Below are 288,358 nucleotides of genomic sequence, written 5' to 3'. Positions count from 1 at the left end.
GCACACCAGGGCTAGAATACAAAACAATTTTCAATGTCTGGGACTCTAGGATGGGATAGAAGAAGTGTTGCACTGTCAGAGCTGCTGATGAAATGTTAAATCAAATCACCACCTGTTAATTGAATGCAAAGGATCCCATGGTACTAAGAAAAGGGAAGTTTTTCTCAGTGTACTGATCAATCCATACTGAACTCAAGCCCCCACCCCCTCTGCCCCAATACCTGACAATCTACATCCCAAGTTACAAGAGGAGGTGACCATGGAAACAGTGTATGTGTTTTTTGTCATCTTCCAAAGTTTTGCAGCTTTTTGGAATAATCCTGGCAGATTGGAGGGCGGTAAGTATGAACCCACTATTTAAGAAAACGAGGGAAAGAACTGGGAATTACAATTGGTTATCCCACCATCAGGAATAGGGAAAATGCTGGCATCTACTATGAAGGATGAGATAACAGGACACTTAGAAAATACCAATACCATTACACAAAGCCAACATGATTTACGAATGGGAAATCATACTTGATAAACTTACTGAAGAATGTAAGAAATAGATTGATGAGGGAGGACCAGTGGATGAAGTTATTTGGATTTTCAGAAAGCTTTTGATAGTGTTTCACATAAGAGGTTAGTGAGTAAAATGAAAACTGATGGGCTAAACTGGCATGGATTTAGAATTGGTTAGCAGACAGGATACAGAGAGTAGGAATAAATGGGTCCTCTCTGGAATGGAATGTAGTGGTAGATGGAGTTTGACAGGAATCAGTGCTTGGCCCCTAACTATTCACAATAAACAGCAATGATTTAGATGAGGGAATCAAATGGAATATTTCCAAGTTTGCTGATGGCACAGAAACTATGTGGTTTATGAATAGTGAGGAGGATGTAAATAAGCTTCAGGCAAGTTGAGTGGAAAAATACATGTCAAATGCAGTACAATGTACAATTACAACATTTAAAAGATACCTGGATGGGTATATGAATTAGGAAGAGTTTAAAGGGATATAGGCCAAGTACAATAATTTAGGATATGTGGTCAGTGTGGATGAGTTGGACTGAAGGGTTTGGTTCCATGCTATACATCTCTATGACTGTAAGTGTGAAGCTGTCTACTTCATTTAGAAAAGCAGAATGATAGTGCATAGTTTGAACGGTGATAGATTGGGAAATATTAATGTACAAAGAGACCTGGATATCCCTGGAGATATTTTTAATCAACTTTTTAAACAGGCTATGACACATGTCTGGGGCAGGTGAGAATTGAACACAGGTTTCTGACCCAGAGATAAGCACACACCACTGCATCACAGGAGCCCTCCTGGGTGTCTCTGTATTTGGTCACTGTAAGTACATAGATACGATAAGCAGTTGCGAAGGGAAATACTGCAATAGCCTTCATTGCTAAGGGCTTTGATAACAAGAGCAAGGAAATCTTACTGCAGCTGTACAGGGCTTTGGTGAGACCATACCTGGAGTACTGTATGCAGTTTTGGTTTTCAGACCATAAAGTACAGCAAAGGTTTACCAGACTGATTTCTGGGGTGACATGCTTGTCAAATGAGGACAGATTGGATCAACTGAGCCTTCGTTCACCAGAGTTTAGAAGAATGAGAAGAGATCTCATAAAATTCGGACATGGCTGGACGCAGGGATAATATTTCCCCTTGGCCAGTGGGTGCAGAAAAAGGAGTCATACTCTCAGGATCGGCCATTTTGGACTGAGATGAGGAGAAGTTTCTTCACTCAGAGGGTGATGAGCTTACAGAATTTTGCATCACAGAAGACTTTGGATGAATGTGATTCATTGAATATTTTTAGGAAAGAAATCTATACATTTCTGGTCACTAAGAATGTCAAGGGGTTTATAAAGACAGCAGGAGCAGAGCATTGAGGTAGATGATCATTCATACTCATGTTGAATGGCAGCATAGACTTCAATGGCCTATTCCTGCTCTTAGTTTCCATGTTTTCTATCTTATACCTGTGTAAGTGTTCATTCCCACTAAAAGCTTGGTCAACAAGATAAGTTTTAACCCTCAACAATATCTGTACATGTTTTCTACGCATTTGGATGACAGAATCCTATAAATTGTCCTTATCCAGAAGACCCACATAAAATGATTAGAACTTGTCCTAATTTGTCATTTTTTGGTTTAAGCAATGTACTTTACAATGTAAACAGAATCAACAACTCACTTTTCAAAGGCCATAGTATTAGATCAAGAGCCTGCAAATCCATATGTTCTTCAATCCAAGCTAACAACTAGGCAAAATGATTGGAAGATTAAGATGTTTATCAGATCAATGAGTGATTCTCTCAGGCACCTGAATACGAACTCCCTCCAATTTAGCCAATGGAACTCTGGGATTCTGATTGTGCCTTTGTGAAATTACGTTTTATGTATGTAAAGGTCTGACATAAATGCAAACTATTGCAGTTCTTGATCAGAATCCTAATGTGAATATTAAATGCTTTTTTCACAGCAAAGTAGGCACAACTTTTCTTTCATTTCACCTGCTCATTATCACAAAAGTGAAAGGGCAAGGTTGTGACTTCTGAGTCTGGACACCAATGTGAGGGTTCCCTGGGAGGTGTGGAGCCCGTCCTGCGATGGGAGCAGACTCTCAGTGGTGATTCTGCACTGATTTGCCAATTCGTTACTTAGCATCTTGAAGACGAAGACGTCAATAGGAACTCTTCCGGCACAAGGGTGCTGAAGCCTGCCATTGCAGCTGGTGAGGGTGGAGGCACTTCCATCATCTTCAGGTGCCCTCTCAGAAATGACCAGCATTTTAGGAGAGCTCTGTGTGGAGAGGCATAGCTGCAGCCAAAGATGTCACCCGGAAAGCAGACAGCATCTCAAGATATCCTGGAGCACTTACCCTCTAACCTGCAACAGGAAGGATGCCTCCTGCCAGTTGCTCTCTTCCCTACACCATTTGGCAAATTTGTCTCTGATCATTGGCTCGAAACTCACCTCAAATGTAATCATCCCACTCCCCACTTAAGGCAGTGCGTACCTCTGTGAAATGGGTCCTGTGATGCCTATAAACAAACAAACAAGGTGGATGTACAAAACTACTCATTTACTCAAGTCCCTTCTGATCCTGATATCAGGAGTGAAAATTCTACCTGAGCTCAAACTTAACAATAAAGGGAATATCACTTGTACATCCTCATTTGTCTACATCTAAATCTACCACAAATTTCTCCTGAAAAAGTAACAGAGATGATTCATGACTAGTAACCCCAATCAAAAAGCAGCTTTTTTTAAATAACTTTTCACTTGCAAACTCGATAAAGAACAATTACCTTGAACAATTCTTGCCATTTTCAAACAAATAACCTTAACTTTGGCCGCGTGTTCTTTTCTTACTGGAGACTGGTTCAGTTTCAAGCCATTTCACCTCAGAATCAGAATGTTTGTTGCAAGTTTTCAAGCTCAGAAGAAACTTTACAGACTAGGTCACTGCACTAATAGAAGGGGTCGGTGAGTTTAGACAGTTGGTTTGTGATACAGAGTAACGTCAACAGCGTGGGTTCAATTCCCGCACAGGCTGAGGTTACCACGAGGGACTCTCCTTTTCAACCTCTCCCCTCGCCTGTGGCGTGCTGACCCTCAGGTTAAACCACCACCAGCCTCTGTAATGAGACAGCAGCCCTATGATCTGGTAAGACTTTGGCGGGACGTTACATTTTTACTCTAATGGATGAATGAGGAAATATAAGCATTGGAAGAAATGTCACCCCTCAGGTGAGACTGTAAACTGACAGCCACTTGTATTTTGGGTGGGCGTTGAGGATCCTATTGCATTATTCAGGAAAGAGCAGGGAGTTTGATTTTAAACTGCTATCCGAACCAACATTCCCTCTCAAATGCTTAAACATGGATTAACAGACCATCAGCGATGTTTGTATAGTATTGTACAGACAATGGTGACAGCAATAGCCTATGTACTGCACATCAAAGTAATTCAATTTAAGCAAAGAGCTTTTCTGAGAGATGTGATCAAGCTTGATAAACATTTAGACTCTACTATGTGAGGCACCCAGTCTTCAATACTCTAAATTCTTTGACATTTGCACAAATTGTATCAGTTTAAAATTCCCCTTATTCTTGGGTGGTAGCCACACTTGCAATTTATACCCCAGGGATCTCATCCCGATTGTGGATGTAGCCACAACCGACCTTCATAAAAAAGTATGGAGTAACAGGCCTGGTGTTGGAAAATGAAGTAAGACTGAAGTTATATAACCTATATATGTCAAAGGGCAGTTCGCAAATTTGTAACAAGGTTTAGGAGGTCATAAAGGAAAGCTCTGACACTGTAAACTGGATAGCACATGGTAAATAACTTAGTGCAACATCAGAATGTTCATTCTGTATTTCAAAAGTGCAAAGGAAGAAGTCTTCAACGAGCATAAACTATATGCAAGATAATTAGCTTCTCTGTGTAATTCATTACAAAGTGATGCTGGAGGTATACCAAGATGGTAAAAGTGAACAATTTTTATTAAAATGAAATTAGTTTTAATAATTTAATAACAAAGTATGTGCAGTATAACTGAAGCAGAACCACAGGTTGTGATTTATATCACAAGGCTCATCTCACCATCACATAGCCAATATAAAAGCAAAGATTGGTGGTAAAAAGCTACTTGCATTTATCTATCACCTTTTCATGTCAACAGAAAGCCCTCAGCCCTCTACATTCTAAGGACGACTTTTGAAGTGCAGATAAGGTAAAGTTGTCATTGTCTTAACAGGATGTGGAGGTGCCGGTGTTGGACTGGGGTGGACAAGGTCAGAGGTCAGATGATACCAGATTATAGTCCAACAGGTTTATTTGAAATCACAAACTTTCAGAGCAACCTGTTGGACTATAACCCGGTGTCGTCTGACTTCTGACATAGTTTACCAGCACATAGGGCTACTCTCCCATTAGAGACAGAAACACACAACTGGTGGTGGCTTAACCTGAGGGTCACAACACTTCGGGGTGAGGGCAGAGTTTGAGAAGCAGAATCCTTCATGGTAACCTCACCTGGTGTGGGAATTGAACCCACGCCGTTGGCATCACACTGCGTTGTAAACCAGCCAGCTGTATCTTCCCATTTTCACAAGCCTTGGCTGCTTCAGTCATGCCCCACTCTTCTCGATTCACTGTAGTACACTGCTCCACCTGCTCCTAAAATTACACCCTACACCTGTTACGTTATTCATTCTTATTTTGTTCAACAATCCACACCTTTCACATAGTACTGGAAGAATTTTATATTTGCATGAGCGTTTTTAGACCTTCTCACTTCTCCAACACTGACAGGCTCTCTTGCAGGGTGAACTCATAACCTGTAACTACAGGGAGCATTTGGTTCAGGCAGACATGTGCTGGGGCTATTTGATCAGCTGATGGGTAATGCAGACAGTGGACATGTTAAGATTGGAGCATCTAGTCTGGTTGGAGAAAAAACTGTGATGTTTTTAAAACCACCTTCCTCTCATTCCCTTCTCATGTAAATCTCGCTTTTACGATGCCTGACAAATTACTGTTGCTTTCAGAAGCTACTCATCTGTCTCTGCTTAACCATGACACTTAAAGCTAACCCTCATCCCTTTATTCTACTTTGGGCTAAAATCCTCCACTCTGCCCTCAGGGAGCAGAACAGGGAGAAGAGGACAACACGGGAGAACTGGAAGTGTCACATGACTTTAATTTACCAACACCACCTCAGGATCTGGGACCCCGCGTGGTGGAGGCAACACATGGACATGCACCTAGCATTTGTGCAGATGAACAAAGACAGGGATGTGGGATGACTGACAGAGAGAGAAAAAGAGAGAGCTTTCACATTAGGTTTATGACAAAGAGAAAAGCTGAGGACACGGAGGGATGCCTCAATACACGAGAAGACATGTGGAGATCCATATGGACCATATGCCTGATAGTGAGCTTGAACACAACATGAAAGATCATGGAGAAATCCAGCTATGTGGAGACCCAAAATCTCTTTAAAATCCAGCTGTGACAGTTGCACACACCATGCTGTACATGTCAGATTAAGGACTTGGCATTTCAAGCAGTCACAGACAACAGTATTGCAAAATGGCTCAGGTGTAGGGCTATTATAGACCTCTTTAATTGAAGCCTACATTTGTTTTATTGCAATATTGAGTGCCTGAAACAACACGTCATATGTCGGGTGCAATTCCAGCGTGGAATACTGCGATGCGCAAATTAACTTTGTGTCCCCTCTTTTTTGGACCCAGAAGATGTGGAAAACAAACAGCAATTTCTAGGCCTGTAATTGCGTACACCACACAAGATCAGGTCAATGTACAAGAAGTAGCTGCACTCTCACTGCACAAAATACACTCTCAGGTCATGGGTCATGAAAGAAAAAATATCCTTTGTTTTACATTGCATAATGTTCACGTTTAAGTGGCAATGGAATCACAGGTTTTAAGCCACAATAACTTAAACATAAATACATGTTTGTCTGTAATTTTAAGGCACTCTTTAGGGTTCAAATAGGAAATTTAATCCATTCATTCCTCTCAAGGTGTGTGATATTGGCAGAGCTGTTCCATTTAATTACCGCCTTATAATTTGCTCAGATTCAGCTAATGTTCTTTACAGGTTGCTTGGCCCAAAGTAAGGGTCAGATTGTTAATAAAAGCACAAGGTACAACTGATTATATTCAATAATTTTGTTCCCTAGCCAGAAATGTCCTAGCATTGACATCAAAATCACTGCTCAGATGAATTTGGTCTGAGCGTATGGAGTGAGGGCTTTTAAGAAATTATGCTGTAGGAATCCAATAAAGACTGGCAAATGTACAGTTACAATTCATAAATAGCAGGGACCTGAGACCAAATATATGGCCTGGAATCATTAAGCTGGTAACAGGGGAAAGGGGAAAGAAACAGTTTGTGCTCCATTTCTTCAGAAAAAGATTGCAAAAACACTCAAGAGCAATTAGAGTTTAAACAGTCTTCACCTAATCAAAAATTCAATAAACCATTAAATAGAAATAAATAAGCGTGCAGCCAATTTCCCAGAAAGGGTTGACACAATCATCATAATTAGCTTAACAAACTTTACACATAATCTTATTTGATGGTGAATATGAACTATTTATTCCTGTCAAAAAAATGGAAGTGAAAAGAAAGTGTTTAATTACTTGAAGTAAAATTCGGACAAAAATGTGCATATGTTTCCCTTCAGTCTACACATGGTTTAGTTTTGGAAACCAGGTTTGTTGTGTGGCAGCTGTTAGCTCACCGAACCATTCTGAAGCAATTTTTTATAAAGTAAACTCCTAAATCAGGTAACTGATCCCATAAGGTAAATTATTTCCTTCCATCAGTTTGTCTCTACAAACAACTGACCTAAAGAATTCAGTGTAGTTAGTCAAACATGCACTCAATTATAGGAAAACCCAACCCAAAATAAAAAAAAACACAAGTTCTTCCATGGCACACACTATGCTCCTTAGACAGAGCTTCTTTGAATTAAAGTGGTTAAAATGTCATTTCAAATCTGCTGGAAATCATGATTGCCTGATACAGGAAGATTGTATATTTAGCTTTGTGTCTGTGGTAATTTCCTGACCTACAGCCTTGATCCTTAGCGACTTAATGTTCAATATTGATACTCCTATGAGTACAGTACCCACAACATGTTACTGCAGAACCCTGTGGAGCCTTAAACCATGGTATTGTTCATGATTTTGATTTGCACATCCAATTTGGCAACATTTTAAAAGTAAAAACATATGCATATCGTCATTTAGCACAGTTTTACTGTGGACATTGAGGTCCTAAGTCAAAATCTCAAGGCTGTGTGTGTTTTACTTATGCCTCAGAGACTTCAGTATGCCCGACTTATTTATTGATTTGTTTTTAATCATAGCCCTTTCCTATTTTTGGGCTGCTTGATATTCGGGCAGGGAATCCATTCTGTTTAGCACCAGTAATGCAGCGACAATTACTAGCGAGAGCTCTGTTTCCGCAAGTCACAACAAAAATAATACTTGTCACATCCATGAAAATGCATTTTACTGCAATGAATTATAAACAAAGCTATTCCTGTTTGGTCAATAAGACGATTGAAAGAGATAAGGCAAAAGACTAGAGCCATAAAAAGGGCACTGGCTAGTTTTGAACTTGTGGGATTCAACAGAATACTGTTTTACTAATTACAGTTAAAAATGATCATGTGCTCATTATCAACTCTTGCCACAACAACTTACTATCAGTTCTTTTAAGAAAGGCATCGCCAACGGGAAGAAAAATCTTAATCAAAGTAAGGCTTTATGGTTATGATCAATTTGTCTATTTTGAAACCTTTACGAAAGTCAGTGGCTTACTGTTATACATGGTCATTATGGGGGATTTAAGTATGATTCGGAATAATGGGGAAGGTTAACAGCACACTGAAGATGGGTTGGAACTGTTTAGCAGAAAGGTATCCTCATTCCACTCCTCACTACAATGGGAAATATTATACAATGGTAGGAGCAAACTGACCTCAGGTTATTTATTTCGAAGAAAGAACACAAAGGCAGTAACATCCAGATATTTCACAGTCTGATGCTTAGGCCTTATTTAGTTGTCCATCTGTCTTTCTTGGAGAAGATATTTTCATTTCAGCCATTCCTTATAGTTGCAGCTTCCCTTCCCAGCTCAAGCCTGTCAAGTACCAGGTTTGAAAGCATTGCACAAATGCAGTAGATTAACAGTGACTGCTAATCCCTGTGGGCAAAATAGATCAGGAAAAAGATTCGTAGATTGTGGTGAGATTCACATATTTCGTACACGTCACTTAAATGTGAGTAGACAGCTTTATTCCTGATGTTTGTGCCCCTTCCTCCCTCACAGCTGTAACTTGTAAAATGGTGAAATTCAGTAAAGATTTTTTTATAATGCATGTGTGGTCCAAGAACTGTGGAAGTAAAAATTGTGTTTCCACACTGGTGATCGCGGAGACATCACCACGTGAATGGCTTTGACTTTCAGTGAACTACAGCAGAGAAGAAAGACTGGACAACAATATGAATCCACTGACAAAAAACAGAATAACCCACGGAGGCGTACATACAATTTCATTTTTATTCTCAATCATAAGACTGACGGTGGCATACCCTCTTTAGAGAGAGAGAGAGAGAGAGAAAGAGAGAAGACTCATGGTGAGTTTAACCTGAGAGTCACCACATCTCAAGTGAGGGTTGAGGTTGAGAAGGTGGGACTTTCCTGAGATGGTGCTGAATGGAACCCATGCTATTGGCATAACTGTGTGTCACAAACCAGCTGTTCAGCTAACTAAGCTATCCAGTCCTATAGCAGCCTACTGATCTAGTCATCCAGAACTGCAGGTTAAGGCTCTTCGGGCATGGTTTTGAATCCCGCCTTAGCAGATCATGAAACTTGAATTCAATCAGAATATGAAATATAAAGCTTGCATAATGGTGACCTTGCAGCCCCTCATTATATAAACCCTTCTGGTTCACTTAAGTCTCCAGGGGAAATGTACCATTATTAACTGGTCTGGCCCACATGTGACTCTAGACCCATGGCAATTAGATTGACTCTAAACTGCCCTCTGGGCAATTAGGGATGGGAAATAACTGTTGGCCTAGCCAGCAACATCTACTTCGCATGATTCAATAAACAAAACTCAGAGGAGAGTGGTGCCACTGTTTAAGAAGGACAGTAAGACAAGCCAGGGAACTATAGACTGGTGAGCCCGACCGCAGTGGTGGGCAAGTTGTTGGAGGGAATCCTGAGGGACAGGATGTACATGTATTTGGAAAGGCAAGGACTGATTCGGGATAGTCAACATGGCTTTGACATGAAATCATGTCTCACAAACTTGATTGAGTTTTTTGAAAAAGTAACAAAGAAGATTGATGAGGGCAGAGCAGTAGATGTGATCTATTTGGACTTCAGTAAGGCGTTCGACAAGGTTCCCCATGGGAGACTGATTAGCAAGGTTAGATCTCATGGAATACAGGGAGAACTAGCCATTTGGATACAGAACTGGCTCAAAGGTAGAAGACAGAGGGTGGTGGTGGAGGGTTGTTTTTCAGACTGGAGGCCTGTGACCAGTGGAGTGCCACAAGGATCGGTGCTGGGCCCTCTACTTTTTGTCATTTACATAAATGATTTGGATGTGAGTATAGGAGGTACAGTTAGTAAGTTTGCAGATGACACCAAAATTGGAGGTGTAGTGGACAGCGAAGAGGGTTACCTCAGATTACAACAGGATCTGGACCAGATGGGCCAATGGGCTGAGAAGTGGCAGATGGAGTTTAATTCAGATAAATGTGAGGTGCTGCATTTTGGGAAAGCAAATCTTAGCAGGACTTATACACTTAACGGTAAGGTCCTAGGGAGTGTTACTCAACCAAGAGACCTTGGAATATCGGTTCATAGCTCCTTGAAAGTGGAGTCGCAGGTAGATAGGATAGTGAAGAAAGTGTTTAGTATACTTTCCTTTATTGGCCAGAGTATTGAGTACAGGAGTTGGGAGGTCATGTTGCGGCTGTACAGGGCATTGGTTAGGCCACTGTTGGAATATTGCGTGCAATTCTGGTCTCCTTCCTATCGCAAAGATGTTGTGAAACTTGAAAGGGTTCAGAAAATATTTACAAGGATGTTGCCAGGGTTGGAGGATTTGAGCTATAGGGAGAGGCTGAACAGGCTGGGGCTGTTTTCCCTGGAGCATTGGAGGCTGAGGGGTGACCTTATAGAGGTTTACAAAATTATGAGGGGCATGGATAGGATAAATAGACAAAGTCTTTCCCTGGGGTCGGGGAGTCCAGAACTAGAGGGCATAGGTTTAGGGTAAGAGGGCAAAGATATAAAAGAGACCTAAGGAGCAACTTTTTCACACAGAGGGTGCTACGTGTATGGAATGAGCTGCCAGAGATATGGTGGAAGCTGGTACGATTGCAACATTTAAGAGGTATTTGGATGGGTATATGAATAGGAAGGGTTTGGAGGGATATGGGCCGGGTGCTGGCAGGTGTGACTAGATTGGGTTGGGATATCTGGTCGGCATGGACCAAAGGGTCTGTTTCCATGCTGTACATCTCTATGACTCTATGAGAATGAATGAGTGAGGCAGCCATGGAGCATTGAGGAGCAAAGGAGCAACTGACTCATACAGGTTCCATGAAGCGCAAACTCTTCCATCTTCAAAGACACAAAATTCAGATTTTTCATCAAAACTTGGAGACTAGATTTACTTTAGCATGCACATCCACAGTTAATGCAGAGCCCAAATTCTTTCTGCAATGTTAGTAACAGCAATCTTCTACTGTCAGCGTTTTTGTAATGAATTGCATTGACATCAAATTCATACTATGTCCAATAACAAATTCTTTCAATATTGCAACATAGAGCACCATTAATTAGACAGAAGGTGTATTTTGTCAGAGGGTAATCAATAACCATCTGTATTTGTTGTACAGTTTCCTTTATCAGAGGATGATGTATTTTTGTATTTTCAGCACATTACTGTTTACATACTTTCAGTTATGTAAGAGTATCATCTTAAACTGCAGTATGCCCATAGAGGCATTAGTTCTTATAAAATCCGTACGTTCCTATAACCTTCTAGTTTAACCTCCCCAGGCATGGTTACTTCATATTAAATTGGCAGAGTGGTCCATTCTGACATACGCTGAATATTAGAACCAAAACAGAGGGGGCCTGTCAGGCACAGCAACATCAAATCAATGTTTTATGCCTCCAGAGGATATCTTCTGAACAGGCTCCAAAGTAATTTGTAGTACCCTGGAATAATAAATGTTTACCTCTGGCACTTATCTGTTATTTAATCTCTTCACTAGTACATCACTTGCAAAAGCTCTTGTTACAGCACTGAGCTGCAATGGTTGTAAGTGTATGTGTACATGTTGTAATGTCTACTGACATCGATGTAAAATTGTGAAAGACTTGCACTACACAAGGTTAACTTGCCCCTGCCCAATGGCCTCACTGCACTAGTTTCTGGGACACAAGGCAGAGGAGATGTGAGTGGAGACATTCCGTGCCTCCCTTGGCATTTCTTGGAGCACCCAGCAAACAGGTGGCAAATTTAATATACATGGTATGGGACTGAAGTCATAAGGTCTCTGGCATCTTTTTGGAGACATCAACCTGCTGCCTGACAGAAAAGAAAGCTACCCTTGGAAACTTGGCAAAGGTTGTTGCGTAGCCACATAAGGCTGGAGATGCTAAGAAAGGATCTATAAGAGACCTCCTCATACCCTAGATAAAATTGCATGTTTGGTCCCAACAAGCTTCCAATTTGAGAATCCTGGAATGACCACAGTGTGGAAACAGGCCCATCTGCCCAGCAAGTCCACACTGACTTTCTGAAGAGTAACCCACCCAGACCCATTCCCTTATTTCTTGACACATCCCTTGACTAATGCACCTACCACAATGGGCAATTTAGCATGGCCAATTCACCTGACCTGCACATTGTTGGATTGTGGGAGGAAACTGACAGAGACACAGGGATAATGTGCAAACTCCACACAGATAGTTGCCAGAGGCTGGAATTGAACCCAGGTCCCTGGCACTGTGAGGCAGCAGTGCTAACCACTGAGCCATCGTGTTACCAAGGAGCTGGTTGTCTCCTTGGCAACAGTGGCTCACTAGGATCTGGACTGCTCATACCCCCATGTGCAAATGAATTGAACTCAGGAATTCCATCATGTTAAGCTTCGTGCAATTTGGTTGGGATGCATATAAGTACCCTCTCCAAGCTGATATTTTCCTGAGGTGTGGGTTAGACAGAAAAAAATACCCCTTTATATCTCATTGAGCTACAGTCATGAAATACAAAAACAAACAAGCATTTAACTAGCCATCCATCATGGCTTGAATCTTACTTTTTTTTGGCTAAGTTCGAGTTATGTCAAGTTCTTTGGAAGGACTTCTGCTGAGAGGCCAAGTAAAATTTCTTTCTGTATTGTACAGACTCACCTCATTAACTACCTATCCCACTCCTACATCACGGTAAAGTACAATGCCGATCCCATCTTATCACACACCTTTGCCAGAACAGCTCACACTCAGCAGATATCCCAGAATTCACCAGCATCTGTGCCATCTTTAAAACCCAATTGTGCACCCAGAAAAGCAGTGTCAGTCTGGAGTTGCTCAGCACTCTTCCTGTCATTTGCCCCAGAGATGGGAAGTGGGGGTAAGTAGTCACCCAGCTTCCTGGGCAGGGACCTGGAGCTCCTGCTGGACAGGGTGGTGGGAATGTTCTGATTCCCCAGGACCAACAGAAAAGACTATGACACCACTCCTTGACAGCCTGGTCTGAGGTTCACACCAAGGTTAAAGCTGTCTCAGCCATCTGGAGAAATGCCCTGCACTTTAGGAAGAATATCAATGCCCTTCTCCACTGTGCCAGTGAAAGTAGTACCATCTTTTCTCCGATACCACACACTATCTTGGTGTCCATACTCAGATCTCTCCAAGGCTCAACCTCTACCACTTTGCTATTGCCACCATCATCTTCCCTTGCTTGGTCTAACCCACCCAAGCCCCCGATCACCACCTCGCCCCCCCCCCCCCCCCGAAACCTGCATGCCCTCAGCGTTGCTAATCAGTCGCTCGGGACACCTCCTCACCCACATCAAAAGTAACAGTCGATCACCCACTTTCATACCTGTTTCAAACCCATAGTAATACTAAAAGACTCAAGCTACATGGTGGGCTGCCTAACATCTGGCTTCTGACTCCTTATGGGGACAGCACTCACCACACCAACCCCTCCCCCACCCCCCACCCCCCCCCACCACCCCCACTCTGACTGCCCTGAGCAGCTGACTGGCTGTGTTCAAGCCCCTAGACTGGTATCGGAGGCTGCCTTTGACTTACTGTGCCAGGACCCCCCGAGCAAAGCTAATTCAACCGATGCCTACTTTCAACCATGACAGGCATTCTGCCTTTGTGTTTGTGCTATATGGCAAGGCAATACATAAATAACATGTGCCCTGGTATCTCGGACTAAGGAGGTAAAGCAATCAATGGTTAGGCAAAGCAATGTAATAAAGAGATGCTGTGTGCTGGAGTTAGTATGCATTATCACAACAAACAAAGAACCCAGGAATGCATCCTGGTCCAGTCCCTGAGCTGAGCGCATGTCCCTGAGGGCACACTGTCCTTGCTGCAGCATTACAATGAGAGTTGCTATGCAGCTCAAGGTATAGCACTCACGAGCAGAAGCATCATGCAAATTGATCAGAAATAAGCTTAAGGATTCTTAAAGTCTGGTACATGTCGGATGCCAGTGTCTGTCGAGATAGGGTGTGTGTAGTTGATGACCTTGGAACACGCCCTGAGATGTTACGTACAACATGGAGTTGCTTTGAAAAATAATAAACAAAATTAGACATTATTTCCATCTGAATGAATCCTAATGTAGATTTTCATAGCAATTAGGATTGTACACATTGTAGGGATCAGAGTTCAGCACAGTTTGAATGAATCCACAATACTACAGTTTGTAATGAACAATCATCCTGTCCATGTTTTCAACAAATTAACAGATTACACAAAACTATCCTATGAAAATTTGGATTACTCAGCCCCACTTCATCCAGTCCACGTAAAATATTCAAATGTGGTATAGCTAACAAGATGTTAGAATCTATTTTCAAAGAATTGCATTATGCTTCACAGAAGAAACTGACAACACAACACCCATATAATCATGTGAAAATAATAATCATAAAGAAGTAAGCCAAGTTAAGATTTTTAAAATTACAGTGCACGCTAGAAATCTTTCAGGTCTGTCCTATTTTGCCTTGCAGTGTTACTCAGATGATAATCAGCGCAAAGTATATACAGATTCCTCAGTGACAGTGTTTACGTGTATTCCATTGTCTGGGCAAAGCCAGTCAAGAATGGTCTCTGTGTATAGCATCCTCACAGCCTTTCTAAAGAGGTCGACTATAAATTGATATCACATGTCACCAGGTTTTCATCAGTTTGGGTTGTGCACAAAGACGTCTAAACCTGAGCAATGGAAGGCTCAGAGGAACAGCCGACTTGTTATTGGTTTATAATAAAGAAAGACAATCGATGTAAGTGCCAAGACTGTGAAACAAATGCTGCACGAGAGGGATCTATATGGCAGGAAGCCATGTGCCAGTGCCAGAAACTACAAGGAGTGGCTTGCAACTGTGGGAAAGTATGTGAATGTGTATGACGAGTTAATGGTAAGCGCCACTGTGCACAAAACCCTGGTTTTTATGAACAGACAAATTAGTACCAGAAATAGGCCACTCATCCTTGGACCGTGGTCTATCTTTCAATAAGAACGTGGCTGATCCAATTACTCCATGTACCCACCCACCCCCAATAACTTTTAATCCACTCGCTTATCAAGAATTTATCTACCCCTGCCATAAAAAAAGTATTCAATCTCTTTGGTTCTTTTGTCTTTTGGGGAAAAGAATTCCACATACCCTCTGCTTACCTCTGTTTTAAATGACCCCAATGACCCCAAATTCTACATTCTCCCATGATAGCAAATTTCCTTTCTACATCCACTCTCTCAAGATCCCTCATCATCTTACATGCTTCACTAAATCAGCTCTTACCCTCCAGCAGGTTCAAACCTAGCCAGTCCTCAGTCCTGGTATTAGTCTAGTAAACCTTCTCTGACTTGTTTCTCAAATATTTAAATGCTTCCTTAAATAAGGAGAGTAACGCAGTCTGAAATGCCTCAGATGTGGTCTCAATAATACCCTGAATAAGTGAAGTGTAACTTCCATGTATTTGCTTTCAATTCCAATAAATGATAACATATAAACTTTCTATACTACTGGCTGTACCTGCATACTAACCTTTTGGAATTCATGTAGTAGAATATACTTTGCAATTGAACTCTGCAACTTTTTGTCATTTCAATAACATGCTCCTTTTTTATACTTCCTCCCAAAATGCACAATTTCACACTTTCCCACATCATACTTCATTTTCCTGATCTTTGTCTACTCATCTAACCTATCTATATCCCTCCCTGGTCTCCTGCTGTCCTGTTCACAACTTACTTTCCTACCTATCTTTGTGTCATGAGCTAACGTAGCAACCCTATTTTTGGATCCTTCATTTAAACAATTTTGCAGAATCACAGAGTTGTTAAGGCGCAGAAAAAAGCCATTTGGCCCATCACAGGTACACCTGCTCGCCTAATGACCAGGATGACCTAATGGCATCCTTGTTCCCTTTTCCCTGTAACTTGGCATTTTATTTCCATGTCAATAATCACCCAATGTCTCTTGGATACCCCGACTGAAGCTGCCTCCACTGCAGTTCCAGGCACTTTATTCCAGACCTGAACTGCTTGCTGCATGGAAAAGTTTCTTTTCACAACACATTTACTTTTTTGCAACTCTTTTTAAAACTGGGTCCTGCCGTTCTTCAGCTGTTTATGAACAGTTTTTCTATAGCTATAATTCCAGAAATCTCATGATCTTGAAAACTTCAATTGCATCACCTCTTAATCTTCACCTGTTTAAACCATATTTTTCTATATGACTACTCATTCTGTCCCAGACTATTGTTTTAAGAAGTTTCTTCGCTATTTCATTTAAAATGACTGGTCTGTAATCGCTAGCTATGTCTTTACAACCATCTTTAACAAGAATGTAAGGTTTGCAAATTTCCAGTCCTCTGCTCCCACCCCTGTGTACAGGGGTGACTGGAAGATTATTGCCAGTTTCCCTGCAATTTCCACTCTCACTTCCTTCAATATCCTTAGGTACATTGCTGGGGTGGCATGGTGGTTCAGTGGTTAGCACTACTGCCTCACAGTGCAAGGATACCTGGATTCCATTCCACTCTCAGGCAACTGTCTGTGTGGAGGTTGCACATTCTGACCATGCCATGCTCTGACTTCCTCCCACAGTCAAAAAATGTACAGGTTAGGTGGATTGGCCATGGTAAACGGGGGGTTACAGAGATGGGATAGTCTTCAGAGAATGGATGTGGACTTGATCAGCCAAATGGCCTGCTTCTGCACTACAGGGATTCTATAGTCCAATGCCTTGTTAACAATATCTCACCTTATCAATTTTTAACCCTTTTATTAATTGAACTTCCCCCTCTATCACCATGACCTGGCTAACATCTGCTACCTGGATAAAAGCAGATGTAAAAGAATCATTTAATAATTTAGCGATACCCCTTTCCTCGGTGTGTGAATTTCCTGTTTGCTGCTAATTGACCCTACACTGACCTTTAGCACCTTTTACTATTTGTGTGCCTGTGGAAAACTTTGAGATTCCCTTTTACAGATTTTTCATATTCCCTTCCTTGCTCTCATTTGCTTTCTCACTCGCTTTCTGAACAGTTTGTGTTCAGCTTAGTTTCCAATTGTATTTTCTGCCTGACAGCTGTCAGAAACACACTTTTTCTTTATTTTATTTTCGATTATGTTTTGTATCTAGGATTTGTTTGGCCCAGATTTCTTTTTGTACATGTACCATATTGTTTTTGAAGTCATCTTGTGATTGTTCAGTTACCGTTCTTCCCACAAAACCTTAGCTCCAGTCTATCTGACGCTCTTACCTTCTTGCCCTATTGAAGTTAGTTTTCACTACCCTGGATGATACATTATCCTTTCCCACCATCATTCTAAAACTTGTGATATAATGATCACTGTCCCCTAATTTTTCCTCCGCTGATATTTGACTGAATTCGTCCATCTTCTTCCAGCATCACAGGAAACATTCTGATGTAGAAAATTCTCTTGAACACAATCAAAGAAGGCTGTTCTATTTCTGCCCTTGATCAGTATTCCCTCTAATTTTCTGACTGACTGCATGGGCCTCTGAGTTGGGTGTGCAGTAGTGACTTCTAGGATTGGGCGTTAATGTTGTGATCGGCATGACAACAACAATTGTTGAAAATTAGAGTAGCTGCACATGCACACAGCTGTGCAGCCTTAGAGGGAGCATGGTCCTTGACACTGCCTCTATTTGAGCAATTATAAACCCCCATTACAACTACACTGCAATGTTTGAATCTCTGTAATTTCCTTGCAACTTTCTTCCTCCACATGCTTCCCAGCAGTTGGCGGCCTGTGCACTACACTGAGCAATGGTGTTCAGTGTTCCTTGTTCTTCTGTTCTACCCAAACCAATTCTGTCCTTGAAATGTCTGAGATATCCTCTTTCTCCAGTCCTGCAATGCGTTTCTTGGCTAATACCACCAAACATCCCCCTTTAAAGCCTTTCCTAAAAACAATGATTAGGAATACTTAACACCCTATCCTGGCTTCCTGCAGCAAGGTCTCTGATATCACCACAACAATATAATTCCACATGCCAATCTGTGTTAGTGATTCCTCAACCTTATTTCCTAGACTCCATCCACTTACATGCATGCATGATTACTTTGCCATTCTATAGTATCTTTGTATTCTCTCTTGCTGCAGATTGTTATTGCTTGGCACATACATTATCTGCTCAAGCCTGAATGTTACCTACTTCAGTATCTAGGGCTTAATGAATGGTGTAGAACATTGTGTAATCATCATTGAACATATTCACCTCAGACCTTATGACAGAGGGAAGGTCATTGATGAAGATAAATCTTACAAACATATTCCTTTGTGCTTGTAATGACTCAAATCAGTGTGAAGTTTTCCCTGATTTCCATCTACTCTGGTTTGTGAGGGATCTTTGATGCCAAACCCAGTCAAATACTGTCTTAATGTTAATGATGGTGACCATCAACTCTCCTTGAGTTTAGCTCTTTTTTCCAAGTTTAGCTAAAGGTTGCAATGAGATGTGGAGCTGAGCGAATCTGGTGAAATCCTAACTGAGCATCAGGGAGCAAGTTGTTGTTGAGTAATTGCTGCTTGATAGCCCGGCCAATGACATTTTCCATCACTTTCCTGATTGGTCGGTAACTGATTGCATTTCTCCTGCTTTTTTCCTTTCGACAGGATACTCCTGGGCAATTTTCTACATTGGCAGGTGGATGTCAGTGTTAGAACAGTACTGGAATAGCTTGTTTAGGGGCACAGCAAAGTTTGAAGCACACGTCTTCATTACTATTGATGGAATGTATTTTCAGCCATTTCCTGATCCATGTGGAATGAAGCAAATTGTCAGAACGCTGGCATCTGTGATGCTGGGAACCTCAGGAGGAGGCTGAGGCAGATCATTTATTTAGCATTTCTGGTTTATAATGCTTGCAAATGCTTAAGCCTTGCCTTTTGCTCTGAAGTGCCAGGCACCCCATCATTGAGGGTGGGGATCTCTTTATTGAGCTTTTAATTGTCCACCACTGGATTTAGTAGCCTGCAGAGTACTACCTGAGTCATTCATTATGGGACTGCCTAGCCCTGTCTAGCAGTTGCTGCTTACACTGCTTAGTATGTAAGTAGTCCTGTGTTGTGTCTTCACCACGTTGACATCTCTTTTTTTTATATATGTATGCTTGGTGCTGTTCCTGACATGCCCTGCTACATTATTCATAGTGCAATTTTCTCCGACATTGTCAAAAGATACAATTGGTCGGTTTAGTAGAAAGGGATAGAATCTCTGATGAGTGACTTTGCAAATGCCCTGAAGGCATCTTCTTTCTAGATACTGTGACAAATGGCTTAAAGGCAAATAAACCGATTGTCAAGGCACCAGACCACAGCCTGTTCCAATCTAAGCATCTGCAAGGAAGCCTTACAGAAGAAAAAGTAGATTGTCTGCTTGTGTGCTTTAGGTACTGATTGAATGTTTCTTGAAATATGTTGTAGGCATTAATATCCTTATGAAGTCTGTCTCACTATAGGGTCCCTGTGTGGAGATGAAATGCAAATTAAACATAATATAATTCAGAAGTGTTGTTACATGCTTATTTATGATACTATAAATATTATTGCTTCGATACTTGTGTGACTTTGTATGTCAAATGAATAAAGAATGAGATGAGGAATGCAATGTTGTAAACATCTGAAAGTCTTCTGTATGTAGATATTGTACATATGCTCAACACGTTTACAACACATGCTGCCAAACTGCAGCTGATTAGCCACTGTCGCAGGCAAGGAATTGTATCCAGACGGTCTGTGTTTAACAGTAAATGAAATCCTATATGCAATTGATATCCAGACTTTCTGCATCCAAGTTATTTAAATTTCTGTATCACATAGCATCAAACTAGAAGAAAGAGTGCTTTATGTTTGTCTAATAGGTCAAATATGATTTGGACGGAATTAAACGTGAGCAGTTGAATTATTTGCTGCCTAAAGAACATGCACATCCTCTGAAGGGAAAATAAACCCACTATGAATGCTCCACGATGTGGGCACAAAAAAGGGAAAAAGTACAAACAAAAGCATAAATTACTGCAAGAATTCCACAGGTCTGGCAGCATCTGTGGAGAGAAAGCTGAGTTAACGTTTTGGGTCCAGCAATCCTTCTACAGAACTGATTGGAGCTAGGCAATGGTTTGTATACATGCTGAAGATGGGGTGGAGCAAAGGGGAGGGGGAGGAGTAAATGATAGGTGGAGATGGAGCCCAGAGAGAGACAGAACAGCAATTGGTCATACAAAGGAATGGGTAAAGATCAGCCTGGGTGAATCAATAGCAGCTAATGGGAAGGTTAGTGGCTGACTGTGGGTTGGTGTAGTAGCAGCCCATGTGATGGCAAGCCTGGGTGTGTGGAGGTTGGGGTAAGGATAAGAGAGAAGGTACTCAGGCCCAAAAATTATTGAACTTAATATTGAGTACCAAAAGTAGTGGGGTCCCCAAGCAGAAAATGAAGTGATGTACTTCCAGCTAGTGCTGAGCTTCTCTGGAGGACTGCCATGAACCTGAGACAGAGATGTTGGCCAGGGAATATAGTAGTGGCAGGCAACAATAAGTACAAGGTTGCAGACAAAACAGAGGTATTCTACAAAATGGTTGCCCAGTCTGTGTTTCATCTCCCCAGTTTAGAGGAGACAATATTGTGTGCAAGGAAAAAGCACAGCTTCCCAGTGACACGCTTTTATTATTTACGTCCATCCCAAAAAAGCAGCAGCAACATTAGGGATGAAAGGAACAGTTATGATGTAATGGAAACGAAAATCAAATTGCAATCCCAGGACAGATATTACAATTGATTAGTTTCTGATCCATAAAACAGGATATGAATTGGTGAAGTCAGTCAATCCGAGAAGGTTTCTTTTAATATTTTTCCACTTGATAGATCAGAGGACAGAACAGCATAACAGATCCTTTTCTTGACATCATTCACAGGATATGGGTGTCATCAGCTATTGCCCAGCCCCTAACTGCTCCTTGAGAAGGCAGTGGTGAGTTGTTTTCTTGAGCCAGTGCAAGCCACGTGGTGCAGGTCCATCCATAGTGCTGTAGCAAGGGTGTTTCAGGATTTTGAACCAAATTCTGTGAATGCATCAGAATCCCCCAAAATGTTATTGATAACTTTAATTATCCAGTTTTAAAATTGGCAATTAATAAAACAAGCAGATACATGAATTACATTGCTTGCTTGTCTGAGATCAATTCACACAGAAAAGTTTATGTTCTCCAGGAATGTCATTTCATTGCCTCCCTAAGCACTCCTCCCTCTCTCCCAACCTCACCTCCGCCTCCACTCCACCATCATCATTAGCGCCACCTCCATCCACGCCTCTACTTCCACTCCACCATCAATTCCACTGGCAGCCTCACCACTACCAGCATGATCTCCACCATGACGCCAATCCATGTTCATGAAACCAATAAATCAATGTAATGATGCCTAATTAGCATTTTCCTATTCTTTATTTACATACCATTTAAATATTCTCAGCGAGACAGCTGGAGACCTTATTTTATGCTCACTGTCAACACCATTCTTGTTAAGGTCCTTTGGAATAAACATCAGGTATTTCTATAAATCTGAAAATTGCATTATTAAATGAATGCACTAAGGCTATTAAAGTAAATGCGGGAAGCACAATTAAGTATATCTTCAAAATAAAACATAGAACTAAATACAATTGTTTTTCCGCTGTACTAAATTCCATTCAGTTTCATAATTGTTCAATTTTCCATTTCATTCAGTATGTGAATTACATATTCCTTTTGAAAGAGTTTAATGGTATCTATTGAAGCTGAGGTACAGTTTATATCCATCAGTGATACCTGAACCACAATATTCTGTTTTAAAATGTTATAGCTAAATAAACAGATTGTTAATGCCATTTAAGATTCGTTTGACAATTGTGAGTATAGAGAGGCCATTGAAGAGAGTAATAAATTGCAGGCACATCCCTGTAGTACTTGACAAGAATGGTTTGTCCATTTATTAATTTCACAGAAGGAAACCGAATGCCAAGTATCTACAGAAAATGCAGCTGATAAAAAATTGGAGCCACAAAAACTGTGGGCTGAACTTTCCCATTTTCAGGCAAAATGTTTTCTCACGTAAGTTTCACAGCACCTTTTCTCACATAATCTTTTGCTCTTCATCTCATTAATTAAACATTGTGAAATTGAGCAGCAGGGAAAAGAAAATTCTCACTGCTGGGACCATTTAAAGCCCAGCTGTACACAACTTCCAAATACCTTAAGCCAGGAACATTCTAAGAAAGTTATTCATGAGGTGTGGGTGTTTTTGGCTGGCCCTACATTTATCGCAAATCCCTAATTGCCCTTGGGAAGGTGGTGGTGAGCTGCCTTCTTGAACCATTGGAGTCCATGTGCTGTAGGTACACCCACAATCCCATTAGAGAGGGAATTTCAGAATTTTGACACTGAAGGAGTGACAATATATTTCCAAGACAGGATGGTGAGTGGCTTGGAGGGGGATTTGAAGGTGGTGGTGTACCCACTTTTTCTGTTGCCCTTATACTTCTAGATGGAACTGGTCATGGGTTTGGAAAGTGCAGTTTAAGGATCTTTGCTAAATTTCAGCAGCGCATCTTGTAGATAGTACACACTGCTGCTACTAATTGTCGATGGTGGAGGGAATTAATGATCGATTCCTAGGTCAGGCGCTCCTGTTAACACTTGTGCTCCCTCACCATTTCTTCCCACAATATATTCAACACATTAACTTTGGACATCTCCACTCTGTGATATAACAGGAACGCCTACAGTTGGCATCTTACAACAAGTTTGCTGTAGCCACTGAAGGCAGCCCTTACCTTTAATTGTGCTATCATCAATCAGTAAAAAACTGTCTTGTTCTGGAAGTGAGATTCTTGTATTACTGGAACCAAAGGAAGTGGTCTGTGAAGGGGACCGTAGCTGTCAATATGATCTAATTGATGTACAAGGCTCTTCCATTGTGGCCTCATTAAGTATTGAAGTACTACCTATCTGCAGATTGCTCCCTCTTCTTCAGCAGTATCATTCAAGTAAGTTTTTCTCCTCTAATGTCCATTTATAACACTTTAATTCGGACACCTCTGCACCACACAGCCATTCCAGCAGCCACTGCACTTTAATTACAATTATGAGGGAATTTAAAGTAATTATTTGATTCTCAAAACCTTTATCTTACTGGTTGATGTTCGAAAGCACGAGCAATGCAGTTACAAAATCCCAGTCACAAGTTGGAAGCAGGGCCTGGTGCTGATGGTGATGTCCAATCCTTTTACTGAATGGTAGCATCCTTCCTGGTTCCAAAGTTGGGTAATTAAGCTGTGCTAACACAGTTTTAATGTGGTGCCAATGGATCATGTGGGAAGCAAGATTCAGTAAGGTCCCAAAACTGACCTCATTGTTGTAGTATACATTTAGATAGATAACAACAGCAAAGCATAGATTTTTCTTCAATAATTAATAACGCTTATATCCCCAGATTGTATCCCAACAGTTAACTGGAAAGTTCAAAGTGATTCAGGAATATGATGCAGTGAAGCAAATGTTGCTGCTGAGCTATGTGAATAAAAATTAATCATTTTGACATTAGTCAGAATTTATCAACAATTTTATTTTACACTGTACTAAATAAAGCCTGGTGGGATGATTATGCAATTCAAAAAAAGAATCATGGAATGATGCTCATTGTTTTTGTATTGTAAGATTCTGGATGGTAGACTATTTAGTGAAGTTAGATCACATGGGATTCAGGGTGAGCTTGCCAATTGGATACAACACTGGCTTAATGGTCAGAGACAGAGGGTTGTTTTTGGATTGGCAGCTTGTTCAGCAGTAGTCCTCAGGGATCATTAGTGAGTCCACTTTGTCATTTATATAAGTGATTTGGAGACATGGTTAGGAAGTTTGCAGGTGATACCAAAATTGGTGGTACAGTGGAAAGTGAAGCAGGTTATCTTAGATTACAAAGAGACTTGATCAATTGGGTCAATGGAGTGAGGAGTGGCAGAAGGAGTTCAACTTGAATAAGTGCAAGGTGTTGCATTTTGGTAACACAAACACAGGACAGGACTTATGTAATTAATGGCAGGGCTCTGGGTAGTATTTTAGAACAGAGAAACCTAGGGTTTAGGTATATAATTCTTTGAAATTTGCATCATAGGTAAATAGAGTGTTTAAGAAGGCGTTTAGCATGCTTGCCTTCATTGCTCAGAACTTTTGAGTATAGGATTTGTGACATTGTGTTGAGATTATACAGGACATTGGTGAGGCCTCTTCCAGAGTACTATGTCCAGTTCTGATTGCCCTGTTATAGGAAGGATATCATTAAGCTGGAGAGGGTTCAGAAAATATTTACCAAGACGTTGCCAGGAATGGAGAGTTTCAGTTTTAAAAATAGGTTGGATAGGCTGGGACGTTTTTCACTGGAGTGTACCACATGAGTGATGAGTTTGAGATTTACAAAATCATGAGGTGCATAGATAAAGTGAACAGCAAAGGACTTTTCCCTAGGGTGGGGGAATTCAAAACTAGGTGGCATATTCTTAAGATGAGAGGAGCAGGATTTAAGAAGGATATAAGGGGTAACATTTTTACATAGAGAGTGGTTAGTGTGTGGAATGAATCCCAGAGGAAATGGTGGACGCAGGTATAGTTACAATTTTAAAAGACATTTGGATAAGTACATGAGGGGAAAGGTTTGGAGAGATATGGGCTAAGTGTGGGCAGGTGGGGCTAGTGAAGTTTAAGAAATTGGTAGGTGTGGACTAGAGTCATATGATCACAAAGTCTTTGAGATGTACAGCACAGAAACAGATCCTTCGGTCCAACTGACCAGATATCCTAACCTAGGAGAAAGTGAGGACTGCAGATGCTGGAGATCAGAGCTGAAAATGTGTTGCTGGAAAAGCGCAGCAGGTCAGGCAGCATCCAAGGAGCAGGAGAATCGACATTTCGGGCATGAGCCCTTCTTCAGGAATGAGGAGAGTGTGCCAAGCAGGCTAAGATAAAAAGTAGGGAGGAGGGACTTGGGGGAGAGGTGGTGGAAATGCGATAGGTGGAAGGAGGTTAAGGTGAGGGTGATAGGCCGGAGTGGGGTTGGCGGCGGAGAGGTCAGGAATAAGATTGCAGGTTAGGAAGGTGGTGCTGAGTTCGAAGGTTGGGACTGAGACAAGGTGGGGGAGGGGGAGGGGAAATGAGGAAACTGGAGACATCTGAGTTCATCCCTTGTGGTTGGAGGGTTCCTAGGCAGAAGATGAGGCACTCTACCTCCAGCCGTCGTGTTGCTATAGTCTGGCGATGGAGGAGTCCAAGGACCTACATGTCCTTAGTGGAGTGGGAGGGGGAGTTGAAGTGTTGAGCCACGGGGTGGTTGGGTTGGTTGGTCCGGGTGTCCCAGAGGTGTTCTGTGAAACGTTCCGCAAGTAGGCGGCCTGTCTCCCCAATATAGAGGAGGCCACATCGGGTGCAGCAGATGCAGTAAATGCTGTGTGTGGAGGTGCAGGTGAATTTGTGGCGGATATGGAAAGATCCCTTGGGGCCTTGGACGGATGTAAGGGGGGAGGTGTGGGCACAAGTTTTGCATTTCTTGCGGTTGCAGGGGAAGGTGCCGGGAGTGGAGGTTGGGTTGGTGGGGGGTGTGGACCTGACAAGGGAGTCACGGAGGGAGAGGTCTTTTCGGAACGCTGATAGGGGAGGGGAGGGAAATATATCCCTGGTGGTGGGGTCCATTTGGAGGTGGCAGAAATTACGATGGATGATATGATGTATATGGAGGTTGGTGGGGTGGTAGGTGAGGACCAGTGGGGTTCTGTCCTGGTGGTGATTGGAGGGGCAGGGTTCAAGGGCGGAGGAGCAGGAAGTGGAGGAGATGTGGTGGAGAGCATCGTCGATCACTTCTGGGGGGAAATTGCAGTCTTTGAAGAAGGAGGCCATCTGGGTTGTTCGGTATTGGAACTGGTCCTCCTGGGAGCAGATGCGGCGGAGACACACACACACACCACCGTTTGGGTGAAAAAGTTATCCCTTACGTCCCTTTTAAATTTTTCCTCTCTCCCCTAAACCTATGCCCTCTAGTTCTGGACTGTCCCACCCCTGGGAAAAGACCTTGTCTATTTATCCTATCCATGCCCCTCACGATTTTATAAACCTCTAAAAGGTCACCCCTCATCTTCTAATGCTCCAGGGAAAACAGGCCCGGCCTATTCAACCTCTCCCTATAGCTCAAGCCCTCCAACCCTGGCAACATCCTTGTAAATCTTATCTGAACTCTTTCACGTTTCACAAGATCCTTCTGACAGGAGGGAGATCAGAATTGCACATAATATTCCAAATGTGGACTAAGCAATGTCCTGTACATCGGCAACATGGCCTCCCAACTCTTATGCTCAATACTCTGACCAATAAAGGAAAGCACACCAAATGCCTTCTTCATTATCCTATCTACCTGTGACTCCACTTTTAAGGAAAAGGATCTGTTTTCATGCTGTATTACTATGATTCGATTAATGGACTTTTTTTTGGAGTTATTGCTTTATTGCCACCTTAAGGCCAATATTTTATCTAAAATGACAGTGAAGTAGAGCTTCTGAGCCCGGAACTCCTCCACTCCATCTGTTTTTCTATTTGTTTCTTTTCCCTTTTTTCTCTGTTACCCATTGTTCCCCCCTGTACTGGACCTGGTAGCATGAGTTGTGGCTATATTGGCGAGGTGTGTTTGGCATCTTCATTGGCGAGGTCTAGTGAGGACTCATAATGGCGAGGGTATCAGTGGAGGCAAGATGGGGCAAGAAGATTCACAATTTTCATTCGCAGCCAGGCGAAGGTGTCTGTGTTTGGCCACCAGACACATGGCCCACGACGGAGCACTTAACAAGGATGACTGTAAACTGGAACAGTCTTTTTTTAATTTTTCTGCCTTTATATTCCATGTTTAGTTGGCTTATTTGCTATATTTTACTGTGTATAAAATGGCGCCCAGGGATGGCAACACCATACAACGCTTTTCATTGTATTATGCAACAAAATACATGTAACAATAAATAAATAAATAAGTCGAATTAAATTCAACATTTTGGCATCAGTCGAAGTCCAGTTTCAATATCTACAGAAATGGTTCCATTCTCTCAGTTATGGCACCTGTTATATCTACAGGTCATGTGACACTTTGGGACAGATTACAAAGAGCAACCATCTCAAATTTTGCAAAACTAGCAGGACTGACATGTCAATGTGAGAAGCAGGAAAGTATGCCTTGATTGCCTAAATCTGGTAAATAAGGAAGGATAATAATGCACAGTCAATGTTATTGATCATGTTAATGCATGTGCCAGTAGAATCTTCAAGTATGAAGCTAAGGTAATGAAAACAACTAGTTTTCATAAGGTTTCTCTCTTTGGATATGAAGAACCTTACATCATGCTTTGTCAGAAACCAGAGCTGTGATCATCCTAAGAATGGAGATAATTATCCCATTGTAAACTTGAAGGCTGTCTATTGCAGGACAAAGTTGTGCAAATAACATTGCAGAGTTTTTCACTAATGCTTCAAGACAAACATATGAATGAACATGCAAACAAAAATAAATTATATAACATATTTTTATGAATGCACTTTGCATATAAAGGAAATGCACAGAGATGGATGTAATATTTTTTGTTTATTCTAGGGATGTGAGCATCACTAACAGAGCTAACATTCATTGTCCATCCCTTACTTATCCATGAAATGAGTGGCTTGTAAGACCATTTCAGTGGTCAGTTTAAACTAAACCATATTGCTGTGGGTCTGCACTCTCGTGTAGGCCAGGATAGGGACAGCTGATTTCCTTCTTTGCAGACCTTCTGTGAACCAGTTGGCATTTAAAAAAATTTTTACTCATGAGATCAGCATTTTATTCCCGACATAGTAATAAGTGAATTTGAATTTTCAGCTTACCATGGCATGATATGAACTCATCTTTCCAGATCATCAGTCAAAGTATAGGACAAAGGAACATATGAACAGGAATAGGCATTCAGCCCCTCAAGCTTGTTCCAAATTTCAATGAAATCATGGTTGATCTTTGACCTAACACCATATACTTGTCTTTGACCCATATTCCTTAACACCTTTGCTTAACAAAAAATTAAAATTAACAGCTGATCCAGCATCCATTGCCATATGTGGAAGAGAGTTCCAAACCTCTCCCACCCTTTGTGTGTCGCAGTGCTTCCTACCATCGCTCCTGATTGGTCTGGCCCTAATTTTCCGACTATAGCCCCTATATCTAGAAAAGTAGAATATTTGAAGGTGAATGATTGGTAGAGAAATGATTGCATACTACACTATTGGATAATGAATTGATGGAAGTTATTGACTATAAGTCTGCAGCAGGCTGTAGCTCCTTGTCCCTTTTTGAATATGGACCCTTTCATGATAAAAACACTCAAAAGATTCTCCAGCAAATTGCCTGGAATCTAGAATGCAGTCAATGTTGTAGGTGCAGTCAAATCAAATTTGCACCTCACCAAGTGAGATGTTTGTTGCCACCCTCCTCTTTAATTCCCTTTGTTGGAATCTACAAGGCCTTCCTGGTCTAATGTAGCAGATTAAATCACTTCCTGGTCTAACTGGAAGAAGCTCTTGTCTTTAACAGGAAGTATTTTGTTGCAACTAATTACAGACTGTGTAGATATGTTAAGTGTTGTTACACAGACTGTGAGGCAGGCCTTGATGTTTGACCTCATTTCATCATGATCCTAAGCTGTACTGCCCACAAATCCATACAACGTCAACATAGTGGGTGGTGCTTAAGACACTCATTAATCCTTTCAGGCCATATCCCTTCAGACACCAGCCATCAACCTGCACTTGACGTGGTATCCATTTTATGTCCTGGGTACAGGTATATCTTTCTTCAAACATCTTCCAGATCTATGTAAGCCTGGACATAGGAAGCCCAATCCTCAGCCTCTGCCGCATCTGCTCCCAGGAGGACCAGTTCCAATACCGAACAACCCAGATGGCCTTCTTCTTCGAAGACCGCAATTTCCCCTCAGACGTGGTTGACGATGCTCTCCACTGCATCTCCTCCACTTCCCGCTCCTCCGCCCTTGAGCCCCGCCCCTCCAATCGCCAACAGAACAGAACCCCATTGGTTCTCACCTACCACCCCACCAACTTCCAGATACATCGTATCAACCTTCATCATTTCTGCCACCTCCAGACTGACCCCACCACCAAGGATATCTTTCCCTCCCCTCCCCTATCAGCTTTCCGGAAAGACCACTCCCTCCGTGACTCCCTCGTCAGGTCCACACCCCCCACCAACCCAACTACCACTCCTGGCACCTTCCCTTGAAACCGCAAGAAATGTAAAACTTGCGCCCACACCTCCCTCCTCACTTCCCTCCAAGGCCCCAAGGGATCCTTCCATATCTATCACAAATTCACCTGCAGCTCCACACACATTCATTTACTGCATCCGCTGCACCCGATGTGGCCTCCTCTATATTGGGGAGACAGGCCGCCTACTTGCAGAACGCTTCAGAGAACATCTCTGGGACACCTGCACCAACCAACCCAACCGCCCCATGGCAGAACACTTTAACTTCCCCTCCCACTCTGCCAAGGACATGCAGGTCTTTGGCCTCCTCCATCACCAGACCATGGCAACACGCTGGCTGGAGGAAGAGCGCCTCATCTTCCGCCTAGGAACCCTCCAACCTCAAGGGATGAATGCAGATTTCTCCAGCTTCCTCATTTCCCCTCCCCCAACCTTATGTCAGTCCCAACCCTCGGACTCAGCACCGCCTTCTTGATCTGCAATCTTCTTCCCGACCTCTCCGCCCCCACCCCCTCTCTGGCCTATCACCCTCACCTTAGCCTCCTTCCACCTATCGCATTCCCAACACCCCTCCCCCAAGTCCCTCCTCCCTACCTTTTATCTTAGCCTGCTTGGCACACCTTCCTCATTCCTGAAGAAGGGCTTATGCCTGAAACATCGATTCTCCTACTCCTTGGATGCTGCCTGACCTGCTGCGCTTTTCCAGCAACACATTTTTCAGCCCAATCCTCAGCCCTACTGCCTCCTGTATAAGCAGACTTATAAACAGCAGACAGAAGCTACAACTTTTCCAAAACATCATTGGTGTTTGGGTGCACTGGCTCTTCTAATGCTTTCCTGTCATTGTGACAGTGGTAATGTGCTTGCTGGATCGTGGATTTTCTTAATTTCTTTATGAAGTTAATCTTTATGAGTAAACAGGAACTCAATTTGTGAATACAACAACATTTGATTAATGTATTGGTTAAATTGCACCTGCAATTCTAGGCCAGGCATTAGCCTAAAGCTGTTATTACTAGACTATCCTGAGACTAAGGTAATATCCCAAAGACCCAGGTTCAAATCCCACCATGGCAGATGGTGAAGTTTAAATTCAATAAAAATTTGAATTAAGAGTCTAACAATAACCATGGATCTATTGTTGACGGTCAAGAAATACTTCTGTGGTTCACTAATGTCCTTGAGGGAAGGAAATTGCCATCCTTACCTGAACTGGCCCACAAGTGATTTCAGGCCCACAGCAATGGGATTGACAGTCTGGGAAATTAGGGATGGGTAATAAATGTTGACCTAGCCAACAATGCCCTCACCCCATGACCAAATTAAAAATAAACACAAGTATAAAAAAAATCTTTCATATACTAACAATAAATGCAATGAATCCAAAATATGTTCCCCTGCTTGTTATTATAATGCATGCTCAAACACGTGTATTTTAAGTAGATTAATGTCTGCATTAAAATCATAGATGTAGAAATGTCATAAGCCTTTTCTCATTTCTTAGTTAAATTCTGAAATACCATGGAAGGAACTAATCAGACTTACACAAAACAAGTACACCATTGCTCATAGTGAATCTGAGCAGAAAACTTGGGACCAGGTAACAATTCACATTCATCAGAACACAGTAAAGAACCTGCCAACTTTAGATCTGTAAGGTTCAGTGCATTTCAAGCGATACATTATTCAAAGCAAAATAAATGAGTTATCGAAATACCATTTTGGTTTCTCATAGTATAGAGTTAAATACAAGTATCAGATCTCCCCTTGGAGAGCATGGGATTAGTTCGTGACCTTAGCTATATTAGACATGTTCATTAAACCTCAAGGCTACTGTCTCCCCTGTGCATATGTGAAAGAAACTGCCTCGAAACTAATCTGGAGAAGTGCATAAAGGTTAGTAAATGTTAAGGTAGTAGAACTGTGCATAGAAGATAGAACATTGTTTACTTTAAACTTATTTTAGTGCATAGGAAATCCCTGTCACCCTTTTAAATAATAAACCTTGAGCTCTGAGCTAGACCAGACATGAGGCAGAAAGAACATCTTTCACTCGGAGTTCAACGGCGTAAGGAAGTGATGAAGGGGCAATGGGGAAATTAGGACAAATTACCCAAACAGCAGCATTTTGTCAAAGTGAAAATGGGAGTGTTTAAGGTCAAGAATGGCTGCATAACGTAAACAAAAAAACAATTCTTTGCTTCGACTGTTTAGCAATTCGAATACTGCAGGTTCTCAGTGACTGTTATCTAGCTGCTTTACAAAATATTATGGACACCACAAAATTGTATTCATTCACAGGGCAGAGCACGCACTAATTTATTTCGCTTCACTAAGGAAATTAGTTGATTTAAACAATGACACTAAATAAAAGGAAGACCTTAAAAAATAATTGTAATTGTAAGAAATAAATCTCTTATGCATTTCAATCATAGTGGCTTTACCACAATATTCTCCAAATAAAACATAAAGCTTTTAATCTTGCATGATTTAGTGACACTCATGACCTAATCCTGTTCTCTCTTTGTTGCTTCTCCCCTACAGTAGACATAGGGAAAGTCAAGCAACTCACCTCATTACCCAAATAGTGCCCCAAAGCAGCTATCTGAACTTCTGTCAGAAAATAAATTTTACGGTTTATTATTTTTAGTAATTCACCAATAGATTTCAAAGCTGCTGTAAACTATGGGTTCTGCAAATGCTTATCCATCTAAGTGCATCCTGCTTAGCAATGACTGATTGCATAAATATTAAAAATAGACTAAATGATAAACTCTAAATGAGGGAAAAAGTATCTATGTATGCAAGACTTTTAAAGTGTGGCATAGTAAGAAGATCATGAGATAATTACTGATGAGGAGGGCCCATCTTAATTCATCCAGAGAGATTTTAAGGACTCCCATTATGGTATCTGATTGTTTTTAAAATGATTCCCAGATTTTTGCCTTGGCTGCTCAAAGTGGAAATTTATTCCACACATTGATCATTCTTTACATGAAGAGGGTTTCCTGAAATCAATCTTAAAATTACTTCTTTGGGTTTAAAGCAACATCTCCTGTGGACTGCCCTACACTTTAAAGTAATATTTAGAAGTTAACTTTCTGTATGGCCTCAAAACTCTTACACACCGCAACATGATCCCTGCTTTCTAGCCTAAAAAAAGGAGAAATTTCTTCAGCACTCCGATCAGAAAATATTTCATAATTCTGACAGGTAAACCAGTAATGCCATAGAACCAATACTGCACATCAGAGGGCTGAGAAAGTTTATCCAGAGAGTATTTTATGCCGTTGGCTTCTTGGCTTTAAAAGTCATGAGGATGGTGTCTGGCAAAATCACCCAGGATTCCTGCTTCTTGCCATTGGTAGAAACAGACGTAAATAAAAGTGAAGTGATGAATAGGCCAGGCTTTGGATGTGATTGATGTCCCCAAGGAGAAATAACCTGCCAACATACATACTCGAGGTTCACACGTCAATAGTGACAAATAGTGAGGTACTGAAAGAGAAACCAGTGCCTTCAGCGGAAAAAAGTTATTAAGGAATGAACAGCACTAATTGTGTAGTATTACAGGGAAATGCAGTCTGCTCTGTGGGAGAGGACACTGCTTATTGTGGGTGTGGAACATTTCGGTGTATAATGTTTATGTACAATCCAATAGAATCCCTTTGGTATTAAGAAATGCCAGCTTGGTTCACTCTGTAATATTCTCCTTGCTTGGAAGCACTCTCACGTTCGATTCTGAACTTTCTGACGTCAAGCCCCACTCTAGGTGTGGAGTATGTAATTTTGCTTGATGTGCATCCATGTTAATTGCACTGAATTGGTAAAGATGTCATCTTTGCAATGAAACATTCAGTGCAGGTCCTCCTCTGTCACTTAACGGTCATAAATGATCAACTGGCACAAATTAACACTGTCCGAACGTTCAACTTGATATTTCTCCCTCACTCAATAACATCAGAATTAAATAAAGTGATTGCTTAAATAATATGCTATTTGTAGCATCTTTTTTGTGAAAACGTATTCTTACGTTTGTCTACATAATAGTGATTGCCCTTCAGAAGTAGTTTTCTGGATGAAAGATCCTTCAGAGACTTGCTGGTGACTTTCACTATATAGAAGGACAAGGACAGCACACACATGGGAATTACTATCACCTGAAATTTCCCCTTCAAGGAACACAAAACTATCGTACCTTTGAACTACATCACTCTTCCTTCACTGTCACTAGATCAACCTTCTGGAGCTCCTCCAAAAGAGCCCCATGGTTCAGGAGGGCAGCTCACTACCACTGTCTCAAAGATAGGCAATAAAGGCCACTGATGTCCCCATTCTGCCAACAAATGAAAAAAAAGGAAGTATAGAGCTTTAGATACTTTACTCTGATGTTACTCAATTGTTTTAAAAGATATTGAAATGTTGTTGTAATATGTTGGTAACATACAGAATAAGAACTGAGGCCATTAGGACAAAATCTTTAAAACTATCTGCTTAAAAAAAAACATATGGATCTAGCATTCTGTGCACAGAAGAGGCGATGGCCTAGTGGTATTATTGCTGGACTGTTGACCCAGAGACCCAGGATAATGTTGTGGGGACCTGGGTTTAAATCCTGCAACAATGCAGTTCAGTCTTTACTGCCCTCTGGGCAATTAGGAATGGACAATAAATCCTAGCTTAGCCAATGACACCCTCTTCCTGTGAATGAAATTTTTCAAAAAACTATAAAAAGATGTTTTTGTTAAGTTAATTATCTTAAGGGTGTTTTTTAAAAACTGAAATCATTGTGTTTTGAACTTTTCTGTGATGTGTCATATGCAAGTAATATGAAACAATTCATTAGTTTCAGTTTGGCTTCCTATTAAAATTATTTTAGTCTTGAACCATATTCAGTTAATAATTTAAAAGCAGAGCCTGTTGGAGAAACTCAGCAAGTCTGGGCAGCATTGTGAAGAGAGAAGTAGAGTTAACGTTTTAAAAAGTTAAATCTGTTTCTCTCTTGATGCCAGACCTGCTGAGTTTCTCTCATAATTTCTGCCTTTATTTCAGAATTCCAGCAAAAACTGCATTTTGCTTTTATTTGACTCATTCAAATAATTTCCCCTTCCAAAGACCACGCCTCCAACATTCTGCCTGCTGCAAATATCACAAAGATGTTGCTGTTTAATCACCAGTGCCTGTTTTAATCTTTATCATTTCCTGTATACAACCTAGCTTCATCCTTTCATTGATTAAAAGTTTTTGCTTTGGTAATTGATTCCTAGTTATCTTCCTGACCAACCATTTTGGACACTGACAAGATATTTATTTCTCAGCAGTATACCTTCCTAAGCGTTTCCCTCAATCTTCTGGAATGGGCAATTTTTCTGCAGTAAATTTTTTCACCCAGCTCCTTTTCATATTTTCTCTTTTTCTTTCCCTTCTATCCTTCATCATTCTCATTTGAAATTTTGGGCTGTATGCCTCTTGATCAAATTCTTAGGTCAGAAGCAATGATCACTGTTGTCCAAATGTTCTTCATTGGTGGATTAAAGCAAGAGCAGACCTTTACAGAATCATTTACAGTGTTGCTGCAAGTTTTCTACTACATCTTCCATTTACCTACTTCCATTTCACCTTGAAAATCTAGAATTGTTATCTAGAATTACTTTCTATGCTTACTGATAGAGCTACTTCGAATTGAATGAAATGACTGATGTGTTTTAATTTGCTTTTTACATCCCCAGAACATTCCCAATGCAGGACATGACCATCAAATTATTTTCCAGGTTTTATCACTGTTCTCCAAGTGAATGGAGTAGCCAATTTATGTGTGGAGTACTCCTACAAACAGCACAAGATAAACTATCAGTTATTCTTTTTTCTAAAGTTGACAGGATATCAGGACAACCATTCTTCAAACAGTATGCCTGAACAGTAAACTATTTGACATCACCTCCAGTACACCATTTCCTCAGTACAAAATGGAAATCAACCAAAATGATGTGTTCAAAGGGATTAAGAGATGTGCATAAAATGGCTGGTGTAGCCAGCGATGGTCACATCTCAAGCACAAATATAACGAAATAGATAAAACATAGAAATTTAAATACCACATGGATCAGGAAGGCTCCGGGTCAATCTCTGCACTGACATTGAGTTAGTTCTTCCCTCCAAGAGCAGGGCTTGGGACCATAGTAATTATCAAGTTTCCAAGAATATACCTGGGAGAAAGTGAGGACTGCAGATGCTGGAGATCAGAGCTGAAAATGTGTGGCTGGAAAGGCGCAGCAGGTCAGGCAGCATCCAAGGAGCAGGAGAATCGACGTTTCGGGCGAACAAGGGCTCATGCCCAAAACGTCGATTCTCCTGCTCCTTGGATGCTGCCTGACCTGCTGCGCCTTTCCAGCAACACATTTTCAGCTCCAAGAATGTACCATTTATCTTGTCAGTAAGATTTGGCATTTTCAGAAATTATTATTGCTTCAGTTGCTTCAAATACATGTTCTAAGAATTTCTTCACCATAATTCTTTTACACAGAGAATGGTTCATGTTTAGGATGAACTTCCAGAGGAAGTAGTGGATGCAGGTACAATTATAACATTTAAAAGACCTTTAGATAAGTACATGAATAAGAAATGTTTGGAGGGATATGGGCCAAGCGCAGGTGAGTGGGTCTGGTTTAGTTGGGATGATGGTTGGCATGGACTGGTCTGTTTCCCTGCTGTATGACTCTATGAATCTGTAAGTTACCAGTAACATCTCTATTATGTCAGTTGTATTTACACTTTCATTGCTTACATCTCCATAGAATCTCCAAAATGTTGAAACAGGCCCTTCGACCCAACAAGTCCACACCAACCCTCCAAAGAGTAACGTACCCAGACCCATCCCGCTACCCTATTATCCTACATTTACCCCTATCTAATGCATCTAAGCTACATATTCCTGAACACTATGGGCAATATAGCATAGCAAATTCACCTAACCTGCACATCTTTGGACTGTGGGAGGAAACCGGAGCACCCAGAGGAAACCCATGCAGACACAGGGCGAATGTGCAAACTCCATTTAGACAGTCGCCCAAGGCTGGAATCAAACCCCGGTTCCTGGCGCTGTGAGGCAGCAGTGCTAACCACTGAGCCACCGTGCCATCCTGTAAAATACATTGTCATTAATATATAAATGTTTGCAGCAAATTCATTAATTTGATCAAGTAAAACTTTTAAAACTGGACCAAGAAAGGGATTTGAATCAAATGCTAATATCATATAGTTTCCAGAATTATTTTGAAATGAATCTTACGTTATGCACATGGAAACATTGGTCATTATATACTTTGAGTCTATACTCTGTTTTGCTGCCATCTCAAATCTCTCTTGTCATACATCCATAACCCATTTGTAATTGTCAAGTTTGGTTTTTCACTATGAGCTTTCTCCCCCCTTTTCACAATGTGTTGTTTATTTAGAACTATATTAATCAAGGTTCAGCCTATTACTTCGAAAGAAACTGGCCCCTCCACAAACCTGACCCAAATACTAATAAAACCCATCCCTTCCTCTTCAACCTCTCATTACAGTTAATTTCCTGTTCAATCTCTCAATCTGAAAGGAGCACAGAATGTTGCATTTCCTTTACCTCATTGTCTGGAAACATCTTTACTCTTTCCATATCCTTTCGATTCCTCAAAATGTACGAGGAAATACTGTCAATGCTAACATGTAATACATGGCTGCTTCTAACTATTTCTGTGATATCCTTTATTGTGTATTCGTAACTGCAAATCTGCTTGTTTTACCCTATTTTCTTAAGGATCTATTTATCAGTTGGTCTCACAATTGAATTTCCCATTAGAATCAATTTGTATGATTCTGTGAATCTTTCCTGCAGCTTTTCACACACTTGGTATCATCCAACCTTCAGCTTTGTAACCTCAACACTGTAATAACTATGTGAAACATTATCATCTTGCTCCACATTTCGCGCATTATACAATAATACTTTAGTCATGGCTTGTCACTCTCTAATTATTTGGACATATCAAACTGAAGGTCACTGAATCCATAATTGATGACAATTAATTACAATTTAAAATAGGATCAGATTTGTGCAATTTAGTTATGTTCTGTCACCTTTATATAATAGACATGGAAAGTAAATAACTGCCTTTTTAACTGTTCAAAAAGAATTAGGACTGGTATTGATTTAGAGAATTACTGGTCTTCAGACTGTAGAAAATGATGATCTTAAAAACACAAACCAAGATATTTTGCAAGTCACACTCCAAGTCACTCTATCCTGATTTGGAACAACAAAAATTCTGAATTTTTCTTCCTGACAGCACTGTGGCTGTCTCTACACTACAAGGACTGCAGGGATTTAAGAAGGCAGTGCACTAGCACCTTCTCAAGGGCAAATATGAATGGGCAATAATTGCTATCTTCACCAGCATTGACCGTATCCTTTCGAGGACTTGTTGAAGTATGATTCAATTGAGCAGCTGTCTGTCCTTCACGTGCAGACTTTCACAGTGACTGTTGGCAGACTATTTGATCACTGCAGCCAGGTTCAATATTACCCAACAAAAACAGAAGTTACTGCAAAAGCTCAGCTGGTCTGCCAGCATCTGTGCTGAGAAATCAGAGTTAACATTTCAGGTCGAGTGAGGCTTCCCCAGAACGGGCCATCGGACCTCAAACACTAACTCTGATTCCATTTGACAGATGTTGCCAGACCTGCTGAGCTTCTCCAGCAGCATCTGTTTTTGTTTCCGATTTACAGTATCCGCAGTTCTTTCAGGTTTTATTCAATATTACCCAAGCTCAGCGTCTCCATACATGTAGATCCAGCAGAAACACTGAACAGTGTGCAGGAGACAGGCAGTATTCTCCTCCCTAAATTAGTGTCACTGCAGGTATACAGATGCTTTAACACTACCCTGCAAGCCAAGAACTCACTCAATGCAAGAGCAGCTATTCACTTAGAGAGCTCTTGTATAGCATGACATTCAAACTCTTTACAAGCTTTCTATATTTATTTTATGTTTTATTTATGTTTGAGTTGTGAGTGTCACAGGCAAAGGCAGCATTTGTCGCCCATCTCTATAATTGTCTTTTGATTGTGACGGAGACCGAAACCAGTGTAGTTCCTCTTGTGTAAGCACACCCATTAACGCTGTTTGAAAGAGATCCAGGATTTTGACTTAATGGCAGTGAAAGAATGGTGATACAGTTCCAGCTGAAGATACTGCTGGAGGGGAACTTGCAGATATTGGTGTTTCCACACTCCCCTTCGCAGTCTTGTAGTTGCCTGTATAATTGCACTCATTCAGGCAAATGGAGAGTTTTCAATCATGCTCCTAATTTGTGCCTTGTTGACGGTGCACATGCTTTAAGGAGAGAGGAGGTGAGATATGTTTGCTTAGTTTTGCAGTCACAATATTGGAATGGTGTCCTTTTGGATTGTTATTAACATAGTTTCTTGCAGTTGCTAACCCACAGGAACATGGAGTTTGCACGTTCTCCCCGTGTCTGCGTGGGTTTCCTCCGGGTGCTCCGGTTTCCTCCCACAGTCCAAAGATGTGCGAGTCAGGTGAATTGGCCATGCTAAATTGCCCGTAGTGTTAGGTAAGGGATAAATGTAGGGGTATGGGTGGGCTTCGCTTCGGCGGGTCGGTGTGGACTTGTTGGGCCGAAGGGCCTGTTTCCACACTGTAAGTCTAATCTAATCTAAAAAAAACATAGCTATTGTGCAGAGACTCACTTGATTTATGGGGTTACTTCTAATCACCTGGTCTTAGTGCTCACTATGACTTAGGATACAACCTCTGATGATCCAAAGTCAAACTTTGACAAGTCTAGGTGACACGGTGGCTTGGTGGTTAGCACTGTTGCCTCACAGCGCCAGAGACCCGGGTTCAATTCCAGCCTCAGGCAACTGTCTGTGTGGAGTTTGCACATTCTCCACGTGTCTGCGTGGGTTTCCTCCGGGTGCTCCGGTTTCCTCCCACAGTCCAAAGATGTGCTGGTTAGATGAATTGGCCACGCTAAATTGCTCGTAGTGTTAGGTGAAGGGGTAAATGTAGGGGAATGGGTGTGGGTGGGTTGCTTTTCGGAGGGTCTGTGTGGATTGTTGGGCTGAAGGGCCTGTTTCCACACTGTAAGTAATCTAATCAAGTAGTCTCTGGATATATTTGCCCATCTAGCCTCTCATAAGATGTGGGCCCTTTGCTTGGGTGACCAAGATTCCGAACACACCAACTAGAATCAAATCCTAGCCTTTGCAGGATGATCTGATTAGAATCAGATTGTACCAACAATGATTCCTTTCCCCTAGTCAACTTTCAGATGTAGTCACATGACATCAGGTTACAGTCCAACAGGTTTATTCATCAGGTGAAGGAGCAGCGCTCAGAAAACTTATGATTTCAAATAAAGCTTTCAGACTATAACCTGGTGTCATGTGACTTCTGACTTTGGCCACCACAGTCCAACACTGGCATCTCCACATCATAACTTTCATATATGGATATATTGATGATACTCTGCATGACATCTTTAACACTTCTCTCAGCAACCACTACTGCTTCCCTCCAATACGCATTTCCCTTTGTACTTTCCAACAGGCTGTCCAAGTCTTAGATGAGCTACAATTTCCTCCAGTCATTATCTTTGCCCCTGCTATCCACCAATTCCATGTGCCTTCTGCCCATTTTTAAGCTAATGCAGACTACAGATAGCTTGGTAAAGTTATTTGTCTCCATCCCTGCTTTAGTACACAGGTTGCTGATATTCTCATCCATATTGTTGCTACCCCCAGATTTGACTTTATCATTGCTATCTTGGCTCATGTCCCATTCTCCACATTTCAGAAACACATCCAAAACTCTGCTCTCAGTATGCTCTTCAGCAGCAAGTCCTGAACAGACATCACTCTTGTTCTTTGGGTCTTCATTGGCTTTGTGTTCCCCTATTTAATATTCTCATTATGTTTAAATCCCTTCATAGTTTTCATATTCTCTTGTTCAAGGTTTGTGCGAAGGTTTGTAGCTCGGGTGCTCGTTGTTGTGGTTCTGTTCGCCGAGCTAGAAGTTTTCGGTGCAAACGTTTCGCCCCCTGGTTAGGCAACATCATCAGTGCTTTGGAGCCTCCTGCGAAGTGCTTCTTTGATGTTTCTTCCGGTATTTATAGTGGTCTGTCCTTGCCGCTTCCGGTTGTCAGTTTCAGCTGTCTGCTGTAGTGGTTGGTATATTGGGTCCAGGTCGATGTGTTTGTTGATGGAGTTTGTGGATGAATGCCATGCCTCTAGGAATTCCCTGGCTGTTCTCTGTCTGGCTTGCCCTATGATAGTGGTGTTGTCCCAGTCGAATTCATGTTGCTTGTTGTCTGTGTGTGTGGCTACAGACAACAAGCAACATGAATTCAACTGGGACAACACCACTATCATAGGGCAAGCCAGACAGAGAACAGCCAGGGAATTCCTAGAGGCATGGCATTCATCCACAAACTCCATCAACAAACACATCGACCTGGACCCAATATACCAACCACTACAGCGGACAGCTGAAACTGACAACCAGAAGCGGCAAGGACAGACCACTATAAATACCGGAAGAAACATCAAAGAAGCGCTTCGCAGGAGGCTCCAAAGCACTGATGATGTCGCCTAGCCAGGGGACGAAACGTTTGCAACAAAAACTTCCAGCTCGGCGAACAGAACCACAATATTCTCTTGTTCTGGGGATCCTCCAGCTTATTTTCACTAGAGAGTTGGAGGCTGAGGGGTGACCTAATAGAAGTATAATATTTTCAGAGGCATGGATAGGGTGCATAGTCAGAGTCATTTTTCTAGGATAGAAATGTTGAGTACTCAGTTTAAGGTGCGAGGGGGAAAGTTTAAGGAGATATTAGATATAGACAGCTGGGACCAACTGAATCTCTTGAAGAGTATAAAGAGTGTGGGAGCACTCTTAAGAAGGAAATCAGGAAGTTAAAGAGGAGATATGAGATAGCCTTGGCAGATAAGATTAATGATAATCCAAAAAGATTCAACAAATACATTAAGAGCAAGAGAGCAACTAAAGAGAGAGTAGCAGTCCTTCAAGTCCAACAAGATCATCTATGTGGTGAAATCCACAAGATAGGAGAGACAATAAATGAATATTTTGCACCGGTTTTTCTGTTCAGAAAGAAACGGAGGCTAGACAACTCAGGGAAATAAATATTGATGTTTTGAAACCAGTTCATGTTATAGAAGAGGAAGCGCTGAAGGTCTTAGAAAACATAAAGGTAGATAAATCTGCAGGATCAGATCACGTGTATCCCAAGAATACACGTGAGGAAATTGCAGGGCCTCTAGCAGAAATATGTGAAGAATCAGAGAACTAGAGGGTGACTAATGTTGTGCCATTGTTAAAGCAAGGCTGTAAGGAGAAGTATGGAAACTATCGACCTGTGAGTCTGATGTCAGTGGTGGGTAAGTTGTTGGAGGTGATTCTGAAAGATAGGATTTACATGCATTTGGAGTGTCACAGATTGATTAGGGATAGTCAGCATGGCTTTGCGCAAGGAAAATAGTGTCTCACAAACTTGATTGAGTTTCTTAAATAAGTAACCAAAAAGATTGATGAGGGCAGAGCAGTAGACATTGTTTACTTGGCCTTTAGTAAAGCCTTTGACAAGATTTCACATGGTAGACTAATTAGTAAAATCAGGTCACATGGGATTCAGGGTGAGCTTGTCAATTGGATACAAAATTGGCTTTATGGTAGGAGACATAGGATGGTGAGGAGGGATGTTTATCAGCAATGTTCCACAGGGATCAGTATTCAGTATAGCTACCTGATGAAGGAGCAGCGCTCTGAAAGCTTGTAGTTCCAAATAAACCTTTTGGACTATAACCTGGCGTTGTGTGATTTTTAACATTATTAAACTCAAGAAGATTCAGAAAAGATTTATCAGGATGTTGCCAGAAATAGAGAGTTTGAATTATAAAAATAGACTGGAAAGGCTAGGACTTCTCTCACTTAAATGCAGAAGATTGAGGGGTGACATCATTGAGGTTGATTAAATAATGAGGGGCATAGATATGGAGATTGACCATGGTTTTTTTCCCTGGATGGCAGAGTTTAAAAAGAGGAGGCATATTTTTATGGTGAGGGAGAAGGATTTAAAAAGGACATGAAGGGCAACTTCTTTAAACAGAGAGTGCTTCATGTGTGGAATGAAATGCCAGAGAAAGTGGTCGGTGCAGGTACAGTTACTACATTTAAAAGACATTTGAATAAGTTCATAAATAGGAAAGGTTTAGAGAACATGGGCCAAGCGCAGCCAGGTGGGACTAGTTTAATTTGCGAAAATGGTCAGCATGGACTGGTTGGATCAAAGGGTCTGTTTCTGTGCTGTGTGACTCTGTGATGTGTGAGGCATGCTTTTTTTACACTGAGAGTGGTAGGTACCTGGAACCTATTGCACGCTGAGGTCATAGAATCAGATAGGATAGTAACATTTAAGAGATATTTAGACAGACCAATGAACAGGCATGGAATATTCCAGGCAGATGGCATTAGTTTAGAATGTCATCATGGTCCGCATATAAATGGTGGGCTGAGGGCTATTCCTGTGTTGTACTATTCTATGTTGACACCTTCCCAGCACTCTGATGTTGCTCTGACTATGCAGCCTTGTACTAGGATTCTCCTGAGTGAGTATTTGTCTGCAACTTGATCAAGGTGAAGGATATTCTGATGGATATCTTTTAGAGATATACTGATGAGAATTTGGTGGAAGCTCCATAATTTGAGGCAATCATCTGACAGCAGGACTTCAATGTTTTTAGTTTGAGATCTAGGGATAGACACTTAGTGTGCTTATGTCAACAGACCACAAGCAAGGCTGGTATATGTGCTATACTGGGTTCTTTATCATTTAATGGGCTTCAGTGATCACTCCATAATGAAACTGACCTCCTCTTGGTCACTCAAATTAATAAATGCCTGAGTTCTAAGGAGCCTAGGTGTGAAGGTTTCCTTCTCTATAACAGTCTTGAGTAATTGACCAATTATGGAATTGTCAAGGGCTGCTTGGAGCTCTTTAGTTACCAGTTCATCCAGGTACATAAACAACAAAGATCAGGACCTAATTTTAGAGAACATTAAATGTCCTTTGTTAACCTTCTTTGGATGAAGAAGTCTTTTAAGGGCCTAGGTCTTGTCTTTGTCTGCAATGACAAATGCTCAATGACGTTCAATACTTCTCTGATGGCCTTGTAGTTTCTCAAACTGTCTATTGCTTCTTCTATTTGCATGAAGAATTACAGGTGCAGGTTTTCAAAATGCTTAGGTAATGGTACTCTCCTTACTTCCTTTTCAAGACTAATTAACAATGAATTTTCCACATGGGGTCTCGAATAGCATAACAGCTGATTACGCAGTTGTGACCGCTTGATCTAATCGATCTTTCTCATTGCAGAGCTTGGTGTCACTGAAGTCTTGTACTGCTTGTTGGTTGTCTTCACTACCAAGAAAAGAAACGCTTAACTGTCTCGAGCAGAAAGCTGGTTTCAAGATAGAGAAGCTTCACCTACAGTGCTCAATGCCAACATAATTGGGTTAAACGAAAGAAAAAGCTAGAGATTCAGACCCACAACTAGTTAAACTGATATTCAATGGCTGTGATGTGTCGAGGAGGGTATGGTACTACATTGACATTTCTTGATGGCATTCATGGAAGACAGTAGCTCTCGGCTATAGTGATCCTTTGAGGATTCAGGCTCATACGTATAGAGTGGCAAGACAGGTGGATAAGGTGGTCGAGAAGGCTCACCAACACGCTTGCCTTCATCAGCCAAGACATCATATAGAAAAGGTGGCAAATTATGTTCCAGCTGTATAAACACATCTGGAATATTGCAGTTAGTTCTGGTCACCTCACTACCGAAGGATGTGTACGCCTTGGAGAGAAGGTTTACCAGGAGGTTGCCTGGTCTGGAGGGGTTTAGTTATAAGGAGACATTAGATAAACTTGAAATATTTTCACTGGAAAGGCAGAGGCTGAGGGGCAACCTGACAGAAGTCTACAAAATTATGAGAGACACAGGTAGAGTGGATAATCAGAGGCTTCTTCCCAGGGTGGAAAGGTCAACTACAAGAGAGCACAGGTTCAAGGTGAGAGGGAGATAATTTAGTGGGGAAGGGCAGGGAAAAATTTTCACATGGACGTGGTAGGTGCCTGGAAGGCATTGCCAGTGGAGGTGGTGGAAGCAGGCACGATGGCATGTTTAAGGTGTATTTTGACAGACACATGAACGGGAGGCAAACAGAGAGATAGAAACAGTGAATGGACAATAAGTAGCAGGTCTAAATAAGGAGTAGGAATCAGCACAGCCTTGGTGGGCTGAAGGGCTTGTACCTCTGCCATATTGTATTATATCAGTGAACTAACTAATGATACTCTCTTTGGAGAGGTCAAGATATAAATAAAAAGTGAAGATTCCACATTTCATCAATAGTCAGTCATTAAGTATTACTGACCGTCCTTGCTGAGGTACCTGTTCAATAGGTCTTGAAAATTAGCTCCAATCACTCTTTTAATGACAATAAGAATCATAGCCACAGCATTCTTAAAACAATTCAGAACATCACAGTTTACAAAGGTTTGGGTGAGTGAGACAAACAATTCATTTTTCCCTTCAGAACGTGCATATAGCATTCCTCAGTATTTACAAATAAAATATTTCTTGGTTAGAAAAGGTCTTGAAATTTGTGTATTCTTCTAAATAAATCTCATAAGTGGGAATGCCTAATGGTACCATCATTGCACCTGAAGCAATTGTGAACTAAAATAACTTATCACACACTTATGAAATAAATCTTTTAAAGGATCAATAAATCATCTATCATATGATTCCTAATTGTTGCCTTCAGGCCACACCTTTGTGTTTAAAAGTTTGCAAACACTGAGATCCTAAAATATAATTTAAGTTTATTCAAATGTTTGAGCCAAATTATCACAATTAATAAATCTCAGGAAGTTGGATCCATTAGATTTCTCACCCTGTAAATCATATGTGCTGTCAAGTTTTGTTACATCATTGGGAAACTTACTCCAATAAACTTGTTTAGACTCACTCTCAGCAAATCTTTTGCTATTTGCAGTCAATGAACTATCCCAAAGCCTCAGAGTTAAATCTTCCTTTATCCTGGACATCAGAAGAATTTAAACCATCCACGATATGAGGGGTTAATCTTCAATGGCTCAATTATTGCCAACCCAAAGGCTGCTCACCATTGGTATATCCATGTGCTTCTATATACCTGACATCCAGTCAGTTGATGAGCCCAGGCACTATAAAATAAATCCATTTCATCTGCCCTCCTTAAAGGACTTATAGTTTCCTCCAATCTTAGTCTGTAAAGATTTTTGTAGAATTCAAAATGTTGTTTTTCGTCTTTGCTACTTTGTCAATGATGCTGGTGTATTATTAACCAGAGCATCCAGGTCCAATTTGATACTTTGTGACAAAGACTGCCCAGATCTGAAATTGAAGGTTTTGTTTAATGGAAAATAATGGTTACTGCAACCAAGTGATGAGGAGGTTGTTAACAAAATCATATTTATGCGGAGGAAAGTTGTTGTTTTGTGAACATGCGATTAATTGAAAGCCTATTCAGCATTACATCTATAAGCATCACCAAGCCTCTAAGGAAAAGAGCTTTAGTAGATTTACTCAAATGTACCAAACAATTATTTACTTCTTATAGTCTGTAACATCTAAACTTTGGGTTACAGAGAGGACAGAGATTGTAGCTTTGGCTTGAAGCTTACTGCATATTGAATCGCGGTGACCTGCCAGATTGAAATTAGGAAGGTGTATCAAATAAAAAGCTGCAGTGAGTGATTGATTTAACCCACAGCTGCAAATCTGAGAAGCAGTATCTTATTTTCAGTTGGCTATTTCATATCCCAGAGGAAATGTCAAAAGCCACAATGTTTAAATTCAAGTTGGATTCATTTTATAAACTAACTGAAGTACTTTACAATTGGCAATGTAAACAAATGATATCAATGAAGTCACCAAATGATGCTGATGAGTTGTGGAAAATAACTTAAATATGATTTTGAGGGAGACCATTCTGTTTTGAGAATTACATCTCAGTATCACCTGATGAGTTATTTTCTATAACACACTGCTGCCCATTGGTAATTCCATGCAAATTAAAGCAATTAATTCCTATGAAGGGAATACATAAGAAAATATGAATGAACCAAGGAACTTCATTCAACTCTTATTGTCTTCTTTTCTATTGTTTCACAAAATGCTTCGCTGCATTCATTTTATTGATGTTTTTATTATTGTAATTATCAATCTTATGTCCCCATTTTGTTTTAGAAGACTAATTTAACTTGTGATATAGCTTGTGAACTGTGAACTACAGCTAAGAACTGCACCAAACCAGTCAGAATCATTTTCAGCAATCATTACTTCTTTGGAAGAGGAGAGGAGAATTTCATCCCATCAGACTGGCCTGGAATTAAACCCAGCTCTGCTTCCCAAAATGTTAGTACAGGGCCACAGCCAAACTTCACTGACACCTTTGGATCTTGCAGGGTCTTTTTCCAGAATGCGATTCCCTGAAACTTTGTCCCCTGGTCAGAAGCATTAAGTAATCGTTTTTCAAATGGGCCTTTTGGGCCCTTCATTACATCATGGGAAAGCTCAAATTCTTCAGCCCTTAATGTGTTCCTCATTGACCATTAGGATTAGTTTCATGAGAGGTCTGCCCTTATTGCATTTGATTTCAGCTGCATCATGTTATACCTTGTGGAGTGCCAAACTATTCCATTCTTAAACCTTCCAGTATTAGTGGCTCACACTCTTCTTGGTCCCACCAAATGTTAGGATGACTGTTTAGTGAGTTTTGTTCTGGTGTAGAAGATCTCAGGTGTGGAACACTAGATGAGCAGAACAGATGATTTATGAGTATTATCACAAAACAGTAATCATTTTCCACTGAGGTAATTTCCTCTGAGAGCAACACAGCTTTTGTTTGTTGTGTCTTTTGCCAAAGGGTATAATAAAACAGCAACAGTATGTTTTGGGAAAGTGAGGAGTGATTATAATAATCAATATGCTGCCATTAGAGTTGAGTGGCAACAGTCTGAGCAATGCCAATATATCAACCTTTATTTTTTAAAAAGAAAAAATAAATCATAAGGGGCTCAATCTTCTTATTGCAAATACATTGTACTGAAATCAAGTTTCCCATTTAAATGCATTAGGATCATTTTAACTTTGGAAAAAATGTGGAATGGGTGACAGCAAATTGGCTGCCCTTATGCATCCTTCCCGATTTTTATTACTGTTGAAGTCAAATGATTGAATCATAAGTTTGATTTATTTTGTCCCCTCTCTTAGTTGTTCCAATATCAGTCGTCCTGTGCTCTAAACCTTACCCTTTCATCCAGAATTAAGATTTTCTTTTGAACATCAATATGAAAAATACTGAATTTAAGATGCTGTCATATTTAATTTTCATATTCAATTTCCTCCACAAATGTTTGGTGGAACACCCACAGATTTTCATGCATATACCAGTCGGGGGGTCGTAAAGTGCTTTCCCTTTTTATATTAGATCACTATCCCACGTAATTTTTTTTGATTATATTTATATATATTTTGATTGAACAGCATTTTTTTTCTTTTTTGTGTCTTCAGACATAATTATCAAAGTGACCTCCACTGATTTTTTCTTAAAATCAAGGAAAATAAATATAAATATCAAAGGGTCAACATGGTAAAATAGAATACAAACTGAAAATCTACCATAATTGAAAACAGGGTGCGGTTTTCCCAAAGACTTAACAAAGGTATTAGTACTAAGTAAATTGACATGTAACTGACACATGTATAATTAAAACAAATTATACATGTGAGATTTCATTGGTGTAAGAATAAACTAACCTTTACCAGCAAGGATTTCTGCTGTAAGGGAGTATGGGTCAGAAATAGGTACAATTGTGGGTGCACTGATTCAACAGACAGCACTACCTTTAAATGCAACATTCTCTTGGGCATTTACCTTAAAAAGGCCACAAATACTGGCAACCTGACATTAAAACAAAAATTGTGGATATCAATTATCATTTGTAAGGAATAGGTTAATACTTGCGTTTGTCAAGCTCAAACAGATCATCTATTTTTTTCTTGTGTGTTCTGACTGAAGCAGCTCACTTTCAGAACTCGCTGATTGTATTTTACATTTTTATGCTGTATTGTTTTAGAAAATGGCTCGGGTGTTTGACTGAAACAATGGAAATTTTCCAGTTCACATTATGCTATCAGTCTTTTTGACCTCACTAACTCCTTTAACATTGGTCTTTGACAGAAAGGACACTATTTGACTTTAACCATTTCTACCTAGTTTATCCTTTAAGCTGTGAGGTTAAATTTGTAAGGCCACAAGATCAACTGAACTGCAATATTAAAGTCCCAGATTTAACCAAAGTGAAATCAAATCTAGCATATGATCAGTGAGAATTTAAAGACAGCTCTGACCTGATTCCAGTTCAGTTTAAAACTACCCACAGTTTCAAACTTTTGCTTAAAACCAGCATCCCTTTTAGTAATCACTTCACATTTAACATTTTAATTCAGTCTCCCATAAGTTATGATTGTTTACAGTGTATTTTGTTGGCCTCAAGAAGTGATTGTTAGTGATACTGTAATCCACACTGATCAACAGCCAACAGCATGGCTTTTTTTTCACTTGGAAGGGCCCAGAACCACCCATGCTGACACCAAATTTGCTGTGCTTCATTTTCAAAGTTCAAATAAGAAACAAATATAAAGGTCGGTCAGGAAGTCTGTTAACCAGTAATCTAATACTAAGGAAGGAAGAACACAGGAAAAAGCTTTCAAAGCTTTCACCAGTCATATTCATCATACTTTACAGTCCAAACTCACTAGCCGCACGCTGCTTCACTCAACTAAACATCTTTCTTGAGAGAATAAATGCTTCCAGGTTCTTTCGAACAAGGGTCAAGGAAGCATCTGCTGCCAATTATCAGGGTGATGCTGTGCTGCTTCAGGCTGGTTACCACAGTGACCACAGTAACAAACAGGAAGTGATCTGAAACCTAAAATGTATGATTGTGGTGATGTATTCCTTCAGACTGGGAGGGCTCATGAACTTGACTATGGAACAGCACCAATGAATGAATCATTAAGCTGTGCTTCATTCCCTCGACTTTGTTTCTTGAAACTGAACACTGAAGCTAAAGGCAGTTTACAAGCATCGAGGAGAAAATCAATGGTTTCTTCCTCTCCTGACCAGCCTGACATACCAGCTGAGGGGACAGTTCCCACATATCAACAATATAAATACAGAGCCAGGAAACTGTATGGATTGTGTTAGCAGGAATGCAAAAATCTCATTGCCACATTCAGCTGTGGTAACCAAGTCTGAGTTGCTGCCTCCATTGTCTAAGATGGACATCAATTATACCACATTGCTTACAAACTCGATAGAGTTGTATACAGGAGAGATGTGAAATAATACCCTCACCCTCTTTACTTGCCTCTTGGCTGAAGCACAACAAGATGACTGAGATTTCCATTTTGAGGTGAAAGTAAGGCCACAAAAATGTTAGATGAAGCCACATCTTCCAATGCCTGGAATAAGTAATTTCCCACAATGAGGTGCTTTTCACTCATTGTCTGAGGAAGCAAAAATGTTACCTGAGTGACTCAGCAAAATACATAGAACAAGTGAGCAGGAAGTTCCAAATTCATAGATTCTGGTTCCATATTTAAAGGCCAACTTGTCTCAGCGAAGCCAGGAACTTCCCAAGATCCTCTGCTGGTTGCCCCCAGCTACCTGGCAAGCAGCACAAGCTGGTACTCAGATGTAGTGATGCTGCTTTGCAACTGCTGCTGGATGGAGTTACTGAGAGAAAGGCCATTCCTACCGGCCTAGAACCAAATAACAGTGCAAGCCAGTGCCAGCGGCGCTCGCAAAAGGGATGACAAGAGGAGCAGGAAGAAAAGCAGTGATCTGCTGTGCTCTGAAAGAGTAAATGGCTCCATCTGCTCCCTCACCCACAGAGGCACCACTCAGTCTAAATCTGCCACTGCACTGGCATTCTCACAAATGGACACAACCTGCAAGGCACAGCTTTGCATGCAGACTCTGTATTTGAGAGCTCACATCTGCCTCATCCACTCAAACCTCTAACTCTTCCTCTTCTCTGCCCTTCCCATTCATTTCCTGAGGATTGTTCACGACCTGGCACCACTATGTATGCTTATAAACTGGTCCTGGATCAAGACCATTAAACACAATCCTCTCATTGTTTCAATGCAGGACAAAGTCACTTACAACCACACAGAGAGGGCTAACATTAGCATTGGGATGCCAAACACCAGCATTCTCACTCAGTTTAAGAAAAGAGCTACATACTTGACCGAGAAAGACAAGAAATGCTCTTGTGGTGATGGGGAGACACCAATGAACGAGCAACCCAAAAAGAAATATTGCACTCTCCTCATCTTGCTGTGCTTAAGCTGCTGTGCATCTTCACCAATTAATTCTTTCCTTTTTGCAGGCATTAGTAGGAGCCAGCTCCAGGGCCAGTGCAAGAGGCTGCAGCCTGAGCCTGTCTGGACCACCACCACTTCTGAGCAGGAACCCACTGACAAGTGGTGCACTTGCCCTTTCCTACAACACAGGGACTGTCACCTCAGTGAACCAAAATCTTCAAAGTCCCATAGTGTGGCAGTCAGGCCTGCACCTAGGCATATAGGGAGGGAGAGGAAATAAGGATGGCATGGTGTTCAACTTTACATTTAAATTGCAGTATTGTAAATATATCTTTACTTGCATTGATTTAACACCTGCTTTAGCCCTATTCTATCTATAGGAGGCAAGGATGTTCTTTGAAGTGAAAGATGTGGAATATCTTCTGCCTATTAAAGGATGGGGTATGTTTTAGCCACCATACCTTGGCACCTCTCACCTAATCACAAAATGGATGATTTGAAGTGGCCTCCTCCCCCATGGGCCCACAAACCGATAATTTGTGGATTGTAATCACGGCTCTCCAGATTACTCTCAGAAGCACTGAGAGTAACAATAAGGTCAAAGGGAAGAACCAGAGCATAGAGTTTCATTTGGTTGGTCCCCCAACACATTCCCCAACAACATATGGAAACACTGGTGGGAACTGTCCTGACTCTACATCTTCTGGTGGGGGGATGGTTTGTGACATGTTTAGGCTTCTCAAAGCCACATTACAACATGTCACATTGTGGAATCATGAATACTACCAAATTGTTCTTCTTAGAAATGCTCACAGTGTGCTTTACATCCTGACTATCCCTGTAGTGCTGCAGAATGCAATGAAACTTCACTGCACTTTTGTAATGCCTGAACATCCTCTCTGACAGTACTTCCATTACCATGGACTAACAGAAAATGCTGGTGAAATTCAGCAGGTCTGACAGCACCTAAGGAGAAAGATGCAAAGTTAATGTCTCAAATCCAAAGACTTGTCTTCAAAACTCAGGTTCCTGCAACACAATACGTTTTAACTGCATTAACCTCACCCCACATTGTTTCCTGTTATTGCCTTGCCTTCTGTGCTAACATGCTCCTAGGACAGAACGCTGACCTTGGGCACTGAACTGCCAGCTGTGAAGCAGAAGCTGATGTGTTGTCATTCTCCAGTGGGGTTATGAAATGGACCAGGAACACATTCTGCCTTTATCTCCGTAGACATGGAGAAGGGCAACGATCAGCATCTGTGAAGGCCATTTACATTTTAAATATAATGAGATATCACTTTGTCTGTGCGGAAACCACAAAAGAATTCCCTTGACTCTTCCACGTCCAGTTGTGAAGATATATTGTCCATATTTCATTTGAGTTTTTAAAAGTCAGTGTCCATATTGCAATTAGCTTTATGAGCATATGATATGACCATAGTAATACATGAGGACGGGAAGATATGGAGACAGAGTGACAGGTGGTGATTAGAATGCAAGGAGGCTCATGGAGATTACAAAACACAAAATTGACCAGTAGTACTGAATTGACCAGCAGGACTGAATTGACCAGCAGGACTGAATGGCCTAGTTCCAAGCTTTTGCTTCTGTACAAAATCAGAAATTTGCCAGTTGCAATCTTTGTTCCCTTGTTCTAAACTTGCAGCTTAGTTAAAAGTAAGAGTTCCAAATATGTCTTATCGATAACAATTCACTATACTATTCAATATACTACATACTCTTTTAGAAGAAGTAACCCATCTTTTCAGTCTTTCCACTTAATTCAATCTCCATATCAGGGATTGGATATGCTGTTTTTCTCTGCACCAGTTAAAAGTCTCTTGGAGCTCTAAGAGTGGACTCAGTCCTCAAGTAGTGGCCTAACTCTCGTACTTTGAACAGAACTTTCTCCAGTGTAGTCTCTGCCAAGCAAGCAATACATTACTAGATTCCATGCTGTATGATTACTTTGATAATATTGTGAAGTCAAATAACTTATACATTTTAGTTCTGGAAGGCCACTATGTAACACTTCAAGGAATGTGATACAAAGACTGTATCTTTTTACTTTCCTGCCCTTTTCATTGTGAACGGAAATGGAAAAGAATTGGTTTAAAGCCGGAATTGTTGAAGAACTACTGCGTTTTTTAAAAGCAAGTTGCCTACATGCACTGTAAGTGCCATTTACACAGCAGTTGGTACAAGCCGTGACGGAAAACCTTGTTACAAAACAGGTTGGAGCCGTGGGGGTTGTGTACGACTGAAAATTTGGCCAGCAACAGGTAGCTGATTGGATCAGAAATGGTGACTAGTTATTAATGGCAAAATTCTCCTGCCTACCGACAACTATATGATTGTTTCACAGATACTTGTACTGCTCGCGTATGCGAATGTTCAGGTTAGAACCCATTGGACCATGGAGCTATTTTTGTTCTGTAGTGAAAACGCAAGTCTGAAGATTGCCAGTTTATTTCCACTCATCAGTTGCTGTAAGCTGTGACTTTTAATTAACAATTCAGAGACCTTTACACATGTGGACTAGTCACACTGTGCCTCCTGCAAACAAACAGGAGGAGAAGGAAGATCCACAACAACATTCCGATCAGCAAAAGTATCAGAGACCACTAAACTGTCTTCCTGTCTTTCCCTACAACTAAAATACCCATTTGTTTTTGCATCTGGCTGTAGATGGAGAGTTTTCTAAAGTGAGTTGGACTTTTAACCAGTAGAGTGATACATTGACAGCTCATAATTGTTTATTTATAGTTAGAATTAATTTCTTTACAATAATTCTTGTTAACCTGAGTCCAAATTTGGCCAGCAACAAGTAGCTGATTGGATCAGAAATGGTGACTAGTTATTAATGACAAAGTTCTCCTGCCTACCGACAACTATGTGATTGTTTCACAGATATTTGTACTGCTTGTGTATGTGAATGTTCAGGTTATTCTTTGCAATAATTCTTGTTAACCTGAGTATAAAGGTCATGGGGAATGGGGAATTCTTCATACTTCTAAATCCTTTAACTTTTGTGACAACTCTAGGAATAACAGGGCTTGAGTTCCAGCACACTACCCCAGTGAGGGGTAATAATAGCCTAATTTTAACACCATCATCAAATATTGAACAAGTTGGCAAGATTTTGATTTGCTCTATGAAATGTAAAATGATTTTACATCTTACATATCCTGAAATACATATTGCTAACTATTAGAACTGCAGATCATTCAGACCTCACATAGCTCAGGAAGCATGTAATGCAGGGTTTTTAAACGTGTGCCTTACAAACACTCATACTTACAAACATGATCTTATACAGGAGTGTAATTTTAGCACCGGACGTACAACCATTTCCTGCACTTACAAATAACTATTTTATATTATTCTGCATTGTGTTTTTACTTGCATTAAAACTGACTTGTGAACAGACTCAGGAACAGAACCCATTCGCAATTGATAGATTATCTGGATTGTCTATGTAGGGGTTGACTGAGGGGCTACCAGTCAAGGTTAGAGTGGTGCAGGACCTGGGCCTCCTCCATCACTACTTCCTCACCATCTGAAGCTTGGAGGAAGAACGCCTCATCATCCACCTTGGGACCCTTCAACTCCATGGCATCAATGTGGACTTCACCAGTTTCCTCATTTCTCCTTCCCCCCCTCCTTACCCAAGTTCCAACCTTCCAGCTCAGCACCATTCTCATGATCTGTTCCACCTATCAATCTTCCTCCCCACCTATCTACTCCACCCTCCCCTCTGACCTATCACCTTCACCCCCACCTCCATCTACCTATTGCACTCTCAACTACTTTCTCCCTAGCCCCACCCCCTCCTATTTATCTCTTCACCCCCGAGGCTCCCAGCCTCATTCCCGATGAAGGGCTTTTGCCTGAAACATCAATTTTCCTGCTCCCTGGATGCTGCCTGACATGCTGTGCTTTTCCAGCACAACACCCTTGACTCTAATCTCCAGCATCTGCAGGACCCACTTCCACTCTGAAGGGCTACTGGGCCTCCTCATTGGCATCTTGGCACACAAATAACATATTACATGCCCAAAGTAAACCCTCACGAACCATCCTATGTGTCACACCTGCTATGATAAGCAGCTGATATGAATATGCACATAATTTTACGTCACTGATTGGAGTGTAGATTTGAAGGCCCAGATCTATTTGGCTGCGTCAAGTCAAAACAGCTACCTAGCCACAAGTAGTAGTTTACCAGTGGAGGTAACTAAAGAGGGCTTATCAGAGCCCTTACTCTGTATCAACTGAAAATTTCCAATTGGTCAACAGATTCCAAAACACAACCAATAAACTGAGTTGGTCTCTGGCAGTATAGGGCAGCCATGTTTCACCTTACTATGGATAGATCACCCTGCAAACTGTCATAGCCACCAGCCTACAGTTACAGGCCATCGACTGGAAGGGTTTTCCCCTCTAAAATCACATTCAGACAGCTGTGGCCATTTTAAAATTCAACCTTTTGCCCTCTTGTCATTGTACACCTCCATTTTGAGGCCTCTCTTTGTCATCATGGTTATCAGCTCACCTGATAGCATTGCCAATGTGTCATTGTTGAAGGCCCTCTTATTGATCCCTTCAGGAGCCTAGACGACTCCCTTGATCAGTTACTAATTGACCAATTTTGCAAATCTTAATTTCGGGTTAGAATATAGAATATAGAACAGTACGACACAGGAACAGGCCCTTTTGCCCCACCTTAACATATGAGGAAACTTTAAAAATTCAGAGTTTATACTCATTGGAGTTTAGAAGAATGATGGGGAGTCTAATTGAAACGTAAAGAATATTGAATGACCTGGACGGAGTAGATGTTGGGAAGGTGTTTCCACTGGTAGGAGAGACTAGAACCCGAGGGCATAGCCTTAGAGTAAAGGGAAGATCTATTAGAATGGAGATAAGGAGAAACTTCTTCAGCCAGAGAGTGGTAAATCTATGGAATTAATTGCCACAAAAGGCTTTGGAGGCCAGGTCATTGAGTATATTTAAGACGGAGATAGATATGTTCTTGAGTTTCAAGGGGATCAAGGTTATGGGGAGAATGGGGTTAAGAAACTTATCAACCATGATTGAATTACAGAACAGGATCGATGTGCTGAATGGCCTAATTTTTGCTCCTATGTCTTATGGTTTTATGTCTGTGTTGACCATGATGCCATTCAAAACTACCCCATCTGCAGTATACCTTGCAATACATTAGCTACTATATTACAAAACTACATCATTCCTGAAGAAGGGCTTATGCCCGAAATGTCGAATCTCCTGTTCCTTGGATGCTGCCTGACCTGCTGCGCTTTTCCAGCAACACATTTTCAGCTACATCATTGGTCTTATATATTTTTGAACACGACTCAGTACTGCTCAGTAGCAGTACTATGTACTGTTTACAAGATGCACTGCAGAGCTGCTCTAAAGCTCCTTAGACAGTACGTTCTAAATCCACAATCACTACCATCTGGAAGGACAAGGCAACAGCTACATGGGAACACCATCTTGTCTTGGAACTATTTGATTGATCCTTCAGTGTTGCTGGGTCAAAATTCCTCCCCCAGCAATGTGGGTGCTCCTACATCCCAAGGAGTACAGCAGTTCAAGAAGGCAGTTCATCATCGACTTCTCCAGGATGACTAGGGATGGACAATAAAGTTGGTCTAAACTGTGAAACCCACATCCCATGCACGAACAAGAAAAAAAGTGCTTTGACTGTGAAAGGCTATATAGAAACCCAAGTCTTTTTTTAAACGAACATACAAAGACGATATGTGTGCTGCTGCGAAATTGTAAAGGCCAGAGCATCATGAGTCTGTTTCCAACTTGAATCACACTCACAGTCACAGTGCAATTCCCTGGGAGAGGGACAGAAACCAGCAAGTCCCATGGCTGATAAAAATGAACAAAAACATTGGAAACCTTAACTGTGAGTTTCTTAGATGATCTGCGACAGTTGTGTTGCATGTTGATCAAGGAGAAAGTTGAGCTCGGCTGCAATAGTCTCAGTGTTAGAGGCCGCACAGAGTGCTGAGATTCCAGCAGCCCTCTGTGGGAGCTTTCCTGTATATAATGAACACATTTCTCAGGATGAGGATCACCACCCAGCAACTACCCACAAGGTCACACACCAGTAACAGCTGCACCACTGGCAGACAGCAGAGTAGTCCTCCTGCATGGAGTCATGAATCCAGGAAGTGGAACGAGGATAACATGGAAGAGTGAAAGACCAAATCTCCTATGAGCAACCCCTAGATATATACAATGAAGAGCCTGTATGTACTGGTAAATGCATGATGTTCAAAAACCCTATATGTTGGGTTCTGTAAGTGGGAGGCGTGGAATGAAATATAAATTATGCTTTAACTTAATATAAAGAAAATAAAATTGGCATTTCATCATGGATTTACTGGGAAAGCATATTATTTTATTGAATATTGGAAAATATAACACACGGTTCAGGAACATTATTAGCTAAAATGAAACTGTATTCAATAGACCTTGAAAGAGGACCTCCCTTTTTTGTGTTGTGATGCTGTGTTGCAGCAGGAAAACTGACCACTGTGCTCTGTGCAGCCCATTAATTTGTGAATAAGTGGTACATTTAATCTTAGGAAGAGCAAAATCAAATAGGAATACACTTTCAATCCAGGGAAATTTTCCACGAGTGTACTGGTAGTTCATCTATAGTGTGATGGTTGCATTCCTGTCCAACCCCATCTTATAGAAATATTGCGCTTTAGAAACAGCGCTTAAAGTATATGGTGCTGTAATTGCATTACAGCCAAACACATTTTAAAAGTTCGCGCTTTACAAACAGTGTCCCCAATTTGTCAATCATGTTACAGCGAATTCGCATCAATGAAACACGGTTTATAGCAGAGCAACCTGTAATGTGTTGATTATGTTAGGACAGAGGAACTCATGGGGTTCAATATGTTTACTAATGTCAAAAAGTAATAAGTAAATGTTCTCAATGATCTTCAAACTTTTGCAATCTAATCATACAACATATACAAGAATTCAATTCAATTTGATCCAGCCCAAATCACCATCATTAGCTATGAATGTAATACTCTTTTATGGCTTCTTCTCTCCAAATTCCAATTGACCACGTTATATTCTACAAACTAAATTCAGATGGTGTGGCTTTGTTTGCAGGACTCAGTGCTGGAAATTCAGAATTTTGACTGTGACTTCTATTATATACTTTATTGAACTAAAAACATACTCAACATTTCAATAATTCTAATCTCTTTTGGACCATGCAACTGAAGATTACTCATTTTATCTTTAGTTTAAGCTTCATAAAATGAAGATCCTCGTGTTATGACAAGTCAATTAATCAATGACAATGTAAGGCTTTGAATGAATGCAATTATCTACCTTCTCCCTTATTGGCATCGAAGTACATTTTCACACTGGAGATAATGATTAACTGTAACTCTAAAGTTCTTAAATAATTCATTAGGAACTTGATGTCCATTCTTACATTGCTTTTATTTGGCTGTTTACATGATGAGATTTTAACTATACTCGACATTAAAAAGTGTGCTTCCAAATCTGCTCTTGTTGCTGGGATTAATTGCCCGAGAAAATATGGAGAATATTTCATTGGTTATATTTTAGCTACACTTTGGACGACAATTGTTTTAAAAAAGCAGGTGAAGCCAAGATTCAATGTTTCCTTCTCCATTTATAATGTGTGTATTTCCAAGGGGTAAGGATCGCTATACTGGTATTTTGTGATCTAATGAAGAAAGGTAAACAATCACTGACAGCTGCCTCTGCTCCTAATTGATTATCCTGGAAATCTCAGGCTCTTATAGTATGAACTTTGGTATAGATGAAGATCCAGTATTTAGGGTCTGAGGGGTTGATTTAGCTGGGTAGTTGGCTTGCAAAGCAGCGTGAGTTGCTAACAGTGTGGGTTCAATTCCCATCACAGGCTGAGGCTACCATGAAGGATTCTCCTTCTCAACCTCTCCCTTCACCTGACGTGTGATGACCCTCAGGTTAAACCACCACCAGTTGTCTCTCTCTCTCTAATGAGAGAGCAGTGCTATGGTCTGGTAAGACTATAGTGATACAACAACATTTGGGTCTGACATACAGGTAGCTATTGTGAACAAGTTACCCCATTTCCCTGATAGCCCCTTCATCAATAAAAGTTTTTATTTTAGTATCAGTTGACTAAATATCTGCAGTTCCTTTTTCTGATTGTTAGCTATCAACAAACTATTGCCACACTCTTAATATTTTACCAGGAATTTTGAAATTTACCTTCTATTCTTTCCATTTAAAATAGAATGAAAGTCTCTAACAGTTCAAATTAAAATAATATTTACTTTATCTACTTTTTCAAACCGAAGAATTCACAAGCAACTTGCTCTTCATCAATGACCATTTGGTCTGTGGTAGTACAAAGATGATTATGACAGCATCCTCCCTTTCATTGTAAAAGACCAACCCTTAACTTGGGCTTTCAGGTAATAAGTTATAGGCTGCTTGCACAGTGTCAATTTACAACAACTTTGCAACTTTGTTTTAAAAGGTATTACCGTTCATAAATATTTTGCTGACTGCAAAGTTCTGAGGCCAAAGGCTATAAAGCAGATGACTGCTACAGTGAGATTGCATTGAGAAAGAGTGGGTGGGCAAGAGAATGAGAGAGAGAAAGAGCCAGTAGACTGTATTTATCTTAAGTAGATCATGTGACCTGTGTTGTAAAGGAATATGTTTCTCTGTGTCAATGTGATAAAGAGTACAGGCGTTAAGACAATTCTGGTTGCCCTGCTGTACAAAGGATGCTATTAAAATGAAAAGGGTGCAAAAATTTATAAGTAAGTTACCAAGACTGGAGGGCTAGAGTTTGAAGGAGAGATTTTATTTTTTTCCCCCGGAGCATAGGAGGCTGAGAGGTGACTTTATAAAGGTTTATAAAATCATGAGGGGTATAGAAAAGGTGAATAACCAAGGTCTTTTCCCAGGCTGGGGGAGTCCAAAACTAGAGTGCATAGGCTTAAGATGAGAGGGGCAGGACTTAAAAGGGATCTGAGGGGCATTTTTTTCAGATAGAGAGTGATGTGTACATGAAACGAACTGCCGGAGGAAGTGGTGGAGATGGGTACAATTACAACACTGAAACCACATTTGGACAGATATGTAGATAGGAAAGGTTTAGAGGGATACAGGCCAAATGCTGGCAAATGGAACTAGTCCAGTTTAAGAAACTTGGTCAGCATAGATGAGTTGGGCTGAAGGGTCTGTTTACACGCTGTACGACTCTAAGAGTGTACTTTAAAATTGTATTTGTGGCCAACAGTTACACAATATTTAAATACTCATTAAAACCTAGGAACTGTTAAATATGCTTTTTAACTTTTGATATGTCTAATAATCAGAATCTATTTAAATTCTCAAAAAGTGACTAAGAGTTCTTTCTGAGGACAGAGAGGGTTATAGTTATGTGGATGGACATTTAATACCAAAGTGAAATCTCACAGTTTCTAGAAATCTGCAAACTGCTGGACATCTGTTAAATATGTTGCCTTATTAAACTGATGGAATATCTATGGATTCTCTGTTTGGCACAGCCATGAACATATCTATTCATTAATATATACATAAGACATATGGATTTGGAGCAGGAGGAGGTTACTCACACCACTGCCCTCGTGCCTACGCTGCCATTCAAATGGACCATTGCTGATCCAATTACTCAATTGTCCTGCCTACTCACTTGAACCTTGGCTCCCTTTGCTAATGAACAATCTATCCACTGCTGCCTGCAAAAGATTCAAAGCCTTGCTTCCATTAGCTTTTGAGGAAAAGGGTTCTCCGTGAAAAATAACTTATCTTTATTTCTGGCTTAAATGGGCAATTCCTTATTTTTAAGCCTCAAGTTCTAGAATGTTCCACAAAAGGAAACATTTTTTCCACATGCACCATGCCGTGATGACCCCTCAGGATACTATGTATGTTTCGATGAAGTTGGCAGGGCTGCTTTATCCTGGAAGGTGTCAAGCTTCTTGAGAGTTGTTGGAGGTGTAGTCATCCAGGCAAATGGGAAGCATTCCATCACACTCCTGATTTGTGCTTTGTAGATGATGGACAAGCTTTGAGGAGTCAGCAATGAGTTACTTGCTGTAGAATTCCTAGCTTCTGACCTGCTCTCGTAGCCACTGTGTTTATATGGCTCATCCAGTTCAGCTTCTGATCAATGGTAACCCTCAGGATATGGCTAGTGAGGGATTTAGTGATGCCAATGCCAAGAACGTCAAGGGGTGGTGGTTAGATTCTCTCTTGCTTTGCGCTTATATGTCAGAAACTATGCTTCTATTCTATTCTTTTCTTAATAAAGCAACACATCCCATTCAGCTTCTCCATTAGGGTTTGTACCTGGATATTAACCTAGATCCCTCTGTACTTCAGAATTCCATATTTTTCAATTAAGGAATGATCTTTTTTATTATTATTGCAAAAGTGAAAAGTATCACAGTGTCCAACATTTGCCATATCTTTGCACACTCATTTAACTGATCTTTCTTCTTGCATACCCTCCTATGTCTTTTATGTAACTTACTTCCCTTATCACAATTTAGCAATCAAACCAGTCCTTTACGTAGATTGTAAAACGTTGAGGTCTCACCACTGATCCCTGTGGCACACTGCACATTATAACCTTGCAACAGAAAATGATTCATTTATGCCCACTCTGTTTCTTGCTGAGCAGTCAATATGCTACCTCCGACACCATGAGCTCTTATTTTCCACAATAATCTTTGATGTGGCATCTTATCAGCTGCCTTAGGCAATCTCAAGTGTAGTACATTTGCAAGATTCAACTAGATTCAAGCACATCATCTTGAAATACTGCAGTTGTTCATTTGACTTGGTTCAGGCCTAGTTTGAATGCAACTTTTGTATCAATGCAACACAGTCTTCGCTTTGCACCAAAAATAAAAGAATGCTGCATAACTAGAACATATAGTGAATTGTCTGACAATAGATCACATTCTGCAGGTTAATAGGAATCATTGTGGAACCAGCTAGCCCGCACAATGTGATAAACATCAGTGAAGATGTATTTATTTCTCTAAGTAAGGTGCAGATCACAAATAGCCCCGTGTTTTGCATTGCTGTATGTATCCAGTAGGGTGACCCACACTGTGCACTTAACCGGTGTGTGTGATTTTCCTGCATTGGTAAATGATGTGGGAGACCAGCTTCACATCGGCTGCTGAGCTCAAAGTGAGAGACGCCTGTTTTGTTATGTCTACTGGAGAATAAGTAGCTATACAAATGGCGTCAAAAGGCTTCCAGAAATACTTTGGTGATAAGTCACATACTCCTCGCAGATTCAAATACAAAACACTTTGAAAGTCTGTTCAAAAATGAGTAATTACATTCACGACCCTTGTGCCATTTTGTTACATGCTGAAAAATGCGATAGCTTATCAGATCAAGTTAAGCAATGCTGTAGTTCTGTGGTCATGAGGTTTGTGTTTATCGGTCACCATTGTCATGCCTTGACTTATCATATTTTATCTGGATCATTTGACAGGAGCAGGAAAATTAATAGCCTACATGTTATCAGTAACCTTTTAAATGTGGAACTATGGCAAAGAAATTTAATTCTTAGAGAAACTACAAAAAGATTTGTCTTAAGGTAGCATTATTGAGAAAGGGATATTTAAGAAATGGCTGAATAATCAGAGATTCTATGTAAAGAAGTCTTGGGACGTTTTATGAAAGATTGCCTTTACTCTAATATGTACAAGCCAAAGACTGGATCAGTTATCTGCTGGAGATAACATTTTCTTTGCACCGATTGGACGTGACAATTTTTAAGCCCCACCCTGGGATTAGTTTTGGATTCCTCTAGCAAGAAGTTACATAGAAATTCCAGACTAAATGGCCTCCCTTTCGCTGTAAATTTCCCTGAAAACAAAACTAAATAGAGTCTGTGATGAATTTGGAAACAATGGGTAGTTCTCGGATGAGGAGAGGGTAGAGTATTGTGTACAGTTCTGACTGCCACTTTAAAGGAAGGATGTGAATGCATTGGAGGGGGTGCACAAGTGATTTACCAGAATGTTCCCAGGGGTAAGAAACTTCGGTAATCAGGTTAGATTGAAGAAGTTGGGGTTGTTCTTTTTGGAGAGAAAAAGGTAAACAGAAGACCTATTGGAGGCTTTCAAAATCATGAGGGGACTTCATGGAGCAGGTCAGGAGAAACTGTTCATGCTCATTAAAGGAAAAAAGACAGGGTACAGATTTAAAGTGATGTGCAAAAGGAACAATGTGATACGAGAAATAACATTTTCACACTGCATGTATTTTGGGTATGGATTGCACTGGATGTGTGATTGAGGCAGGTTCAATTGAGGCTTCAAGACAGTATTGGATGATTACTTGGACAGAAATAGTGTGCAAAGGTACGGGGAGAAAACAGGAAGTTGGCAGTAAGTGATGATGCTCATTTGAAGAACCGGTGCAGATATGAGAGACTGACTGGCATCCTTCTGAGCTGTAACATGTCTGTGATTCTCTGATTCCGTGTTTGGTGCAGGGACACAAACAGTTGAGAGTGAAGATTGCTTTAGATGTGTTGTGTACCCTTAAAGCTAATAAAAGAACACAGAAAACTGAAAACACAAAATACTGGAAATCACAGCTGGTCAGGCAGTATCCATGGAGCTGACGTGAAGAGAGAAAACTTTGATGAAGAGCTTTCTAAACTCGAAGTGTTAGCTTACCCTCTCTCCATGGATGCTGCCTGATCCATTTTGATCTCCAGCATCTTTTGTTTTCAGTACAGATTCTAGCATCTGCAATAATTTGCTCTAACAAGTAACATTAACAGCTAACAAAATGCCGAAGAACGTTACTGGAACAGAAATACTGTAAACTGTGGTAAACACTATTGAAGGAAGCAATGTGTAGTCCTCACAGTGTTAATCCAACAATCCAAATGCACCTTGCCAAACAGACCTCAGCAAAGATTTACCTGTGCTATTGATGAGTGTTTTTAATTTTAAAACAGCACAAATTGACTCTGCTGATTTAATACTACAACACTAACATGTAGGCAAGCCTGTTATTTTTGTGCAGCTGATTGTCGTTCACATTCGATGAACTGAAAATACATAATTCAAGAAAAAGGGACATTATTTGCATTCAAAGCATCTTCAGCAAGACAATACCCATCGAATGCAAACCAATTCACAAGATCTATCAATGATCAAAAACCTGCAGAAGTTTCTGTACAGTTCAATAGTTCCCTATTTAGTTTTCATCAAATAGTGTGTTTGGATAGAAACTCAAATCATTAAAGAAGATTTGAAAAATATCTATTTCTACCCAATGATCATATTGAACCTATAGCTAGTATTCTGAACCAGCTTCCTACTCTAAATTGTCCTTGGTTTGTCAGTGCGAATCTAATGCCACATAATGTTCAATGCAGCACTGGCTGGAGAAGGTGTTAAAAGAAAGATTTTCCTTCTCTCCAAAGACAATGGAAGACCAGGGGAGGGGAAGGAATTAGGGCGGGAAGGAAGGGAGGCTAGAAATGGGTGAATTCCACAGAGGGTTGAAATTCACTGCGGCATCTACTCACTAAGCATTAACAAAAGAAAACCTGCATAGTCACACAGGCTAGTGCACTGCCGGAGACATATGGGAAGACAAAACAATCACTGTTTCATTGTCAGATGTTGCAGAATGTAAGCGAGTAAGTGGATTGGCTACATTTTCATTCTGTGCAGCGGCTTTCCTGAAGGAGCATTTTTGATTTTGTCACAACCATTACACAAGCCATTTCCGTTTGAAAAATGAGAGGATCAATTAAAAAGTCTAGTACATCTCTTTCTTTGGGCTCAATATTGTATCAGATGTAGTGAATAGAAGTTTCAGGCTTGCCAAAATCTGCGGTCAAAGAGATTGTTTCAATCCAATTATGACCACATCCACAGCATACAGCCAAATAATAAAACCTGTGTACGAAGTTAGGAGAAGCAGAAATGCCTTGTCTTGTTAAAAGGAACGTATAGGATTGAAACAGGAATATAGTGGAAGACTGAAATGAAGTGGGGATACGAACTGAAATACTGGAGAAACTTAAGATCTATTAACATTAACATGGATGCCTCTCTTCGCACAAGCTTAAGTGCACCAAATGAATTTCTTCCAACCCATTGGATTTGATCTGCTGCATGTCCAACATGTCACGTCAGACAGAAGGGCTGCTGTTTGCAAAATGTTGCAAGACAATTCATTCATTACATGAGGGAGCAGTGCATCTGATGATAAATAAGTCCATAAACCCAGTTTATACCCACACATAACTAAATAAAATATAACATTGAGTTTTTAATGAATATTGTCACTCCTGATTTGGCAAGTTGCAGACAGTGAAGCTAAAAAGGTGGCATAGCAGGATAGAACCATCACCACAACACAAGCAGTTTGTGCTTTAACAGCACCAGGTTTCCAAAATTCACAGTGTGAAATATAATGTCAGCGTATTACCTATTCATGCTATAAGGTAATTCCAGGACCCTCATACATCATTTAAACTAACGTTTCTGTGTAATACTGAGGGAGTGCTGCATTCGGTCAGAAGTGTCATCTTTCAGATGGGATTTTAAACCTGCTCATAGCCATGTAAAAGATCCCGTGACACTATTCAATGAAGAGCCAGTAAGTTTTCCCTGGGCTGTGGCCTATATACATCCTTCAATACACCCCTCCCAAAACGGATTAACTGGTAATCCATCTCATTACCTCTGAGGCCTTGCTGTATACAAGTCGCTCAATGTGCTTGCCGGAAATGAAAGTGGCTAGACTTAAAAATGCAAAGGAATTTTACACCATCCTTTAAATGCTGGAGGGAATATTCTTTTCACTGTTTATGTGAGAAACGGAGGGCTGCTTTTGGTAGATGACAATTTCATGGAATTCGCCTGATGGAGTTTGCAGTATGTCACTGCAACTGGCCAGATTTGGTGAAAGATTATGAAAAGCAAGCTTGTCAAAAATGGTTCTGTCGCTTCTGATCCAAAGAAAATCACTCAGGACGCCCTTTTCCAACTTGTAACAAGAACAGCATTAACTGCCTTCTTTGAAAGCTTAAACATCTTCTTTTAATTCATTCACAGGATGAGGGCATCACTAGCAAAGCCAGCATCCAGAGGGCAGTTAAGAGTCAACCACACTGCTGTGGGTCTGGAGTTACATGTAGGCCAGGCTAGGTAAGGATAGAACTTTAAGGTCCCTTAAAAGGATGTTAATGAACCAGATGGGCTTTTCTGATAATCAATTCATTAGACACTCAATTCCAGATTTGCACAAATTCAAATTCCACCATTTGTCATGGCAGGTCTTCAGAACATTATGCAGGTCTCTGTGTTAGCAGCTCAGTGATAATACCACTAGGCCATCGCCTTCCAATCTTCAAATGCTTTGGAACTGACAAGGGAGGCAATGCAAATGGAGAAGTTTTGGAACGAGCCTTGTGTTGAGCTAACATCAGAAGCTTGTGCAGGAAGACTGAGCAATTTAGCAATTGGGTGGGCTCCATCCCCTCAAACCCATTTAGCCAGAAATTAGTGAAGCAAAAGGTAGCAAAGCCTTCCCCACGGATCTTAGACAATAAATTTGATGGTGCGATTTTCTTTTCACTTGAAAGAAAATATTTCAAAAGAAAATCATTAGCTGGAACCATGTTGTCACACAGTGCAAAACAATTACAATTTCTGAGGAGCTTTTTCCTTTTTTTTGATTGTGTATGGCAGTCATTTAAAGTGCTATGTGCACGAAACGCCTCAGTGGTACCTAATAACTTCTAAGGCCACTGAAAAGCAGCTGCTGATTGCAGAATACAAAAGGAAAACACAAACAGCAATCAGACGATGCAATAGACACACCTGTACCGACGGACTGACTGTTTCCCTCACTCCAAACATTACAGTTACTGGATGCAAACACCACACAGAATGTAGCACAGCTAGCATGCAGCAGCAGGACTTCATGGCAATGTTCTGATGTGGAAAATTGTTAGGTGTGGAGAATGCAGGCTTGGGAATTTGATTCAGTGAACAGTGGTCTTTGTGCCCTCAGGCTTATTGCAATTGCTACAATTATTCATCCGATCAGTTCAGAGATGCAATCTGGATTTACACCAAGTGTAAACTTTAAAATGTGAATATCACTGACTGCTCTCCCTCTGTGCTGCGATTGCGTTAAGTGATGAGATTAAAAATGCTCCAAATCAAAGATTTCTCTGCACCTCTGCCCTCGCTTGGTTCAGTTTATTCACCCAGATTGTATTCTAGCTAAATTCAAACATTAGTCTGAATTGACTGCCTCAACATATTGCCTATGAAAAGCCAATTGCATTGGATTGCATGGCAGCACAAGGCAATGTGTACAACTCCAATCAGTCTTGTTCCTAAACCCCACCAACCAACATCCCATCAGCTTCTTACAGATACTAACACTGCAGCTCTTCTCTCTAGCACTATGAAGTATTCTTCCTAAGATTTTCATCACTGCCAAAAACAATTCATAAAGATGTCATAAAAATGGACCAGAAAGCTGAATAATTTATGGATAAACTGAGCATTTAAGTATAACATGTATTTTTAAAAGAACGACATACAATTTGGGAAGATGGCTGAGAATGTAAATTTAGTGCTCATTTAAAATCCCTTTGTGAATTATACCAACTCCTGAAAGGAATCATGGAAGGTTGCACCTGAAAGGAAAAGGAAATTCAGATAGCAACAATTCAAAAGAAGAGAGGCCATTCAAAAAATGGATTGTAATCTCCTGTGGTCTGTGTCCTGTACTTTGACTATGATTTGACTTGAAAGAAAGGCATTTGTGGGCAAAAGACATGTTTGTGTTTTACCCTTCCAGGAATACACAAGGAAGGGGTTTATAAACTAAATACAAGTCCCAGTTTCAATGTGCTTGCTTGAATTTCAATTGTAATAAAGTCTGAAGGGGGACAACTCCTCATGTACATGTAGATAAAAGGAAGAAAGTCTCTGTTTGATTGCTGAAACCAAACTATCAGGGCGATTGATGAAAGAAACTGGAGAAACTCCGATCAGCGAACTGGACAACATAAAATCTCCAAACAACCAATGAAGTGCCAAATGGGAACAAACAAAATACCCACTTTAAAGGTAATAAAATTCTACATGGACTATTTATCACAGACAAGCTGAAGTATGATTCCGATATTTTTTTTTCTCTTTTGCTGTTTGGACTTGCCTCCCATTTCTAATCTGCGTGTAAGTGTATCATTTTGAATTACTTATTGTTGTATTTTAGTAGCTAATAAACTCATTCTTTCATTATTCAAGAAATCTTTGGGGTTACCAGAAACTGAACTAGTAAATACTGTGGCTACAAAAGCAGGTCAGAGGTTAGGTATACCATTGTGAATAAATCCCTGACTCCCCAAAGTCTGTCCACCATCTGCAAGGAACAAATCAGGAATGTGATAAAATACTACCCACTTATCTGGATGAATGCAGCTCCAACAACAGAAGCATACCACTATCTTGGACAAGGCAGCCTCTTTGATTGGCAGCACAACCACAAACACTCACTCCCTCCACCATCATTGCTCAGGAACAACAGTGTGTACAATCTACAAAAGGCACTGCAGAAATTCACCAAGGCTCCTTAAACAGCAATGTCCAAACCTATGACCACTTCTATCTAGAAGGAGAAGGGCAGCAGATATATGTGGAACAAAAGGTGTGGCGCTGAAATGGCACAAGCAGTCATACAGCACCCGAGGAGCAGGAGAGCCGACGTTTCAAGCATAAGCCCTTCATCAGGAATGTGGGGGAGGTCCAAGGGGGCTGCGAGATAAATGGGAGAGCGTTGGGCCTGGGAGAAAGGTAGCTGGGAATGCGATAGGTAGATGAAGGTGGGGGTTGATGGTGATACATTAGATTAGATTCACTGTAGTATGGATATAGGCCCTTCAGCCCAACTGTCCACACTGACCCTCCGAAGGGCAATCCACCCACACCCATTCCCCTACATTTACCCCTGACTAATGCATCTAACACTATGGGCAATTCACCTGACCTGCACCTTTAGATTGTGCGAGGAAACCGGAGCACCCAGAGGAACCCCACACAGACGCAGGGAAAATGTGCAAACTCCACACATAGTCGCCCAAAGTAGGAATTGAACCCAGGTCCCTGGTGCTGTGAGGCAGCAGTGCTAACCACTGAGCCACCATGCTGCTCAATAGGTTGGAGCAGAGGGAGGAGCGAATAGGTAGGAAGGAAGATGGACAGGTAGGACAGCACAAGAGGGCAGTGCCAAGTTGGAGGGTTGGATCTGGGATAAGGTAGGGGGGAAGGGAGATGAGGAAACTGATGAAGTCAACATTGATCCTGTGTGGTTGGAGGGTCCCAAGGAGGAAGATGAGGCAGGGTGGTGGGAAACAACACTCCCCCCCCCCCCCCCCCCCCCCCCCATAGCTGAACACTTCAATTCCATCTCCTACTCTGCCAAGGTCATGCAAGTTCTGGGCCTCCTCCACCCGTCAGATTCTAGCCACCTGATGCCTAGAGGGCGCATTATGTAGGGAGCATTATGTGCCAGCCCTTTGTAAATGGATTCCTTTTAGAGGAAACTAGAATGCTGCCAGAACGAGCCTAGAGGAAGAACACCTCACCTTCCGCCATGGGACCCTCCAACCACACAAAATCAATGTTGATTTTATCAGTTGATTTCACCTTATCTCCCCTCCCCTCACCTTATCCCAGATCCAACCCTCCAACTCAACATTGTGCTCTTGAACCATCCTATCTGTCCATCTTCCTTCCCACCTATCCAGTGCCCCTGCACACTGATCTATCACGATCACCCCCCCCCCTCACTTTCATCTATCTCTCAACTTCCCAGCTACCTTCCCCCAGCCCCAAATCCCCTCCCATTTATCCCTCGGCCCCCTTGGGCCTCCCCCACATTCCTGATGAAGACCTTATGCTTGAAACATCGACTTTCCTGCTCCTCAGATGCTGCCTGATCAGCGGTGCTTTTCCAGCACCACACTTTTTGACTTTGATCTCCAGCATCTTCAGTCCTCACTTTCTCCCAGCAGATATATGGGAACACTATTACCTGCAAGTTCTCCTGCAAACCACTCACCATCCTGACTTGGAAATGTATAGCTGTCACCTCAGTGTCACAGGGTTAAAATGCTGGAACAAATCTGTAACAGTAAAATAGACTGCAGTGATTCAAGAAGGCAGCTCATCACCATCTTCTCAAGGGCAACTTGGGATGGTAATAAATGCTGGCCCGGCCAGCAATGTCCATGAATGAATTTTTCAAAAACGAAAGCAAAAAAGATGGACAAATCCTACGGGATATTCAGCCCAATACCATTTTGAAATCCAGCAGCAGATTGTAGCAGCAATCCCAAAGTTGAAGCCCATTTGGTTAGATTCACCCAATAAGACTTCAGTTTACATGAATAATGAGAGCCTTCCAAAGAATATTTGTGGCTGTGGATCGAAAATGCTGTTGTTTTCCATTTTGTCAAGAATTGTTAATAAATATTCAATGTACTTGTCATTTAATTATAAGGTTTCTTATACAGTGACAAATCTCTTGAAGAAAATGACCTGAACAACACTTCACATCCTTTGTCCCTGCAGCCTCCTATGCAGGACAGAAGTAAATCTAGACTCTCTGCATCACAAAACCCAGTCAGTTTAAAAATAAAGATTTATACCTACATGGTACCAGAACAACTTTCCTCAGTATATAGGTGAAAGCCGGCAACTATTGCATGAGATTTCCGCAAGGTGTAGGGAGCATTATATGCCATCCCTTTGTAAATGGATTCCTTTTAGAGGAAACTAGAATGCTGCCAGAACGAGTCTTTCACAGAGGGCTCCCGTTACCCCTGGCAGCAGCAGCAGCAGTAGCAGAAGTTATTCAGTGTGAACGTCACTGAAGCAATAGCAAGCCTGTGATGAAATGATAAACTGGAGAAGGGTAGAAAAAAAAATTTTAAAAAAGGATCTCTTTTATGAGGGCCAGGTGACTCCTTCCTTACTTCCTCCACCTGCTCTTGACCACCCTGGAGAAAAGGGGATCTCTGCCATCCTTTATCGGTTCTCTGCCCAAATACAGGTCTGACCCACAACATCACAGCCTTCACCATGAGCAGCTCAAGAAGCAAATCCCAAATCCACCCCTGTCAGAATGGGGATCCATACCCTGCCAACTAGTCTCCACACCTGAGAGTTTTGAGTTTCTATGGTAACACCTTTATGTGCATTTTGTCGTCTGGAGATATTTATAATATTGGTGGATTGTCCAATTTCCTTCCACAGCATGGCTGACCAGGTATCTCTCCTGCTGTCAATGCCTGCCAACGAAACACATCGAGAGGATTTGCAAGTTAATGATTGATGTATTCAGCCAGGTTACATATACCTCAGCTATCCTGTTCTGGACTTGGACCTGAAGCCGGAGCTTCAGGTTCAGAGGTTGGGCTATTACCCACTGCACCATAGGACCCCCCTCCGGGATCTGAGCACAAGAGGTATGGAGATTTGGAAAGGTTGATCTCTTCAAACACATTCAGGAGTTATGTTCTCTGATAGGTGATGAATGCTGGAGGAGCTTCCACTTCTATCTCCAGAGCCTCCACTCAGCTGCAACTAAAAGAACTCAAACTCTTTGGATTGATTAAGAGAGGGGCTAAAACCCTTAAGAACAGTATCATGGTAATTAACAGGCCAGTATTAACTAAGAAATCACCCAGCCAAATTCTGATATTATGCTGCACATTAAGATCTCAATAATGCAATTTACATTATACAGCTCACTCTAACTCAGATTAACACCTTGTGTCCTCATCTAAAACTTTTCTGTTACCTATGCCATTAGGTTTTGTTAGCTTGTTTAAATTGGACACATTTTTAGCAATATGCAAATCTTTGACCTTTTTAAGTTGCTCATGTTTCTATTATTGGTGAATGAGCATTTATTCCCCACAGTGGTAACACGGTTTGATTCAGATATAATGTACTTTACATCACCATCTGTTTTGTTTCAATACCCTGCTGTGACCATGACGACCCAATACACCTTCCCTTTGCAGAAAAGAACAAAACCTTGAAATCTTCTTTTCAGAGTAAAGAGAGTTCAATACTTTTAATCCATTATTTACAATACCTCTAAATGATCAACTGTTGTTCATCATTTAGAGCTTTAGAGTTATAGAGATATACAGTATGGAAACAGACCCTTTGGTCCAACCCGTCCATGCCAACCAGATATCCCAACCCAATCTAGTCCCATTTGCCAGCACTTGGTCCATATCCCTCTAAACCCTTATGCATATACCCATCCAGATGCCTTGTAAATGCTGCAATTGTACCAGCCTCCACCACTTCCTCTGGCAGCTCATTCCACCCTCTGTGTGTAAAAGATGCCCCTTAAGACCCTTTTATATCTTTTCCCTCTCATCCTAAACCTATGCCCTCTACTTCTGGACAGCCCCACTCAGGGAAAATACCCTATCTATTTACTCTATCCATTCCCCTCATGATTTTATAAACCTCTATAAGGTGACCCCTCAGCCTCTGATGCTCCAGGGAAAACAGCCCTAGCCTATTCAACCTCTCCCTGAAGCCCAAACCCTCCAAATCTGGCAACATCCTTCACCCTCTTTAAGGATTTCTGCATTCAACTGGACTAAAATGAGGCTAGTGATAAGAACTGACCAACAAAGTATTTAGCTTTAAGTAAGAAAGTGTCAGAGCCAACAGCAGTAATATTTATGTGTTAGAGCGCAACTGCAAGGAATGTACAGCCAGGGTTAGTGAACAAAATGGCCCCATAGTAAACTAATGGAGAAAGTGAAATCGTATGGTGTGCAGTGCATTCTAGCTAGGTGGATAAAGAACTGGTTGAGCAACAGGAGACAGAGAGTAGTAGTTGAAGGGAGTTTCTTGAAATGGAGAAAGGTGACCAGTGGTGTTCCACAGGAATCTGTGCTGGGGCCACTGTTGTTTGTAATATACATAAATAATCTAGAAGAGGGCATTGGTGGTCTGATCAGTAAGTTTGCAGATGACATGAAGATTGGTGGAGTAGCAGAAAGCATAGGGGACTGTCAAAGAATACAGGAGAATATAGACTGGAGAGTTGGGTGGACAAGTGGTAGATGGAGTTCAAAAATCCAGGCAAATGTGAGGTGATGTATTTTGGGAAGTCTAATTCTAGAGCGAACTATACTGTAAATGGAACGGCCTTGGGAAAGGTTGATGAGCAGAGAGATCTGGGAGTTCAGGTCCATTGTACCCTGAAGGTGGCTGCACAGGTGGATAGAGTGGTCAAGAAGGCATATGGTATGCTTGACTTCATCGGAGTGGGTATTGAGTATGCGAGCTGGCAGGTCATGTTAAAATTGTACAAGACATTGGTTCGGCCACATTTTGAATACTTTGTACAGTTCTGGTCCCTACATTACCAAAAGGATGTGGATGCTTTGGAGATGGTGCAGAGAAGGTTTACAAGGATGTTGCCTGATATGGAAGGTGCTAGCTATGAAGAAAAATTGCGTAGGTTAGGATTGTTTTCAATTGAAAAAAGGAGATTGAGGGGGGACCTGATTGAGGTCCACAAAATCATTAAGGGTATAGACAGGGCGGATAGAGATAAGCTTTTTTGCAGGGTAAGGGATTCAATAACGTGAGGTTACACTTTCAAGGTGAGAGGTGAAAAGTGTTAAGAGGATATACGTGGCAAGTACTTTACACAGAGGGTGGTGGGTGTCTGGACCGCGTTGCCAGCAGAGGTATTAGAGGCAGGCATGGTAATTTCATTTCAGGTACATCTGGACAGATGCATGAGTAAGTGGGGAGCAGAGGGAAACGGATACATAGGAATTGGGCAGTAGGTTTAGACAGTGGATTTGGATCGGCTCAGGCTTGGAGGGCTGAAAGGCCTGTTCCTGGGCTGTAAATTTTCTTTGTTCTTTGTTCTAAGGCTGAGAAATTCCTGAGAGCAACACAGGGTGCAAATCTGCCACATTTCCTGTGAAGAATTGGAGATGCCATGGGGAATTTATGTCAGATATAAAGGTCAAGTTAGAATGCTAGTCAAAGGGGAATAAGGGATGCGAACAGTGCAAGATTGGGAATGAGGACTGCTGTTAATTTGGAGGATAGCCATGGTTGTGTTTGGCTGAAAGACATGTTTAATTTGTATTTTCTATGTATTGCTGTATAATGATGATTTTATCTTATTATGTACAATCCCCACTCTAAACCATTTGAATCAGCTTTAGGTCAGTCTCCTAACACTATGGCTACTGTCTTTACTTGGGCTACATCATCCTTGAGCCATGAAATTTAATCCAAATTCAGAGTCATCCAAATGGGAACAAATTTACAAAGCAAGTTTGACTATTCACCATAGAGCTTTCAAAAGAAAGATGACAAGAATTTGAAATGTGAAACTTAAAGGTCATGACAAAACAAGGAATAATAGGCCAATAACATAACTTCGTTATCTGAAACTGTGAGAACATGATCCTTTAAACCTGAACACAAAATATAATGATTCTTAAAGAGAGTGAAAGAATCTAGTTTGCATACATCATATTTCTAGAATATATCTGGGAAATGGGATTAGCCTGGGTTCATTTTTCAACCTAATAGACAGAGTGGCTTCTTTCTGGACAGTAATCTTTTCTACATTTTCAAATATTCTAAGTATCAGAAGGGGTGGATGAACAGGGCTTGTGGGAAAGGGTTGGGAAGGGGCAGTATGTGAATTGTTCCTTAGGAGGGTCTAGCACTGATATGTTTGGATAAATGGCCTTCTTCTGTGCTGTAAAAAGTCTATGATTCTATTCTATGTAAATATTCAAGGCTGAAAATTAGGTATCAATATAATAAACATGAGCACAACCAATTTGACTGTGGATGGGAGAAGTTCATAAAAGGCCTAATCTCAAACTCTGAATGTGATGTTTGACCTTTAATCCAGAGTCCACAGGTTGTTTGCAGGATTCATGATAAATGTGCAGCTATAAAGTTGAAAGCACTAAGATACACTATCATCATTCGTTTGAACTCCTTTCCTTTTGGAAAATAGATGGCTACTAATCATTCCTTTGTGATCTTGTAGTTTAAACATTGAAGATTTGTTGAAGAGATTTTCTAAAGAGAAGGAGAGAGTCCACTTGCACAAGGGCAGTAAGGGATAGCCAGTAAATGCCAGCTTTGGCTGTAACATCCTGAAGAACACAATTATAAAAGCAAATTTGATAAGGCAAACAATATTTTTCTTTCAGAAATTGCTTTTCTGTTTTACCCAATTTTTATAATCTAACATCCCTTTAAGTGTGGTCCATTTGAGGTTACTTCTAAAGAATTTCATGTTTTATTAGAATATTTGAATATCTATTGGACATAGACACGTTTACAGATTCAAAAATACAGTCAAAGTAACTTTGCACATCCCATGAACATCTGATATAGTATATGACATATGCTCTTTCATCCAACCTCTGAAAACTTCATATCTCCTGAAGTGTTTCCTGAGTAAAGAACTCCCTCAAAGATTGTTGCTATTTTCATTGAATGGCATGGTGGCTCAGTGGTTAGCACCGCCATTTCACAGTGCTAGGGACCCAGGACCCAATCCTTTGGTCTGTTGTAGAGTTGGCATTTTCGCCCCATTTCTGCTGGGTTCTCTGGTTTCCTCCCAAAGACCAAAGATGTACAGGTAGGTGGATTGGATGTGATAAATAGCCCATGATGTGCAGACTAGGTGGGTTAGCCATGGGAAATGTGGGTTTGGGGCTGGTCTGGGTAGGATGATTTTCAGAGAATGAATGCAAACTTGATGGGCTGAATGACCTCTTTCTGCATTGTAGAGATTCTATGATTTAGGGATTGCTGCCACTTATCATATTACCTTTATAAATGAGAGTTGATAGAAAATGGTTACTTGCCCCATGTAAAATCATCCCTATATAACATATTCCATCCCTTTAGAAATTACATAAAATTGGCAGGATTAAAATTTGACTTGTTAACATTCTACTGAATTGATAGGTATTTTGGAACATAGTTTCCCAACTGTTACCATTCTTCATTTGCACATTAACTAGTTTTCGACATTGCTTTACCTATCAGGAGCCCAATTCATGCATGAGACATAACCTCTCCGTATTCTAGACGAACACCTCTGGACTTACTTGACCTTTTCAGCCACTTGGGATTTGAAATGTTGCTGTTCCTTCATTGCTTGGTTCCATTAAGCAAAGTCTAAGGTACGCGTGATGTCAGAGTCACTGAATTGTGTTTAAAATTGAAAACAGACCCAAAAGGGTGAATACAGAGAAACTATTCCCTTTGGTTGGGAGAACCAAGAATGAGGGGAAATAAAATTTAAACTCCACCGTGTAGGAGGGAAAATGAGGAAGCATGCTTTCATTCAAATGGTAACAAAAGTCCAGAAGTCATGGATTCTGAGGCAATCAAATAAATCAGGGTTGAGATGGAGAGATTGCTAGGCAGCGGTATTCAGTAATTTTGCAAGAATTGTGGTTGAGCAAGTGATCAGCTATGAATCCAGTTGAACGGTGGCATAGTGTATGCAATCTGCTCCAGTGACTCTCCATTTATAAATGGAGAAAATGACAATTATGGAGGTCTGTTTGGTCACCAATCAAAATAACTTAAACAGGAATTGCGAGTGTGAAAAATGATCATCCATGTTTCTAATGATAATTCATGGTTTGCAGATGTACGGTAAACCGCTATCTCATTTTGCACAAATATAACCGTTGGGTTTTTTTTCCTATCACTTCAATACTGCAGCTGTATTTGCTACTCTGTAAAGTAGAACAGCTGGCTACACGACTCCATTCATTTATCTTCACTGTCTATACTTTCCCTCCTTTTCACTTCATTTTATAAATCACAAGTAATGCCTTTGAAAGAAAAGAGCTGGAATGAATGGTAATGCAAACTAGCAAACTTTTCTTCACCATTTACAAGATGGATTCTTGCAGATCTTCATCCGAACACTCGCTAAGGTTCAAGCTACGTATGATCTGACCTTACCGATGATGCATTTGAACAATTAGAACTACAGCTATTAACTGCTTGTACCAGGCAGAAACTTGTCAATCTGCATTAAACCCCCTAGCAGTGGCCCCAAGTCAAATAGCAGAACCCTGTGCTTATTGGTGCAAATGACTAATCATGCAAGTGGGTCAAATTGTCAGAGACCTTGAATCCTTGCAGTGAAATAATGAGCAACTTACTGGAAGATATCAGAAGTCTAACAATTAAGGTGTTAGGACTCTGAAGTAATTGCACTACTAGTGGCACGGTCAGTAGATATGATTCTCATTGTAAGTGAAATCTCTTGCGGCACAGTGGTAGTGTCCCTACCTCTGGGCCAGGAGGCCTGGGTTCAAGCCCCACCTGCTCAAGAGGTGCTTAATGACATCCATGAACAGACTGATGAAACATATCTTCTCATTGGAAGTACTGTGCATGTGGACAGTTTCGTGGTTGTCAAAACAGTTATTAACCCTTTGCTATCAGAACACTGCAACCTCAGTTTACACTGCTTATCATATTCATAATGTAGAACTTCCCAAAATCCATCAAAATACATCAGGGGTCACTTGACCTTACCACCCCTACAACAAGAATATGCAGGCAATATGCTCACCCTCACCTCGAAAACAACTGAAGCAAATGGCCATTGAACAACTCTAATTTAAATGTAGCAATGTTTGAAAAGACCTCAAATGCTATTCAGTAGGTAGCAGTTTGCTCACAGGATGATCTCAGGGTGTGCTGCAAATAAATATAAAACTTTATAAACCAAATTGGCAACTTCTACTAGAAAGCAACACTTAAATCAGCAACTTTGATATAGCTTATTTTGTCATAACTATTGTTCTAGTCCTTTGACCATGAAGAGTAAATCCAGATCTGAAACCTGCTAATATCAGATGGAGGTGTTCAGATGTACTAAATTAAAACTTCCCATAAGAACAGATTTAGAAATCTCATTGAATATTCTGAGCACAATACCCAGCAATTGTGTTCAATTACATTCCTAGGATTAAGCCATCTTTGGTTTACAAAGGTTTTATCCAAGACATTTCTGGTTTGTGAATCTTTTCAATCTCAGTTGATGAGAAGCAAGTAGGAGCAATACCTACTGCAATCAGACCTATTTAACAACATCTGGTCATGTGCTCATAGGATGGCCTTTCTTAAAGCAGCTCTGTCTCCATATCTAATTAATGTTGAACAATGCAAATTATCGTTACTGGAATCCTGCAATGATTCATACAGAAAACAATAATACATATCAAAGTATCATTATAGGTCATTCTGCTAGAACAAGCATTTCATTAATGCAAATTTGTTGTAACACAATTGACGAATTGGGGACACTATTTCTAAAGCGCGAACTTTTAAAATATGTTGGCTGTAACACAATTTCATCACAAACACTTTAAGCACTGATTCTAAAGCATGATTTAGAATATAGTCAGTTCTTCTATAACGTGAAGGTTGCGTTCTTCTATAACACAGTGTTGCACAAGAATACAACTTTCACGTGATAGGAGAACTAACTATAATACCCTTCATGGGAAATAATTTCATTATCAATTACCTTGTATTAAACGTTTTGATTCCCTTCCTTGAACCATTTTTCAGGTGTCAAACTTACACATAAATTTCATCTGTTTCATTCATGAATTAGGTCTTATTTTTTGGGCAGGTAAAGGTTTGTTTCCCCAGAGAATATGGCAGCTAAGGTTTCACAAATTTAAGCTGCCCTACAATCCAATCAAATTGCTGGATTCTGATGTCTATAAATAAGAATTGGTTGAAAGTAGAGAATAACGTGTGTTTGGGATATTTGTTTGTCTGTAGGGTCAGGCTGACCCAAGACATGGATTTAGAAAACATCACCCATGGTAGATTTTAGGGAATGTTTATATCCCCACTGCTCGATTGTGAATAGCACAGAGTTCATTCAGTAACAGAAGCCACATATCAACAGAACAGTGATATATGACATGTTAATCCCATGCCAGATTATCTTGTAAAACATAATGTAGTAATTGAGAATATTGCTACAATGGTTTGAGGTCAAAATTTGCTGAGGCAGGTCTGCAGCTGGCAAGAGCTGAATTATACCATCAGTTCTCGATCCTGTAGCGAGGACGGAAGGAACGCGTGTATGCTTATATATTTGTGTTAGTCACCACAAGCCTCAGATACCTGGTTAAATGTCCATGTTAATGAGGAAATGATTGATCTGGAAACTTGTTAATCTCTCACCTTCATGTCAGGTGACTTTCAGGTTGCTCTCTCCAGTTTGAGTGAGAGCACAGCCCAAATTGCTTCTCATCATTCTAACCTGTTTTCTGATCAGAATACTACGAAAAGCACTATAGATAGTTACTATATAGACCAGCTAGTCACAGCTGTAATGTTCAGAGAGCTCCACTGTCCTCCTGATATGATTGACAGACAATCAGTCTCATTCGATATTACTCCTTTGATACCTATGATACAGTTATCAGGTCTGCACAGTAACTGTGTACTGTAATTGTGACCACTTAGAGTTCACTACTGTAGTCCAGTGACTAAAGCAATCAGAGTAAAGTGAAAAAAAAGGACATTTTCTGATATCTGAAATTGAGAACAGGCTTGTGAAATATCACGGAATAAGGGTCATTTAAATGTTATACATTCTCTGTATTCTCATAAATGTGAAAAACTTCAAAAGAAGCCTTTACATATGCTAATACTTAGAAATAGAGCTCTAATCTAAATGGCAGATACTGATTTTATCAGCCACATGGGGACCTGAGCTGAAGGAGGTTATCCTGTTCTCCTTTTCTGTATTGTTCGGGGGAAGGTGTGTGAGGGGGGGAAGGCAAGGGAAAGCTTTCTTGTGATACTGCCAAGATGTTTCTAAGGGAAGCTGGGTTAATGATTCATAAAGTACTTGACTATAAAGAAGGAGGCCATCAGCCCCTGGCATTGGACTGGTCTGAGCTTATTTTAGGTTCATGACAGTCCTCACCTTATACTCTGCTGGTCTTCAGGATATATGATGACAGGAATATACAAACAGGAGGACAGGACGAAGAGCCAAAAACTGCCCGTTATTTCTAGGCAAGGTCTTTGGGAGATCTCAACCAATCCATTCATGGAATTTAATCAATTGAGGGATCAACTCAGACGAAAGATCCAGTCAAATCTGTGAATGACACTGCTCAGACACTTCAAAATTCCAGTATGGCCTGTATACTTATCTACAAGTAGTACTGACTTTTCTGTAGCATTTCCCTCTGCAATATAGCACCTTTTAGCTAAGCTAAGCTGGTGATTTAATTGTACAGTAAGATGAAAATTTCTGTGGTGTATTTTCCCTATTTCAGATTAGAAAAGAATTTATCCCAGTACATTATCTTATCTTTCTGAGATTTAAATGCTATTCACAAAAGCGGATGCTCAAGATTGCTTAGTATAGAATCATAGAATTGATTAGATGGATATGTGAAGATCCCAGCAGAGGATGGAGTGTTTTCTATTCCAGTGTATCTGGACCTCTGAGGTTTGCTTTTGAATTGTATGCACTGGATGACCACTCCCTCTACGATTATATTGTAAATATACCCGTTTTAACCAGGTGGTGACTGGACAGGGATTAAGTTGACAGCAATAAACCACCCACCCACCAATCCTAGCTTCCCAATGATTTATGCTACCCTCGTTTTAGCAAGCATGTTTTGACCATTTTGTGATGTCCGCACACAAGCTGATGATTGTCTTATTTGAGCGGTTGATGACAACACCTCCCCACCCTCTGTCTTTATACACTAATTAGAATTCGGCTCCTTGTGCCAACTCAGTGCTGAGCACAGATAGAACCTCAGCATCTGGAAACACTCGTATGTACCAAGGGCCCGCACGCAGCTTCACACAACCTCCCAAAACTAGAGACATTCCCAATCCCCACCAGCTCTACTTTTCTTGGAGAGCCAAAGTGTTGTGAAAGATTACCGTGAATCAACAGCCTCATATGTTTAATTCTTCATTTTTATTGAAATAATATTTGAAATCAATTCATTTGTAAATAAAATGCAAACTTCTGAAATGTGCTTTCATTATCAAATATAATGACATCCTGTTTGACCAACTGTGGTTTCCAGTCTTTCCTGATCTTTCTTGACCTCTTGATCACCTTCAACCCTGTTGACCCTTCCATCTTCACCCATATTAGTATTTTGCATCCAACTTCTGGGGAAATGTTATTTTCCTCTATCTGCCTCAATGCAGAACCGGCATTACCTGTTCAAATTCTCACCCCTGGTTAACTTCCACTTCCTTTCCTGTCTCATTTCATTGCTGCATTGATCAGCTATTCCATGATGACATTACTCAGGAGTATGGAGTCAGCATCTAGCTCATGGTTTCCTTCATTGGCCCAGAGGTCACTGCTGTGCTCTGAACTAACTGGTCCTTTCCAATATGATTTGAAAAGCTGAAAGAGCTGAGTCTTCCTCTAACTACATGTCAGTTGAGTTAAACTGACCTTTGAACCCTGGCAACATTTAGGCACTCCAGGTTTTAATTCTATCCCAAATAGACCACTGCCATATTAGAGTAAAAAGTGAGGTCTGCAGATGCTGGAGATGACCTCCTTCCACCTATCACATCTCCATCGCCCCTCCCCCAAGTCCCTCCTCCCTACCTTTTATCTTAGCCTGCCTGGCACCCTCTCCTCATTCCTGATGAAGGGCTTATGCCCGAAACGTCGAATTTCCTATTCCTTGGATGCTGCCTGACCTGCTGTGCTTTAACCAGCAATACATTTTCAACACTGCCATATTAGCATGAGTTAACACGTTGGTAATTGAACACTAAAGGGAATCAAGGGATGTGGGGATCGGTGGAAAAGTTGAATTAAAACAGCAAATCATTAAGTGGTAGAAGACACAAAACAGACCATTTGTCTTAAGCTAATTTCTTCTTGTGAAAGTTGTGTCTTAAGTCGCACCAAGGTTCTTTCCACTATCACCCTATTACTGCTGGCCCACCATGGCTCCCAGTCAAGCAATGTCTTGATTTTAAAGTTCTACACCTTGTGTGCAAATCCCTCAACAGCCTAAAAGTAATCAAAGAACTGCAGATGCTGGAGATCTGAAACAAACTCAATCAGAATTTGCTGGAGAAACTTAGCAGTTCTGGCAGCAGCTGAGGAGAGAAAATTGAGTTAATGCTTCGAGTCTGGCAACCCTTCTTCAGAACGCCCTGACCCATGCTGAAGGAGGGTCACTGAAACATTGACTCTGTTTCTCTCTCACAGCTACTGAGTCTTTTCAGCAATTTCTGTTTCAGTTTGCTCCCTTATAGCTTCCTCTGCTTGGTTATTTCTGTAATTGTCTCGAGGCACAAGATCCTTGCAGATATCGCTGCTCCTCCAATTTTGATCTCTTATCCATCCATGATCTTAATCACTCCACCTTCAGAAAGCTTTACTAAAAGGTGAAATATTTGTATGACCTGACGAGAAACTGGATAAGAGTGTGATCAATGGTGTGCCACGAGGATTGATGCTGGGTCCACTGTTTTTTGTCATTTATATAAGTGACTTGAATGTGAACGTCAGATAGTAAGTTTGCAGATGATGCCAAATTTGGAGGTACAGTGGACAGCCAAGTAGGTTACCTCAGAGTACAACAGGATCCTGATCAAATGGGCCAATGGGTGAGGAATGGCAAATGGAGTTTAACTTAGACAAATGTTACATTTTGGAAAAGCAAATCAGGACAGGATGAATACAGCTAATGGTAAGGTCCTGAATAGTGTTGCTGAACAAAGGGACCCTGGAGTGCAGGTTCATAGTGCCTTGAAAGTATCGTCACAGGTCGATAGGATAGTGAAGAAAGCGTTTGGTATGCTTTCCTTTATTGGTCAGAGCATTGAGTACAGGAGTTGGGAGGACATGTTGTGGCTGTACAGGACATTGGTGAGGCAATTTCTGGAATACTGCATGCATTGGAGGGTTTGTGCTACAGGGAGAGGAATAGGTTGGGGCTGTTTTCCTTTGGAGTGTCAGAGGCTGAGGAGTGACATAATAATTTATAAAATCATGAGGGGCATGGATATGATGAATAGCCAATGTCTTTCCTCTGGGTGGGGGAGTCCAAAACTAGAGGGCATAGGTTTAAGTTGAGAGGCATAAGATTTAAAAAGGACATATGGGGCAACATTTTCACGCACAGGATGGTGTGTCTATGGAACAAGTTGCCGCAGGAAGTAGTGGAGGCTAGTAGAATTACAACATTTAAAAGGAATCTGGACGGGTATATGAATAGGAAGGGTTTGGAGGGATATGGGCCAGGTGCTGGCAGGTGGGACTAGATTAATTTGGGATACCTGGTTAGCATGGAAAAGTTGGACTGAAGGGTCTGTTTCTGAGACACTGACTCTAAGACGCTGTGCCACAAGTTGCCTTGACCCAAACATACACACACACTCCTCTGCCTCACTTATTCGTTAAAGCCTGAAAAACCTACCTTTCTGACTACTCTTTTGATTCAGTATCTTTTCGTGTGACTCAGTTCCTTGGGAAATTTCAACGCATTAAAGGTAATATATAAATAAAAGCTATCATTGGTGATTACAACGTCACATACATTTTCTTCAGCTCTCTCCTCCAATAGGAATATCAAAACTGACACAATGATTAAACTGCTTGAGAAACCCTTCTCTCACCTACCCTGTGACACCCTTCTACCTTAAGAACTCACATGCACAGTCCACTCTGTGATGACTGGAATCCTTATTGCCTTTTTGATTAGATTCCCTCCAGTGTGGAAACAGGCCCTTCGGCCCAGCCAGCCCACACTGACCCTCCAAAGAGTAACCCACCCAGACCCATTTCCCTCCAACTGATGCATCTAACACTATGGGTTAATTTAACATAGCCAACTCACCTGACCCACACTTCTTTGGACTGTGGGAGGAGACACGAGGAAAACGTGCATGCTCCACACAGACAGTCACCCGAGACTGGGATTGAACTGGAGACCCTGGTGCTGTGAGGCAGCAGTGCTAACCACTGACCCAACGTTCCACCCTTACTGATGCTTTCACTGTACCACTGACAGCCATTCAGTTACCATGCTACTTCCCTTCTGAAATGTTCTGCCCCGATCCCTTTACGTTACCATCAACCCCTGATTTAGGAAGCATTCAACTATACCTTGTGACTAGACCTCTATTCTTTACATTTTCCTCATGTTTTTGCTCCTCTTTGTAAAATGCTCTAGAGTGTCATCTGGGGAACACTATAAATGAAAGTTACTACTGAGACTATTATTAATTTCATCATTCCTAACGCTTCAGAATTAAGCTGGGATGAGTTTGAATACTTCTCCTTACCTGGGTATCAGAAATGGAACCGAACAGTCATATTTGAACCTTTAGCAAAACACCAAATGGTGTCTGTCTCCCTCTCATGGCAGTTCCTAATATTACAGCCTGAGAAATGAAAACGGAGAACAAACTTGGCCATCTCCAAAGATAACCACATTTATTTTATTCATACTGGAAAGTATTAAACAGTTAGTCCCCCAGAATCCCACCCCCAACCACCCCCACCCATTCCCCCCTACACTCCACCCCAACCCCACAAAGGGTAACATTGTCATATGCCTGTATGTACACTTTATGGAGATCACGGTGGCTGCTGTAATTCAGAACGAATAAGGGGCGAAGAAACGTACTGAATATAACATGCACAAAATTGTAAATGAATGAAGATATCATGGGTAACAGCCTGAGAAGTTTATCTCTAAAGGAAAGAAGAGGCAGACAGAAATCTGGGTCAGTTTTGTTTATCTGTATAATGTCGTCATCAATGCCAAGGCCATGTCTACTCATAGCTAGATGCTCTGAGATGGTTGTGGTCATTATTCCTTTCAATTGCGTGCGCTCAACTCAAGATGTTACTAGTCTGGATATTTCTGGAGTGTGATCCAATGATGATAAAAGGATTATGCTATATGACCACATCAGGTTATTATTTTGGGAGTAATAAAGAGTACAGGAAGTTTAGGAGTACACTTAAGAGGGAAATCAGGAAGGCAAAAAGGAAACTTGTGATAGGGTAAAGAAGAATCCAAAGAGATTCTATCAATATATTGAGAGCAAAAGAGTAAGTAAGGACAGAATAGGGCCCCTTAAAGAACAATGTCTATGTGTGGAACCACAGAAGGTGGGTGAGACCTGAAACAATTAGGTTGTATTAGTATTTACAGCGCAGAAAGACATAGAAACTAGGGAACTTAGGAAAATAAAGTAACATCTTAAAAAGGGTTCACATTTACAGAAGAGGAAGTGCTGGAGGTCTTAAAATGTATAACGTAGATACGTCCCCAGGAGTTGATCAGTTGTGTCCCAGGAAGCTAGGGAAGAGATTGTGGGGCCCTTTGCTGAGATATTTCATCACCGACTGCCACAGGCAGTCCGGAGGGTGGCTAATGTGTTGCCATTATTTAAGAAAGACAGTAAGGAAAGGCCAGGGAACTATAGACCATTGAGCCTTACATCAGTGGTGGGCAAGTTTTTGGAAGGGTTTCTGAGGGACAGGATTTACAGGTATTTGGAAAGGGAAGGACTGTTTAGGGACAGTCAACATGACTGTCTCTTAAATTTGAATGAGTTTTTTGAAGAGATGACAAAGATGATTGATGAAGGCAGAGTGGGAGAGGCTGCCTCCATGGATTTTAGCAAGGCTTCCGATAAGGGAGCTGCCAGTGGAAGTGGTAGAGGTGGATACAATCACAACATTTAAAACACATTTGGACAGGTACATGGATAGGGAGGGTTTGGAGGGATATGAGCCAAATATATGAAAATGGGACTAGTTCAGGAAATCTGGGTCAGCTGAAGGGACTGTTATAGGGCTATATGACTCTATAACACCCTAAAATATTAATTCTCTTGTTTTTCTCTGTGGTGGGCATTGAGAGGCTGGCAGCTGTGGTAGCTTGGTCTAGATTAGAGTGGTGCTTAAAAAGCACAGCACTTCAGGCAGCATCCGAGGGGCAGGAAAATTGACATTTTGGGCAATTTTGGGTAGCCTTCAGTCCTGATGAAGGGCTTTTGCCCAAAATTTTGCTGTGCTTTTCCAGCACCATTCTAATCTAGACTCTGATTTCCAGCATATGCAGTCCTCACTTTTGCTTCCATGGATAGATGCTACAGTACATTAACTTGTTCTACAGCTACAGTATGCAGCTGCTGAACGGGTTGCCTCTTTAGAGGTGCTCTGCCCTGAATCCCCCTTCCAAGACCACTTAAGGATTGGCAACAAATCCCAGCCTTGCCAACATTTTCAAAGGCAGTATGTTTGCAGACGATGGAAGCTTTAAGGGATTGGGGGGGTAGCTACTCATTCCAGAGCTTCCAGCCCTTGACCTGTCTCAATGCTGATATGGCTGCTCCATTTAAGTTTCTCAGTGATGCTCATGGCATTCACTGTGATTGATGGCCATACATTTGGAAGTCCATAGAGCTTGATCAGTCTTTCATTCTTGGTGATAGTCATTGCTTGGCACTTGTGTATGTAAAACAAAATAAGGACTATCTGCAACTCCTCAGCCAAGCCAGGATAGTCATCTAGGTCCTATTGTAGATTCAGACAGGTACTTCATTAGCAGAGTTGTTATGAATGAAGCCGAACTCTGCAGAATCATCTGGATCAGATCTCAACATTGCAAATGTCTGGAAACAGGCAAAGACATTCTCATTGGAAACCCATCTAGTGAACACTGGAGCTCTCTTACTGATGCATTGAGATCCATGGTTAATGTCGTTCATATTACAAGAGATTATGGGATTTTTACAAGTTGTTTGGGACCATGATTCTGGCACATTTCTAGTTCTAGAAAAAGCTACAAGCAAATGACTTTGGTTGCAATGGATCTTTCTATAGAACCAAGAGAAACATAGCTCAGAAGGAAATTTATAATAGTAGATTACCGTGATAGAATCAACTTGGCAATAATTTCTAATGGGACAAAACATATTAAAAATGCACTTTAAAAATAACATTGTTTAAATATAACTTCTAGAAGGAGTCTGGTGAAAACGAGCAAAGAATGTTTACATCGCCCTGCTTGTCCAACAACATATTCCACAGAGGGTGAAATAATCTCTGTATTTCCCTAGCTCTAATAACTCTCAAATTCCTGTGGTCTGCAGACAGGATTACAGGCCTGTCTGTGAACTGCTGGATCTGTTAACTCTTGTACTAATCGCCTGTTCTACAGGTCTTAACCTACAAAGTGCTTGATTGCTCGGTCTGATAAAGGTGCTGTCTTCACTTCTTTGTCTGTAACCACTTCCTACAATTCATTGACCCATTATCTTCTGTGGGGTACCGAGCACTGAAAACAAGAAGAAATTCAACAGGTGTCAAAGATATGTATTATTTCAGAATTCAGAAAAATCCTTTTAGTCAAGGCTAGGGCACAGGAACCTGTATAGCTACAAAGAAGCATAGTTGTGATAATAATCATGCTTAACTTTTTAATTCCTCAGTCTGTATAATTTGGAGATATCCAACAATGATAACTTGGCTGTTGTACTCTATCTGATCTCAGACAGTTCATGCTGGTGTTGGGCCATAGACAGTTCACAGGACAGAATGAAAACATGCAGCTCAACCCAATACAGCCACACCAGAACATTTACCTCCACCCATCACACCATCTAGCTGTTTCTTAAACCAGTTATCAGCTTTTGTCTCTATTGACCTATTGAAGTATCACCTGGAACTATGTTTCCCACACTTAGTCCGATTGGGATATTTTAATACCTTCAAACTGATCTAGCCCTAGACTGAGCCACCTAGATAGCAGGAGCCAAGATAGATTAAATGGGGAAGCCGATTGACATTGGTGGAAGGGTCAAAAGGTAGGACACATACATCCATAAGAATTGGTAAGAGGATTAGAGGGAGTGATTGGCCTGGAACTCACTATCTGAAAGGTTGGTGGAGGCAGAAACTCTCGCTGTATTTGAAAAATATTTGGATGTGTTCTGGAAGACCCATAATCTTCAGGGCTCTGAATCAAATGCAGGGAAGTGGGGTTATGCTGGCTAGCTTTTTGTTTGCTAGTATGGCTATCGTGGGTTGAAAGGCCTGTACATTTCTGTAAGTCAATCAATTCATCAAATGATGAACTCCTGACCACAGACCTGTTGGGTCATTGAGGGTAGCCTCAATGAAGAAAAGTCACATGTCACTCTGGTAAACACCATAAGAATTAGATTCTGTGAAGGCCTGTGAATAATCCATCTCCCAACCTCATTTTACCAGAAGTGACATTTGGCACAAAGTGAACAAATAAAGTAAGAGATACATTTTCCACCTCCAACTTCTCCCCTTTTCTTCCCTTATTCCGAGCGGAAATTAATTTCTCCACAATTTCTGGGTCTTATGGTGACTTCTGATTTTGCCAACATCTTTCTGGCCTGCAACGGATTCTGCACAGTTCCTGGAATGATCCTAGATTCAAAGGATCATCCTCCACTATTTCTGACATCTCCAGTAGGAAATCACCACCAAACACATCTTCCCCTTTCTTTCGTCGCTAGCATTCCTCAGGGACTGTTCATTCTGTGACACTGTAGTCCAGTTTTCCATCACCCCTTATACTTTCTCACTCCCCCTGGCACCCATGCAATCGCAGAATGTGTAACATTTGCTCTATTACCTTTGCCCTCCTGACTGTCTGATGCCCTCAACCCACCTTCTGGGTGAAGCAGCTGTCAATCAAGTCAATCTGCTGCTCACAACGTAGTCTCATTTACATTGGCAAGATCAAACCCAGACTGGGCGAACACTTTGTGCAACACTTTGTTCTCTCCATAAGAATGATTGGCCTTCCGGTTATTTGCCATTTCAATCCACCATCTTGCACTTCTATTCTGGGCGTGCTGTTCCAGAAAACCCACTGTAAGTTGGAGCAACAGAGTCTCATTTTCCACTTAAGCACATTATAACCTTCAGGACTCATGCTGCCTGTGAAATATTTCATACAGACATTCGACCGGTTTGTTACTTTATAAAACACAATTACCCAGGTGTTCTTACTGTATGAGATAAATATAGGACTGCGGTTCCAACCTGGTTTTAGTAAAACACTCATAAGTTAATGAAATAAACCAGGCTGTCTGCCTGAAAAACACATACACTAGCCGCTCTGGTGAACTCGATTAAGCTGCTGGATCCAATTCACTGACCTCCATCAACAGGGCACTCTTCACCGTACAAAGGCTGGTCTCTCCCAGAGTCTCTGCCGGTTGAGTCTTTGCTAAGTGAATGGCCGTCAGGTGTCCCTTCTTATGAGGTCCCTTCTTATGTCCCCTCTTTCTGAGCCATTCTGGAACGTTCTCTGACTTCAGCCATTGGGATCACAGGGCAGTGTGTGCAATGAAATTCGGCCAGGTCATCATGGGTGTACCCGTCTCCTTTCCAAGATATGATTACTCCATGGTGCCAAGGGTTCTGGCTGAAACTGGAGGTGGGGTACGCAAATATAATGCCTGTCCCCATTGTTCTGGCTGAGTACTTCTTAACAAGTTTTGGGTCATAATGACTCTCCCATTGTTCAATATACATACAGGTCTGTGCTGTTTGCTTTTGATCTGTGGTAACCTTGGCCTCTTTGCGTTCCAACTGTTTCGCTATTTTAATGTTGGGCCTGGTTGCTTAGGCTGTTCGCCTCCCCAACATTTGGTTCAACAAATTCAGATCATGAACACTGTCCTCCATTCTGGTTACAGCCCCTTTTTCACCTCAGCCCCCAAGGTGTCTCATTTGCTTGGGTTTGTTCTCAGCAGAGTTAAGCTATTTTCTACTATCCTCACTGATCATTAACACTTGTAACAAGGTCAGTCAGGTGGACGTCATAGAATATGAGTTCCCTGATTGGGGCTGTTAATCCAATCCAATCAGGGACCCCTGGCTGACAGAGATAAACAGGAGCTAATGGAATGTTGGCACTTCATTTCAAGGAGGTTGAAGTAGAAGGGTTAGAGAAATAAAAATCTGATCTTAGAGTAGGATAAAAGGCCAGCACAACATTGAGGGTTGAAGGGTCTGCACTGTGCAATACTGTTCTACGTTCTATGAGTGTCAGACATCCTGTTCACTCTGGGAACTGCCTCTGAGGGAGCTAGATCAGTGTCAAGGACTCTCCACTTTTGTCGGGGAGGGGACTGACTCTGAGCTGGCTGCCTACATCCACTGTGTACTGATGCTGTTAGTTTCTGTTGGTTTTTTGGAAGAAACTGAATTCCTGAACTGGCTGAACCATATCGCCAGTTTGTTAATTGGCATTCCTTTTTACTCAGGACTGACTTTTAAACTGGCAGATTTAAACAGTCAATGTGTTTCAGGTGTACCTCAGTTCTCATTAGGGAACTGTTGTTTCACTGGCTGATTACAGTCTGTGTGTTACTCTTTTCTCTTTTTATTTTGAAAAAAGGGCTATGTTGATTTTGTGGCTTAGCCCTTACAGTCTGGTTTTCATTTTTTTTTAATGTATTTTCACTTTTTTGGTGTTCGGACTGAGCCCTTGTGAGAAAATACATCTTTCTAGATGAGCTGTTCCTGTGTGAGCAGGCCTGGCCTTTTGTGGGTGACTAGGCCTCAGTAAAGACTTATCACCTGTATGTGTACTGGGAGGTGAGAAATTGCTGCATCCTGGAGTGAACTCTGCATCCTGGAGTGGGCCAAACCCTTATGCTTAACTGTACCTTTCCAATATACTGTATTCCTGTGTAGACTGAACACCTGTGTGTGTGCTGTGGACTCTGCCTTCGGGATTGGACTCTGCCTTCAGGAGTGGACCAAACCCCTGTGAGTTAACCATGTACTGCGTTCCTGTGAGTGGACTTGGTTCTCAATAGATGGGCCAGGCCTCCATAGAGACTGAACACCTGTGTGTGTGCTGTGGGGTGTACATTTGCTGCCTTCAGGCGTGGACTCTGCCTTGGTATTGGAAACTGTATTGTGAGGTTTTTATGAATTCTGTTACTGTATGTGGGTTTCGTAATTAACTGTGGTTGATTGCAGGCCAGAGTGGGCTATTCAGTACGTGGGGTGACTGGGAGCTGGCGGATTGATGACCAGCCTGGGGTAAAGCAGGCTTGGGAGGGACTGTTAGTACACAGAGTGGTTGGAAAACCACGCAGGAAAGCTGGTGAGGGGAAGGGCAGCCAATACATGACCTGGCTGGGGACCAGAGGGGCAATGATCGGCCTGGAGGAAAGAAGGCTAGTAGGGGCCTGACAGTACGCAAGGCAGGCAGGCCCAGGCAACTGATAGCACCCTCACAGGAAAGCTGGTATAGGGCAGGCCAGTCAGTATGTGGTGAGGCTGAGCCAGGCAGCCCATAAGAAGGCTGACCAGGAGAGGACCTGTCAGTACTCAGGAAGGTTGGGAGCTGGACAGCCAATGGCTGGTCCATAGGAATGCTGGACGGGGAAAGGGTCAGATAATACACGGGGCAGCTGGGTGCTGGAAGGCCGACAGGCCGATTGTCGGAAAGCAGGTCGGGGATGGTTTGGTTAGTACGCGGGGTGACCGGGAGTCGGTGCCAATGACCATTCCAGAGGAAAGTGGGCCTGGGGAGGTCAGTCTGTACGCAGGGCAGTCGGAGACTGGAAGGCCAATAACCAGCACGTAGGAAAGCAGCCCAGGGTAGTCCGGTCAGTACGCACGGCAAATGGGAACTGGGTGGTCAATGGCCAGCCTGGAGAACAACAGGCCTGGGAAGGTCGGTCAGTACTCAGGGCAGCCAGAGACTGGAAGGCCGAAGTCTTTCCTGCAGGAAGGCTAGCCAAGGACAGTCTGACCAGAATGTGGTGTGGACTGGTGTCAGGTTTTTTTTTAGTTATACTCGGTCTGTGTTCTATGCACTGTTTCTAATTTGATTGCACTGTCTTGTCTGTGTTTCTTACTATTATTTTTGTGATGAATGGAAGTGGCATTTGAGGTTTGACCTCACCTCCCTGAAAACTGGTTGAACGGTGGGATTTGGGGTTTGGCTTGCTGCCCTTTCCCCTGTATATAGTTTTTTTTTGTGAACTGCTGCTTCCTGTTTATTGTTAACTGTATTTTGTACTGTTTAATAAAACGAAAAAAAGGACCTAATGGAATGTTGGCACTTTATTTCAAGGAGGTTGGAGTAGAAAATGAGGGAAATAAAAATCCGATCTTAGAGTAGGATAAAAGGCCAGCACAACATCAAGGGCCAAAGAGCCTGTTCTGTTCTATGAGTGTCAGACATCCCTATTCACTCTAAGGAAGCCCGATCAGTGTCAAGGTCTCTCCATGTGTAAATAAAGGGTGACTTGGTGACGGGGTACTGGCCTTTCTGGAGTTACTTCAATGGCAATGAGAGTAACGCATATTCCTGAAGAAATTCACTCTCAACAACTGTCTTTGAGTTGGGGGTAAACATTTCTGGCATCATGCCATTATTTGAGAAGCTTGACTGATTCAATCCTGCCATTGAAGGCTGGGCCCAGTATGTGGAAAGAATGCATTGTTTGTTTTCGGGCAAAGGGATTTAGGGCAGATGGAAAGCAATGAGTAATTCTTCTGACTGCTTGTGGACCCACAACTTTTTCGGTTATTAGGAGCCTAACTTTCCCTGAGGCACCAGATACTAAAACCTTTCAAGAGTTGATGGATAAAGTATAGAAACATTTCGAACCCAAGCCTCTAATTCTGAGACGCCATCAGTTTTATTCGGCAATTTGAGAATCTGAGGAATCTGTATCTGGATTTTTGATGAGGTTAATATTATTGGCAGAGGCATGTGAATTTCATTTAACCCTTAATGAGATGCTGACAGACTATTTGTTTGGTATGTGGGATTGATGATGTGAAAAGTGCTTAATAGCTAAAGCACAAACAATAAGCAAAACAATGTTATTAACAAAATACCATGCACGCATGTAACAAACAGTACATTGGACAAACATGCAGAAAACTAGCCACTAGGATATATGAACATCAACTAGCCATAAAACGACATGACCCTCCTTACATACAGATGAGGAAGGACACCGCTTCGACTGGGACAACACATCCAAACTAGGACAAGCCAAACAGAGACACACACAAGAATTTCTAGAAGCATGGCATTCCAATCAGAACTCTGTCAACAAACACATTGGCTTGGACTCGATTTACCACCCCCTGAGAAAAAGAGCAGGAAATGCCATCACCACAGGAAATGACATCACCAACCCAAAGAAACCCAAACATATAAATAGAAAGCAGGAATCATCAGCAGTGCTTTTTCTGGAGGCCTATTGAAGACGTTGCCTAGTATGGTGAGAAAACTTCTGAAAATGAACCTTGCAGCTCAGCGAGCACACCTACATCCAGCACCTCAACTTGAGCTACAAATCTTCTCAAAACTCGCTAAAATAGGGCAAGTGGAACATATGAGTTTCAGGGGATTCTGATGGAAGTGAATACCCTTGCCAGTCCGACTGAGCTTGGGGAACACCACTTAAGTGCATAGCCTCACTCAAGACATATCCTGAACAGAGGGACTCTAGATCAGCCCACATCAAACAAAGCCAAGCCTTGGCCAAACAGTTAACATTTTCTTCAGGAACCCAGCCGGCAAGCCACTGTAGTTGCTGCCAGTTTGCAGACTCGAGACAGTAAGAGTCCCACTAGAGCCAAACTAATTAAAGAACTCCTAGTCTGGTACCCAGGAGAGGGTACACCCTGGGAAATGTTTACAGATTAAGAGTACAGCTTCCATTCTGGTCTCATATGAGAAGCAGCTGGTTCAGTTCCCACTGATTGTGGTTAAAGGCTCAGGCCCAAGCTTGAGGGGGTGAAATTGGTTGAGAAAGATTCACCTCGATTGGCTCAATATTTTTCGATTAGAAAATGGTTGCCTGAGCGATGTCCTAATAAATACCCGGACGTTTTTCAGGAAGGTCTAGGGACGATCAATGGAGCCAAAGCCACCTCGCATGTGACCAGGAAGCAATTCCAGGCTTCTGTAAGGCCCACCCAGTATCATTTGCCTTACGGGCAAAGTACAGTCAGAAATCAGAGAGCTGGAAAGTGAAGGAATTATCAAACCAGTCCAGTTTGCAGAACAGACAGCATGAGTCATACTGATGTGAAGCCCCAAATGGGTCAGTTTGCCTTTGTGAGGATTTGAAACTGATTTCCACAGATGGATAAATACCTATAGAGGATTTGTACACAAAGCTAGCATGAGGGCTGTCCTTCACAGGCTGGACATCAGCCATGCGTTTTTGCAATTGCAGTTAGATGAGGATTCCTAGAGGTATACTACAACTAGTACCCATAAGGATTTGTGTGAATACACAAGTCTGTTATTTAGGGTATAATAACCCTATGCAATTTTTCAGCGGACGATGGAGAACATTTTACAAGGTTTACCCTAGTTCTCCACTTATTTAGATGACATGCTAATAACAGAAAAGACAAATACGGAGTCCTGAGGGAATTTAGACACAATCCTTGGACATTCCTCCCAGGCAGGCCTACACCTTAGAAGGGAAAAATATATGTTCTCAGCAGACCAAGTGACCAAAGGTGACCCAAAGCTTAGGTCTTTCCTAGGGTTGGTGAATTATTATGGAAAGTTCGTACACAACCTGGCCCCCAACCTGACACCTTTACATCAACTCTTAAAAAAGGATCAGACTTGGAAATGGACACTTAGTCAAGTCGTAGCTTTCAGAGAAGTGAAGAAACACTTCATCCTCTAAGGCATTGGCACACAATGGTATTGATCTAGTATTGACATGCAATGCCTTCCCGTACAGTTATGGGGTAGTATTATTTCATAGGCAGCCCAATGGAGAGAAAAGCCAAATAGTGTATGCCTCCAGGACTTTGACTAATGCAAAGTGTAAGTACTCCCAGATAGAGAAGGAAGGTTTGACGGTCATATTTGGCTTTAGGAAGTTCCACCAATACCTTTACAGACATAAATTTGTATTGATGACTGATCACAAACCCTTGTTTGGCCTACTTTACACAAGACAAGGCAGTGCTGCCCGTAGCTTCAGGCTGAGTTCAGTGGTGGCTCTAATACTAAGCGTGGATAACTACAAGTTGGAACAACATCCGGGAGGACAAGTAGCAAATGTGGATGCATTGAGCCACCTCCCACTATCAGATACACCACCAGTGCTATCACCACTGGAAGGGTCTGTAACAGTTTTACATTTTCTGGACACACTTTCAGGCACAGCTGACAATATCAGACCTTGGACTCAGAAAGATCCAGTCCTGGCAAAACTGAACCAGTTGGTGGCGATGGGGGAAGCTAAAGGACCATCACAATCAGAACTGAAACCTTTTTGGACTCGGAGAAACCAGCATATTATTATGGGAAGCTGGAGAGATTGTCCCAAGCAAAGGTCGCTACCGGATACTGGCTGAACTCCACTGGGGTAATCTGGGATTTCCAAAATGAAGATGTTGATGAGAATCATAGAATCCCTACAGTGTGGAAGCAGGCCATTCAGCTCTTTGAGCACTCCAACACTCCAAAGAGCATCCTACCAAGACCCACCCCTACCCTGGAATCCTGCGTTTCCCGTGGTGAGCCCACTTAACCTACATATCCTTGGGCACTTTGGTCAATTTAGTATGGCCAATCCATTCCTAACCCACACATCTTTGGACTGAGGGAGGAAACAGGAGCAACTGGAGGAAACCCACACAGACACAGGAAGAACATGCAAACGCCACACAGATAGTCACCCAGTGCTGGAATTGAACCCGTATCCCTGGTGCTGTCAGAAAGCAGTTATGTCTGGTGGCAGGATTGGATGCAGACATAGCCACGTCGATGGGGCAGTGCCCAGAATGCCAACAAGGACAAACATTACAACCAGCAGCTCTGCCATATTCATGGGAATGTCTGGATAAACCCTGGACTCAGTTCCACATTGACACTGTAAATCCTTTTATGGGCTCAATGTTCTTAGTCATTGTGGACACCCACTCAAAGTGACTGGACATGCTGAGAGTTCATTCGTCAAACACAAGGTTGACAATAGAACAACTATGAGCATCTTTTGCAATACACAGACTTGCGGAAGTGTTGGTCACAGATAATGGGCCATCATTTAACAGCAGGAAATTTGAGTATTTCTTAATGCGTTCAACATATAAGGACTTATGGCTGAAACATTGATTCTCCTGCTCCTTAGAGGCCACCTGACTTGCTGTGCTTTTCCAGCACCGCACACTTGACTCTGATCTCCAGCATCTGCAGTCCTCACTTTCTCCTCACATATAGGGACGGCTCCATACCATCCATCATCCAATGACCTGACAGAAAGAGTGGTCAAAACATTGAAGGCAAGCTTAAAGAGGCGCCTACAGATTCACTCGATACCAAATTATCCAGGCTCCTACTTGATTGTAGGACCATCCCTCACATAACTACGGGGATAGTTCCAGAAAAGTTACTAATAAGAAGACTCTGCTCAAGGTTAAATCTGATTTTCATGGACCCAGGAGGAGGGTGAAACGGCATCAGGAACGCCAATGCCAGATACAAGAATCAGCTCAGCGAAAGAGACAGTTTACTTCAGGAGACGAAGTTTGATGTAGGAACCATGGGAATGGCCCTGCATGGGTAATAGGCACAGGTGACACGAGGGTAGATCCAGTGAGGTATAAAGTTTGGGTCGGTGCAACAGTCCTGAAGAAGCACATGGACTGTATGAAAGCTGCACGTTCGCAAACTGGGCAGGAGCAAACTGTACCCAGCTCCTTGGAACAGTCTCCCTCTCTGTGAAGCGTTGAAGAAACCTTGGAATGAGAAGGGCATGGTGGATGTCATCAGCTCAACACCTTTGCCGCCTGAAGAAGAGAATAAATTTCTTCTGAGATGCTCCGGGTGCAAGAGACGAGCTCCTGTGTGTTACACACCAACCATCCGAGTAACCTGACTCCGTGCTGAAATGCCCGAGGGGGAGCTATAAGGAAAGAACTGTCCTACATCCTCAGACTCGGGATGCAATGCGGTTGGCCGACCTCATAGAATATGAGTTCCCTGATTGGGGCTGTTAACTGTGTCCAGTCAGGGAGCTCTGGCTGACAGATAAGAACAGGAGTGTTGCCCGGACGGAATTTCACATTGGCCCCAAGGGAGCCTGTGCCCCACAACCTGAGCCGCCTCCGAAATTTTAACTTTGTCCCGTTCAAGGACGTTAAAAGGTGTGTCCTATATCGACTGCTGCTGCACACCGTCCACCTCTTCTCCCTCATCCACCGCCCGGACACACCCTGGCGTGCCCATTTGCCACCGGGCGGTGGGGATCCCCAGTGGAGGGCCCTCTACGCAGGAGTCCTCCCCCTTTCTCTCGGGGATCTGGGGTGGAGGGTGTTGCACGCAGCAGTCCCCTGCAACCGCAGATTGCGGTGGTTCACGGACTCCCAGCCCAACTGCTTGTTCTGTGGCGCTGTGGAGTCCGTGGACCATGTGTATGTTGGGTGTGGGCGTTTGCACTCCCTTTTTGATTTTCTGAAAAACCTTCTCCTCTGCTTTTGGTTGCACTTCAGTCCCACGCTCCTGATCTTCGGGCACCCAGTGCGGAGGAGGGAGGGCAGGTCTGAAGACCTCCTCGTGGGTCTGCTCCTGGGCCTGGCCAAACTGGCCATAAACAGGTCCAGGCAGCGGGCCGTGGAGGGGGTCGTTAGGGCCGACTGCCTGCCCCTCTTCCGCGGTTACGTTAGGGCCCGGGTGTCCTTGGAGAAGGAGCACGCGGTGTCCACCAACACCCTGGAGTTGTTCAGGGAGAGGTGGGCGCCGCAGGGAGTGGAGTGCATCATTTCCCCCTCCAACTCTATTTTGATTTAGTCCCTGCCCTCCCCTTCACTGTTTTGATCACACAGCATTGCCCTTTGATGTGAAGGGCACTGCTCGTCACAGGCCACTCTGGTGTTTTCCTACTTTTCCTGGTGGTGGGAATTGAATAAAGATTTGTACACTTTGTGTCTCTCACTGTGTCTCACACCTGCACACACACACCATGGGTGCTGGGGATAAAAATAAGCACTACCGCAGTTAGGCGGAAGAAAAAAAAGGAAAAAAAAAGGAAAAAAAAAATTAAACAGAAGTCTCCCCCCTCCAACTCTATTTTGATTTTATCCCTGCCCTCCCCTTCACTGTTTGATCACACAGCATTGCCCTTTGTGAGGGGCACTGCTTGTCACTGGCCACTCGGGTGCTTTCCTATCTTCCTGGTGGTGGAATTTAAGAAAAAAAAAAGAAAAAAAAAAAGAACAGGAGTGTCAGACATCCTGTTCACTCTGAGGGCTGGCTCTGAGGGAGCTGGATCAGTGTCACGGACTCCCAATGTGTAAATAAAGGGACACTTGGTGACAGGCTACTGGTCTCTGTGGAGTTGTTTCAACACTTGTTTTGCATTTCATGTGTCCTAATATGCCAATAGCAGAGAGATCATGTGACCCAGTTGTAGTGTCCCTACCTTTGAGCCAGAAAATTACTTCCATTAGTAGTCCCTTTGTCTGTGACTCTGGGCACCTTCACCGCCCATTCCATCCACTCATTCTCTCCCTTTATCAAAAAGATAAAGACTATCATTTTCCAGCCCCCTTCAGTCTTGAGAAGCAGTCATACAGCAAACATTAACTGTGTTTCTGTCTTCACAGAGTCTGCCAGACCTGCTGAGTTTCTTTCACTTTATTTCCTGATTATTTCATGCATGTGCAGTTTCTTCCTTTTCATTTAAATTGTAGAGCTGCCTGCAATTTGCCCGATTTCCTCATGATGGCACCAAAGTATTAGTTAAAATGGCATACTGCGCTCTGAAGTTGAAATGGAAAATGGTGGAAAATATCAACAAGTAAAGACCTTTTTTTTTGAAAAAAAAGCAGTAAAACCTCGAAATGACTATACTTACTGGTTGTACTTGACTTCCATGGTTCAGACCATTTTATCTCACTTCTCAGATAAAATATTGTCAATGCTTCTGAAACAAGTACTAAGAATGCTGGAGAAACTCAGCAGGTCTGGCAGCATCTGTGGGGAGAGAAACAAAGTTAATGTTTCAAGTCTGATGTGATTTGTTTGCAGAACTGATGTTTCTCCAGCATTGCCTGAGTTTAATGGAACCATAGAATGATTCCATGATGAGGGTGTGCGGGTATTGGGCTGGGCTGGACAAAGTAAAAACACATGACACCAAGTTACAGTCCAACAGGTTTATCTGAAATTACAAGTTTTCAGAGCGCTGCTCCTTCATCAGGTGAAGTGAAGAAAAACACATAGCCACAGAATTTATAATCAGAGAAATCAAATGACTGTAGAATTGCTGTGGGTGGAGTGTCAACAGACTGAATAATCAACCATCGGGTAAAGGGGGCTCAGGGGTAGTCTGGCGCACTGACCTCTACACCGCTGAAGTAAACGCCAACTCGAGGACACTTTTTCCTACTGCCCCCTTGATCATGACGCCACCCCCCCATCACCAAACCATCATCTCCCAGACCATACAGAACCTCATCACCTCAGGAGATCTCCCAACCACAGCTTCCAACCTCATAGTCTGGGAACCCTGCACTGCCCGGTTCTACTTCCTTCCCAAGATCCACAAGCCCGACCACCCTGGCCGACCCATTGTCTCAGCATGCTCCTGCCCCACTGAACTCATCTCTACCTACCTCGACACTGTCCTATCCCCCTACTCCAGGAAATCCCCACGTACGTTCGAGACACCACCCACACCCTCCAGCTCCTCCAAGACTTCCGTTTCCCCAGCCCCCAACGCCTCATCTTGACCATGAATATCCAATCCCTCTACACCTCCATCCGCCATGACCAGGGCTTCCAAGCCCTCCATTTTTTCCTCTCCAGACATCCCCAACAGTACCCTTCCACCGACACTCTCATTCGTTTGGCCGAACCGGTCCTCAATCTTAACAATTTCTCCTTTGAATCCTCCCACTTCCTCCAGACCAAAGGGGTAGCCATGGACACACGTATGGGCCCCAGCTATGCCTGTCTCTTTGTTGGCTACGTAGAACAGTTGATCTTCCGTAATTACACCAGCACCACTACCCACCTCTTCCTCCGCTACATTGATGACTGCATTGGTGCCACCTCATACTCCCGCGAGGAGGTTGAGCAATTCATCAACTTCACCAACACATTCCACCCTGACCTTAAATTTACCTGGACCATCTCTGACACCTCCCTCCCCTTCCGGACCTCTCCATCTCCATTAATGACGACCGACTTGACACTGACATTTTTTACAAACCCACCAACTCCCACAGCTACCTGGATTACACCTCTTCCCACCCTATCTCTTGCAAAAATGCCATCACATATTCCCAATTCCTCTGCTTCTGCCATATCTGCTCCCAGTAGGACCAGTTCCACCATAGAACACACTGAATGGCCTCCTTCTTTTGAGACCGCAATTTCCCTTCCCATGTGGTTAAAGATGCCCTCTAACGTATCTCGTCCACATCCCGCACCTCCACCCTCAGACCCCACCCCTCCAACCGTAACAAGGACAGAACGCCCCTGGTGCTCACCTTCCACCCGACCAACCTTTGCATAAACCAAATCATCTGCCAACATTTCCGCCACCTCCAGGGATATATTTCCCTCCCCACCCCTTTCCGCCTTCCGCAAAGACCGTTCCCTCTGTGACTACCTGGTCAGGTCCACGTGCCCCTACAACTCACCCTCCCATCCTGGCACTTTCCCCTGCCACCGCAGGAACTGTAAAACCTGTGGCCACACCTCTTCCCTCACCTATCCAAGGTCCTAAAGTTTTACCTGCACATCCACTAATATCATTTATTGTATCCATTGCTCCCGATGCGGTTTCCTGTACATTGGGGAGACTGGGCGCCTCTTAGCAGAGCGCTTTAGGGAACATTTCCAGGACACCCGCACCAATCAACCACACCGCCCCGTGGCCCAACATTTCAACTCCCCCTCCCACTCTGCAGAGGACATGGAGGTCCTGGGCCTCCTTCACCGCCGCTCCCTCATCACCAGACGCCCGGAGGAAGAACGCCTCAACTTCCACCTCGGAACAGTTCAACCCCAGGGCATCAATGTGGACTTCAACAGTTTCCTCATTTCCCCTTCCCCCACCTCACCCTAGTTCCAAGCTTCCAGCTCAGCACTGTCCCCATGACTTGTCCAGACTTGTCCTACCTGCCTATCTCTTTTTCCACCTATCCACTCCACCCTCTCCTCCCTGACCTATCACCTTCATCCCCTCCCCCACTCACCCATTGTACTCAATGCTATTTTCTCCCCACCCCCACCTTCCTCTAGCTTATCTCTCCACGCTTCAGGCTCACTGCCTTTATTCCTGATGAAGGGCTTTTGCCCGAAACGTCGATTTCGCTGCACTTTGGATGCTGCCTGAACTGCTATACTCTTCCAGCACCACTGATCCTGAATAATAGGTCTCTCAGGTGATTAAGAGTGTCAGACAGAGTGAGTAATGTGGAAACAGCTGAATAAAAAGTGAAGGGATGACCTATCACCCAACTGAGGCAGAGAGATAATTACAAAAACATTACAAATAAGATGGTGCTGGAGATAAACCAAATGACCGGAATGACATGATCGGTATAAGAGTCGCATGCCGAAGGTGAAACCACAGTAACAAGTAATCCAAAACTCAACAAACTAATTAAGGCAGAGAGATCATAACCAGTTATTAAGGTGATGGTGTCAAAACAGGACAGTAAGGAAGATGTTAGAGAATGGTATGGTGGAGTCACATGTAGCTCATCATGAACACAAGGTCACAGTTGAGGCCATCTACAGGGGAACCTTGATTACCCGAACGAGATGGGCGAGCACTATTACTTTCGGATAATCGATAATTCAGTGAATTGATTAAATGCCTTTTCTCTGGGGCTCGCAGTTTTGAAGGTCTGTTCCTCATTCAGGAGACTGCAGCAGCACAATGTGCACGAGGCCCCATCCCCAACACCGCCCCAGCCCCCCAACCCCACCCCGCCCTCAACCCTGCCCAATACTGTCCCCCAACCCGACCCAACACCACCCCCAACCCCGCCCAATACCGCCCCCAACTCTGCCCAACAACTCCCAACCCCACCCAACACCACCCCCAACACCACCCAATACGCCCCCAACTCTGCCCAACAACGCCCCAACCCCACCCAACACTGCCCCCAACCCCACCCAACACTGCCCCAACCCTGCCCAATACCGCCCCCAACCTCACCCAACACCGCCCCAAACCTGCCCAATACTGCCCCCAACCCCGCCCAATACAGACCCCCAACACCAGCCAACACCACCCCCAAGCCCGCCCAATACCACCTCCGAACTCTGCCCAATACCGCCCCAACCCCGCCCAACACAGCCCCCAACCCCAACGAACACCGACCCCAAACCCACACAATACCGCCCCAACCTTGCCCAATATTGCCCTCAACCCTGCCCAATTCTGCCCCCAACCCCACCCAACACCACCCCCAACCCTGCCCAACACCTCCCCAACCCTGCCCAATACTGCCCCCAACCCCACCCAACACCGCCACAACCCTGCCCAATACCGCCCCAACCCTGACAAATACCGCCCCCAACCCTGCCCAATACTGCCACCAACCCCACCCAATACTGCCCCCAACCCCACCCAGCACCACAAACCCCACCAACATCACCCTAGCCCTGCCCAAAACCACCCCCACACCCACCCAACACGCCCCAACCCTGCCCAACACTGCCCCCAACCCTGCCAAATACTGCCCCTAACCCCACCCAATGCCATCCCCAGCCCCACCCAACACTGCCCCAACCCTGTCCAATACCACCCCCAACACCACCCAACACTGCCCCCAACCCCGCCCAACACCGCCCCTCAACCCCACCCAACAGCGCCCCTACCCTGCCCAATACCGCCCCCAACCCTGCCCAATACCACCCCCAACCCCACCCAACACCACCCACAACCCTGCCCAACACCTCCCCAACCTTGCCCAATACTGCCCCCAACCCCACCCAACACCGCCACAACCCTGCCCAATACCGCCCCAACCCTGACAAATACCGCCCCCAACCCTGCCCAATACTGCCACCAACCCCACCCAATACTGCCCCCCACTCCGCCCAATACTGCCCCCAACCCCACCCAACACCACAAACCCCACCAACATCACCCTAGCCCTGCCCAAAACCACCCCCACGCCCACCCAACATCGCCCCCAACCCCACCCAACACTGCCCCAACCCCACCCAACACCGCCCCAAACCTGCCCAATACTGCCCCCAACCCCGCCCAATACAGACCCCCAACACCAGCCAATACCACCCCCAAGCCCGCCCAATACCACCTCCGATCTCTGCCCAATACCGCCCCAACCCCGCCCAACACAGCCCCTAATCCCAACGAACACCGACCCCAACCCCACACAATACCGCCCCAACCTTGCCCAATACCTCCCCCAACCCTGCCCAATTCTGCCCCCAACCCCACCCAACACCTCCCCAACCCTGCCCAATACTGCCTCCAACCCCACCCAACACCGCCACAACCCTGCCCAATACCGCCCCAACCCTGACAAATACCGACCCCAACCCTGCCCAATACTGCCACCAACCCCACCCAATATTGCCCCCCACTCCGCCCAATACTGCCCCCAACCCCACCCAACACCACAAACCCCACCAACATCACCCTAGCCCTGCCCAAAACCACTCCCACGCCCACCCAACATTGCCCCCAACCCTGCCCAACACTGCCCCTAACCCTGCCAAATACTGCCCCTAACCCCACCCAATACCGTCCCCAACCCCACCCAACACTGCCCCCAACCCTGTCCAATACCGCCCCCAACACCACCCAACACCGCCCCTCAACCCCACCCAACAGCGCCCCTACCCTGCCCAATACCGCCCCCAACCCTGCCCAATACCACCCCCCAACCCCACCCAACACCACCCCCAACCCTGCCCAACACCACCCCCAACCCTGTCCAATACCGCCCCCAACCCTGCCCAACACTGCCCCCAACCCTGCCCAACACTGCCCCCAACTGCCTTCCCTTTCACCCTGACAGGAATATACTTTCTCTGGATTCTTGTTATCTCATTTCTGAAGGCGTCCATTTTCCAGCTGTCCCTTTTACCTGCGAACATCTGCTTCCAATCAGCTTTCAAAAGTTCTTGCCTAATACCATCAAAATTGGTCTTTCTCCAATTTAGAACTTCAACTTTTAGATCTGGTCTATCCTTTTCCATCACTATCTTAAATCTAATAGAATATGATCGCTGGCCCCAAAGTGACCCCCCACTGACACCTCAGTCACCTGCTCTGCCTTATTTCCCAAAAGTAGGTCAAGTTTTGCACCTTCTTTTGTCGGTACATCCACATACTGAATCAGAAAATTTTCTTGTACGGAAAGTTCCTCTTCATCTAAACCCTTAACACTATGGCAGTCCCAGTCTATGTTTGGAAAGTTAAAATCCCCTACCATAACCACCCTATTATTCTTATAGATAGCTGAGATCTCCTTACAAATTTGTTTCTCAATTTCCCTCTGACTATTGGGGGGTCTATAATTCAATCCCAATAAGGTGATCATCCCTTTCTTATTTCTCAGTTCCACCCAAATAACTTCCCTGGATATATTTCCAGGAATATCCTCCCTCAGCACAGCTGTAATGCTATCCCTTATCAAAAATGCCAACCCCCCTCCTCTCTTGTCTCCCTTTCTGTCCATCCTGTAGCATTTCTATCCTGGAACATTAAGCTGCCAGTCCTGTCCATCCCTGAGCCATGTTTCCGTAATTGCTATGATATCCCAGTCCCATGTTCCTAACCATGCCCTGAGTTCATCTGCCTTCCCCGTTAGGCCCCTTGCATTGAAATAAATGCAGTTTAATTTATTAGTCCTACCTTGTCCCTGCCTGCCCTGACTGTTTGACTCTCTTTTGTTCTCAACTGCAACAGTCTCAGATTGATCTCTTTCTTCATTATCTCCCTGGGTCCCACCCACCGCCTTAATGGTTTAAATTCTCTCGAGCAGTTCTAGCAAATTTCCCTGTCAGTATATTAGTCCCCTTCCAATTTAGGTCCAATCCGTCCTTCTTATACAGGTCACTTCTAACTCAAAAGAGATTCCAATGATCCAAAAATGTGAATCCTTCTCCCATACACCAGCTCCTCAGCCATGCATTCATCTGCTCTATCCTCCTATTCCTGCCCTCACTAGCTCGTAGCATGGAAGTAATCCAGATATTACTACTCTCGAGAACTTCCTTTTTAAATTCCTGCCTAACTCTCTGTAATTACCGTTCAGAATCTCAACTTTTTCCCTTCCTATGTCGTTGGTTCCAATGTGGACAAGAACCTCGTGCTGCCCCCTCTCCTCCATGAGAACATTCTGCTCCCTCTCTGAGACAGCCTTGATCCTGGCATCAGGGAAGCAACATACAATTCTGATTTTTCTCTGCTGGCCACAGAAACGCCTGTCTGTACCTCGGACTACAGGATCCCCAAACACAATCGATCTCTTGGAACCCGACGTATCCCTCGTTGCATTAGAGCCAGTCTCAATACCAGAAACTTGGCTGTTCGTGCTATATTCCCCTGAGAATCCATCACTCCCCACATTTTCCAAACAGCATACTTGTTTGAAATGGGTATAGCCACAGAACACTCCTGTACTAGGTGCCTACCTCTCTTACCTTTCCTGGAGTTAATTCATCTATATGACTGTATCTGAGACTTTCCCTCCTTCCTATAACTGCCATCCATCACATATTGTTACTGTTGCAAATTCCTCATTGCTTCTATCTGTCTCTCCAACTGATCCATTCGATCTGATGAGATTCGCAACAAACAGCATTTATTGTAGATATAATCCATAGTAACCCTTAAACTCTCTTTAAACTCCCACATCTGACAAGAAGTACATATCACTGTACTAAAGGCCATTTTTGCTCCTTCACAATCTACAGACCCAGAAAATAACACCGTCTTATTCCTCTATAAAACACTGCCCAGGTTAGACTAATGGATATGGCTTATATTTTAAGTTTAATCAAGAGACATATTTCAAAAAAACATATAATCAAGAAAGAACCCACTCTACTCTCTGCTGCAGACTTTCTGTAGTCCACTTAAAACAATGAACTTATCTGAGTCTGTGCTGTGAACTTCGCCCAAACAGTTCCTCAAAGATCAGTTGGGAATTTCAGTTTGTTAGTTTTCCCAAACGCACTCCGATGTTCAGCAATACATGAATTCAAATAACAAAGGCAGTAACTGTGCAGGTTCACTCTGGTGTCAGTTTCTTTCTCTCTCTCTCTCTCTCCTGCACTGACCTCACCATGTACTTCCTTTGTCTGTTCTTCTCCCTTTTAAAACTGCTGTTGTTTTGACTTTTGTTTCCAAAGTTCCAAAACAATGCAACAGCATATAAAACAGTAATTGTTGGTCCTGGAATTCGAGGGAATCACATCCAGCACCTAAATTACCTCAAAAAAGAAGCAGCCGTTACAGCCAGAAATTTTTCCCGTCCTCCATCTTGAGCACTGAAGTGTTCCCCAAGTGGGAGGGAATGTTTCTGTCTGGTGATTGTTGCGTGGTCAAGAGTGAGGTGCCGGAAAAGCACAGTGGGTCAGGTATCATGCGAAGGAGCAGGAAAATTGACATTTCAGGCAAAAGCCCTTCCATTCATCCGTTGCTGTCGTGTCTGCATGATCTCAACAATAGGGTGGCATGGTGGCTCAGTGGTTAGCACTGCTGCCTCACAGCGCCAGGGACCCGGGTTCAATCCCTGCCTCGGGCGACTGTCTGTGTGGAGGTTGCACATTCTCCCTGTGTCTCCATGGGTTCCCTCTGGGTGCTCCGGTTTCATCCCACAATCCAAAGATGCGCAGGTTAGGTGAATTGGCCATGGTAAATTGCCATAGTGTTAGGTGTATTACTCAGAGGGAAGTGGGTCTGGGTGGGTTACTCCTCGGAGGGTCGATGTGGACTTACTGGGCCAAAGGACCTGTTTCCATACTGTAGGGAATCTAATCTAATCAATATACCATGCCTTGGGGCATCCTTGCCTGCAGCATATGATACAGACATTGGCATGAGTAACTGCTGTGTACATGGTGGGTGGTGTTTCCATGTGTGGCGGTAGTATCCATGTCAATGATCTGACACATCTTGCAAACGTTGCCGTGATAGGGTTGAATGGTGCTGTGAATGACGCTGTCCTGAACGTTAGGTAATTTACTGCAAATGATGATCTGTTTAAGATTTGGCAGTTACTTGAAGGCTAGAAGTGGAGGTGTAGGGATGATCTTGGCGAGATGTTCATCAATATTGCAAAGACCATGATGCAGTCTCTCCACTGTGGGGACGTACTGGATAACAAAGGTCATGTCCTGTGTCTGTCTTCTGAGGAGGTCATTACCGTTTATCACTGTGGCACATTGGAACTGGCAACCAATGAGTTGAGCATCGTATCCCGTTCTTAGGAGGGTGTCTTTCAGCATCTTTAGGTGTCTGTTGGGTTCCTCCTCATCTGACTAGATCCTGCGTATACACAGAGCTTGTCTGTAGGGATGGCTTCTTTAACACGTTTCCAAATCAGGAAATATTTTCTGGTAAGATGACCCAGACTATCTACCTAGCAATCCAATACTATTTTGAACAGCACAGCCACCTCATTGTCATTGATGGTGTGGAGGGGTCTCTTTCCTCTACTCTGCACTCAGGACAGTATCTGGGATTCGCCATTCACTGTTGTGATCTTAATACCGCACTAGGGCAATTCCGCTGGAGAGTGAGCGCTGAACCAAACTCACTGTTTATAGCCTGACCAGTGAGTCGGAACTTATCTCCACCCAGTAATCACGACCGCCCACCAATGCCTGGGCGATTACCTCTCTTATTGATGGGACAACGGCTACCTGGTACCTACCCACAGAGAGAAAAAGAGAGATCAAACTGCCTATCCTGGCCAGCAATCCCCATTGAGTGGGCGATTTGAATTGCCCAGATCACCCTTTGGTCCTTGACACTGGAATAATAGTCAGGGATCTGCTGTAAACTCAGCCAGAATTGGTGTACTCAGAAGTAGTACAGACGGACTCAAATATGAGTTCACAATTACCAGTGAAATTTATTACAGAAAAACGATACAACTTGCCCAATCCATACAATACTTCGATGAAACTTAGACTCTATACTATGATATAAAATATAAGAAAACTGGAGCAGACACAATGTAAATCTTTAACCTTACACAGTTTACAGGTACTTATCCTTTAAGAATTACACAGCCACCATCCCCCCATGCCCCAACCACCTACTCCAGAATACGAGTGTCCCAGCCCTGAAAAGTGTTCTTATGGTCTCAGAGGGACTAGTTGCTTGTCCGGTGGGGCTCCCTCTCTGCCTCGAGTGTTGTTGTGGGCTTCTGAAGTCCGAGGTCACAGGCAGAGTCAATGTCTTCAGCACCTAAGGGTTGGTATCCAGAGACGCAGCGAGCTCAGAGTAAGGAGAGTGATAAAGGAAAAAGAGCCCCCGATAACAGGCCCTACTGTCCCCTTTACTCTTGCGATTCCAAAGGGCAAGCTGGCTCACTCCACCCCTCAGGTAATTCCATTCCACAAAGCATCTCCGGTGATTGCTGGGGCTGGATTAATCTCATCATTCGTGGAAACAAAAGGATCGATACCATCCCAAATATACTTAACTGAAATTTTGATGACATCATGGAGCCTCCCAAACTGTCTGCGCAAAGGTAGAAGACAGAGGGTAGTGGTGGAGGATTGTTTTTCAGACTGGAGGCCTGTGACTAGTGGAGTGCCACAAGGACCAGTGCTGGGTCCTCTACTTTTTGTCATTTACATAAATGATTTGAATGTGAGCATAAGACGTACAGTTAGTAAGTTTGCAGATGACACCAAAATTGGAGGTGTGGTGGACAGCCAAGAGGGTTACCTCTGATTACAACAGGATCTGGACCAGATGGGCCAATGGGCTAAGAAGTGGCAGATGGAGTTTAATTCAGATAAATGCAAGATGCTGCATTTTGGGAAAGCAAATCTTAGCAGGACTTATATACTTAATGGTAAGGTCCTAGAGAGTGTTGCTGAAGAAAGAGACCTTAGAATGCAGGTTCATAGCTCCTTGAAAGCGGAGTCACAGGTAGATAGGATAGTGAAGAAGGCGTTTGGTATGCTTTCCTTTATTGGTCAGAATATTGAGTACAGGAGTTGGGAGGTCATGTTGCGGCTATATGGGACATTGGTCAGGTCACTGTTGGAATATTGTGTGCAATTCTGGTCTCCTTCCTATCGCAAAGATGTTGTGAAACTTGAAAAGGTTCAGAAAAAATTTACAAGGATGTTGCCAGCCCCAGCAATCACCTAAGCTATAGAGAGAGGCTGAACAGGCTGGGGCTGTTTTCCCTGGAGCGTCGAAGGCTGAGGGGTGACCTTATAGAGGATTACAAAATGATGAGGGGCATGGGTAGGGTAAATAGGCAAAGTCTTTTCCCTGGGGTCAGGGAGTCCAGAACTAAAGGGCATAGGTTTAGGGTGAGAGGCAAAGATATAAAAGAGATCTACGGGGCAACATTTTCACACAGAGAGTGGTACGTATATGGAATAAGCTGCCAGAGGAAGTGGTGGAGGCTGGTACAATTGCAACATTTAAAAGGCATTTGGATGGGTATATGAATAGGAAGAGTTTGGAGGGATATGGGCCGGGTACTGGCAGGTGGGACTAGATTGGGTTGGGATATCTGGTCAGCATGGATGGGTTGGACTGAAGGGTCTGTTTCCATGCTGTACATCTCTATGACTCTATGACTCTACACCTAGATAGGCTCCATTGTTTATCATTTTGGGGTTCAATACCATTTTATGGCTGTCCCTTGATACAACGTGTAGTGGGTCCCGTTTTGTTGGTCAATCATACCTCTGAGGATCTCTGTCCCCTGAAGAAGATGTGTCCTTATTCTGTCAGGCCTGCTGGGAAATCCTGCCTGCACGGAAGCCAGGTTGACCAGTTTTTCACAAAAGACCATTTTCTTTCAGTCTTTCCTTTTAGAGCTGAGAAATTCTAAGGGTAGAAAGATCCTCTTGGAAGTTATCTACAAGCACCCAAACAGTAGTATGGATGTAGGGTGTAAGTTGAATAAGGAGCTGAAACTGGCCTGTTGCAAAGATGTTAATACAATTGTTATGGGGGATTTAATACAATTGTTATGGTAGACTGGGAGAATCAGGATGGTATTGGAGCTCAAGAAAGAGACTTTGTGGAGTGCCTCGGAGATGGATTCTTAGAACAGCTGGTGCTGGAGCCTACCAGGGAGAAGGCAATTCTGGATCTGGTATTGTGCAATGAACCAGAATTGATCAGGGACCTCGAAGTGAAGGAGCCATTAGGAGGTAGTGACCATAATACAATAAGCTGCAATCTGCAATTTGAAAGTGAGAGGGTACAATTGGTCGTGACAATATTTCAGTTGAATAAAAGGAACTGTGGAGCTATGAGGGAGGAGCTGGCCAAAGTTCAATGGTGCAATACCTTAGCAGGAATAACAGTGGAGGAACAATGGCAGATGTTTCTGTGTATAATGCAGAAGATGCAGGATCAATTCATTCCAAAAAGGGAGAAAGATCCTATGAGGAGGCAGGGGTGGCTGTGGCTGACAAGGGAAGTTAAGAAACATATAAAGTCAAAAGAGAAAAAGTACAACATAGCAAAGATGAGTGGGAAAATGGAGGACTGGGAAGCTTTTAAAGAACAACAGAGGATTACTAAGAAGGAAATACGCAGAGAAAAAATGAGGTATGAAGGTTAACTGGCCAAAAATATAAAGGAGGATAGTAAAAGCTTTTTTAGCTATGTGAAAGGGAAAAAAATGGTTAAGACTAAAATTGGCCCTTGAAGACAGAAACAGGGGAATATATTACAGGGAACAAAGAAATGACAGAAGAGTTGAATTGGTACTTCAGATCTGTGTTGACTGGGGAAGACACAAGCAATCTCCCAGAGGTAACAGTGCTGAAGGACCTGAACTGAAGGGAATTTATATTTGCCAGGAATTAGTGTTGGAGAGATTGTTAGGTCTGAAGGTTGATAAGTCCCCGGGGCCTGATGGTATACATCCCAGGGTACTGAAGGAGGTGGCTCTAGAAATTGTGGAAGTGTTGGTGATTGTTTCCCAGAGTTCGATAGATTCAGGATCAGTTCCTGCGGATTGGAGGGTGGCTAATGTTGTACAACTTTTTAAGAAAGGAGCAAGAGAGAAAGCAGGAAATTATAGACCAGTTAGTCTGATCTCAGTGGTGGGAAAGATGCTGGAGTCAATTATAAAGGATGGAATTACGACACATCTGGATAGCTGTAACAGGATAGGTCAGAGTCAGCATGGATTTATGAAGGGGAAATCACGCTTGACTAATCTTCTGGAATTTTTTGAGGATGTAATTCTGAAGATGGACAAGGGAGATCCAGTGGATGTAGTGTACCCAGACTTTCAGAAAGCCTTTGTTAGGAGGTTAGTGAGCAAAATTAGGGCGCATGGTATTGGGGGCAAAGTACTGACTTGGATTGAAAATTGGTTGGCTGACAGGAAACAAAGAGTTGTGATAAGCGGCTCTCTTTCAGAATGGCAGGCGGTGACCAGTGGGGTACCGCAGGGATCAGTGCTGGGACTGCAGCTTTTTACAATATATATTAATGATATAGAAGATGGTATTAATAGTAACATTAGCAAATTTGCTGATGATATAAAGCTGGGTGGCAGGGTGAAATGTGAAGAGGATGTTAGGAGATTACAGTGAACTGGACAGGTTAGGTGAGTGGACAGATTATGGCAGATGTAGTTTAATGTGGATAAATGTATGGTTATCCACTTTGGTGGCAAGAACAGGAAGGCTGATTACTACCTAAATGGAGTCAAGTTCGGTAAAGGGGCAGTACAAAGAGACCTGGGTGTTCTTGTACACCAGTCAATGAAGGCAAGCATGCAGGTACAGTGAAGAAAGCTAATAGCATGCTGGCCTTCATAACAAGAGGGATTGAGTATAGAAGCAAAGAGGTTTTTCTGCAGCTGTACAGTGCCCTGGTGAGACCACACCTGGAATATTGTGTGCAGTTCTAGTCTCCAAATTTGAAGAAAGACATTCTGGCTATTGAAGGAGTGCAGCATAGGTTCATGAGGTCAATTCCTGGAATGGCGGGATTACCTTACGCTGAAAGACTGGAGCGACTGGGCTTGTATACCCTTGAGTTTAGAAGGCTGAGAGGGGATCTGATTGAGACATATAAGATTATTAAAGGATTGGACACTCTGGAGGCAGGAAACATGTTTCTGCTGATGGGTGAGTCCCGAAACAGAGGACACAGCTTAAAAATACGGAGTAGGCCATTTAGGACAGAGACGAGTAGAAACTTCTTCACCCAGAGAGTGGTGGCTGTGTGGAATGCTCTGCCCCAGAGGGCAGTGGAGGCCCAGTCTCTGGATTTGTTTAAGAAAGAGTTGGATAGAGCTTTCAAGGATAGTGGAATCAAGGGTTATGGAGATAAGGCAGGAACAGGATACTGTTTGAGGATGATTAGCCATGATCATATTGAATGGTGGTGTAGGCTCGAAGGGCAGAATGGCCTACTCCTGCACCTATTGTCTATTGTCTTTGAATGGTGAAGCTTAGAGAGGTGACAAAACAATCGAAACATTTCTGAAGTTAAACAAAGATTTAAATCTCACACTGTTAAATTACAACCCTCACCATCTGAGTTATTAACGGACAGGAGTTGGGGAACACAATCTCTAGCTCCGTTGCAGAAATTTCAGCCAAACATCACTCAGCGTAACAGAGTGAAATCATGCACAGAGGAGCAAAGGGCCAACTAGGCTTGAAACCTTAATAGCAGGAGCAGAGCCAAAAATTATGAGAGCTGCAGCCTGAAGCAGGAACCCGAGCACAGCATGAGATCATTTTAGGATGAAAAAGTTAATGGGGATAATAAGAATAAATTGAAATGCATTAATATCATTGGATGAAAATAAAAAATTGCAATCATTTCTCAAATGAAAAGGAAGACAGAGCATTCTTACTTCAGAATGAAACCAGAACTAGTTTGGGGAAATTGGTCGAGAGACTAAGGCAGTGGAGTCTCAGACTTTGTGAGGAAATCCTCATAGAAGAGAAATGCAGAGGATAAACAGTGGGAGCAGTGGTGGGGGTGGGAGCAGATGTACAGAAATAGGATTAAAATCAGAAGCATATGTAGTGATAGTGTAATGGTGGTGTCAGAGTCACATGATTAACTAGAGTGAGCTGCAAATGACCAGAAGATCAAATCTTGGATGTAGAGAATGCAAGAATGGAGCAAGCTGTAACTATAGGGCTCTTGCAAAAATATCCATTGCGTCAAACAGCATCAGTTTTGGAGTCTAAACAGAGTTACATTCTAGACACACAATAAGCCATTTTCAAGATTAGATTAGATTACATTCCCTACAGTGTAGAAACAGGCCCTTTAGCCCAACAAGTCCACACTGCTCCTTCGAAGAGTAACCCACCTAGACCCATTTCCTTCTGACTATGCACCTAACACTGTGGGCAATTTAGCATCGCCAATTCACCTAAGCTGCACATCTTTGGACTGTGGGAGGAAACCGGAGCACCTGGAGGAAACCCACGCAGCCATGGGGAGAATGCGCAAACTCCACACAGCAGTCATCCGAGGCTGGAATCGAACCCAGGTCCCTGGTGCGCTGAGGCAGCAGTGCTAACCACTGAGCCACTGTGTCGCCATAACAGAGCATTAATTCTACATTTCAGAATGGGTGCAATCTGAATGACTTCTGTTCCTCAAGATAAGTCTTGAAAATCAACAGAGGAATGAAAACCTGTAAGAGTTGTCTGAACTTATTACACAATGGAACCTGTCATTGCAATGTAGATTGATACCACAACAGGCCTACTGAATCCCCAGGGCAAGGTCAAAAATCAGCACAAGCATATCAGACATAAAATAACATAATTGTTAAGGTGTGTACGATTCTGGAGATGTTTCAGGCCCAGTTGAACACCCAAGATGTTCATCAATTAATGAACTGCAATAAATTGCCACCTCATTTTGGATGAGATTGTGCAATGCAAGCAAGACATTGTGAAACTTACCTTTTAATCTTGGGTTGATCAAAGGGAGAGATAGCAGAGCCAAACAGTTTCTTCTTCTCTCTGACAGCCTAAAGATAACATCACATTTTCTCAGTCCAGGTAGAATTTAGCCCAAAGCTAAAGTTTCTGCTCTGGCTCAAGATCAGAAACGCAAACCTTTCTTTGACTTTATGTGTCAGTCATCCTGTAGAGTTTTGGCCATGCAGCTTCTCTCCAAATTGGTGGCAACTTTGTGTTTTGGTCAAATGTCTCATTACTAGAATGACATTTTGCTTTTCTTATTTTGGAGACTTACATTCCAAAACATCCGTATTGCATTTTTACATAGATAGATGAGACCAAAGATGCTGTGCAATACCACTGTGTCTGTTTGTCTTTATAATGGCAACATTGATGTGAGTATATTTAAAAAGTAGGCCGACTTTTTAAAAAATATCAATGGCTAGATTGAATATTGCAATATATTTCATTGAAAATGAAAAAGCACCAGGAGTGTAAGTTATAGTGCTTGATGATTTAGTTTTCAAAAGATCCTTCTGCAGAGGACTGGAATCTTTTTCAAAGTTGCCAATAAATGGACAAAGCCACATACCCACATCACAAAATAATTTGGCACAAACTGGCATTCTTACTCAAAGTGGAAATATCCCATAGAGGTCAGTGGCCAGATCTGAGACAAATGATTGGACATTTCCTTTGTATCAAACAGTGATACCTCTCATCTGGGAAGGCATGACATTTCAGTGCTTGGGGTTTCACGTAGTGTCTGATTCCCAACGAACATCAGCTGCTTCAGCAATAACCTTCCCCTCCATCAAAGGTTGGAAGTTTGGATGTTTGTATTAATGATTGCATAATGAGTGTGTACGGCAAGACCTGAGCAACTTCCAGACTTGGGTTGAAGACTATAAGCAACATTCTTGCCATACAAAATACCAGGCGATGATTACCTCAATCAAGAAAACATTAAAACATTCACCTTGACATTCAATGGTTTCCATTACTGATTCCTATATCAACATATTGGCAAATACCATTGACCAGAAGCTGACTGGACCATTCATATAAATACTGTTGTGACAAAGGTTGGTCAGATGCTGGGAATTCTGCAATGACTAACTAATTTCCTGTGTCCCATATGGTGATCCACTATGAGTCACAAGCGCGGAATGTAATTGAACACTTTTCACTTATCTGAATGAGTGCAACTCTAGCATCAAGAAGCTTGACAGAATCCAGAGCAAAGTAGCACACTGGACTGGTACCCAAACAAGCTTCAACATTCATTGATGCGTAGCAGCAGTTGCGTATGCTATCAACAAGGTGCATTGCAGCAACTCACTCAGGTTCCTTAACAATGACCTCCAAACCAGTGACCATTTCAATCCAGAAAGACAAGGGCAGTAGACACATGGTAACATCACCATCTTTAAACTCTTCTCCAAGCCACCCACCATTCCATCACCATTACTGGATCTGAAACCTGAAACTCCTTCCCTAACAACACCGGGGACTGCAATGGTTCAAGAATGCAACTCCCCACCACCTCCTCAGGGGAATAAGAGATAACAAATAAATGCTGGCCCAGCCAATGAAGTCCACATCCCACACTGGAGAAACTCATCAGGTCTGACAATATCTGTCAATAGACAATAGATAATAGGTGCAGGAGTAGGCCATTCTGCCCTTTGATCCTGCACCACCATTCAATATGATGATGGCTGATCATCCTTAATCAGTATCCTGTTCCTGCCTCATCTCCATAACCCTTGATTCCACTATCCTTGAGAGCTCTATCCAACTCTTTCTTAAATAAATCCAGAGACTGGGCCTCCACTGCCCTCTGGGGCAGAGCATTCCACACACTCACCACTCTCTGGGTGAAGAAGTTTCTCCTCATCTCTGTCCTAAATGGTCTCACCAGGGCCCTGTACAGCTGCAGAAGAACCTCTTCGCTTCTATATTCAATCCCTCTTGTAATAAAGGCCAGCATGTTATTAGCCTTCTTCACTAACTGCTGTACCTTCATGCTTACCTTCATTGACTGGTGCACAAGAACATCTAGATCTCTTTGTACTGCCCCTTTAGGTTCCATTTTGATTCCATTTAGGTAGTAATCTGCCTTCCTGAGAGAAACAGTTAATGATTCATGCCAAGTTAAAATGCTGCTTGAAAAGGCCAAAGAAAAGTCAGATTTGAATCAAAATATGGACACATATTTGTGATCCCGGAAATTAAAAAATCCAACATGTAGTAATTCTAATGACATTTGCTGTTTACGAATTAATATTGTCATCTCACCTAATTTCACCCACTTTTGCTTCATTGTGAGGATTCAGGTTTTATTTTTGTGAGAAATAATTGTTGAATAGAAAGCAAGCCAGTCAATAAAAGAGAAAAGACCAATCGATGAATTACTCCTGATGTAATGCGGTTAACGAGTATAAAATTAGCTGAATAAAGCAGACGAATGCATCACCAGAAAGATGGTTGGTTTCAACAAACCAACAAGCTTTAAACAAGGTTAGCACACTTCAATTAAAACATAATCACTGGATCAGATTAAGAAGATCTGCAAGGATTTCCTGAGTGAACCAAAGGGAATTTTACTACTAACCCCAAAAGAAAGAGATAAATACGATATCTAACACACCCTGAAACACACATATAAAGTTAACAAAAGGGAGAAGATCTCATCCAATAGAAAGATGAAGAAAATGCAGTTTAAAGATGTCCTTCTAGCCCTTGCCTGGTTGGAATTAGAGTTGAAACAATGCTATTTGTTTGATGTCTTGTATACACAGTAGTAGCGATCTTTGTAAAATCCTTCAGTTCTCAATGTCGAGATGTTTCTCTTAACTGATTTATTTTTGGTGCTGGCTTCTAAGATGATTATAAAGAAATGGAGAGAGACAGCCTTTTATCTTTGCTGTTATCAATCCATTTTCTTTATCTCTGTCTATGGTTATGCCTAGTAACTACTGAAACATGTTTCATTTGTGTATTCCTGAGATTGGGTTTATTGTCTTTCCAAGTTGGATAGTTCCAAGCAAGCTTTCATGCCCAACACATGCAACTTATCATCAAAGTGTAAATTAAAACAGGAAATGTGAGTTTTTGAATCCCTCACTCATTTGATTAATTTCAATGTCATTTTAGAAAATGCTAATTTCAATTCAGTTGATTCATTAATCCTTCACTTTGCTTTAATTTGTGATCACATTATTATTGCAGCAATTTTAGGTCCATGTTTCTTCTTCTTTAAAACAACATTTATCTATGAATGTCTCAGGTATTAAAGTCAATGATGCAAGTTGGAGATTGATAGGCCATGTTTTAATACTATCATCAGAATATGAACTTTCAAAATGCTTCGATCAAGTATCACGTAACAGAAATTGGAAGCATGTAATAACAAAGGTCTAGTGACGTGATTAATAGACATGGGACAGAGAATAGTGGTAAAATGTTTTTCTGACTGAAAAAAAATTCACTGAAGTCCTCCAGTATCACTACTTGGACCACTGTTTTTCTTCTGATATGTCAATGACGTGGATGTCAGGTACAACTTTCAAGTTTGTTGATGATACTTGATAACAAATTTCACAAGGGCATAGAATGAAGAAATGGTTAGAAAAATGGTAGATGTATGGCATTAAGTGTGAAGATGCTACTTTCATGACAATGGATCATAACTTCTCGACATATCAAACCTTTAAATACAAACAAGTACTTACTGAAGAAATCCTTGTGTGGATTACATTGAGTCCTGAGAAGAAGCGTGGAAAGTTCTACCTGAAGAATGTGAACAAAATCTCAGGTAGAAACACTTCTAACACTTTTAAAATTGAATTATAATGTCCATTTGCCACAGAGAAGACAAGAGACTGAATACTCTTCTCAGTGGGTGTGATGATGCTGCCTCTTTAACAAGGCTTTGTTGTCCTTGCTTTTATTTCAAGAAGGGTCATAAAGGCAGATGTTACGATATGTCTGGAAATATCTACTTGGAAACAATGGCAAAGGAATGGACAGTTCTCCCAGTTCAGGTGTTTTTTCTAGTTTGGTTTTGTTTTTAGCTGGGGATCTAGAGAAGCAGCTATAGTAAAAAGATGTTCCATGCTTCAGCAAATGAACCCTGGCTGACTTCTCTCTGAAATTTTTCCTGCCTGTAAGAACCTGTGTTTGAATTTACCTTTTACCACGGGGTGTATTTATGTGATGTTGCAGGATTTGGAACAGTTTCGTTAAATCATGATATTGTGACGCTTGGGTTATCAAATAAGTTGTTATGCTAAATTCTGTTTTCTTTGATTCATGTTTCATCTGTAATGTTTACATAAATTCTGTTTTGTTGAAAGCTGAAAGGTTTAACCAGCTGCATCATGCATGGAATATCAACCCTACATCTGCCTAAAATAAATTTTAAAAATAGGGTCTAAGCTAACTTCTTAAAACATTTTGAGAGAGTCTGACCTGATCCATAATAATTGTCTCAGACTGTGGACAGGATGTGACTTCCAAAACAATCTGTTCTGGACAAAGTACATGTTTAGGTTTTACAGTTCCAGGAATATGCACAGAAAATGTCACAGAGAAATAAAAGATTGATTCATACATTATTTTTTAAATTATGGGTCACCTCTCGTTTCTAATCTCGTTTCTAATGTTTTAGTCATAATAAATTCATTCTTTCTTTAACGCAACAAAATCTGGCCGAGTTGGCTCCTGCTAAAGAATAAATATATTTGAACTGGGAGAAAGTATCCACAAGGGATCCTTTTCAAATTAACCTTGAATGAGGTTGAATGGGGGTCAGTTTGTCCCTCTTTCCCGAGGGGCTGAATCATTTGAAAGTATCTCATCTAGTGAATTGAGAATTCTGTTTGGAGACCTGACATGACACTATTTAGAATACTTTGAATAGTTCTGTTTTAATAGTTCAAGAGCAGAGGGATGCGGGCATTTTTACACATAAGTGTGTAAACGTTTCCAGCCAAGATGATAAAGCAGATAGGGCAACAGATGGAAATAATTGGATTTGTAAATAAGCTTTTGAATTTTTCTGCTGTAGAAACAGTGGGAATGTGAAGGATCAACACAGATTACAAAAAAAGGTGAGGTGATGGCCAATGCTATAATTGCTGGATTGCTTACCCAGAAACCCAGATAATGTTCTGGGGACCCGGGTTCGAATCCCGCCATGACAGATGGTAGAGTTGAAATCAATAAATGGAATTAGGAATCTAGTGGTGACTATGAATCCATTGCCAATTGTCAGGATAATCCATCTGATGCACTACTTAGGGAAGGAAACTGCCGTCCTTGCCTACATATGACTCCAGACCCATAGCAGTGTGGTTGACTCTTTACTGCTCTCTGGGTAATTAGGCTGGGCAACAAATGCTGACCTAGTCAGTGACATCTGCATCCTGTGAAAAAAAAACTCGAGTGATAATGGGAATAAAACTACTTTTTTCATTATCTGTCTTCTGCTGGCAGATAAGTCTAAAAGCCTTGTTCAAACATGAATTACTTTGCATATTTGGTGGCTGATGTATCTGGAATATACCTGTTGGTGAAAGATTTGAAAGAAGGGAGGAATCAGATTCCACTAGATAATTTTCATTTGGATAATGTTCGAATTAAATTAATATATACGGTAACAGACACGAACCTGGGGCGAGGAACTAAATTGGGCAATTCTTTCAAAGCATTGAAATAGTCATGATTGGCAAAATGACCCCCTTCTGTACTAGAAGGTTTCCTATGGCTGGGGAGAATGACCTTTGATGGGGTAGATGTCTCTAGCAAGGGGAGGGGTGGAAAGAAGCACGGTTGCTCTTCCTCACTATAAGGCGTGCTGTATTGGCCTTCTCCTCAAAGCTGCCCCAGGAGACCTGATAGCCATTGGAAAACCTGATAGCCTCATTGAAACATGTAAGCTGCCAACCTGCCTTTTAGAAATGGATTGGCTGCCATTTTGTTTTGCGCTGTCTTCATTAAGCCTTGGAGGAGGATGGACGAGGGGCAGGTTTGAGATTTAAAGAACAAAATTACCCACTGATCTGACGAGACAACCATTTTTGGATATTCAAATCCACACTAGGATTGTATCCATGCCCTCATAATCATCAACTCAGAGAAGAGAATAGTGTTCAGCCACAACTGACACTCGTCCTGCTTTGCTTGCACCTCAATAAATAGGAGAATGGCTGATCTAAAATAGGATAACGAGGACTCACCAAACAGTCTTCATTATAAAGTGATTCCTGCGCAAAAGACCTTACTCAATTCTTACAGCATCATTGGCCCTGTCTTACATTTTCAATCTAACAGAAAGGCAGCTTCTATTTCAAATGCTTTCAGGTACCTGAACTATATGGAACCTGAAAGCAAGTGGCTAAATGCATAATGATAAAAACAGTGCAAACTTCCATAAGGCTTCTCCCAAAGAGAAAAAGTTATACCTGGTTATTATGTGCTAGCAACATTATCCACAATGAGAAGATTTTTATTTTTGTTTTTGAAATTAATGTAAACAGTGATTTGATAACATGCTAATGATTTCGGTATATTATATTTGCAACTGCACAACAATCTGGCAAAATCTTCATCAATAATGAACAGCTTTAGATCACAATTTGCCCAAACTCCCATTGCTCATTAGCCAGGACCCTGTTTCAAAGAAATTAGGAATGATAAGAATGATACTAATGCATAAATATAAATTATCTCTGTGTATATGTGCATCTAATCAGGATGAAAACTGTGAAACAAAAATTTAAATGGGCTTATTTACTAGGTTTTCTGCATCATCTTCACTTACATAATATAGCTGAAGTCCCACATTATCTGAATTAAATAATGGGATTAGCATGGGTGGCTCACCTCAAAGGGAAATTCCAGGCAAACATTTAGAAGGAATTTCTGCAGAAAGTGATGGATTAAACTGAAGAATTGCAACACTTCAAGTGAAGTGGCTTTATGTTAAAAGAATGCTGACTTTCTTTGTGAAGGTTTCTAATAGTCTTAATATAGATTAGATTAGATTACTTACAGTGTGGAAACAGGCCCCTCATCCCAACAAGCCCACACCGACCCTTCGAAGAGCAACCCACCCAGACCCATTCCCCAAATTTATCCCTTCACCTAACACTGCAGGCAATTTAGCATTTCACCTAACCTGCACATTTTTGGACTGTGGGAGGAAACTGGAGCACCCAGAGGAAACCCACACAGACAGGGGGAAGAATGTGCAAACTCCACACAGACAGTTGCCTGAGGCAGGAATTGAAACTGGTCTCTGGCGCTGTGAGGCAGCAGTGCTAACCACTGTGCCATCGTGCCACCCCTATACTAGCCATTGCCATTGCATATGGGGAGTTAAAATCATGTCTAAAAAAAATTGATCTTAATCTGTCAAGGAACACAATGAGATATTCCAATTTTAGTGTCAAATAAAGAATTCATATTTCCATACCACCTTTCACATCTCAGTAAGACCAAAGCAATCATATGTAATAGGAACAGGAATCGAACATTTGACCCCTTGACCTGAGGTTCATAGCTGATCTGACATTCCTCATGTCCACTTTCCTGTCCTTTCCCTGAATCCCTCGATTCCCTTACTGATTAAGACTCGATCTCAGTCTTAAGTATACATAAGAATTCTGCCCCTCCAGCTCTCTGTGTCAAGGAGATCCAAAGACTCTCGACCCTCTAGAGAAGAAATTCCTCCTCATTTCAGTCTTAAATTTCCACTCCTTTCTTCTGAGACCATGCCCTCTGGTCCAGAGACTTTGCCGTGATGGGAAACATCTCTCAGCATTTACCCAGTCAAGCTCCTTAAGAATCCTACTTGTCTCATTGAGATCATCTCTCATTCTTCTTAACTCCAGTAAGTAGAGCTCTGAACTTTTTCATCTTTGTTTGTAAGACAACCCATCTAGGAATCACTCTAGTGAACCTTCTCTGAACTGCCTCCAATCAAATATTATCTTAAATAAGGGGACCAAATTGTTCACAGTACCTCAGATATGGCCTCACCACCACCTTTGTACAGTTGCAGTAAGACTCCCCCACTTTTATAATCCAAGCCCCTTGAAATAAGGGCCAGCATTCCATTAGCCTTCATTGCATAAAGATTTGTAGCTCGGGTGCCGATTGTCATGGTTGTGGGTATGTTCTGGGAAGTTGATTTGCAGACGTTTTGTCCCCTGTCTAGGTGACATCTCCAGTGCTTTGGAACCTCCTGTGAAACGCCGCTATTCTGTGTCTTCTGGAATTTATTTGGTTCATTTTCTGCTGCTTCCGGTTGCCAGTTCCGATTGTTCGTTGTAGTGGTCGGTATATTGGGTCTAGGTCAGTGTGCTTGTTGATGAAGTAAACACAATTTAGTTAAACAAGATAGTTAAAATACAAAGAAAAGAAAGAGGAATTTAGAGTAGATTAGATTACTTACAGTGTGGAAACAGGCTCTTCGGCCCAACAAGTCGACTCCGACCCGCCAAAGCGCAACCCACCCAGACCTATTCCCCTGCCCCTAACATTAGCATGGCCAATTCACCTAACCTGACATTTTTGGACTGTAGGAGGAAACTAGAGCACCCAGAGGAAACCCACGCAGACACGGGGAGAACGTGCAAACTCCACACAGTCAGTCACCTGAGGCAGGAATTGAACCCAGGTCTCTGGCACTATGACGCAGCAGTGCTAACCACTATGCTACTGTGCCGCCCAGTAACTTAGCCATTGGAGACTTAACTGAATAATAGATACAGTACCTCTTTCTAATTAACTGTTCCAATATAGTACCATCCCATAAACACACCCCTTGGCAAAAAGGCAAATTCAGACCAGATTCTCCAATCCAGGAAAAAAAAGAGAAATTTCCAATGAAATTGGTTGCTGGGAATCATTCACTGAAGCTTCCAACTCTTCTGAGAACCCAAACAGCTTCTGACAGCTAAAGCTAAAAAGAACTGGAAAGCCTGGTCTGTGAGAGCTGGCCATACTCATTTCAGATTGTTCAAACGAAAACCCAAGGTGCCATTAGCTGTTTTGTTAAACTGTCTTCAGTAGCTTTTTCAGCATCTCTGCCTTTTAACCTCTCTTCAAAAAAGACCCAGGACAACATAACCTTTTAAAGTGATAGAATTGTCACACTGATTATGACTACATTTCTCTTTTCTCCCCTCTGTTGAGTGGCTCCCTGACTTGGTCAGTTTGCTCGTCCCTTCTACAGCCCCACTTTCATCCACATAGAGAGCAAGAATCTCAAATCTGTTAGACAATCTCAAGGGCTCAGGCTCCTTCACTACTACCTGCTGGATCCCTCTACCTGCCTCACTCATAGTCACAACCTGCTGTCACTGACCACTGATCGACTTTGAGGTACTTAAACAAAGGGATGTTATTGTCTCCTGAAACACAGCATCCAGTTAACTCTTCCTCACCCTGATGTGTTTCATCAGTGGTAAGAAAAATAATAAACTATAGGAGACAAGTGTGAGAGAGAGGAGTGTGAGGGGTTAAGATGGTAGATTTACAAATGGAAAGTTGGGAGGCTCAAGTGGAACATAAAATCCAGCAGGTCAAATAGTCCATTTCTGTGCTGTGTATCTTATCTAATTAAATCTCAGTAGATGGGCTGTTCAGACTTGTTGCTGCTATATCTTATTTAAACCTCAACAAAAAAAGTATTAGGTGTCTTTATCAAACAAATACTTTCAATTTTCCCACACCTCACTGAGGGCTGTTATATAAAATAGGACTGCAGAAACACAGAACTCTTCACAGGGTATAGATTAGATTACTTACAGTGTGGAAACAGGCCCTTCGGCCCAACAAGTCCACACCGACCCACCACCCACCCATACATTTACCCCTTACCTAACACTACGGGCAATTTAGCATGGCCAATTCACCTGACCTGCACATCTTTGGACATGGGAGGAAACCGGAGCACCCAGAGTAAACCCACGTGGAGAACGTGCAAACTCCACACAGTCAGTCGCCTGAGGCGAGAATTGAACCCAGGTCTCTAGTGCCGTGAGGCAGAAAATGATTTTTCTCACATCTCATTTGCTATTCTTGTAAGTCACTTTAAATCTGAGCGCTTTCAATCTCAATCCATTTATAATTGAGACAAGATTCTCCTGATCTATACTATCCAAGCTTCTCGTGATTTTGAAAACTTAGAGACATAACGTCACGTAGCACAGTCATATCCCCTTTGGCCCACCATGTCTATCTTGACCAAGAAACATCAAACTACACTAATCTCATTTATCTGCATCTGGTCCATAGCCTATGGCATTTTGAGTGCTCATCGAAATGCTTCTTAAATGTTGTGAGAGTACACGCACCTTCGCCACCCTCTCAGGCAGCACATCCCACATTTCTACCACCCTCTGGGTGAAACAGAGTCTTCTCAGATTTCCTCAAAACCATTTACTCCTCACCTTAACCTTGTGCCCCGGGGTCTTAGACCAGTCTGCCATGGAAAAAAGATTCTCACAATCTACTATTCTATGCCATCATAATTTTGTGTAACAATCCCCTTCAGCCTCCTGTGCTCCAGGAAAAAAAACAAACCCAGCCTGTCTAGTCTCTCCTCATAACTGAGGTTTTCCAACCCAGGCAACATCCTGGTGAATCTCCTCTACACCCTCTGCAGTTCAATCACATTCTTCTGACAAGATCTGCACACAATATTCCATCTGCCGCTGAACCAATGTATTATAATCTTTCATCCTATCTGCCAAAGATATTTTGTGGCCTCTCTTTGCCTTCCTAATTTCTTTTTGAGACAATTCCATACACTGTCTAAGCTTGTGTAGGTAATTTCTTTTCGTATTTAAATCTCCAAAATCTGGATAACTTAACATTTAGCTTGTGATTCCAATCAACTGAAAATGTTAGAAAATGCACTTAAGATGCTGACAAAATCGGAAGCTCCTGCTTCCAGTAAATTATACACAACCAGTACTCACATCCGAAATCGACCAAAGCTCCAACCAGCCCTGTTGACTTTATAATTACAGGGAGGGAGAACATACCTGCAGACTAACATTGCATTTCATTGCACCTTTTTATACAAAAGCCATTAGTTATATTCGAAATTATATGTGTTAGCCTTTGGTAGTTTACCTATTGAATAGATCACTTACATCAAGTGTTTGTGCACTTGTGGTGCAGTGGCAATAGGTCTTTCTTTGATCCAGGGGGTCCCGGTTCAAATACCACCTGCTCCAGCGGTGGGTAATAAAAGCTCTGAACAGCCTGATTGGAAAACAGTTTTTTAGTCATTGAGATTCGGATCTGCACCAGTCTCCACCCATCTAGGATTACGATGGTACTCCTGCTGGAGACTGTCTTTTAAGTTCATGTCATGTCGCAAGGCTGCAGCAACCACTACTGAAGGAGTTACCTCGCCTGCAATTTACTGGTTCATTTCTGGCAGAAGTTTCCACAATCTTCCTGTAACAACTTTTCTCAGAGGAGTTTATCACTTGACAAATATAATTTCCTCAGAATCCGAAGTTGATTGGTGTGCTAGCAGTTCCTGTTTAAAACTTTGAAGCAGAGGACTTGTTTTGTGCAATGGAAGGTAAAGAGCTTAGTATCTAGTTTGTCATTCCCACCCACCCCGTTGTTTTATGCATTCAGAAGAAATCTATTTTAATCCTGAACAGTTTAAGTTGCATGTCTGTACTTTTCATCCAACAGCTGCCAGGATTATCTTTCTTCTCGTACTGCTTTGTTTCCTGAAGATGACAGTCACTACTGCCAGTAAGTTTTTAAAAAAACAATATGTATCAGTCTGTGTCCGCCTCATATTCCGCCAAACAAATGGATATCTGCTTAAGCTGAGGCATCTTGGCTTCCCTGTGTGTGTGTGTGTGTTTTAGTGAAAACTTTTATATAATAACCGAAGTAATGAAGAACTAAACGGCGTGAGTAAACCATTGGCTGAAATAAACCACATGGCGGCGTGAAGTGAAGAGACGTTTAGGAAGCTGAAGGGGGTTAAGCTGCAAGATGAGAGAGATTGCTGTGACAGCTGCTTTTATTTGACTGTTTCGTGAACATTGTGGAATTGTTTCATTCTGTTGAGATTAGTTTTTCTTTTGTTTTCTGAATGATAAAGTTGGCACTGTGGTATTCTAATTTAGTCAGGATTTGTGATGTCTCTCTATCTTCCACTGTTCAGAGGACATCTTCATAAAGAGTTCCCAAAAGGGATGAGGCAAACAATTACCATCATATTGGCTCCTGGTTAAATAGCATCTGCATTTAACAATTCGCAGCCTCATCCTTCCTCAGCTTCTCTTGCCCTTTATCCTTGCCAGATATCTGCACTCCGCTGATCCATTGAGAATTCCAATTTTAATTGCTCTGGGACCGAAACCTCCAGAATCCTCTCCCCAAACCTGCCTACCTCGCTATATTTCTGATCTTGAAGATACTTCTTCAGACTAAATGCTCTTGGTCATCTGACCTACTATCTTCTGGTGTGGTTTGGTGACAAATGTTTTATAGTGCTCTTTTCAGATGCTTTAGGATTTTTTTTGCATTTAACGAGCTATATAAATACAAGTTGTTATTCATTCAAATTAAAGTAAAACACTAGCTGGAAATCTGAAATAAAGTCAACTGTACTTGAGAAACTCAGCAGATCTGGCAGCATCTGTGAAGAAAGAAATAGAGTTAATGTTTCAAGTGCAATGTGACCTTATTATCATAGAATCCCCACAGCCCAGCAAGAGGCCATTCAGCCCACCAAATCTGCATCAACCCTCCGAAGAACATCCCATCAAGGCCCATGCCCAAAAGATTCCCATTACCCGTCACTGGTTTTTACCATGACCCATCCGCCTAACCACATCTTTAGACTGTAGGAGGAAGCCAGAGCACCCAAAGGAAACCCACACAGACACGAGGAGAATGTGCAAACTCCACACTGCCAGTTGTCGCCTCAGGCTGGAATCAAACCCAGGTCCCTGGCGTTATGAAGCAGCAGTGCTAACCATTGAGCCACCATGAATTCTTCAGGCCTTGAGAAGAGTCATACTGGACTCAAAATGTTAACTCTGTTTCTCTCTGCACAGATGCTGCCAGATCTGTTTTTATGGTTGTTGATATCGCTGTACTCATAGATTTCTGTGATCTGGGAGTTGTAAAACATTACACCTAATTTCAGTCAATTGAAGACATTGAGCCAAGTGTTACAATAATACCAAACTAGTGAATATTCCCTGCACCCTTCCAGTCTAGGAGCCACAAAGGATTCTGTCTCATTGACATGCAGTTGGTGTTCGACAATGGCAAATCCTTACCTTGGTAAATGTCTGTTATCTTGTCAACAGCCACAACACCCTCATCCTGAGATAGTCTGCTATATCCACCCCACTGCATGTTACCAGAGGATTTGCAGCTTGACTACTTGGAAAGAAGGGATTTTCCAATATACGTGAAAAGAAAGGCGTCTGCAGTCACACAACTTGAAGCTTGCTGTTCATGGCAGAGATCAGGATGAGGGTGATGATATTTGAGACGAGCTATAAAGCAGGACTAAGTTTGACAGGAATTTGGCACTGATTCCTCCAGTGGGTTTAGGCAGTGCAGGTTCAGTTTTGTTTCCTGTGGTTATGGGCCCTGTTATCCTGCAAGAGAGAGGCAAGAATATCAGTGAGTATTGTGCCTGCCATGGCTGAATAGGATGAATTTAGTCACTCATGCTGCTGGGCCCCCTGATCAATATGTGCAGCACTGTACTCATGCAGTCGTGTGGTATAATCATTCAAATGAGGAAGGTGGACCAAGTTTGCGTCCTGTTTTGCTGAATGAGACTGAGAATGGCCTAATCTTGAATTCTGACCCCACGCCCAAAACAGGAGGAATATAGTTTTAAGCTTGAGTTATTTATTGGGTTATAGATAAATAAATTCCTAACATTTTTAAGTCTATTAAGTTTATCTTTAGTTATAATCAGTTGCTGTTCTGTTACTTTGGTTTAAAAAAAACATGAATCAGCTATGAGTCTTGAGAAAGATTCAGATTAAGATTTAATGATCATATAAATGTTCATTTAGATGATGATGATAATACCAAAGATTTACCTTTGCTTCTAAGTATTATCTGCAGTTGTTCAGTAGACCTTCAATTCCAGATGCTGGAATCTTTCCTAGAAATACTGATAAGTTTTCAGCACATGTCATCGATGTGTGTTCAACATTGAAAAAAAACTTAGGTAGAATGAATATTTCTAGTTAGAGCACATGGGAATGCATGGGGTTTTGATGTTGAATTTTAAACTTCTGTCTCAACACATCATTTGACATCTTCAGTTACAATTTTAAGTGGTGGCATTCCAAGCAGTTAAAATATTTTCTATTACTGGACCCAAATACCTAATTCTGTTACCAGTGAGCAATGCAGTGAGTTGATATCACCTGATAGGTGAATCAAGGCAAAACAAATGTTGATCTGCACAATAATGACCTCAGTGTTAACGATGGAGGGGGCAGGCTGTTCGACCTCTTCTCCCTAGTATTATTAATAAAAGTGCTGAAGTAAATTAGTTGGTCTCTGAGTTCTGGTTTTCTTGTCTGGACAAGTGTTGTACAGCATTACAAGAAGGTGCAAGTTTTAAATTCCATCAGCTGCTTAGTCCCTTTACTTCAACTTTTTAAAATTCACTGCTAGTCATTGCGTGACTGAATAATTGTTAAAACAAATTGGAGTTCTGGCAGCAAACTGGGGAGTTTAAAGGGGACAGCTCCAGTTGCTGATGATTCACGTTACAATGTGTCTTTGATTGCTTTGAACATATTTGTTACTTACATATGTAAATCATAAGCCAACTGGCTGAATTAAGTACTGAAATGGCAAGTGACAAATAGAAGGGTATTTGGGTGATGGTTTCAGCATTTGTAATAGCTTGTGACATCTAAAATTTTTAAGATTTTGGTTTCATACAATTAATGATTTTGCCATTCTTAGCACTATCATTTATTGATGGTCATAGAGTTACAGAGTTATACAACGTGGATACAGACCCTTCAGTCCAACTCATCCATAAAATCAGATCTCCTAAACTGATCTAATTCTATTTGCCAGCATTTGGCCCATATCCCTCTTAAACCCCTTCCTATTCATATACCCATCCAGATGCCCTTCAAATGTTGAAACAACCCTCCTCCCACAATTCCTCTGGCAGTTTGTTCCATACATGTACCACCTTCTACGTGAAAAGATTGCCCCTCAGGTCCCCTTTAAATGTTTCCCCTCTCACCTTAAACCAATTCCATCTTGTTTTGGACTTGCCCACCCTGGGAACCAGACCTTGGCTATTCATCCTATCCATGCCCCTCATGATTTTGTAAACCTCTATAATGTCACTCCTCAGCCTTGAATGCTCCAGGAGAAAAAGCCCTGGTCTATTCAGCCTCTCCCTATAACTCAAACCCTCCAGTCTTGGCAACATCCTTGTAAATCTTATCTGCACCATCTCAAGTTTAACATGTTTCCTGTAGCAGGGCAACCAGATTTGATTGCAGTATTTTAATACCAATGTCCTGCACAGCCACAACATGTCCCAACTACATGCTCAATGCACTGACCAATGAAGGCAATGTAGGAGAAAGTGAGGACTGCAGATGCTGGAGTACCAGAGTTGAAAAATGTGGTGCTGGAAAAACACAGCAGGCCAGGCAGCATCCAAGGAGCAGGAAAATCGATGATTCGGGCATAAGCCCTTCTTCAGGAAGGCAATGCACCAAATGCCACCTTTACTATCCTATCTACCTGCGACTTCACTTTCAAGAAGTTATGCACCTGCATCCCTATGTCTGAAGGTGATCTGTAAGAGATGGTGTTGAGTTTGTGCTTCGTGTGGACAAGATAATAGTGGTGTGAATTGTACCTAAACGTGTGCCAAGTTGTAAATGTGTTTTTTTTATTTCCTTCAGTTAATTTCCACTGAACTTGTTTGCATGATGCCAGAATAACAAAATCATGGAACTGTTATGATACCCAAGGAGGCGACTTGGCACATTGTCTCTGACTGAGCATTACATCTTTGTGCCAATCTCCTGCCCTTTCCCTTCCATCTAATGAGCTCAGGTCTTTTGATTGAATCTGTCTCCACCACACTGAAGTCCAGACACTAACTATTCACTGTGTGAAGAAGTTATTTTTCTCACTTCAGATTTGCTTCTTTTGCAATTAACTCTGTGCCCTTTTGTCCTGTATCCTACAAGTGGGAACAGTCTGGACCCGTCTACTCTGTCCAAACTCCTCATAATTTTGAAAATTTCAATCATATACCCTCCGCTTTTCCCTCTCAAAGGAAAACAATCCCAACATCTCCAATTCATCCCCAGTATTGAAGTTTCTCATCCCGGGAACCATTATTGGTAACCTCTTCTGCACTCTTCTGTGTTCATATCCTTCCTAAAATGCCCAGACAATAAATACACAGTTCTCCAAAGAATCATAGCGTCCTTACAATGTGGAAGCAGGCCATTTGGCCTAACGAGTCCACACCAATCCTCCAAAGAGCATCCCAACCAGACTAACCCATAGTGTCAAGGGATGGGTAGTTGTGTGTATTAGTTATGGAGAGTGCAGGGTTCAAGGAGAGGGTAAAGGGTGGGGTGAGTGGGACACTCTTCGGAGGGTTGGTGTGGACTTAATGGGCCAAATGACCTGCTTCCACACTGAAGAGATCCTAACATCTAAATCTATGATGATTCAATCCACCTACCCTATCTCTGTGCATTTCCCACGGCTAATTCACCTCGCACAGCCAATCCACCTAATTTGCATGTCTTTGGACTGTGGGAGGACACCAGAGTACCCTGAGGAAATCCATGCAAATACCTGAAGATAATATCTAGTGGTATTATTGCTAGATTGTTAATTCATAGATACAGGTAATGTTCTGGGAACCTGGTTCAAATCCTGCCATAGCAGATGAAGGGCTTAGAATTCAATTTTTTCTAAAACCTGGAATTAAGAGTCTAATGATGACCATGTATCCATTTCTGATTGTCAGGGAAAAAAACCATCTGGTTCACTATTGTCCTTTAGCAAAAGAAGCTGCTGTCCTTACCTGGCCTGGCCTACATGTGACTCCAGACCCACAGCAATGTGGTTGAGTCTTAACTGCCCTCTGGGCAATTAAGGATGGGCAATAACTGCTGCCGAGCCTGAGACACCCACATCTCGTGAAACAAATATAAAAAGAAATGTGCAAACGCCACACAGTCAGTTGCCTGAGGGTAGAATTGAACCCAGGTCCCTGCTGCTGTGATACAACAGTGCTGAGCCACGATGCTGCTCCAGCTGGAGTTTAATTTCCATCTAGTACAGGATAGGGATAATGGCCTTGCTTTTGTACTCTGTCCCTGTTAATAAAAAAACAGGATATTCTATGCCTTATTACTTGCTCTCCAGCTTTGCTATATCTTTAATGATTTACGCGCACACACACACACACACTCCAGTCTCTCTGCTTCTGCACACCTGTTAGAGTGGTATCCTTTATTTTATCATTTATTTCCATTTTCTTCCTATCAAAATGTATCACCTCACAATTCTTTTCATAATACTTTATCTGTCAACTGTTTAGTCACTTCACCAACTTACCAATGTCCTTTTGAAGTTCCACACTGTCATCGCATTTTCCAATACTTCAAATTCTGAAAACTTTGAAATTGTTCTCTGTACAACAAGGTCTGTGTCATTAATATATATTAGGAAAAACTAGGGTTCCCACAGTGATCACTGAGGAGCTCCATTACACACCTTCCCTCATCTAAAACATATCTATTAACCATTGCAGCCTGTTTCCAATCAGTTGGTTACTTTTGTATTCACATTACATCAGACCCTTCTGTTCCATGAACAGTGACATTACTCACAAGTCTGTTGTGTGGCAGTCTATCAAATATCTTTTGAAAGTGCATGCGCACCACATCAACAGCATTGTCCTTATGATATAAATGGACTGCTTTATATATTTTTAAAATCCATTTATTTTAATTTTTGTGTGTTGGATTTTACGTTGGTGACATAAGTTTTCTCAGTGTGTCTGAAAGTAGTATTTAACTGAAAATATTTCTGAAGGCGTGGTAATTTTTAAAAATAGACTGTACTAGCTACTTAGGATATTTTAGAATTTAACAGGTTAGACCATTGTGTGTTAAGATCTGTGAAAAACTTTTAGTTGGCTTCTTTTTAAATTGTGAGTAACACCAGGAATTTAACTTGATTCTGTGAATCTCTTGGGTGGCAATGGTTGTACAGAGGAGTGTTCTTGAGAAAACATGATAAGAGTAGAGGAAGGAGTTAGTAAAAGTTTCAAACTACCAGATGTATTTCTCATTTCACATAAAATCCCTACAGTGTAGAAACAGGCCATTTGGCCCAACAAGTCCACACTGACCCTCCAAACAGTAACCCAGACCCCACTTCCTTACTCCATCATTCCACGTGGCCCCTGACTAATGCACCTAGCTTACACATCCCTGTACACTGTGGGCAATTTAGCATGGCCAATTCACCTAACCTGCAAACTTTGAATGGTGGGAGGAAACCCACACAGACACTGGGAGAATGTGCAAACCCCACACAGACAGTCACCCAAAACTGGATTTGAACCCAAGTCCTTGGTGCTGTGAGGCAGTAGTGCTAACCACTGAGTCACCCTTTGAAAATATGTTAGCTTTGAAAATGTTACTTGAAGCTAAGTACATTTGAATTCAGGTGTATGATAGCTTCAGGAAGAAGATATTAGTATATCACATTAGTTAAGATTGTTGAAATGTTAGGAAAAAATATTTTTCTCTGGTGTGAGTGCCGTAGAAAAGGTGTATTTAGGTACTTCACAAGGGAATAGTTTTGGAACTTATAAAGGAGTGTTTTGCGATTAATGGTATATTTACAGTGTGTTTAAAATTCTTTGAATTTGTGTTATAAGTAAGTGGTTGGTTTATTTTTTATCATCATTTCTTTTGGTGATTAAACTTCCATTTTATTGTTAGTACAACATTGTTTATGTTTCAGTGAGAGACCAACTTGTTAAAATAAAACAAAATACGATCTATCAATCCAGGTTTCAGCCTGGGATCTGACTTATCTGATAAAATATCGGCTAGAATCAAAATATCTTCATCAATCCTATTCATTTACTGTTCAAAAAACTCAGAGTTAGCTAAACATGATTTTCCCTCAAGAAATCCATACTGATTCTCATTCAATCCACACTTATCCAGGTGACTATTAATTCTATCAATTATTATTTGCAAAAGTTTCCCCATCACTGAAGTTAAACTGGCAGGTCTGAAATTGCTGGGTTTATTCTTAAACGGTTTTCCAAACAAGGGCATAAGCTTTGCAATTCTCCAGCCTCTGGTAACACCCTTGACTGAAGGAAGACTGAAAAATTATGGCCAGGGTCCTTTCAATTTCTATCCTCACTACCTTCAATGTCCTTGGATGATTGTCATCTGGTGCTTCAGCCATGCTTCCTGCTTCCAAGAGTAAATCCCCTTTTCAGTCTCTAATTGATGCTACTCTTTTGATTAGCTTGTCAACCGTCCATTTTGTGCAAAAGTTGCTGATCTTTTGGCTCACTAGAATTGTTAGTAACTCTGTTTGGATTGAGAAACTAAATAATTGCTTACACAAAACTATCTATGCTTGTTTCCTAACTCAGTTAAGTGTTGTTCACCTGAAAATACTGATGTGATTGTCAGACTTAAAATTTTAAAGCATTCACTTGGTTGGCTTGGTCACTTTGTTTTTGTTTAACTTAAAGTGGAGGACCTACATATTTTGCCTCTTACCCTTTTGGAATGAGGCATGAACATTTCTGTCAGCTGTTTGCTTGTTCTTATCATTGTATCAGCTTTTATTTTTCTTTAAATTATTATTTCATGGATTGTGGGAATTAGTGGCAAAGCCAATATTAGTTGCCCATCCTTAATTGCCCTTGAACCATGAGGATAATTCGGAAAGCAGTTAAGAATCAACCAAGTTCTGCAGTCACATGTAAGCTAGTCAGGAAATCCCCAAAAGACATTAGGGAGCAGCATGGGTTTTTACAACACTTGATGATGGCCTAGTGGCCATTATCATTGAGTCTACATTTGCAAATTTATTCGTTTAACTTTAATTCTACCAAATGCCATGGTGAGATTTGCAGTTTTGTTCCCAGAATATTAGCCTGGGCCACTGGAATATTACCCAAGTGATGTTGCCACGATATCACCATTTCACCCATTAATGAAATATGACCTGTCTTCATTCTACCTGAAGCAACAATCTCCTCTTTGTCTGTTAAGTTTTCTTAAAGGTTTTACCAATAATTTTCATGAACGTTATGTATCCAACCTATTTGATCCATTGTTAAAGGCAGGTTTTAAGCTTCATTTATATTTTTGTATTTAGAGTTTTAAGATGAGGATATATGGTTGTTTTTCATTTCAGAGAGTTCTTGTAGATTTGGTTATGAAGAGTCTGCAAATCTGTTGTTTACATGCATTTTATTGAGGCGTGTTTTGAAGAGCTGGGGGTTAGTTCAGTGCACTAAATTGTAGAGGGTGAAAAAGGGGCTGTTGCCTAGCAACAGGCATCCAGTAACAAAGAGATTGATTTATGGTTTGTTCTATCAGTCTGCATTTGGGCGTAAAAGAGTGGAGATGGGAGTTTAAGCTTTCCAGTCAGATTTCTGGCAGGAAAACTGCTGGAGACTGAGTTTAAAGGATTGATGTGTTTACTCTGAGGTTAAATAATAGCAAGTTTAATTTGCAAAATGTTTTAGGTGCCTTTGGGGAGAGATACCACCCAAAGAAAACTAACATGCAGTGAACGCACAGAAATCCACTGAAAGGTAACTGGATACAGGTGTGCCAGCCTCAATGAGGAGCCTTAGTGTGGAGACAGTAGTGAGGTTTGCTGAGGTTTATGTGCTTCTGGGATTTAAAACAACATTGAAATTCACAATTATTTCTGATGTTGGTATTGAGGTTTGGTGTAATAAAGTTTTTTTAAAAATCACACAACACCAGGTTATAGTCCAACAGGTTTCTTTGGAAACACTATCCCAGTCCAACACCGGCACTTCCAAGTCATGGTGTAATATAGTTCAGGTTTTTCCCTTGTTTTAATAAATGTTTAATTTTATGTGTTAACGGTACATTGGTAGCTTCTGTGGGTGTGTTCGGTAACTGACCTCCACTGTGAGAAAAAATGTTAGGATCTGTTGAAGAAAACTCTCAGACTCGGACCTCGCGAACTGATTAATTATTACACAATATATCATGGGGAATTCATTGTCCTAACTGTGCCTCGGTGTTATTCCAAAGTACATCAGGATACTACAGGATTATATAGGGAAAACAGCTCGGAGCTGACCGTTAATTCCACAGTTTGGCATGCTTACAAGTTGGTACTAAATTAGAGGTCAGTCATTAAGTTCAAAACTAAAGCACTATTATGCATTCCATAAGTAGACAGATCAAGTGATATCACCATCTCCTCTAGTTACACAGATTGCTAATACTAAGCAGAGATATCCCTAATTGGCTGAATGACCGTGAAGAGGCAATAATTAGAGAAGGAAGGGGGACTAATTGGAAAGTCTGAGTCGGCTTGACTGGTTCTGCAGCCTGTGCTGATCATTCAGTAAAGGGAGGAGTCACTATCTTGATAAGGAAGATAAGGACAACCTTTCACATTACCTCATAGTAAGGAATGCACAGCCAGCAAAGTTCTGGCTGGGGACACAAAACGGAACTCTCGGCCGAATCAGGAAAATGGCTTCCAGGCAAATAGTGTTAACTTTTCCCCAACAGGATCTAATAACCAGGTTTTGCTTTGAGATCTCATTTGCCGGGTATTAACATCAACTAGGATCATAACAAAATAGGGTTTCATCCAAAGTCAAAATACTTTGAATTTAAGTGGGATTTGGAGATCAATTTTTTTAAAAATGGAGATACTAGAATAGGAACAGGAGAGTTGTGTGAAATACATTATATGTGTTGGAATTTTGTTTTATTAGATTAGATTACTTACAGTGTGAAAACAGGCCCTTCAGCCCAACCCAACCCACCAAAGTGCAACCCACCCAGACCCATTCCCCTACACCTAAACTACAGGCAACTTAGCATGGCCAATTCATCTAACCTGCACATTTTTGGATTGTGTGAGGAAACCCAAGGAATTTGTGGGCGGCACGGTGGCATAGTGGGCGGCACGGTGGCACAGTGGTTAGCACTGCTGCCTCACAGCGCCTGAGACCCGGGTTCAATTCCCGACTCAGGTGACTGACTGTGTGGAGTTTGCACGTTCTCCCCGTGTCTGCGTGGGTTTCCTCCGGGTGCTCCGGTTTCCTCCCACAGTCCAAAGATGTGCGGGTCAGGTGAATTGGCCATGCTAAATTGCCCGTAGTGTTAGGTAAGGGGTAAATGTAGGGGTATGGGTGGGTTTCGCTTCGGCGGGTCGGTGTGGACTTGTTGGGCCGAAGGGCCTGTTTCCACACTGTAAGTCTAATCTAAGTCTAATCTAATGTGCAAACTCCACACAGAGAGTCACCTGAGGCAGGAATTGAACCTGGGTCTCTGGTGCTGTGAGGTAGCAGTGCTAACCACTGTGCCACCGTGGCTTTGACCATTACTAGGAATAGAGCATTTAAAAGTGTTTTTTTAAAAAAAAAACTTTGACTCAGGCTAAACTGGCAGAGCAAGTAAATAAATTGAAGTCTGGAGGGAAAAAAAGCAGGATTTTGTGAGTGTGATAATGTTTAAAGTGAATCCCCATCATTTAGAGATCAAAGAACAGAAACCTGAAAGCAGTGTATCAGAGCTAGAATGAGCTCAGATTCAGTTACAAATGAAAACACTTGAATTGGAGGAAAAGAAATGAAAGAACAATCAAGAAATGAAAGAACAATCAAGAAAGAGGAGAATGATTGATTGATTTTTAAAAAAGAAGCAGAATTGGCAAGAGAAAAGAAAGACAAGGAAATAGAATGAAAACAACTCCACTGTGATAGAGAGATAAAGACAGTGATAGAGCCCAGAAACTATGACTTAGCTAGAGAAAAGCTTACAGTAAAAGGAAGAAAGAAGAGATATTATTTCAGGGGATGATTCTCGTTCCTCTGAGGAATTTGCCTCAACTAAAAGTTTTCACCTTGTGCCTAAGTTTTTGGAGAGGATATTTCTGCTCATATGAAAAAGATATCTGTGAAGTTGAAGTGACCAGAAGATGTCCAAGCTATTACATACAGTGAGGTGAATATTATTAAACTCCGCTAAGTGTCAGTTCAGTCCCTTGGTGTGATCTAGTGAGTTTTTTTTTTCACGTGGATCACCTCAGTATGTATGCCTCAATAGCACTCTGTACACACTATCTTGTGTTCACCATTGGCAGGAGTACTTGCCACTGCTGGAACCTTCCAGGATTTCCATGCCAGCACCATAGTTAAAGTCCAACTGTGGATCAGGTCAGTTGAGGAACATTGTTTCACAGTGCACTTAGTGGAAGGGAAAGGAGAAAGAAAAGCTTCCGAATACACCTGGATGATGCTTCATTGGAAATACAAGTTGCACTCATAGAAATATTGCTATTTTACATCATCACCCACTGATTATTGTCATTGGAACTACAGCTCTGGAGACTACCTGTCTCTTATGCCATACCATCATAGAACATGTTGAAGCAAGTGCTACTGTTTCCTGAAGCCCCAGTACAGTATTACATCTTGTCCTTGTTCAAAATGTTGGAGCATCACATGCTAGAAGGCCTTATTGAACAACAAGGAAAAGAAGACAAAAGCAAAAACGCTACATTTGCTTCCGGGAACCATTTCATTTGAGGAGTTGCAAATATACAGCCAATGAATGATCACTGCGCCTCGCTCTCATCTACTGGAACTGGGTGCTAATTAAGTTCAGTCTGGCTTGTTGAGCCTGACACTACAGTGCTCTCTCATGCACTTCAGGTGATCTCCTTATCTCCTCCTCAAAAGACTCTATCAACTTTCCCAGCTGTTCAGTGTCCATCACTTCCCCTCTTCTTCTGCTCCAGAGCTAGAGAATACAGTAAGCTTGGTGAATGTTGTGCAACTCTCTGGAATGTACTGCAAGGCCCACTGTAGACCAATCAAAGCACCAGAACCTCATCTCTTCTGGAAGCCCATAGTCTTCTCCACTAAGGCTCTGGAGGATGAATAGGCTGCAGACCAACTACACTCAGGGATTGTGTAATGAAACCATGACTGCAGAGAGTAGTTTTTGTCTCCCAGTAGCCCACATGGTAAGATATCCGACCCTTGGTAGGTACCAGGAACAAGGGAGTTCTCAAGGATATAGGCAATATTAAAGCCCACAGGCTATCTGGTGCAGATCTCTAAGATGCAGTTTCGATGCTCACAGGTGACTTGTACATTGATGGATTTAATTCCTATTCTATTGATGAAGCCAGTTACATTAATGATTTGGTGCTGTCTGTGTGCTGTGTGTTCAGTCTAAAGCAGCTTCATCTTGGCAAATCTGGCGCCCTTAGCAAAGCCTACTGCCCAGGCTGCAGCACTGACCACGTTCTGAGGAAACAGATGAAGTGGGGTCGTCTGGTACAAATTGTCTCAGTAAAAACCTTGATACATTTGTGCATTCACGATTGAGAGATCCCTAGAGGAACATTGGAAGCAGTGTGTTGCTAAGAATGTAGCAGAGCTGACAGCAAGCAGGGTAGGTGAGCCAGTCACCCCTTCAGGATGCAAATACCCCCCCCCCCGCCCAGCGGATCACGTAATTCTCTGCTGGAGCCCCGGGACATTCCAATCTTCAGCAGAATGCATTTCGTTCAGCTGGAGGAAACACCATCAAAGACAATAGTCCTTGGGCCCCCTGTAATTCCTTCACATCCTGAGGGGACATTCTTCATGTGGAAGCCATCAGGCAGTTGTCAGAGGTTGGAACTCTTTCTGAGTTTGCTGTTCCTCCTCAGTTGCAGCACAATCACCGTGGTGACGGCCCCTGCTGTGTTTGCCTTCGTTCCAGTGAACACAGTTGGAGAATATCCGAACTAGAAAAGGTCCTTTAGTAATGTGAGCAGTTGGCATTCAGATCAAATGATGGTTTAGTATTGTCCTCAATCCAGTGGGACATGGCAGACTCTGTGGAGGGGGACCAGGAAATGCCTGTACATGGACCTTTGACATAGTGCGTTTTATTCCGAAGTGTGCAGCACATGTCACACAAGTAGAACTGGAGATAGTAAGTATACTAGGATTGCTGAAACCTCCTCACCTAACCCGACACCCCATCCAAACAAGGCAGCTTTGAAGAGTCTTGTTGCCAAATACATACAGTTCAAGGTGAGAAGAAATCAGCTCCGTGCCCTTGTGCAGGTTAGATTAGGTTCCCTACAGTGTGGAAACAGATCCTTTGGCCCAACAAATCCACACCGACCCTCTGAGACCCATTTCCCTCTGATTAACAAACCTAACACTACGGGACAATTTAGCATGGCCAATCCACCTGACCTGCACAGCTATGAACTGTGGGAGGAAACCGGAGCACCCAGAGGAAACCCACACAGGCACAGTGAGAATGTGCAAACTACACACAGACAGTCGCCCGAGGCCGGAATCAAATCTGGGACCCTGGTGCTGTGAGACAACAGTGCTAACCACTGAGCCACCATGCCACCCCCTAAAAGAGCTTGGTTGTCATTTGTGAATTTTAGTCAACAGATGAGACTTTTAGGATTGCCTGTCTGCTTCACATACAGGACTATAATCAATCTCTAATGATCAATGACACAGTCAAGATTCCTTGTGTTTCCTCCATAGTTGGAATTATGCATTTCCCATATACAGTAGTCTGATTACAGACATCTTGAAACTGGACTGTGTAAGAGCTTGAAGTGCAATTTGCCCTTGAAGGGCCTCACATCACTCAGCCTACATGCTCAGACAGGGAAGAAAAACACCATCTCAGTCACAGCCATTCTCCATGGCTATTGTCCATTTGTAGTTTTGGGTGAAGATGGAAGGCAACACAGGTTGCACTTGATGCAGTGAATCCAGGCCCAGCCTAAATTCCCCTCCACCCACCTTATCCCAGTTCCAACCTTCCAACTCAGCACTACTCTCTTGACCTGTCCTACCTCTCCATCTTCTTTCCCACCTATCCGCTCCATCCTCCTCTCTGACCTATCACATTACCCCGCCTTTATCTACCTATTGCACTCTCAGCTACCACCCACCTAGCCCCACCTTCTTCCATTTATCTTACCACCCTCTTGGCTCACAAGCCTCATTCCTGATGAAGGGCTCTTGCCTGAAACGCCAATTCTCCTGCTCCTTGGATGCAGCCTGACCTGCTGTGTTTATCCAGCACCAAACTCTCAACTCTGATCTCCAGCATCTGCAGTCCTCACTTTCTCCTATTTGATCTAGGACCCTGCCAAGACCTTCATGTTCCTTTCTGCTTTGCTGACAAACCCATCAGGTCTAAACTTACACACATTTTCACCCAATGCATTCACTTATGTCTTCATCTTGAAGCATGACCCCTTGAGCCCCAGCCCTTCACCTTTGCCATGGAAACCATCATAGTGCACTGTACACTCCCTCACCCACTCTGTGAAAGCCATGGTGTTAGCAATCATTGTTGACAGCCCTCTCCACCCCTCCCCAGGTTGCAGTGGCTCCTTGTCTTCCAATGCACTATTGTCACTCCCGTTATATGTTGAGTTACCTTCCTGCACAATTACTACCTTCTCTGCATGTTGCCTCCAACCCCACAATTGACTCTCCCAACTTCCCTGCTACAGTGGTGGCTCCCGATAACCCCTTTTGACTTTCAGTGCACAGATCCCAGTCCTGACTGTGGCCCACCCCAAACATACTTGGAAGGACAGCCCTGACTGATAAATGCAAGAAGGAGGACGGAAATGGTATTAGTTTTAGAAAAAAACACAGAAAAATACCAAAAATAATAAAAGCTAAAAGTCATAAAAAGGAAATAACATGCTTCCATGGTAACAAGGCTAAAAAATCTAATTGCTGAAAATTGCAGTAGTAGCCTTCATTTGGAAGGAAGTGAATCTATGAAATTCACTACCACTGAGAACTGTCAAGGCTAGGTCATTAAGTGTATTCAAGGTTGAGATAGATAGGGTTTTAAATCAATAAGGGGATTAAGAGTTATGTGGATAAGGTAGTAAAGATCAAATGTGATCTCATTGAATGGCTGTGCAGACTCAAAATGGCCTCCTTTTGCTCCTATGCCCTATAATAGGAATGCATAAAAAATTCCTAAGATGAGATTGTATCAAGAAAGCAAATTAGCATTTAGTAGCAGTACCAGTGAAATATATTCTCTCAGAATCTATTAGGAAGGGGAGATGACTCCGTCGAGAAATCTTGCTGGATTTTTGCTAAAGAGAGTTAAAGTACTGGAGGTTCTGGATTTTTTTTATCTTTAAGGGAGATGCTTTTGGTTAATTCTCCAACAAAATAAATCAATAATGAAAAGATTTAAATATTTTGTTTTTGGGAAAGAGATATTACCTTATGCATCAGTTTCAAGAGGCAAACCCTTGAAGATGCTGAAGGATACTGGAGCAATTCAGTGACTGTTGCTGACCAATGATGGGTTTGTCTTTACATAGTGGCTAATGGAGGTTATAAACTAGTTCCATTATGTAGATTTAGATTAAAGAGTGACTTACTAAGTGCACAAGTTATAGTTACAATGTGCATTAAATTCCTATAAAAGGAATTAATTTTATCTTGGGGGATAACCTGACTGATTAAAAAATATTAGCCTCTTTGAGGGTGTTGGAACAACCAGTGAAAGTGAGAGAAACTGGGATGCTACAGGAGGAATATCCTGGATTACATCTTCATTCTGTTTTTACTCAATCTCAGATCCACAGAATTAGACAGGAAGAATATAGAAAAGGGATCTGACTTGCTCAATATTAACAGCAGCTGGTATTATAACAATATTAGTTATTCTGCTGCTGATGCAAACTTATTGTTATTGATATTTTGATAGAATTTGGTTGTCTGTGGTCCAATTCTGGGCTTAGTGTTCTTGATGGAATTTCCATTTCTCATTTAACAATGATGCACATTCTAGGTCACTTTAAACATTCTTAGTTCTTGTCCTTGCAAATCCTGCCTCCTGCATGTTTATTAGAATGTTAACTTTTCAGTTCAAAATTTTGTTTTAAAAAGTTATGTTTCAATCGAGCCATGCATCCTTGCTTATATCTAATTCCTTTCATCCTGAAAGCTAAGCAGTGATCACTGTATGCATCAATCATTTAAGAGCAGATTATGCTTGCTTAAAATATTCTTAGCTATTAAATCAGCAAAGATGCAATGGATTGATCAGCTATTTGAGATGTGTGGGCAAAAGCAGCCCAGGTTTAGAAGTAATCCCTGTCTACTGCATGTAAACAACCCACATGGAATGTGTTTTGGCTGTTCTCAGTCTGGTTAATGGGAGTTGCAGTTCAAATCTGTTTCTATATTGATATTGATTCTGATCCAAGCCTTTTGGCAGAGGCCGTTTCTAATTTCAAACATTGTTGTATCCAAAAACTATTTCCTGCAATTGCAATTCTCAATATGGCCCGTTCCAAAACAGCAGACTATCATAAACGGTGAAAATTCAGCAAATGTTTTTGTCAATGGAATACTTCTGAACATTAACTCTAACTTTGTCTGTTTCTTGTTGCAGTAAATCCCTGCTGTTATTACCCGTGCCAGAATAAAGGAATATGTGTTAATATCGGGAAGGATGGGTATGAATGTGATTGCACCCGCACTGGTTACTATGGTGTCAACTGCAGTTTGCGTAAGTTGTTTCAATACTCAGTTTTCAGTCACATTTTATTGGAAGTATAGTCATTGACCATAATAACTAGGTAACCGCTGAAAGTTCAACATAAGTGCATCACTATTGCTGGTATACAGTTGATTTCCAGAAAATGAAATCTTTATTTCAATGCAATCTAATAATCCCTTTTAATTGCTGAACCCAAGCAGACTGCGTTGGTACATTGAACAAATTCCAGTTGTAATTTTGAACATATAACTCATTCTGAGAAGGGTTTGTTCTATTAATGATTAGATTCAATTATTCCAGTGCGCATACTGTAGAATGGTGTATTCAAAAGGAATGTTAATTACTCATGGTGTACTATATTTCATTAGGAATGATCTATTCCCTGACTTAGTCTAACTCCGTAAAGACTATATGGTGAACATTGTTAAACCATAGAAGGATGAAATAGCTGCAGCACTGAAGGAAGCAATTCAGCCTGAGGTGTCCGTGCCAGCTTCCTGTCAGAACAATTCAGCTAGTCCCACACCTCTGCCTTTTCCTCAAAGCGCAAGGAAAGTTTTCTCATAGAATCCCTACAGTGTGGAAACAGGCCCTTCAGCCCAACAAGTCCACACCGAAGACTATCCCACCGAAACCCATTCTCCATTACTCTACATTTACCCCTGACAAATGCCCCTAACCTTCATATCCATGAACACTATGGGCAATTTAGCGTGGCCAATTTACCTAACCTGCACACCTTTGGATTGTGGGAGGAAACTGTAGCAAACCCATGCAGACACAGGGAGAATGTACAAAGTCTACTCCGAGAGTCACCCGAGACTGGAATCGAACCCGAGTCCCTGGTGCTCTGAGGCAACAATGATAACCACTGAGCCACCGTGCCACCCCAATAATAACTCTTCTGATATTATCAAAATTCCTCTATCCGTTGCTCCCGATGCAGTCTCCTCTACATTGGGGAGACTGGGCACCTCCTAGCAGAACTCATTAGGGAACGTCTCTGGGACACCTGCACCAATCAACCACATCGCCCTGTGGCCCAACATTTCAACTTCCCCTCCCACTCAGCCGAGGACATGGAGATCCTGGGCCTCCTTCACCACTGCTCCTTCACCACCCGACGCCTGGAGGAAGAACGCCTCATCTTCCGCCTCGGAACACTTCAATTTGAACTCCACCAGTTTCCTAATTTCCCCTTCCCCCACCTCACCCCAGTTCCAAACTTCCAGCTCAGCACTGTCCCCATGACTTGTCTTACCTGCCTATCTTTCTTTCCACCTATCCATTCCACCCTCTCCTCCCTGACCTATCACCTTCATCCCCACCCCCACTCACCTATTGTACTCTATGCTACTTTCTTCCCACCCCCACCCTCCTCTCATTTATCTTTCCACCCTTCAGGCACTCTGCCTGTATTCCTGATGAAGGGCTTTTGCCCGAAATGTCAATTTTACTACTCCTCAGATGCTGCCTGAACTGCTGTGCTTTTCCAGCACCACTCTAATCTAAACTCTGGTTTCCAGCATCTGCAGTCATTGATTTTACCATCTTCAAAATTGCAGTTGAACTTTTCTTCAGCATATTTTTCAGACAGTACATTCCAGGTTGTAATCACTCACTGTATAAAAATGTTTACCCTTATGTTATCATTTAATTCCTTCACCCATCAGTATTCTTTGGTCCTCAATTCTCCTACCAATGGGAACAATTTGTTGCTATTTACTCTGTCCAGACCCTCATGATATGAATCCCTCTGCAAATCATCCTTTCAACCTTCTCTTCTCCAAGCAGAACTGCCCCAACTTCCCCAAACTATCCACATAAATGAAGTCATGTTAAGCAATCAATGTTTCTTATTGTTTTTTGAGATGAAAGCAACATTAGAAGTATCTACTGTCCGTCTCGGACAGGTATAAAGAAACAAGGTGATTTTTAACTGTAGGAGAAAGTGAGGACTGCAGATGCTGGAGATCAGAGCTGAAAATGTGTTGCTGGAAAAGCGCAGTAGGTCAGGCAGCATCCAAGGAGCAGGAGAATCGACGTTTCGGGCATAAGCCCTTCTTCAGGATTTTTAACTGTAGCCATATGTAGGTCAAGCAGGTCAGGATGGTGGGTGACATTCCTTCAAGGTCATTAGTAAGCTATTAGGGTGTTTATGATTAATAAAGCTGGAAAACAATTTTCTGATACTAGCCCATAAATTACAAGTTGAATTTAGTTTGGATGGGATGTTAATCTGAGCCTCAATTGAACAGCTTTGAGAATGGGAAAGATATCATGTCTCTATTTTGAAGTAGGACAAAGGAATTATCACCTATCATTGAACCTTCAATTTAAATGCATCTTTCTGTCTGGAAATCAAATGCTTTCAAGGATTTGTTTTATTTCAAAGCATTCCAACAATCTCTTAGTTCAGGAACCCAAGTGGATTCTTTACCATGTTGGCCAAGTTCAAGTTGTAATATTGAACACATATGTCATTCTGAAAAATGCTTACTCCATTAATGAACTTTTTTAAAAAAATTGTTCCGCCAATATTTATCACTCAAATAACATGCCAACAACCAGACTGGGTGTTCATTATCAAATTGTTGCTTGTGAAGACTTGCTGTGTGCCAATTGGCTGTTGCATTTCTAAATTGCAATAGTGCATACTCAATGTCTATAAAATGCTTTGATACATCCAGCGATCATAAAAAAGCAGTATACCCTTTTCACAGTTAGTCATTGTAGAATTGAAAGCACGATCTCAACACAATCACTGCTAAGTGGTCGAATCTACCGGAAGTATTATGTTTCTATCATGGCTAGTTTGAAAACGCATCAGCAATCTGGATTACTGCTTGTAATAAACTACAGTGGTGCAAACACTCAAAGCTGATCAACTTCCATCTTTTTTTGTTAATCTTGTGTTTTCTTTAGCATGGGCATTTTGAGAACCCTATGGACAGAGTGGCAATTTTCTATCGTCTATGGAAGAAAGCATACTTTATTACATGTAAAAAGAAGCCCTTCTGCTCAGGGTCATCAGAAAATGGCAAAAAAAAGCTTTATCTCCAAATAGGATTCACGCAGTCGAAGTGTCTCTGAATGGGTGTGGCTGCAGTATAAATAAATAAAATAGTCAAGGATGAAAGATAGAATTCTATGAACAATATTTGCTATGGTTGATTTGAACTAAATAACATATTTTTAATTGCAGCGTATTTTTGGTCAAGAATTCATAAATTTCTGAAGCCAAGCCCGAGTTTTATGCATCATCTACTGACGCACTATCAATGGTTTTGGAATATTCTGGATGGTATTTCGTTCATCAGAGACTCACTAATGCGATATGTCTTAACAGGTATCTCACTTGTATTAAGTTGCTCAGCTAAACATTGGCAGCTATAAGACAATATTCACTTTGACTGATGTACCCATGCAATAAAACAATAATCATGAGCTACAAGATAGGAATAGGTACACAACTCTTTAAAATTTGCATAACATGTAGATGGGGGTAGGGGGGGGATGGTTTAGAAGGTGTTTAGCATGCATGCCTTCATTGCTCAGACCTTTGAGTATAGGAGTTGGGGTTGGTGACAGGACATTGGTGAGCCCTCTTCTGGAGTAATGTGTGCAGTTGTAGAAAGGATATTATTAAACTGGAGAGGGTTCAGAAAAGATTTACAAAGATGTTACTGGGAATGGAGGGTTTGAGGTATAAAAGTATGTTGGATAGGTTGGGATGTTTTTCACTGGAGTGTAGGAGGTTGAGGTGTGGCCTTTTGAAGTTTATAAAGCCATGAGGGGCATAGATAAGAGAAGGGTCTTTTCCCTAGGATGGAGGAGTTGAAAACTCGGGGGCATAATTTTAAGTTGAGAGGAGAAAGATTTAAAAAGGACTACGAATAGCAATGTTTTTACACAGAGAGTGGTTCACGTGTGGATTGAACTGCCAGAAAAAATGGTGGACACAGGTTCAGCTCCAATGTTTAAATGGCATTTGGATAAGTATATGAATAGGAAAGGTTTGGAGGGTTATGGGCCAAACTCAGGCAAGTGGGACCAGTTTAGTTCGACAACATGGTCAGTGTGGACTAGTGGGACCGAAGATTCTGTTTCCATGCTGTGTAACTCTATGACTAGAAAATTGTCAACGTCACATTCTTATTCAAAAAGGGAAGGACACAAAAAAAAACAAGTAAATATGAATAATTGGTGTGATGCAGTTCAGTCCTCATTTTAAATTAATACATTCAATCCTAATCGGTTGCAAATGATAGTGGTCATGTTATGGAGTAGTAATCCATAGGCCTAGGTTAGCAACATAAGATCAAATTCCACATAACAATTAGTGGAATTTAAATTCAATTAGTATATTTGGTATAGAAAGCTGGTCCCAATTATGGTGACCATGACAATAATAATCAATTTTCCTAAAAAAACTGTCTCATCATAAAGAGTCCTCACGGAATTAAATCAAGTATCCTTTCATGGCCTGACCTACATGTGACTCCGGGCACGCCACAATGTGGTTGTCTCTTAAATGGCCAAGCAAGTTGTACAGTTTCAGAGGTAGTTATGGTTGCTAGTGAAACCTATATCAGCATAAATTTATTAATGTAAAAATGAATGACAAAATTTACAGCATTTTGAGAAACAAAATTAGTCAAATTTAGAGATTCTTTATAGTATATGCTGAAAGCATTAGACATGCAAAACTGAGGTAGATCATCACTGCCATCGATGGGAGCATATAATTATGGTATGACAAACATATATTGTCTGTTTCCATTGTAAATATTGTCATAGAAATTTACAGATAATTGATTTGAATCTACAGCATAGAAACAGTTTATTGAGTACAACTGATCCATGACAGTGTTTACACTCCACTTGGGCCTTATCCCACTCTAATTATCTCTTCCACCTCTGCCTTGTATTCTTCTTTTCATACCTCACTCATATATACAGCATGCCTCTCCCTCAGTATATACGTGCAATCTGCTGCGACCTTTCCATATTGTGGCAATTTTCATATTCCCATCGGTTTTCATGCAAAAATATTACAATCAGGGCACAAAGGGCAGGCTGGGAATGGACAAAGGTGGAAGGGAGGACATGGCCTTTGAAATGTGCATCATTGCCAAAGTGAGTAGGCTCTAGGATGCAGATTCGTTCCTGATGAAGGGCTTTTGTCTGAAACGTTGATTTTCCTGCTTCTTGGATGCTACCTGACCTGCTGTGCTTTTCCAACACCACTTTAACCTTGACTCTGATCTGCAGTCCTCACTTTTGTCTAAGATGCAGACGCAAGGCCAGAGTAGACAGGGCAAGAGACAGAACAGTAATTTATACAAAGGCACATTAAGATTTAAGACTACAAATGGACAAATTTAAAAGATTAAAGCAAGAGTCTAACGGAAGGATCAGGACACTCCACCTTTAAACTGTAATCTTCCTAGGTAGATTTCTTAAGGCCTCAGTTATAGAATTTTATTTAAAAAATTTTGCAAGGCTATGTACTTTAGGTATAATGCCCTGACAGGTGAGAAAGTTTCACTTTACCTGGGAAGAAGATAGAAAATCTCAACTTTTCTGCAGAAGTTGGAATCACTATTTTGATAATAAACAAGTCTAAGAAAACCCCAGTAAGCAGTACAGATATACAATATTGCTATTTTGCAGAAGTTGAAACTTTGGAAGAAGTGACACAATGCAACGTTGTTAGTTAACAGGAGTTCACTTTATTAGAATACAAATACTGTATTGCTGTAGAATCAAGTTAAAGGTTTGAATCCAAAATGTAAAAGTCTGAGGAAATCTTTAAGACAAATTTAAAAACAGCATTGACTTCATGTAAGAACAAAACATGAAGGCAGCAGAACACAAAGAGTATTGTGATGCTACAGATTTGAAACAATAAAAATAAGTAAACACATTGAGTTAATTCTTACTGTATTTTTGGCTAGTGACAGTTAAAACTTATTTAAAAGAGGGTTTTTGCCCACAGGACCTAATGAGATTTTTTTGCTGTATCTTACCAACCAGCCTAATTAATTAGGCATCCACTCCGATGGCTCCCTTCATTTCCAATTCTATCTCCACCTTTCCACACATCTTTCCTGGGAGATCCAGTCACTTAGCAGATATTCTCCAAGAGCCCATCATCCCTGGCAGCTGTGCCATCTGTAAAAGGCTGTGGTGCACCCAGGTGATCATTGGTATTCGGAAGCTGCCCTATGTGATGACAGATGTACAATGTGAAGATGTCAGAGGATGGCAAAGTGAATTTTCTGAAAGGCACCTGGAGCTCCTGCTGAACTGGGTGGTGCATGGGAGAAGGAGGGGCCAGAACACTAGATCCTAGCAGCTTGGTCTGAGGTCACCATCTAGTCGGTGCCATCTTCATGGTGTGGCGGAAGGGCTGGCAGTGTCTTGAGAGGGTCATTGACCCTTTTCCACTGTACCAGGATAATGCATCTCTCTGCTACTTCATTCTGATTCTGTCCCTGCTCCTGTCCCCACTCTCCACCAAGGCACATGCTGTGCTAGTCTCCCAGTGGCCTGCAACCTTTTTCCTCACTCACTCTCAGCCCCCTGGCCCACCCTTCCAAGCCACTCACTCTGCATTGGCCTCTGTGCTGCCTACTGACTCCCTCAGAACACCTCACCATCAGCACTAACAACCGTGCCACCACCTACTTTCACCCCCACTCAATCCTCCCCTTCCTGTCATCCCAAAAGAAGCCAGCCCACAGTAGGGCAGAAGGGGAGGGGGTGTCTGGCATCAGAATTATCAGCCCTTGTCAATGTATGTGCTGAGGGGCTGCTGATGAATATGGAAGCAAGATGAACAAGGCATACAGAGGGCTATGCTGACACCATTGCCCTTCATGTTAAAACATTCCTATGCTTACTCCCTGGATACATAGCCCATGGGAAGAAATGTCTGGGGCAGGGAAGTGTATAGCACATGGGGGATATTGCCTGATGATCATCAGGGAGTAGGCCTCATGCAGGTTTGTCTTCTGTACAGTGCATGGCTTCCTAAGAAATGTCGCTTCCCTTTAAAGGGCTCACATCAGTGGGTCCTGCAGTTCCCTCCGTCACAGGTGAAGACACCTACCCTGTCCACTTCAGGTGTGCTCATGACCATTTTCTTTCTCATTGTGCACTTTCGATTTCCAGCACGGTGGAAGGTTACAGCAAGTGTTCCTGGTAGTAGTTTGATGCCTCCATCATGATATTTGTCAGTGAAGTCCCAAACATCCAGACCCCCTTCCTGACAGTCCTTTCTGTCAGCCCCATTGTCTTTTCACCTCCCCAGATTGCCAACCACTCCATCAATTTGTCTATCTTACTCTCCTAGCCCCTGGTATTTGAGATGACCAAGCCTCATCTGGTAATAACTTCTCCCTCTCATATTATCCTGTTCCCATCTTTATTCTACCAAACTGCACTCCCACACAAATATAGTTGCACCCCAACCCAGTCTGCTTTACAGTTACCATTCAGCTTTCAGGAGGTATGACCTAGATCACCTTGACCAGATGCCTGACTGTAGCAAATCCCCTAGACTGGTATCGGAGGCTGCTTTCAATTTATTAAACCAGGATTTCCTAGCTGATGTTTACCTCCATGGACTTCACTGAGGATGGCTCCACTAAGAGTTAAATGCTTGGCTGCTCACTTCCTGCACATGCAGTGTGGTTGTTGGGTAAGCTATTGGTATATGGTGCAAGTGTGAAATTGCCAAAGCATATTACTGTCCAGCCAAATGTAGATCCCTTTAGTCTGAAGACTGCTGAGAGCAAGGCGAGCTGCTCGAATGTGTGACTGTGCTCATTATTATGGCAAGGCAAGCTGGGAATGCTGTGAACATCCAGGCAGGTGCTAGATGAACAAGTACTGAGAGAGCAACCCAACAGCCTTGAGGTGCAGCCTGATCCAGACAGTGAGCTGAGTGTCTGCTGTGTGTTTAAAGTGACCTTGCAGCACCCTTCAAGGCTGGTGAGCCCTCAATGCAGGTTTGTGCTTCCCAAATATTCTACAGTGGATCTGAGAGGAGCTGGCAAATGCAAGGATGCCATCGTCCATGGACGAGGGCTGTGTGCCACTGGTGCCTAGGGATTGTGCCAATGTTGTTTACATGGACGGTCTTCACAGCCAGCGGCTTGGTAAAGTCACCAGGTACCTGCTCTGATATTCATATCGAGATTTCTTGATGTCCAGTTGTTTGTTTCCTTTGCTAAAATAGAAAGCTGAATATTATTGAGGTGAGTTGTGCCATTAAGAAGATGTTTAACATGGTATCATCCTCTTAATTAGTAACTTAACACCGCCTAGCTAAAAACATACGTCACAACGTGGCAGATGCATAAAACATACAGTGAGTTGCTGCAATCTCAAGGTAGGTCTAATTGGAATTCTCATATGATTCTGCCGCAAATCTCATTATAGTTAACATCATTCAGAACCTTGTAAAATTCTTCCTATTAGAAAAACATGAAAGGAGTGCTAATACCGCCAAAGAGAGTGCTCAAACAAAACAGGCTCAGACATTTTGAAGAAAGCAATTCTTAAGATTCAGAATTGTTTCAAAATGAAAGACAGACTCTGAAGCTGGGATCATTAATACCTTCTTGCATTCTATTTTGGCCTCTGGTGGATGATGTTAGAAATTGCCAAAGTGTCAAAGAAGACTTAAGTGCTTTGGCAATTTTTTAAAAGCATTTGATAATTACTTCAAGCTGAGAACAAAATAATTCTCAAACAGGTAAGATTCAACAGAAAAGTTCAGCTTCCAGGAGAATTCATAACTAATTTCATTCATGACCTCTACAGATTAGTTGAAACCTGTGATATCAAAGTTTTTATGAGCCAGACTTGCTGTTGGAATAATTGATAAATCTTTGTTAGATTTCTTATAGTCCAAGGAAGATATAATTTTGGAGAAAACTATTCAAACTGTGCAAAAGCAGTGAGCAGAAAGAGACACAAACACATTCTCAGAGGAAAAATTAACCATACACTGGGTGAGCAATAGAATCCGTTCCGTTGATGTGATAAAGATACTTTAAAGAAGTATGTGGTAAATCAAAGTAGAGAGTAAACCAAATGGCGTATAGAACAGTACAGCACAGTACAGAGCTTTCAGTCCTTGATGTTGTGCCGATCTTTTATCCTAATTTAAGATCAGACTAACCTGCATACCCTTCATTGTATTAACTTCCATGTGCCTATCTAAGATATATAATCTTAAATATCCCAAACGTATCTGACTCTACTACCACCTCTGGCAGTGCATTCACACACCCATCACTCTGAGTAAAGAACACACCTCTGTCATCTCCTCTAAACCTTACTCCAATCATCTTAAAATTATGCCTCCTCATGATAGCCATTTCTGACCTGGAAAAAAGTCTCTGGCTATCCACTCTATCTATGCCTCTCATTATCTTGTGCACCTCTATCAAGTCATCTCTCATCCTTCTTCACTCCAATGAGAAAAGCCCTAGCTTCCTCAACCTTTCTTCATAAGATATGCCCTCCAGTGCAGGCAGCATCCTGCTAAATATCCTTTGCACCCTCTCTAAAGCTTCCACATCTTTCCTATAATGAGGCAACCAGAAGTGAACACAATATTCCAAGTGTGAACTAACCAGGCCCCTATAGAGCTCAGCATAACCTCGCAGCTCTTAAAATCAATGACCTTGCTAATGAAAGCCAACACACATACGTCTTTTTGACAACCCTATCAACTTGGGTGGCAACTTTGTGGGATCTATGGACATGGTCCCCAAGATCTCTCTGTTTCTCCACACTGTCAAGAATCCTGTCTTTAACCCTGTATTATGCATTCAAATTTGACCTTCCAAAATGAATAATTTCACACTTTTCTAGGTTGAATTCCACCTGCAACTTATCAGCCCAGTACTGCATCCTGTCACTGTCCCATTGTAACCTACAACAGCTCTCCACACTAGCCACCACTCCACCAATCTTCATGAGATTGGCGAACTTAATAAGCCACCCTTCCACTTCCCCAATCAAGTCATTTATAAAACTCACAAAGAGCAGAGGTCCTAGAACTGATCCCTTCAGAACACCACTGGTTACCAAGCTCCAGCCTAAATACTTTCCTTCTACCACTGCCTTCTGCCTTCTATGGGCCAGCCAGCCAGCCAGATTTTCCCCGTATCCCAAACCTCCTTTCTTTCTGAATGAGCCTACCATGGGGAACCCTATCAAATGCCTTACTAAAATCCATGTACACCAGATCCACTGCTGTGCCTTCATCAATGTGTTTTGTCACATCCTCAAGGAATTCAGTAAGGTTTGTAAGGCAAGCCCTGCCCCTCATGAAGCCATGCTGACTATCTCTAATCAAACTATGGTTTTCCAAGTATTCATAAATCACGTCTCTCAGAATCCTTTCCAATACTTCACCTACTACATGTGTGAGACTGGTCTGTAATTCTCAGGATTACCCCATTCCCTTTCTTGAACAAGGGAATAACATGTGGCACCTTCCAATCATCTGGAACTACTCCAGTGGACAGTGAGGATGCAAAAATCATCGCCAAAGACGCAGCAATCTCTTCCGTCACTTCTCGTAGTAACCTAGGGTATATCTCATCTGGCCCAGGGGATTTATCTATCCTTTTGGCTTTCAAAATTTTCAGCACATCCACCTTCTTAACATCAACATACTCGAGCATATCAGTCTGTTTCACGCTGTTCTCCGAAACATCAAGGTCCCTCTTAGTATTGAATACTGAAGTGAAGTATTTATTAAGGACCTCCCCTACTTACTCCGACTCCAGGTGCAAGTTCCCCCACTATCCCTGATCAATCCTACCCTCACTCTGGCTATCTCTTGTTCCTCACATAATTGTAGAATATCTTAGGGTTTCCTTAATCCTACCTGCTAAAGTTTTTCATGCCCCCTTCTAGTTCTCCAAAGTCCATTCTTCAGTTCCTTCCTGGATACCTTATAACCCTCTAGAGCCCTGTCTGACCTTTCCCTCCCCATCTTTCTTTCTCTTGACTAGATGTTCCACATCCCTTGTTACCCAAGGTTCTTTCAACCTACCATGCCTTCCTTGTCTCAGTGGGATAAACCTGTCCAGCACTACCATCAAGTGCTTCCAAAACAACCTCCACATTTTTATTGTGCATTTCCCTGAGAACATCTGTTCCCAATTTAGGCACCCCAGTTCCTGCCTAATAGCATTGTAATTTCCCGTCCCACGATTAAATACTTTCCCATACTGTCTGCTCCTATCCCTCTCCATGAATATAGTAAAGGTCAGGGTGTTGTGATCACTATCACTGAAATGCTCTCCCACCTGACCTGGTTCGTTGCCAAGCACCAAATCCAATATGGCCTCCCCTCTAGTCAGCCTGTCTACATATTGAATCAGGAACCCTTCCTGGACACATTTGACAAAAGCTGCTCCATCCAAACAATTTGAACTAGACTAGATTCACTACAGTGTGGAAACAGGCCCTTCAGCCCAACAAGTCCACACTGACCCTCCAAAGAATAACTCACCCAGTCCCATTTCCCTCTGACTAATGCACCTAACACTATGGGCAATTTAGCATGGCCAATTCACCTAACCTGCACATCTTTGGACTGTGGGAGGACACACAGGGAGAATGTGCAAACACCATACAGACAGTCACCCAATGCTGGAATTGAACCTGGGACCCTGGGAAGGAAATTGCAGATTTTACAGAAGTGGTGGAAATGTTTCCCACTCCTATCGTCGCTGAAGAACACAGAATCCGCTATCTCTCAAAGTAGAGTTGTCAATGGCAACAATAAGGATAGCGCTGAGTAAGCAGCAATCCTCCAGCGATTCAAATAAAGATGTGAAAATGCCTAGTTCACCAGAAGGACATCTGTAGACGGTGATTGAAGACACTCGACCTAATCAACAACTGTAGTAAGGAGGTTATATACTTCAACTCAGATACATCACACTGAAAGTAAATATTTGCCCGAACAAAATTGAGGTGAGCTGCATGTAACTCCAGAGAAGGCAGACCAATGTCTACAGATTCAGGTCATAGCCAAAAAGAATAAATTACCTGCTGTTAACATCCAGAATACTGAAAAAGAGAATACCTGTTTAAAATTAAATAACTGCTTCACTCAGAAATCCACAACACTAGAAGGAAGAATGTACTTATTTCAGCAGAGCAGATATCTTCTATAAAGGATATTTGTGCGATTAAGGTTCCCCAGACATGGGCTTAAGCATCCACTGGATGCTAGACCAAGTACCTGGTTTAATAGGAACAACATCTGCTGCAAAGATCATCCAAAAGATGAAAAAGATTCTCCAATGCAGAAGTTCAGAATCCAGCTCAACAGTCCTCATGTCAAAGACTTACCAGTCTTCCAAGTCAAAAGAGAATTTGTTCTGCTCCAAACCACCAGAACTGGTGAAATTAGAGACTTAGGGGAGGTACGGCATGATAAAAGTAGCATAAATGTCAACCCTGGAGAAGAAAGTTTAGGGAGAGGTATTACATAAGATAATGGCTCTGAAGAGGTTAAAGTAAAATTTACATTACTTCCACTCAGTTTAATGGTGTCACGTCATCTTTGGGTTAAAAAAAAGTTAAATCTTTCACAAAGTCCCAGTGGCAGCCCATGTGATATACCTGAATCTTGATAGTTATAACTAAGTCTAACCAATTGGTGTTAATTGTATCTAGTGCTATTTTGCAATAAACTTCACCTTGTTAAGACTCGAGTGGTCTACCTTCTATCACTGACTCACAGACAAGCCCTTAGACTCAATGTAGAAAGGAACATTGTTGGCAATAAACTAAGCTGCCAGCTGTTGCTATCCAGAATTCAACAGCCTCATCCACAAGTAGAAAAAAATTCTTTACAGTTCAGTGTGTTTTCTTTGTACAGCCAATAATTGCTGTGTATGTGTTTGAAATTTTTAAAGGGTGCAGCAGACTGTCTTGGAACCAAAGTCCATGTGCAATATAATTGTTCACCAATGTGTTTTTGGAGGAAAGGATCATTGAGCAATTAAAGGAAACCATTGCAAATATTGTGAAGATTAAAAGCAAATAAAAATTGTGCAAATGCACAGCAGATCCAACGGCTAGTATTTCAAAGTGGATTTTCCCAAAAGAGCAACAAATCTTAAAACTCAAAGTTTGTGAGAAGATTTGTAGCTCGGGTGCTCGTTGTTGTGGTTCTGTTCGCCGAACTGCGAGTTTTTCTTGCAAACGTTTTGTCCCCTTTCTAGGTGACATCTTCAGTGCTTGGGAGCCTCCTGTGAAGCGCTTCTGTGCTGATTCCTCCGGCATTTATACTGGTTTGAATCTGCCGCTTCCGGTTGTCAGTAGCTGTCCGCTGCAGTGGCCGGTATATAGGTGATGTGTCGATGTGTGAAACCACAATAGGAAATTCCACACATGGGTTTACCAGCCCTCCAGGAGTGTGCGCAGTCTTTGGGATTCAATGATGAATCAATAGGACGCTACAAACAAAACTGTCAAGAGGCATTGAAGTAAAATGGTGATTTTTTTTTAAAAAATTCATTTTCTTTGAACTGTTCTGCTTATTAAGAACAAAAGTAGTGGAGCTTGGTGGAAATAAACTATTTGATCAATGGTCAAGACTCATGAAACTAGGTAATGAAGAGCCTTTTTAATTTCCAACTGGTCGAAGGCAGTAACTTGTGAGGATGCGTGTGATGGGGCATTGGTTGGAGGACAAGAATGGAGAAGTGATGCATTAAAATTGGAGAATGATACTTTCTGAAATTGGCGCACCAGGGGTTGGCAATCCACAGGGTTCACAATTAAATGTAGGTGCATTGCTAATGTATTTGGAGTCCACATAAAATTAGAAAATGTTAGAGGAGTTCTGGCAGCATCTGTGAAGATCAAAACAAAATGTATGCCTCCGATCAAAGCGTTATTGTCAACACTGGTGTGTAACATAGGATGAAATCAGGTTTACAAACTGCTCCAGTCTTGACTAACCCAACTGATGTAATCACCACATGTTAAAATATTAAACTCTCTCCAGAGCAGTAGAACTGGATCCCTAAGAATGAAAGTATCACAAACAAAGTGCAAGCCAGATTGGCACCACACTTTAGCAACCAGTTTGACATCTGTATCTCCTCATTGCATGGCCTGAGGTAATAAATGAAGTAAGTATAGTGTTTGCAGAATTTTGCAGGAAAACAATTGGATTGAAACTATTTCCCAGACATAACTCTAACTGACTGGTTTTGAGGTGCAGCCTGTCTGTTACTGAATCTCACAAATACTAAACCAGGAGGTAGCTGTTCTTACGTAAATGAATATCTCATTTAACAGCACTGTCAATGTTCTTTTACTGTAATTCTCTATTGAGGCCTACACTGATGCAAGGATTTGAAAGAGAACTACAAAATAAATGTGCCTCATAAATATGTTACAATTTGTTGTGAACAGCACTGATACTGCAAACAAACAAAGCAGGTCAGACATAATTTCAAGTTACATAATATTCAAATGTTAAGTAAACTGAACAGATTAGAAATTAAGTTGAGGTATCAGATTGTATTTGATTTTGCAATACTGTTTATACTAAAATCAGAAGTTATTCTTATGTTTTAACGCTGTTGGATGGAAAATATATTTCACACACGAGATGTGCAAAACGGAAGTGTTTTCCATTAGCTGCCTTGCTGTATGTGGTGCTTTTTCAGAGCTGCTGAATGTGATCAGAAAAGTTACCTGAGGAATTTTATTGAAGGCAAGTTCCTTGAGGCAAGTGAGCTTTTAAAGCCTAGTTAGATAGTCTGCATATTTGTAATGCCCGAGTGAGGGTATGAGTTTAGACCTGCCCCATTTCATTCACTTGCCATTGGGTGTCAAGATGAGTAGCTCATGTCACAATATGTCTGAAATTATTTTAAGTATGGCAGAGTAAAATTTGCATGTGGCTGCATAACAGATGGACAGGTAGAATTTAGTGCTATTGCTTCAGGAATCATTAGGAAGAATTAAGGGGTCATTTCATGGCAATTTGCATTTCCTCAGATCATCTTCCACATTTGCTCACAAGTCGTGTAGACACTACAGTGAGCTGAATGTTTTCACTACATGCTGTGAAGCATGTTGCAATGCTCTTCTGACACCCACTTTGCCCTTCCCACCCACTGAAAATTATTTAGGTCCACTGTTTACCCATGGACAGTATTTCTGACTTTTTTTTGTATCAGCCACTTTTTCTTCTGCCAGCTCCCTGGAGATAGAGTGGGTGGAGTAGAACATTGACAGTGCTGTTAAATGAGATGTAGCTCACAGCCCGGATCTTATTTAATGGTACAGGAGGCTCTCTGGTCTATTCTGGGGCAGCACGCTGTTCTTCTGTACACACTCATTGCAAATAGCAAACCTGGATGCTCTGGAATTGTTTGTAAATTAAACCAGGTTTGAGAGAACAAAAATCTATTGTAAAAGTTCAAAAGCCTCTGGATTCAATGGTGGATTGAGCAACACATTGAGCAAAAGTGCCTGAAGCTAATTCTGGAGTTGTTTGAAGCATTGCCCATCTAAGCCTGTCTGATAAATTGTTTTTACTGTCTTATTCAGACTTATTTACTTTGTCCAGTCAACTAAAATTGCAAAAATATCAAAAACTGATAAATTATTAACCTTGTAATGCCTGAAAAAGGATTGCATGATCATCTGCCAGCTTTCCCAGAATTGTTCAGGTTTGTTTCCACATTTTCTATTTCAAAACGTGTGTTATAATACTCTGCTGTGTAAAAAAGGTTGAACCTGAATTTGACAATTTCCAAAGGGTTGTCTGTTAAGCGAGCCTTTTCCTGATAGTCCAGATCTTAATGATGTACAGAATTATGACATAGAATTTGATCCTTATAGGTGACACTTATGTGAAAGAGCTAGGATTTCTGGGTCTCTGCAGTTGTGCTCAACAGCCTACGTTAGGAAGCGGAATGCCTTTGAGGATTTCTGCACTTAATCTCTGTCTCGTGACTCCTGCATGCCATAAGCATGTGTTTTAGTGATGAGGCTGAACTGTGACTCTACCCATGTTTAAATAGCTTGGCTGTAATTCATTCCTTGATGAAGAATAGCAGAACACTTGTCACTATCGCCCCCTTGACCACGACGCCTCCTCTTATCGCCCCCTTGCCCACAACACCTCCTCTTATCGCCCCCTTGACCACGACCCCACCTCCCACCACCAAACCATCATCTCCCAGACCATCCAGGACCTCATCACCTCAGGGGATCTCCCATCCACCGCCTCCAACCTCATAGTCCCACAACCCCGCACCGCCCGTTTCTACCTCCTGCCCAAAATCCACAAACCTGCCTGCCCCGGCCGACCCATTGTCTCAGCCTGCTCCTGCCCCACCGAACTCATCTCCCAATACCTCGACACGGTCCTGTCCCCTTTAGTCCAAGAACTCCCCACCTACGTTCGGGACACCACCCACGCCCTCCACCTCCTCCAGGATTTTCGCTTCCCCGGTCCCCAACGCCTTATTTTCACTATGGACATCCAGTCCCTGTACACCTCCATCCCCCATCACGAAGGACTCAAAGCCCTCCGCTTCTTCCTTTCCCGCCGCACCAACCAGTACCCTTCCACTGACACCCTCCTTCGACTGACTGAACTGGTCCTCACCCTGAATAACTTCTCTTTTCAATCCTCCCACTTCCTCCAAACTAAAGGAGTTGCCATGGGCACCCGCATGGGCCCCAGCTATGCCTGCCTCTTCGTAGGATATGTGGAACAGTCCATCTTCCGCAACTACACTGGCACCACCCCCCACCTTTTCCTCCGCTACATCGATGACTGTATCGGCGCTGCCTCGTGCTCCCACGAGGAGGTTGAACAGTTCATCAACTTTACTAACACCTTCCATCCCGACCTGAAATTCACCTGGACTGTCTCAGACTCCTCCCTCCCCTTCCTAGACCTTTCCATCTCTATCTCGGGCGACCGACTCAACACAGACATCTATTATAAACCGACTGACTCCCACAGCTACCTGGACTACACCTCCTCCCACCCTGCCCCCTGTAAAAACGCCATCCCATATTCCCAATTCCTTCGTCTCCGCCGCATCTGCTCCCAGGAGGACCAGTTCCAACACCGCACAGCCCAGATGGCCTCCTTCTTCAAGGACCGCAGATTCCCCCCAGACGTGATCGACGATGCCCTCCACCGCATCTCCTCCACTTCCCACTCCTCCGCCCTTGAGCCCCGCTCCTCCAACCGCCACCAAGACAGAACCCCACTGGTTCTCACCTACCACCCCACCAACCTCCGCATACAACGTATCATCCGCCGCCATTTCCGCCACCTCCAAACGGACCCCACCACCAAGGATATATTTCCCTCCCCTCCCCTATCAGCGTTCCGCAAGGACCACTCCCTTCGTGACTCCCTCGTCAGATCCACACCCCCCACCAACCCAACCTCCACCCCCGGCACCTTCCCCTGCAACCGCAGGAACTGTAAAACTTGCGCCCACACCTCCACACTCACTTCCCTCCAAGGCCCCAAGGGATCCTTCCATATCCGCCACAAGTTCACCTGTACCTCCACACACATCATCTATTGCATCCGCTGCACCCGATGTGGCCTCCTCTATATTGGGGAGACAGGCCGCTTACTTGCGGAACGCTTCAGAGAACACCTCCGGGCAGCCCGGACCAACCAACCCAATCACCCCGTGGCTCAACACTTTAATTCTCCCTCCCACTCCACCGAGGACATGCAGGTCCTTGGACTCCTCCACCGGCAGAACATAACAACACGACGGCTGGAGGAGGAGCGCCTCATCTTCCGCCTAGGAACCCTCCAACCACAAGGTATGAATTCAGATTTCTCCAGTTTCCTAACTTCCCCTCCCCCCACCTTGTCTCAGTCGGTTCCCTCAACTCAGCACCGCCCTCCTAACCTGCAATCCTCTTCCTGACCTCTCCGCCCCCACCCCAGTCCGGCCTATCACCCTCACCTTGACCTCCTTCCACCTATCCCACCTCCATTGCCCCTCCCCCAAGTCCCTCCTCCCTACCTTTTATCTTAGCCTGCTTGGCACACTCTCCTCATTCCTGATGAAGGGCTTATGCTCGAAACGTCGAATTCTCTATTCCTGAGATGCTGCCTGGCCTGCTGTGCTTTGACCAGCAACACATTTGCAGCTGTGATCTCCAGCATCTGCAGACCTCACCTTTTACTCATATCCCAATGAGAGTCAACATGATGTGACAGAAGGAAGTGAACTGGACAGGTTACAGAGATATATCTATGTCAATCTTTTGGGTAAATTTTGTTGTAGCTATATGTACATGCAGTATTGATTGTTCGGTAATATTGTCTTAAACTGATTCCATCTATTTAAAACAAAAACAGCAATTTCTGCAATAGCTCAGCAGATCTTGTAGTATCTGTGGAGGGAAAGCAGGTTTAATGTTTCTGGTTGAGTGACCTTGCTCCAGAACTCAAGAAGGGTCAGTTCTGAGAAAGCGTCACAGGACCCGAAACATTAACCCTGATTTCTCCCCCACAGAAGCTGCCAGACCAGCTGAGGTTCTCCTGCAATTTCTGCTTTTGTTTCTGATTTCCAGCTTCCATAGTTCTTTTGGGCATTTTGTTTCCATCCATTCAAACTTCACCTTTTACACAAATTGTTTATACCTCTATAAAAGTCCACCATATAAAAATCAGTTTCCTGGATAAATAGGTGAGATTCAAAAAAATTTTAGGCTTTGGAAAATCAGAAAACAATGTTTAATAGTGGCAGATAAACAAGGATGCAGTGAAGAATATTAACCTGCATGCCAAGTTTCTTTCTAAGCTCCCTGCTAGTACCGAATCAGAAGCTGAGTACTTAGGCGTTACCCTTCAAAGCTACCCAGTCATTGACTTGTAATTCTGAGGTGTATAGGCATCAAATGTGTTTATCATATTACTTGTAATGTTGCACCAGATTAGAAGCATTTGAAGGTGTCAATTCAGTCAAGCTAAGATAGTGAAATTTGTTCTGAGAAAGTCCAGCATTTGCTGTGTTTTACACTTGCTTCCATCAATATAAAAGTAACCTGTGACTAAATAAGAAATTCAGCCTTCAATGATTAAATTCACCAAAGATCCATAGACTGCACCTTCCAAACCCCCAACCATTACCATGAGCGGTTAAACCACAAAGGTCAGAAAGGGCCTTGAGTCAATGATGTTTTGTGTTGGCTTGGCTAATCTCGGCCAGACTTGTTATAGTTGCAAGTCACTGAGCTAGGAAAGCAAACTTTACCATTGCTCCCATTACTATCCACTTAACTGCACTGACTACAGATAAGGATTGTATTGAACTGTGTTGACTAAAGGTGGAAAAATATGTATAAGAGAAGTAGAGCCACTTAAAAAGAACTGAAAGAACTGTGGATGTTATCAATCAGAAGCTAAAACAGAAGTTGCTGGAAAAGCTCGGCAGGTGTGGCAGCATCTGTGAAGAGAAATCAGAGTTAATGTTTCCGATGTAGTGACCCTTCCTTAAAACAGTTCTGAGGAAGCCGGACCTGAAACGATAGCTCGTCACAGATGCTGCCAGATTCACTTAACGGGAAGCTGTCTTTTAGTGGAACTATCCTTTTCACTCTCCAATCTGTCAGTTATTAATATCCCTCCATCCAGAACATACTGTGCTCATTTAATAAGGCCATTTATATTGCTGTGACAATTATTTTTAATGCAAAGGTGATGTAGACCTTACCTTGCACAGTGTTTTCACAATAGAAAATGGAGTGAAAGGGAAGTGTACATTAACTATACATGGACCTTTGACTGAATATTGTTCGTCATAATAACTTACAATACAAATATGTATTGTGTGTGAATTTTACATTGTGAGATTTAAACTGTGCATCAGTATTCACTTAATTTTGCATCAAGCACAGGAAATCTGCTAATTGTTTAAATGAACAATATAGGTCACCAAGACAGTGATACTTTGGATGTTAACTACATATGTACCCATAAAGAGGAAAGGTAGGGCAAGCAAAGCTAAAACTCTCTGAATATGTTAGGAAATAGAAACTAAAATAAATCAAGAGTACAGAGGGGAGAATTGAATAATAAATTAAGAGAAAAGATATGAGAAAAAATGCTCAAAAGATAAAGGGGTCACAAAAGGAATTCAAATCTTTTATAACAATGCAAAAATTTAAAAACCCTTAAAGTAATAGTGGAACTGATTCAAGTCAAAGAAGGAAATCTTTCCGTTGACGCAGAGTGTATTGCTGGGATACTAAATGAATACATTCCATCTTTCTTCAGAAAATAAAGGGATGTAGTTTTGTTATAGTGGAGGAGGGAGGAGCAGAGACTTTAGATAGAATGGCAGTAAATAGAAAGGAAATGCTAATTGGTTGGTGTCACACAAAGTGAATATGTCACCAATTGAGAGGTAATGTCTGCTAAAGAAATGAGAGTGAAAATGGTAGTAGATCAATGCACGGTCTTTCAGTCCTCCTTGGATATAGGAATGGTGCCAGAGGATTGCAAATATTATTCTCCTTCAAAAGGTGAAATGGTTAAATTTAAAACTGAATTTTATAATCCTGCATTGGTGCACTTAAAGGCTTGGGTTGGAGGAGGAACACAAAATCCAGTGGATTTTGTACACACATCTACCCACCAACCCTGCCCACCAACCCTACCATCAACAAGAGTGGCATTGGGCATCCAAACTTGCAGAAGTTCAATTGACCCTTTTTGAGGACAATTAACACAAGCTTTGTCTCATCTGCATATTTTGAAATTGTGCCCAATATATTGTCTCTAGGTGATTAGTATAGATGTTTTTAAAAAAAGCAAGGGTTCTTACATTGACTGCTGAGCAATCCCACTATATAACTTCCCCCAATCTGGAAAATAATCATTCATCATTACCCATTGTTCCCTGTCACTGCATCAACTTTGTATTCATTTTGTACAGTCCTTTTTGTTTCACATGCTTTAACTTTGCTGGCTAGCTTGTTACAGTGCTGGCACAATATAAAATGGTTTTTGGAAGTCCTTATAAGCCACATGATTCTCATCAAACCCATCTGCTACCTCATCAAAAATCTCAAGCAGTTAGGTAAATACAATTTTCCCGTAATAGATTATTGCTGGCCTTCAGATAACTGTGGATTAATTAATGAAATGACTGTTAATTTTGGCCTGACTTAGTAGTTTGTTACTGAGCTACTTATAGGCTTTTGTGTTGCAGTGGTAGTAACCCTGCTTCTGGACTAGAAGGTTCACTTCAAGTTCCATAGTCCAGTTTGTGTGTCAAAACACATTCAAGCATGTTAATTAGGAACATACAATGGTAATGCCCATGTCTTTGGTGCAGGATGCCTACATTCAAGTCCCACCTACTCCAGAGGTGTGAAATAGCATCTCTGAGCAAGTTGATTAGAACTTATCTACCTGTTCTATATTGATATTTTTAAATCTTTGATTTGGTCATTTGGATAGTTTAACAGCTTTTAGGATGTATTCATCTAGAAAGCTCGAGCCTTGACCAATCTCCAACCAATAGATACGCTTCAGGACTCACATTTTGAGTGGCTCACATTTTTTCAGGAGGTTCCATGTTACAGATTGCTTGGGATACACTAGGTTTAATTATATAGTTCGGTAAGATTGAAAACATAGCTCCCTTATGTTAATCAGTCAGCTGCTAGAGCTGTTACTCTTTCTGTGTCCCATTCCCAATAAGGAGGACAAAAAGGTTATTGCCTTAAATATTTAAATTACTTATATATTCTTCCATTAGGCACTTAACCTTAGTGGGATTTATCACATGTTAAAGCTGGAGGAAGAAAGCACATGAGGGAGATTTAAACACTCAGCCACATTAGGGAGATTTAAACAATCCTTAGGTAAGCACATTGATGATTATGGGATAGTATAGGGGGATGAGCTGAGATTAGTTCATAGGTCGGCGTAACATCGAGGGCCGAAGGGCCTGTTCTGCGCTGTCTTGTTTTATGTTCTAATACAAATGATTAAAGTGAATGTTAAATACCAACTAATGACAACTCAGGTTATATTAAGTATTCAACACTTCTGTAGTAATACTAATGTTTTTCACAATTGGCTATTTTTCATGAAGAAAATAATTGAGGATAAATATTTTCACTTCCTATGAGGAAAATAATTGACCCAAGGATATGGCTGTGAGATATTTCTAGGCAAGAGAATTGAATAAAAATTGGATGAAAATTCAGTGTTGTACTCAAACTGCTTACATCTCTAGTGCTCAGGCCTTCCACTTCCTTCCTGCAGGGAAATCATCCACACAACTTCTTTCTGGCACCATGATTCTGTTAACTTTTCACATGCACTTAGGCTGTAGAACTTAGCATTTGCAAAATAATTAATTATAAGATAGGCCACAGACTGAGATGACACTTGCCCTGTTGCATCTTTATTTCCCACAATCAGTGATTGGTCTTCTTGATGTGATTAAGTTTGAAACTGCATTTGAATCCATGCATAGATCTTTCATGGTTCCCAGTCTGTAAGGTTATATTTAATTCCATTTTAATTTTGAGAACTGTAAACACAGATGTAAGGACATGTGGTACTGCAAAATATTGAACTGCTACATCTGTGCATCTTGTAAATTATGACTTAGTGAACTAATTTTCAGAAGTAAATTAGAGGAATATTTTTCACAGATACTGTAAGGAACATTGGGAGAATTTTATGCTTTGTGTACTGTTTCAAAAATCCATTGTGGATTTAGCATAAAGTCAATGAGTGAATGGCTATTTTTCAATTAAAATTTGAATTTAAAATTTTGGCACCAGTGTAATAATCTGCTAATCTTCTCAGTCAATGGTAAGTGATGTGGCAAGGATAAAATGGAGGAATATGAAAGCAATCTATTTCTTTTTAAAAATGTAGGACATAACATTTCTTAGTTAACAACCTTACATCCTGTTGTCACAGTTTTTTTTTGTTTCCCACTGCAACCACTGTTTGCCATTTTGAGTTGTGGGTCAACATTACTCATTCAGTTTGACTGTTATCTGCCATACCATGATGGGTGTGGTGAGTCTCTGATGTTTCATTTCCAGTGAAATGATCTGATAAAGTGCCTGTATCAATGACTTCAGAAATCCTAATTTTACCCTTTATCCTGAGTTCCTAATTTCGCCAATGCATGTATGGAGAGGGAAGCTCATCCCTGTTCTGCACTCATCTTATGTTAATACAATCACTATACAAATAGTCAGACAAATCTTTTGAGTGCAGTCATGGAAGTATATAGATGTACAGCACACAAAAAGACCCTCCAGCCCATTGAAACTACACTGGCTCGTAGTAAGTACCTGACCATTCTAATTCCATTTCTAGCACTTGTTCATAGCCTGTATGTCTTTCCATCACAATTGCAAGATTTCTTTAGATGTGATGAGGGATTTTGCCTTTACTGCCCTCGCAGGCATTGAGATCTAGATTCCCATCAACCTCAGGGTGAAAAAGGATTTTCCTCACATTCCCTCTAAATCTTCTGCTGCTTATCCTAGATCTATGCCTCTGGTCCCTCCACCAAGAAGAGATGTTCCTTCCTGTCTACTGTATGTATGCCCCTCATAATTTTATACATCCCAATCATGAATTCCTTCCATCTCCTCTGCTCCAAGGGAAATAACCCCAGTCTGTCCAATCTCTCCTCAAAACAAAAACTTGCCAGTCCAGACAATATCCTATTAAATCTCCTCTGTACCCCATCCATTACAATATCCCTCCTGCATTCCAAAGATGTGTAGGTTAGGTGAATTAGCCATGCTAAATTGTAGTATGTGGGAATGTGCAGGCTATGTGGATTAGCCATGGTAAATGTGGGATTACAGGGTGGAGTTTGGGTGGGATGCTCTTCAGAAGGCCAGTGCAAATTCAGTGGGCCAAATAGCCTCTTTTTGCATTGTAGAGATTCTATAAGTGGATTCCAGAACCACATACAATACACAAACAGTCATCAAACCAAAGTTTCATATAGTTCCAGCATCATCTCCCTACTGTTAAACTCTATGCTTCTTAACCTCTTTATTTACCTGACCAGCTACCTTAAGGGTCTGATGCACGTGCACACCAAGATCACTGTTATTCTCAGTGTTTCTGAGGTCCTACAGTTAATCCTGCTTGTCCTGTCCAGGTGCATTCCCCCACAGTCATCTGGATTGAATTCCATTTGCCACTGCTCAGCCCATCTCACCAGTCCATCTCTATCCTTCTGTAATCCAAGTCTATCCTCCTCACTATTTACTAACCAACCAATTTTGTATCACCTACAAACTTACTGATCAAGCTTCCTAACATACAAATCTAAAACATTGACATATCCCGCCAACAGCAAGGGCCCGACACTGATCCTTGTGGAATACCACTGATCACAAAAACACCTTTCGATCATAAGCCTCAGCTCTCTGCCATCCAGCCAATTCTAGATCCAGTTAGCCAAATTTCACTGGATTCCAAGGGCTTTTACTTTTGCTCTCAGTCTCCCATGTGGGACCTTATCAAAAGTCTTAGTTTAAAATCTTTTAATGAAATGTTTTTTTTTATTTGCTACAATAAAATCTTGTAGATATACATGGCTTGTTAGCCTTATTTGCTCATGTGGTATTTCTTAAAGGAAGAGTTTGGTCTTCAACAGAGATAGCATCAATAATCTACTCTAGCAATCACATTCTTCACACCCTCAACTTCCATTCTGTGCAAAGGTACTAAAGTGATCAATGTTCCTCCTACCTATCAATGGTATATCACAAAATCCCCTGAGTTCTGAAATAGAGAACAAACCAACTGCAGCTCAATGAGAGAGTTTCCTCCATCTATATAGAGTTTGGTTAAAAGGCATAATCATTTGAGCTGAGTTTAGTCAATGTTGACTGTGCCCAAAGCAGAATAATATCGGTTCCTTTAATATCGACATTTGGCTGAAGTTGCTTATCCTTATAAATCTGCACTCTCTGCAAAGATTTGTCATTTTTCCTAAGGTATGGTGCCCAGGACTAGACACAATTGTTGAGATCAAATTTTGTCTTATAAAGGGGAGACAGTTTTCTGAGCAGCTGGTTTGTGAGGCAGAGTGATGCCAACAGTTTGGGTCCAATTTTGGCTAAGGTTACCGTGCAGGTCTGTCCTTCTCAACCTCTCCCGATACCTATGGTTAAATGACTACTAGTAGTTTCTGTAATGAGAGAACAGCCCTATGATCTGGTAAGACTACAGCAATTTTACTTTTATACAAAGTAATGGGAATTTAAACTTAGACCTGTAAATTAATCTCTGTCCCTTCTTGATGAATATTCAAATGACTTACCAAGTAAAAACATTTAACCTCCTCTGAATAAATATTATTCATTAAGCATTTTGCAAACAAATTGGTTGCTTCACAAATTGGAAATCTCTAACTAACTTTGTACAGTGTCTCTGCAATTTAAATTGAAAAACTGCAATCTGTTTAAAATAATTTTTCAATTCTTATGCCTCTGTGAAATCATGTCTTACTTTTCAGACATGAATTCAATATGTCTGTCTATTTAACTCAGTCATTCTGGGTCCTCCTGTTGCCAGCTGTCCCACTATTTATCACATTTTTTAACATTACCTGACCTACAACATTTGAAATAGTGCACTGATGAGTGGAGTTGAAGCCAAATTTCAGCAGTAATCACATTGAATGGTGGAGCAGGTTTAAGGTGCCACTAGATTAGATTACTTACAGTGTGGAAACAGGCCCTTCAGCCCAACAAGTCCACACCGACCCGCCAAAGCGCAACCCACCCATACCCCTACCTAACGCTATGGACAATTTAGCACGGTCAATTCAACTAACCTGCACATCTTTGGACTGTGGGAGGAAACCAGAGCACCCGGAGGAAACCCACAGAGACACGGGGAGAACGTGCAAACTCCACACAGTCAGTTGCCTGAGGCGGGAATTGAACCCGAGTCTCTGGAGCTGTGAGGCAGCAGTGCTAACCACTGTGCCACCATGCCACCTACTACTCTCACTACTATTTCATAATTTCTAATGAATGCAATTTTGTGATCTTTGTGCTTTGTAGAGCCTTTGGCTTTCTCCTTCTGAAATTCCAGAATTGTAATTAACTTTGGGATTTACCCCATTGCTTTCATCTCTCTCAATTCAATTGGAATGCCTACTACATTAAAGAAAGCACATATGTCGACCAGCCTGATAGCATCTTGTTGAAATCTTGCTTGCATCCCAAGTGCTACCATTTCGACACAGGAACGATGAATAAAGAAATAAACTTTTTTGTTGATCACCCACAACAAATCCAGTACTCTTTCTGCTGGTTGTCCCTGGTCACTATCTCAATGTAATTGTTTGCAACCACAGTCTCATACTCTGTCCCTATCCTAATCACAAAGGCCACCTACTTCTTCATTGTGATATTGCCACATTAACTCCATTTCTCAGTCAGTCGTCTTTTGAAAGATTAATCAATTCTGACTCAGTAATGTCAGTGTTTGGGTTGTAAGTTTGTTTGCTGAGCTGGTAGATTTGTTCTCAGATATTTCATTATCATGCTAGGTAACATCATCAGTGAGCCTATGATGAAGTGCTGATGTTTTGTTCGGCTTGCTACTTGCCTGTTTTGTTCTTTTGTGGTGGGTGATATTACTTCCAGTTCTATTTCTGAGAGGTTGGTAAATGGGGTCCAAATCGATATGTTTGTTCATGGAGTTCTGGTTTGAATGCCAGACCTTTAGGAATTCCCATGTGTGTTTTTGATTAGTTTGTCCCAAGATGGATGTTTTGTCCCAATTGAATTGGTGTTCCTCTTCACCTGAGTGTATGGATACTAGTGATAGTTGGTCATGTCTTTTGGTGGCTGGTTGGTGCTCATGTATCCTGGTGGCTAGTTTCCTGTCCACCTGTCCAATGTAATGTTTGTTGCAGTCCTTGCAGGGTATTTTATATATGATGTTCGTCCTGCTGGTTGTTGGTACAGGATCCTTCAAATACAACAGGAGCTGTTTCATTGTGGTGGTAGGTTTGTAGGCTACCATGGTGCCCATGGTCAGAGTAGTCTGGTCGTCATCTCTGAGATGGCCTTAATGTATGGCAGTATAGCTGGAGACTCTGGGCATGCTGTGTCTTCTTGTTTAGGTTTGTTGTGTAGGAATCAGTGGGCATCGCTTATCAGGTACCCATTGTTCCTGAATACGTTGTATTGATGTTTTTCCTCAGGTTCTCGTAGTTCCTGGGTGCTACAGTGTGTTGTGGTTCATTTAAATAATGTCCTGATGCAGCTCCGTTTATGGGTGATGGGATGATTGATCCTGTAGTTGAGTATCTGGTCAATGTGTGTGGCTTTCCTGTAAACACTGGTCTGTAGCTCTCCATTGACTTTGCATTCTACCGTGACATCTCGGCAAGGGAGTCTGTTGTTGTTCTCCTCCTCTTTGGTGAACTTTATACTGGTAAGGGATGTTTTTAATGTGGTATTCGCTTTCTTCTAATTTGTTGCATTCTGTGTAATGACAAAGGTGCCATTCACATAGTGGAGCCAAAGCTTCATTCCAACCTCTGCGTAACTGCTTCTGCTAAGAGTCCTGATATTGGAGATCCCATAGGCATCCCAAAGATTTGTTTGTAGATCTTGTCATTGAGGATGAAGGGGGTTGTGAGGCACAGGTCTACTAGTTTGAGGATGCTGTACTTGCTGATGGAGTTGATGCTGTCTGGTATCTGTGTCCTTGGTTTGTCTAGCAGTGAGGCCAGTGTATCTTTGGCTAGGGTGATGTTTATTGATATGAATAGGGCCGTCACACTGAAGGAAACCATAACCTCATTGTCTTCTACCTTGGTATCTCTGATGTTAAGGAATTCCTGGGTGGAGTGGATGGAGTGGCTTGAGTACTCTACTCGGTGTTTCAGTTTGCGTTGCAGTTTCTTTGCTAGCCTGCATGATGGTGTACCATCATTAACATTACGGGCAGGAAACCAGCCACCACGATACATGAGCACCAACTAGCCACCAAAAGACATGACCAACTATCACTAGTATCCATACACTCAGGTGAAGAGGGACACCAGTTCGATTGGGACAATACATCCATCCTGGGACAAACTAATCAAAAACACACATGGGAATTCCTACAGGCCTAGCATTCAAACCAGTAACAAACATAGTGATTTAGATCCCATTTACCAAACTCTCAGGAAAAGAAACAGAAGTGATATCACCACCACAACAGACCAAGATAGGTAAATAGAAAATGGGACATTACACCAGTGTTTTATCAAAGTCTCACTGATGATGTCACCTAGCATGGTGACGAAACGTCTGAGAACAAATCTACCAGCTCAGTGAGCAAACTTACAACCTGAGCTACAAATCTTCTCCAAAATCACAATGCCGGCGTTTTCTTATCCCGTACCCTTTCTTCACCCTTTTGAAAACCACATCCACTCCCTCCACCACCAACACTCCGTAGCAGCAGTATGTACCATCTACAAGATACACTGTAGAAATTCACCAAAGATCCTTAGGTAGCACCTTTCAAATCCATGAATGCTTCCATCTAGAAGGGCAAAGGTAGCCAATACATGGGAACATCACCAGCTACAAATTCCTGTCCAAAACACTCACCACCCTGACTTAGAAACATATCGCTGTTCTTTCACTGCCACTGCATCAAAAGCCTGGAATTTTCGAAAGACATTGTGGGTCTACCTACAGCACATGGGCTGCAGTGGTTCAAGAAGACAGCTCACCACCGTCTTCTCAAGGACAACCAGGGATGGGCAATAAATGTGGCCAGACAGTGAAACCCATACAGCACGAGTGAGTTAAAAAATGCCAATGTGACCAATCTTTGTGTCATCCACAAACTTACTTATCACCTCAGTAACACCTTCCCCCAGCAAACTTTCTTCTATGTTATTTATAAATATCCCAAAAATAAAGAATCCAGCATTGATCCCTGTGGTATACCGCTGGACACCAGCCTCCAGTCACCCATCTCCGACTACCACCTCGCTCTGTCTCTTGATACTAAACCAACCAGTCTTCTCTTTGAACTGCACCTTCCCCATATTCCTTGGTTTATTTAGGATCCAAAATTTATTCAGTCCTTGTGTTGAATATGCTGAAATACTCAGCATCTTCAGTTCTCTAAGATAGTGAATCCCAAAGTCTCTTAAGCTCAGAATGAGGAAATATCCCATCATCTCTGTGTACTTACCTTAAGTTTGAATGACTTTCAAATGTTGTAAGTATCAGCTTGACTAATTCTCTTTCTAAATGATTGATTATGAACATTAATGACATATCATCAAGTTTACATTGACACTCTTAACATTGCTTGAGATTTGGTGTCCTCCAGTCTGTAGGTACCTGAGCTCACTCCTACTAACAGCCAGCACTTGCAGCATATTAAGAAAGTTTTCAAAATACAGGCAGTTCCTGGGTTGCAAATGAGTTCCATTCATGAGTTTATTTGCAAGTTGATTTGAATGCAAGTACACAATACAGGACAATAATAAGCAGCTGTTCATAAGCACTGGGAATGTTCATTTGTCAGATATTTAAAATTATTACCCCTGTGTGGAATCACTTCCTTAAGTTGAATGTTCATGCTTCTATACATTTACATTCACTTAAGCAATTTGCTTTTACTTGCCCAGGTTAGCTTGCATAGGACTTGCAGATCTGTACTATGTCTTCAGTGTACATAATACTCCTGTGGCCAGTTTAGCTCAATTGGTTGGATGGTTGGTTTGTGATGCTGACAGTATGGGTTTGATTCCTGTGTGGACTGAGGTTGCCATAAGGACTGTCCTCAACCTTTCCTGTCACCTGAGGTTTGGTGGCCCCCAGGTTAAATCACCATGAGTTCTCTCTCTAATGAGCTGTATGGTCTGAAATGAATGATTTATTGTCATATATACCTTGGGAGATACAGTGAAAAGTGTTCTGTTGCCACAATATGGTGCCATTTTGAGGTTCAAAAGAGTGAAAAGCAAGTACTTAAATAGAGTTGATCTTCATCAACCATCATCCCAAATCAGGTTTCAGGACTTTTGCAAGGTCCACATTCCAGGCCTATGAAGACAGGAGTCCCTGCTCCGATCATCAGCATTCCAACTTCCTGGCAACATTAGGAACCTTGCAAAAAAAGAAACCAAGATGAAAAAAGAAAGAGAAGAAAAAAGAATGTGGCCAGCCTTGAGCAGACAGGCTTATCATGGCAGTCCCGCCATCTTGAATCAGCCACTTGAATTCTTACTTTTTGTTAGATTTTATAGCAGATACTACGTGTGATAATTCCAACTTCCTCCCGAGTCCACAGTAGGTGGAGTTAGAGGGAAGGGGAGAGTGAAATTAAAATTTCAGCACACCCAACTTCTGTTTCTTGTGGACGCGTTTTGTAGGGGAGAGCCCTAATGAGCTATCTAGAAGCTCACTCCTAATCTAAATATTTCAATCTTGTTCCAGACTGCAAATTTCTGGAGGCCTTTAGATTTTAAATTTTAGGTCACATTTGTTAGTGTCTGGGAAACCATGGGTTGCACTGAGAATGATAGGGTTCTGTAGCTAAGTTTCTTTCCAGCACTGCTTATAGGTCAGGAAATAAAACTCAATTGCTCCCTCTTGACTCATTTACCTAACCTACATTTACCATACCCCAAACACAAACCCTTCCTGCTACTTAGCTCCAGATCTACCTCTCTGGTTGCTAACTGATCTCTCAGGCCCTCTCTCTCTGACATTGCATTTATCTCATGTCTTCTACTTCTTCATGTACCTCCCTGACAGCCTTCCAATCTGGCTGGTTAGGTATGAAATTATATAAGGTGCTGCCTTTAAGTCTGGCACATTTTCTGGCTTTCTGGACCCTACACACCCACTCTGACCCAGTCTCTCACTATCAGTCATAAAGCAATCTAAATTTCATTTCAATTCAAGCCAACAAGATTTTGCCTACCTCAAGAACTAACATTTTTTCTAAGAAGAAACCTCCTTTCCTAATTTTCAAATGCATTATTTTGACTTTTTTATTTCTTATTTGAAGTGTCCCACTTTCCAGTTCTGTTGCTGTAAGGAATTGCTCCAAGCCCCCTGAATGTCCTGCTCTCTGGATGGGCTAGTAGTCTCTTCTGCTTCACACCATCTGATGACCAGTCCCAGGACAACATGAGGGGAGGCTTTAAGATCCTATTATTTGCGAAACCTTGTTGTGCACACTGTGAAACATTTACTCCATTTGCAAAGAGTGTTTACAAAACAACTGAATAGAAATTTGTCCATGATTGTTTGACTGGTCCATCTCGACAGGCGATCTACTCGAATTCAGCGTGAAACTCTTCCTGCTAGGATTACAAATGTTTTCTGGGATGGTGGGAATGTGAGAATAAACCAAATGTGAGTGATGGTTACATTTGAGGGACACTTCACCCTGAATCTTCACACTGCACACATGCTAAGTATCACAATTTTAGCTGGGAGTCATCCACAAGTCCCAGGTCTCACTTTGCACCAAAACTGTGCGGCTATCAACTTACAGAGCTACTTAGAGAAGATGTGTTAACTGAAAAATCCTCTTCCAAGTTGCAAAAGGGCAGATGATTCATGTGTTGTTAACTTCCTGTGTATTTGGGATTTTTTTTGTTGAAAGTGTTACTCAGTGTGTAATACCCCTCTGAAATAGCACTGGACTTATTCAAATTACATGCAAATATGTGTTATTTGACAATATGACGTTTCCTGTCATTACCAAGATTAATCAGAAGGAACAGTTCTTACGTCTGATGTCCATCATTGGTTTAGCTGGTAGAAGGGTCCATTTAAATTTAAAATGCCTACACAGCCTTTGCAAAATATCACAAAATTGCCAGCTGGATTGGTGATAGGATGTGTCATGAAAGGTAAATGGTGTGTTCTATGTGGGCACAGAGGCCGTGCCCACACCCAACTTTGACAGGCCTCTCAGGACCATTCTGTGTTCTTCAGTTGCCCCATCTCAATTAGGCAGTAAGACACTTATAGAGATGTACAGCATGGAAACAGACCCTTCGGTCCAACCAGTCCACGCCAACCAGATATCCCAACCCAATCTAGTCCCACCTGCCAGCAAGCGGCCCATATCTCTCTAAACCCTTCCTATTCATATACCCATCCAAATGCCTCTTAAATGTTGCAATTATACCAGCCTCCACCACTTCCTCTGGCAGCTCATTCCATACACGTACAACCCTCTGTGTGAAAATGTTGCCTCGTAGGTCTCTTTTATATCTTTCCCCTCTCATCCTAAACCTATGCCCTCTAGTTCTGGACTCCCCGACCCCAGGGGAAAGACTTTGTCTATTTACCTGATCCATGCCCCTCATAATTTTGTAAACCACTGTAAGGTCACCCCACAGCCTCTGAACCTCTAGGGAAAACAGCCTCAGCCTGTTCAGCCTTTCTTTATAGCTCAAATCCTCAAACCCTGGCAACATCCTTGTAAATCTTCTCTGAACCCTTTCAAGTTTCACAACATCTTTCAGATAGGAAGGATACTAGAATTGCTTGCAATATTCCAACAGTGGCCTAACCAATGTCCTGTACAGCTGCAACATGACCTCCTAGCTCCTGTACTCAATATTCTGACCAGAAATGTCTGTAAAATGTGTTATTGTTATTCCAGGGATTTGGATCGTATTTGAATATGGCCCAAAAGGATAGAAAGTCATTCTGAAGCAGTAACTTAAATGTATCAGTTCCAAGAAAACATGTGATTGGGAGAATCCTGAGAGTGTTAATGGAATAAAATGTTTATACATTTAGTTTAATGACAGGCAGTGTCAACACATTAAATCACTGGTGTTGTTTTCAGTTCAGTTCAGTTCCAAAATCACAATTTTAGTTAAAAAGAATTAAGTGTTCTGGTCAGAAGCAAGTTTATAGTTTCTCGCCGAGCAGAATTCAGTTCAGAGGAAACCAGTGATGGCAACAGAATTTTTTCTTAGTTTGTGAAGCTTCCAGGCTAGGAGAGTTTGGGATAGAAATCTTCATATAGTTAGAATTGCAAATGTTTAAGCCATCAGAATTGTGAAAGTTTCATATCATCAAACATGTGAGGAAGCATAAAATTGCTCCGAAGCTCTAGAGAAAGAAAATGGAAGGAGCATTTAAAAACTTAGACTTGATGCAGCAGGATAATTTCTCCGGACTTGAGTCTCTGTAATGGATAGTGTTGGGAGACATGTTGGTTTAATACTTACGGCATGATTTTTTAACTGCGATGTATAACTTGGTTTCTTTGTTTTATTTCTTTTATAACAAACTTATATTCTGTTGTAGAAGAATGGCCGCAGCTTTATGTGACTATATTTCGGTGACTAGGAAAATGGGTGTGAGGATCATGTCAGCCATGATAGAATGGTGGATCAGACTTGGTGGGCCAAATGGCCTAATTCTGCTCCTATACCTTGTGAACTTATGAACTTGCATTAACTGAGCAATCGATATAATTAAACATAGGATCTCAAATTTTCTGAAGGCTAGACAGCATAAATTGGAGTTGTGTTTTGGGACCCTGTAAAATCCATCACGTACATTGAGATAAGGCAATTGCCTGAGAAATTGAAAATTCCTCTGTACAAATCTCTTATACCTCTGCAGGGCTGGCAACATCTGTGGAAAGAAGTGATAGTAGCTAGGAAAAGATTGGTGTATTTGCTGAAGATAGAGGATAGCGAGGCATGGGAGGAGGGATTGGGTGAGCAGATAGATGGAGATTGAGCCCAGAGTGAGAGAAAGAAAGTTAGTTTGGTTGATAGTAAACCAGAGAAGGAGAAAACCTGACAATGGTGACAATAAGTAGGTGACATTGGGTTGACTCTGCTGAGAACAATTCATGGAGAAAGTGAGGACTGCAGATGCTGGACTTCAGAGTTGAGAGTGTGGCACTGGAAAAGCACAGCAGGTCAGGCAGCATCTGAGGACAGGAGAATCGAACGTAAGCCCTTCATCAGGAATGTGGCTTTTCTGATGAAGGGCTTGCACTTGATTCTCCTGTCCTTGGATGCTGTCTGACCAGTTGTGCTTTTCCAGCTCTACACTCTCGACTGAAAGCAATTCATATTATGACAGGATCTGGGGTGTGGGAGATGATAAAGGAAAAGGTGTTCAGGCTCTAAAATTATTGAACTTGATATTGAATTCCAAAGACTGCACGGTCCCCAGCAGAAAGCAAGATGCTATTTGTCCAGATCATGCTGAGCTTCCCTGGAGCACTGCAGTAATGCCTTAACTAATCAACTTGTAATATCTGAATTTAAACAAAAACTTGGCAATTAATTGCTCCTTGGAGCATTGTCCATAATTGCTTCTCTCTCAATCAGAATCGATTTGACAATCAATCATCACCCTCTTCTCGTGCAGTATAAATTGTTGCTCTCTTTGATATTTGGAATTCCTGTGATTCTCTCCTGATGAATGCAAGACAAAAAGCTTTACCTGCAAGTTCCCTTTCCTCAGTGATACTCAAGTTCTGCATTACCAAGTGACGATTTGACAATTGTAATGTTCTCATGATTAACCAAAGAGGTGGTGAGAGAAGCAACGTTTAACGCTGATACAGCTGAGAAGAGGAGCATGACAAATAGTCAAGGCAGAAAATGAGATAAGTCTGATAAATTAAACTGCATTTATTTCAATACAAGAGACAGATGAACTCAACATGATTGGGAGCATGGAACTGGGATTTTGTAGCTATTAAAGAAACTGGCAGCTTAATATTCCAGGGTATAGAAGTTTTAAGAAGGATACAAAAGGGGGTAAGAGAGGAGGGGGAATGACATTTTTGGTCAGGGATAACATTACAGCTGTACTTAGAGTTGTAGAGCTGTGTAGCCTGGAAACAGACCCTTCGGTCCAACTCATCAATGCCAACCAGATATCCTGAATTAATCTAGTCCCATTTGCCAGCATTTGGCCCATATCCTTCTAAACGCTTCCTATTCATCTACCCATCCAGATGCCTTTTAAATGCTGTAGTTATGCCAGCCTCCATCACTTCATCTGGTAGTTCATTCCATCTCCGTTTTTTTCACTTCCCATGTGGTCAATGCTTTGTGTCTCTTCCTCCTTTTTAAAATTGCAATACCATGCAACAGCTTATAAAACAGTAATTACCTCTCTTAGAATTTGAGGAAATATCACTAAAAATACCTCAAAAAAGTTGCGGCTCTTACAGCCACAACTTTTTCCCATCCTCCATCTTGGATTACCTAGAATCCCTAAGGGAGGATATTCCTGGGAGTGCATCTAATGAAGTTATTTGGGTGGAACTGAGAAATAAGAAAGAGATGATCACCTTTTTGGGATTGTAGGATAGGCCCCCCCCTCAGTAGTCAGCAGGAAATTGAGGATCAAATTTGTTAGATCTCAAATATTGTAAGAATGATATGGTTGTAATAGTAGGAGATTTTAATTTTCCAAGTATAGATTGGCATAGTGTTAAGGGCTTGGATGGGGAGAAATATATTAAGTGTGTACAAGAAAATTTGCTTATTCAGTGTGGATGTATCCACTAGAGAAGGAACAAAACCTGACTTTCTCTTGGGAAATTAAGTAGGGCAAGTGACCGAGTCAGTGGGATAGCACTTTAGGACCAGTGATCATAATTCTATTGATTTTAAAATAGTTATGGAAAATGATAGACCTGTTCTAAAAGTTAAAGTTCTAAATTGGAGTAAGGCCAATTTTGACAGTATAAGGCAAGAGCTTTCAAAAGTTGATTGGGAGAGGTTATTCATTGGTAAAGGGATGTTTGGAGAGTGGGAGGCCTACAAAAATTAGATAACATGAGTCCAGAGCCAGTAAGGTTGGTAGGGCTGGTAGGAGTATGGAATGCTGGATAACTAGAAAAAAAGGAGGAGGCATATGGCAGGTACAGACAGCTGGGATGGAGTGAATCTCTTGAAGTATTAGGACAGTAGGAGTATACTCAAGGAAAATCAGGAGTGCAAAAAGGGGACACTAGATAGCTTTGGCAAATAGGGTTAAAGAGAATCCAAAGGGATTCTACAAATACATTGAGGACGAAAGAGTAATTAGGGTTAGAATCGGGTCCCTTAAAGATCAATAAGGCCATCTATATGTGGACCCACAGGAGATGGGCGAGATACTAAATGAATATTTTGCATCAGTATTTGCTGTGGAGAAGAACGTGAAAGCTAGAGAATGTAGAGAAATAAATAGTGATATCTGGAAAAGTGTCCATATTTCAAAGGATGAGGTGTTGTATATCTTGAAAGTTGAATAAATCCCTGAGACTTGATCAGGTGTTTTCCAGAACTGTGTAATAAGCTAGGGAAGTGATTACTCGGCCCTTCGCAGAGATATTTGCATCATTGATAGCCACAGGTGAGCTGTGGGAAGACTGGAAGAATAGTGGCTAATGTGGTGCCACTATTTAAGAACAGTGGTAAGGAAAAGCCAGGGAACTATAGACCCATGAGCCTGATGTCAGTGGTGGGGGGGTTATTGGAGGGGATTCTGAGAGACAGGATTTACATGTATTTGGAAAGGCAAGGACTGATAATTGATTGTCAACATGGCTTTGTGTGTGGGAAATCTTATCTCACTAACTTGATTGAGTTTTTTGAAGAGGTGTAAATGAAGATTGATGAAGGCAGAGCAGTGAAAGTTTCTCGATGGACTTCAGCAAGGCATTTGGCAAGGTTCCACATGGTGGATTGATTAGCAAGATTAGATCGCATGGAATCCAGGGAGAGCTAGCCATTTGGGTACAAAATTGGCTTGAAGGTCATAGACAGAGGGTGTTAGTGGAGGTTTGCTTTTCAAACAGGAGGCTTGTGACCATTGGTGTGTTGCAAGGATCCATGCTGGGTCCATTGCTTTCTGTCATTTATATAAATGATTTGGATGTGAATGTTGAAGGAATGCTTAGGAAGTTTGCAGATGACACCAAAATTGGTGGTGTAGTGAACAGTGAAGGTTACTTCAGAGTACAATGGGACCTTGATCCGACGGGCCAAGGAGTGGCAAATTGAGTTTAATTTAGATACATGTGAGGTGCTGCATTTTGGAAAAGCAAATCAGGTCAGGACTTATACACTCAATGGTAAGGTCCTGGGGAGTGTTGCTAAACAAAGAGACCTTGGAGTGCAGGTTCAAGGCTTCCAAGGATGTTGCCAAGGTTGGAGGGTTTGAGCTATATGGAGAGGCTAAATAGTTTGGAGCTTGTTTCCCTGGAGCATCGGAGGCTGAGGGGTGAACTTATAGAGGTTTATAAAGTCATAAAGGGCATGGACAGAATGAATAACCAAGGTATTTTTTTCCAGGGTAGATGAGCCCAAAACTAGATTTCAAGTGAGGCGGATTTAAAATAGACCTAAGGGGCAACATTTTCTCACAGAGGGTGGTGCGTGTATGGAATGAGCTGCCAGAGCAAGTGGTGGAGGCTGGTAAAATCACAACATTTAAAAGGCATCTGGATGGATACATGAAATAGGAAGGGTTTAGAAGGATATGCACCAAATGCTGGCAAACAGGACTAGATTAATTTAGAATTTCTGGTCAACATGGACAAGTTAGATTGAAGAGCTGTTTTCTGTGTTGTACAACTCTATAATCCAAGATCTGGGTCAAATGTGTTATCTTGATTGCTTTTATGAGACCAATTTTGCTGTGGTTGCCTTTTACTTTGCTGTGACTCATTGAAAAGTGGTGTTGGTATCTGTACTGACATGATATAGGGCTTAACTTAAGTGGTGTACTTGTCCTAGTTATATCCTGCAACCTTTGTCACATTTCACCACTTCTGCAACGATGCAAATAGCTTGGTTCTGTCAAAGGATTCTGATGGGTAGCTATCCTGAGAAGATCCTCCTTTGCACTCATTAACACTATGTCCTTGCTACTGAATAATATACTCCCCTTGCCATGGCTGCTGATTGACAGGATACCTTATAGTGAGATCAGTTTATTTTAAAAAACAAAACTTTTTTTTCAGACCTGTCAAAACTTTCTCCAAGCTTTTCGAAGCCAAAAAAGAGACAGCCTGTTTTACCCTGAGACACAGGGACCTCTTGAAGCTGTGTGGAATGAGCACAGGCTGCTCTCAGATTGCCAAATCACCCGATTAGGCTGCACAGATATTGGAATAAAGGCAAAATATTGAAGATGCTGGGAATCTGCTACCAATGCCAAAAATGCTGGAGAAACCCAATCCTTTGGAGGCAGAAACAGAGTTAACGGTTTGTGTTCACTGTGACCTTACCTCAGACACGGGCGGCACGGTGGCACAGTGGTTAGCACTGCTGCTTCACAGCACCAGAGACCTGGGTTCAATTCTCGCCTCAGGGAACTGACTGTGTGGAGTTTGCACGTTCTCCCCGTGTCTGCGTGGGTTTCCTCCGGGTGCTCCGGTTTCCTCCCACAGTCCAAAGATGTGTGGGTCAGGTGAATTGGCCATGCTAAATTGCCCGTAGTGTTAGGTAAGGGGTAAATGTATGGGTGGGTTGCGCTTCGGCGGGTCGGTGTGGACTTGTTGGGCCGAAGGGCCTGTTTCCACACTGTAAGTAATCTAAAAAAAAAATGTCCAAAGAAACACTGTGGACTAAGAAGGTAGCCAAAGCTAGCTACACTTGGAAGAGACAGAAACCTTAGAGAAGGAGGCTCTTGAGGTAGCAATTGAACATCCCAGATGTAATGTTAGAGATTTGGAAAAGGGGAAGAAAATTACAAAAACATTGCAAAGACCAGGCAGGGAAGGAACAGGAGTGAAGGGAGTTCTTACCTCCCAAAGCAAGCCGCTACCATGAGCAGGCTGCATGAGGCACAGTTGCAAGGGACAGAGCAAGTGCCTGAAAAAAATAATTTATCACAGAACTGCAGTACTTAAAGATCACAAATTCTATTTAAGACAAAAAAAAGGACAATTTAAAATTAATTGGAAGGAAGAGTCCAACAGGAGAAAGAACTTAGAAGAAACAGAAGACTTTACTAAGATCAGGATACCTGGAACTTAAGCATGATTTTGGTGGGAAGGTCATAAGGTCACAGTCATGGTTAATTTAAAATATTGTGTAAGAGGACTTGTTGGTTGTGAGGGCCTTTTTGTCCACAAAAAAGTGCAAAGCATTCATTTTGGCTGCAGATGGTGTCAAAGCCCTGTAAAGTATAGAAAACCACCATTTTTATTGCTAAAAATGGATTAAAGCTCGAGAATGAATAACAGAGTGTTTCGTGAAACAGAATTTTAAAACTTCATGGCAGTAAAGATTAGCTATTTACATAATTTAAAGCCCTATTGGAAGAATTTCATATAGTTTTGCTGCAGTACAAAATTTAAAAGCCTGCAGATAAGGAAAATATTGTTATATCATAGTGGTTTTCAAATTTTAAGTCTTTAAGACACAAAATTTAAATTGTGTTAATTTAATGTAGGAATACGATACTTAAAGACAACAGATTAGAAACAACATTAAAATGCAGCAGACTTAAAAGCCCTTTCAAATAATAGGAATAAATAAACACATTAAGTATAACCAGAAAGGTAAATAATAGTTTCTAGTAGATTCAAGGTCAGAAGTGTTAAAAGAAGACTTATGGGGGGAAAATAATTCTTAAGAAACAGAATTGCTTTGAATTAAATCCCAAATCTGAAGTTGACCAGGTTGATATGCTATTGTATTCAGTGGGTCTTTTTGCAGGTGACATTATAAATCACAAGAATATTTTTAAAACCACAGTTACTTCTGATAAGGTTTTAAAAGCTTTTGAAAAGTAGTTCAATTTGAGTACCAACAGAATTCTTAAATGAGTAACATTAATCAGAAGTATTAAGCTTCCATGGAAATCTGTGGACAATTTCATCAATAATCTCTATTGAATAATGGAAAACTTTGGAGCTTTGAAATCAGTTTTCTTACAGTCCCAGAAAAAACAGAGCTTTAGTGAAAACTATTCAAATTGTGTTGGAAACAGAAATTTGAAAGATTCACTGAAAGATACTGAGAGTAGATGAGCAATTGTACCTCAGGCAGCAATGGAGTCTAATGAGCTTACGAAGATAGTTGGATGCTGTTTCAGCACTGACCAAACTCTCAGCCAACCCTACACCCTATGAAACAGTATAATGTAAGTTAGTGAATTTGAGTAATCTATAACTTTAATGTGTAGAATTGACTTGTCAATTCAAAGGTTGAAATTAAACCAGTCACGTATGTTTCTAGTGTCTGGAAGGAAGCCCATGGAGTATATGAGGACAATAATTCTCTAAATGAAGCATGCTGATGGATGGAGTTGAACTAAATTTGTGCATTTGAGTGCATTGTCTGAATTAGTAAAAACACAACAGCAGATGATGCTGAATCAGTTGAAATAAACCCCATTTAGTGATGGAGTGATACGCTAAGGTTCACACAGGAAGTGCAAGTTGCTGAGACCACAAACACTTTTATAAGTATGTTGTAGTCTGGTGCAATGGATGGTGAGGATAGAGATTCTTTCCATCTTTCCATCTGTCTCCTTCCATCACCAGTCCAAAGGTATGCAGGCTAGGTGGATTAACCATGGGAAATACAGGGTTACTGGGATAGAACATAGAACATAGAACATTACAGTGCAGTACAGACCCTTCGACCCTCGATATTGCACCGACCTGTCATACCAATCTGAAGCCCGTCTAACCTACACTGTTCCATGTACATCCATATGCTTGTCCAATGACGACTTAAATGTACTTAAATTTGGCGAATCTACTACCGTTGCGGGCAAAGCATTCCATACCCTTACTACTCTCTGAGTAAAGAAACTACCTCTGACAACTGTCCTATATCTATCACCCCTCAATTTAAAACTATGTCCCCTCATTCTCACTGTCACCATCCTTGGAAAACGGCTCTCCCTGTCCACTCTGTCTAACCTTCTGACTATCTTATATGTCTCTATTAAGTCACCTCTCAACCTTCTTCTCTCCAACGAAAACGGCCTCATGTCCCTCAGCCTTTCCTCGTAAGACCTTCCCTCCATACCAGGCAACATCCTAGTCAATCTTCTCTGCACCCTTTCCAAAGCTTCCACATCCTCCTTATAATGCAGTGACCAGAACTGTACACAATACTCCAAATGCGGCCGCACCAGAGTTTTGTACAGCTGCAACATGACCTCATGGTTCCGGAACTCGATCCCTCTATTAATAAAAGCTAAAACACTGTATGCCTTCTTAACAACCCTGGCAACTTGGATGGCAACTTTCAAGGATCTGTGTACCTGGACATCGAGATCTCTCTGCTCATCTACACTACCAAGAATCTTACCATTAGCCCAGTACTTTGCATTCTGGTTACTCCGACCAAAGTGAATCACCTCACACTTGTCTGTGTTAAATTCCATTTGCCATCTCTTGGCCCAGTTCTGCAGCTTATCTATGTCTCTCTGTAACCTATAACATCCTTCGTTACTATCCACAATTCCACCGACCTTAGTGTCATCTGCAAATTTACTAACCCAGCCTTCTACGCTCTCATCCAGGTCGTTTATAAAAATGACGAACAGCAGTGGACCCAACACCGACCCTTGCAGTACACCACTGGTAACTGGACTCCAGGATCAACATTTCCCATCAACCACCACCCTCTGTCTTCTTTCAGCAAGCCAATTACTGATCCAAACTGCTATATCCCCCACAATCCCATTCCTCCGCATTTTGTACAATAGCCTACTGTGGGGAACCTTATCGAAGGGGAGCCTTGCTGAAATCCATATACACCACATCCACCGGTTTACTCTTATCTACCTGTTTGGTCACCTTCTCAAAGAACTCAATAAGGTTTGTGAGGCACGACCTACCCTTCACAAAACCGTGCTGACTATTCCTCATCAAATTATTATTTTCTAGATGATTATAAGTCCTATCTCTTATAACCTTTTCCAACACTTTACCAACAACTGAAGTAAGGCTCACTGGTCTATAATTACCAGGGTTGTCTCTACTCCCCTTCTTGAACAGGGGAACCACATTTGCTATCCTCCAGTCTTCTGGCACTATTCCTGTAGACAATGACGATTTAAAGATCAATGCCAAAGGCTCAGCAATCTCCTCCCCGGCTTCCCAGAGGATCCTAGGATAAATCCCATCCGGCCCAGGGGACTTATCTATTTTCACACTCTGCAGGATTTCTAAAACCTCTTCCTTGTGAACCTCAATCCCACCTAGTCTAGTAGCCTGTATCTCAGTAATCTCCTCGATAACATTGTCGTTTTCTAGCGTGAATACTGTCAAAAAATATTCATTTAGTGCTTCCCCTATCTCCTCTGACTCCACACACAACTTGCCACTACTGTCCGTGATTGGCCTTAATCTTACTCTCGTCATTCTTTTATTCCTTAAGTACCTATAGAAAGCCTTAGGATTTACCCAGATCCTATCCGCCAACAACTTCCCATGTCTCCTCCTGGCTCTTCTGAGCTCTCTCTTTAGGTCTTTCCTGGCTACCTTGTAACCCTCAAGCGCCCTAACTGAGCCTTCACATCTCGTCCTAACATAAGCCTTCTTCTTCCTCTTGACCAGAGATTTCACTTCCTTCGTAAACCACAGCTCTCGTACTCTACAGCTTCCTCCCTGCCTGACAGGTGCATACTTATCTAGGACACACAGGAGCTTTTCCTTGAATAAGTTCCACATTTCTAATGTGCCCATCCCCTGCAGTTTCCTTCCCCATCCTACGCTTCCTGAATCTTGCCTAATCGCATCGTAATTGCCTTTCCCCTAGTTGTAACTCTTGCCCAGTGGTATATACCTATCCCTTTCTATCATTAAAGTAAACATAACAGAATTGTGATCGCTATCACCAAAGTGCTCACCTACTTCCAAGACTAACACCTGGCCGGGCTCATTACCCAGTACCAAATCTAATGTGGCTTTGCATGTTGTTGGCCTGTCTACATACTGTGTCAGGAAGCCCTCCTGCACACACTGGACAAAAACTGACCCATCTATAGTACTCATACTATAGTGTTCTCAGTCAATATTTGGAAAGTTGAAGTCCCCCATGACAACTACCCTATCTCTCTCGCTCCTATCGAGAATCATCTTTGCTATCCTTTCCTCTACATCTCTGGAACTATTCGGAGGCTTATAGAAAACTCCCAACAGGGTGACCTTTCCTTTCCTGTTTCTAACTTCAGCCCATACTACCTCAGTTGATGAGTCGCCAAACATCCTTTCTGCAACTGTAATACTGTCCTTGACCAACAATGCCACACCTCCCCCTCTTTTACCATCTTATCTGTTCTTACTGAAACATCTAATCCTGGAACCTACTCCTGTCCCTGCTCTAACCATGTCTCTGAAATGGTCCCAAGTACCAACCCACGTTGCAAGTTCATTCACCTTATTTCGGATGCTCCTGATGTTGAAGTAGACACACTTTAAACCAACTTCTTGCTTGCCGGTGCCATCTTGCGTCCCTGAAACTTGATTTTGGACCTCCCTACTCTCAACCTTTTCTATACTTGAACTACAATTTTGGTTCCCATCCCCCTGCTGGATTAGTTTAAACCCATCCAAATAGCCTTAGCGAATTCCCCCCCCCCCCAGGATATTGGTACTCCTCTGGTTCAGATGAAGACCATCCTGCTTGTAGAGGTCCCACCAACCCCAGAAAGAGCCGCAATTATCTAAGAATCCAAGACCTTCCCTCCTGCACCATCCCTGTGGCCATGTGTCCAACTTCTCTCTCTCCCTATTCCTTGCCTCACTAGCATGTGGCATGGGCAACAAACCAGAGACAACAACTCTGTTCGTCCTAGCTCTCAGCTTCCATCCTAGCTCCCTGAATTTCTGCCTTAAATCCCTATCTCTCTTCCTACCTATGTCGTTGGTGCCTATGTGGACCACGACTTGGGGCTGCTCTCCCTCCCCCTTAAGGATCCCAAAAACACGATCAGAGACATCACAAACCCTGGCACTTGGGAGGCAACACACCTACCGTGAGTCTCTCTTGTCCCCACAGAACCTCCTATCTATCCCCCTAGCTATGGAGTCCCCAGTGACTACTGCTCTGCTCCTCTTCCCCTTTCCATTATGAGCAGCAGGGACAGACTCTGTGCCAGAGCCCTGTACCCCACGGCTTTCCCCTTTTAAGTTGTCCCTGCCAACAGTATCCAAAACGGTATACTTATTGTTGAGGAGAATGGCCACAGGGGATCCCTGCACTGCCAGCCGGTTCCCTTTCCATCCCCTGACTGTAACCCATTTGCCTTTTTCTTGTACCTGAGGTGTGACTACCTCCCTATAACTCCTCTCAATAATCCCCTCTGCCTCCCGAAAGATCCGAAGTTCATCCAGCTCTAGCTCCAGTTCCCTAATGTGGTTTTTGAGGAGCTGGAATTGGGTGCACTTCCCGCAGATGTAGTCAGCAGGGACACTAGTGGAGACCCTTACCTCCCACATTCTGCAGGAGGAACATTCGGCTGCCCTAACCTCCATTCCCACTATTCTAAATTCCCAAAGAGACTGGTGAAAAATAAGGAATAAACAATAAACTCGTTACCGTACCAATCTGGTGCACAGAACCTTTTGTTTTTGGTCAAAGGAGGAGAATGGGTGGGAGACACTACCCGAGTAGTGTTTCGAGTAACTCAATCACACAAATATATGACTTCCCAGAAGTCCTTCACTCCTCCCTCGCACCTCTTGGCAAATAGAGTAGGGGTTGAGTCTGGGTGGGATGCCCTTTGAAATAGTGGTGTGAACTGCATGGGCCGAATAATCTGCTTACTCACTATAAGAATTCTAAATGCCATAGGGGTGTGTTGAAAGGAACTGTAGATTGATATTCAATCTGTTTGTAATCAGTAATTCTAATCTGAGAACACTGATTTAAAAATAGAGTTAGATTGAATCTGATGAGAAATGAACCACTGTTGATGACACATTTTATGAAGAATTGCTGAGCTCAATAATACAAGAGAGATGTGAGGAATTGGCTAGTTCAATGCTTTTAATGTTGAATTCACATCGGGAAGGAAGATTTGAACTAAACTAACAATTTTCACAACTATTGGATATCTCCTACAGTCAATTAAGTATTTATGTTAGAATCACTAGTAGAATAGAATTCATTAATGAATCAAAACCTGCAACCTATTCTAAGTGATTAATGATTTAACAACAATCTAGGTTTCTTCAACATATCGCATCAGTTGTATGACACAAGTTTGTGTCCTATAATCCTGCCACACTAGCTACCTGATGAAGCGCTCCAAAAGTCAGTGTTTCCAAATAAACCTGATGTTGTGTGCTTTTTAACTTTGTCCACTCCAGTTCAACATCAGCACCTCCACATCAAAATTAATATAATTTTTGGTTTCCAGCTCCTTCAGCCTGATGAAATAAAGTTATACTTAAATGTAAGATAAACACAGAGCCAGCCCAGCAGTCCATCTTAAACTAAATATTCAAAGTTACTGATTAGAAATAATTAATTTCCATTAACTCTCCTTGTTGTCAATGGGTCTGATGACCATTTGGAGGTTGCTACATTCCAGCAACCACTAGGCAATTGCTGGAAACTATAGTATGAAGCCAACAATGAGAAGTAATTTCATATGAAACTGTTAATGAGAGCAATGTCATCACCATTGTACTGCAGTCTGCAACGCTGTAGGAAAATACCCAACAAAAATTCAGACTTGGGTGAGTACATGTAGGTACCGCTACCTTAGAAAAAAGAAGTTGCATTTATGTTGTGCTTTTTTACATCCTCAGGACGTCCAATAGTGCTTTACATGCAATGAGCTATTTGTGAATTGCAGCTGCAGTTAGTTAACTTGAGCACAGTGGTGATGTGTATGCAGCAATGAGAGGCATTGCAACTTGATCTGCTTTCGTTGATTCCGTCATGATAAAGGTTATCTTGGGACATCTCTTTCTCCTTCTCCTTCTCCTTTTTTTTTCTTAAAAAAAGGGGAACAAATCCACTCAAAGCAAGCATGCAGGAACTTGAGTAAAAGTCTTATTTGAACATCAGTGAGCTGGATTTTGAAATACCAACAAAGGTCAGGGCTAGATAGTTGAATCTGGTGCTCATCCCTGATGCTACTGAAACATTCCACCATTCTCAAAATGATGGCAGTGTGAGGGAACAGAGAATCGGCTCAACACTAATGAGCAGCTCGTTAAATTCGTAGAGTGCTCGGGGCGATAATTTTCTAAACAAATTCCAGCAAACCTCAACAGTCTGGTGCATGTTAATCCACAGCATGTTAGTTTTGATGCAGAAACTTCTGAAGGTTTGTTTTCTGCACCGGGACATTTCTGTGCATGAGAGTCACTGAGCTGGGTCCTACATAAGATCACTGTGTTAGCTACAGGAGCTGTTTCCTTTCAGTGAACATGACAAACTCTCTGAAGAGCTGTCTGCCTTCCCTGGCAAGGCAGCAGCAGGCTCCATCATGGCTGCTACCTGCCTTTGCTTCAGGCACCAAGCAAGCAGGTCAGGTTCTCTGTACCATAAATAGGGCATGAAACCATGCCTTGCTTGACGAGGTCTTGCAACCTTCAAAACTGACACTGTTGCGGCTCTGGATGGGAAGTCACACTGGCAGCTGGTTCATAGCCCCACCTTAAAACTCCAGCCCAAATCTCCAACAATACTGCATTCCCTTAGCATAGCAGTGAAGTGCCTAGACCATGCACTGAAGTCATCAGTTTGAATCCATGACCTCAGAATGATTAAAGCATAGAAAATGGCTATTTGATCCAATATGTCCAATCCGACCCTCTTGAAGGGCAACTCAGCTCATCCTACTCCCTGATACTAGCCTGAAGCAGATTAATATTATCACTTACCCTGAAATTGAAAAGGAAATTGAACTTTCTGAGGTAGAAGCAAGAGCAAATTCATTGATTTAAACACACAGTTTTATTCCCTGGGAGAATTCCAGGTATGAGCTCCTTCTGATGTGTGAAAATCTGAGGGAACAAATCTTTAAACAGTCACGAAAGGAGCTCTCTTATTGTCTTGGGGTATGGTTATAAGTGAAGGATTATATCAGCTTGGTTAATGCATGGGAGCTTCAAGGAGGTGTAGTAACTCCAGCTTTCAGAAGACAATGTTCAAATGAGCAACATCTAACAAAAGACCATATAAACCTAGGAACAAGAGGTGGCCATTCAGCCCATCGAGCCTGTTTTGCCAGTCAGTGAGATACTGGCTGTTTTTTGGCCTAACTTCACATATCTGTCTTTGACTCTTATCCGTTAATACATTTGCTTAACAAAAATGTATCTCTCTGAAATTTAAAATTAACAACTGATCTAGCATTGACTGTCATTTATTGAAGAGACTTCCTAATCTTTACCACCCTTTTTGCACGGAAGTGCTTCCTAACATCTGCCCTGAACAGTCTGGTCCTAATGTTTAGAATTCCCAACCAGTGGAAATAGTTTATCTTTACCTACCCTGTGTTTTCTGTTAATATTTTGAAGACTTTGATCAGGTCACCCCTTAACCTTCTAAATTCTGGAGAAAACAGACCTAATTTTGTAATCTGGTCTCAAAGTTAACCCCGAAATCCAGGTCTCAAACTTGTAAATCTACATTGTACCTCCTCCAAGGCCAATATATCCTTCCCAAGGCAGGATGCCCAGATCTACTCACAGTACTCCAAGTGGGGTCTAACCAATATTGTATAAATGCAGTATAATGCCTGTATCCTTGTAGTCCAGCCTTCTAGGTATAAAGGCCAGCATTCTTTTGGCTTTCTTGATTATTTTCTGCCCCTGTTCATTGCATTTTAAAGATCTGTACATCTGAACTCCTAAGTCTGTTTGGGCATCCACTATACTTAATTACCACTAGATTTAGAAACATACAGCTGGCATAATGTAGGAATTTTGACTCCCTCCCACCATCCACTCCCCTTACCCTCTCAATGCGCTACTGGGGACCAAGCAACCAAACTGGAGCAAGGGTCTATCCCACTTGCTTCTGGTCAACTGTAGTTGGATAGCCATGGGCACCCGTATGGGCCCCAGCTATGCCTGTCTCTTTGTTGGCTGCATAGAACAGTCCATCTTCCATAGTTACAATGGCACCACTCATCAATGTGGATTGCACCAGTTTCCTCATTTCCCCTTCCTCCGCCTCACCCCAGCTCCAACCTTCCAGCTCAGCATCGTCACCGTGACCTGTCGTACCTGCCTATCTTCCTTTCCACCTATCCACTCCACCCTCCTCTCTGACCTATCACCTCCATCCCCACCCCCATTCACCTATTGTACTCTATGCTACTTTCTCCCCACCCCTACCCCCTCTCATTTATCTCTCCACTCTGCAGGCACCCTGCCTCTATTCCTGATGAAGGACTTTTGCCCGAAACGTTGATTTTCCTGCTCCTCGGATGCTGCCTGACCTGCTGTGCTTTTCCAGCACCACTCTAATCTAGACTCTGGTTTCCAGCATCTGCAGTCCTTGTTTTTACGATGCAATTTTAAATTGCAAGTAGCAAACCCTCTGGATATTGGTAGGGTCCTTCTTTTGAACTGTAGACTGCCCTGCTAAGATTTAGCTCCAGTGCCTCCTAATGACTGAACTGTTCCATTCCTCATATCTCTCATACACAACAAGCTACTGTCATAGAAGTTGATAGATTTTTCTTTTGCATTAGTTTTTTAAAAAATACTTTTAATGGGATGTGGGCACTGCTGGTTTGGTCAGCATTTAATACCAGTCTCTCATTGCCCCTTGAGATGGTGGTGAGCCACTTTCTTGAACCACGGCCCTCCTTTTGGTAGGTACACGCATAGTGCTGTTTGGAAAGGATTTCCAGGATTTAGATCCAGTGAAAGAACGATGATATAAGACCGTAAGGTGGAGGAGCAGTAGTGGGAGGCATGGTGGCTCAGTGGTTAGCACAGCTACCTCACAGTGCCAGGGACCTGGGTTCAATTGCAGCCTCGGATGCCTATCAGTCTGTGTGGAGTTTGCACATTCTCCCCATGTCTGTGTGAGTTTCCTCCAGGTGCGCTAGTTTCCTCCCACAGTCCAAAGATGTGCAGGTTAGGTGAAGTGACTATGCTAAATTGCCTATAGTTTTCAGGTTTGTGTACGTTAGGTGCATTAGTCATGGGAAATGTAGAGTAATAGTGTTGGGGAATGGGTCTGGGTGCGTTACTGTTTGGAGAGTCGGTATAGACTTGTTGGGTCAAAGGGCCTATTTCCACACATATTTTATATCTACTAAGTTATTCAGCCTATCGAATCTGCTCTATCATTTAGTGAGATCATTCTGAACTGATAATCCTCAACCCCACTTTCCTGCCTTTTCTCTATAATCCTTGATTCTCTTACTGAATAAGAAAAATGCTGTCTCAGCCTATTTAATGACTCAATCTTCATGAACCTCTGCAATAAAGAATTTTAGAAATTCACTGTCCTCTGAGAGAAGAAATTCTCTCTCAGCTCTGTCTTAAATATGTGACACCTTATTCTGAGGTTATGCCCTCTGGTACTGGATTGTCCTACAAGAGCAAACAAGCTTTCCGCATTTACCCTAGATGTTTCAATAAATCCACCTCCGAATCTTCTTAATTTCAATGAGTGCAGGTGCACCCTACTCAACCTCTCCTCACACGACAATCTCTCCATTGCTGGAATCAACCTAGTGAACCTTCTCTGGACTACCTCCAAGATTTTCTTAGATATGGTGATCAAAACTGCTCACAGTTCTCCAGGTATGGTCTGACTTGTTCACTTTTAGCAAGGCCTCCCCATTTTTATATTCAATCCCCTTTGAAATAAAAGGCAATGTACCATTTGCCTTTCATGTTACTCACTGAATGTGGATGCTAGGTTTATGTGATTCATGCAAGAGGACCCCTCAGAATCCCTTTGTGTTGCAACATTCTGCAATCTTTCCCAGTCAACACCAATGCTGTAATTTTTAGAATAAGCCTGAAATACAAACTGGCAACTTTTCAATGCAAATATAGACAGAGGTGGTGAAAGCATTTGGAGAGCTCATTTGTTACTCAAATCCAACCATAACAGTTATTTAAAGTGTGTTAGCTGTTTGCATATTGCATTTTGAATTATCATAACCTTACTATATTGGATTATTTGCTCATTCACTTACTTAATTTCCATATCAGCTGCAACTGAACTTTGTTTTCATCCTCAGTAATTATATTTTTTTGTTAAAAGCTATCAGGAAATGAATAACTTTCACAAGTCATTACATTGTTCAGAACATTGTGATGCAGGAAAGTTCAGTGGACCTTAAGTGCCTCATCCCAAGGTAGGGTTTTCCAGTAGCAATGTAATCAGTTGGAAATTTTGGGCGAGACCAGTTTTTTGTGTGTTCCATCTCCTTTTTCTTTTGTGCAGCTAAAGTATACAAGAGGAGAAACTAGGTGTTCATTCCATTTGTCCCTGTCCAACACAGACACCATCAGCCACCCAGTCTGACCAGTACTCTTCATTTGCCACCAAGTGTGGCTGCACAATGTAGAAATACTAATTTGCCAGGGCCATGTCCATTTAGAATGAGTGGCCCCAAGTGTTCCAAAGTGAAAGTGACTTCTGCCCTGCGAGCAGTATGGCACCAGGTTGCAGTGCAATTCCCACCATCCATGAAAGAAGGCGCACCAGCAACATGGGAAAAGTCACTTCCTCTGACACTGGGATTTCAAATGGAGGCAGGCATACAGCAGACTTGTGCTCAGAAACCCTACTCCACCACATTACCAGGAGGAGAACAGGTCTGGAGGAAACTTTGTTCGGATCTAAATAAAGTTGGCTCACGCAGAGTCACTTCGCTCAAATGGAAAAATATGGAAATGTGACCGCCCTGGAGAGAAAGAAGAAGGGAAAGGCCTAAGACTGGATGGGAAGATATGGTGAAGGGAGACTTAAACACAGCAGGATTGGAAGGTGAATGGGGGACCTTTGGGAGGAGATGGGAAAGGGTGATCAGCCTGTATGTGATGACCCCAAATAAAATGAGAAAACCTGAAAGAAGATTAATATTTGTGAAGAAACAAAATGATAATGTTAAGGAAATTATGTCAGCAATAACTAGTTTAGTCAACTGGACAACAAATTCTCCACTACAACTAAATACAAAATGATTAATTTCCTTTGCGACTACCTAAATCAACCAACAAAATAAACTTAATATGTCAACTATCCTTTATCAAAATTACTCAAAACAGTATATTTTCTTCTCACAGCACGTTCAAACTTGATCCCTAGCCCTCCTACCTACAACTCTGACTATGATTACCTTTCCTGGGAGGGCTACTCCAACGTAACTTATTTTACTCGATTACTTCCACCTGTACCAAAGGACTGCCCAACTCCAACTGGAACTAAAGGTAGGAACAGTAATCAAAGCTATTTCACTTACTTAATTTTCGTTCTGTTAAATAAATTTATTCACCCTGAATAAATGGCTTGTGTCATTGAATTGTACCAAATTAATTTGATCTGTCCTATGAAGATAAGGAGAGCCTCAACATTTCTTCTGAGAGATACAGGAAATGATAAAATAGGAAAGAGTCTGACAATCTCAACACACGCTCTTTCCACATCAGTGACAATTAGGTGTTGGAAAGTCTCATTTCACTGGGAGAAATTCTGGGCAGACATTCAACAATGTTCTGTGGAGGGTGTGGGTAAGCTAGAAGAACAGGCCTTTTTTTAATGTAGCATCTAGTAACAGACTGAAGAGCGACATTATGGGAGGCTTGGACAGTGATCTGCATTACATCTTCATAGTGTGGTGTGAGCTGAATTGTCATAATCAGTTTAGGAATTCCACAATACGGCTGTGACTTTTGAAGATGATGCATTTCTAACATGAAGCAGATAAAGCCTTTTGGATAGCTTGCTGTGAAAAACATTGCTGATTGCAACGTGACAGATTAACAAAAGGGCTTAAAATGCAGCCCAGAGTGAGAGTGCTTTAATCACACTAAAAATTATTATAATTTTCTCCAATAAATAATGTTTCACGCTTGCCTTGCTGTGGAGGTGATGCATTGGTTTTGCTTGTTTTACAGTTGCTAATGATGCTAGTACGTTTCATGTTTTTGGTTTGTGCTGTCATTGAAAAACTGATCGTTTTGATGTTCCTGTGCTATGTTCCGTAAAATCTTGTAGATGACTACAGGGAGATTCTATACTGGTGCATGTATAGAGAGTAATGGATAGTTTGTTATATCTATATGAATAACTAACTTTGCAACTTCATAGGTTACAAGGAATTACCTGATGTAAAATTCTTGGCGGAGGAGTTTCTCTTGAGGAGACAGTTCATTCCAGATCCTCAGGGTACAAACTTGATGTTTGCTTTCTTTGCTCAGCACTTTACTCACCAGTTCTTTCGGACGGATTTCAATAAAGGTCCAGGGTTTACAAAAGCCCTTGGCCATGGGGTGAGTAGAGGTATTGATAAAGTTTTTAATATGCTTAAGGTCCAGTTTACATTGTGAACATCCATTTCGAGAACTTTTACAGATTTTTACAGGTTTTCTTAATGCCTAGTGTCCACAAGGTTAAAAATAAAGTTTCTCCCATTCAAGACTGGAATGAAGAGAATTTCTTTTTCTCTCAGTGTCATAAGTCTATGGAATTCTCTGTTCCAGACAGCGTGAGGGCAGGGTCATATAAAGTTTTGAGGTCGAGTTCAATACATTCTTGACTAAAACTAACAAGGGAATCAAATGAGATAGAGGATGAGTAGGGAAAGGGAGCTCAGGCTTCATTCTGGCAACTCCCTGCCACCTTGATATCGTCAAATGACAGAACAGAGCGAGGAACTTGAGCGTCTCACCCCACTGTTAATGTGTATTTGTATTTTTATTGCTTTTTCCAATGTGCAGCATATTACAAGGAAACATGTTAAATTGAGCCAGTTAACATAAAACGTCCTGCTTGGGGCCAGGATTTCAGCAAAAGCAGCCAAGACTCCCTGCCTCGAAGGATGAATCCAGACCTCCTGCCCTGATTCCGGTCCCCACCATTTTCACAGCTGGAGAGCAGGGCCAAATTGTATTTTGGATAGTCGGATACAATTTTTGTTAGTGGGAAGTCCAAGGCACAATGTGTACTTTTTAGATCTATTCAGGAAAAGATCCATACCAGAGTTCTTTGGAAAGGTAAGGTATAATTCTGGATATGTGAGTGGAGCACCTTTAGTAGAGGTCAGATACCCTTTAGGAGAAGTCAAATGTCCCTTAGGAGAGGCCCAGTGCTTTTTGGGATTGTTAATAATATACATTAATGTGCATAAAATGTGAATGACTCATTGAAGCTGATATGAGCTTTCAATGGTACTGAGTAAAAAGCTATGAGGGAACCTTTAATAGAGGTGACAAGAGATCTACGTCAGAACATAAGGACCAGGAGAAGGAGTGGGGAATTCAGCCCCTCAATCCTGCTCCGTCATTTTATTCGATCATGGCTGACCTCAACTCCACTTTCCTGCCCACTCCTCATAAACCTTTAACCCATTACTAATTAAAAATCTGTCTATCTCCTCCTTATATGTATTTAGTGCCCTGATGTCCACTGCATTCAGGAGTATTGAATTCCACAGAATCACAACCTTATGAGAGAAATAATTCCTCCTCATCTCTATTTTAAATCTGCCATCCGTTGGACTAAAACTATGACCTCCCGTTCTAGATTGTCCCGTTCTAGATTGTCCCTGTCAGCAGTTGTTCAGGAACTACCAAGAACACTTCCAAGATTTCACAATTTACATATTTGGAAAAATTGACCAGAGGGTTGTAAAAGATCAGTGCCTACCATTTTAATCTGTCTGTTGGCATAAGCATGAGGGCAATCTCTATAAGATTTAACAGCCTTTCATTATTGTGGTGGGTGCCTTCAGTTCACAGGTCGATGAACAGCACAAAGTGCTGATAAAGTCTTTGAAGTGTACCTATGAAAACAAAGCTTGTTCTATTGAAGAATGTTCAATGTAATGAATTGATTTTTATTAATGACATTGTTTAAAATAGTGAATTCACAAAAAAATTAGGAACTTTATTTAATTTCAGCAAGGCTTCTCAGGTCTGCCCACGTTAGATACATAATGAGTTGTCATTGAGGGTGTAAGGGTAAAGGTTGTTATGTGAGATCATGGAATGATGTGAGTTGGCTCTGTGTTGGTATACATGGAGGCTAAAGAGTCAAGAATGGGATGGAGGGACATAAGATAGCATGGAAGATACAGGAGCCAAAGAAAATGGATACAGGGGCATAGATTAGCATGGGGGTGTGAGGAGCAATAGACTTTGGTTAGGAATGCATGTGGTGGTATGAGTTGGCATGGGACTATGCGGGAGGGTGAGAGAGATGAGGGCTGCAGGCCTGGTATTTGTTTTTTTCTATTTTAGTGACAGGGATAAAGTGCCAGAACATGGGCTTTCATACAGCTCACCTCCACAGCCAGCAGCCCCTGTGACTGCCTGTGAATGCTTTGTCGGGAATTCTGCAACAACTCACAATAGCACCTCTCATATGCACCATCCCCGCTTCAGCCCCTACTGGCCTGAAATGAAAATTGGAACTTACAGGGCAGTTTTTCAAGAATTGAGCTGGTAGAGTCAAAGATTTTCCTGGCACTGTGTTCCCAACACAAGAGCAAAAATTCAAGCAGTATGTCTTTACAAAAAACAGTTGATAATTCGAGAAAGATTCAAAATTGAGCACGAGACAAGACTTCTTCAATATGCACTTCAGACCAAATGACCAATTGCAATCTATCAATCACTTGAGTCCTCGAAAACACAACTGAGCAATCCAATACAGAAATGACTCATTAGCCTTGCTTCTTATCTCTTTAGTAAGAACCCCTTACTTATTTAATAGAGTACAACTTACTTGACACCTAAAACAAATCCTGACTAATTTGCAAACTGGAAAATCGCATCTGTGTGTCTCGAATAACTGAACCCCAGAAACCATCTTGATTTATAGCTGGAATTTTATTCTTTCTGAAATATGTCAGGCCCTGCTTTGATGCCATCAGATGAATGGGGACCTTCCAAATGTCACTTCTCACCTGATGGGAGCAGTGAGTGGAAATTTACTGGGGATATTTAGGCACTTACTGGCCTTCCACAGAATCATAACTTTATGTTCATTTGTTTTCTAATTCCTTTCCTCTTTATTTGGCCTGTTATCGAACTGATAAACCTAGGGGTTCAGGTACACGGTTCCTTGAAAGTGGCATAACGGGTAGACAGGATGGTGAAGAAAGTGTTTGAGACACTTCTCTTTATCATGTGTTGAGTACAGGAGTTGGGGTGTCATGTTATGACTGTACAAGACATTGGTATGGCCACATTTGGAGGACTGTGTATAATTTTGGTCAGTCTGCTATAGGAAAGATGTTATTAAACTGGAAAGAGTGCAAAAAAGATTTACAAGGATATTAACGAACCTGGAAGGTTTGAGTTCTAAGGAGATAGGCTGAGACTTTTTGCCCTGCTGCATAGGAGGTTGAGGGGTGACTTTATAGAGTTTTATAAAATCATGAGGGGCAGAGATAAGGTGAACAGCCAAGGTCTTTTCCCAGGGTAGGGGAGTCTAAAACTAGAGGACATAGGTTTAAGGTGATAGGGAAAGGTTTAAAAGGGACCTGAGGGGCAACGTTTTCACACAGAGATTGGTGCATATATGGAACAAGTTACCAGAGGAAGTAATAGAAGCGTGTACAATTACAACATTTAAAAGATATTTGGATAGGCATATGGATAGGAAAGATTCAGAGGGATGTAGGCCAAATGCAGGGAAAGGGGACTAATTCAGTTTAGGAAATCTGGTCAGCATGAACAAGTTGGGCTGAATGGTTTGCTTCCATGCTGTATGATCAATGACTTTAAGTAGATCATCCTCGTGGCCAATTGAGTATTTACAGGCAGAGCCCATTACAGGCTGATTCCTCTTTTACTTTTATTCAGAAGTGTTATCGCTCACAACTGAAAGAATTTCTCACCACCAAATCATAGTGACTTTTTTTGTTTTTAACTATTAACCACCACCACCAGTAATCACCCGTGCAGCCAATTAGAAGTTTACATGCAACTGATTCCTCTTTAAACATCACCAGGTTTTATGACAAACAATCCTAATACAGCCAAGGGTTGAATTGACACTTTGAAGTTTAGCAAGCAAGGCTTGAGAGAAAAATACAATTGTCCCCAGGGCTGTTCACTGTCATGCACTAAGGATATTTTACACAATAAAAATAGAATCTTTGGGGACGGCTTTGTCATGTAGAAGGCTTGTTGAGACAGTTTTTTGCAAACTAATCACATGCACCATTTCACCAAGTAACTGTGAAAGCACAAACAATAGTTAGCAGCATTTAAGATCAGCCCAGGCCAAAAATAAAACCTTGACCATTTCTTGCCTTTTGTGCAGTGTTCCACGTTTGTGTGAAACTGCTTTCTTTAACCATTCAGAGATTCAGTGAAACTGGAAAATTCTAGAGTATGTTTGTACCATGTAATGCAAGCATTCTGACATCATCCAGTTTGGTTTATTCATCATACATATTTAACATTCATTTCTGTTATTCTTAAAATACTCACTCGTCCCTTTTGGCACTGCACTTGGCAAATTAAAGAACACGCAGTTTGAAACATGCAAATGCATTCATTTAGGCATCTTCTATTATTCCATTGCTAAAGGACAACAATATGGTTAAAGTTACATTGTCTAATTGCTTTGTATTCACAAACTCTTTGGGAAACTAATTGTTCTCAGGTTCATTGAATGATATTTGTGTTCATTTGAGTTCAAAAAAACCCAGCAGGAAATATCTGGCTTTCTTTGTTTTTATATTTGCTTTATATGGGTACAACTGAAAGCATATACGTTATGAACCAGGCCAGACCCCTCAAAACATTCCATGAAGGTAGCTCAGACCCTAACTTTGCATTTGTTTTAAGCAAGGGTACAGTGAATATTCCAGGAGAGAATCAGCTGGTCAAACTACTTAGTTTTAAACAAAACAGAATTTATTCACAAGATTACTGAATGAAACACAAAGAACAGAAATGCCTGTATTGAATAACTTATCCTACCCAAAAGCCCAACAGACGATTTGATTGGGTCAATCACTCACAACTGAAAGAATTACCCACCACCAAATCATAGTGACATTTTGTTTTGTTTTTAACAACTTAATGATGCTGTTCCAAAATACTTCCAACAATTCTCATAAACAGCCTTGGCTCAAAGGGGAGAATGAAACACAAGTTTGTACAAGAGAGAAGTCAGAGAGAGAGTCCAGCAGCCTTTCTTCACACAGCCGCTGTTGCATTAAAAATCAAACCAAAGAATGGCTGAGCTGCTAGAAGTGGCAACACTCCTTTAGTTATACAAGTTTTTTTCCCAAAACTTGAAAGCCATCTGCATGAGCCAGTGTCTGTTGTCTGTAAACAAATGGGCCCTAAAATCCATCTAACCTCAGACTTGTCAGAACCTGTGTCATTTACAACATCTCTGAAAAACACCAAGGACAGTCTAACCTTGTTAAAGGAACATATTTGTCACATATCTCATTTGATTATCTTACTAACATTTAAAACCATACAAAGTACAATAGTTAATGTTGAATTCAAAACTTGGATATAACGTCCACAAGATGTATGATTTCCCAACACTATACTATTTTCCTTAATGAAGTTGATGAGAAATGATGATTTCAATTGGCTAGGAGTCATTGAAAACTTTAAGAGATAATCATGATTACAGAAATACCTCATTTATATTGCAGTGCCATTTCTTGTTGTTTATGGTGTGAGATGGATTGGGGCACAATGACAACAACAGAAGATCTGCAACCCCATCAAATCCATTGCAGCACAATTGTTTGTATGTGCAAACCACAGGGATAACATCTAATTCTGCCCTTGGCTTCTAGCTAATGGCAGCAGATAGTTCTAAGTTGGTATTTGTTCTAGTCCCTTTATTATAGACATGCTAAGGTGCATTCTAATGCTTTCTGAAATCAGCTAACTTAGCAGGAACTGGAGTTTTGATTTTACAAAAGAATATGTGAATTGGGAGCAAGAGTATATCATTCTGCCATTCAGTAAGATTATGGCTAATCTGATTGTATCCTCAGTTCCAACCCCTGATAACCAGTGACTCTGTTGTTAGTCAAATATCTATCTACCTTAGCCTTAAAATGATTCAATGACCCCAATTCCACCCCACTCTGGAGAAAAGAGTTCTTTAGACCTGCAACCCTCTGGGAGAAAAATATCCTTTTCATCTCAATCCTAAATGGGAAACTTGATTTTGAAACTGTGTTCTCTAGGATAGTCTGTCCTATAAGGGGAAAGTATTATTTCAGCATCCCAGACTGTTGAGTCTTCCCAGGATCTCTATATTTCAATAAGGTCACATCTTATTGTTCAAAAGCTTCATGAGAAAGAGTCCCGGGCTGTCCAACATTTCCTAATCAGATAATCGTCACCACACCCTCCCCACTCCATCGCAGCTATCAGTCAAGGGAATCTTCTCTCAAGTGCCTCTAACACATTAACGTCCTTTCATAAGTAAGCAAATCAAAACAGCACTAGCACTCCAGATGCGTCCACACCATTGTTTTGCACAACGGTAGCAAAACATCCTTACTGTCGCATTCCAGTCCCATTGTGATAAACAGCAATGTTCTGTTTCCCTTCCTAATCACTTGCTGTATGGTAATGTTTTGTGATTCATGTAGCAGGACACCCAGATCTCCTTATTCTACAAAAATATGCACCCTCTCTTGATTATTTAAATAACTGCTGCTTTTCTTATGCTTCCTGTTAAAGTCAACAAGTTCACAATTGTTCATATTATACCCCAGTTGTCAAATTTTTGCTCACTTCTATATCCTTTTCTGTGCCCTTCACAACCTTCTTTGCTGTCCATTTCTGTGTCATCAGCCAAGTTAGCAACTATATCTGGTGCTTTTATCCAAGTCACTAATATAAATTGCAAATAATTGAGGCACCAATATTGATCCCTGTGGTACACTTCTGTCAATACAAAAATGACCCATTTGTATCTACTCCCTGCGGTTAACTAGTCCTCTACCTATACTAGTATTCTACACCCTGAACTCTTACTTTATTAAGTAACTTTTTATATGGCACTTTATTAAATGACTTTTAGCATTTAAAGACAGTACCCCAGTTCCTCTTTATTTATGTTGTACTCTATACTGTACTGTAAACTTCTTTAAAGATTTGATTGCAAGCAAGACACCTCCTTTCTTTACTCAAGCTTTCCTTATCTTTGTTTTGAAAACTATTTCACAAAGAGGTTACAGCAAATGTATGGCTAGGTTAATTGTGTGGGCAAAGATGTGACAAATATAGTATAATATGGCAAAATTTGAGATTGTCCATTTTGGCAGGAAGGATGACAAAAAGCATTGTCTAAATGGTGAGAGATTGCAGGATTCTAAGGAGCAGAGGGATCTGAGAATTCTACTGCATAAATCACAAAAGGTTACTATGCAGTTACAGCAAGTGGATAAGAAAAATAATGCAATGGTACCAATTATTGTAAAGGGGATTGAATACAAATGTAGGGACATTATACAAGGCACTATCTTGATTGTTTCTGGAGGATTGTGCACAGTGCTAGTCAGCTTATTGAAGGAAGAAGTGTGAATGTGTTGGAAGCAGTTCAGAGAAGATTTACTCAATAACACCTGCAAACGGAGATTGTCATCGGAGGAAACATTGGACAAGGTAGGTCTATATCTGCTTGAGTTTCAAAGGCTGAGTTCACTTGATTGAAGCATATAAACTCCTCAAGGGTCTTGACAAGGGAATTTGGTGAAGATGTTTTGTCTTGCAGGAAAACCTAGAACTAGTGGCATTAGTACCAGATGTTTGGAGGGAGGTGAATGTTGTTCCTCTGTTCAAGAAATGGAATAGGGAAATCCCTTGGAAATACAGACCAGTCAGTCTTACGTCTGTGGTTAATGAAGCACTGGAAAGGATTCTAAGAGACATGATTTATGACTAAGTTTGATTAAAAATAGTCAGCATGGCTTTGTGAGGGGCAGGTCATGCCTCACAAGCCTTACTGAGTTCTTTGAGGATGTGATGATACAAGTTGACAAAGATTGAGCAGTGGATGTGGTATATATGGATTTCAGTAAGGCATTTGATATGGTTCCCACGGCAGGCTCATTCAAAAAGTTAGGAGGTACAGGATACAGGGAAATTTGGCTGTCTGGATACAGAATTGGCTGGCCGAAAGAAGACAGCAAGTGGTCGTGGATGGAAAGTATTCCACCTGGAGGTCAGTGGCCAGTGGTATCCCGCAGGTATCTATTCTTGGGCCTCTGCTTTTTGTAGTTTTTATAAATGACTTGGATGAAGAAGCGAAAGGGTGGGTTAGTAAGTTTGCCAATGACAAAAAGGTCAGTGGTGTTGTAGATAGTATCGAGGGCTGTTGCAGGCTACAACAAGACATTGACAGAATGCAGAGCTGGGCTAAGAAGTGGCGGATGGAGTTCAACTTGGATAAATGTGAAGTGATTCATTTTGGAAGGTCAAATTTGAATGCTGAATACAGGGTTAAAGACAGGAATCTTGGCAGTATGGAGGAACAGAGGGAGCTTGGGGTCCATGTACGCCGATCCTCAAAGGCGCCACCAAAGTTGATAGCGTTGTTAAGAAGGCTTTAGTGTTTTGACTGTCATTAACTGGAATTGAATTTAAGAACTGCGAGGTTTTGCTGCAGTCCTGGTTAGACCACACTTTGAGTATTGTGTCCAGTTCAGGTCGCGTCATTATAGGAAGGATGTAGATGCTTTAGAGAGAGTGCAGAGGAGATTTACCAGGATGCTGCCTAGATTGTCATTAGTACCAGACAAGTGTCACTGGCCACTGACCTCCAGGTGGAATACTTTCCATCCACGACACTTGCTGTCATCTTTCGGCCAGCCAATTCTGTATCCAGACAGCCAAATTACTCTATGTCCCATACCTCCTAACTTTCTGAATGAGCCTACCATGGGAACCTTATCAAATGCCTTACTGAAATCCATATACACCACATCGACTGCTCAAGCTTGGTCAACTTGTATCATCACATCCTCAAAGAACTGAGTAAGGCTTCTGAGGCATGACCTGCGCCCCCACCCCTACAAAGCCATGCTGACTATCTTTAATCAAACGTAGTCATAAATTCTATCTCTCAGAATCCTTTCCAGTGCCTCACTAACCACAGATGTAAGACTGACTGGTCTGTATTTCCCAGAGATTTCCCTATTCCATGTTTTGAACAGAGGAACAACATTTGCCTCCCTCCAAACATCTGGTACTAATGACACTTGTCTTAAGAAGAGAAGTTGAGTGTGCTAGGGCTTTTCACACTGGAGAGAAGAAAGAGAGGTGACTTGATAGAGGTGCACAAGGTAATGAGATGCATATTTAGAGTAAGCCAGAGACTTTTCCCCAGGGCAGAAATGGCTGTCACGAGGGCTCATCATTTTAAAGTGATTGTCAAAAGGTATAGGGGAGATGTCAGAGGTAAGTTCTGTGCGCAGAGTGGTGGGTGCGTGGAATGTGAAATACTATATGCCAGGGTGATCGTAGAGTCAGAGAGATTAGGGACATTTAAGCAACTGCTGGACACGTGGTCAGCAGTAAATTGAGGGGTGTGTAGGTTAGGTTGATCTTAGATTAAGATAAATAATCAGCACAACATCGTGGGCTGAAGGGCCTGTGCAATACTGTTCTATGTTCTATGTTCGTGGGCGGCACGGTGGCACAGTGGTTAGCACTGCTGCCTCACAGCACCTGAGACCCGGGTTCAATTCCCGACTCAGGTGACTGACTGTGTGGAGTTTGCACGTTCTCCCCGTGTCTGCGTGGGTTTCCTCCGGGTGCTCCGGTTTCCTCCCACAGTCCAAAGATGTGCGGGTCAGGTGAATTGGCCATGCTAAATTGCCCGTAGTGTTAGGTAAGGGATAAATGTAGGGGTATGGGTGGGTTTCGCTTCGGCGGGTCGGTGTGGACTTGTTGGGCCGAAGGGCCTGTTTCCACACTGTAAGTCTAATCTAATCTAATGTTGAGCTAAGAGTGCGCAGACCAGCACATCATGGTTTTCCTGGCAAAGTTATCCTCAGGAACCTAACTGTGGTATTAACATCGACTCCAATGGGAAACCATTGCTTCACTTAAACTCGTTTTACTTAAAGTCATGATTTTCAGGATGAAAGGCTATGACTTTAAGTAATGACACTCTGTATTCTGAACCCTGGTACTAGGCAGGCAATAGAGCTGTCTCGACTCAGTCATACAGGGAACTGTATTTATTTCCCTGACTAATCCCTTGATCGTGAAAGCTTCTGACCTTTTAGATTTTGTACTGCAATGGGCAGCTAATTCTCGCACTAGACTGGGGTTCCAGCGATTGTAATCTAACAATAATTTTGATCTCAAAGAACAAAGAAAATTACAGTCCTTCGGCCCTCCAAGCCTGTGCCAATCCAGATCCTGTATCTAAATCTGCCATCTATTTCCTAAGGGTCTGTATCCCTTTATTCCCTGCCCATTCATGTATCTGTCTAGATACATCTTGAATGATGCTATTGATCCTGCCCCTATCACCTCCGCTGGTAACACATTCCAGGCACCCACCACCCTCTGTGTGAAGAACTTGCCATGCATATCTCCCCTAAACTTCTCCCCTCTCACTTTCAACTCGTGACTCCTAGTAATTGAGTCCTCCTCTCTGGATAAAAGTTTCTTGCTATCCACCTTGTCTACACCTCTCATGATTTTGTAGGCTTCAATCAGGTCTCCCCCCCAACCTCCATCTTTCCAATGAAAATAATCCTAATCTATTCAACCTCTCCTCATAGCTAGCACCCTCCATACCAGGCAACATCCTGGTGAACCTCCTCTGCACCCTTTCCAAAGCACCCATGTCATTTTGGTAATGTGGCGACCAGAACTGTATGCAGTATTCCAAATGTGGCCGAACAAAATCCTATATAACTGTAACACGAGTCAAAAGATGGTAACAAAGTCCTACACAACTGTAACATGTCCAAGATGCTATTTTACGTTTAAGGAGACTGTTCGTTTCAGTATGCAAAATCATATCCTGTCAGAACAATGCTGAAAAAAGTTAAATGACATGAACAATTTCCCCTTCTTCATAATTATGTAATTAGACATTGTTTTGGTAGATAATCTTGGTAAACTGTAACTGTTAATTGCCGTTCAAAACAGTAATTTGTGGTAAGATTGTGCAGAATGTTTGGAAGCAAAATAAGTTTCAACATAAAAACATTAGCTCAGGAAACTTAGCTTGTTATGCATGTTTGAATGCTATTGGTTGAAAAACACTTGCCTAAAGTTGAACTGCTTTAATATTTCCCAGGTGGATTTGAGTCATATTTATGGAGACACGCTAGAACGTCAACACCAACTGAGGCTTTTCAAAGATGGAAAACTCAAATATCAGGTAATTGATAAAACTAATTTTAAAAAAAATCAAAATTCTGACCTTTGGAACTATTATTAAAGAATAAATGCATCCCACCCCATCCCTGTAACCCTACATTTCCCATGGCTAATCCAACTCATCTGCATATCTTTGGCTTTGGGAGAAAACTGAAGCACCCAGAGGAAAGCTGTGCAGACACAGGGAGAATGTGCAAACTCCCCTCAGACAGTAACCTGAAGATGGATTTGAATCCACAGCCCTGGCTCTGTGAGGCAACAGTGCTAACCATTGAACCACCATGCCACCCTATCTTGAAGCATTTTGGAGGAGATTATGGAAGTAGGGAGGACTGAGGCCATGAAAATAGTGGCAAACAAAGACACTAACTTTCTGACTGGCAGCCAGTGTAGGCCAGAAAGTAAAGGGTTGGTGGGTCAGCAGCATAATGCAAGTTAGGACATAGGTGCATGAAGATCTGATGCTTACAGAGAGCAAACCATTGCTGAAAAAGGCACATTTTGTTAAAGTGTTTTGTGTTGTACTCATAGTGGAAGAACCGCCTCCTGACCTTAAACAGCAGTGATCTCTGAACAGGTTAAAGAACCAGCAGTTACAACTGACAATTGACCTCCGTGTGGAGCCAAAGAACCTAGCTGACAGAAGTACTAAATTAGTACTTTACATCTGTTTTTGGCAAGGAAGAAGATGCTGCCAGGCCACAGTGAGAAAAGAGATAGGTGATTTACTAAAAATTAATAAAGAGGAGGTTTTAGAAAGACTAGATGAATGTAAAGTTACCAGGATCAGATGGAATGCATCTGAAGAAATTGCAGAGTTTTTACTGATAATCTTCACAGATCTTCTTAGATGAGGGATTGGTGCCATTGACTGAAGAATTGCTAATATTACGTTTTCATTCAAAAGTGAGATAAAGGTAAACGTAGCAACTACATGCTAGTCAGTTTAACCGAGATGGTGAGGAAGCATTGGGAAATCATAAGCAGTGATAATATTAACAGCCACATGGACAAGTGAAAATTAAATAAGGAAAGCCACCACAAATTTGCTGAAGGCAACAAAAACAGAAATTGCTGGAAAAGCTCAGCACATCTGGCAGCATCTGTAAAGAGAAAACAGAGTTAATGTTTCAGGTCCAGTGACTCTTCTTCAGAACTGATAGTAGCAAGGAAAATATTGGTTTTAATGCAGAAGATAGGGGGGAGTTAGGGAGTAAATGATAGTGGACATACAGCCCATAGAGAGAGAAGAACAGTTGGACAGACAAAGGGGCTGATAATGCTCAGCCAAGGAGAATGAATATATGCTAATAGGAACTGTTAGTGGCTAACAATGAGTTGTATATTTCTCTTCTTGTAAATCTCTTCTGAACCCTGTTCAGCTTGATAATATCCTTCCTATAAGAGGATGACCCAGAATTGGGTTAGGGTTAGGGTTAGGGTTAGGGTTGGGGTTAGGGTTAGGGTTAGGGTTAGGGTTAGGGTTAGGGTTAGATGATGCCTCACCAACATCCTGTACAACCTCAACATAGCATTCTGATGCCTACACTCAAAGGTCTGACCAATGAAGGCAAGTGCAATAAATGCCTTCTTAACCATCATCTCTATATGTGTTGCAAATTGTGTACCTGAACTCCAAGGTCTCTCTGTTCTGTAACACTACCAAAGCCCTGCTTTTAATTATATAAGTCCTGCCTTGCTTGTTTTACCAAAATGCAATATCTCACATTTATCCAAATTAAACTCCACCTGCCAGTCTTCAGCTCATGGACCCATTTGATCAAGATCTCTTTGTAGTTTAGATAACCTTCTTCTGATAATCTCATAGCCATCCACAAACTTACTAACCATGCCTTTTATATTCTCATCTAACTTATTTATATAAATGACAAACAAAAGTGGATGTGGCACCGATCCCTGTGATACACTGCTGGTCACAAGCCTCCAGTCAAGGTAGCAGACAGAGGATGGTGGTAAAGGATTGCTTTTCTCACTGGAGCCCTATGGCCAGCAGTGCGCCACAGGGATCAGTGCTGGGTCCGCTGCTTTTTGTCATTTATATAAATGATTTGCAGGTGAACATAAGAGGAATGGTTAGTACGTTTGCAGGTGACACGATAAGTGAAGGTATAGTGGACAGTGAATAAATTTATCTCAGAAAACAATGGGACCTTAATCAGATGGGCCAATGGGCCAAGGAGTGACAGACAGACTTTAATTTAGCTAAGCCTGGGCTGTTGGCATTTTGGGAAAGCAAATCAGGGCAGTACTTATGCAGTTAATGGTAGGGTCCTGGGGAGTGTTGCTGAATACAGAGGTCTAGGGGTGTAGATGCATAGTTCCTTGAAAGTGGAGTTTCAGCTCGATAGGGTGGTGAAGAAGGCATTTGGCACACTTGCCTCATTGGTCAGAGCTTTGAGTTTAGGAGTTGGGACATCGTGTTGCGGCTGTACCTGACATTGTGGCTGTACCTGACATTGGTGAGGCCACTGTGTACAATTCTCGCCCTCTTCTGTAGGAACAATGTTGTTAAACTTGAGACGGTGCAGAAATGATTTACAAGGATGTTGTCAAGACTGGAGGGTTTGAATTATAGGGAGAGGCTGAATAGGCTGGAGCTATTTTCCCTGGTTCGTTGGAGGCTGAGGCGTGACCTTATAGAGGTTTATAAAATCATGAGGGGCATGGATAGTGTGAATAACCAATGTCTTTTTCTGAACTCTGGTAGGGGAGTCCAAAACTAGAGGGCATAGGTTTAAGGTGAAAGGGAAAAGATTTCAAAAGAACCTGAAGGGTAACTGTTTCATCAGAGGGTAGTGCATGTACGGAATGAGCTGCCAGAGGAAGTGGTGGAGGCTGGTACAATTGCAGCATTTAAAAGACATCTGATTGGGTACATGAACGGGAAAGGATTAGAGAGATATAGGCCAAATGCTGGCAAGTGGGACTAGATTGGGTTGGGATGTCTGTTTGGCACGGATGAGTTGTCTCTGTGTTATATTACTCTGTAACTCTGTAAATCATTGAACTAAAGGCCATGTAAATTAAACTAAATTGATCCAGTAACTCTGTAGTGGATGCAGAAACAGAGAGACCTGTAGATGCATGCGTACAAGTAACTGAAGTTGGTAGGTAGGTTGGAAAAAATGTTTAAGAAGTGGAATTTTACAGTAGAAGTATGACTTTAATAGGAGGGAAATTCGGATGGGCTTTTTTAAAGCACTGTTCTGTCTCATCTGGAGTATTGTGTACAATTCTGAGCACTGCACTTTAGGAAGGAAGACATGAAGGCTTTAAAATGTTGAGTAGACAGTTTCCAGGGAAAAGGAGCTTCAGTTATGTGGCTGAATTGAAGAATTTGATGTTTTCTTAAATAATACTGCAAGGAGATTTGATAGAAGTGTTCAAAATGATAAGAGGTTTTGGCAGAGAGAAACAATTCACATTGGCAAGTGGGTTGAGAATCTAAAGACACTGATGAAAAGTAATTGACAAGAATAATCAAAGGCTATGAAATGGTGATCAAAAATATTAGAATCTCATGGAATACACCACCTGAGAATATGGTGGCTATGGATTCAGTTTCAGTTTGTAAAAAGGAAATCAGATAAGACCCTGAAGGGGAGAAATCAGAGGAAAGAGTGGGACTGACTAACACACTCTTACAGAGAGCCAACACAGATTTAATGAGTCAAATCGCCTCCTTCCATACTGTGACCATTGTATGATTCCACAGGCAGACTAAAATGATACCGTGGGGTTTAACTTGAGTCATGTTAGCAGGCTCTTACATAGTATTGAAGCTCCCAACTGTTTTCCATGTCAATTCTGTTCTCCGTCATTAAAATCAGCCTGAAACTCAGATATGACAAGCAACCAATATTAAGTCAAATCAATTCTTCTGGCACTATTTCATAGTCAACAGTTGGCCACGTTTCTTCTTGAAACTTACTGCAAAGCCGACAATAAAGAGATTCACATGGAATTGGGCAGAAGAGTTAATGTAGTGAACTACAGATAGCTAACCAGCTGAACCCATGACTGAGTTACACAATCTGTATTTAGTTTCCCAATTCTATGCCTCAAGAATGCTCCACCTCTCAGAGGAAGCAGCAGTGTTCAGCATGTGTCGCTTCTATAAACAATGCCTTTGCAATTGAGGTGGATTAACGAAATAGCAAGGATTGTCCTCCTAAGTAACAGTGGTAACCCTCTGTTGCTGTTTAATGCTAAAAAGTCTGCTTCCTTTCTCGACAATGATGTTAATCACTATTACTAGCAAACACACAGACATGCCGGGTTTTTTTTTAACAAAGGAGTACTTTCTCCTTTGTTTTCCTCTTGAATGAAGACACTGCCAGTGAGATTGTAGGTGTGTTTGACCTTGTACCAAGGGATTTCGGAGAATGCGATTTTATCAGCAGCAACAGGAAATTCAACACCTGCACCCCACGAGCTCATAGTGTGCAGAAAATAAACCAGTTTTCATCACAAGCTGAACAAAGTGCCCTCTGAGCTGTTGACTGTGGTGTGATTGTGGCCTTTATGGCATATGCTAATCAGCCCACTGAGGGGGCATTGTTGTGTCCCTGCAGATCTTAGTGATCTAAGTTGTAGGCCTCAGTTGCTGCTGAAGCCTGACTTTTGTGGTGCATGGCTTCTCCAACATGCTCAAGTGAATGAGCCTGTCACATTGAGGAGGAGCACATGGCCCCTTATGCTCTGGGGTAGAGTTGAGGATTATCAGCCACCGTCTCATTAAAAGGCAGGGTTGACCCAATGGGCTGAAAGACCTATCTCTGCTCTATATCTTATGGTCACTCTTTCTTCCGTCTTTTCCACTGCAAAACCATCACCTGTAACTCCTGTTTGTTGGATTCCTTTCACTGCGGTGGCGATAGTCCAAAACCATTTCCTTCATTAAGCTTTTGCAAATTAGTGAATGTGGTTGAAATAGTGTTATCAATAGCTGCCGCATGTAGTTACTGATTTCTGTTGAATGCAATGGTGCAGTGGCTCAGTGGTTAGCACTGCTGCCTCACAGCACCAGGGTCCCAGGTTCAATTCCAGCCTCAGGTGACTGTCTGTGTGGAGTTTGCACATCCTCCATCTGTCTGTGTGGGTGTGCTCTGGTTTCCCCCCCACAGTCACAAAGATGTGCAGGCCATGTGAATTGGCCTTGTTAAATTGCCCATAGAGTTAGGTGCATCATTCAGAGGAAAATGGGTCTGGGTGGGCTACTCCTTGGAGGGTCGGTGTGGACTGGTTGGACCGAAGGGCCTGTTTCCACACTGTAGGGAATCTAATCTAATCAGATGTGCATGGCTGTAAAACAGCAGGGCAACTTTGTTGAATTCAGATACTTATCCAGCTGATCAAAGCATTGTTGGAAACACAAATAAGTTCTGTATTTGGGTCTATTGGATCTATTTATAACACACATTAGCATAGCACAGATCATTGTTTAAATGGATAATAGAGGCAGAAAATCTCAGTGTATTTATAAAGACACTTTGGGATGTGCCTGAGACATGATATCCTACAGTGCCAGGGGTCACCAAAGAGGAAGGTGGATAGCTGCTTTTAAGCCAGAATGGATAGGATGGGTTGAAGGGGCTCATGGTGCTGCAAATCATTCCCCATTTTTCTGTCATTTTCCTTGAAAACAGTGTCCCATAAGAAAACCAGTTTACTTGCTATTGCCATCAGAGTCTGAAGTATTCAAAATACAGTGCATTTCATTTTGTTGTCATTCAATTTTTCACGTAATTTTAAAAATTGAATCAACCCTTAATATTATCTCCTCAGTCCACCAATGAATCAGTGACGCTAGAACAAAGCAACATGATTGGCTCCCATTCACCACTTTAAATATTCATTCTCTCCTCCAATGACACCCACTGGTAGCAATGTGTACCATCTATAAGTTACAAGGCTGCAATTTTGGGCAGCATGGTGGCTCACAGCACCAGGGTCCTAGGTTCAATCCCAGCCTTGGGCAACTGTCTATGTGGAGTTTACACATTCTGTGTCTGTGTGAGTTTTCTCCGGGTGCTCTGGTTTCCTCCCACAGTTCAAAGATGTGCAGGTCAGGTGAATTGGCCATGCTAAGTTGCCCATAGTGTTAGGTGGATTAGTCAGAGGGAAGTGGGTCTGGTTGAGTTACTCTTTGGAGGAGAGTTATGAGGTCGAAGGGCCTGTTTCCACACTGTAGGGAATCTAATCTAATCTAAAAAAATTCATCCAGGATCCTCAGACTTTCTAAACCTATGACCGCGACCATCTTGAGTGGCAAGAGCAGCAAATGCATGGAAACACTGTCACCAGCTCCCTTCTAAGCCGCACAACATTCTGACTTGTAAATATATTGCTGCTCCTTCACTGTGATGAAATTCTGAGGTCCCCTTCCTATTAGCACTGCAGGTGGTGACACACCACATCGTCTGCAGCAGTTCAAAAGAGCAGCTCACCACCAACTTCTTCAGGACGATTAAAAATTTGTACTAAATGTTAGCCTAGCCAGCAACTTCCACATGCTATAAATGAATAAATAAGAAGAACAATAGTTTGTTCAGAAAAGGGTACATGTATGTGTTCAGATAATTGAATCAAGGGGTTTGTAGGTATTAAAATGAACAATTTAAATGATATTGCACATTTTCACTGAGCCTTCTGAAAGCTGGCATAAAGCTCACCATTGTGCCTGGAATGGAAGTGATGCACAACTAGCTGTTATGGCTCACGCACCATCAACCAAAGGGACTCAGAATTTCACACACAGAAAGGTTCATGGACTTACTGTAGTGAATGTGATGTGGTCAGCCAGCCGAACATAGAGATATACAGAACAGAAACAGACCATTTGGTCCAACTCATCTATGCCAACCAAGTATCCTAAATTAATCTCGCCCCATATGCCAGCATTTGGCCCATCTCCCTCTAACCCTTTCCTGTTCATATACTCAACCAGATACATTTTAAACACTGTCATTGTATCAGCCTCCACTGGCAGCTCATTCCACACATGCACCACCTTCTCTGTGGAAAAAGTTGTCCCTTAGGTCCCTTTTAAATCTTTCCCTTCTCACCTTAAACCTATGCGCTCTAGTTTTAGATGCCCCCACTCAAGGGAAAAGACCTTGTCATCATAGAATATGAATTCCCTGACTGGAATCTGGTCCAGTCAGGGAGCCCGGGCTGACAGATAAAAAGAGTGAATATCAGAGATACCTGAATGTGAATGAGGTGTTACTAAAGTCAAGGACTGTTCATGTGTAAATAAAGGGAAACTTGATGACAGGATATGGACCTCTGTGGAGTTACTACACTTACAACTTGTACAATCCAAATAAAAATGGTATAGTTTGTCAAAACTGAAATATATGCTTCTCAGACTGATATTGCATTGCATTCCAACAAATATCAGCAGCAATTGAACCAGCATAACCTGTGCAATCCAACAATGCCACTTTTATCTTGTGGATTCTGTTACAAATGTTGCACTTTACCAAATAGTTCCAATAAATACAGGAAAATATGACAGAAAACTCTTGTTCCTGTCAAAGACATGTGTTAAACTCATGCTCCAAATTATGCTTCAGACCATTTCATTGTCATGCTTTGCCATCAGCACCCATCAGGAAATATATATTATGTATTTTGAAAATTGTATTTTTATTTAATTTTTATTCAATTATGCATATAGTCGTGTAAATGCAGCTGAAGTCATTTATGTAAAGGAATAAAAGGAGAAATGGTTAATTATTTGATTTGCATTAAGGTAGTGAATGGAGAGGTCTTGCCTCCATCCATGAAGGATGCACCCATCCGGATGAAATATCCAGATGTTTTACCAGTGGAGAAACGCCTTGCCATTGGCAATGACTTATTTGGCTTGTTACCTGGACTGATGATGTATGCCACCATCTGGCTTCGAGAACACAACCGAGTCTGTGATATCCTGAAACACGAGCATCCAACTTGGAATGATGAGCAGCTTTTCCAAACGACCAGGCTCATACTCATAGGTAGTGGTCATCATCCTTTTTTAAAGGTTTCCTTTCTTCCTTTGACATGTGTTTCCTTGACCATTTTCTCTCACTAATGTTAGCCAATCATTATATCATTATTAGGTTGCAGGAAATGAAATAGTACAGTGGAGCAACATATTGTACTTCTCATTGTTTGATACTCAACAAAACTTGAGTATTGTTGAGAAAAATAATATATTTTTTAAGATTTTCATCTTGTGCTCATATGAAAATAGGAACATACAAAATAATTGTGGAAATAGATCAATTAGCTCCTTTCTGCCATTCAATGAGATCTTGACTGATCTCTTTGCGTTTCAAATTGCACATTCCCATCTATTGCTAATATTCCTTTGATTCCTTTGCTGAACAAGAATCCATAGATTCTGTCTTAAACATATTCAATGAACCTATCTACACCACCATCTGATTCAGAGTTTAAACATCACAGAATGCTCTGAGAGGAAAAGAATATTCTCTTCTTCACCGTCTGATTGGGTGACCCCTAATATTAAGCAGAGTACCCCCTCGTTCTGGACTGACTCACAAGAGGGAACATCATTTCCACATCCACCTTGTCAAGACCATTCGGGATCTTATACACTTCAATCAAAATCATTCCCAAAAAGTGAAAGGAAAACAACATTTTGAGAGGAGAGTATTGAGTGTTGATGACTGACAATTGCACAGGGCCTTATTTTGCAGACTGAAGGAACATGTACACAAATGTACCTGTTGCAATTCAATACAATCGGTAACAGCCACTCCGTGCTTCACTCTGTGCTTTGACAAGCAGTGTCAACCTATCTGATTTAAAATTTAAACAAAAGTTTGACAGTTAATTAGCATCAACTAGTTCTTTCCCATTGTAGCACCTCTACCAATCAGAAGCCACTTGCCAACTGAAGGGCGCTTTTTCTCTTATACGGAATAAATATTGTTTTCCCTTTAGTAGTATGTTTATTCTCTTGTGAATTCAAATAGCTTTGACAAAATGCATCTTTTTTTCAAGTAGGTTGTGCTGTAATAAATGTAACGTTCTCCTAAGAGCATCACTTAAAGTTTCAATTCAAGCATGGATTGTAGTCCAGTTACCTTTTGATGAAAAAAATTAAAACGTGTTATAGATGCTTTGGAGAGGGTACAGCAAAGGTTTACTAGGATGTTGCCTGGTGTGGGGGATTTTAGCTATGAAGAAAGGTTGGATAGATTGGGTTTGTTTTCACTGGAAGCAGGAGGTTGAGGGGGACCTGTTAGAAGTTTATAAGGTTGTGAATGGCATGGATAGAGTGAAAAGTATGAGGCTTTTTCCCAGTGTGGAGGAGTCAATTACAGGGGAACACCAGTTCAAGGTGCAAGGTGGGGGGGGGGGTGGAGTTTAAAAGAGATATGCGAGGCAGGTTTTTCACTCAAAGGGTGGTGAGTGCCTGGAACATGCTGGCAGAGGAAGTGGTGGAAGCAGACAGGATAACTGCATTCAAGAGGCACCTGAATGAATACATAGATAGGAAAGCTATACAGGGATACGGATCATGCAAGTGAAGACAGTTTTGGAGAGGCAAAATGTGTCAGCACAGACTTGGAGGGCCCAATGGTTGAGTTGTTCTTTGAATGAAGACAGATGAATAATAAGTGCCTAGAATAATTAAATAAGTATGGCAATAGAGATAAGAACATTGTTGCAACAGTAATAGCAACTTGTATTTACGTAGCACCTTCAACATAGGAAAACATCCTCAAGTGTTTCACTGGAGTATAATCAAAAAAATGAACACCAAACTAAATAAGGGAACTTTAGGATGGATGGCCTCAACGGATGAGGGAGGGGAGGAGTTGCTGGTAAATGAAGGTTGGTGATATTCATATGGGGTCTTGGATCAGAGAAATGGGGGAGGTTTCAAGGCCAGAGGAAACTACAGAGATAGAAAATGTCACAGCTGTAAAAAAATGCAATGAGAATTTCCCTGACCTTGCTAAAATTCTGATAGGCAGCTAGTGCTCTGACTGACTTATTTTGTTTTCTATCCATTTATACTAATTCTATTTGATACCAAAAGTGAAACCCAAAAGCAACATCATGTCAATTTGGAAGAACAGTTGAGCTCAAGGCTATTAAATTGTATTTGATCATTAACAACAATGAAATTTTACAAGGTGAAGTACCTGGAACACGACAAAGTAAAAGTATGATTTTGTGTTTTTATGATTCGTCTCTCTATTTTGCAGGGGAAACTATCAAGATAGTTATTGAGGATTATGTGCAACACCTGAGTGGTTATTACTTTAAGATGACTTTTAACCCAGAACTTCTGTTCAGTGAGCACTTTCAATACAGAAACCGGATTGCAGTTGAGTTCAACCATCTCTACCACTGGCATCCATTGATGCCTGACTGCTTCATTGTGAAAGGCCAAGAGTTTGCCTATGACAACTTTATTTACAATGTGGACATCCTGACGAAGTTTGGAGTGGAAGCTTTAGTAGAATCATTTGCAAAACAGAGAGCAGGACGGGTAAAAATGTCTTTTATCAAAAGTGATTGAACAATAAGACACTTAGCATGTGGATTTACTGAACTGGTTATATACTTTGATTCATTATGCAGATGAGTCAAGTTAACTAGCATTGAAGTTAACACATTAGTAATTATATTCTCCATAATTCCCAATTTAATGGCGAAAGATGGAATGCATTATACAGATAGAACTCAGCATATCTCCTTCAATACTATTTCTCTATTGTTCATAGTTGTGGGCAAATAAGTAGAAATTAAACATTAGTGGGCGGCACGGTGGCACAGTGGTTAGCACTGCTGCCTCACAGCGCCTGAAGACCCGGGTTCAATTCCCGACTCAGGCGACTGACTGTGTGGAGTTTGCACGTTCTCCCCGTGTCTGCGTGGGTTTCCTCCGGGTGCTCCGGTTTCCTCCCACAGTCCAAAGATGTGCGGGTCAGGTGAATTGGCCATGCTAAATTGCCCATAGTGTTAGGTAAGGGGTAATGTAGGGGTATGGGTGGGTTTCGCTTCGGCGGGTCGGTGTGGACTTGTTGGGCCGAAGGGCCTGTTTCCACACTGTAAGTCTAATCTAGTCTAAATAAAGATAGTAATCTCTACAAGGTTAGAGGATTACAAATGAATGACTTTATAACAATGCAGCAGTTTGTTCCCAAGAGCCATGCACAGTGTTGTTATAAAGCCACAAAGTTCTAAACACATCCCTGACAGGACACTCAATATTTCTATCCAGAGCATGCATTCAGCAAGGTTAGGTTAGGTTTTACAATTACTACAGAGCAACTGGAGAACTGTCAGCAGTTTATCCCTGAAGAGTTTGACAGAAACGTCATGTATATTGGCCTCTTTTCACACTGTAGGGACTCTGTGATTCTGTGATTTTCCGATGAAGTTGTTCAGTTGACCTGCAAAATGGTTGTATTTAGAACACAGGCTCACCAACTCCAAAGAGCATCCAGTGTGTCTCGTTCCAACTACACACCCACCTTCTTCTATTCATTCATTTAATCCACAGTGTGGTTGCAAGTGAAATATGCCTCTTTGTTTCCCCAACAGCATGGTTTCATTTGAAGACCTGACAGGCCATTTGTACAAGTGGCTTATTCCAAGTTTTAATTTCTTCCTTCCTGTTTGGAACAAGGTGTCTGTGCTTCTTTAAGCAAAATAAAATTTTAGAAAATAGGTGATGAAACAAATAATTACTTATCAAAGTAGGATTGTATCCAGCCAGTAATAAGATCTAAACATTATGAAAACTCACCTCCAATTCTGAAATACATGAACTGAATGATCTAAATAGACACGCAAAAAAGAATATATTTTTGAAATGTCTGTGCATCATGTGCTTTCTTAAGGCACCATAAATCAAAGGGATAAATGGCCTCCTCCTGCTCTTGTTTCTAACATTCTAATGCTCATAACAAAATTATCAATGTACATAAGTTTTGTTTCACAAAGTAAAGAATCTTAAATAATATTAAAAACAAGTGAGGATCTATTTAAAAATGGGTAATGTTATTATTGTTACAGATCGGTGGAGGGAAAAATATCAACAAAAATATTCTACATGTGGCAATCAATCTCATTGAATATGGGAGACAGTTAAGATTTCAGCCATTTAATCAGTATCGGAAGCGGTTCGGTCTGACCCCCTACAAATCTTTCCAGGAGTTAACGGGTAAGGATCTAAAGAACAATTTGCAAAATTCAAAATGACTTTTCCAGCCTATGGATGTGGATGTGGAGGTGAGATAGTGGGGGTTAAGATAACAGAGATGTATGGGCTAGCTGTCTGCTTAGTGGAAATGGGCAACCAATCTCCAATCCCAATGAAAATTCCCCTTAGGAATGTTTGAGACCCCAGAATGGTCCCTACACATTGCGTGAGAAGACTGCCACCTCAGTCATGGTGACCACCAGCAACAAGCCACGCCTCAATTTCAGGCAGCGTGCATGAAAGGCTATAATCACGTCCATAAATAACACCCTGATGGCCCAACTAGATTTGAGTAGTCTTCAGTGGTTTGATTTCTACATAGGCAACAAAACGTCTCACCATACTGAAGTGCCTTCAAGATCTCCGGCCTACCTCAGCAGCATCTAACCACTTCAGCCTGACATGAACATTGTCCTTTCAATTGGTTCTCCAGCCTTGTCAGCCAGATTGCAGCCATGACAACCTGTCCTCAAAGTCTAGCCCATAATTTGGGAAAATTTGGCTGAGAAACAAAAGTAACGTTATGTTATTGTCCAAAGTTGGGTGAGTTTGGATCAGATGGAAAGGTTAAATAATTTTATATCAGCTGCTAACCCAGCAAAGTGTAGGTTCAGTGGAGCTGAATCAGGATTGGAAATTGGATGATGGATTAGATTAATCACCCCCAGGCAGTGAGATGGGAACTGAAATGTATTCAGAAGGCAGAATGCCTCCATTTTAACAGTTTCTCTTTATATTTAAAGTCAGTCAAGGTTCCCAGTGATCTGTAGGCAAGAAGGGCAGCCACACTGCCTGCAGGCCAATAAACAGAAGTGTTTACTCCCAACAAACTAACCACTGAATCTTCCATGAGATCTCCCAACCTCCTACCTCATACTTCAATAACAACACCTCACAACTTACTGCAATCCCATTTACCCTATCATCACGCCATGATATCTTCTATAGACCCCCCTGCCCCACTTCCCAACACCAATCTCTAATTCCGAAGCATCTCCAACAACCTCCTCTAATCTAACATCTAGCTGCTTTTGAGTCCATTGATAAAACTTTAAATGGTGGTTAAGTCCTGCAGAGCTTCATTCAAACCTTTACTTCCTACTTTGCCATAACTAAACACTTCTAACTCTTGGAAAACTAATTTCATTTTTAGCTCTTAAATATCAGTGTCTCATTCTACCCCAACGTTTCTTATTAAATGGTGTTTCGACTTCAATCTATAGAATGAGGACCTATAGTAGCTTGCTGCTTTCTTAATTGTATATCTGTTTTTGAGCCATAATTGGAAGAAAACTTCAGTAACTATCTCTGAAGCTTTACTAATAACCCAATTGTAAACTAAGGAAGAAACTATGAGGTGACTAAAAGGTTTGGACATGTCTTAGCACAATCTGAGGGAGAATAAGTAACAACTTCTATGCTGAACAAAATGTTATCATGTCGGGGTCTGTTTTCCCTGGAGCATCTGAGGCTGAGGGATGACGTTATAGAGTTTACAAAATTGAGGGCCATGGATAGGGTAAATAGGCAAAGTCCTGGTATCGGAGATTCCAGACTAGAGGGCATAGGTTTAGGGTAAGAGGGGAAAGATATAAGGGGCAACTTTTTTCACACAGAGGGTGGTATGTTGGGTGGGTATATGATTGGGAAGGGTTTGGAGGGATATGGGCGGGTGCTGGCAGGTGGGACTAGATTGGGTTGGGATATCAGGTCGGCATGGTCGGGTTGGACTGAAGGGTCTGTTTCCATGCTGTACATCTCTATGACTCTATGACTATGAGTATCGTCAGACATCGTAATACAAGAGGCATTTCTTGCATAATCCCTTTTTGAAAGTATTTCCACAAACATGTCACATAAACTTTTCACAACACCAGGTTACTTGGAAGCACTAGCTTTCAGAGCGCTGCTCCTTCATCAGGTGGTTGTGACTGAAAGCTAGTGCTTCCAAGTAAACCTGTTGGAGTATAAACTGTGGTGTTGTGTGATTTTTAACTTTGTACATCACAATCCAACACCTGCATCTCCGCACCACATAAACTTTAGAATTGCTATTTGTTTTTTTTTGTGCATCCGCAGTATTTTATTTATTTTTAACTCAGAATTGACTATTCTTGCTTACTGGATGCTTCAGTGATTTTTACTTCATCTTTTGTCACCCACAATTTTAGAATACTTCCCTGATCTTTGGTACTGCTGTTCCAGTACTGCTGCAATATCCTCCAAGGTTAATGCTCTAGACCAATAAACATATAACAGGTTGTGCTGAAACTCTTGGAAGGGTATCCAACCTGAAAGATTTCTTTCTCCATGTCTCTCTTTGGTAAGCTCCTCAGCTGAGATCTGGACCTCAATATGTCGGCTGTCATGAGACAGTTTGCTAGCGCCCCCTATACACCAAACCAATATCTACTGTAATTAAATAGAAGCAGAAAGTGCTGAAGGGGCGTCTAATGGACTCAAAACTTTAATTCTGTTTCTCTCCTCACAACCAAATTTGCAGACCACACAAAAATAGATGGGAAGGCAGGCTGCAAGAGAGATCCAAACAATTTGATAAATTAACTAACTTGTCAAAAGGTTTGTTAATAGACTCTAATGTGAAAAACTTGTGGAGTTGTTTGTTTTGGAAGGGAGAACGAAATAATATTATTTGAATGGAGCAACACTGCAGAAAGCTGTGACACAAAGGCACTTGAGGGTACTTGTGCACGAAACACAGAAAACACATATGCGAATGGAATATTGACTCTTATTTCAAGGGGTTTAGAGTGTAAGAACAGGGAATTCTTAGAGCATTTGTGCAAGGTGCTGGTGAGACCACATCTGGAATACTGTGAGCAGTTTTGGTCCCCTTATTTAAGAAAAGGTGGTTGAGAGAAGGTTCGCTAGGATGCTCCCCACTATGGGGAGATAGTCTAATGAACACAGATTAAACAGGTTGGAACTCAGCACATTGCGAATTTGAGAGAATGAGAAGTGATCTCATTGAAACATACTAGATCTTAAAAGACTTGACAGAATTAATGCTGAGTGGATCTTTCCCCTCATTGCGTAGTCTAGGACCAGAGGGTGTAGTCTCAGAATACAGGGGCGCCAATTTAATTTTGGATGAAGAGGAATTCCTTCTCTGAGCGTTGTGATCTTCGAACTCCTTGTCACAGAGAGCTGTTGGGGGCAGGGCGGGGGAAGCAAAGACCTTGTATATTTTTAAGGCTGAGATAGTTGATTCTTAATCAGTGGGGGAGTTATGGAGAAAATGTAGGAAGGTGGCCATGAGGAATATCAGATCAGCCATGATCCTATTGAATGGCAGATCAGACTCAAGACATCGAATGGCCTACTCCTCTTCCTATTTCTTATGGTCTTGTGGTCTTGTGATCTTGCACTGCCGGACCTGCTGAGTTTCTCCAGCATTCTCTATTTATTTCAGATCGTCAGCGCCCTCAGCATTTTGTTTTATCTGACCTAAATTAATTATTTCTTCAAAAAAAGACTTCAAAGTTTGCCACAGACTAGCTGTAACTGTACAGTTGCTAAAGGCAACACTAAATTGTTGTCAGGAATTTACTCGGGTTGTAATTAAGACCGTGTTTTCTGCTCTTCAGACAACCAGCATAAATTTGCAAATGCTGGTCATACTGGACATAATTTCCTTTTTAGTATTGAAATGACTAAATTGGTGGATTGCAAAATGTTTGTGATTGGTTTTCAAGTTAATTTGTTTGTAGATAAAGTTTGCAGGTAACGTTCCCGAAAAGTGATTGTTCGCCTTACATTGAAGCTCATGAAATTGAAGGCAACTTATTGACCTTATTAAGTTTGAGGTTGGAGAGTGCACAGTGTTGTTTGCTAGTCCCAGTCCTTCACTTGTCACAGCATATTGCAAATCTAACCATGCTGGTGATGTGGTCAATTAGAGGTTTCTTTACTCAACAGCAAATAACAAATTTATCACCAAAAATAAGTTTACTCATTCAAAGATGCAAAGACAGTTTAAGCAAAATAGCACAGAAGCAGGATATCTGAAATAAAATCATGAAATCAAAGAATCCCTCCAATGTAGAAAGAACAAATAAAATTGAGTCCACACCAACCTTCCGAAGCCCATCTGATCTCGACCCCTTGCTTTATATGTATATTTAGCATGGCCAATCCATCTAACTTGCACATCTTTGGACTGTGGGAGGAAACCAGAGCACCTGGTGAAAATTCACACAATCACAGGGAGAATGTGCAAACACCACTCAGACAGTTGCTGGAATTGAACCCGGGTCCCTCGCACTGTGAAGCAGCATTACTAATCATTGAGTCACAGTACCACCCATGACTTATATTTATTAGCTCATACAAAAGGCTGGAGAAACTTATTCAGTCTGGCAGCATATGTTAAAATAGTAACAGTTATAGAATCATAGAAATGTACAGCATGGAAACAGACCCTTCAGTCCAACCTGTCCATGCCGATCAGATATCCCAACTCAATCTAGTCCCACCTGCCAGCACCCGGCCCATATCCCTCCTATTCATATACCCATCCAAATGCCCTTAAATGTTGCAATTGTACCAGCCTCCACCACTTTCTCTGGCAGCCCATTCCATACCCGTACCACCCTCTGTGTGAAAAAGTTGCTCCTTAGGTCTCTTTTATATCTTTCCCCTCTCACCCTAAACCTATACCCTCTAGTTCTGGACTCCCCGACCCCAGGGAAAAGATTTTGCCTATTTATCCTATCCATGCCCCTCAATATTTTGTAAACCTCTATAAGGTCTCCTCTCAACCTCCAACCCTCCAGGGAAAACAGCCCCAGCCTGTTCAGCCTCTCCCTATATCTCAAATCCTCCAACCCTGGCAACATCCTTATAAATCTTTTCTGAACCCTTTCATTTCTAGTCCATTAGTTCTTCTTCAGAACAGAAGGAGACTGGGAAATGATGGAATCCTTCCTTCGATGAAGTGGGAATGATATTGAGTGGAACAGATGATGACTGTGTCCAATGTAAAAGGCAAAGGGAATGCAAGACAGTAATACAGGAAATGTTGAGATGCAAAATAAGTGGTTGTTATCGATGTTAGAAAATAGATCAGTTCTGCTGAGAGCAAACCCATTGCAAACAAGACATGTGTTGGTAGGTGTGGGGGAGGAGCCAATAGAAGGGGGAATGTAATCAAAATGCAGACACCATTCATGCTGTGAAGTTGTGCTCAGTGTTGAGTCCTGAAGCTTTGAAAATGCATACATAGGAAATAAGGTGTTGTTCCTGCTGTTGCATTGAGCTGCACTGGAATACTGCAGCAGGTCCAGGAGAGAAATGTAAGGATGGGAACAAGATGTTGTATTGAAATGGCAAGGGAGCGAAAGGTCAGTGTCATTCTTACAGAGAGAGTGGAGTGTTCTGAAAGCAGAAAGCCAATCTGCATTTGTTCTGTGTTGTAAAGGAGACCACATTGTGAGCAGTGAATGCAGTAGAATAGATTGAAGGAGATACAAGTAAACCACTGCTTTCTGGAAGGTATGTTTAGGAGCTTGGAGTAAGGAAATAAATTGGAATGGACTCCTTTTAGAAAGCAAGTCTGAGGAAGTGTAGTCAAGGTAACTGAGGGGTTTGATGGGTTTGGAACAGATATCAGTGGAAAGTCTATCCTCAGAAATAGAAACAATGAAGTCATGGAAAGGGAGGGAAGAATCAGTGGTGGACTGAGTGTCGGCAAAAAAAAGATGAAATTGGAAGTGAAATAATTAATTTTTCAAATGCTCGACAAGAGCAGGAAACAGGCCCAATAACATAATTGATGTACTGGAGAAAATGTTGTGAGAGGGGGTCACAGTTAGACTGGAACAAGGAATGTTCCAAGTACCACACAAAGAGGCAAGCCTATTTGGAACAGATGGAGATACCCAAAGCCATACCCTAGACCTGAAGCAAGTGAGCCAATTTAAGGAGAAATTGTTCAAAGCAAGGTGAAGTGGGCTGCTGGTGGATGGAGACTGTTCAGGCCTCCCTTTGAAGTAGATGTGGAAAGTTTCAGATCATCCAGATGGGGCATGGATGGTGGAGAGGGATTGCACACCCGTGTTGAGGAAGACGTGATTGGGACAGGAAACTGAAAATTGAAGAACTAACAAAAGGCATTAGATGAATCATGAACATAAATGGGAAGAGACTGAACAAGCAGAGAGAAAAAAAATAGAATCGACAAAGAAAGAAATGCATTCAGGAACATCCGAAACAAATGGTCTGCCAGGGTAGCCCTGCTTATGGATTTTGATGCAAAGATTATTGGGAAAACGTTTGGTTTATGCAAATATTTTGAATCAACTTTTTTTAAACTAACACCTGCACACAGATAAACACACAAGTCTGAGGGAGGAACAAAAGAAAATGAAAACTCTGCAGCAGCGGGTTAACTTTAGAATACTTTTGGCCAAATAATAGTTAAATTCATGAAAAAAGCCAATTGGTGACAGATTGCCCAGATGGTGTCCTGATGCCAAATACATTGAGCACACACACAAGGTCAATGGGCTGTCTTCCTGAAGCAGTTACAGTTGACTGAATTCCCTTTGCCTCAGACCTTGGGACAAATTAATCCCTTTCACAATGTGAGCGATGTGACCTCTTTCTGAAATTTCTCCAGACTGTCTGAGCTCCCCATTCCTTGCTGTTATAACCAGTGCCATATTCTGAGCAGAATGTCACTTTTTTAAATGTTCAAGACATATATATGTGTGTGTGTGTGTGTGTGTGTCATAGCATCGTGCAGCATGGAAACAGACCCTTCAGTCCAACCAGTCCAAGCCGAACATAATCCCAAACTAAACTAGTTCCACCTGCTCCTGGCCCATATCCCTCCAAACTGTTCCTATTCATATCTTCATCCAAATGTCTTTTAAATGTTGTAACTCTACCCGCATCCACCACTTCCTCAGAAGGTTCATTCCACACACAAACCACCCTCTTGTATAAAAAAAATTACTTCTTGTGCCTTCTTTAGATCTCTCTACTCTCACCCTAAAAATGAGCGTCCTGGTCTTTAAATTCCCCACCTTGGGGAAAAGTCAACAACCATTAATTCTGTACCTCTCATTATTTTATAAACTTCCATCAGGTCAACTCTCAACTTCCTACAGTCCAGTGAAAAAGTCTCAGCCTATCCAACTTTTCTTTATAACTCAAACCTTTCATACCCTGCAACATTCTGATAAATCTCTTCAGAACCTTCTCCAGATTGATAATATCCTTCCTCTAACTGGGTGACAGGACCCTCATACTCTTAAAGAATAATAGTCGGATTGCATCTCTTTATAATAACTTGTTTAAGAATTTGTCTGAGTGTTCAGGAAACAGAGATCAGGATTAATAGGCAGGTTGTCTCATTGGCAGAATGTGACTGATGGTCTCATACAAGGATCAGATTGGGAACTCATTTAGTCACAATATTCGTTAATGGCTTACGTGAAAGATGCAGATTGTACATTGTTTTGCAAGTCACAAGTTGGAGTAGACATATGCACAATGGGAATTAGTTACTGAAACTGACAGGATATGCAAAGTACAAACAGTGAAACTAGTAAAACCTGGAAGGTAGTCTCTGCCAGGAGCAGTTCCTTTAGCCATACTTCACTAGACTCTTTACAAACAGCAACTTTGTGAAACATATTGTGAAAGTGCTGTGGATTTCTCTGAGATTCATTCATCTCACTACATTGCCTGCAAGACTTATCTGACTTGGGGTTTACATGTTCAGAGGCTCACTGAGCCTGTGAAGAAGGGGTTCATCATCCTCCAGCTCATTAATGATGCTGGCTATGAGTACATCTGCAGCACCATTACACTGACTCAGCCCTGGATTGGCCTCTGCATATTTTGGAATGTCTGGCGAATTGATAGCTGGCAATGGAGGGTAGATTCTTTAGGAGGATGTCTGTAAGGAATGGGAGTCAGGGGGCAATAACATGTGTTTGAGTACTGTCTGTGAAATGGGGAGTTGAGGAGGAGACTAGAGAGGAACATGAGTGTTAGTCACAGGAGTGTTGTGCTGGATGTGAGGGTGGGGGTAAGAGAGTGATGACTGCCAGTTTAGAGTTCTAGGAAACTCAATGCATAGATATCACAAGCAGGTTCTGGGAGCTTTAGATGGACAAGGACTAGACACTGAACTAATAGCAAACTGATGAATATTTGTGAACTATTCCCACCATATACAGTAACACGACTAAACAGAATTTCAGCAGAACATGTCCTCACTCCAGTCCCAGTCCATGTCATCTGATATCACTGATGTTGGACTCTGGGTATTAACATATAACATATATTAAACATTCCCCCATGTTTAACACTCGGCATAAAATACCTCATGAAGTCATTAAACCTTTTCAGGCCCTGGGTCCTGTTCTTTGGTACCAGTCCAAAGATGCGCAGGTTTGGTGGATTGGCCATACTAAATTGCCCGTAGTATCCAGGGATGTGCAGGGATAGGGTAGGGATGGTGTGTCTTCAGAGGGTTGGTGTGGACTTGATGGGCCAAATGTCCTGCTTCCACACTGTAGAGATCCTGTGTTTCTACTGTTCACTGCCTCAGCAACTTGAAGCCACATCTGCCTAGTAACTGTGCACCCCTGCTGTTCTCCATGGAGGTTCAGTCATGATCTCCAGGGAGGAATTTGTGACAGTGGGGCAGCCTTCCCCCATCAGGTATCATTGCTGCAGCCATTTTCTCACTCTCAGTGCCTTTGATATCCGAGAGCCACTTCTATTGTGTGTCCAACCAGGTTCCCATCAAATAGAGATCCTTCGTTGCTGCATTCAGTGCACAAATCTCTCCAGCTTTCCTGACTGGTTGGGGAACCTGATGGCAAGCCGTGAATTGTTTTATCTTGGAAAGGGAGGAAGGAAACACAAGTTATACGCAGGATTTGGGATCCTGGCCTAAAGACGGGTGCGTGCACTGAAGTGGTCAGATTCTGCCCATAATACTAGTGTTGCAGCCAGTACTGTATAATATAGTAAATAGATTCAGTGGTTAGTTGCTTTCAGTGTGAGCTTCTTGTTTTTTTTATTAAAATAAGTTCACACTTACCATGAGCTGAGGTGGGTGTTGAAATCAATATCTGTATTTCAAATCCCAGAACTCTGAAACAACTTGTAGAGTCTTGTATAACTCCAAGTTGGAAAGTTGACAGGATTTGAATGATAGGAAAATTGGTTGCAATATGCAAAACTACTTAAGTTGTGAAAGAATTTATGGGAAAAACATAACCAGTAAAATAATTTACATAATGTCAGCACTTATCCAGCTTGGTTTATTTCCCATTGCTCTTAAGCTCTTCAGCTGATTGTTATTGCTGCTGTAAACAAAGCATCAAAATTCACAAAAACACTTCTGAAGAAAGGTCCCGAAACATTCACTCTGATTTCTCTCCTTAGATGCTATCAGACCTGCTGAGCTTTTCCAGCAATTTCTGTTCTTGTTTCTGATTTCCAGCAACCACAGTTTTTTTGTGTTTTTTTAATCAAACTTCACACTGGCCAACTCAAGGTTTTGAGTAGCCTGGTAACTGGTCACATTCCAAAAGCCTGTTTTGACCACAAACAACCAAAATTCATTTAAATTGAAGCTTAAAAAAAGGAAAACAATAAGATGGAGTTTACTGGAACAAGTAAGTTTTGATTATCATATCTCTTAGCTTAAGCCATTGCTTACTGTCTCCCTGCTACCTCCTTTTAAACATAAACCTGAAAACTACTGAAGTAACTGCGAGACAAACATTTAAACTTGCAGCATCTATAACCAATTTCAATCAGCCTTTCATAATGGGGCTACCAGTCAGCATTGGGTTAAGTGCAATGCTAATTTTAATTCACTCTAAAGCATCCTCAGGTACAGTGTCCATGTTATTGAGCTAACAAATATGAACATACTTTAGTTTCAGAGATTACTTCCATTAGAATTTTCTGGCAACTACAGCTAATTTGTCTTCAATTTTTAGTTCATTGATTAGACAGTTGTAACTGTAGTGATTGTAACTATTTCAGCCAGGTGGATCTCATAGAATATGAGTTCCCTGATTGGGGCTGTTAATCTGGTCTAATCAGGGAGCCCTGGCTGACAGATAAGAACTGGAGTGTCAGGCATCCCTTTGTTCTGACAGCTGGTTCTGAGGGAGCTGGATCAGTGTCAAGAACTTTTCATTTGTAAATAAAGGGTGACTTAGTGGTGGGATACTGGCCTCTGTGGAGCTATTTCAGTAACAACTGAACTGAGATTCAGGGTATGTATCAGATGTCAATAGGAGTCAGTGTATTCACTCAGATGAGTCACATTGTAGAAGCAGTAAAGAGACTGATTGGATGTGTAGCTAATGGGTACTATGTTTATGCCATTTTAACGACTTCAAGGTTCATTTGAACCCACATAAGATCACTGGACAGGTAGAAATGTTATTTTATCTATTCTCTGGAAATTGTTATTTAAATGTTGTTTCCAATTAATGACCTCCATCAGCAAGTATTTCTCTACGGCACTGTCTCTCCTCTTCAGCTTAGCATTTATTTTTATTCCTCACACTCTGATGTGAGGCACATTGCGATCTTTTTCCATCATTGAGACGCTGTTTAAATGCAAGCAGTTCTTAATTAACTTGACGAAAAGCATGCAAAGACCTGTTTTCCATTCATAGCGTGCCAAGGGCTTCTTGCTAAATATTCACCTAATTTGTGTTCTTTTGTTATAGGTGAAACAGAATTAGCGGCTAAACTGGAGAAATTGTATGGACACATTGATGCAATGGAATTTTATCCTGCACTACTGCTGGAAGCACCCTATGAAAATGCCATTTTTGGGCAAAGTATGGTGGAAATGGGTGCTCCCTTTTCCCTCAAAGGATTGATGGGAAACCCAATCTGCTCTCCAGATTATTGGAAACCAAGCACATTTGGAGGGAAAACAGGCTTTGATATAGTTAACACGGCAACACTCAAAAAGCTGGTTTGCCACAATGTTAAAAATTGTCCCTATGTGGCTTTCCGTGTCCCACACAACATAGATGATGAAAGTGAGAGGGGAAAGAAAGAACCCTCTACTGAGCTCTAATCTGACAGGATAATAGAGGTATTTGGCACATAAGGGTTGTATGGAATTATGCTCTGAATAGTTTTAAACAATTTCAGCTAGCTTTAAGGAGTACATTGATCATATGACAATAGTTTAGTGAATAACCATTTTGTATTGGATTCTGCAATAAGTATTAAGATGATGACAGCCTTCAACAGTAGGAAGCATAACATGACAGTTTGATACAAACACACCTAAAATTTCACACAAATCTGAAAACTTTTTCTTATTTTCCAGACAGCTTGTTTGAAATAGAATTCTGTTTAATTTTTTAATGTATTAATTAGATTAGAAATCCATGACATGTCACAATGAGCTGATCAGTGTTAATTCTGCACAGGTATTGCTCACACTGCTAAATATAAGAGCGCAATTCTTTTATGTGTGCTGATGTAACCTAAAGCAGACGTTAGGTCCCTTAAGTATGTGAATGAGGGACACAGCAGCTGATAAGGATCCCATTGAGAAAACCATGAGTGGGTTAGGCATTGGGTCTGTCCTTTCTCAAAATTCTTCAGATAATTTGATAATTTTTAATTTTGTTCTTCTCAGAAAATGGACATCCTCTGTAGAGCTGGGAAGCAGCATTAGTGCACTTCCAGTTCTGCAGGAGTCACATCTGCCATCCCCCCCCCCACCCCCCACCGCCCGTTCCCTCCTTCCCTATCGAATCAAACTGCTCTTGTTAGTGCGCCTGCCAATGTTTTGATTACTGATGATGTTTTTAAGTGTAAGAACATACTGTTGACAAAAAAAGTGAAAAGATATTATCCAAATGTTCCTACAGTGACAATAAAAGAAATCTGGGACCATAGACAAATTGCATTGTATTTTCAATTAGTTAGATGTATAGCTGATGCTTTTTCTTGACCAAGTGCCCTAGGAGTTTGGAGAGGCTTTAAACCCAGTGAGCTATTGTTTCTATATTTATGGGGGTATCGTTGTATTTTAAATGGTGAAATAAAGGTGTTATTTTTAACCTAAACACAGACCCACCTGGTTTTACTCATAGCTGAAAGCAATGGGTGCTCAAATTATGCAAAATATGAACAAACTGAGTTAGATCTTATTCACAACTAATTCTGCTTCCTTTAGTTAATTCCTAATGAGAGTGGTTATAATGATGTTATTCAGGTGGACCTCATGTAATGAGTTCCTTGATTAGAGTTGTTAATCTGGTCCAATCATGGAACCCTGGCTGACAGATAAGAACAGGAATATAAGATATCCTATTCATCTTGAGAACAGGCTCTGAGGGAGCTAGATCAGTGTCAAACATTCTCCATGTATAAATAAAGGGTGACTTGGTGACAGGATACCGGCCTCTGTGGAATTATTTCAAAAAGAAAATGGAGAAATTTGCAATCCTCTTATTTCTATTTTTGACAAAGCTCAAGGATTTAGAATTCAATACATCTTGTTTCTGTCTACTCTCTCTCAATTTTTGATAGCTTTTACTTTCATTGGGAAAGCTGGTTTAAAACTTAGTTTCATGCAGAGATGTATACCAGTTGTTCAACTTCTACCATGACAGACATTGACACCCATAGAAACAAACGATTCTGACAGTGTGCAGAAAGTCAGATAGCATCTGAAATATTAACCTGTCCCTTGTCTTCACAGATTGACCCTTGTCTTTAAAGATTGACTTACTCTATGTGGGCGTTTGCAGGGATTTATCTCTTATCAATTCAGACTGTAATTTAGCCTCTTCCTGACAAGCAAGTTTCTGGTATCTTCCCACCCCTTCAATAACCCACAGCCGTCCAGGAGGCTGATGTCACCTGTACAAATACTTTCTCACAGTGAGTGAAGTTTGTGTAAACTACATATGATTTCAACATTGAGAAACATCCTGAATCAATTTTGAGATTGAGTTGATTATAAAAAATATATTTCCAGAATGCCCTGCTTCCCTATTTTTCTTAATCTACTTTTTTTATATAAAAAAGATCCTGCTGGTTGACTTACTGCCCCTTTCTTTATTGAGATCTTTCTTTGGAAAAGAATTTAAGACTTCAAAATGATGTCTTCTTATTCATTCAAGACAAAAAGAGGCAGTTTGACCTTGTGTTCCTCAGCCAGTGCTCCCTTCAAACTGGGTCATTTACTCTAAGTTCCATTTTCCTAACTCTTTGTCCTTTTTCTTATCTTCTTCTCGAATTGTTAACTATTTCATTCTTAAATTTGTGAATGACGCAGCCTCAAAAGTCAATCAACTTGTGTGAAAAGATAATCAACCAATCTCCTGGTATTAATTTTGTTATTGCCTATTACTGGCTAACTGCCTAGATACCTAGGCGAAAGTCAGGACTGCAGATGCTGGAGATTAGAATTGGGAGTGTGGTACTGATCCTTCACTGCACTTCATCTATGGTAACTTTATCTTTTCTTAGGTAAGGAAACCAAAACTCCACAGTATTCCATGTCCTGCTACAGTTCGACCTTTCCCTATCCATTGCCATTTAAATTATATTCAGCAATTCTGTTTTCCCGACTGAAGTGGACAACTTCACACTTATCTACATTATAATGCCTCTTCACTAAATCACTTGCAAGCCTCGCTGTGTTATAAAGTCAAAGAATTATACAGCCCGGGAACAAACTCTTCGGTTCAAACCGTCCATGCCGACCAGATATTTCAAACTAATATAGTCCCATTTACCAGCATTTAGCCCATATCCCTCTAAAGCCTTCTTATTCATGTACCTATCCAAATACCTTTTAAATGCGATAATTGTACCAGCCTCCACCACCTCCTCTTTCAACTTATTCCATACACACACCAATGTCTGCATGAAAAGGTTGCCCCATAGATCCCTTTCAAATCTTTCCCCTCTCACCTTAAACCTATACCTTCTAGTTTTGAACTCCTATACTTGGAGAAAAGACCTTGGCTATTCAACCTATCCATGTCTCTCATGATTTTATAAACCTCTATAAGGTCACCCATCAGCCTCTGATTCTCCAGTGAAAAAAGTCCCAGCCAATTCAGCTTCTCCCTATAGCTCAAAACCTCCAATCCAGCAACATTCTTATAAATCTTTTCTGAACCCATTCAAGTTTCACAGCATCTTTTCTATAGCAGGAAGACCAGAATTGATTGCAATATTCTAAAAGTGGCCTCACCAATATGCTGTAGAGCCACAACATGACCTCCCAACTCTTGTACTCAATACTCTGACCAATAAAGGAAAGCATACCAAACGCCTCCTTCACTATCCTATCTACCTGCGACTCCACTTTCAAGGAACTATGCACCTCCTAGGTCTCTTTGTTTGGCAACACTCCCCAGGGCCTACCATTAAGCATTTAAGTCCTGCCTTTATTTGCCTTTCCAAAATACAACACCTCACATTTGTCTATAATAAACTGCATCTGCAACTCCTCGGCTCATTGGCTTGTCTGATCAAGATCCCATTGTATTCTGAGATAACTTCCTTCACTGTCCACCAAATCACCAATTCTAGAATTACCTGCAAACTTACTAACCATACCTTCTATGTTCACAGCCAAATCATTTGTATAAATGATGAAAAGCAGTGGACCCAGCACCAGTGCTCTGGCACACCACTGGTCCCAGTCTGTAAAACAACTCTCCATCACCACCTTCAGTCTCCTACCTTCAAGTCAATTTTATATCCAATTGGCTAGCTCCTCCTGGATTCCATGTGATTTAACCTTGCTAACCGGTCTACCATGCGGAACCCTGTCAAACGCCTTGCTGAAGTCAATGTAGACAATGTCTACAGCTCTGCCTTCATCAATCTTTGTTGTCACTTCTTGAAAACACTCAATCAAGTTAGTTAGACATGATTTCCCATGCTCAAAGCCAGGTTGACTATCTTTAATCAATCCTTGACTTTCCCCTATAAATCCTGTCCCTCAGAATCTCTTCCAACAACTTACACTGACATCAGGCTCACCAGTGTATAGTTCCCCTGGTTTTTCTTTACCATCTTTCTTAACTAATGGCACCACGTTAGCCAACCTCCAGTCTCTGACACCTCACCTGTGGCTATTGATGATACAAATATCTCGACAAGGTGCCTAGCAATCACCTCCTTAGCTTCCCACAAAGTTATGGGACACACCTGATCAGCTCCCAGGGATTTATCCACCTTTATGAGCCTTAAGATGTCCAGTACCTCATCTTCCATAATATGGACACTTTTCAAGATATCACTATTTATTTCCCTGAATTCTCTAACTTCCAAATCCTTCTCCACAGTAAGTACTGAAGGGGAATAGTTGTTTAGTACCTTGTTCATTTCCTGTGGTTCATCACATAGATAGCCTTGTTAATCTTTAATGGGTGCTATTCTCTCCCTCGTCACTCTTTCTCCACACCACTTGCAATCCTAGCTCGGTTTGGTTTGTCAGTATTACATTTGAAGCATTACATTTGATTCCTTCATCCTAATCATTACTATATATTGTAAATAGCTGGGGCCCAAGCACTGGTTCCTGTGTCATTACATTCTACTCTGAAAATGACCCAATTATTTTGATCCTTTGAAAATTCCATTAGGTTTATCAAACATATTTCTCTTTCATCAATCCATGTTAACTTTGTGTAATCCTATAGGTATTTTCTACCTGTTCTATTATCACATCACTTATAATACTCTTCTCATCTATAGGAGCAAAATATTTTGTTATCACTGAACAAGTCAGATCCCAAATTGAAATCTGACTTGATAGATATTAATTTGTTTTTATGGTTTAAACAAAGTGTATTTTTAACTCAAGCATGTGCACACAGTGGTGTAGGATCCATTTTAGAAATTCAGATAAAATTGAATAAACCAAACTATGGAGATAAAATACAAATTTAAAGATTTCAAAACATGTGGTAAATACAATTAATCACATTAATCCCAGCACCACCCTTTTACAGTACTCAAACACCAGATATAATTCCCTTTGTTATTGCATCAATAGGGCTAAACCTAATCGATGCATCAATTCTTGGCCTTGACAATTTGGTAGTATTGCCCTTGAGTCTTCATGCAACTAAGTTTAGACTTGTCCAGCTTCAAATAGCACTCAGATTTTAACCAAAGAATTCTGGTCTGGAAATTTCAAACTAAACTCCTTACACTGGGGGAACCTATTTCTTAACTGTTCTAATAATAGAATAAGATAGTTTGAAGCTAAGTCCCTTCTTAGGAGAAACTGTTTTACACAACCAGCTTAAACTAGGATGTCTGCAAATTTAGCCAAACTCAAAGGCTTTCACCCAGCTTTTGGTGTTTCCCCTGAGCCAAATAAAAGCCACCATTGCAGCTCATTCTCATTCTGGCTGAAGCAAAATGCATTACAATGTTTACTTTGTTCATTGATAAAAACTCGCCTAATGTTAACAAATTCCCATCTCTTTTATACTGTTTTATTTGGACAAACTATGGCGTCAGAGAGCTTGCAAGTTAATCATTAAACCTGTTCATTTTCGAAGAGCAAAACCCACAGGTCACACAAGTTCAAACTCCAAGCTCTAATATTGATGATATCAAAATATATATAAACCCTGTACCTTACATCACACTGACCTGAAATGTTAACTCTATTTCTCTCTGCACGAATATTGTCAAAACCATTGAATATTACAACACTAGATTTACATTACGTCTTTAACATAGTGAAGTAACCCAAGGCATTTGATAAAGGTGTTATCAGTAAGGCTACCTTTAACCTCTGAGCCACAGAAAAAGATGACAATTCAGATACCCAATAGTTAGGCCCCAAAGGTAGGTTTTAATGAGCATAATAAAGAAAGAGGGAGAGCTAGGGTGGCAGAGTGGTTCGGAGAGAGAATTCCAGAATTCTCAACATTTTCTGAATTTATTTCAGAGTTCGAGCAGCTCAAAACCACAAAAGAAATCACAGATTTGTAACAGCACAAGTGGAGGCCATTAGATGCACCTTGTCGATTCTAGCCTCCTAAAGAAGCAATTTACTTCATTCCATTCACTGCCTTTTCCCCAGAGCTCTGCACTGCCTCCCTTTTCAGACAATAATCCAATTTTTTATTGAATTACTTGACGAACCTGCTCTCCATCAGTCTGCATTTGTGGATTAGCACTTTCCAGTACAAAATGTTAACATGTGATCAATGAGGCTCCTTAAGTTAAGTATGTTTTCTCGCCCACACAGTATATCAGCAGGAAACACCTGCCCTGCTCTTGGGTTTGGTAGTAATGACGTTACAGGGGAATTGTGTTCTTGTTTATTCTTTATTCCAATGCAAAATTATCTCTTGAAATGGGTGGTACTCCATCATGGATCTGTTCGGTATCAGAATTCAAACCAAAAGGAAATGCCAAAAGCAATTGAATTTCTCGGCAGTTTAATAATTTGACATCCTTTAAGTTGGAAAATGGCAAATAATTTCAAATGTTTGTTTTGTATAAATGGATGATGCTCTTAGTCAAAATTTAAGTGTGCACTATATAAAATAACTTATTTATTGCCTAATTGTAAGGTCAAGAATGTCTTGGATATAATTAATATAATTTCATTAGACTTAATTAGCAAATTCAAATGTATTGACATATATTAAGCATTCCCTATAAAGTATCATGGTTAATTGTGTTGGGCTGGCTTTGAATGGATGTTTTATAATAAGCCAGATAAATTCCATAGTTAAAATACAACAGTAGGGCTTATGAAAGTTTACTAATGCACTACCAGAAGCCAATATGTAAAACGTACTGTTTCATTCAACGTTAATATTAAAAAGCCTTTTTCTACCAGTAAATTGCACTGAAACAAAAACTTCTCCAGTGAAGTTACTGGCCTGGAATTATTTCCAGGCATGGTGGCTGAATGGTTTCTGCCTATGCTGTATGGTTCAATGGTCCTTGAATAAATTGTCAGTTTGAACCCAGTATTTACTCTGTTTAAGGCAACCTACTTAATTCCTGTGGCTGAATTTATGCAATTTGGCCCAAAGAGATCCACCAACAAGGGCAAGGAACTGGGAGTGTTGTGAACACTGTCTCAGTTAGTCTATGTCATGGCTTGGTCCACAAATGACTGTCATAACAAAAACTGAATATTCTGCCATAATGATTTTGTGGTGAGAGTTTTCTTTAGAAAATGCTTTAATTGTTTTCACAGAATAAATGCTTTGCAAGAGTACAAGATGGCATTTGGTTTAAATCTTTAATTATAAAATAATTGCTTAACTGTGTATGTGAGACAGGTTCAGGGTGATGCCACAATTAATGTCATTCCACAAGTCAACACTTATGAAGCAAATGTAATTCAGAATAGAATAAAACACACGGGTTATAAATACAACATCGCTGTGCCCAATTTTGACATTAGAAGGTTCAAATTCAGGAGGCAGTCTCCTATACACAAACACCCACTGAAGTGTGCCAGCTGCCACAGTGGAAGCTTATCTCTTATAAGTGTACAAAGTGCCTTCCTACATTAAGCATTAGATGGCCAGCATATGGAAATCAGGTTTTAAAGTTTTGAATGTAAGGCATAGGGACAGAAACAGTTCATGTGATTCCTGAAGCCTGTTCCACTGTATACATTCATGTCATCGCTGAACTTTTATACTAACTTCACTTTTCTGCCTTTCCTTATATCCCTGGAATACCTTAGTATCCAATATAATTCTCAATCTTGAATAGACTGACTGAGAAACCATTCTTAGAGAATTTCAAAGATTAGTGACAAATTCTTTCCTCAATTTTAAATAGCTGCCCACTTACCCTAACTTAACGATTCCACAGTGGAAACACCCGGTCATGTCCTTAAAGAATATCATTGATCTACACTGTTACTTCCCAAATGAAATGAATTTGGACATTTTCCAGGGTCTTACAATGCTAATGAAGGTGGATAACTAAAAGGTGAGAAATCTACTTTCATAAATACATCGTGTGAGTCAGCAGGCGCAGGAGAGCTCCACAGAAATGGTCCATCATCAATCTGGTCCTACTTTCTTAACTTTGTCATCCGCCACTCGCAGAATTTGATCAAAACTGAAGCTAGCTAGGTTTGTCAAGTCGTTATGAGGTAGTTGCATCAAAATGTCCAACTGGCAAAACCATAATCTGTTGGTTAAACACAAACAGAACTGGGATGCAAACTGAGTCCATTCTGAACTCAAAGTTGAGTATCTCTTGCAAAGAGCCAACTTAATCCAAAATGGGAAATCTCATGACCCCAAAGTTACCATTAACTCCAACCTTAGTTGTGATAGAGTGGTTAGATTGTGGAAAGCACAACCACAGGGAGTACCTGAATTGAACAACATAAATGCATAGCAAGTGTATGAGGGCAGAATGAATAGAATGATACATTTAAAAGGTGATTTGAAGAGGGATATAAGACCCGTATAGTGCAGAGACACCAGCATAGACAAGTTTGGCTGAATAGCTTGTTTCTATTTTGTAAATTCTGTGCAATTCTTTTTATTTTAAGAAAATCACCTTCATGTTAACACAATATTTATCAAGGGTTGATGACAGTGCCTGTTGCTTGTGGTTTACTATTTCAATCAAATGAATGCTTGCTTGCACCTTTACTACTTCAACAAAAAATGAACATTGTCCACTGAAGCTTGTCTTAACTGATATGTTTTCTCTTCATGTATTATTCATCTGCTTTTTTACAAAAATAAAATTGCTGACTGATTGTTCATGGAAGTCAAATTTATTAGAATTTGCAAAAGATGGTGAACAAAAATAAGCATTGTTTTACAGACAATAGTGTATCTTTCCACAACACGTAAAAACAGTTTACAAAAGAAGTGTCACATAAAATTTATGGCAGTTTAATGAAACAAAGTCAATTATATGCTAAGTTTAACACAAGGGATTTCCTTTATTTAGACTATACTCATATCAGTGTTGCAACATCAGTGAATTTATAATACTTCTATCAGCAGAACTAAGCTGTACTAATCATACTAAACATCATGCTGATTTACAACACTCAATTTAAGATTTAATCATCTTTTGTTTCTCGTGTTCTAGTGCTGCATGTATCTGTTTCACTCGTAATCATTACACATATTTCAAAGCCCAGATTCACTTCCACGAATTTCAGACTAATTTAGGTTATTTGTGATCTGTCTTTCCAGTAGTTCTGAGTACACACTTGTTATTTTTCACAGAGCACTGTCTATAACTACTCAGTGATCATTAGGCAATGAAAATTCATACTTTCAAGAAATGGATTGACTTATTGTTAACTTATGTACAAGTTACAGAACATTTGTAAGAAATTTGTTAGCACACAAATAAAACTGTTTAGAATTACATCTTTCATTAACATAAATGTTGACCTTTTCATCAAATGCAGGTAAGTAAGTGTGTATGAGTGAACTTGATTAAATCATAGATCTTCCACAGATTCTATTATGCCACAAGTAGAAAGGATGAATTGGTCCTCACATTGAATGGTATGGTTTGGCATAATGATGCAAAACAGGGTAATGTCTTTACAAATTACAAGACTTTCCTATGATCTCCATCTTCAGGGAAGCTGGGTTGGGAGTTAGACAAAAAGTGATTGCACTGATTCTGATCTGTTTATTGGGATGAATGTCAAGGGTGAAATGTTGGCAGTTTGCATGACTGATGCCATTCGCATTTTTGATGACCAGAAAGTTAATTGTCCTCATATGGCACTCAAACAGCCATCAAGATATTATCATGTGCTCAATTTGATTTGAAAAATGTGCATTTGGAGACACTGGCACTTTCTATTGATAGGAAGGTGCAACACTGGCAGCAGATTTGGGAACGGATGCAGAGATGTTAAGTTTTAGAGATGTTGACCACTTCAGTGTAATTGTCAATGGTTCTCTTCTGGAATCAGTGAGCTATAGTCAAGTAGCGACTGTGGTGCTGGAAAAGCACAGCAGGTCTGATGAAGGGCTGATGCCTGAAATGTTGATTCTCCTACTCCTCAGGTGCTGCCTGACCTGCTGTGCTTTTCCAGCACCACACACTCGACGCTGATTTCCAGCATCCACAGTCCTCACTTTCTCCTAGCTAAAGTCAAGTGTTTTAGTTCGGTTTTTTATGCTTTGTTGTACGTGCTTTGGTAAATTTATAATCAAGAGACACATGAGGATATCATTGGGTTTGTTGGAACACTTGTACACTGTTGATGTTTTATATGATGGGACATATTTATGTGGCTATTGTTGAAAATTTTCTTATTGTGGAAGGATTGTAGAATAAAAATATTGTCGTTGTTGAAAAGAATGCCATTTTTTGTTCAACGACCTTAAACCAGGTACGCACCCTTCGCCTTATTAGCTTCCTGATGTGGATCCAGTTTCTCGACAGATTCATGCATCCTCTGATTCAAGGCGATCGAAGACAATCCAACCTCCACAATATGCATCTACCACAGTGACAGTGTTGAGACGGTCCAGCCAACCATGCTTTGCTTTGAGGTTTGTCATCTGGTTCCAGTCAATCATTCACAATCCAGTCCGTCGAGCTGTCGGTAAAAAAACACAGACAGACACATTATCTCAGGAATGTCAGAAAAACCAACATCACTGATTTTGTTTCTTAAAACAAAAGTGGGAGACTGAATCCAAACTGAACAAAAAGCAAGTTACTGTCAAAAGCAAAGTAGCTAAGGCTAATGATCAGAAAGAACATAGCACAGATTCGTGCCAAAGGGGAAACACAGTCCAAGTTTTAGCCAATTTTGTTGGGTTACTTGTTACTCTGTGCCTTAGACATATTTCAGAAATGAGGGGAGCTGTGTTCTAAAAGCAGAAATGAACAGGATCTTCTATTTAGACAGAAGCTTATTCAAAGCTGACCACAGGAATACGAACAATAATTTTCTGTTGGTTCCACAGTACAATGAAAACATTGGGTGGAGGGGAGGTTATTGAATCTGTGCCCTTAAAACAACACACTGCCTCGTTAATTTACCGTTTAAACATTCTTACAGGCAGTCCATAGTTATCACATCTTTGTTGAATTGGGCATATTTACAAAAACCAGAAGATGAAGGGTAGATTTACTGTATTTGTTTTTTCCGGAGTGTGACCACACCTTGTCTCTGCCTGGGAGGCAATTAAGCAATTGCCAATTATAATAAAAGCTGAATTCTGCAGATGCTAGAGATCTGAAATAAAACCAGAAAGTGCTGGAGCTATACAGCAGGCAGCTGTGAAGAGGGTAATGGAGTTTTCATTTCAAATCCAATATGACTCTTTAGACAAAAGCAAATTACTGCGGATGCTAGAATCTGAAACCAAAAGAGAAAATGCTGGAAAATCTCAGCAGGTCTGGCAGCATCTGTAAGGAGAGAAAAGAGCTGATGTTTTGAGTCTTGTCAAAGCTTTGACAAAGGGTCAGTTAGACTCGAAACGTGAGCTCTTATGACTCTTTAGACCTCAGGTTCCTGCTGAGTTTCTTCAGCTGTTTGCATTTTTATTTACATGTTTGGGAACTGTAGAAATTTACACCTGCTCAGTACAGGGGCACTGAGGTACAGGTATTGTGAAATTTGCACAGTATATGGCAGGGACCTGTGTTGTTGCTCTGAGCAAAGTTTGTTGTTTCTCATGCCCCAAACACTGCCACCAACATCCCTCAAGTCAATGGACAAAAATACCTGTTGATACATTAAATAATGGCAGCCATTAACACAAAGTTATTTAATGTTTCTCTCATTTTTTCTGTCACAACATGATATCCATGGGAGGACATCTTCTCATCTGCTGGAAGCGGATGCAGCAACAACCGTCCAACTCAAGCAGTGTGAAAGCTCCAACCATTTTCTGTGCTCAGTCTCATTAATGGCCATCCACCCATCTGTTGTCGGTAAATGAAATCAATAGGAGGGGGGAAGGAATTCTGGCAGTCCACCACCAAACCCAACTCTTGCAGATGAATTAAGGAGACAGATAAATGAATGCCCATCTTGGGAATCTGCAACAGTCCCTGAGCTACTGTGACAGTATGGACATTTCCATGCACATTGTAGCCTAGAGTTATGGGTAGCGATGTTAGGAGCTCCCAATTCCTGCCATCACATGATAGATCAAGAATCTCTCTCAGTCTTGCTGTCTGCTATTGGTATATGTTGGAAGAATTTACATGTTTGTACGTGCCTATTGTTTCATAGACTGAGCCTCATTCAAACTTAGCCCAACCATGTTATTATATTCACGACTATATTTTCACTGTTGTGTCTTTGTCATTAATTCTCTATAATAGTTGCTACCTTATTACTTTCTCAGTGAAGTAGAAACAGCTAATATCTTCTTCATCTACAGAGAATACTATGCTATTTTACTCTTGGAAATCAGTAATAGTCCAGGTACTAGCTAAGAATAAAAAAAGAATTTCTGCACAGCCATTGAAATTGGCACAATAGCCTGGTCCAACTGCACTACCAAATTGGAATATAACCATGCTCAAGAGTGACTTTGCCTGTAGAGATGACCATGTTAGCTTTGTGCGGTTTATTTGCTGATAGTTCATGGCATGCAGAGGGGTCTTTCTACATTTGCCTGCAGGAAATGGTACCTGTTTATGTGGAACTGATATAAGCTGCACGGATGCAGTGCTGGGAACTAGGGTTGGAAGGGATGATGCCGCTGGGAGTTGGGTGTACACATGAACATCTGTCGTAACAGATTCGATCCCTGTGCTCATTCTTGCAGCACCAGAAAGGTTTCCTGACAAGTCACTTGAAGTTGGCTCGGTGTGAAACTGCCCCATTCCAGGATCCACAGGCTGTTTTCCAATAGGCTGTAGGCTAAAATATGAGGTTCCTTGTACTTTGTCAGAATGGGAACTAGCTTTGAAAAGAGCTTGGTCCTTCCTCCATGAAACCTTTTTGGCACAGCAGGGGATAGAGTTCGATCGAGTTAGCTGCTCTCTTTTCTGATGTTCTTCTGTGAAAGGATTCCTGTTCAGTTCTACCATCAGCAGAGAGGTCAATAGCTTTTCTTGGAATATAGCACTTTGCTTCCAAGTATTTGGCTCCTTTATTATGTCTTCATGATGTGAAAGAGATAGTCTACTCCTGCTGGGAATGGTGAATTTGGCCTCCTTCTAGCAAAGAGAATGAGAATAATTAAACACACACACAGTACACAGTTCTAAGGTTGTTGAGCATTAAACATTGGGCATTAAATGTTGGAAGAAAAACATTTTTGCCCACAGTGTATTAAAACATCATTTAATTCTGTGAAATAGAACTTGGGAGGGAGAAGGTCAAAGTGAAGGGGTGTGAGGATTCACTTCCAGAGTTACCGAGTGATTCTTGCAGTGGTAAAGAATGACACAGTTTGGGGTCTGGGTGAAATAGGCAGCACAACAAAAACCTGCTAGGGGAATATTGAGAAGGGTTTCGAGAATTTGAATATCAAAGTTGTGGTGCTAGAAGACAATGGAGTGTGTCTGCAATGGGAGGATGGCCTGAGGATCCCTGAGCAGTTAAGGAGGGTTGGGATGTGTTGCAGAAGTGAGAAGAATATTCGAAGATCAGAAGTGTTTGCTTTGCTCAGGAGCACCCGTGAGAGAAGATAAGGAGGCCAGGAGCAATGGAAGATGCACTTTGCAAACACCAAAATGTACTGAACAAGAATGTGCATATGTGAACCATCGACAAGGAGGATGCTGGAAGTGTAATACAGATTGTAACGGATCTGGGAGCTAGGTAGAGTGGAGGTTCTTGGGAGATATTTGTGAGGATTTGTGATAATTGTGGAGAGAGAGCTGTGAAGGTAGGGTCCACAGGTAGATGAAGGTAGATGATTGGTGGTAGGGTCAGGTAATATTTGATCTGCCTAGGATGTGGCTGAGCAGATTGGACTAAATATTAATTTGAAAGGAGAAGGCGCAGAAAAGTGAATTAATTCCTTCAGATTTTTTTTTAACAAGTGTTCTCCCAGATTGACATGGTAAATTTGTTTTAGTTCTATCATTCACCAATTAACAACATAAGCACACTAGGTGGCTTAACTAAGATATTCAGTCAGGCAGTATCCGAGGAACAGGAGAGTCAACATCTCGAGTATGAACTTTGTCAGCCTAACCAGCTGTGCTTTTCCAGCACCACACTTTTCGACTCTGATCTTCACCATTCGCAGCCCTCACTTTCTCTTAACTATCTCTCAGTCCTGTTTACAGAAATATTTACCCAGCTTTTCTGTTTGATGCACTTTCACGGCCTTTGCAAATGTTGCAGAAAGCTCTGTATAAATAAGGTGGCCAGTTCACAAAGGAAGCCACACTTCCAGGAAGAGGTGTTATGATAAGAGGACCACGTTATGGTTAGCTGTTTTTTAAGCTGACTAATTTCATAGAAACAAAGTGTTCTCCTCAATTATAACACTGACTGGTGCTTTTTAAAAGTTCCATTAAAAGTTTCCAAGTGAAACCCAGGTTCTAGTTACCTCATTTTCCCTGCCCTGATTAGATTTACTAATGATTCCTCCCTTTCACAAATTAAATTCACTCCCTAATAATGGAAGTATGTCCCTGACCTGTTGATTTCCTTTCGAAGAATCCTTGTTTGAAGCTTGGAGGTGGTTGTTTTTACTGATGGAGAAGAAATTCTCGCTTTGGCTGACCAGAGCAAACTCCGCTGTCACTGTTATGGCTTTGACTGATGACTGCATTGGCGAGGATGCTATATCACTTGGCCTCTCATGAGTAGTTTGCTCAACACCATGACTGGGGTTGTCCTCCTCAAATGCTCTATTTTCAAGAAATGTGAGATATGAAAAAGTCATGATTCCTTTGTTATAAATATATATCTTAACTGGTAACTTTTGCAGAGATCATGTTTCATATGGGCAATAAAAAGAGTCATAGAGTCATAGAGATGTACAGCATGAAAACAGACCTTTCGGTCCAACCCTTCCATGCCGATCAGATATCCCAACTCAATCTAGTCCCACCTGCCAGCACCCAGCCCATATCCCTCCAAACCCTACCTATTCATATACCCATCCAGATGCCTCTTAAATGTGGCAATTGTACCAGCCTCCACCACATCCTCTGGCAGCTCATTCCATACACGTACCACCCTCTGCGTGAAAAAGTTGCCCTTTAGGTCTCTTTTATATCTTTCCCCTCTCACCCTAAACCTATGCCTTCTAGTTCTGGACTCCCTATCCATGCCCCTCATAATTTTGTAAACCTCTATAAGGTCACCCCTCAGCCTCCGACGCTCCAGGAAAAACAGCCCCAGCCTGTTCAGCCTCTCCCTGTAGCTCAGATTCTCCAACCCTGGCAACATCCTTGTAAATCTTTTCTGAACCCTTTCAAGTTTCACAACATCTTTCTGATAGGAAGGAGACCAGAATTGCACGCAGTATTCCAACAATGGCCTAATCAATATCCTGTACAGCCGCAACATGACCTTCCAACCCCTGTACTCAATACTCTGACCAATAAAGGAAAGCATACCAAATGCATTCTTCACTGTCCTATCTACCTGCAACTCCACTTTCAAGGAACTATGAACCTGCACTCCAAGATCTCTTTGTTCAGCAACACTCCCTATGACCTTACCATTAAGTGTATAAGTCCTGCTAAGATTTGCTTTCCCAAAATGCAGTACCTCACATTTATCTGAATTAAACTCCATCTGCCACTTCTCAGCCCATTGACCCATCTGGTCCAGATCCTGTTGTAATTGGAGGTAACCCTCTTCACTGTCCACTACACCTCCAATTTTGGTGTCATCTGCAAGCTTACTAACTGTACCTCTGATGCTCGCATCCAAATCATTTATGCAAATGACACAAAGTAGAGGACCCAGCACCGATCCTTGTGGCACTCCACTGGTCACAGGCCTCCAGTCCGAAAAACAACCCTCCACCACCACCCTCTGTCTTCTACCTTTGAACCAGTTCTATATTCAAATGGCTAGTTCTCCCTGTATTCCATGAGATCTAACCTTGCTAATCTGTCTCCCACGGGGAACCTTGTTGAACGCCTTACTGAAGTCCATATAGATCACATCTACTGCTCTGCCCTCATCAATCCTCTTTGTTACTTCATCAAAAAACTCAATCAAGTTTGTGAGACATGATTTCCCATGCACAAACCCATGTTGACTATCCCTAATCAGTCCTTGCCTTTCCAAATACATGTATATCCTGTCCCTCAGGAATCCCCCCAACAACTTATCCACCACCGAGGTCAGGCTCACCGGCTTATCTTTACAGCCCTTCTCAAACAGTGGCACCATGTTTGCCAACCTCCAGTCTTCCAGCACCTCACCTGTGACTATCAATGATACAAATATATCAGCAAGAGGCCCAGCAATCACTTCCCTAGCTTCCCACAGCGTTCTCGGGTATACCTGATCAGGTCCTGGGGATTTAGCCACCTTTAACCGTTTCAAGATATCCAGCACTTCCTCCTCTGTAATCTGGACATTTTGCAAGATGTCACTATTTATTTCCCTACAGTCTATATCTTCCATATCGTTTCCACAATAAACACTGATGCAAAATACTTGTTTAGTATCTCCCCCATTTTCTGTGGCTCCACACAAAGGCTGCCTTGCTAATCTTTGAGGGGCCCTATTCTCTCCCTAGTTACCCTTTTGTCCTTAATATATTTGTAAAACCCCTTTGGATTCTCCTTAATTCTATTTGCCAAAGCTATCTCATGTCCCCGTTTTGCCCTCCTGATTTCCCTCTTAACTATACTCCTACTTTGTTTATACTCTTCTAAGGATTCACTCGATCTATCCTGTCTATATCTGACATATGCTTCCTTCTTTTTCTTAACCAAACCCTCAATTTCTTTAGTCATCCAGCATTCCCTATACCTACCAGCCTTCCCTTTCATCCTGACAGGAATATACTTTCTCTGGATTCTTCTTATCTCATTTCTGAAGGCTTCCCATTTTCCAGCTGTCCCTTTACCTGCGAACATCTGCCTTCAATCAGCTTTCGAAAGTTCTTGCCTAATAACATCAAAATTGGTGTTTCTCCAATTTAGAACTTCAACTTTTAGATCTGGTGTATCCTTTTCCATCACTATTTTAAAATGAATAGAATTATGGTCGCTGGCCCCAAAGTGCTCCCCCACTGACACCTCAATCACCTGCCCTGCCTTATTTCCCAAGAGTAGGTCAAGTTTTGCACCTTCTCTAGTAGGTACATCCACATACTGAATCAAAAATTGTCTTGTACACACTTAAGAAATTCTTCTCCATCTAAACCTTTAACACTATGGCAGTCCCAGTTGATGTTTGCAAAGTTAAAATCCCCTACCATAACTACCCTATTATTCTTACAGATATCTGAGATCTCCTTACAAGTTTGATTCTCAATTTCCTTCTGACTATTGGGGGGTCTACAATACAATCCCAATAAGGTGATCATCCCTTTCTTATTTCTCAGTTCCACCCAAATAACTTCCCTGGATGTATTTCCGGAAATATCCTCCCTCAGCACAGCTGTAATGCTATCCCTTATCAAAAATGCCACTCCCCCTCCTCTCTTGCCTCTCTTTCTATCCTTCCTGTAGCATTTGTATCCTGGAACATTAAGCTGCCAGTCCTGTCCATCCCTGAACCGCGTGTCTGTAATTACTATGATATCCCAGTCCCATGTTTCTAACCATGCCCTGAGTTCATCTGCCTTCCCTGTTAGGCCCTTTGCATTGAAATAAATGCAGTTTAGTTTATTAGTCCTACCTTGTCCCTGCCTGCCCTGACTGTTTGACTCACTTCTGTTCTCAGCTGTACCCATCTCAGATTGATTTCTTTCCTCACTATCTACCTGGGTCCCATCCCTAACCTTACTAGTTTAAATCCTCCCAAGCAGTTCTAGCAAATTTCCCTGCCAGTATATTAGTTCCATTCCAATTTAGGTGCAATCTATTCTTCTTGTACAGGTCACTTCTATCCCAAAAGAGATTCCAATGATCCAAAAATGTGAATCCTTCTCCCATTCACCAGCTCCTCAGAGATGCATTCACCTGCTCTCTCCTCCTATTACTGCCCTCACTAGCTCGTAGCACTGGGAGTAATCCAGATATTACTACCCTTGAGGACCTCCTTTTAAAGTTTCTGCCTAACTCTCTGTAATCTCCCTTCAGAGTCTCAACCTTTTCCCTTCCAATGTCGTTGGTTCCAATGTGGACAATGACCACCTGCTGGCTCCTCTCCCCCATGAGAACATTCTCTCTGAGACATCCTTGATTCTGGCACCAGAGAAACAACACACCATTCTGCTTTTTCTCTGCTGTCCACAGAAAAGTCTGTCTGTACCTCTGACTACAGAATCCCCTAACACAATTGATCTCTTGGAAGCCGACGTACCCCTCGTTGCATTAAAGCCAGTCTCAATATCAAAAACTTGGCTGTTCGTGCTACGTTCCCCTGAGAATCCATCAGCCCCTACATTTTCCAAAACAGCATACCTGTTTGAAATAGGTATATCCACAAAAGACTCCTGCCCTAGGTACCCACCTCTCTCACCCTTCCTGGAGTTAACCCATCTATGTGACTGTACCTGAGACTTTCCCCCCTTCCTATAACTGACATCCATCACATACTGTTACTGTTGCAAATTCCTCATCGCTTCTATCTTATTTAACAATGTAAAAGATGATGCAGTATTTGCGATAATTAGCGGTTTATTTTGGTCTTTGCACTGTCCCATTCTCAGGTATACTAAGGCAGCAGAGAAAATGGAACATGGTCTAAACATTTTCAGACCCAGTTACAGAGCAGCAAATGGAAGTTCCAACAAAATCAAGTAGACTTTTATTTATTATTGGGTGGCTTGGTGACTCAGTGGTTAGCACTGCTACCCCACAGTGCCAGGGACCTGGGTTCAATTCCACCCTCAGGCGACCGTCTGTATGGATCTTGCACTTTCTCCCCATGTCTGTGTGGGCTTCCTTCAGGTGCTTTGGTTTCTTCCCACAGTTCAAAAGGGGTGCAGGTTAGATGGATTGGTCGTGCTAAATTGCCCAAAATGTTCAGGGATTTGCAGGCTAGGTCAGTTAGCCATGGCTGAAAATGTGTTGCTGGAAAAGCGCAGCAGGTCAGGCAGCATCCAAGGAGCAGGAGAATCGACGTTTCGGGCATGAGCCCTTCTTTAGGAAAGAAGGGCTCATGCCCGAAATGTCGATTCTCCTGCTCCTTGGATGCTGCCTGACCTGCTGCGCTTTTCCAGCAACACATTTTCAGCTCTGATCTCCAGCATCTGCAGTCCTCACTTTCTCCTCCAGTTAGCCATGGGAAATGCAGAGTTATAGGGAAAGCATAAAGGCATAGGTCAGGGTATGATGTTCTTCAGAGGTCAGTGTGGACTTGATGGGCCAAATGGCCTGCTTCCACACTATAGGGATTCTATGATGATCTATGACAATTGCAAAATGAACCTAGATATACAGGTCCAAGCTATTTCCTGTGTCAAGATACTAAGTGACCTTTCTACCCCTACATGATGGAGGACAATGTTGCCAGGAGATGAACTATAGACAGGGATAAATCTGTGCCTGATCGAAAGTCAAAACCTTTCCATGAGTTCCCTTGTCTACTTTCCCGCTACTATTTAGGATTCCATTATTATTCTGCTCTTCCCTCTTTAACCTGACAGCTCATTTGGTCTCCCATTGGGAGCACTGCTTTGCTTCTTGGAGGAACAATGTTCTAATTAGATTCGATGGCATTAGTAAAATAGACACAAAGCTGAGTGGGAGGCTGAACCGTGAGGAGGATGTAGAGATGCTTTGGTATGAGTTGTCAAGTTGAATGAGTGGGCAGATGTGTAACAGAAGACGTGTAATATGGATAAACAGGTTCTCCATTTTGATAGCAAAAAAGAAAGGTAGATTATTAACTGACTGGCAAAAGATTGGGAATGAGAAGTTGCAACTAGATGTCCTTGTACCCCGGATGCTGAAAGTAAATAAGCAGGCAGTGAAGAAAATACCAGCCATACTTCAGGACTAAGCACCAAATGCTAGTTTTGTATCGTATCCACAAACCTCCACCCTCTCCACCACCATTGCTCACTAGTATCAGTGCGTGGGCCCCTTGATCAATGATTTGGATGTGGAGACCAAATATAATATTCCCAAGTTTGTGGGCGATACAAAGGTAGGTTTAAATGTGAGATGTGAGGAGGGTGCAAAGAAGCTTCAAGTTTACTTAAGTTGAGTGAGTGGGCAAGAGTATGGTAAATAGGAGGAAAGGTAGGGAGAAAATTGCAGCCCTCCCCCACCACCCCCCACCCTCCTCATAATCTAGCCATTGATCAACTGATTCTCAGTCACGATAACCAATCAATGGCACAAGTAATCCTGTTCCTCCTTCAGTGACACGGATTGTCTGGAAGAATTGAGGGCATTTGATCAGGAAAAAGAAATGAAACCAAAAATCATTTATCCCAACATAAAGTGGCATGCAATACATTCAGCAGAGGTGAAATTGTGACACATACTGAGAACACGGCCTCTTCACTTATTAGTGAAATACATTTTATCATGTAGTTGAAAAGGTTCCTAAATTCAACCACTGATTTGCTAAATGGAGGTAACATGGAATTAAAAACTTGTAAGAAACAAAAGGGCAAATCAGAGATTAATATGACAGTTTGGATTAGTGCATAGGTTTAGGGAAGTACTGTCACTTTCTTCACCAAGTTAATGAAGTATTAGCTACTTGTCCATACATAGGCATAAGCGGAAGGAAACAGCAGCAATAGTCATGATGCAATTACTTCAATAGCAGCAATAATGTACCGAATAAAATTCAAACTGCATCCCAAACTTGTATTGGAATAAGACAGGAGCAATTAATTGTAGTGGAATAGAACCTGTTCCTGACCAGGACAAATTGTTTTCCTAACGAGTTTATTTTCTAACTTTCTGTTGGCTCGAAATTGGTGTAATGATAGGTATTAAAAGGAGTACACTAAAATATACTCATTGAAACCACCTTTAAACAAGTTTTCAACTCAATTCTACTGAACCATTTGAACCTTCAGAACTTTTCCCTGCCCAACACAGATCTTGCATTCTCTCGCTGCAAGACAATGTCTCCTTATCCAAGTACCATGGACTTCAGCATACCTTAGACTCACACATATCACAGATGTGGGCAAGGATTACTCTTCAGAATACTTGCAGACATTCTGGGTTTTATTGAATGAAAACCTCGAAATCATTGCTCCATGTGTTCCATTTAGAAGCTTGAAATTAAACAACTTTGTATCAATTGTTTACTGTTTATGAATGACAATAATTGGATCATGGAAAGTCACAGCACAGAAGGATAGCATTTGGCCTGCTGCTTGTACAACGTTAAAAATTACACAACACCAGGTTATCGTCCAACAGGTTTAATTGGAAGCACTAGCTTTCTGAGCGCTGCTCCTTCATCAGGTGGTTGTGGAGTACATAATTGTAAGACACAGAATTTATAGCAAAAGTTTACGCTGTGATGTAACTGAAATTATACATTGAAAAATATCTAAGTTGTTTGTTAAGTCTCTCATCTGTTAGAATGACCATGATAGTTTCCCTTCTTTCATATGTAAATCATTAAACTTTTTTTAAAAGTTATGTTCTCAAGTTAACTTTAACAATTGGTGTCAGCCCAGATAATGTGTTGAAGGTGTGACCCCCCCGTGTGCTGCTGTCTGTGCCATAATGTTTAGACTGAATCTAATCTAAAAAATGAATTAACAGAATCTTACATGGATTCATGCAATTTTTGAGCAAAGTACAATGTAACTGCAAGTACAAATTCACCCCACAAACATATATGTGTATGTGTGCACGTGGGTTTGTGTGTGTGTGTGTGTGTGTGTGTATTGGGGGGGGGTTGTGAGTGTGAGAGAGAGTGTATATGTGTGTGTGAGTGTAAAGGGGTCTAAGTCTGTGAGAGGGTGCGTGTATGAGTGTGGGAGTGTTTGTGTCTGTAGGAGTGTGTGTGAGTGTCTGTGTGTGCCTGTGTATAGGAATGTGTATGTGTATAGGAGTGCATGTGTGTGTGTGTGTGTGTGTATGTGCGTGTGTGTGCATAGGACTGTCTGTGTGTGTGTAAAATGCAATGGTGGTCACCTGTAGTGTGACATGAACCCAAGGTCCCAGTTGAGGCCCTCCCTATGGGTACTGAACTTAGCTAACAGCCTCTGCTCAGCCACTTTTCACTGCTGCCTGTCCTGAAGTCCTTCTTGGAGGATGGTCACCCAAAGGTCTGAGGTCGAATGTCCTGGACCACTGAACTGTTCTCCAATGGGAGGGAACACTCCTGTCTGTTGATTGTTATGAGGTGCCCATTCATCTGTTGCTGTAGTCTCTGCTTGGTTTCCCCAATGTATCATGCCTCAGGGCATCCTTGCCTGCAGTGTATGAGATAGACAACGTTGGATGAGTCACATGAGTACCTGCCACGTACATGGTGAGAGGTACCCCACGCATAATGGGGATATGTCCACACTCTGACACGTCTTGCAGTGCCTACTGTGAAAGGATTGTATGGAGTTGTCCTGAAAGCCAGGCAGTTTGCTATGAATAGTGATCTGTTTAAGGTTTGGTGGTTGTTTAAAGGCAAACAGTGAAGGTGTGGGGAAGGTCTTGGCGAGGTGCTCATCCTCATTGACAATGTGTATCAGACCACAAAGAACATGGCATAGTTTTTCAGCTCCTGGTAAGTACTGGACAATGAAGTTTACCCTGTCGGTTGCAGCACATCTGTCACCTGAGGTCAGTCTGAACATTATGGCACAGACAGCAGCACACAAGGGGCTAACACCTTCAACACATTATCTGGGCTGACACCAATTGTTAAAGTTAACCTGAGAATGTAACTTTTAAAAAATATTTTGTGATTTACATATGAAAGAAGGGAAACCAACATGGTCATTCTAACAGATGAGAGACTTAACAAACAATCGAGATATTTTTCAGTGTATAATTTCAGTTACATCACACTATTAACTTTTACTATAAATTCTGTGTCTTACAATCGTGTACTCCACAACCACCTGACGAAGGAGCAGTGCTCAGAAAGCTAGTGCTTCCAATTAAACCTGTTGGACTATAACCTGGTGTTGTGTGATTTTTAACTTTGTACACCCCAGTCCAACACCGACATCTCCAAATCTTGAAAGAGCAGTTATTCTTAAACCCATCCCTGGTTTCTGATTCTGAATGAACAGTTCAATGTCAGGGACTGGTCTTGAAAGAATCCAGAACAATTTATGACTTCACTGTGCAGAGACATCTATAACTATTGCTTCTATATCTCAAGAATATGTTGCCTTAGTAGTTTTCACATCTTATTGTTTTTAAAAACTTGGACATTTTAATTTCATAGTCATGATTAATAAGATTTTTCCTTTTATTGTTACCCATGACAAGTCAAAGAGTATGTTTTTTTTTTGAAAAATAAAAAGGAGTATCACACACAAAATCTTAGTCTCCTGCAAATATATCACAATGCTAGGAAGCCTGTCCCTTTAAGGTTGTTGATTCTGGGGTCAGTAAGAGTTTAATGGTGACAGAATGCTACATATTGGTAGCTGCTTTTCTCACACTTTGGACACACCCCAGTGTGAAATGTGATGTTGCTAGAGCAAGATTTTAGTCTGAAATTATACCCTGTTCTGGCTTGCACATGGGCTCAAGATGATGCTTATATTCTTAGAATTTAATCAGGTCAGGACTCCTTATTAAATGTACTGCTGTACCTGTTTTCGTGTGTTTGCATCTCAAAGCGATCTCTGTTCTGGCGTGACATTCGGGAGTTACGCAGCACTGCAAGAAATCAGAAGGATGCAGTTGTCAAATGGAATTTCAGAACAGTATTGGCTGATTTCTGGAATTGATCCATTGGACATAAATCTATTATATTCCTCCTTAATGTAGATGTGGTGGAGCAATAAGCACAAATTAAAGTAATAAATGAACTTCCCCAAGTCGTTTGCTTTGATACCAATTTATTATTGTGCTTTCAATTATTTTTGGCAAGGGATTTCACATTCCAACCTCCAATTCAACTATGGCTACACTTCAACATGATTTCATTAGCTTCAACGCTTTAGGGATGCCTGATTTATTAAATTAAATCAACAGCAAGATTTATTAAATACTATTCTTTCTCTTGTTTTTAAAACTGTAATCATGAGCAGGACTTATACACTTAATGGTAAGGTCCTAGGGAGTGTTGCTGAACAAAGAGACCTTGGAGTGCAGGTTCACAGCTCCTTGAAAGTGGAGTTGCAGGTAGATAGGATAGTGAAGAAGGCATTTGGTATGCTTTCCTTTATTGGTCAGAGTATTGAGTACAGGAGTTGGGAGATCATGTTGCGGCTGTACAGGACATTGGTTAGGCCACTGTTGGAATATTGCGTGGAATTCTGGTCTCCTTCCTATCGGAAAGATGTTGTGAAGCTTGAAAGGGTTCAGAAAAGATTCACAAGGATGTTGCCAGGGTTGGAGGATTTGAGCTATAGGGAGGGGCTGAACAGGCTGGGGCTGTTTTCCCTGCAATATCGGAGGCTGAGGGGTGACCTAATAGAGGTTTACAAAATTATGAGGGGCCTGGATAGGGTAAATAGACAAAGTCTTTTCCCGGGGGTCAGGGAGTCCAGAATTAGAGTGCATAAGTTTAGGGTGAGAGGGGAAAGATATAAAAGAGACCTAAGGAGCAACATTTTTCAAGCAGAGGGTGGTACGTGTGTGGAATGAGCTGCCAGAGGAAGTGGTGGAGGTTGGTACAATTGCAACATTTAAGAGGCATTTGGATGGGTATATGAATAGGAAGGGTTTGGAGGGATATGGGCCGGGTGCTGGCAGACGGGACGAGATTGGGTTGGGATATCTGGTTGGCATGGACAGGTTGGACCGAAGGGTCTGTTTCCATGCTGTACATCTCTGTGACTCTATGTGTGCATATTTAAGCATTGATTCTTGCAAATAGCCATGGAAAAGTATATGTTATATAGATCCTTGCCAGACTGTGACCAAATACATGCTATTCAGATAAAGAAAGCACTCCTGAAGTGACCAGTTAGTTAAATGATCACCAAAACCAGGACAGCTCAGAAACATATCTACCGTCCTTCAAGCAGTGGCATTGGATCTTCACATTTGGGCAAAAGCAGAGTTTAACATCCTCTCTGAAAGATCAGCGATGCTTTAACAATCTTAATTAAGTGTGACCAAGGGTCAAACATTTAAGTTTTCAGCAGTTCAATAAGGTTCAAAACAGGTCTTCAGTAATGGAGAACTTTACTCACTCCACAAGTGCAAAATGAGAGTCACCTAAGCATTGTGCTCTTTTTCATTCTATTGCAGTAACCCAATGAATTTATGCTAATTCAGTTCCTATTGTGCAGTTGGGATTCTGTAGTCTACTTGGAGAAAACTGTTGAGTCAAAAGTGGACAACTTAAAATGTTTAATTGTCTCTCACCCCACACAAATACTTTAGGCTATTTCCATCCAGCAAGAAACCTGCCAACCTTCTAGTGATTGATCTTATTCCCACCAGATATTGTGCCAGTCTAAAGCAAGTGAGCTGTCTTTGGATACCTGTTTGGAGAGGGCAGCTCACTGGCCTCAAATAGATAAAGCGCCGCTCCCTCACCACCAGACGCCTGGAGGAAGAATGCCTCATCTTCCACCTCGGAACACTTCAACCCCAGGGCATCAATGTGGACTTCAACAGTTTCCTCATTTCCCCTTCCCCCACCTCACCCGAGTTCCAAACTTCCAGCTCAACACTGTCCCCATAACTTGTCCGGACTTGTCCGACGTGCCTAGCTCCTTTTCTACCTATCTACTCCACCCTCTCCTCCCTGACCTATCACCTTCATCCCCTCCCCCACTCACTCATTGTACTCTATGCTACTTTCTCCCCACCCCCACCCTCTACTAGCTTATCTCTCCACGCTTCAGGCTCACTGCCTTTATTCTTGTCCGAAACGTTGATTTCGCTGCTCGTTGGATACTGCCTGAACTGCTGTGCTCTTCCAGCACCACTGATCCAGAATCTGGTTTCCAGCATCTGCTCGTTTTCACCCCAGATAGCCCAGCTCACTGCTCAAAAGGCTACATTCCTCAAGTGAAGCAGTTTGCTTAAGCAGTTCAGCACTTACAGTGTCGTTGTGTCTCCTTGCTCTCGTTTTTCTTCTGCCTCACAGAATAGACGCACATTGTAATAAAAATCATTGTAAGGGAAATTGTGACGCCCACCACGACAGGAATATCATGCTTTTCCAGAGCAAAATACATAGAGGACTCCTTTGGTGTTGTTCCCCCCCTGCCAAAAGAAAGAGAATCAATTCAGCAACAGAACCATATTTATTCAGGTTCTACCGTAACCCATGTTAGAAGCCACAGACATTAAACAAGAGCAAGTATACCAAGTAGAGTTTTGACATTAAAATTACAGAAAGCCATAAAAGGGTTGGTTCAGTGGTAGCACTCACATCTCTGATTCTGAAGCTTGTAGGTTTGGAGCCCCCATCAAAAGCTGAACACAATCTCAGAAGGCACACCCATGCAGTACTGAGGGAATGTTACACAGTTGGAGGTGGAATCAGTCAACTAAAGGTGTGAGACTGAGGTCCCACATGACCTTTCACATGGACATCAAGGATTCGAAGATGAGCGGGGGAATTCTCCGGGTATCCAGACTAACATTTATCCCTCAATCAATCTCAGTCAAACTGATCACCTAATCAGTGTCACACTGCTGTTTTGGGCACCTGCTGTGAACAAACTGGCTGCATCTGCAAATATATTTCATTGTCTGTTGATCATTGAGACACACTCGATTTGTGAAATCTGTAAGGTAAATGCAAATTTTTTTTCATAAAATGTGGTAAAATTTCCGTATTGTCTTATTCACCAATTTAAAATGACCGTTGCAGGATTTCCTACAGCTAGGCCAGTTCATTGACAAGTCCGGTTTTCACATGGCAAGATTTGAGTGAACATTCATCTAAAATTGTTGGATTTCAGTCAGAAGAAAATTTGCAAATCAAATCTTGAAAGTTCTTGGGATCCAGAAAATGAGGTGAGTAAGGTTGAAAAGAGTCCGCAGATCATAGTGTAATTAAAGACAAAAGAACAATAGACTTAGGAGGAGACTCTTCCCTTTCGACCAGGGACCTGCAATGTCCTGTCATTTTAGTTCCATCCATCTGTGTATTCCTGCTGGAGAGGACTGTTATAATTATAGCACCTCTTTGTGGGAGGCAGGGGTGTAATGTTAATATCACTGTACTAATAGGATCATGGTCTGGAGGCAGAGATTCAGCTACCACCATGGTAGATGGTAAAATTAATCCCGGAATTGTTTTGTATTGAATTCTAATTCCACCATCTACTGTAGCAGGATTCGAAGCCAGGTCGCAGCATATTACCTGGGTCTCTGGATTAATAGTCCAACAATAATATCACTTGCCCGCAATATAAATTTAGAATAAAAAGTAAGCCCAATGGCAATTCGGCAACCAATACTGATTGTCGCAAAAATCTATCTCGTTCACTAATGTCATACACAGAAATAAATCATAACTTAGCCTGCCCTACATGTGACTCCAGACCCACTGCAATGTTGACTATTAATTGTTCTTTTGTTAATGTAATAAATGCCAGTGATGCCCACAACCTGTGAATTAATTTTTTTAAAAGTTTCAAATTTTGATTAGGAATCAATGGGGTTTATGTGATTGATTTTCACAATAAAGTCTTTTGAGAATCCCAAATGATTTCCATATTATATATTTTGATGTAATTTGTGCAGTCACAGAGTCATAGAGATGTACAGCACTGAAACAGACCCTTCGGTCCAACTTGTCCATGCTGACCAGATATCCCACCCCAATCTAGTCCCACCTGACAGCACCTGGCCCATATCCCTCCAAACCCTTCCTATTCATATACCCATCCAGATGCCTTTTAAATGTTGCAGTTGTACTAGCCTTCACCACTTCGTCTGGCTGCTAATAGCCTCTGCGTGAAAAAGTCACCCCTTAGGTCTCTTTTATATCTTTCCCCTCTCACTCTAAACCTATGCCTTCTACTTCTGGACTCCCCCACCCCAGGGAAGAGACTTTGTCTATTTATCCTATCCATGCGCCTCATAATTTTATAAACCTCTATAAGGTCACAACTCATGCTCCAGGGAAAACAGCCCTAGCCTGTTCAGCCTCTCCCTATAGCTCAAATCCTCCAACCCTGGCAACATCCTTGTAAATCTTTTCTGAACTCTTCCATGTTTCACAACATCCTTCCAATAGGAAGGAGACCAGAATTGCACGCAATATTCCAGCAGTGGCCTAACCAATGTCCTGTACAGCTGCAACATGACCTCCCAACTCCTGTACTCAGTACTCTGACCAATAAAGGAAAACATACCAAACGCCTTCTTCACTATCCTATCTACTTGCAACACATCTTTCAAGGCACTATAAACCTGCACTCCAAGGTCTCTTTATTCAGCAACACTCCCTAGGACCTTACCATTAAATGTCTAAGTCCTGCTAAGATTTGCTTTCCCAAAATGCAGCACCTCACATTTATCTAAATTAAACTCTATCTGCCACTTCTCAGCCCATTGGCCCATCTGATCAAGATCCTGTTGTAATCTGAGGTAACTTTCTTCGCTGTACACTACGCATCCAATTTTGGTGTTATCTGCAAACTTACCTCTTATGCTCGCTAGAACACATCACTGAAACTCTCTGGCAGCACTGTGGATATGGGACTATAGTGGTTCAACAAGGCATTTCGCTATATTATCAACAGCAATTGAGGATGGTCAATAAATACTAGCTCAGCCTGCAATGCCCGCATCTGATTTTCAACAATATTGCTTTTCGGATGAAGATTCAAGATGACCCAGTGTTGGCTGCCATTGGAGAGAGGACTTAACATTTAAACAGCTGGCCAGAAATAAGACCAGCATTGTCTTTGTCTTTGTTCATCTTCTGATTTTTAATTTGGATTAAACTAATATTTCAAGATTTGGTTTTACTCTTACTGATGTTACTAACTGATACATCTGCAGTGGACTGCAATTAATGGATAACTCAAAACCTCTTTGTTAACTTTGCTTGGGCCATTAACTGCACTACCTCTCGATGAAAACATTGAGATCCACCAATTTGAAATTACATTTTACTGAGAATTGCCTTGAAGCGGAACGCATCAGTTCTTGAAAGAGCCCGAATTTGGATTTCTCTACATGATGGGCCTTGTCGTGGGAAATTTCATTCTGCTCAGCCTCAACTTGCTCAAATATTCAGTTATTAAAGTGGTGGTTTTCCCTTTCGATGACCGCTTTGAAAGCTCAAATCTGTTTCTAACGAGAAAATCCACTTGAAGCAAATGAGTTCTCATGAATATATAGTCTTATTTAATTCTGTAGTATGTGCAGGTGTTATGTTAGAAGACAATTTTAAGGAAACCAAAACCAGATCGTTTAAGGTAAATACATGATTCTCAAAGTTTTACATATTCTGCTTTTGTCCTTCTCTGCAATGTAATATGAATGAAATTAACATTTGGTAAAATAGATTGAAATTAATTTTGTATTTTTAATGGCAGGCTTAATTTGATTGAGTGCAATTCTTTTTATAGAGTCTTAAAGTACTTGGCTGAGGATGTGGTGAGAAATTATTCTTGCATTCTATTCTCCTCCTCATACATCTGATAAAGGAGATGTTATTATTTAAAACAATATGTATCCTGCTTACAAAATTTCCATATTTATTTTGGTACAAAAGTATCATCAGCCTTCTTGAGCCGAAGTTCTGAGAGTTTTCCTTTGTAGAACAAAGTGGATTGCAGTGGTTAAATTTGGCAGTACACCACCTGGACATCTCTGGATAGGCATTAACATTGGCCCAGCAAGCATTGCTCACTTTCCATGATGGAATTTTTAAAAAAGTGCAGAGCGATAGTTCCAGACATTTAAAATCAAATTTTCAATCTTAATGTAAACTATATCAATGCCTTAACTTCCAACACTCTGTCTTGGAGTCGTCATTTTAATGGGGAGGCAAATTTAGACAGCTCTGGGAATATACTTGGACTTTAGCCATTCTGGAATCTTCACTATATAGCTGTTCTTCTTCCCAAACTAAGCTATTTCCAAACAATTCTGAATTAGTGGCAGATCAGAAAATGAAACAAGCTTCTCTGATATGCAGATAGCTTCTCTTAATTACAATATTTATGGTTTAAAATCTGATTGAAGATTTGTAGCTCGGGTATCCGTTGTTGTGGTTCTGCTCGCCGAGCTGGAAGTTTTTGCTGCAAATATTTCATTCCCTGGCTAGGGAACATCATCAGTGCTGTTGGAGCCTCGTGTGAAGCGCTGCTTTGATGTTTCTTCTGGTATTTATATTGGTTTGTTCTTGCCGTTTCCGGGTGTCAGTTTCAGCTGTAGTGGTTTGTATATGGTGTCCAGGTCAATGTGTCTGTTGATGGAGTTTGGGGATGAATGCCATGCTTCTAGGAATTCTCTGGCTGTTCTCTGTCTGGCTTGTCCTATGATAGTGGTGTTTTCCCAGTCAAATTCATGTTGCTGGTTGTCTGAGTGTATGGCTACTAGAGATAGCTGGTCATGTCGTTTTGTGGCTAGCTGATGTTCGTGGATGCGGATTGTTAGCTGTCTTCCTGTTTGTCCTATATAGTGTTTTGTGCAGTCCTTGCATGGTATTTTGTAAACTACGTTAGTTTGGCTCATGCTGGGTATTGGGTCCTTTGTTCTAGTGAGTTGTTGTCTGAGCGTGGATGTTGGCTTGTGTGCTGTTATGAGTCCTAAGGGTCGCAGTAGTCTGGCTGTCAGTTCTGAGACGCTCCTGACGTATGGTAGAGTGGCTAGTCCTTTTGGTTGTGGCATGTCCTCGTTCCTCGGTCTATCTCTTAGGCATCTGGTGATAAAGTTGCGTGGGTATCCGTTTTTGGCGAATACCTTGTATAGGTGTTCCTCTTCCTCTTTTCGCAGTTCTGGTATACTGCAGTGTGTTGTGGCCCTTTTGAATAGTGTCCTGATGCAGCTTCGTTTGTGTGTGTTGGGGTGGTTACTTTCATAGTTTAAGACTTGGTCTGTGTGTGTTGGTTTCCTGTGTACCCTTGTGGTGAATTCTCCGTTGGGTGTTCTCTCTACACCCAATGGAGAATTCACCACAAGGGTACACAGGAAACCAACACACACAGACCAAGTCTTAAACTATGAAAGTAACCACCCCAACACACACAAACGAAGCTGCATCAGGACACTATTCAAAAGGGCCACAACACACTGCAGTACACCAGAACTGCGAAAAGAGGAAGAGGAACATCTATACAAGGTATTCGCCAAAAACGGATACCCACGCAACTTTATCACCAGATGCCTAAGAAATAGACCGAGGAACGAGGACATGCCACAACCAAAAGGACTAGCCACTCTACCATACGTCAGGAGCGTCTCAGAACTGACAGCCAGACTACTGCGACCCTTAGGACTCATAACAGCACACAAGCCAACATCCACGCTCAGACAACAACTCACTAGAACAAAGGACCCAATACCCAGCATGAGCCAAACTAACGTAGTTTACAAAATACCATGCAAGGACTGCACAAAACACTATATAGGACAAACAGGAAGACAGCTAACAATCACAGTGGTTAGCACTGCTGCCTCACAGCGCCTGTAGACCCGGGTTCAATTCCCGACTCAGGCGACTGACTGTGTGGAGTTTGCACGTTCTCCCCGTGTCTGCGTGGGTTTCCTCCGGGTGCTCCGGTTTCCTCCCACAGTCCAAAGATGTGCGGGTCAGGTGAATTGGCCAAGCTAAATTGCCCGTAGTGTTAGGTAAGGGATAAATGTAGGGGTATGGGTGGGTTGCGCTTCGGCGGGTCGGTGTGGACTTGTTGGGCCGAAGGGCCTGTTTCCACACTAAGTCTAATCTAAAAAAAAATCCGCATCCACGAACATCAGCTAGCCACAAAACGACATGACCAGCTATCTCTAGTAGCCATACACTCAGACAACCAGCAACATGAATTTGACTGGGAAAACACCACTATCATAGGACAAGCCAGACAGAGAACAGCCAGAGAATTCCTAGAAGCATGGCATTCATCCCCAAAATCCATCAACAGACACATTGACCTGGACACCATATACAAACCACTACAGCTGAAACTGACACCCGGAAACGGCAAGAACGTCCATCAACAGACACATCGACCTGGACCCCACATACAAATCACTGCAGCTGAAACCGACACCCGGAAGCGGCAAGAACAAACCAATATAAATACAGGAAGAAACATCAAAGCAGCGCTTCACACGAGGCTCCAACAGCACTGATGATGTTCCCTAGCCAGGGAACGAAACGTTTGCAGCAAAAACTTCCAGCTCGGCGAGCAGAACCACAACAATATTTATGGTGGGCTGCATAGTTTAAAGAACAATTTGTAGATGACATTTGAAGTTTAAACAGTGAAATTTTGATCTTTAACTGATTTGGCGGCATGATGGCTCAGTGGTTAGCACTGCTGCCTCACAGCACCAGCGTCCCAGGTTCAATTCCAGCCTTGGGCAACGGTCTGTGTGGAGTTTGCACTTTCTCCCTGTGTCTGAGTGGGTTTCCTCTAACAGTCCACAGATGTGCGGGTAAGGTGAATTGGACATGCTAAATTGCCCATAATGTTAGATGCTGAAAATGTGTTGCTGGTCAAAGCACAGCAGGCCAGGCAGCATCTCAGGAATAGAGAATTCGACGTTTCGAGCATAAGCCCTTCATCAGGAATGAGAGAGAGTAGCCAAGCAGGCTAAGATAAAAGGTAGGGAGGAGGGACTTGGGGGAGGGGCGATGGAGGTGGGATAGGTGGAAGGAGGTCAAAGTGAGGGTGATAGGCCGGAGTGGGGTGGGGGCGGAGAGGTCAGGAAGAAGATTGCAGGTTAGGAGGGCGGTGCTGAGTTGAGGGAACCGACTGAGACAAGGTGGGGGGAGGGGAAGTTAGGAAACTGGAGAAATCTGAATTCATACCTTGTGGTTGGAGGGTTCCTAGGCGGAAGATGAGGCGCTCCTCCTCCAGCCGTCGTGTTGTTATGTTCTGCCGGTGGAGGAGTCCAAGGACCTGCATGTCCTCGGTGGAGTGGGAGGGAGAATTAAAGTGTTGAGCCACGGGGTGATTGGGTTGGTTGGTCCGGGCTGCCCGGAGGTGTTCTCTGAAGCGTTCCGCAAGTAAGCGGCCTGTCTCCCCAATATAGAGGAGGCCACATCGGGTGCAGCGGATGCAATAGATGATGTGTGTGGAGGTACAGGTGAACTTGTGGCGGATATGGAAGGATCCCTTGGGGCCTTGGAGGGAAGTGAGTGTGGAGGTGTGGGCGCAAGTTTTACAGTTCCTGCGGTTGCAGGGGAAGGTGCCGGGGGTGGAGGTTGGGTTGGTGGGGGGTGTGGATCTGACGAGGGAGTCACGAAGGGAGTGGTCCTTGCGGAACGCTGATAGGGGAGGGGAGGGAAATATATCCTTGGTGGTGGGGTCCGTTTGGAGGTGGCGGAAATGGCGGCGGATGATACGTTGTATGCGGAGGTTGGTGGGGTGGTAGGTGAGAACCAGTGGGGTTCTGTCTTGATGGCGGTTGGAGGAGCGGGGCTCAAGGGCGGAGGAGCGGGAAGTGGAGGAGATGCGGTGGAGGGCATCGTCGATCACGTCTGGGGGGAATCTGCGGTCCTTGAAGAAGGAGGCCATCTGGGCTGTGCGGTGTTGGAACTGGTCCTCCTGGGAGCAGATGTGGCGGAGACGAAGGAATTGGGAATATGGGATGGCGTTTTTACAGGGGGCAGGGTGGGAGGAGGTGTAGTCCAGGTAGCTGTGGGAGTCAGTCGGTTTATAATAGATGTCTGTGTTGAGTCGGTCGCCCGAGATAGAAATGGAAAGGTCTAGGAAGGGGAGGGAGGAGTCTGAGACAGTCCAGGTGAATTTCAGGTCGGGATGGAAGGTGTTAGTAAAGTTGATGAACTGTTCAACCTCCTCGTGGGAGCACGAGGCAGCGCCGATACAGTCATCGATGTAGCGGAGGAAAAGGTGGGGGGTGGTGCCAGTGTAGTTGCGGAAGATGGACTGTTCCACATATCCTACGAAGAGGCAGGCATAGCTGGGGCCCATGCGGGTGCCCATGGCAACTCCTTTAGTTTGGAGGAAGTGGGAGGATTGAAAAGAGAAGTTATTCAGGGTGAGGACCAGTTCAGTCAGTCGAAGGAGGGTGTCAGTGGAAGGGTACTGGTTGGTGCGGCGGGAAAGGAAGAAGCGGAGGGCTTTGAGTCCTTCGTGATGGGGGATGGAGGTGTACAGGGACTGGATGTCCATAGTGAAAATAAGGCGTTGGGGACCGGGGAAGCGAAAATCCTGGAGGAGGTGGAGGGCGTGGGTGGTGTCCTGAACGTAGGTGGGGAGTTCTTGGACTAAAGGGGACAGGACCGTGTCGAGGTATTGGGAGATGAGTTCGGTGGGGCAGGAGCAGGCTGAGACAATGGGTCGGCTGGGGCAGGCAGGTTTGTGGATTTTGGGCAGGAGGTAGAAACGGGCGGTGCGGGGTTGTGGGACTATGAGGTTGGAGGCGGTGGATGGGAGATCCCCCGAGGTGATGAGGTCATGGATGGTCTGGGAGATGATGGTTTGGTGGTGGGAGGTGGGGTCGTGGTCAAGGGGGCGATAAGAGGAGGCGTCCGCGAGCTGGCGTTTGGCTTCAGCGGTATAAAGGTCAGTGCGCCAAACTACCACCGCGCCTCCCTTGTCTGCGGGTTTGATGGTGAGGTTGGGATTGGAGCGGAGGGAGTGGAGGGCTGCACGTTCTGAGGGTGAGAGGTTGGAGTGGGTGAGAGGGGTGGACAGGTTGAGTCGGTTAATGTCACGGCGGCAGTTGGCTATAAAGAGGTCGAGGGCGGGTAGGAGGCCAGCACGGGGTGTCCAGGTGGATGGGGTGTGTTGGAGGCGGGAGAAGGGGTCGTCAGAGGGTGGGCGGGAGTCTTGGTTGTGAAAGTAGGCACGGAGACGAAGGCGGCGGAAGAATTGTTCAATATCTCGGCGCGTGTTGAACTCATTAATCCGAGGGCGTAGGGGAATGAAGGTGAGGCCCCTGCTGAGGACTGATCTTTCATCCTCAGAGAGGGGGAGATCTGGAGGGATGGTGAAAATCCGGCAAGGCTGGGAGCTAGGACCTGGTGTGTTAGATGCATTAGTCAGAGGGAAATGGGTCTGGATGGGTTACTCTTCAGAGGGTCGGTGTGGACTGGTTGGGCCAAAGGGCCTGGTTCCACACTATAGGGAATCTAATCTAATCATGTATATAAATGACGAAAAGTAGTGGACCCAGCACTGACCCTTGTGGCACTCCACTGTCACAGGCCTCCAGTCTGAAAAACAACCCTCCACCACCACCCTCTGTCTTCTACCTTTAACCAGTTCTGTATCCAAATAGCTAGCTGTGCCTGTATTCCATGAGATCTAACCTTGCTCACCAGTCTCCCACGAGGATCCTGTCGAATGCCTGACTGAAGTCCATATAGATCACGACCTGCCCTCACGAATCCTCTTTGTTACTTCTTCACAAAACTCCATCAAGTTTGTGAGACATCATTTCCCACGCACAAAGTCACGTTGACTGTCCCAAATCAGCCCTTGCCTTTCCAAATAAATGTACATCCTGTCCCTCAGGATTCCCTCCAGCAATGTGTCCACCACCAAGGTCAGGCTCACTGGCTGAGAGTTCCCTGGTTTGTCTTTACCGTCGTTCTTAAACAGTGGCACCACGTTAGCCAATCTCGATTCTTCTGGCACCTCACCTGTGACCATCAATGATATAAATATCTCAGCAAGAGGCCCAGCAATCACTTCTCTAGCTTCCCACAGAGTTCTTGGGTACACCTGATCAGGTCCTGGGGATTTATCGACTTTTATGTATTTCAAGCCAGCAAGCACTTCCTCCTCCTGTAATATGGACATTTTGCAAAATGTCACCATCTATTTCCCTACATTCCATATCCTCCATGTTCTTTGCCACAGTAAACACTGATGCAAAATACTCATTTAGTATCTCCCCCATTTTCTGTGGCTCCACACAAAGGCCGCCTTGCTGATCTTTGAGGGGCCCTATTCTCTCCCTAGTTACCCTTTTGTCCTTTATGTATTTGTAAAAACCTTTTGGATTCTCCTTAATTTTACTGACCAAAGCTACCTCATGTCCCCTTTTTGGCCTCCTGATTTCCCTCTTTATACTTTTCTAAGGATTCATTCAATCTATCCTGTCTGTACCTTACATATGCTTCCTTCTTTTTCTTAACCAAACCTTCAATTTCTTTAGTCATCCAGCATTCCCTGTACCTACCAGCCTTTCCTTTCACCTAACAGGAACATACTGTCTCTGGGCTCTCGTTATCTCATTTCTGAAAGCTTCCCATTTTCTAGCCGTGCCTTTAGCAGCGAACATCTGCCCCCAAAGTTCTTGCCTAATAGCATCAAAATTAGTCTTTCTCCAATTCAGAACTTCAACTTTTAGATCTGGTCTATCCTTTTCCATCACGATTTTAAAACTAATAGAATTATGGTCGCTGGCCCCAAAGTGCACCCCAACTGACACTTCAGTCACCTCCCTTGCCTTATCTCCCAAGAGTAGGTCAAATTTTGCACCTTCTTTCATAGGTACATCCACATACTGAATCAGAAAATGTTCTTGTACACACTTAACAAACACATCTCCATCTAAACCCTTAACATAGTGGCAGTCCCATTCTATGTTTGGAAAGTTAAAATTCTCTACCAATACCCTATTATTCTTACAGATAACTGAGATCTCCTTACAAATTTGTTTCTCAATTTCCCTCTGACTATTAGGGGGTCTATAATACAATCCCAATAAGGTGATCATCCCTTTCTTATTTCTCAGTTCCACCCAAATAACTTCCCTGGATGTATTTCCAAGAATATCCTCCCTCAGTACAGCTGTAATGCTGTCCCTTATCCATTTGAATAGATTTCCATTTTTATCGTAGTGATGCAGGAAGAACTGTTACAATCTAGTCTAGACACTGTAGTCAACAGTATTTCCTAAATCTAGCTCTTTCCTTGAAAATTATTTACAAAGGTGTCAGAAAAGATCACAAGACTAAATTCTAGATGCTTCTCCCAACAGCTGGGAAAATTTAAAAAAAAACTGGGGATCAATAGAACATCTCACTGCACTTATAAGTTTGTGCATTGTGTGTATAGAATGAAACCACAGGGAAATATTCTAAAACAGGCCAAATAAAGTACAGGGTTAAATGGGACAATATAGGAATCAAGGAACAGGAGTAGGCCATTTTTACATTCAGAGAGATCATGGTTGATCTGTGGTCTAACTCCATACACCTGCTTTTGTCCAATATCCTTTGATGCCTTTTACTTAACAGAAATTTATCTATCTCAGATTTAAAATTAACAATTGATCTAGCATCAATTGCTGTTTGTGAAAGAGAGTTCCCAATCTCTACAACCCTTTGTATGTGGAAGAATTTCCTAACATCTCTTCTGAACAATCTGGTCCCAATTGTTATGCTTATACCCCTTAGTTCTAGAATCTCCGACCAATGGAAATAGTTTATCGTTATCGACATTTCCTGTAAACATATTGCAATCTTCATTTTTTAAAAGAGACTGTGTCAAAAAAAGAAACAGTGTGTGCATGTACCAGAGAGACAGAAATGTCACTATCTAGTTTCCATCTGGCAGGTGGGATAATAGGTAACTGAGGAGCAGGAAATTCAATGTTTCAGGCAAAAGTTCTTCATCATGAATTTCCTGATGAAGGGCTTTTGCCTGAAACGTCGATTTTCCTGCTCCTCAGATGCTGCCTGACTTGCTGTGTTTTTCCAGCACCACTCTAATCTTGACTCTAATCACCAGCATCTGCAGTACTCACTTTCGCCTAATAGATAACTGAGTTGAGCCTGAATGCAAAGTAATGCAAGCAAGTCTCTCACTGCTCACAAGTGAGATTCTCGCCTCGCTGTTCAAATCTTGTTCAGAACAACTTTTCTTCTCAATGTCAAAACTCTCAGCTCTGCTGATCTTACCCTATTTTCCAATTGATTTACTATGCCCACATTGTTCAGGAGCTGGGAAGATTCTGCCCCACATCTTCATGATTAGATTTGTATTCAAAAGGATATTTCATTTTATGCATTTTCTTTATTGTCATTTATCTTTAAAATTTGTGACCAGGCAGTACTGTTCCGTTGTTGATAGAGTGGGATATTCGGCCTGAGTTATGTTTGGAATTCTGACTGGCCAGGTGTAATATAGCTGTAATACTGAAATGTCATTATCAATTTCTTAATATCATAAAAGCACTTCATGTAAACTGAAAATGCGCTAATCTTCCAACTCTTGTCCACATCACGGTTTCCATCAATGAACTTTAAGCTATCAAAGGCCTGAAAACATAGTAACATTGATTTTTCGGGCCCTTACACGGCAACTGCTAACAGCCCACACTTAAAGGAGCTATCCTGGAGTCTGGGACTTCAGTCCTCCGACCTTATTGTTAGTAGATAGCAGAGTAGTAGGAGCTCACACAGGACGATGAGTTAATGCTCAAGTAAGTCACCGGGTTACATCATTCCACTTCCCATATACCCCCATTTCACTTCAGTCTGTATAACCAGACATGTGTCTTGAATATAGTCAACAGCTGAACATCTGTATCCTTCTGCAGTAAAGAATTCTCAAGATGCCCAAAGGATTGTGAATAAATCTTTCCTCATTGCAGACCTAAATGGCCAACTCCTTATTCTGAGACTGTGAGCTCAAGTTCAAGATAACCCACCAAAGAGAAACATCTATCCAGCATCAATAATATAACATTCTTAAGCTTCATATGTTTCAAGCCATTTCTATCTCTCTCTTCCAAACTTCAAGGAATATGGGCCCTGTCTACACAACCTCATATAGGACAATCCCCTCACAACAGGAATTGTTCTTGTAAAACTATATTACTCTCCCTCTGTCTTTTCTTGGATAGAGACCAAAACTGGACATTGTACTCTAGTTGTGGTCTCACCAAGAGCTTACATCATTTCAATAAGACCTCTTCATTCAAACTCCAAATCACTTTGGCTGATGTACCATTTACTTTCCTATTCCTTTCTGTACCTGAACTTTAACCTTCTGTGATTCATGTACAAGGCCACAAACGTCCCTCTGAATGACATTTCCCAGATTTTCACCATTTAAAAAAAATTTTTGCTTTTCTATTTTTAATTCTAAGGTCAATAAATTTCACATTTCTCCACATTAAACTCTAACTCACCTCACCTGTACATGCTCACTTTGTACACTCATAACAGCCATTTAACATTTTCATTTAACTTGGATACATGATACTTGTTACACTCATTGATATCAATTGTCAATAGATGTTATGGTACCTGATTTATTACTGCCTGCCTAGCTCAAAAATAAGCATTTAATTCTCTCCATTGACCGATTCTTAATTTATGCTAATACATTACCCCCCGTCTCATGAGCTCTACTTTTGTGTAATAATAATTCAAATATTTTGAAGTTTCACATATTGCCTATTTGCTTTTGAACATTGCATTCTGGGATCTCCTCAAGAGCAGAGAATGAGAGATGTAAACAACTCCCACAGTTTAGGGTATCAGGATGACCATCAACAAAGCTGTATTAGCTATATAAGGTGCCTCAATAATGTCTAATGGTAAATATTATTTAAGTCTATATTTAATGAAAAATCTCAGAGCTGGATAGACCAGATAATAATGAGCCAGTTATAGTTTTAGAGGATGCTGCTTGACCTGCTGTATCTAGACTCTGATCTCCAGCATCTGCAGTCCTCACTTTTGCCCAGTTACAGTTTTAGTTTATTTTGCCAAACTTCTTCATCTTGGTCATTTTACCTCTGTTTTCTTCTGTTACAAGAGAGTGCCAACTCTCCACCCATTCAACAGTCTATCCTTGAGAGCTCAGTAATCTTTCAGTTAATAAACAGCAATATTTATTCAACTAGGGCTCTTGGTTACAGTAATTATCCTAAACATTCTCTAATCTTCAAAAGTGGTCAGGCATCACATCAAGACATGGTTTAGCTTCATTAAACATTGAATAATCAAACAATCAAATGGTAATATGATACAATCACAGTAGAACTCAGTTATCCACAAAACAGTAAGAATATATATATATATATATATATATTTTTTAAAACACAGTTAATAACTTAGCTTATAAATAACTTAAATAGTAATAACTTTCCTTGAATAGTTTACTGCAGACTGCAGTGGGAGCCTCTGAATCTAAAGAATTTATTTGAAAATCTCTTGTTTTTTTAACTTCTTCAGGAGTTTTAAACTGGCCAGTTGCTTTGCTGATATTTTCAGAACAAGGCCCCTAGTTGAGAAAATAATCAATGCTTTAAATCACAACAAATAATTAACAGAATGACCAGGATTCTCAATACGCAGCAAAACATTTTCTTCTATCTGGGTGTGGGTGGGGGGTTGGGGGGGTGGGGTGCGGGGTGGTAATCAAATGAAAACCAAACCAAACACATGTCACTGTTTACGGTTGAATTAACCAGCAAAACTGTTACAGTAAAAACTAAATAATGGTGAAACTATACTAATCAAAACTGCAGGCATCATGAATGATAGAATTATAGAATCCCTACAGAGTGGAAGCACGCATTTGGCCCACACCAACCCTCTGAATTGCACCCCACCCACTCCCACCCTCCATACTCTATCCCTGTAACCCTGCATTTCCTGAGGCTAATTCAGCTAATCTTCAAACTCCTGGACATTATGGGCAATTTAGCATGGCCAATCCACCTAACCTGCACATCATTGGATTGTGGGAGGAAACGCATGCAGACATGGGGAGAATGTGCAATAGAACATAGAACAGTACAGCACAGTACTGTCCCTTCAGCCCACAATGTTGTGCCGACCACTGATCCTCATGTATGCACCCTCAAATTTCTGTGACCATATACATGTCCAGCAATCTCTTAAATGTCCCCAGTGACCTTGCTTCCACAACTGCTGCTGGCAATGCATTCCATGCTCTCACAACTCTCTTGTAAAGAACCCGCCTCTGACATCCCCTCTATACTTTCCTCCAACCAGCTAAAAACTATGACCCTTCGTGTAAGCCATTTCTGCCCTGGGAAATAGTCTCTGGCTATCAACTCTATCTATGCCTCCCATTATCTTGTACATCTCAATTAGGTCCCCTCCTCCTTTTCTCCAATGAGAAAAGTCCGAGCTCAGTCAACCTCTCTTCATAAGATAAGCCCTCCAGTCCAGGCAGCATCCTGGTAAACCTCCTCTGAACCTTTTCCAAAGCATCCACATCTTTCCTATAATAGAGTGACCAGAATATTCCAAGTGCAGTATAACCAAAGTTTTATAGAGCTGCAACAAGATCTCATGACTTTTAAACTCAATCCCCCTGTTAATGAAAGCCAAAACACCATATGCTTTCTTAACAACCCTGTCCACTTGGGTGGCCATTTTAAGGGATCTATGTACCTGCACACCAAGATCCCTCTGTTCTTCCACACTGCCAAGAAAGCTATCCTTAATCCTGTACTCAGCTTTCAAGTTCGACCTTCCAAAATGCATCACCTCGCATTTATCCAGGTTGAACTCCATCTGCCACCTCTCAGCCCGTTTCTGCATCCTGTCAATGTCCCGCTGCAGCCTACAACAGCCCTCTGCACTGTGATTGACACCTCCAAACTTTGTCTCATCTGCAAACTTGTTGACCCATCCTTCAATCCCCTCATCCAAGTCATTAATAAAAATTACAAACAGAAGAGGCCCAAGGACAGAACCCTATGGAATACCACTCACCACTGACTTCCAGGCAGAATATTTTCCTTCTACTACCACTCGCTGTCTTCTGTTGCCCAGCCAATTCTGTATCCAGACAGCTAAGTTCCCCTGTATCCCATTCCTCCTGACCTTCTGAATTACCATGGGGAATCTTATCAAATGCCTTGCTGAAGTCCATATACACCACATCCACAGCTCGATCCTCATCAACTTTTCAAGTCATATCCTCAAAGAACTCTACATAATCACCCAAGGCTAGAATTGAACCTAAAAGTAATTGTTCCCATTAATTTTATCTACATAATCCAAATGGAAACAGCCGAACAAGCACAAAAAATTATGGCAATCCAGACATAAGTTACATCATGCTATCAGAACTCCTGTGAACTTTATTATTGATTTAAATTTATTTTTATATTGGATGGGGATCCGGTCCACAACACTAGCCACACCTGTTGTATAAAGTAATGGTTGTGAAAGAGTTAATACTGAAGATGCATTGAGCTCCATCAAAAAACAGTCTATGGATGGAGTATCAGACATTTCTGTACAAGGACACAATGGAAATAAATGCTCATCTCTGGCTCCTGATAGGCTTCAGTAATTATGCCGAACTAGTCAATGTAACTTGTATCTATTACTGTGATGCCATAAAGTACCTCTTGTTATACCTCTATTAGGATTTACTAGTAGTCTATCCTATTCTAGGCTTTCCTCCAACTTAACCTCTACCTTAAAAATATTTAAAGATTCTGTGCTCAATGCCTTTCATGAAGGGAATTCCAAAGACCTACAACTCTTTCTGAGAAAAGGTCAGAGGGAAGCATAAGCACTAAAGGAGATCTTTTCAAAGTGTTTTACAGAATAAAGAAATACTGCTACAGTAAATCTGAAAAATTAATATTATTCAGAGGACATTCGTTTTGAGCAATTGTGGAAAAACTTGATACATTGTGAAATTACTTGGAGATATTTCTTTAAAGGAGGTAATTGAAAAGGCATTGGAAATTTTTAATAAGAAGGTTTTCTATAAATCATGTGAATGGTGATAGCTGCTTGCTTTTCTCAAGATCCCTGCTGAGCTTCTTTAGAATAGTGACTGGTTTTGGAGAGTTCTGTCTTTATCTGAAGGGAAGTCTGCTTATGAGCAAGCTGCCCAGCTGATCTCTCTCATTGCTAAAAATCTTTTTATTGAGTGAAACCCATTTGATTTTTTTTTCCAATGTGATTGAAGGAGCACCTCAAGCTTGTAAAAACTGTGTCTATAAGATTTCAGAGACAACTGTGTGATGAAAAATGCCAAAACGTCAGAGCACCAGACTCCAGAACTTTCTACATTTGTCCCTTTTTCCTTCAAGAATATCTCATTAATTCATCTTTTATTTTCTCCACAAAGCCAATCTTTGCCGAGAAGTCTGCTTTTATTTCTTTTTCCTGATAAGTGTACATGTGTTTCTGTGTGTTTTGAGGATATTTGAAGGGTTAAGCATTTAATCTTCCATAATATTACGTGTATGTTAACCAATTAATACATCTCCATTGAATATGTTTTCACTTTGATTTTAAAGCAATAATTCTGTTCATTAAGAAACCTTGTTAATAGATTATGTTATTTAAAACCTGAAAGAGTTTAGATTAGATTACTTACAGTATAGAAACAGGCCCTTCGGCCCAACAAGTCCACACCGACCCGCCAAAGCGCAACCCACCCAGACCCATTCCCCTACATTTATTCCTTCACCTAACACTCTGGGCAATTTAGCATGGCCAATTCGCCTAACCTGCACATTTTTGGACTGTGGGAGGATACCAGAGCACCCAGATGAAACCCAGGCAGACATGGGGAGAATGTGCAAACTCCACACATGAGGCGGGAATTGAACCCATTGTTATTTAATTGATCATTTGAAGTATTTTTGTTTTACATTGTGACCCATACTTTTAGTGGTATGAGAGCAATGGTGCACTCCTCAAGTCTCTGTCTTAACAATACATAACTAACAGACCCAGTAAATGAGTCAGCACATTGATTTTTTTTGTCACATTCCATGATTAAAAAAAACAATTTATTGAGAAATAGTAGACTAGACAGTTGCTTAGAAAATGCATATTTCTGTGACAGCTGTATTTAAGAAAAGCTGATACAAAGCTTAACTACGTCAAGAGTCATATGGAAAACAAAGTAAAAATGTTTGTGTTTTATTACTACCTACCTAATAGAACTGGCTTGTGGATGATTTTATGTTTGTGGTTTTATATATATGCATTAAATGTGAAATTTGATAATAATCTAACCTGTGCGATTTCAAGTATCAAACTTCTCAATTGGACCTTAAAGTTAGAAACCCCATCCCAGATTGATTGATATTCCACAAAGCATTGCTTTAAACGTGTGTAATAACAAGTGTCACATATTATTCATGATAGACTAGTCAATCATGCTGCACTGACACAGATATCAAAGAGTCATGGAGAATAGCAGGGTCTCACAATATGAGAAATAGGTTAGAGTGTATATCACGGTAACGGGAGCCTAGAGACATGTAAGTAAACTGTCTCATTCCCAGCCAAATAATAAAATAAAATAATTTTCAAAGCATCACCAAACCATCAGGAAGTTCACACATTTTTATAAACTAACTCCTGGCCTACAGCTCTGGTTTATGGTCATTATTATTATTATTATTATTATTAATAATAATGCATACAGAGGAACAGTTCCTCTCAATTTCCTTCCTGAAAATGGTGATATTAATTGTCTTTGCTGAGAAGGAAATCAGTGCCAAAGAGCAAAACAACTTTAATGGAAAAGTACCACTTTCTGGCCTTGACTGTCGTTAGGTGTGAAAACTGACTTCTATCCCAATACATAAAATGTTGGGACGGTTAAGGAGAAGAATGCCTGTCAGTTTCTTCCTGAATGAGTATCAACTCTGTCATTTCCCACATTAATGTGGTTAAATAGTTTTTAAGTAAAATAAATGTAATAGCCCTTCCAGTAACACCCAACTAACGAAGGCGAAAATAGTTCCCTTTCACTTTCGGATTAATGCAAAAGAGCTCTGTTACTTTAGTAAATAGCGTAAATTCATTCCAACGCGCTCAGGTATGGAAACTGAAAAATCTTGGAAACCCTCATGACTAAGGTTTGTGAAGCTATTAAGCTGTCAAGTCATTCAAATACCTTGCTCTTCAAATTTTGGGAAAAAAACGTCTGCTGTGCCTCCCGGTGTAAAACGTTTGGTATTTGTTGACATAAGTCTGAAGGATGTTGTTGTTGTACCAGTGCTGCTTCCAGTTTCTACAATCTACCATTTTCACATTGGGGCACTGAGGGCTGTGAATGCACAGATGATTGACAGTTTCAAGTAGTTACGAGATCTTTGCTATCTTTGTGGGACTATAAATAAAAACTGTAAGGATGCTGTAAATTGGAAACAAAAACAGAAATTGCTGGAAAAGCTTAGTAGATCTGGCAGCACCCATGGAGAGAAATCAGAATTAATGCTTTGGGTCCAGTGACCTTTCCTCAGAACTTCTGAGGAAGTGTCACTCAATCTGAAATGTTAACTCTGATTTCTCTCCACAGATGACCTGAAATTAAGGAGAATCAAATGTCCAGCTATTTCAGTGAGATGTGGCTTTTCAAACCATCCTTTATGTTGAAATTATAGCTGTTGACTACATAAGCAATAATCCTTACCAGTTGTAGTCAATTTCTACTGAATTTCAGCACAGAAGGGGACCACGCAGCCCATCTGCCTGTACTATATAATTCATGATGAAAACACAACCTCATTAGTCCAATTCCCCATAGCTTTACCTTATAAAATTCTCCAGAAAAGAATTATAACTAACGATGCAACTTTCTTTCCCAATGCCAAGGACTAACACAGCAAAACACACTTTTTTGTCACCAATTTGTAACAGTGAACCATTGTTGACATTTCCACAACAGGAAAGACTACTTTGACTGGGTGGGATTCCTGTTTTCATTTTTCCTCTGCTTGAACATATCTGTTGTGCAAGAGTAAGGCACAGAAAAAGAGTCAGTAGTGGGGAGGCAACAATTGGGATATGAGTCATAGAGCATAGCAACGGGCCATTCAGCCCATCATGTTTATTTCATAAATCCCTACAGTGTGGAAACAGTCCCTTCGACCCAACAAGTCCACACAAACCCTCCGAAGCGTAAACCATCCAGACCCAACCCCCTACCCTATTATCCTAAATTTCCCCCTGACTAATGCACCTAACCTAAACATCCCTGAACACTATGGGCAATTTAGCATAGCCAATTCACCTAACCTGTACATCTTTGGATTGTGGGAGGAAACCAGAACACTCAAAGAAAAACCCACGCAGACACGGGGAGTATGTGCAAACTCCACACAGACAGTCGCCCGAGGCTGGAATCAAACCCGGGTCCTTGGCGCTGTGAGGCAACAGTGCTAACCACTGAGCCAGCGTGATGCCAAACAAATACCAAATTACGCTAATCCCATTTAGTTGCACTTGTTCCCTAGTTGACTATGCCCTGGCAGTTTCAGTGCTCATCCAGATGCTTCTTAAACATCACAGGAGTACTTACCACCCCCATCCTCTCAGGCAGCACATTCCATATTTCTACAATTTCACTCAAAAATACATTACAACTCAGAAAATCAGTAAGTGCATTGTGCATTAGTGTATACCATGGCGACTCTCTGAAAATGCTATGCCCTTATTTCTATTGGGTAAAAAATGAGGTCTGCAGATGCTGGAGATCACAGCTGAAAATGTGTTGCTGGTTAAAGCACAGCAGGTTAGGCAGCATCCAAGGAATAGGAAATTCGACGTTTCGCCCGAAACATCGAATTTCCTATTCCTTGGATGCTGCCTAACCTGCTGTTTTTAACCAGCAACACATTTTCAGCCTTATTTCTATTGCCCTGCTTTATCCTCATAACCTTCCAAATATTTCTTTTATCCATTTCTCTTATAAGTACATTTTATAGTTGCTTTGAAAAGGTTTTTTAAAAGAGACTCCATCCTATTTCTAAGCATCGCCCCACAACATGAATTACTTTGGCGTCATGTGCTTTTTAATACTTTGCTTGAACAAAATAACAATGGGAGTGTGCTACATTTAAATACTGTGCTTAAAACAAAACTAACTCGCATAATTATTTGCTGTTCCTCCCAAAAAACTTTGAAAACTACTTTTGTACACATTCTGACCATACAATTATTTAACTCCAAAGGGAATAGAACTAGGGAATAGTATAGAACTTTTCTTCATTAATAGCTTGTGGAAGTTTTGAAAAGTTTCATCGCTGCAGCGTCAGGCACTGATGAAGGTGTGAGAAGCTATGTTTAATATTTTTAATCTTATTAATACCAAAGACAGTGAACATTATAGTTAGCTAATGGATATTAGCCTAAAGTTCAGATAAAGAGAACCATGTTTTTTTATAATTTTGATCTTATGTACTTCACAGCTGGCGAATGCTTTTGAAATGAAGTCACTGTTGTGGTGAAAGGAAAACCAACAATCTATTTGTGTTCAGTTAGGTCCCAATACAACAGAGGTACTTGACCAGAAAATCTGTTTCAACAGTGTTGTTTTAGAATTGTTGGCTAACATACCAGGAGATACATGTTCTTTCTGGATGAGCACCAACAAAGCTTATACAACCACCTGCAAGGGTAGCTGAGCAATGAGTTTGCCATCTCATCCAAAAGACAACCCATACAGCAATACAACACTGCACGGAACCTCACTGAATTGTAGGCTAGATCATGTTCTCAGGTTTCTGGAGTGCACCTAAAAGGCACAGCCTTCGGGCTCAGGGAGTGAGTGCAACCACCTTCCAATTAAATAAAAGTCTCACCCCTTATTCTAGGTAGAATTAAAAGAACAGACCGTTTACTGGTTCCAATGGTTGCAGCTGACGAATGAAATGGCTGGCTTGTGGTACAATTAGAACTCCAAGCTGGCTCTGAAGAATACTTTGCCGTATCTTTACTCAAGTAGTGCAGATATGTCCTCAGTGATGGCAGAGTGGAATTCCTTGTTAACAGGGGAAGTTGCTCCTGTGTGAAAGTAGCTGCTTTTCCTGGATCTGTTGAGCGAGATTTCTCCAGTGAAGAATTAACATTGCTTGTTAGTGCTGCACCACCCACTGTTGAGGAAACATCAGTAAGATTTAAAGCAACTTCCACTGGAGTAGAATATTGTGGAAGAACAGGTGTGTCCAGGGACGGAGAACTTAGAGCTAAAGGTGTTAAAGTTGGGAATGCGTTCATGGAAGATATTGTTGGGGTTGTACGCAGTGTCTGAGGTGGCAAGAGTCTTACTGAAGACATTGATGGAGATAGGAGAGATTTCATTGTAGATGCTACTGGAGATGGTAAAGATCTCTTTGCATCTGGTGCTGAAGATGAAAAAGGTTTCACTGCAGATATTACCCAAGATTGAAAGGGCTTCACTGTGGATACTGTCTGAAATGGAAACAATTTCCCTGTAGACATTTCTGAAGATCGAAAAGGTGTCTCCACTGCCAATGCTGAAGGTGAAGAGGGTCTCACTGTTAGCATTGTTGCAGATGGAAATGGTTTCACTGCAGATGTTACAGCAATGTTTAAAGTTACAAATGCTGCTGGGACTGAAGACTGTGAGTCAAGTGATGTTATTGAGCTAGCTGTTACAGGCAATAATTTGATTCCTCTTGAGGATTGAGAATGGGAATGATGCAGATGTTTAGACTTCACTGAAACAGACGGACATACAATATCTGTCAGAATGTCTGAATGGACGGTGTGTTCCTCTGGTGCCAAGCTTGTGGGAGCAGAGATGTCGGATGCTGCTAAGGAACAATCATCTGTCAGCTGATCTTGCACTGGTGCTAAAAAAAACATAAAATTTAATTAAAACAGGCATCTGTGTTCTTGGGCAAGGTGAACGAAAATTATTACAACCTTCTATTACAGAAAACAAACATGCAGCAGCCCAGGAACTACTTGTGATTAATTTACAGTGTTGTTCATAAAGTAGAGAGTCGAAAATTCTCCAGCATCTGCAGTCCTCACTTCCTCCTTCATAAAATATATTAAATCTAATAGATCTTCAATACATATTTGCAATTCAAATTTCTGAGCTGCACAATTTAATTGCAATCTCTCAGGCTTACAGCTGCAAATTCAATCTTCAGTAACTGTCTAGAAATGTAGCTATGGGATAAATAAACTCTAAAATATGTAAACCCTGAAAGGCATTGGTGTGCAGGATGAAATGGAGAAATCGGTCCACAAATAAATAATATGAAACATTGAAACAAAATTCAAACTAAAAGCCTCACCACTTTGATCTCCACGATTGCATTCATCTTCCAAAATACACAGCAACACTATTCCAGACTTCTATACAAAAGTTCATTAAATATGCTACCGTCTGGTAGGAAACATGATACATGTATTTGTTTCAAAATTGTATGTGATTTGCGAAGATATAATTGTACAGAACTACGTATCAAATAAAATCCCTGAAGAGAAAACATTTCTGGTAATACAAACTGAACTGTTTGACTCAGGGTGGAAGTTCTGTTTACAAATACAGTAAATTGCAAGCATGGAAATTCTCAAATGTTCACTGGTGAGGCTCAAGATGGGCTGATCTGTGATATGAAAAGCTTAACTGTTAACAGTTTCTAACTTGTTGCTTAGTGGATTTTATCCAGTGGATAGAAGAATAAAGACTTAAATGCTGCAATTAAAACAACAATGCCTGCATCAATGTTGCATCCTGCACCCGGGCTGAACTGGAGCAGTTCATTGATTTTGCACCCTGCCTTCAAGTTCACTTGGTCCATCTCGGACACCTCCCTCCCCTTTCTTGACCTTTCTATTTCCATCTCCGGCAACAATCTCCAGATGGACATTTACTATAAATCCACAGATTCTCACAACTACTGGACTGCACCTTCTCTCACCCAGCATCCTGTAGAATTCCATCCTGTTCTCCCAATTCATCACCTGCGCTGCATCTGCTTGGACAAGGATACATTCCACTCCCAAGGATCCCAGCCATCCACCTATTTGGAACAGCCTGCTTTCCCCCACCCCATCATCCAGACAGCTCTTCACCTCCTGCAACTCCTCCATTTCCCATTCCACTGCTCTAAACGTTCTCCCTCTACTCTACACACAATACAGACAGGGTCCCCCTTATCTTCACCTACCACCCACCAGTCTCCGCATCCAACACATCATCCTTAAACAATTCCACCAACTCCAACCTGACCCCATCATGAAGCATATCTTCTCCTCCACACCCCTCGCTGCCTTCCTCAAAGAGCATTCCCTTCAACAGTCCTTGGTTCACACCGACTCTCCTCACCGACTCCCTCCCAAACCCCCAGGTATCTTCCCCTGCAACCAGAAAAGATGCAAAACTTGCCAGTACACCACCCCCCTCACCTCCATCCAGGGCCCCAAATAGTCCTTCCAGGTGAGACAGAGGTTTACCTACCTCTCCTCCAACCTAGTTTACCGCATCAGGTGCTCCCGATGTGGTCTTCGCTACATCGGGGAGACTGAGAGTAAACTCAGAACACGTTTCTCAGCCGGGCTCGCAGGGGCCGACTGGACCTCCCAGGCACCGGCCATTTTAATTCCCCTTCCCATTCCCTTTCCAACATGATCATCCTTGGCCTCCTCTAATGCCACAACGAATCAGATCACAAATTGGAGTAACAACACCTCATCTTTCATCTGGGCAGCCTACAGCCCAAAAGACTCAACATTGAGTTCTCCAATTTCAAATAACCTTCCTTCCCCTTCCCCAACTCTCTCTCAAGCCCTTCCCTCTCCTTTCTGTTGCTCTGATTGACTTAGCTACCAACCGGATTCATTCCTCCCATCGACCAACCAGGTGGTGCCCTCTACCTGTGTTCACTTATCCATACCTCTACCACCCTACCCCCATCCCCTTTAACTGCAGCTCCCCTTACACCCAGCCCCCACCTCCCCCCATCCCCCCCACCCCCAGTTGTGAAGAAGGGTTACACCTGAAACAGTGAGACCTCTCCACCTCCTGATGCTGCCTGACTTGCTGTGGTCTTCCAGCCTCCTGCCTGTCTACAATGGAGAGAATGACCTGTCACTAACCACAAACCTGCAGTAGGCAAGGAACAAATTCAAATGAACTGACATTGGTGTGATATTGGCTTTCCATAGTGTACGTACCCTTCTTGACCTACAGTTCATATTGGGTGTGAAAACAGGGCTGTTCTTAAATGGTGAGGTGCTGGAACATGTTGGATGTCAAAGGGACTTGAGTGTCCTTGAAAGTTAACGTGTTAGTACAGCCACTCTGTGGAAGGGTCACCAGACCCGAAAAATTAACTCTAATTTCTCTTCACAGATCTACCAGACCTACTAACCTTTTCCAACAATTTCTGTTTTTATTGCTGATGTCTATACAGCAACCAATTATAAAAGTAAAGAGTACATTGGCCTTTATTGCAAGAGGATTTAAATAAAAGAGCAAAGGCTTTTTACGGAAAATATGTGGCGCTTTGTTGAGACTACACAGGGAGTATAGTGTGCAGTTTTTATCTCCACACCTACAGAAAGACTTATTTACCATGGAGAGAGTGTGACAAAAGTTCAACAAACTAATTCCTAGGATGGAAGGAAAATTAAATAGACTAGGCCTGTATTCACTAGGCCTGTATTCTCAGGGCTTTAGAAGAATGAGAGGTGACCTCACTCAGACACGGAAAATTCTTCCACAACTCAGCTGGGTAGATGGGAAGGATGTTTCCTCAGGCTGAGTGGTCTAGAACTATGGGACACAGTCTCAAAATAAAGGGCTCTGATGAGGAGCACTCTGAGGGTGCTGGAATCTGTGGAATTCTCTACCTCAGAGGGCTGTGGAAGCTCAGTTGTTGTGTATTTTCAAGACTGAGATTGATAGATCTCTACAAATTCAAAATATCAAAAAAAAAAGCAGATAGTGCAAAGATACTGGTGCTGAATTAGAATATCAGCCCCAATCTCACTGAAAGTTGAAGTGGCTTCAAAGGATTAAATAACCCCCTCCTGCTCCATCTTTATGTGCTTAAGCAGTAAACGGAGGCTATGTTGACTCATTTCGAGCTTATTCAGCCAGAATGGCATACACATTTGAGCCTACTGTGGATATAACCTTGTGCCAGTTCACCATGCTTTTCTCTGTTTTGTACCAAATGTTTCTCAAAGAAGAGAGAAAAAAAACTTCTTTTGAAGCTTAAACCTCTTTTGACTCAAACAGTGAATTACGAATATTATTTATGATCCTTGATTAGATTATGGATTCCCCACAGAATGGAAACAAGCCATTCAGCCCAACAAGTCCACACCAATCCTCCGGAGAGTAACTATTCCTCTACCCTATATTTACCCCTGACTAATGCACCTAACAGTACGGGCAATTTAACATGGCCAATTCACCTGACCAGCACATCTTTGGGTTGTGGGAGCACTCAGAGGAAACCCACGCAGACGCAGGGAGAATGTGCAAACTCCTCACAGAGAGATGCCCGAGGCGGGAATCAAACTCGGGTCCCTGGCACTGTGAGGCAGCAGTGCTAACCACTGAGCCACTGTGCTGCCCAGTGGTGGTACAGCATAGATCACATTGTAAAATTTTGTTTAGGAATCACATGGGCCTTAAATTGGGGGTGGTGTATCTTGTAATAATTACCTGACCAATTGCTTCAGAAATGCAGAAGTTGCATGTCAGCTTCTACAGGCCTTTTCATAGGGCTGCTTGTTCAGCCATTCTGACTGCAGTAACCTTTTGGCAAACGCAAGTAGTGGAACGGCATCAGAATCCAATCTGGAAGATTGCCTATTCTGGTATTTGCAAACCACAGCCATGGGCCCCAACAACACAGACACTGACACAGTACAAGTTCCAGATCCCAAATCCAAAATTGCGTGCAAAGTATGGACATTAAGACTAACATGAGCTTTCAGCAATAAATTCCCAAACAAGGGAAAACCATTTAAGCTCGTATAAATTGAAGCCAGGCTTTCAGAATTATGAGCAATAAAGTGAATATAAATATTTCTATAAAAACTCATGGTCATTTTTGTTTGCTCACTTTGATGCAGTTAGTTCACTGAAAACAGTCAAGTTATCTTTTCTTCAAGGGGAAGTTTAAGAGCAGAACATTCTATCTGACATAATCCCACTTTCTTTCTTACCAATTTAAATCTTTCAAAATATTTACATTCCCTTTATTTAATTTACGACTGCAATTTAAAACCCTAACAACAACATATTAAAAAATGGCAGCGAAGCCAAACATAAGCAGTCAGTTTTAGTCAGCATGGCTTCATATTCAAACATTTCAGAGAATGTCCATTTCACCAGCTGAAATTCAACATTTCATGTTCATTTCTAATGAAAGCATGACAAAGTGGATGGAAGTAGTTATAATACTATATTAAGTAATTACTTGATTATATCTGTTTCACCTAATTGTCACAGATTTTGTGGTCAACAGTGAAAAAAAAGGCTGCCATCAAAAAAGCAATGCATAAAGATTAAGCAAAAAATTAACTTTGTCCATCCCAGTCCAACACTGGCACCTCCAAATCATGGTTATCAAGGATTGAGTAATTCTATACACATAGCTTATTTTATTCAAATGAAACTTTGAAGATGGAGCCAGCTGTGGAGCCTAAGAACAATACAGGAATCAGGCAGACTTATCCAGACTGGAGAATTGTCTGAGAGAAGCAATACAATGAAAGTTTAAATCATTTTGCAGAAAGTGATTGATGAGTGGATTAAGGTAGAGGCTGAAATATCAAAGTCAGGTTTTAAGAAAAAAAAATTTGTTACTTAAATTATACCTTGTCAAATATTCAGACAGAATGTAGTTCCACACTGGTAAAAATTAGGTTATCAGCCTCAGATCAAATGTTCAGCAATACTTATGATTTAATATTCTCTTAAGAACAATTATATCTCAATAAATTAGATTTTAAATTATCTTTGATGTTTATAGCAACAGTGCACAAAAAGTTTGAATTCATGTCAGCCTATTGAGTCCATGCTGATTGCAAGTGGGAAGATTCCAACAGTATACACTTTGGAACAGCAGGGCAGTAGTGACTGCTGCACCTTAATTCCTCTGATAATTCTACATCGTTGTTAGTTCTACTCAGTAATGGCAAATATTGACAATTTGTCATCCTGCCAACCGCAAACTCCAGGCCAATGGTACCTTCTGGTACACTTTTATAACAATTTTCCACATGCTATGGCTGAAGTCCTAGGATCTAGGATTTGGAATTGAATCCAGGCAAGCATAAGTTTGTTTTCACTGAATACATGAGTCCTTGGATTTGTGGGTCTTAAATTATAATTAAATAGGTTTAACCCTATACTGAGTGCAAACTTCATTAAATTTAATTCCTCATTACTTGAAGCAGGTGGATCATGACATGTCAGCATCTTTAAGGGAACAAATTATTTGTCAGAAAAAACCTGTATTATTTGTAATGGTGTCTGAGTGTGTCCAATTTTTAAAAAGTCAGCTTTATAAAATATTAACATCCATTTGGTTTTCTGTGTCAATACAGGGAAGGTCCATGAGGTTTCAGGAGTGAATTCCTTTCCATTTTGACATTAGACTGACAAGATATAACATAAAGAGTTTCTTCACCTCTAATATCTCAAAATGCCTAAAGCCAATCTCAGAAGAGCACAGTGAATGTTTCCACTTCCCACATTTCTTGTAGCCTTTTTATAAAAAAAAGTCTCAGAATATTAATCTGGCACTCTGTATTACAAGTTCAGTGGCTTTATTACTAAGACACCATCTCCACTTAGGAAGAACTCATTGCACAAGTATTGATTTTGGACTAGCAATTATGACTGCATTAGCAAATGATAGGAGCTATTACGTTGCAGTATTGTCTCACTCCCAGCAATGAAACAAACGACTAGTTCATGAAAACAATGAACATTAAAAATGGAACTAACAAAACATTTTCACTTATAGTTTACCATTGGTTCAATAGGGAGTCTGCTGGATTTTAAATAATCAGAAAATTCAAGGCTAAAGGTTTTCATTTCCTCTTTGTACATTTTTAAACCTATTAATGTTGTCTAATTAGTAACTAAACAATAAACTCAAAATTCAAACTTAAAATGACAAATTCAAGGAATCAGGGAAATAGTTTTTAAAAGTTTTAAAAAATATTAATTGAAACCAGAAATGAAAGCGTCTATAATATAATGAGCATTCCATTTAATCATTACATTTTTGACTGCTATGCTAACCCCCATCAATCCAATGAACAAGTAAACTTTTGCGTGAACAACCTGGCTGTGTTTAGAACAAACTGGCTGTAGTCCCATGGGTCCAGGGGTGACATACGTTTCTTGTTGATTCATGATTCATGATGCACTTGCAGGAACTGCTTCAATTCCTGTCTGGTATTGTTTTGTTTCAAGACATATGCAGCAGCGTGTATCAAACAGTCAAAGTTGGAATCCAGCCTAGAAGCCGAAGTTAGTTCATCAAACTCGAAGAAAAACTAATATAATTTCAGAGTTTCTATCCCAGCATTTTTATAAATTCTGCGTTATGTACAAGAGTACGTTTGTAAGGCTCTGGTCCCAATCTAGGAGCCCGACAGATTGGAGCATGGGTTAGCAATAGAGCTGAAATCTATATCCAATGCACTTTTCTGGTGACAATCACCCTGTCAGAGGCACAGCCACATCATATTGTGGCTATCATGTGCGGCTTAAAGCTGATGCAGCACTCGGATAAAGAATGGAGGAATGTCACTAATTAACTAACTCTAACAGGCTTGACACAGGCCTTAGACTGAATGGCTTCCTCCTATACCATATCCTTCTCTAATGTTTGAATCGATTGATTTGAAAAGGCCAGTCTTTTTCATCCTCTGTTCTAGAGTCATGCATTGGAAAATTCAATCCTCATTTGTAATTGCTATCGTACTCTATTGATTTTAAGCAAGAGTAACAAAATGGGGCAGTAGTTAATTAGATAACAGGCCGGAAGATTAGAAATTTGGATTGTGGTTGCCTCATGACATGGGAAAACATTAAAATTTCTGTCAGTTGGCTTTCACTGACAACAGAATGAGCAAATCATAAAGCATCAGCAGGACTGGAATGAAAATCCTGAACTGTTTGCATCATAACGTAAAACATTTTCTTAAGAGTAAGGGAACTTTCTACAACAGTGTGATCATGGTCTTTTTGTTGATTTCAAGGATTCAACATTAGAAACTCAATCTTGGTGCTTACAGTGCCAATGTTTGTGGGTGCATATATTTACTTGCATAAATCACCAAGGCTTCTTCAGACATTGGAAACCAGCAAAGGTTGAAGAAAGAAAATGATAGTATTTTGCAGCACATTCTGTACTGTAACTGACAGAGAAGGTTGAATTTCAACTCCATTTGTCAATATCAATACCCCACACACAATAAATCAACAAGGACTGTTAGATTGTGAATCGAACTGTGTCCTCTTATTTTACCTCATTATTATTGTTAGCATGTCAGTTACAGGTTCAAGACCCACTGAAATATTTAAGCACAAACTGGGGTCACTTACAACTAATTGGTCAATTTCCCACTTTGTTCTCTGAACTTTTCTTTTTGTTGAAGGCAATGGAAGGTAATATTGAATGGAGTACAAAGTAGGCCTACTTCAACAAGAGAGAATCTAATCATTGACATCCAATAGCATTACCATTACTGAGTCCCCCATTAGCAACATCTTGGGGGTTTCCATTGACCAGAACATGAACTGGACTAGAATTTAAATACTGTGGCTGCAACAGCAAGTCAGACTCTGGGAATTCTTCAGTGAGTAACTCACCTCCTGACCCCTCAAACCTGTCTACAATCCACAAGGCACAAATCATGAGTATGATGAGATACTCCCCAACTTGCCTGAATGAGTGCAGGGTCAAAAACACTGACCATTCAGGTCAAAGTATCTCATTTGATTGGCATCCTGGTCACTATCTCATCATTCACTCCTCCTGCCTTTGGTGTCCAGTGGCAGCATCTCTACAAGATGCAAGGCAGTAATTCACCAATATTGAGGCTGAACAGGCTGGGGCTGTTTTCCCTGGAGCATCAGAGGCTGAGGGGTGACCTTATAGAGGTTTACAAAATTATATAGGACATGGGGCATGAATAGACAAAGCCTTTTCCCTGGGGTTGAGGAGTCCAGAACCAGATAGCATTGGTTTAGGGTGAGAGGGGAAAGATATAAGAGAGACCTAAGGGGCAACTTTTTCACACAGAGGATGGTACGTGTATGGAATGAGCTGCCAAAGGATGTGGTGGAGGCTGGTACAATTACAACATTTAAGAGGCATTTGGATGGGTAGATGAATAGGAAGAGTTTGGAGGGATATAGGCTGGGTGCTGGCAGGTGTGACTAGATTGGGTTGGGATATCTGATCGGCATGGATGGTTTGGACCAAAGGATCTGTTTCCATGCTGCACATCTCTATGACTCTATGACTCTAATAGTACCCTCCAAACCTATGATCTAGGTAGAAGGACAAGGGCATTAGATGCATGGCAGCATCAGCACCTTAAAGTTCCCCTCCTGATTTTGAATTATCTCTCTCTTCCTTCAGACTGGATTAAAATCCTGGAACTGCCTTCCTAACAGCACCGTGGGTATACCAAATTCCCATGGACTGTAATGGTTCAAGAAGGCAGATCACTACCATCTTTTCCAATGCAAGTACAGATAGGCAATAAATGCTGACCCACATCCTGCAAAACAATTTAAAAACAGGCAACCAATCCCATTCGATGAGTTTCCTACTTGTAGTTTTTCATTTTTTTGAGCCTAGATACCCGCTCATAAATGTCACTAGATATTTTGATAAGCATATCTCACGTTCCTGACTATTGCCAAGTCTCTTAAGAAGGATATGAAACAAGGTCAAACCTACAACTCTTTGAGGTATAAGAATCTAGAGTTTAACCTTGATGTTACACATAGAGAGCTGTCACCTTGCAG

The 288,358-nt window shown here is 41.6% G+C and overlaps 2 protein-coding genes across 3 annotated transcripts; one reads left to right on the top strand and one right to left on the bottom strand.

The window, feature by feature from the left end:
• Window positions 1–125,955: 125,955 nt before the first annotated feature.
• On the top strand, window positions 125,956–231,749 carry LOC132825836 (prostaglandin G/H synthase 1-like). 2 transcript variants are annotated; one of them, XM_060841369.1, is made up of 11 exons: window positions 125,956–126,197; window positions 126,317–126,379; window positions 143,365–143,481; window positions 146,678–146,821; window positions 194,777–194,920; window positions 195,801–195,982; window positions 206,973–207,056; window positions 214,836–215,082; window positions 217,312–217,598; window positions 219,131–219,278; window positions 230,054–231,749. In XM_060841369.1, the coding sequence occupies exons 1-11, from the start codon at window positions 126,191–126,193 to the stop codon at window positions 230,410–230,412; spliced, it is 1,782 nt and encodes a 593-aa protein (XP_060697352.1). In that variant the 5' UTR covers window positions 125,956–126,190; the 3' UTR covers window positions 230,413–231,749. The 2 variants fall into 2 exon arrangements, with proteins under 2 accessions (XP_060697352.1, XP_060697353.1); XM_060841370.1 differs by lacking the exon at window positions 126,317–126,379.
• Window positions 231,750–240,494: 8,745 nt separating this feature from the next.
• Window positions 240,495–278,658, bottom strand: LOC132825837 (uncharacterized). Its single transcript, XM_060841372.1, has 6 exons — window positions 278,198–278,658; window positions 256,537–256,700; window positions 254,126–254,192; window positions 244,934–245,147; window positions 242,967–243,497; window positions 240,495–240,912 (listed from the first exon to the last, which is right to left on the bottom strand). The coding sequence occupies exons 1-6, from the start codon at window positions 278,638–278,640 to the stop codon at window positions 240,889–240,891; spliced, it is 1,443 nt and encodes a 480-aa protein (XP_060697355.1). The 5' UTR covers window positions 278,641–278,658; the 3' UTR covers window positions 240,495–240,888.
• Window positions 278,659–288,358: the final 9,700 nt, after the last annotated feature.

The sequence above is a fragment of the Hemiscyllium ocellatum genome, chromosome 21 (assembly GCF_020745735.1).
Source record: "Hemiscyllium ocellatum isolate sHemOce1 chromosome 21, sHemOce1.pat.X.cur, whole genome shotgun sequence".
NCBI lineage: Eukaryota > Metazoa > Chordata > Chondrichthyes > Orectolobiformes > Hemiscylliidae > Hemiscyllium > Hemiscyllium ocellatum.
Note: the sequence above shows the minus strand (reverse complement) of the source record. Positions and strands in the feature narration are given on the sequence as shown.

Bases quoted from the DNA above. Each gene is read 5' to 3' on its own strand.
- LOC132825836 (XM_060841369.1), top strand. The intron at 146,822-194,776 runs GTATCTCACTTG...TTCTTCTCACAG, and splicing joins AATGCGATATGTCTTAACAG to CACGTTCAAACTTGATCCCT. The intron at 207,057-214,835 runs GTAATTGATAAA...ATTTGCATTAAG, and splicing joins ATGGAAAACTCAAATATCAG to GTAGTGAATGGAGAGGTCTT.
- LOC132825837 (XM_060841372.1), bottom strand. From the start codon at position 278,640: ATGTCTTCAGTAAGACTCTTGCCACCTCAGACACTGCGTACAACCCCA. The intron at 254,193-256,536 runs GTAAGTGCTGAA...GATTTCTTGCAG, and splicing joins CAAGGAGACACAACGACACT to TGCTGCGTAACTCCCGAATG. The intron at 243,498-244,933 runs GTCAGGGACATA...TCTCTTTGCTAG, and splicing joins CTTCGAAAGGAAATCAACAG to AAGGAGGCCAAATTCACCAT.